Source organism: Falco biarmicus, chromosome 2 (assembly GCF_023638135.1).
Source record: "Falco biarmicus isolate bFalBia1 chromosome 2, bFalBia1.pri, whole genome shotgun sequence".
NCBI classification, from domain to species: domain Eukaryota; kingdom Metazoa; phylum Chordata; class Aves; order Falconiformes; family Falconidae; genus Falco; species Falco biarmicus.
Window position 1 is genome coordinate 88,308,035 of NC_079289.1, and position 288,358 is coordinate 88,596,392.

Genomic DNA, 288,358 nt, shown 5'->3' on the forward strand with positions numbered 1-288,358 from the left:
AAGCAGATGGAGGTACCTCATTATTGGATGCAGCCTACCAGTTAATAAATATTTCACTTGTATTCACAGATTAGAGGAAATACATACTTTTAAAATATAAGAAAGCAAACAAATATTGCCCCTGTAATATCATATGCAGCCTGTAATTCAAATCAAAGGGATACACAGATACTCCAAAAATAAAAAGGAACTTTAAAGAGATGATGTTAACATGACAAAACCACATTTCAGTCAGAAAACAAGTGGTTGTTTAAGATGTGAAAGGAACCAGTTTCTTATGTGTTTACTTTTGGTGATATGATTATTTGTAGTTTTAACCATTTTGTTCAAAATGCTGGCCCTTTTCCAACATTTCAAGAAGGGCTAGAATAACCACCTCTAAAAAACAGCAGGAGACAAAGACACAGCAGGAAATCATCCACACAGAAGAAGGGAATGATCATGGGTGAAAACCAATAGACATGTCTGAGTACATTGTGATGCAGTTTAACAGTTTTCTGAAGAGTAGTGAGTTACAAAAAAAGTATTCCGTTTTAGCCACTGATGACTTGTGATAATTTGAGCGGGCACATACATTCCCCAGTGAACTTATGAAGAAATTAGCTTTACTTCACTCTAAGGTTCTTGTGTGTGGATGGATCCCAAATTAGGAGTGAAACAAAGATTAGCTATGTCAAAGATAAACTCTGAGAAGCAAACTGCAGTTGTGGTGCCTCACAAGAAATGGTAGAGTATTCCATAAATGAAGCCAAGTGCTGTATTATAAGAACCAATACTTGCTGTGTTAAAGAAAGGTGCCAAAAATGTCCCAGTTAATTGCACATCAATAAACATCACATAAAATTGTTCTTTTATTTCTCTCTGCAAATTAATAAGTTTTCTCCTCTCAAATAGGAGATATTATTAGGTTTCTTGGCTTGCATAATTTTTGAAAGAATTGATACTCATTTAGTCCATTTTAAAATCCACCTGCATTTCTCATTCCTTTAAACTTCTGAGGCAATGAATTACTCAGCTTCTCTAGATTTTACCTAAAGTAGTGCTTCTTTCTTCATTTAGTGCTTTCCTTTTTAAGGGTCCATTTTAGTTCCATTCTAATTTAATTTGTATCATCTTTCCTTTAGTATCACTCAATGTGTAAATTAACATTTTTCTTTGCTCAAAGCGCAGGGGACCTGTAAGATGCGGTTCCAAAATACAAGGATTTTGGCCAAGGCCATCTTCATTGGCTGATGGCTCCCAGTTCCTACTGAGTTTCCATGTAACAGGAGCTGTGATCTCCTCAAATAGGTCTGTAAGAAGTAGGGTCCCCCTCTGCAATGTAATTTAATGGGAGGTGGGAGCCAGAAGCATTTGCCCTGTGATAGGGCAGGGTTTTTTGAGCTGGAGAGCAGGATCACATCTAGCCAATCTAGGCCACTCTGAAAGGCAAGTAAAGTGTTGGCAAAAGTCACTTTACTCATCAGAAAGCCTCTGAAAGTGGCCCAGTGTAAATCTTTCTTGTCATAGCTAAAGAATTATTATTTTTATTACCAGAAATTTGGGCTGACTTTCTTTCTCTGCTCTTCAGCATGTTTGTTATTGAGCAGTTTTGTTCTGTGGTACTACACTCTGATTTCAGAGATTTGGATATAGATTTTAGGGGCTATAATTGGTAAAAGCTTATTGATCTCACATCTATTTGTATTCAAAGCTGTGAACCACACAATAATCCTGATGGAAGAATTAATTTCAGTGGCTCCCACTTATCTTATTTCATTAAGATAGAAAACTAAGCAAATGCCTGAAGCACATTTTAATTTTAGTATTTTTCTCAGCTAGATGATACATGTGCTGCTTTCTAGAATAACATAAGATTTGGAGGGTAATCACTGATTCATGGGGAAAGTACTTAGTAAACTTGAGCTTTCATACTAACTGTTTTTAAAAATCAAACATGAAGTGAATATTTTTTTAATGAGACATAAAAATGGAGGATTAAAGCAAGGTGAAACTCTTATGGCTAAAATATGTCTTTTTCCAGAACTGCATGTCAGATATTTTTTTTCTTAGTGCTAGTACCATCTGTAATTCATTTGCTAAATGGGTGAGCACCACCAAGTGGCACTCTGAAGGGTACAAACACTAAGCAGAAATTACAATATTAAGCCTTAACTGATCTCCAAAGATAAAAAACATTATGACAACTCTGTAGAACTGTAGCTAGAAGAATACTGATGTACCTATTTCCAATGGATCTTTAAACAACTAATCTTTTGGAATTAATTTCATGTCCCACCATAATTTTTTCCCCTATTAATTTCACATGGAAATTTCTGGAAGATTTTTTTCTTAATATTTTTAAAACATTTTAGGTAGTTCAACACTATCTCTATGCAATGAAAACTTGCCATCTTCCATTTCCAGTGTTTTAGGGCACTCCTTTTGCTTGCTCACTGCATTTACACTGTCAGATTCAGATTTTTTTGCTAGTGACTTAAATATCTTTTTTTCTTGGGCTGGGGGAGAGGTCATCTGCTACAAACTCTTCAGATGGAAAAGTGATATGTTATCATTCCCTTGATGGGGTAGCATTCCTTATAGTAATGAATAGGTACATTGCCGATGTAGGAAAGATAGTTGCATCCTCAGGTACATAGTGGTTTATTCATAAACACATGTGGGTTTTTTTTCATGTATCAGGTATCATACCTATAGATAGCTTTGTTGCTGCTGTTGATCTTTGAGCCTTTTCCCCTCAGATATGCTTAGCTGCCTTCAGGACGTAACAGTCCCTCTACTACCAGTAGAGATTTTTACCATTGTCATGGTGAAATGGGGAAAGAGTCTCAATAAACTGGGGGTGCTAAGAGTACTAGGGAGATAGGATCAAAGAGTAGGCAGAGTCTGTAAAGAAAGCAAGCAGATCTCTTAAACTCTTTCAGACCAAACTAACCATTCTCATCCTCTCCGTCTCCCTTTCTCTTTCTCTCTCTCTCTCTCTCTCTCTCTTTCAGTGATGACAGACTAGCAGCAGCTGGGAAGAGGTATTGCTTTTCATAAAGCCAATCTGGCAGAGGAAGTTTTGCTGCCCCACGAAGTCAGTTGGCCAGAACATTGGAAGCCCCATCCAAAGCATTGGTTACAGGACTATCTAAGAAAGAACTATCTAGAGAAAATAATTCATGTTGCCAGTAAGTTTTGAACATTGTAGGGACTTCAAGTGCATTTCTCTGCAACAGAAATAGAAAATTATACTCCAGAAAAGCATTTGTAGTATGCCCCTCATAGGAACATACGAGGGAGAGCTGAGACCAGCAGGAAACACGTGCCTAGAAATTCTGAACATGGTAATACCTGCTGTGGTCAAAGTAGTGGAGACTCTGTAATCATAATTCATAAACCTGACAATATCCTTGAAAGAAGGGAACCTGACCAAAGTCCCTATTATCACATTGTTTGAGCAAGAGAAACCAGTAATCTGAATGGCACTCTTGACATTTTTTTCCTCTCTTTGTAAAGGCCCTCTTAAAATTAGCAGGTCAGGATAACCTGAACAAACCCAAAAGCCTTAAAGATGTGGCTGGGGTTTCTTCCAGCTTCCTACTATGTATTTTTAATAAATAATAGACTAGAGGTGTCAATTGACATCACGAAGATAAGAAGAGAGTTAGCATGCCAATGGAGACAGTGGAATAACCCAGCCAAACTATAGATTACATGTTATCACCCTTGAGCAAAAAAAATGAAAGCTGACATGGGATTTAATCAATACATAATTAAATTAAGAGGAATATAAATGCAATCAATATCATGTTATGGAGTACAGGTCTTATCAAACAAGAATTATTTAATTTTTTTATAAGATAACAGGTTTGACTGACAAAGGTAACTGCAGATATAACATACTTAGGTGTTACAAAGGCATGACTTAAAGTAGCACAGGCAAAAAGAATTAGCACATAATTTTCACTATCCCTTGAAAAAGTGATTAAGAGCTCACTAACTTGCAGACAGTAAAAAGTGGTGTAAAGTGAAGTAAATTTTTAAAAACATTAATTCAGATCTAATTCATGGAGGAGGATGGGATACTGATCTGCATGTGGATACGGCACTGCAAGAACACAGACCAGTGAAGGATATAAGGTATTCTGAAGTATAACCAGAACCAAAATAAAGAGGGTGAAGTTATTTTTGCCTTTCTAAAAAATATTAATGGAACATAAATAGAATAATGAAATTCAGTTATGAGAATCATATTTAGAAAACAATGGAGAATAAGAAGAAAAGAACTGTAGAGGAATTATAGAGGAATGAGTGGGTTAATTAACATTGATAATATACAGCTGTGGGCTGGCTTCAGGGGTGGTGGGTTGGCTGATGTGGATAATGTGCAGCTGTGGCTGGTTCCTGCTAAGTAGTTAAATAACCCCGAGGGGTATGGGAGACCTGGAAGGGGTGAGGGAGGCAGTGATAGGAAGAGAGCACCAGGGGAAGGCAGACCTGGAAGAAGCAGAGGGAGGAGAGAGTATGCCCTGGATATAGGAGTGACAGGGAGAGACCCTGGGAGAAGAAAGGGGCCTGGATGAGGAGAGGCTGGCTGGAAGAGCAGCCTGCAGTAAGACTCTGGATGCAGCAGAGGCAAGAAGCAGGGTGGACTGGCCTGAAGATGGCTGAAGAAACAGCATGAACAGTAGATGAGCTGTTGAAACCTTGTGGGGTATTGGTGGCTGTGCTGGGGCAAGGGGTGGGAACTACTAATTGAAGTTAATCTGGTATGTGATGGTAAAAGCCTTGTTGCAGCCAGCTAGTTTGGATAGTGCCATGACAAAGAACCACAAATTGTAAGGCTACAAAAAATACTTTACTGTGAAGACAAATTTTAGAAGCTCTGTTCATTTAGCTCTAAGGCCTTGTAGAGGTGGAACAAATATTCATATGAAAATATTTTTCTGAAGGACTTGTTGATTTAGTTTAGAACAGCACAGCAAAATTAATGACTCAATGACATATTCAAATGAGAAAAAACATTCTAACTATGACTAGCTCTTGGAACAACCTAAAGTGAAGAGATAAATTCTCTGGCTTGCAACTGAAGACTTTGTCTTTAGGGAAGATGGTATTATAGTTCTCATGCATATTCTTGCTAAGATGGGAGTCTATGTAGACCATGTAAGATATATGGTTTACATGTCAGTCTTACACAGAACTCACATAATACTTTATATGAATTTGGAACATGTAGGGTTACAGGCTTTGCACTTGAAAGTTCCTGGGCTACATACAGAAACAAAAAAGTTATACAGTCTTAATTACATATGATATCAGATTAGAATGACTTGAAGTTCAATTTTGGCTCCATACTCTAAGCAAACACTTTGAAATTTAGCAGTATGAGGGGTTTTTTTCACTACTTTTTTTATGGATTTTTTCCACACTGCTCCTTCTATAAGGAAAACTTGCTCATCTCAGCAGATATGTAAAGAAACATTCTGTTCCTTTACTGGCATGTTGAGGAATTTAGTAAGCTTCAATTCTGACATCACAAACTCGGAGATTATACATTTATCAATATTCTAAAAAGAAAAGTTCAAAACTGCCACCATCATGGAAATTGAACTTTCCATCTACTCTGTTGGGTGTTAAACACACTGGCAATGTGCAGTACTGTGGGTAGATTCCTTGAAGGGGGAAATTATAGACCTAATAGAAGTTGTAGTACTATAAATACCTTTTTAGGGAAAAACAGTTGCTACTTTTGGATGGTTGGTATGCATGGAACCTACTCCACCATGGTTCCCTGGGCAACACAACCTGCTACCCTAGAGGAGCAGTGGAGTAGAGACCCCACAGCCAGGCTCTGCTGTACTCCCTGCAGGGCTGGGAACTTGATGGTACCGTGCAGCTGATACCCATTGCTGGGCCAACAACTGTGGCAAAACTGTTCTCCTTAGATGAGCCTTGCTCATTATAATCTTGTTATAATACTAAAACACACTTCCATCCCAAAGTTACCTGCATCCAAGGCACAACCACCCCTCACAGAGCACGTGCTTTCTATTTCTTGTCAACTATGTCTTTAAATGAAAGTGAGAGAAGTTTACACTAATCAATGATGAAAGAATGTGCGACTAGAGTCACTCAAGCTCCACCTGAGAGTAAAGAAAAGTATAAAAAGCAAATGAATGAGGGGAGAGGTTAGGGAAGACTCCATTGTAATTTGTGGGATCGGTAGACAGGCTGCACCTGTCTTGTCCCCCATAGGGATGCCTATTGGGTAAGAGCATTGACTTATGCCTGTGAAATAACTAAATGATTCCAGCTGTCATTAGTAATTAAAGGTTTAGTTGTATATAGTTTGGTTGTTTATCATTTCAAGCTTGTTTTTGCAGACAGTCCCTATTACAGGTGATCACGAAACTTAGCTTGTCACGATTTTATAATAGTGTTATTCCGTAAACTGTTAGTGTGAGTCCTTTGTGGGTGCTAGCAGTTGATGGCAGCGGGTAACACAATCAATGTGGGAAGATCCGCCAAGGGGTCCTCTGTCGCTACTGGTATGTTTCCCTGAACAAGGCAGTTGAAGGGCCCTTCAATCCAGTAGGACTGTTCAGTTAATGGGACACCGACAGACTGGTCAGGCACAAGTTCCTGGGGTGCTGATAGACAGATAAAACACCTGGGGTTGAGAGAATTGTGCACCCTCCCCACCACCACCTTCACAATATGAGTGCGGAAAGCTTGCTCAGCTTCTGCAGAGCATTTAATCCACTCACCATGGCAATCAATTGATAGCCTTCATGAGCAATATGGTTTTTTAGAGACTAAATCTTCTGTTAATTGCATTTTTTTTCCCACAAGGTGTGGGTTAGATCATGAAGGCTAATTTCTTGTCCTCATATCACTTTCATTATTGCTTAGTATTCCAGCTGCATTTCTTAGAGAGTATGTGCATTAGTTTATGATACATGACCATATTTCTTCTAAATAATAACTTTGAAGAAGGAGAAAATTAATCTTTTTAAAATCTTACAAAGCCCATGAAACTTTCATTGGACTATTTTTTAACATCTGCAGTGCAAATTTTATCTTTTAATAACAATAGCCTTACAGCTGTTCTAAGGACTTTATTTAGTTATACATATAGGAAAAAATACAGTTTTATACAGGAATAATTATAGAACTCTGTAAAAGTGACACTTTTATATGCTGACCTCATGACCTGTGCCTTTTTTTTTTTTTTATAGGATGCTCATTTCCTGCCTCAGTGTACTATGAGAAGATCAAATAACCATTAACCCAGATCTAAAATGTTAATAAGTATTATTATTACTAAATGGCATACTTGTTTTTTATTCTCTAATACCAGAAATTGTTTTGATTGGTTAGTCTTTACTTCATTACACATACTTTATCTGGCTACTGTATGCATTGATAGTAGCTGAATGTCATATGCAGCTACATTGTCAAGTAAACAGAAGCCTTTGTTATGTATAATTTAAGATGAAGTCTATTTTTTAAAGTGGTGAAATGTTCATTATGCCAAGGTTAAGTTAAATTAAATTACTTTTTCTATTTCCTGTTAGTGTTCATGTAACTTAATCTCTCCTTGCCCATATTCTCAATGACTAAACATAATGGAAATTTGACCAGGTGATAATAGGTGGAGTGACTTCAATAAGATTTGTTAATGAGATAGCTGATGAGGTTTCATGCAAGGGATGTTTCATCAAAACTGCATTAACAGATGATTAGCAAGTTTAAATTAAGAGGCAAAGAGAATAAACAATATAAAGCCAAGCAGGTGGTAAAGAGGAAATATTAAGGAAGGAGCTAGAAATTTAATAAAGCTTAATGCAGAAATATTTCCTCACTACTTAGAGACGGACAATACAGATCCTTTCTTAAGTACTTCAGAGAGGTAAACATGAAAACCAATTAGTAGCAGAAATGTCAACACTTCAGGTGACAAAAGTACTCCTGCTAAAGCACTAAAGACCTTGGGTCATAGAAATCAGGTTCACAGCAAAGTATATTGAGTGCTAAAATTACGCGTTTGTGTTAAACCATTGCTGTCTCCACATGGAGAAGAAAAGGAAAGTCAAGGAAAAGGACTGAAAACATCAATTCATATAGCACACATTTTCTTCAAAAATCCTTGGCAATCTGTTTTTTCTATGATTATCTCTAAAACAGTTCTTTTTTACATAAACTTGGAAAAGAGAATATCATGATAAACATACAAAAATGGCATGTTTTGCATGACTATTTACATATTGATTGTGCTTTACTCAAGCTTTATTCTTGCTTCTCTGTTACCCAGGTAGGTCATCAGACTATATAGTGTGGCTACAGAAATAAAAACATGCCAGCCCTAAGACATTGATAGTAAGTTATAGATACTCAGAGAAGACACTACAAGTGCCCAAAATAACCACCGGCTTAAAAACTTGTTTGCATAAGTGATGACTCATGATTATGAACAATTAAAATCACTACAAAAATCTGCTTGTGAATAATATAAAGAATGGAACCTAAACTTGAGATCAGCTTTCCTAAATGACATTTACTTTGAAAATCATATGGAATTCCCAGTTTGGGGAATCATTATTTATCTATTAATTTATTCCTAATATTATCCTACTAATAATGTCTTGATTTTAATTTATATTAATAATTAGAAGTTAGTGTTTTAATTTATTATTTTCAGCTTCATCACTCTCCAGAATTAGATGCATACAGGGAAGGTGAGTCATAAGCATGTGTGTGATTTAATGATCCAGTTGTCCTCGCTCCTTGGCCAAGTTAGTCTGCAATTTTGCTAGGTTTTGATGATTTGAATCTTAACCTGCTGATGTTGACTTTCCAGCTTGTCTTCAGTGTGGACTTGCTTGGCAATCACCGGACTCCTGGCTGGCTCTGTTTACTGTCCCTGCACTTCACCTTGCTCCGGCCCTGCAAGATGGCAGTCCTAGTTGGTGTGCCTGCCCTGCTGTCACCCTCAGCTCCTGGCTCCCCTGCCCCTGCACAGCAGCCCAGGGCACTAAGGCTCTGACAGGCTTTGTCAGTGTTCAACCACTTCTAGGATCACTCTTCTGTGAAGAGCACACAGATAGCTTTAGTGGACATAGGAGGTGAAAATATTATTTAGAGATTTTTCAAGACTAACTTTCATCTGCTTGTGACTCATAGGTGTGTGTGAACTTTTCACTGCATAGGAAGATCCACAAAACAATGGAGATGAGAGGAGGCTGCTGACACATTCTAAGCTTTTAATTTCTTACAAAGACATTACAAGAGCAAACTTCAGAAATATCCCTTTGGCTGTAGCAACTCTTGTAAAAGAGGTTTTGGAGCTCATTCCAGCCACAAGATTTAGGTTCTGAAATGCCTAAGTTGTCTATTGTAAAGGAATTTAAAATTGCTGTAGGTATGCAAACTCTTTGTTCCAGAACTTGGTATTTCCAGGGTACACACATGCTCCCTCTGCAGGCATCCTCTCGTTGGACAAACTAGTCATAGTGACATGGTTTCAGCAAGACACATGAAGCCCACCCTGACCCCGCTGCTATGGATGAGGGCCAGGGTATGCCAGAAAGGCAATCAGTCAGCACGCATACTCCTAGAGGAGTGCTGGCACCACTGTCACCAGCAGAAAACAACAGTTCAGTCCTGTGAAATGGCCAACACTGTTAGCGTTGGGAGAACGTTAGGTGTGTTATGTAAATACTAAATCCTCAGAGGCTTAAGCTTAAAAACACCGGTGTTCTGTACCCTCACTGAAATTTTAATGGGTTTTTTACATTTAGACAACCAGCTTAGTTCTAAGTCATAAGGTAGCTGCCAAGTTCTTTTTTTGAATATTCTCTTAGGAAAACTTTCCATACTCTGGGAGCTGGAGCACTGATTTCATAATTCTAGAAATCACTGAGTGAAACTGGATTATTGTTGGCAACTGCAGTATTTCCAGACTATTGTATGCACTGTTTCTCTTCCATCTAAAATTCCATTTAACCATTCCACCGCAGCAGTTCTTTAAGGTTTCTCTTTCCTCACCTCTACCAATCACCTTCCCTGAGATTCAGCTTTCTCAGATATGTGGGTCAGTGGAAATATCTGCTCATAAAATGTTGAAAGCTATTCTTTACAGCTGACAAATAGTATTTAAGGAATGTTCCACAACTCTTATTCTTGTACCTTTCTATCTTTACAATATTTTAAAAATATCAATCATTTCAAGGGTCTAATAACATATTCAATACCCAGACCTTTCAGGAAGGCTTTTCAGAATGAAGATAATTAAGATTATTGCTCCCTTTTGACCTAAGTTATTTAAGTCTAGACACTTGCTGTAGAAATATAGATCAAAACTTCATCATAATATCACATAATTTGCTTTTCCAAACCCCAATATAATAAAAAGTAAGAAAAGAATTAGGCAGTATAAAGGACTAGTTTAATGAGTAGAGTCTCTCTCTTTTCATAAGAGAAGGGTCATCGAGCTGGCTTCTGACACCAAGCTGAAAGGCAGCAATTTTTATAGAAAATTTTGAAGTAGATTTAAGAGACCATTTTGTGCCTTTGTAAAGGCATGTTGGAAGAAAATAAATAAACAGCTTCAAGGCAGAGAGAGTTTGATACTGGTAATCTTCAGAGAAGATCACTTGTCTCTCCACCTTTTTCTAACAGACTTCAAATGTCTAACTTCTACAAAATTCTATGGAATTAATTTATACAGGATCTCTTCTGTAACAGAAGAGACTGTAAACAGAGACTATTATGTTTTAAATTTTGAAAACCAAATAGTATCTGACTTGTCTGTGCTCTGCTATTTTGTAGGTTTTTTTAAAAAAAAAAAACAAATATCCAAAATCAAGGAAAATTTTTCCCTATACAGATTTTGACATTGAATCATAGAGGTGTTTGAGAACAGGTTATACTCTTCAATGTCAGTTTTCAATATAAGTGCTGCTATTTTAAATTTGCAGTATTTGCAAATATTTATTTTGAAGTTGTGAATTTCAGACACTTCTGAGAAGCCATTCTTATGCAATAGTCCTTCAGCTGTTACCCTAGCATAGCTCTCCAGAGCCTTTATTAGTTTCTGCAGTGTCTAGCCAAAAAGTTTTTGAAGCAAAGATGCAGAGAACACACTTGTATAGGAAAGGTCAGTAATGGAGTTTGCCTGGGGATGAGGGTGCTCCAGTCATGATGCTTGCATTCCCTTGATGGTGCATTCTAACCAGTGCACTAAGTGCCTGCTGACTAACCAGAACCTTTGATAGTACAGCAAGAAAAATGTATTTTGTGATTATCAAAAAAATTGCTTTGGGCAAAGCTGCTTGTGTTTTACGAATGCCTGCAGCTCTTCCTCCATCCTCTAGCACTTGTAATTAAAGAACCTAATTTATATAATTTGCACAGATGATCTGTGTAAACTCTGAGACCTGGTTTGATTATGTTCACTTATTCTTAAAGGTATATGATAAGAATTCAGATAGACAAACCCAGAGCATTTTTGCTTTTCAGTTTTTTTTGCATTTTTGCATTTTACTGAATCAATAAACTAAATATATAAATACATGCATAAAGCACTTCACTAATACATGGAATTTATATCAATATATTGATGGTCATAATCACTTGGCCAGAGTCAGCTATTCTGCAAAAAAACCTTACTTCTGTAAATTAACCTATATTGCTGTTTTCTATCAAGACAATAATTAAAGGATTAACAGTAGTTGATTCTTTAATTATCCTTAAATGGAGTCCTATGTCTAGTTTCCAGAATACATATGTTGCACCAGTTCCAGACCACCATAATACAGAAATACCCTATCTGTCTCTGCTGCCAAGACCACCACCACACTTTTATTTTTTAATGATTTTTAGTAATAATAATATCAATTTTTTTTACAATTGAAAAAATAATCCCCAGACCAGATAAAACAGAGCATTATTAGGCAGTGCTATGTAGTATGATAGCATGGCTTACATTTCACTGTGAAATAGCTTTGTTGTTTCTATTAAGCTCAACTTAAAAAGGAAGTTTTCTTTCACATATGTCCTGGTTTCAGCTGGGATAGAGTTGGTTTTCTTCTTAGCAGCTGGTGCAGTGCTGTGATTTGGGTTTGGTGTGAGAAAGATGTTGACAGCACACTGATGGGTTTGGGTGTTGCTGCATAATGTTTATGCTAAGTCAAGAACTTTTCAATTTCTCAGGCCCTGCCAGCAGGAGGGCTGGAGGGCACAGGAAACTGGGAGGGGACACAGCCAGGACAGGAGGACAGGTGACCCAAACCAGCCAAAAAAGTATTCCATACCATGGGACGTCATGCTGAGTATATAAACCGGGGGAAGAAGGAAGGTGGAGACATCGGGCATTATGGCATTTGTGTTCCCAAGTAACTGCTATGCATGATGAAGCCCAGCTCTCCTGGGCATGGCTGAACACCTGCCTGGCCATGGGAAGCAGTGAATGAATTCCTTGGTTTGCTTTGTTTGCATGCGCTTTGCTTTACCTTTTAAATTGTCCTTATCTCAACCCTCCAATTTTACGTTCCTTTCCAATTGTCCTCACCATCCCTCTGGGTGAGGGGGAGTGAGTGAGCACCTGCACGGGGCTTGGTTGCTGGCTGGGGTTAAACCACAATAACACAGAGAAGGACTGCTCTTACATTTCTTTGATGAGATCATACTCCATGAGAGTAGATGAGAAAAAGAAAAATAAAAAGAGAGAGCAGAGCATGCTCAAAAGCTATGGTTCAGCAAATTACATGCTGAACTTTAAGCATACTGATGAATTTACAAATAGAAATGCTGAAGAAATGTTACATTATGAGTTCACACTATGAGGAAACTCATACGTTTTTTAGGATTTTAAATTACTTTTTGTATTTACTATAAATAGAAAGATAACATTGTCAGTGGATAGGGTAAAGCAGAATGTAGCTAGGTAAAGCAAAGAAAAAATAGATCAGTTAAAAGCTTCAAAATCATTCCCTGCTCAAACCAAAAATGAAGACACAACTCCATAAACTTGAACTGTGTTGTAACAAATTGAGAGATAATTTTAAGGAGTAAGCAGTCTCTGTCCTATCTCCAGCTGCAAATGATTCTACAGGGAAGCTGCATGGAGCTCTTGCCGGTTTTCCTAATGAGTAGGAGGAGAGAGAATTCCTTAAATCACCAGAAGCTAAAAAAAAAGTCTACTTCAGTAAGCTGAAATCATCACACTGGTTGGTTGGTTGGTTTGGTTTGTTTTCTTTTTTTTTTTTTATCGGAAGAGAAATACAAACCTGGTATAATGCAACGAAATAAAATTATAACTGCATCACTAAGAGAAAAAATGCAGAAGACTAAAACTAATTCAGATATCTATTGGAGAAGATTAAGTCCTGATTTTACAGGATAAAGTATATAAAGATATGCCTATGTACTACAGTAAAACTGGAGAAATCAGTATGGTCTTTTGCAACAAGGAATATACATCTATATTTGCATGGAAGATACACACTAGTTTAACAAGTGACATTCAGGATATTTTTTGTGTGAGTTGGACTTTTTCTACAGACCCTTTTCTCATTACTGGGAGAGTGAGATTTCTATATGATGACTTTTGTTCTAAAGCTTAGCTAATCCATAGTTATTTATTCACTTTGACTTATCACATGAATTCCAGAGTTTTGAAAACAACAAAGTGAAGACACTGCAGATTTCTAAAAACAAGGATAATCAGGAGCACCTTTGCAATGACCTTGGCCAGCTCCCTCAGCACTTGTGTGAGCATCCCATCATGGCTATGGACTTGTGTCTATCCAGCATGTTTAAATGTTTCTAAACCTGATCATCCTCTATCAAGGACCTCAGTACAGGGAATTTCTTAACAGGTTATCCGTTTCCCTCAGCTAGGATTACAGTTGAAGACTTGCTCTATCTACAAATACTCACTCATTACATCCTCTGCCTTAAGAAATGTTCCAAGTTATAGATTCTTATAAATCTCATTTACAGACCACATAGCACAAATGGAGCTAAGCAGAAAGATACATCACAAGAATCCCAATGAAGAGGGAAAGAGTAAGAATGATGACTGATTCCTTTAGGTTCCATTAACCACTTTTATTCATTTAGTATCTAATAAAGCAGAATAAAATATGTTAAATTATTTTATTATAGTATTTCTTTACAAAAAATGTTTCTCCATAATATTCAGCACTGCTGTAGCCACTGAAGGTTTAGAGTACTTTGTAAGCATTGGGTTTTGAGCCTGAAGGTATTGAATAAAGCTCTCTGCTATTAAATTAAGTATATTAACTATGCAGTGTTTTACATATGCATACTTATATATGGATATTTTCAATATTCATATGTATGCATATGCATATACATATATAGCTATATCTTTAACTACATCTATACATACATGTGCCATACTCATGCTCAACACCCATAAGCATTCATACTGCTATCACAGTCTGATTTTTCCAGTGATAGAAGCATTCACATAGAATTACAGCAGTGTGTTCTTTAGCGATTTTTTCCCTCTTAGCTCTCCAATTTCAAATAAAATTGACAAAAGAGTTGGAGTCCTGTGAGCACCTGTACGGATGGAAAAGTTGCAGCCTATACTTAAAATCTACTGTATGTCAGGAAATCCACTGCAGCCTTCCCTATGTTCATTGTTAATAGAATGATTTCATATCTACTGTAGAGGTATGTACATGTCTGTATCTAGAGTAGCATTTTCCAGATTTCCTAGTAGTGGTCTAATTTCTGTACAGAATAGAATTGCTGATATACTTTATCTCTTTCTGGTTTGTTGTTCTTGGGATGTTTTTAAAGCTGTTTTGGGGGGTTTTTTTGTTTGTTTCTTCTTCCTTTCTACTATTTACCTTTATTTAACATTGTTTTTCATGTCGTTCTTCTCCAGGGATAGGTATGTATTTAGCTACCCAGAGGACAGTACTGCATAGTAGAAGTTTCCTCTGCCCTTGGTACCAGGACAACTCTGCATGACAGTCATTGACAAATGCTTCCTTTTCTGACACTGGCTGTGAGGCTTCTGGCAGCTCCTCAGCCTGTTGCGTGCTGCTTGCTACTGCCTTCTTCCATCAGCTACATCCACTAAGTCTATAAATGTTTTGTGAATGTATTTCAGTATAAGGAAGCCAGATTAGCTTTAGATGTTTTAATGAGTACTCTTTGCTAAGCTGGCTCTTTTCATCTGAAATAAGGCTTAGGAGTGTTCATATCTCTGCAGACAAACCTGAGAGCAAAGCTACTTCCTTGAAGGGCACAAACTTGGCAGTGCTAGCTTAACGGTTGGACTCAATGATCTTAAAGGTCTTTTCCAACTTAAATGATTCTACGATTCTATGTCTGTAGCCTTGTATTAGAGAAGAGGTGACTTGTTTACATCCTCCTTCTGTTCTGACACATCTATTGCAAGTAATTTCTCCCAGGCTACATTTTAGAGTTCTGTTAAATCCTGGCTCCCCCTGTTTTCAGATTTACTTCTTTATATTAAATTCTTTCCATTTTTCCTCCACTCTAGTATTTCTTTCTTCTTGCTATGTCTCCTGTGCCCCTAATCTCTGAGAAACTTCCACCTGCTCACAGCTGTCCCATTTATGATTCATCTTGTTACTGCCTGTTCTTTATCACTAACATGGTGACACTTAAAGGCTCTGACACCTCCAGCATACCCTGCTATATAACAAGGCTGTGCTTTTATGCCAAATTCTGTTTTCATTGTGTCACAGTATTTTTGGCTAGCAGTGAAAACAGTAAGTCATACTGAAACTACACTGCCCCTTACAGTAGATTCACTTCTCAGACAGATATTAAAAAGGTAAGATGTGAATTAAACATTTATTTCTAAGGTTCATCTGTGTATATATGTTTTCCCAGTAAGTTAAGATTAATGTATGTTGCTCTTCAGGATAACTTAAATTTACACGTTAGATAAAAAAACTTTCAGACAAATCCAGCAGTGGTTTATCATGTGCTATGAGCTAGAATCCATTAATGCTAATATGGATTCCATTAGATCTGCTTGTAACAATTCAACCAGTATTCAATGACACCCCAGCAATTATAATTTAATGTGTCAAGAATTTGGAACACAAGGTAATTTCCCGATAGAAACATGGAAGGAACTATCATCTGCAATATACTTGTCACACTGATGCCATGTAAAAAAATGTGAATGTAAAACTTTGTGTCTTGATTGTCCAAAACCATTCAGGTGAAAGTCTGCAAAAATGCAATGTAGAAAAATATATGTATGTGCATGTATGTATAGATAGATACATGTGTGTACACAAAGGCTTACATACATATATACACATAGTATAAAAGCAACAATGAACATCTTTATATCACACACTCTAACCCTTCAGCCCTGTATTATGCAAACCTTTGTTGACCTGCCTGCAGCTTTGTCTCCTGAGGAAGTAGGCATAGCTAATTATTTTTACTTCGGTTTATTTTACCACGGTTTTATATGGATAGAATTAAGCAGTAGTTCAGAGAAATAAAGGCCAGGTACAACTACAGAGGCTTAAGTGGAGGCACAGGATGTGGCATAGAGGGGCACGGGTATAGGCTGATAGGAGAAGTGCCGCAGTTTTGGCATTGGTGGCCCCACAGCTATAAATTTGTTAATGGTCAGTTAAAGAAATGCACACCTGAAACCGGATAAAAACAATTCTCAGAATAAATAAGAGAGTAAAAAACCAAATATCCAACATATGTAAAATGCACCATATAATAAATCTGAATGTAATGTGGAGACACAGGCCAATAAAGAGCAAGATGTAAAAGCATGTTAATAAACACATAAATATGGCCCCACATGGATCTCTAATGTGAGGATGAAGAAACGGTCAAGATGAACATCAAATTCCTACTAGCAAAGGGCTCCAGGTGCCAACAACTCCCTGTAACACCCTATAACCACCACCCAAGTGAAACCACCAGCATAAGGATCCAGAGGAACAGTGGAAGGGTGAGCATCACACCAAGAAAAAGGTAGAAAATTAATTTGTGTATAACACTTCTCATTCTATCATTAAAACTTTTCTTGTATAGAAGGATTCTTTCTTTTTTCTGTAAGACTATTAATGGTTCCCGGATTAGACTGTTAAGGCATCAATTATATCAACAATTAATTCTTGGCTTTGCATATAGTGTGTTTCCTCTTTGCTAAGAAGCAAGATCTTGAGCACAACAGGAGTATATACAGACAGACATACATATATTCAATAAATGTTCTAGACTCTTAACTAATCTCTAGACAATCTCAAAAGTGCAAGTCTGCTTGACTCACCCCTACCACTGCATGATCTGCTGATCTTTTGTGTCTCTTGCTGTGTTCTCGTTCTACATACCTCTGCTGCCCACTCTCTCCCCCAATACTGTAAAGCTGTCCCTGAGAAGAAACATTTAAATTTGCAATACATACACTTTGGAACGTGGAAAATACGGACCTGAAACTGCCACATCTCTCTGCAGTCACATTCACAGGGGTCACAGGTGTCTGTTTTATTGTCATTAAATACACAAATTAATTATGGCAGTAGATATTAAAATCAGTTTGTGATTTCAATTTGAAATTCCTCCCTGAGGCTGAGCTGTGTGCGTAGGTTCTCTGTCCCTGGAGCATGGCCATTTACAATTTTCAGTGTCAGCAGCCTGAACTTATAGTCACAAAAGTAAAAAATATTGGAATGGTAAAGCATGCAAAGAATATGATTCAGGATGAGGTAAGCAGATCTACACTTTCAAATCCGGCACTGTATCACTATACCTACTCTGATCATTTGTACATGGACTGAGTCTAAAAGCACTTGCATTGAACCTAAAAACAGCAGGAAATGAGGAGCGGTATCAGTAACAGCCTGAGGAGCTTAAGCTGGAACAGCCTATTCTGTCATCTACCATTATCTCTGCTAATTAAAGATTGCTCCTGACATGTTGGTTGTTTTTTTTTTTTTTAATTTATTGTTTTACATTTCCCTTTTTAACAGTACTTTCACTGATTTTCTTCTATTTGTCAGTAAGTTGCAGGTACCTCTGTCTGGTGGTGATAAGCATGCTTTTGATGAATGGTCACCTGGTTTCCTTATTCCATTACTCCAGGCTTTCCAAAAGCATTATTGTGGTGCTGCATCATGTATTTCCAGGTCATCCAGAGTAGCCAAATTACCTTTTCAATAGATTTGCTTAAACACATTTGCATCCTCTGTAGATCTTACACATGCCTTCTGCATCAAAGAGACTGTGCAAAACACTTGGAACCTCTAGCTGGTGAGAAATGTGCCTATGCAATGGCCAATGATGGTCCTTATAGAGAAATATGAGGTGAGATTTCTGAAGAGTGCTTCAGCAATGTGGTCACTAGTGGCTACAGTGCAAAACGGCAACATAACAATAATGTCAGATGGGACATGATTCCTTTGCAACTCATTTACTGTAAATGACTGCAGTTTTGTGACTCGTCTAACTGTACACAACCACATGGCATGCCAGGCAGTAGACAATCAGCTCCATACACGTACGGGGAGTTTCATCTCCAGTACAAAAAAGAAGAGAAAGAACTGTGCAACCACAACTATAACATGTGCCCCTGCAACAATGCTAATGACAAACACCATCTTAGTACTCCAGGAAAATCCACAGCAGATTTAAAATATTTGTTAATTATTATGCAGACTGCCATGCAATGATTTCCAGCCTCCATACAAGGTGATTATAATGGAATACACATTTTCAGTCAATGCCTCTTCAAGGGACTTCTGCTGCTCATAGGGCCCGGGTCAGGCAAGAGCATGGGCAGTGCACCTCCTGCCTTGCTGCCCTGGGGCTCTTCCTGGGAGTCAGTCAAGCAAGAAGGATTGGGTATTCATCTAGTTAATAAGTCCTAATCCCCCTGGGGGAACAAAGAATAGGAGGAAAGGGATCAGCTAATTATAGTTAATTGTATTAGCTGGGAGAGAGTGATTAACATAATTAAGATAGCCTTGTGTATAGTATCTCTATGGCAGGAAAATGTTCTTGAATGTAGTGGGTGAAAAACAGAATTAAAAGAAGTATGAGCTAGGCAACCTAGCTAAAGACCTGAAAGGATTATTTTTTGATAAACATATGCCAGAGAAAGTGCTCAAGATTGTTGCAAGCGTGCAAGGACTGTGAGTGAGGCAGGTTTTACAGAAGGATGGAGGACTGCAGGTTAATGCACTGGAAAGTTTGCAGTGTATGAGTAATGCCGGAGAGGTAAACACACATGAGTTGCCTGGAAACAGAGCCTGTGGGCTAGGAAACAGGTACTGGTGTAGGGTGAATACAAACACAGACTTGACAAGTGGGTTTGTTTGGTATTGTTATTGCTGGTGAGTGGGTTTTATCCTCTTTTTTTTTTTTTCTTTCCTTTTTTTTCCTTTCTGCTCCTTCTCCTCCAGGATTGAATGTAAGCATATATTTTGAAAGCCAAATATGTTTTGTGGTATTATTTGTCTCTTCAGCAAGATGTGAGGCTTCTTGTTCTCCTCACATTTCCTGGGGTCTTTCATGACAGTAACACAGTGTAATTTTAAAACTGGGAGGCCCCAAAAGGTGCATGCATAGAAATATAGAACCTAGCTTTTCAGTGTTCTCAGGGCAGTAATAGGGCTATGATACATGAGAACTTAAGAACTATGTAAGGGGATTTGTAAAATTTAGTTAACAAATTATTTTCTGACTTTTATGCATTTTCCCCAAAGCAATGGCAGCCTTCTACATTTAGAAATAATAGTAAGAGGGCAAACTGTTAGAGGAAGGTGTGCTACAGTTTCTCCCATAGCTAGTAAGAGTTTCCTATGTTGAAATTTGAGGGCTATCCCTATGAGGTTTTTGTATCTGTGTTGGTCCAAAATGTTTTTAAATGAACTTTTTTCTTAGCTATAATACAAAGTAGTCCAGATTGTTCCTACAACTTTTTTTTTAAAGGAGATAGCTCATGTTGCACAGTATAACTAAGAATTCATTGTGATGTTATTTTTTGTATGATATCTGTAAATGAAAATCGTTGTCATAGAAAAATTGCTTTAATTTCATCTCACCTAATTCTTATGTTGTATCTCTGTTTTTCTTCCCTGAAAAAAAAAATTGGCTATATATAATTAGGAATTTTTCTAACTCCTTCTCTGTAGCTGAAAGGCAATGCAACACAAATGTCTGTTTAAATTTCTCATAAAGAATTTTACTTTCTGGGCTGTTACTCTTCCCCAGTTCCAACAAAATAGCTCAGCTATCCCCAGAGCTATTGCCCCTCTACAGCATTGCAATAACACTGAAACGAAGCAAAAAGTATAGTTTAAAAAGTGGAAAACATCCTTACTGTCACATAAGTTATGGATAGTGATCGTAATAAATTCTCAACAAGAGGGCTAACCCATGTATTTTAAGCTTATTCCTGAATGAACATTAGAAAGGATACAGTGGATTACAGTGTTACATCTTAAAATTTCCTATGTAGACAGAGATTTATTACATGACTACTGGAAAGAGCAGTGATTAGGGCCAAAATATAAATCATATGTGTACACTCAAAGCTCTGATATGTTGGATTAAATCTATACCTTTATTTTCATTACCAAACCCAGGAGTTTCTTGATGTTTTAAATCCAGCATAGTTATAAGCTATTCAAAACAAGAAATCAAGTGGAAAAGCTTGTCAACTCTTTTCTACCTCCATATCAATATAGTTCCATAGAGAAGATGCCCTGTGCTCTGTGAGGCTATCACATTAGGAGATATCCAAACAAATGCTTTCCAAAGTCTCAGGACACAAATCTACAACATTATTGATGGATAATATCTTCAAGTGGGACGTGTGCCAGTCTGATATGCTCACCCAGCACCATAACAGTGTATAAGGCCACTGTTAACTAAGTTTACATAAGAATTCAAGCTTGATGAAGCTAAAATGCATATTGCTTTCAATTCACTTTTCATTAAGTTTCTATGAAAAAATCACATATACATATATATAAAAAATATGTATGTATTGTTTGGGATTTGGGTATTTCAGTGAAATTCTTGCAGACAAGAACATTAAAGCTTCTGTTAAAAGGGGTTATTGTGATGAAGCCTCAACTGTGGGGCAAGTTCAAAGGGATTGTAAATACATTTTTTAAAAAAAATCACAACACCAAAACCAAAAACCCCAAACCTAAAAAGTGACTTGACATTTGTTGTGATCTCAAAAATTGCTCCAAACTTTACAGCTAGAATTTTTGTGAGAAAGAAACCAGTAGTCGATTGATAATGTAATATGATTTTTAATGTGAACATTCTATTGTTAAAAAGTTTATTTTAATAAAGTGTGTATACTATAAACACACAGTTCTTAGTAAATCAATTCTTAGTACTTACAGAGATGAAAAATATTCTCTAAAAATACAACAAAACACTCAAAACCTTTAAAAAGGTTTGACTGGCTTTTGGGGCTGTTCTTGTTTTTTGAACAAGCCCCTTTAGTAGCTTTTTTCAAAGGCTCAGGAGAATCAGCAAGTTTTGCTGCAAGTGCTTTAACATACACTAGGCTGTTTATGCATCTATATTAAGCATTTTGGATGAGTGTTATAATGCAAGCAACAGTTAATATTTATAATACTCTTACAATTATAATGCATTATAACCATGAATATAAAGGAATACTCATGAACCAAAAGTTGAAGTTGACATACATAACAAGATATATTTAATGATTTAGCTGTCATTTCAATTTTTTAAACATAATAATAAAAATGCATGCACTCATCGTTCCAGACATATGCACATTCAATAAAGCAGTAATAATTGAATTTGACAGCCAACAAGCTGGCTTTTCCTGAAGCCTGAACTCTTCTTGACATAGCTACCAGCTGTACCAAACTTCTCTCAAGAGTTCATCTATTTTCCCTCAGGAAAATCCTAGAAGAAACAGACCTAGCGGTGTGACCTAAAGTCATCAGAACTGGTCTGTGAACTGAAATAATGCTACAACATTTTGCTTTGGTTCCTCATAATCAGAATATTTTTCCTCTTGCCCCATTAGATGTTAAGAGGGAGAGGAGGAGAAAGTAAAAAAGACAGAAGGTATGCATTTTTACAGAATGACTGACACTTTCTAAGACAGGTGATGATTTATCTGTTCAATCAGCTAGTTTGGACTTCAAGTTAACTTCCCAGCCGTTTTGAACCATGTGAATGACTTTGCAAAGGGGTATATGCAGAAAGGCATATATGGATGCTTGGTAAGCAGTAAGGCTTGTTGTTTACCCAATAACTTCTTTTAATTGGAGTTGTTATGTCAAATAATCTTTCCCTCTTGCAAATGAATAATGTGTGGAGTCTTAGTAATAAAGTATACTTTTCAAAGGAACTTAACTGGTAGTTGTAATGAAAGGTAGTACAGCTAATTCCTATGAACAGTCCACTTCCTCATATGGATTGACTAGATTGAAATAAATTAGCATGAAAAGCAGAAAAGACAGTTAGTTTTTTTCTAGTTGTAGTGCCTCCCTTTGTCTAATTCATTGGTTTGGGCTATTAATGGGTAGCTTCATGTCTGAGTTTCATTGGCAGTTTATGGATGTTCAGACCTGAACAGAGGTGACTCAAGGTGACATCTGGTACCTCCTGAGTTGTGTCCTACTGCAAGACTTTTTTATCCTGTTTTGTAAATAAGAGCTGTATAATGAAATAATTTCTACTTGCTAAGAAAGCACCTGAGAGCACCTTTTGAACTAGAAGTGTCCTATGAATTTGTTTTAATATTTTTTTATTTTATTATTACTATTATTATTATTTGGGGAATAAGAAGAAAACTTTCCTTGATTTAGTAAAAATATTCTAAACCAAATTCTGTAAACTGAAACTGTGAGAAGTGTTATGATGTGAGTTCTCCCAAACCATGGATTATGTAGATCAGTACCTTAATGCAACTAAAGGAAAGAGATGACCAGTTGATACTCAATGAGAAAATATAGACACGGAACAGATTTTTGACAGATAAAATTAAAAAAAGCACAGATAATAGTTGACAACAGCATTGGTAATGAACCAAAATCTAATATAGTTTCAGTAAAAAACTCCTGTGTTTATGAAGGAAAGAGAATGTCTCAAGCTTTTAGCAAAAGGAAGCTTGAAAATAGAGTCTTACAGATTTGAAAAAGAAGAATTAATTGACTGCATGAGTTTAAAAAAAAATGTTAGGAGGAAAGAATAAATACAAAGACAAATAAAAAATAAGAAAAAATCCCCAGAAAAATTGTGTTCAAAACCTGGTGAGTCATATGAGCTGATCTGTTTATAATGAGATATAACCAAAGGAAGGACATCCTGCAACAGATTCATATATGAAAATAAGTAGCTGGTATTTGATGTTGTAGAAAATAGTATAAGGCAGGCCAGTTAGAGAGATACTAATTGCAAGTGTATTTTGAAGGCTTTGAAAGAAAGATGAGACTTTTTGAAAGTGGAGAGAGAGGTACTGCAGTGAGAAATGAGAGTCTAGACACTTCTTCCCCTAAAAATAAAACAAATTATAAAACAAAACCAAAACACACCCCCCCCAAAAAAGAACCCAAACAAACAAAAAAAGAAACAAAACCAAAAAACAACCACAAAACCAGCCCTCTTGATGATGGTTTCAAAGTATTAAATCCCTTGAGATACTTTCCTTGTCATAAATACATATCTATATTTTAGTGAAAACCTTTTTTTTTCTGTAATCTTAACTACACCTATTAAAACTGCTAGAAGCACATATCTGGGTCTGCCTCCAACATTAATGAAGTAATATGAAACTGTTTCGTCCTATCACTCTTTACATGACTCTTCCATTAATCTAACTGTGAACCAAGACAGCAAATAATATCTATCTGTTGCAGTTTTGCAGTTTCATTTGTTGATGCATTAATTTTCAGGTTTTAGGACTAATATAAAATTAAATTATTCATCATGCTGCATTTGTCAACCCTGAGACTCTGAAATCTTGAATTTGCTAACTCTGCTTCAATCCATGTCATTGATTTGATGTGTCTTTAAAATTGAATTGGCTCAGACCAAAGCATTTCTGGAAGGAGAGTATTTCTTGGGGGGGGGGGGGGGGGGGTGGTGTTCATACATATGTCCCCACAAATGTTTGTGTTTATACATGGAAAAAATCATGTTTCAAAAATGATAGTCTCTAGTTTAAAGACAAGTTACTTTTAGAAGTGTTTAAATATTTTTCCTGTAAATTTAAAACAACCAAGACTGTTGCATTTTAGAAATTCGTAACTATGAGGAATTGTATTTACATGTTTCTTGTGTCAACAGAGAGAATTGTGCTCAGGATTTATGTGCTGATTTGCTCTCTGACGTGAACTATCAGTTAGATTTGTGTAATTGTGCTTGACTGATGTGTGCAGGAGGAGAAGGAGGGCTGCTGGAAAGTTGGAGTACATGAAACAGCATAACTACAGGGAAAGAAAATATCTGTCCCCTACATTTTAACAAAAAGCTATTTTGGGTTGTTAGAATAGATCTACTTCTGGGACTTTTTAGTAGCCAGAAAAGCTTTTTGTGTGTTGCTTGCTACCATATGGTAGTGGGAAGTTTAGTCAATTATTTAAGCCACTTCTCTTTCCAGTTGTAAGGATACTCTTCCCTATCATTGCACAGGATACATTCAGACTGTTCTCCATCAGTGAGCTCCAGATTTCCACAGAACACTGTATTTGGGTCAGCTGGGCAGCACAGCAGAGCTGGGGTCTTTCGCAGTGAATGCCAGACAGCCAGTGTTGCACCCTTAGCAGATGAGGAAAATAGTCCCCATCCATGAAACCTCATGATTGCTCAGAAACAGATGATAGTCAGATAGACCAGATGAACGTTTGCTTTGACAAATCAAGATGTTTTGGTGCAAACGACCCTACCTTACTGAGACGTAAAAGGAGACATTCTTGTCCATTTTTACAGCAAGGGAAAACACATAAATACAAAGTATGGTTCTCTATTGTTTGCCTGAAACTTGTTTTGGTGGAACTTCATGTGGTGGAACTTCATTTTCTATTTGAAAGGATGGAGGATGAAAATTTCTTAATTGCTATGCCCTAACTTTCCTAAAACACTGCTTTAGACAAGTCTTTTCTTCTTTATTGCTGCTTCTTTCCTCCTCATAACATTAGTTGCACTACAGTTGTTTACAAGAGAAGGGAGGAAATTCTGAGCTTTGGGTTGGCACCTTAGCCCAATACCCTTTCTGTGAAAGCACACAGTTCCTTCCCTTTGCCAGAACAGGAATGTGTCTGCTCTTCCATGGTAGCTGGGAGCTGTAAAAAGTAAGCTACATTGATAACCAGTAATCAGGTGGCAAAATTAGGAGAAACTCCTGTGAGCATAAGTAGTACAATCTGAATTCTCCTAAATGGAGAAACAGCAGCAGTCTCAGGCAACAGATAAAGACACTCTGTCATTACCTATGTCATGCTACACACCTAAAATGAGTGCAGAACTTGTCTCCCTTTTCTTTCTTTTTTCTTTTTACAGCTTTCCTGACACCAGTTAAGAAAGCCTGTCTGGTAGGCAAATGAAGGAGGGCTATTAATCTTCAGACCAAACAACATTAAATAAAAAAAATGAGGAATAAAGGGGGAGAAGCAGATAGAAAGCCTGCTAAACAGTGTTTCATCTGAAGCCCATCCCGGCCTTCATGCTGGCACATCCTGTCAGTGAAGCTCTGCACTGGAGTGCTCCCTGCAGTCCTGGTCCCCTCACCTTTCCCTGCTGAGATATGTTTTGGGGCTGCTGCAGGAAGGGAGTTTAGGACTGCCAGGAAACAGAGCAGCACTACATCCTCCTCCAGCTGTAGCAACCATGTTCAGGGAGCCGGGTGCTTTGCAAGGAAAGCCATGCCCATAGCATAGGTACAGTCTCCAAACACTGTTGGAGCTGTTCAGAGAGTCAGCCAAAAAAATGATGGTAGCTGTGGAAGAAAGGGGTTATTGCTACTGCTACAGCTACAGAGACTAGGGAAACTGCAAGCTAGAGATGAAGGGAAGGCAAACCACGGATGTGTTGAAACCATTGACCACTGGATAGCAATAATCAAATATTGCTGAGGCAAGAGAACACATACATGTCTATACTTTTATTGTATCAAGTTCTGCACGTTTCTTGCTGTCAACATAAACAAACTGCCCTGTCACAAATCTCTACAGAAGTGCCTAGACTGTTGCATATTTCCAGAGATGTAGCAAGGAAGTGCTCAGAGTCTTGGAATACTGGCAGAGGCCTAACACCACTACAACTTCTCTTTACAAAAGAAAAAAAATATAAAAAGAAAAAGAAAGAACAAGAAAAAGAGCAAGAACAAGAAGTCTGAACACAGGAGCACAGCAAAAAAGGCAGAGTGCTACTTTACCTTGGGAGATTAAAAGTACACTGCCCAGCATGTCTACCAGGCTTAACCACAGAGAATGTATCTCAGTAAACTGTTCATTGCCCATTTGAATTATAGAGTTAATTTTCTTTATGTATACTATCCAAGAATTCCTAATACCAGCTTGGCCTGAGCATGTAAAGCCCTTGACTGTGTTCAGTCACCAAACACTTTCGCATCAGCTTCATAAAAGCTCTGGTATTTCCCTGTGGATTGTATGAACATGTTACAGGTTTACTAGTCATGTCACACTGAAGCAATTCATCAGCATCACAATGAATTCTACTGGCATTGGAAATGTATTTAATAATAAAAGAACAGTAAAATCTTCCATATCTCACTGAAGACCCTGGTCAACCTGTCATAAATCTCCTCTGGCATCCAAGGTTCCTGGGCATTTTATTTTTTGATCTGAAATTGCAAGTAACAATCTTATTGCAGAAAGTTAAACCAAAATGAAAGTTGAGCAAGCTTTCAAGTTCCCATATTGCCGTTGAGAAAGCTCATTTTAAAATATAGTTGATAGCTGTATACATATACTCCCTTCTGGTACAATATTCTTGTATAGTTCTTATTGAATGCAGTAAAGACTTAACTGATGCCACTATAATTACTGTAACAGATTCCTCACTGTATGCTTCCTTCAGAATTTTTAGAACTAGATTCCTCAGTTATTAACAGTCCTGAAAAAACTTTTACTTTTTGTATTTGATCATGTGAATAAATTACAGTCCTCCTGCTTGAGATGCGCTTAACTATGCATGTGTCCAAATCAGTATCTTCCGTTATTTCCACTTTAGCATATCTGAACTAATTAAAATACACCTTATCTTACTACATTATTATAGCTGGGAAGTAATTTTATAGCACCAGTAAATGAGTTGCGTCTAATTAAAAATTAAATTTCATATTGGAATTAACTTTTAGAATGAAAATAAAAATGCTGATAGTCTTCAATGCCTCTGAATATGGTATCCTGTTACCCATGATTTAGCCATACACTTGCTCGGAAGAAACTGATAGTTAAACGTAATCTGATAAGGAAAGCCAAAGTTTTGTTATGTTTAAACACATTCTTCCCTTTCCTAGATGTATGCAAAACTCAGTATCTTATTTAAACTAGACCCCCTCCTAAAACCAGTTTTTCCTCCTAGGTAAATGAAAAAAACTTTTAGAAAACTTTTATTCTGGATGCATAGAGTGCTACTGCCAAAAGCACAACAGACACAACTTGTTTAGCTAGGTAGTTTACCATTGCATACAAATTCATTTCATGTCAGCTGTTCTACAGCAGGTAAGGATGTTTTGCTTCAGATTTAATATCCTCCATCAAAAATGAGAAGAAATAAGTTACAAAATATAATCTTTAATACTATGAAAAATTAACATTATTAATTTAAAATAATTCCACTTGCTTGTAAAGCTATAGCAGTATTCTAGGACTCGAGGATGCATAACAAGGAGAGTTCTCCCTGACGATGTGTTGAAGGACAAAATTGATCTTTCTAAAATCTGTTATTTGCAACCACCAAAAATTGTTAGAATATAATCTTGTCTCAAAACTGTATCAAAGTTTCTGCAATGTTATAGCAGAGAAAAGGCAGATGGAAGGAACACACACAAGAATTTTCAGGGTATCAAAAAGACTCAGATACTTCAGAGAACTTTCCTAAATTTTGAGGAATGTTACTTGTAATTAATTTTGCTGATCCACTATTGTAAAGAGGATTTTTCTTCCCATGAATGATAAGACTAAGTAAAAGGGTAAGAATATGGATAAAAATCAGAGCTCCAACAAGAATACAGAATTTAAACCACATAAAATCTATGGTGGAGATGTGTGATATTCATGACATGTCAGTACCTGTGAAGCACTTCAGTAGTTCAGTTTTCTATGGCATAAATCAGGTTGTTAGCTAATATTAGAAAAGTGCATGTGTTCTGTTGTTTTCTACTTCTTTTTCAATATGTAAGTAAAGTCTTCTGTTGTATATGATGACTCCTCTTGGAGCAGGTTTTCTTCTGGTATGGGCCGGAACAGGGTGCTGGGATGTTTGAGTCTAATAAGAGTGTTAACATCAAAACTTTTACCTATATTTAAGCAATTTAGGTCAGCTTTGGATGGTGGAAGGGAAAGAGGAAGCATGAAAATTGTTTTTCCATGGAAAGGGCTGACAAAATAATTTGAATGTGTCCCTTTGAGATTTACAGTAATTTAAAAAATATGGGGCTTTTAGGGGTTTTATGTTAAAATCCATTTTGCTTTCAGGCAACAAATGTTTTGCCAGTAAGACAGTATTTTTACTGAAAACACAAGATAATGTAGGAATGGCAAATTCATAGAGTTTAAATTAGTTTCCTTGGTCAAATACTTATTAGATAACAGCCTTATTCAAATCTAGAGGATTTATTCAAGCAAGGAACACAGATCAGATCTCAGTATTATTGTTGAAGTGTATTTTTTAAATGCTACATATTTTATAACCTTACACATTTAATGATGCAAAAGAAGAATGATAGTTAACAATAAATGGAACTGTTGACCTGTTTTATCCCAGCTACTTAAAAAAATATCAGTTACATTTTCCATCCACATTTTCCATGTCTTCTACCTGGCTGTCCCAGTAAGAGGAGAGTTACTGTTTAGCTGTGACCCAGCAGATAAGCCTTTGCAAACAGCAACTTAGATTATTTTAAATTTGTAGTAATCTCATTCAATTGTCAGTGTCCAAATTATTTTTGTTCATTTTAGTCCAGGAAACTAAAATTCTTCTGAGAAGCAAAGAATTGTTTAAGCAATGGAGATAAAAAGATACTACTACAATTCATATTTAAATAATGTTTAATGCCATAAAACTGTTCTAACAGGCATTGAATGATGTGATTTGGAAAACAACTTAATCTGTAATATGATACTCTTATTTGTTAATGACATTAAATGACAGCATTGTGAAAATGTGATGTTCATATTACCATGCTACCAGGAAAAATATAAAGTTTAAATAAAAATATTAGAAGAAATGAAATAATTTCTTCTCTCCTAATTATTTGTGTATTTATTGAAATCTAAATATTCTCCAGAACACACACACATCCACACCATCTGCTCCCAGATTCATTACAGTTTAGCACCCTCTCCCCAGTTTGATCCACGTGGAAACATTCCAACATTAACTTTCTCCCTGCAGCAAACCTGGAGAGTAATTGCACCATAGCATTTGGAGTAAGGATTAAGGCTTGATGAAAGGAGCTTGTGATGAACTAGTGCTAAAAGGATTCATAGAATGCTATCTCAGATAAATGAATGAATGAGTAGGAAAGTCAGATTTGAAGTTAAGGAATTTGTAAGATTTTCTAATCATTAAACAAGCAGACAAAAATATGAAGAAATGTAAGAATTTTTGAGGGGAACTTAAAGAAACATGAAGGAAGGGTGAAAGGTTTTCCGTACTGTTCAGTGAACAGCCAGTGGGAAGTGGAAATACATTGACAGGGGATGGGGCACTGGCTTGCACCAGGAAGCATGAAATACTTGAGAGGAGTTATCTAAGATTGGTGTAGGGCATGGAAATAGCACAGTAAGTCTTAAAAGAATAAAAGTAAAACATCTAAAAAAGCTATGTTTCTGTACTTCCATTCTCAGTTTATGAATCATCGACAAATAGTGTACAAAAACTGACAACTTCATTGACCTTAATTATGTGAATATGTGTGAGGTGGTGGACTATGACTTGCTTGAAAAAGTGACTTGATAGTCAAGGGAAAATAAAAAGAACACTGAAAGGAATGAGAAACAGAAATGAGATTAAAGGTATTAAAAAATGCAACTAAAATGGCAAATGGGAAAAGAGATGATGTTTAAGGAACTGTGAAGTCTTGGAAGGTGATGAATGGAGCAAAGGAAATTAGGACAGGATCCTGGAGTTGAAAGCAGTGAAAACATTTAGAAGGATTCAGATAGGTGAGAGTGAAGAGAAAAAAGGGTCTTCTCTTTAGTGTTGCTGTACCTGTAGAAATCTTTCTTTCTTTACACCCCTTGCCAGATTCAACTCCAAGTAGGCTTTGGCTTTCCTAATGCTATCCATGCATATTCAGACAGTTTCTTGATGTTCATCCTGGGTCACCCAATGCTGCTTACACATATTATATGCTTCCTTTTTACTGCTTTGATTCTACTGAGGAGCTCCTGGTTCACTCATGAAGATTTCCTTCTGCCTTAGCTTGATTTCCTACATGTTGGTGTGAAACACTGGAGGTGACTCTTGAAAATCAACCAGCTTTCCTGAACTCTTCTTCTTTTTCCCAGACTGTATTGCTTTGGATTTTTTCAAGCAGGCCCCTGAAATGGCTAAAGTGCACTCTCATGAAGACCAGGGATGTGATCCTGCTTTGACTTGTTCCCTCCTGATCCTGAACTCCACTGCCTCATGTTCAGTACAGCCAAGGCTGCTGCTGAGCTTCATACCCCTAATCAGTTGTTGTTGTACTAATCAGACCTATCATAATTCCCTCTCCTTGTTGGCTCCTTGATCACCTGTGTTAGGAAGTTGTCATCACTGCACTACCAAAATCTCCTGTATTGCCAGTGCAATAGAGCAAAAGAGTCCTTCCAGCAGATATTGGAATGGTTTACGTTCCCCATGAGGACCAGAGATGGCAAATGTGAGGACTATCTCAGTTGCCTGAAGAAGGCCTCATCTAGTACTGCATCCTGATCAGGTGGTATGTAGCAGACAGCCACCACAACATCATCCACATTGGCCAGTCTACTCTTGACTCAGCCCATGAATAGCTCATTGTCCATGTCTAGGCAGAGCTTCATGCATTCCTTGTGCTCACATAAAGACAACTCCCCATCTTTACCTTCCCAACCCATCCTTCCTCGGGTCTGTATGTGCCCACCATAGTGCTCCAGCTGTGTGAGCTATCCCACCATGTCTATGTGATCCCAATGAAATAGTAGTCCTGTAACTTCACACAGACCTCTGGTTCATCCTATTGCTCCCCACAGATACGTTACAGAAGTACCTAGTCATGCTAACTTCCCAGAAAATTTATGAGAGCTTTCCCCATGATAATGTCCTGTAGGCTGTCCCTTATTTATGTGCATGCATTTTAGGTGAGCCCCTTCAGCCCTGTATTGCTAATCACGAGGAACCTCTAGTCGACACCACCTCAAACTTTTGCTTCCCATCCCAGTCCACCTTTCCTGCTCTTTCCCAAGAAAGTGGTGGAACAGCAGCAGGGGATACTATTCTGAGGGCCAAAAATATTTCAGCAGCTTCACCACTAGCAGTTTACTATGGCAAGAAGATGGAAGGCAACTGAAGCTGACAGGCTATAGCTTGTGTGAGAGGTAAAATAGCCAGTGCTAACTGTAACAGAAAAGTCATGGGAGCAACCTGCAAGTAGAAGTGCATAGATCAGTCTGAGAAAACAGAGAATATGTTTTTCCATCCCAGGGATCCTCAGAAGGGAGTTGCTGGAAAAACAGGGGGGGCTAGCAGCAGCCTGGGGAAATTCCTGCTCACGCAGCTGCCTTCCAACCACCACAGTGCCACTGGGAATAGAGTTAAGAGATGTGATCCATTTTTTCCTTGTAATTGGAGCTGATAGAAGTTGCATGTTTTTCTGACAGCACTGGCAGAGCACTTGCTCGTTCTGTACTGGGCTCCCTGGGCATCTGCGGGACCCTGCAGTGCAGACCCCAGCGGTGGATTCAGCCTGTGCCCCACCAGGCAGGGGGGCTATGCTCACACCTATCGCAGTCCTTTGCAGATGTGTATAAGCAACCCTACCAACAACATCAAAATAAACTGCTTGTGTTGTAGGGCAATGCTGCTATGTAAATGCTGTAAATTCAATGGCAAAATTATTTCTTATTGTTCAATAAGAAAGGAAGAGAGGCAGCATATTGAATGGTTCCAGAGCCCCTTTAAAGGAGGTCTGCATGTAAGAATATATTTTTATCACATTCATGTTTTAAAAATTATTTTCTAATATTTTTTCAGTAATTTTGTCACTGTTTTGTGTATAAAGTGAAAATGAAGTTTAAAAAGATTTTATATTTTACTGTTTAAGAATGGGTGTTAATTATCTTGCCCTGCTAGTTAGACTAAATAACAGTGCCACCTGCTGAAAGCTAGTAGTGGCTTGCACAAAGAGCTTACAGTCATTATACTTTACTAAGTAGAAGAAGAGATCAAAAAGGGAGGCAGTGATAAAAGGAAAGAGAAAATAGAAGAATCCTGAGGAGGCAAAGATGTAGAGCTATAGGGAAAGATCTTCAGTAAGACTATGAAAACAAAAAAAATATTTAAAAATGAAAAAAAAAAAAAGTAGGCCATAGGAGAGCAAGGTGTTTGTTTTAAACAGTATTGATTTAAGGTTTTGAAAAACACTGTAGCTTATATTCATTGAAGTGACCTCTGTTGTCAAATTCCTACATAGTTAATGACCCCAATAGCAGTGGTCTGCTCCATATTGATAATCTTCAGCATCAGTCTTGCAAAAAAATTGGATTAAAGTCTTTTAATCAAATGAGAATAATAGCAATTAATTGGGATGTAGTTGCAGCCTATATAAAATAAAAATACTCTACTTATACATTCCAAGGAGTTTCTTGGCTTGTGACATAAGACTTTTTTATTATTATTAGCTTTGGAAAGGATAGTTAATAAAACAAATATCCAGACACAGAAGATAGTACTGCATGAAAGAAGCAGCAAAATAGAGTGCAGATGCTGCTAAAGCCTCTGCCTGTTACATTAACCCTCTTCTTCTCAAGTTTTTGTAAGAAGCTGATAATTTATACCCTTTCCATTTTCAGTGAATGATGGGTAAGTGAAAGGAACCTTGTCATACATTCCCTCTGCTTTCTATTAAATTACCCAGGGGTGCACTGGGGGATTTCCCCCAGATTTTCTTTATGACTACATTTACAATGTGGGCTTCTGAGCATGAAAAGTCACATGGTTGTTGTAAGGAATTTAGTTACCCTTTCTGAAAAAAAAGTTACATGTAACTTTTTGTTTCTTTCAAAGAAACAGAACTTTGATTAAGACACTAAAATGGAAAGTGTTGTCACTTTACCATTAGCTGAATATCTTGGTGAAAGCATTTCCTGGAGATCTAAAAATATACATATAATTTTAGCAAGAGTGCATGAATTTATCATGTAGAAGATGAAGTGGGTTTATTCGTATTTAATCTTGTGCTTTACTGTAAACATGCAAACTAACAGATTTTCATTATCCTTAAGAGTGTCTTGTGTCAGTTTACTTTTACCCAAGAGAATGACACTCCTTTCTTTACTGTATTTAAAGAAATAGGACTTTGCCACCTAGTCTTACACCTGATAGCAAATGGTGCTAAAAATACAGTATGCATGATCTTCATAATAGTGCAAATTCTTTGTTTATCTGAGTATTTTAAATACTGGATATTTTTACAAAGCTTTGCCTTTACAAAATCACTCCTGTGATTGTGAATGTCCTAGCATGCTAGTGCTTGATTTTGAGTTTAGTGCCCTATTCATTCAGAGGGAAAAAACTAGAGAAGTTGGGAAGTTTTAAGGACAAAGAAGGTGAAGCCAAGTACAAAGATCTCCAACATCTTTTTGGGTTTAAGTCTTGTTTCTATTTTTTTAGGACAGCATAAAGTCACAGTATTATTTTAACTTGAATCAGTTAACAAATATTCCGTTTGTAAATGTGCAAGACAGAAGATCAAAATACATTTTTGTGGTAGACTGCTTATGGTTATCAATAAAATACACGAGGTAGGTAAAACAGCTCTGAAAAGAACTTGAACTAGCCTACGAATGGCAGAGACAAATCTGTGTGATTTAGGAGATGGAGTTTACAAATTACCGTGAAGTAGCTGTTTAAGTAAAACCTTTTTATCTCATGATGGGACAAAAAAGCAGGGAAAAGCTGATGTTGAGAGAACAGACAGTGGTTGAAGAACCACCATCTAATAAGGTGAGGAACCCTAATGTTTCAGAATTTGAAAGGAATGTGGGGCTTTTTTTTCCTTTCATACTGAAACACTTAAGGGAGTTTTTTGGGTTGGGCTGTTTCTTAAAATTTAAGATTTTATTTTCTGTATCTATGCCTGAAGCACACAATTTAATTAAATGCATGAGGTGGATAACTATAGATATGTTGTTAAGCATACAGATATTTGTTTTCTTGTGGGTTTGGGGGATGGTGGGCTGTTGGGTTTTTTTATTATTATTATTAAATTTCAGTTTATCTCTCCTTACAACAAATCCTGCTTGAAGATTTTTTCCACTTTTTCAGCATTTCAAGCAATTGTCCCCACCATGCCCTTGAAGGAGAGAAATTAACTGAAGAAGAAATAGGATCTCAACTAGCTTAGACATCTTGAAGGGGCATCATTAGTTTTCCTTTTGTATTGTGATACTTTCTGAAAAGAGCTTCATAAGATGACATGCTAGGAGTAGTGCTTACATTACCAATTAACTGAAAATTAATTACATCACAAAATCATTCAGTACTCCCAGGGGAGAGGTTTAATTTTTTGTTGTTGTTGTTGTTTAGTTTATATTTCATGTTTAAAATACTGCAGTGATTTGAGATGGCAAAGTTATGAGGTAACGTGACACCCTCCCAAAGACCATAGCAGGCTGGAGAAAGGCTTTCAAATGCTCATAGAATCAATAAAAGAAGCACAGATTCTCTGGTTCTACATACAGAACATAAAATTTAGGGGGGGGGGGGGGGGGGAAGAAACTACAATGAGATTTGAATATTGTACATCATAACAGATAATTCTGTGCATATTTTCCAGATCTTTCAGAATAATTGAGATTAGGGAATCAGGATTTACTGTGCAGTAGCATAATAAGGGATCAAAGAGTTAAGTGTGTCCAAAACAATGGATTAGAGCTGTGAGAAACTCCAAAATTGAAAAAATACAACCTCTTGAGTGTAATTTTCATAGCAATAATGTTATTTCTATCCACAGGAATCTAAAGCTAAATGCTAAGCAGTGTCTGGTGGGAAGCAACATTATTTTCACATTTCCATTACAGCTGTACTGCAGACTGTGTACCCAGAAGCTTTTCTGATAAAGCTCGAGGAAAGTGAAATCTATTTAACGAAATATATCATCTCTTTCTCACAAATCTGGCCACCTCTGGTTATGGAAACTCAAGCCATCACAGGAGCTAGAAACAGCGTTTTCAAAATTTGACCCAGAGCTGCTGAAAACATGATACTGAAGGAAAAGTTCAGTCTCCCTTTCCTTCCCCTACCACCCCCAAAAATATGTTTCCCTTAAAGTGTGGAGAGTTTGTACTTGCACGTAACCAGTTTAGTATTAATTGCATAGTTAACTGTTAGAATTTGCTTGAAGTTTCAGCTAGCCATGCACTTCCCTGACTCCTGCAGTTCAGAATTCCATCTTTCACTATCAAAGGTGATGTGCAGTCTTGCAGGAGAAATCACATATCTGCACAGAAGTGACAAGCATGTCCACAAAGAAAAAGCTTGCAAAATTTTGAGCATCCATACATTTCAAACTTCAATTACTTCAGCAATTTTGTTCTTGACAGTATTAACCAAGAGTAGAATTTGTAACTGTGAGAACTTCAAAAGTGAGTATTTCTCTTGGGTTGCATATCTATAGGGAAGGTAACATTTTCTGAGCATTGGTTCCAAGTTCGATGCAGGGATGTTGTAGAGGTTAATGGCTAATATTAAACTCCTGTTGTTATCAGCAGTTTGACTCCACAGTTCATTACTACTGCCTTTGTCTGTTACTGATGCTTTTCTTCTTTCCTGTGTGTTTACAAGTTAGTGAAAGAGCACTGCAAAGCACCGTAAGGATTTCAGGTACATTGTGTAAAACAACTTAGACAGTACTGCTTGTGAGCAAGTAGATAGAACTCTCTTTATCCAAACAGCACTTTTTACTGTCTGTTGATTTTCATCCTTGTTCCTGTAAATAAATAAAGTGGTTTATGGTCCTGTAAGAGGAAAAAAAAAAAAAATAAAAATAATAATAATAAAAATAATTAGTCCCCTATAAGAGAATTAGATTGTAACATACAAATCGTGATGCTCCTCCCCCCTTCATTGACTGATGAAACCCAGTTAGAAAAAAACACATTGAATAAACACTAAAATGTTTTGGTTTTTTCTTCCCAAAATGAGAAGTTGGATGAAATTGCTTTTCTCTGAGCCAAAACAGAATATTCCATTTTGGAAGTAGACAAGAAAAATGAAGAAAATGAAGGCTTGGTTTCACAAAATTTCTGCAGGGAGCAGCATTTATGGTTGAGTAGCAGGGTGGTTAGGCATCCTACCAGGATGGGAGGAGAACCATTCCATTTTTTACTCTCCTCAACAAAGTGTGAATCCGACAATTCTTAATTTCTGGGGATTCACCAAGCTATAATCACTAAATGACAAGCTAATTCAGTGTTTTATTTTGATGCTTCTCCACTTTTACAGACAAAATATATTCCGTATCAGATGTTATACTCAGGTGCTGCACTTCCCAGGAAGCCACTAACACTTAAATAATTTTATAGCAAGTAGAACAGCTCATGAACACATGAAAGAACTTAATTGCAGATTACCCAATAACTGCCAAGTAAATATTCCCTGCTTTCCAACCCCCCAAAAAGAACCCAAACCCCCAAAACATCAAAATGCTACTGTGCTAATGGAAATTAGTAACTCAGGATATGACAGGGTTTCAGATCCTGTACTAGTGACTATTCAGAAGATGAAATAGCATTAATAGAGACTAAGAGAAGCCCATGTGGACTGCTGTAATTACAGAGGTTACAGCCCTATTCAGAAACCTCAAACACAGACTGAAAATCCATCAAGGCTCTAAGGGAAAAGTTTCATGTATAAGCTTACAAACTGCATTTCATCACCTTGATCCACCCTGGTATTTCTCCACCTACATATATTAGCCAGGCTTCTCATTTCTGATCCACGCCGGCTCTGCTAACCCATGCTTGGGTTACTTCCCTCCACCTTCACAGGCCAGGAGCAATTCAGCATTTGTCCACCTGGCAATGCACCAAAATATCTGATCCTGGCAGGCAGACAAGTCATGCTGGTTCAGCACTTCCACTTGCTCATTTGGCACTGCTTTTTCATCAAGAGAGCAAGATTGCTCTTCTGTCCTGTCCTGCAAGCCGTGACCTCTGTGTGCCTGTGTTTATCACAGCAGGACGTTTCCCCAAAGAACCGGTTTCCATAGCAATTCCTCAACTGTCTGCCAATGGACAAGCAGATTTATTAGTGATATAGAAAAAGTCCTCCCACCCCTCTACACTACTACATAAATATTCCCTCTCTTAAGACTGTCTCTCATATAACACAGTCCTCCTGTAGACTGAGCCTAAACCTTTCTCATATGATGAGGTTCAGGAACTGTACAGAAAAGATGAAGAGATATTTCCACCCATGAAAAAGATGGATTGAAATAAATGCATGATAATTTCCAAATGATTAAATTATTTTTGTTAAATTTATTAAAGACAAGTATTTTCATTTTGAAAGAATGTACAGTCAGAAAACTGTAATGTATCAGCTTTGTTTCCTTTAAAAACAGAGATTGATCCAGGCATATTTGAAGAGGTCGAGTCCCAGAGCTCTATAAGGCATAATACACTCTTTCTCGGAAGATAAGTTGTCATTGTAAGTTAATCATTATTAATCTATACCTAAGGTACATTCAGTACCTGCACACTCCAGTGTCCGTAACAGTTCTATGTAACAGTATATTTCTTGCACAACTGTTATTATGCAGTGTGATCTCTTTTCTCTTTGTGAAGTATATAATTCTCATCTCTGGGCTCGATTACCTGAAACTGGTGAATAGCTTACACGGTAGTCTGCACATCATGTTCTGTTGTTAGGATTTTGCTTTTTTTTCCTGGGGAGAAGGAGACTGTTGTCTGACATAGTTATTTTGATGAAATGGTTAACAACACACAAAGGAACAGAGTCAAATTTCACCTGTTGCCTTCTGCAACATGAATTACAATCTTGTATTAATATCCACTGCCATTAATTTGTGTATTTAGTCAATTGACCTTTAGTTGACAGGAGTTGCACAGACATATATACACATACGTATGCAAAACCACACACATACAGATGTGATAACAATTTCATTTCTAAATCTTTTTTGTAAGTCTAAAGAAGTACCACTGCTACTGGACAACATAAATTTTCTAAAAATTGTTTTATTAATCTTTAAATTTTTATAACTTTTCTCTAAAACTTTCTGACATAAGAAAAGGAGCCACCGCAAACTATACTTAAACCATGAATAATATTATCCAATAGACTAAGCACTGTACAGGTTCATTCTGGAAAAAAAAGAAAGAAAAAAATACTTTTACTGAAAAAAAAAAAAAACCCAAAATAAATTTCAAGCTAAGTGTATTTATTTTCCAGTTGTACAGAGCAGAAAGGAAGATTCCTTTGCACAATCAAGGAAAGCAAGCTGGGACCATAACTGTGGAATCCAAGGGGAAGTGCAAATTTCATACTTTTGAAAGTCCACCTAAACAAACAATAGGCTCTGCTGTATGAATAAGGCAATAGAAAGGGCTGGTGACTACAAAAAGAGATGTGGATGAGTACATACTGTTACACACCTTTTTAAGCATTAACTTCCACTGTACAGGTTTGCAAACAAAGCTGAAATACACTGCCTACTGGCACAATATTAACTAGGTAATTCTGGACAGTGCCAAACTGGGTGACAGAGATCTAAATAGTTTGTCAAAGGAAAGATTTAGGAAATACTTTAATTTTTTGCTTTTTTAGGTAAAATTCATTTTACCTCATTTTATATGTACTTCCTTAACAAAAGTTCTGGCAACATTAAAACTCAAGAAAAGGTAAGAGGAAATAAAGATGAGGTCTCACAGACTCATTGATTATCTTTGGCAACAATTTCCTGCTTACCCTCACACAAAGGACTCTGAAGATGCTAAATTGCAGCTCATAGATGCATTATAGCTTTATAGTTGACACTGTGACATTAAAAGTCACTGTTTTTAATTAAATAATAACAAAAAACTGATCTTATCCTGCAATCAAAAAATAAAGCTTTTTCATCTGAGAAGACTTTTGTACTATTTGTTTAGTAAAACATGTATTAAATGGCATAAGAAAACCTCATTTAGTAGTACTTAAAGTATACAGGAATCTTTTGTGTTAAAAATACTGAAGACAAATGTGATTTCTTCCCCTCCCCCAGTGATTTGTGTGTCTAAATTATGTCTCTATGGTAATAATATGTGCTTTAAGAGTTTTCTATCTGGGTAGAGGTCTGATGTTTCATGCTGTCCCTGCAACAACAGTCCTTTGTATTTTTTTTTGTGGTTTTATTTTTGGTTGGTTGGTTGGTCTATTAGCTAGCAGCATGCTAGTTGGACCTCAGCTCTAGGTAACTAGCCTGAGAAGGAACATTTCGGCACAAGTACCAGTCACATCTGTTTTTTGAAAGCGTATAGTTGATGTACTTCTGCCACCTACAGAAGAAAGTACCTCTTGGTTCCTTAGTCTGGTCTCAGTTTGATGCACATACTTTTCCTTACCCTACCAGCTCCTCTTTTATTACTTCCTTCTCTTTCTCTGATTCTCTCATTCCCACATAATTTATCTGGCTTTGCCAGCTTGTCAATGAATCCAGAAGTCTCACTCTGTTTTATAACAATTGAGAAAAATTACCCTTTCATACTCACAGCTTCCTCTCCTCTCTACTCCTCTCCTGCCTGCCCTGCCCAGCTCCTGCCCATTTATCAGTAAGGGAAAAGACCGTAATTTAAATATACTTTAAAAGAACAAAGCTAACTTTCTTGAATCAAAAATTCTTCAAGGATTTTTTTTTCCATAGGGAAAGCAAAGATAGATTCAGAGATTTGCAAAGCTGTCATCAAAAGTATCTGGCAAAAAAAGGATGGTGAATAAATGTCAAGTTCAATTATTCTGATTTTTTTCCAGATTTGAGCATTCATTGATCTAGCATGCCTTAGATAATAACTGTTTACATGATATAGCACAGAGGGGAACTCACAACTCAGAATTATTACATTTTCCTTAATAAATATCCTTGATCTTTTTATGAGAAAATAGTACCACTCTTCCACTTCTATCACTGCCTCGATGTTAATTGCAACTGACTTCCTACCACAGATGGAAGATGAAAGAATTTCCAAGGCTTTCCATCCATCCTTGGAACTTCCTAAAGAATTAAGAGTTGTTTTATATCTAGGTACTTCAGACAAACATATCCACATGGTATGTCTGGGGAACAGGGCAATGCTTTGTGAGTTAGCCCCATGGTCTCATACTGCGTACCGTGCCTGGTTAGTTCCACACTAGCAGAGGCACAGTTTGAACAGCACAACACTCACTCAGCTCAGCTGAGGGTGACCTTGGTAGGCAAAATTAGAGTATTACTCAGTTCCAGGCTAACCTGAGGTTTCTATGAAAAACATATACACTTATCTGGCTTTTTGACTTTCTTCTTAAATATTTTATGAAGAACAAGGATAAACATAAGAAAGCAAAACATCTGACTTCTTATTAATCTCCTCAGATTCATTCACCTTGACTTTTTGTTAAAGTCTGTTTTTCTGTGTAGTATGATTTCTTCTTGCAGAGATGGTTATGTACTGGTTTCTTTGTCCTTGAACCACAGCATCCTTACAACACCTGGAGCTGTAATGTTCTGACCATCCTGATGCTTACTGGAACATACTGTCCATGCTCACAGGTTAGATGCAACATTAGGACACAGTGGCAGGTCTGATAACCTGTTTCCACCAGAAAAGTGAGGGCTAGCATATCCTTCCTCCTTCCCTGCTTTGGTTCTTTACTATCAAGGAGTTCTTTAGGGACAGGACACGTAATTCAGCAGCACTGTTTCAGCGCTAGGATGCTTGTTCCTTTCTACACATCCATGTGTGCACAGTGTTGTAGTGTGCTGCAATAAGAGGTATAAGAGCCTGCTCAGGCTGTTACACCTGACCTGTCACGTACTTGAGCTGGTTCCAGGAACTGAGAGGGAACACGGCAATGTGTTGATTTCATTCAAACAGCCTGGGCAAATAAAGAAAAACTCTGAAATGAGTCTGAGTGAGCACCTGCCAAAAAAGCAGTCAATTGGCAATCAGCTGTCATAGCTCATCTTCCCTACATATGTACATTTCTACAAATATACAATGTGCTTGGATTATAAAGTTTGGGTATCAGTTGTCTTTTGCCATGTCCTTTCTTCACAGAAAAATTATAGTAATCATCTCTAGACTTTCTGAGACTAGGAAAACCCAAGAGCAATATGTTTCCTATTTTAAAAACAGTTTCAAACAAGTTTGGCTTTCAAAAGATTTTGTGTTCTGTTCCATTAAGCATCCCCTTTGTAGTGTTGGAATAGGTCAAGGAAAGAGAAGATACTGTAAATAAAATCATTGTTAAAACGATATGTTGAAGGGTACCATCTCCTGCCATTATTTTAATACTTTAGGAAAGGAACTACTATGAATCTGCACACAACTAGGTATAACAATCCTCAAGGAGGGTTTCAGGGACAAACTAAATACAAAAGTTATTTTGATACACATCAGTATAACATTTTTCATAAATAATATATTATAACAGTTCAGACTAGTAGGTGTGTTTTTTTCTGGAAGCAGGCACTGTTTCAGTATTCTGCTTGAATCATAATCAAAGGTACATATACAGTGGACAGAATATATGCTACCATTTCATGGCTAAAAATAAATGGCCATGCTATTTATGCTAATACTTTGAACAATACAATGAGGGAAGAACAGTTTGGTTTAAGTTGTCCTTAACTTTGATCTAATCTGTCAAAACATGACATCTAGGTTAATAAAATGAAAAAAAAAAAAAAGAAAGAAAATCCAAACACAAAACAAAACAGCAGCTTTAGGGAACAGTTAGGAATTAACGAGGTACAATGTCCTTTCTATCTTAATTATTTCAGCTGGGCAAAGAAAACAAAAACAGTAATACAGATTTGGGATGGATTTGATCTGTTTTTTCGCTGTTCATGGGAGGTGTGATGCAAACTCACATTCATAAGCAGACTCGCAGGTACCTACTTTGTAATGCATGAAGAGTATTGTGCAAGCACTCCCTAATGAGATCTGAGCTAACAGACCACGTTTTTCACAAAGGCTCAAACATTGTTTTTACATTTCTTTCAAGTTCCTTCATGGTTAAATAACCTTTTTTCCTTTCTACCAGCTACCTACATGTACGAAATTATTAATACCTGTGAAGAAACGGCTTTGTCTGTGACCTAAGAGCAGCAGTTTTGCTAAGCTAAGGCAGTTGAACTGCTGGTATTTTAAACCCTGGTGCTTCCAGCATTATTCTAGGGACTTGATTCTCACCATGTTAGGGGGTGACTCCGGGTCTTTGGACAGTGAATGCCGGGTTCTGGGTGAGTTCAGAAGTAAGTAAAAGTGGGAAAAAAGGAGTGCTGTGGCTTTTGGCAAAAATTTTGTAGCTCTGTCTAAGTGAGTGAGTGTTTTTTAATGATAAAAATTACAGTAATGCTCCCACATTCAGAAGATACGCTATGAACAGCCTTTATTTTTAAAACACTTTGTGAGCAGTTCCTATTAATGTATGTGGTTGGATAAATAATCCTGTCATTTTTATAAGAGTAATCATTCCTCCTTCCCACTTATATATATCAGCATTTGTGTTGATTCAGATTTCTATGAGCTTTGATTGACATTTGCCCAAATAAAATAAATTTTCTATTCTTAGTATCATTGACATTACCACTACAATAGTGTAATGCACATCAAATACATTTTCTGTCCAGATTGCATCTGAGATAAAGTATCACTCCATGCTAGAGATTTTAATTGTCCAGCTTTCACTGCTCAGAATGCAGAGGGAAGGAAAAATAATATCTTTGACTGAATATTTGCAATCAGCCTGCATAGGCTCATTTTTTTTTATAAGTGGAATTTAGAACTAGGCTACAATTAAGTGCTTTTCATCGTGTCTTGACATGTCACTTGATTACCAAAACAATATAGAAAACAGTAATATCTCTCAAAATATCTTGAAGGGACTAAATTGAAAATGAAGGTTACTGAGACCATATAGCATCTGTAGATTTAAGAGGGATTTTGTCTAAGCACAGAAGGCTTCAGAGCTGCTGGAATTCATTTTAGTGAAGCAGCTGTGCAGAGGAAATCAACTGCTTATCAATAGATTGTCAAAGTATTACTATATTAGCATAAATAAAAGATGGAAAGGACATTTTTGATTCTTGAATATGCAATTTTTATTATGAATGTCATATATTAAGTTAGGAGGATGCCTTAGGCTGCAGAGGTTTGCAAGAGGCTTAGAAGTTAACTAATCATTAGTCATTGAGTTCACATTGATTTTCCCATCTTTGGTGGCAGAATCTTCCCACTATACAAGCTCTCAGTAAGACAGAAGTAGTTTGACTGAGGAATTATAAGAAATTAATTTTGGTAACTGAGGCTTTAGTCGGATTTTGTTCCGTTCTGTTCTTATTTTATCTTTCTACCTACCTACCTACCTACCTACCTACCTACCTACTGATAAACTTATGGTAACTTCGAAGAAATGTATTTCTGAACATGTAATTGTATTCCTGGGATCAGTGTCCCCTTCTCCAGTTTTTAATATACCCATCCCATTGGCTGTTAATTTTCAAATAAAATCTCTGTGATTACACACATTGATCAGAAGTGATTTTGTTGTTAGCAAAATAGTTCTTACTGGTATTTTCAAAGTAAAGTTTCTCTTTCCCCCTCACAGTTAAAGAGACTTGCTTGCTCTCTATTCAGCTGAAGAGTATCCTGTCGCTGCAGAGACAAGGGAATAGTAAGATCTCTGAATTTTGATGGAAAAGGAAAGTTTTGTAATACTAAGTGATCAAGAACATATATTTCAAAATAAAAAGCAGTACAAAATTAAAAAAAAGTACTTTGTCCTTGTCTTAGAGTTTCTCCTTTCTGTGTCCTCTGGGATTTGCTAAATACTTTATTATTACAGTTTTTCATGTTTCTTCTCTACTGCTTCTCCCATTTCATTCAAAGCACCTAGTTGAGGTCTGTAGAAGAATTTAAAAACTAAAGAGCAGATAACGCAATATGCAATGTAAATGCATCTAGCCGCTGTCACATAAAGTACATATATTGGTAATGCATGTGTTTAAATACACATTCAATTTATTTTCATGCTTTTTACTGTATCTTAAATTGAATACCTACTGGGTTAATTTCTGCATGTACCCTGTGCAGACTGACTGCATTTTGCCAAGGACATACCTGAAGATAACTGAGGGAGGAGAAGTTACACACAATCCAGCAAGAAAACTTCACAATAGTTTCAAAAGCATCTGGATCAGTCATTTCCCAGAATGTTCTTAAATAATACCTATTGTGTAGAAGATAAAATACCTTTCTTTAGAAAAGATTGTCAGATTGTCAGTCCACTGTTTCTTCCTAAACTCAGTTTGCTGTGAGAGCACTAACTTTGCGTACTGGTGAGCTAATTAGCTCTCCCCTGGCCCCCAGGCTTCTTATAGGTAATAATGTCCTACAGGACCCCTCATTTTAAAGCACTTACTGTTTTGCAAATAGGGATATTTTCTTTATTTGAAATATATGTTATTTAACATCCAAATTTGGCTATAGCTTTGAAATTACTTCCAAAACAACCATAATACAATGAAATCTGGTGCCATCTGAAATTCTTATCAAGAGACAACAGGAAAAGGAAAATAATCTTCTGGATTTTCCATTATACCTTTCAACCTTGCAATGCCATTTATTCCAAAACACACAGCTAGAATTTAATCTAACACGGTTGTTAAACCAAAGCAATAGATTTTGTTGTCCGTCAGATTATAATGAGGCTGTATAATGCCCAGTTACCATTATCTGCTTCTGTAAGACTTAACTTCAGCCAACATTACTTAAACTGTTGTAGGAGCACAACTATCAAGAAAGATTTATTTTCTATTGCTTAAAAAAACCAAAACACTAAAAAGGAAAACTTGTCTTATCAGTTTGTTATCACTTCGATGTTCATATTTATGTCATCGCCTCTGACTCTGTTCAGCTTGGCAAAACGTGGTGACCAACAGATTATAAAGGTATCACAGGGAGGACAGCTATGAAGAGTCATTCCCTAGGTAGTCCCTTATGATTCAGGCTATTTATTTTTTTCATTTATTTATAACCTGTAATAATTTTGTTCCCTTTTCTACTTTACATTACTAAGAAAGAGAATAGTTTTCAAATATCAAACCAACATTTTTAGTGTAAAAAATCTCAGCCTCAAAAACTATCAAAGTATCCTCCTTATTGTCTCAGCACATCTGAATGTATCAAATTAACGTATCACATACTTTAGTAGTATCTTACAGTTCAAGGAAAAGCACTTTCCTCTTCAGTAAAAAGCAAAATTCCAATATCCTATTTAGATCAATTTATGGCTGTTAACATAAATCCCTTTCAAATACGTTCAGTATCCGTCCTTTGTTTTCTAACTTATATGGCTAAAAATGTTGCAGTTTACTTTGTTCTCCTGCCCTTCAGTAAGTGCTTCCTGCTCAGAGATATTATACATCTGATTGTTCTCTTCTCTGGACTCCTGCTAGTTCCCTTAGACACTTAAATATTTGACCTCAGTGGTGTCCACTCACAGCACTGACTGCTGACATCTCTTGCCCACAATGATTCCACTTCCCAAGAGTGAAACAGACATGTGTTGGCAGGAGGAGCACTGGTTATCGATTTGCCCCCACAGCATGTTTGGTCTATGATCTACTCTACTCGTACAAACTATAAGAACTACTAGGTAAGTGCTGCATCTTGGTTTTCCAGGAGCAATCATCAAAACTAACCAGAAGTGTATTCTCTGTTTTATAAACAAACAAAAACCCCAGTTTGCTGAGGCATCCAATACTGACATCCTCTTCCCCATCTTTGCAGGTTCCCCAAGTAATAAACAAGTGTCTTTTCATTAATGTTTTACAAACAATTCTGCTCCCATATTTGGTAATACTAGATTTTTAACTAAGATTAGTGGAATATTAATTAATGAATAATACCCAAACACTTACTAAGTTTTATAAGGCAGGTGGGAATTGTGTGAGAGAAGAAGGTCACTTGAGGTAGAATTTCTCTGATTTAACTCAGTTTCATAAAGAAGATGGGGAAAACTTCAGTTGCCTACTTCAAGTAAAGTTTTAATTGAGCTTTCCAGGTCTATTAGATACAACAAGACATCACTGGTGCAGTATGAATATTAAATATTTAACTTGCCACCCACTGGGATACCTTTGAATTTGATCATTAATCCTAATTGCACAAGCCACTGGCTATAAGGATAAAATAAACAGGGGAGGAGAAAAGGACACACTTTGGGGTGGGGAAGGGAGGTACATTTGCATTAAAAATAGAATTGGAGCAATAATAAGTATCTCTAAAGAGAGAAAATGAAAAATGTTTTTTGAGTCCTGAGTGACGTCCAAAACACTGAATTAAAGCAAGTAAAGGTCATTCCAAATTATTGATTACATTTTCAGCTTCTAAGGAATTGATTTCAGCTTTATTTGTGTATTAGCATGGTCCAATGAAAGACACTGTAACATTTCCTCTTCGTATTTGAAGGCAATGAGTCTGGTTCTAATCGCTCACCAGTTCTGCAGCAGAACAATTTCTCTGGTCACCTCCAATCTAAATCATATTGCTGCAACTACTGTATGGCACTTCACAGTGTTTATAAGTAAGCAATGTTCAAAAAAATGGGCTTTGTATAAAACCAGCAGTATAGAGTCGTACTGTAAGAACAGTCACATCTGCACCAAATTGATGATATATTTGACAGTGCATAGTAATCCTCCCAGGTTTCTCTTTTTCATTTGTATTACAGTACACTGACAGTAGAGAAGACATAGAAGATTTCTTTAAGCATGAGAGAAAGACAGCTAACTTTTCTGAAAAATGACTTAGTTGAGATCACTGAGAATAAATATAGTTGGTCATGGAGTTGATTTACTCTGCATATTTTCCACTGAAAATCAGAATTAATTTTGTATAATTATTAACACATACTTACGTAAAAATATTTGTACTTCACTGGTTTTGGCTAGGATAATTTTCTTCATAGGAGCTGGAATGGTGTTATGTTTTGGACTTCTGATGAACAGAATGTTAATAACACAGGGGTGTTTTAGCTGTGACTGAGCAGTGCTTACTATCAATAGCTTTTCTACTTCTCACACGGCCCAGCCAGCGGGAGGGCTGGGGGTGCACAAGAAGTTGGGAGGGGGCACAGCTGGGACAGCTGACCCCAACTGACCAAAGGGATATTCCATACCATATGATGTTGTGTTCAGCAATAAAAGCTGGGGAAAGAAGGAAGAGGGAGGATGTTTGCAGTGATGGTGTTTGTCTTCCCAAGTACCTGTTACACATGATGGAGCCTGGCTTTCCTGGGGATGGCTGACCACCTGCCTGCCCATGGGCAGTGGTGAATTAATTCCTTATTTTCCTTTGCTTGCGTGTGCAGCTTCTGCTTTACCTATTAAACTTTCTTTATCCCAACCCACAAGTTTTCTCACTTTTACCCTCCTGACTCCCTCCCTCGTCCCACTGTAGGGGAGCAGGCAGGTGGCTGTGTGGGGCTTAGCTACCTGCCGGGTTTAAACCACAATAAATTGTAATTTGCTACCATAAAAATTGGCACTACAAGAATTTTTCTTTAAAATTATATTTTCTTTATTCTTCCAACTGTGACATTTTTAAACAAACATTATAAAAATATTTGGGTTTAGGAAATAAAATTAAAAATGTCAATGCCAACTTCCAGCACATTGACAAATAAATTGACAGAGGAATCAACCACAGAAGCCCAAAGAGTCAATGTGGCATCTTCAGAGCCTGGTGGGATGGTAGGTAGCTAGTGCTCTAAGAAAAACATGAAATGAATGTTTTCTGACCTTTTCAAGCTGAAGGTATTTTTTTTCAAGTGTGTTTTTGATGTCCAGTCCAAGATTTTCCATTACTTCAGTGTATGAAAATACAATGGTTGAAGACAAGCCCATGCATAGTCATCTGCAGTGTCTCCATCTGACAAAAGCTACATCCCCTTTAGTCACTTTTAAACATTTTCAACCGGAGTAGAAGTACAAGCCCAGCAGAGATTCTGTTTGCAGAGGAACCCGCATAGGAGCTGCACCTTGTTTGCTCCATTACATACCTTAATTCCCAGGTTAGAATCCAGATGTACAAGGCATGTTTGAAAGTCAGTATGCAGGTCAATGGGTTAATGTCACTATTTTATGAAATTATTTGGTTTTAATTGCATATTATTTTGTTTTGTTTTATTTTTTATCTGGGCCATAAGTGTAACATCTGGTTAATTGAAATTAACTTCCCCATCTTTTGTGCGCATTATTGAATACCCATTCTGGGATCAATCTGTAATTAAGAATGACTTTTAATATGAAATAGGAAAAAAAGAAAACTTTACAGTAATGGTGAAAGAAGATTCCCAGATCACCTTGGGACTAAATACTCACAGTGACTAGAGGAATAGGTATTTTGCTCATGATTTCAGTGTAATACACATTCAGCTCATCACCCATTCCTCTTAAAAGCACTAAGGATTAAAAATCCTGGAACAGAATGGAAAATTAATTTTAACATCAGAGACCACGTTTTGCAACTCTGAGGAAGACAAGGAAACTCAGATAGCTCTGACTTTCTGTATAGGAAGCTGTATTCATACAAGTAAAGTATATTCACCATTATCTAGGTGTCAGTCCTTGGTTCTTGCTCTATGACTGCTCAGCATCACCTACTTTAAGGCAAAGATGGGAAAATAATACCTTTCCCATGTGGATCATGATCCTCTTTACTTCAGCTACTTCTTTATGTCAAATATTTTGTAGTTAAATTTGTTTTGAAAATCACATTATGTGGCACCTATTAACTATTCAGCTGATAAAATGATAATATTTTTTTTAAAAAAATGGCACCCACATCCTCAAGTGACTTTTAGTTTAGAAGAGTTTAGGGTTTTTTCACCAGTATGTATGAAAACATGAACTTATACAACTGCTACAAGAGCAAGATAATTTCAGGGTACAAAAAGTAGGCTAATTAAAAAACACTATGCCTGCATTGCTTTTTTTTGATTCACTGAAAACTATTCTACCCAACAGATGGGCAAATGTCTTCAGGTCATAAACCTAATGGTGTTCTAGTAAAATTCAACTTAAGGTTCTTATTTCTTGAAGCATTAAGCAACTTCATGCAAATAAAAGTTCACAGTAAAAATCCCTTAGTTTTTTCACAGCTTCTTAGTCTACATCTAAAAGTACAATTCAAGACAAATACTTTCTTACAGGATCAAATCAGTATTTTGTCAAATACATGGGTCTGGGCTTTTGTCTCCACTCTTCCTTTCTTTCCCTCAGTTGATTTCTTACACACTTGTTTAATAAAATTGAAGAAATTACAGACAGAGTTTGAGGAACAAGCTTGCTTTCCTGTTCAAAAATTGAGTTGACATTTATCAAATGCAAGCTGTATCTGTTACAGATATAAGAAATCTGTATGGCATTAGACAAGCTTTTGTTTTTATTTGCTTGTTTATATACTTATATATACAATGATGAAGCATACTTTTAATTAACATATTGTCATAGAATTAGAAGCTTTTGGAAACAGTACTGAGTAAAAACAAACCACAGCTTATGCTTTGCAGTTTATGCTTTGAAGCTTATGCATGTTTCTAAGCCACATAAATACTTGAATGAGTTTACAGAAAATTTCATGCAGTGAGACACAAATACTGTTTGCAGCATGGAAAAAAGTAAGTGTAACAATTTCTAGGATAAAGGAGATGCTAATATGAAGAAAACAAGAAAATCTGAATCTAAGATGACCGATGGAAAGGTGAGGGACCCTCAAGCTGCATAAGCGAAGTGAAACAAGCAGTTGTTGATGTTATGCCAACCCACCATTGTGGTAGCCACTGTATATTTATTATAACATAGATATATCATATAGCTACTTATACCTATGGCTAACTTTGATTTTTTTTTCCTAGTCCTGTATCAAAATTATGTCATAAGTGGCATCCAGCTTGGTGTAACAGAATTCATGATTACCCCATACGGCATAATGTGTTATCAAGCTAAAGTTCTCAATAAAGTTTCAGAAATGAGGTCTCAGGAACAAACATATGCGGAAATAAAAATTTGCTGGAGACTTGTGCTCCCTTCTTATTTGATTTGTTCATGATTCAAATCTCAGGTATTGAATTTTACAAGTCCACACAGGAAGGAAGGAGCATCTTCCTTCTCCTGTGGGCAATCACATTTTGTCATGGCAAACCTTTATACAATATGCTTCTGCCTGTGTTTTCCAAATGAAAGGAGTTTCATATGAGAGCCTGGGAAAACGTTGAGACATACATTGAGACATACACTGAGACATATGTCAACATTCTTAATCCTGGGCACCCTTTTTTTATTTTTTTATAACCCCTCACCCCCCCATCCATCCACCCCAGTATAGTGGAGAGGATTATTATTATTATTATTATTATTATTATTATTATTATTATTATTATTATTATTATTATTATTATTATTATTCTCTGTATAAGAAAAAGTGTTATTAAAATGATATATTTGGAGGACATATAAAAGAACAGTTTGGGAACATTTTAGGACAAATAAATATTAAAATACTATTTATGGAAAAAAGTGTTGCATTGAAGAAGCAGAAGGAAGTATTTCTTTTAATTACTCAATCTAAATTCTTTTTTAGAGTGTCAGATGTTTTTTGTGCCTTTGCGTTTCCTCACAGCTTGAATGCTTTCTTTCCGCCCTCAGAAGCATGTGAATTTTCTAAGGGAAACTTCCTTGGAGTTGTAGCAAAGATCATCAGATTTGGAAATGAAAGAAATATTCCTTCATTGCCACTCAAAATCAGTCTCTCAGGGACAGTCTTAGGAAACATGGGCAAACAAAAAACAAAACAAAACAAAACAAAAAAAAACAACAAAAAAACCCACACAAAAAACAAGTGCTAGCCTGAACATGGCTGGGGAACAGATTAAAAAAGATCTTACTTATGGGAGAAAACTGGCTGAGGGGCCAAGTTACAGAAGCCAAAGAAATGTTTGCAACGTAAGCCAGAGATGTCATTCTGGTGTGTCTCCCATATGACAGCTTTGGTGAGGTGTTTGCTAGCGTGCAGTCACATACCAGCAGGCTATGCACAGGGCTGCAGGTGCAGGATGCTGGACTGTGTGTTGTAGCTCCATATGTGGATGTTTGAGATCTGCAAGTTTCACAGTCTACCTTTGCATCATTATTGTCTTCTGCTTGACAATAAAATTCTTCTTTAGGGAGCACCAGAAGTTATTACATTGGTTAATGTTATGCAGTTTCTGAGGCACTTTCTTTCTTGGGAATGAGTATTTCTGACTCATGTAAGGATCTCCAGTTTCCTGAAAGAGACATGGATAATTTCCAGTGCCAATACTGGTACGAAAGTGTTCAAAGGGAATGCTGACTGGTGATATTAAGATCTTCCTGGGTGGACTGTGCTGATCAAAGTTATGCTTTGAAGTGTGGTGTAATAAGGCTGATTTTATCAAACTTATGTCAAAGAGATATCATCATCAAGAGCAAAATCTGGCCTCAGAAGCACACTTTTTTATTCATAAATGAACATGGTCTTGCTATAGTATAACTTCCACAAAACCTCTAGCTAAGTTCGTACATGGGATGCATATGGGTCCTGCAGTCACACAATGACAGGATGTATCTCCATCCTCATGACCATCAGAAAGTTGGAAAACAACAGTGGAAAAGGTGATCTCCTCAGCAGTTAGTAGCCAACGTGAGGTTGACATAATTTTTTGCTGTATCACCTCCTCGTTGGACGCTCCTTTGACCTCTGTTACCTGAAAGATCTTTAGAGCAATGTGAAAAGCAGGTCTCTCCCATAGATCTTTCATATCTGCAAAAGTCCCAGTTCCTGGAAACTCCAGAGGCAGCATGATGCCTCACTCCCACTTTCATGAGGAGCACTGGAAACACATGCTAGGTGTGAAGGCTGTTTGTTTGATAACTGACACTAACATATTTCTACACAGTCTTACAATTCCAATAAGCATTTCCAAAAAAGAATAAAAAGATGTGAATCCTGCATGTTCCTGGTAATTTTTTTTCTTCAAAACAACAGCTGGTCTCAGTGCATCAAGCATTTTATTAAAATTAGAGGTTAAAATGACACCTTCAGGAAACTTGTTATTCAAGAAAATGGTGCCAGTGTAATCATGAGAATGTAATTGCAATTTCATTTGTAACAAGTGGTGTTCAATTATTTCTTCTATAAAGAAAGAATTATTAACAGCAGTCAGTGCTGGGATTCTGAATATAGATAATATTTTCATTTGCTGAAAAATAAAAAAAAGAGGTGGCCTCCACACTGAACAGGATCATCTGGTTCAGACAGGAAGATATATTTGCTCCAGATTTTCACACACACAAATTGTAAGATTGCAGGAATAGAGATTAGTAACACAGAAACTGCAAAATAGACAGATCAGTTAACACAGGAAAAAGCATAAATATCGGTAATGATGCTGAAAAACACCCTCTGAGAATGATGATGGCTGCATCAGACCAAAACTGAAGACACACCATACAGAGTAAGCTAATGCTTTCAGAAAGGAAAGCACAACAACATAGCAGGATAAATCAGTTAATGTGACATGAGAGAACTGGGGAACATTAGATATGCATGTCTAAGATCATAGTATTTTCGTGTTCAAACTCCTTTTAGTTCTTTTGAGATAGGTCAGCTGGACTCTGATGACATTTTATTTAAGAAGTCAGAGTCTATTTTTTTGTATGTATGTTGGTTTTTTTCCTCGAGGCCAGCTGAGCAGAGTTAGGGTAGAAAGGCTAGTCAGGAATGAGCAAATATAAACAGCTCATGTGTACTTGAGAAACTTCACTGTATGGATGAAGGCTGCTAAATTCTGAAATTGAAATACTATTGTTGGTTTTTTTCTTTTCTCTTTTTTTTTTTTTTTTTGGGGGGGTAGTTTTTTTTGTTTTTTACAGTGAAATATTTCTGAAGTTGAAAGCACTGAGTCTGCACAACCCAGGCACATAACTAGAAGAGGTCTTGTGAAATATTGAACACAGATGTAAGACTGATGTGTGATGAGAGAATTAGAAATATGATAGAAACTGGCTGCATCAGGATACAATTTCTTTTTCCAAGATAGGTGAGAAAGAGGTTATCAAGGACTTTGCTCTCACATTCATGTATCAGCAAGGTGTCAGGTGTAAGAAAGAAAGGGTTACCTTGCAGAAAACATAAAAGCTTACATACTAATGTGTCATTTTAAAAAGTAAATCTGAAAAGCCCACCAGTTAAACTCAGGTATGAAGGAACAGGAAAAGATTCTCATAGGCAATGCAGAACCTCTGTTTAACAACAGGGTACTGAAAGATGATAGATCTCTCAAAAAACTTCATAAGATTGATAAACTAAACCAAAGAAGAGGAAGAAGGACATCGAATCAAAATAGCTCTAAAACTCTGCTAAGATAAATTTTAACTGGAGAGGAACACATACTACCTCTATGGATGTAAGCTCCAGCATTTAAGAATATAAGTATAGAGCTATCTCTACCTTAAGGAATTTGTGAAATGGAATAAACAGAACAGACGGTAGAGAAGAGCTTTTAAGTGTCATTGTAAACCATGTAGTAGAGACTGCTGCTGACTTGATTTTAAGTACTTTAAAAAAAAAAAACAACAGATAAACAGATAATAATGTAATAAGGCATGAAATAATTAATTTAAAACACGTCTATCTGTCATTGTGAGCATGAATAAGGTGAACATCAGTAGCACAGCCATTAAGAAAGTAAAAATTTTTATTAGACTTAGGGACTACAATGAAAAGCTCTAGTAGTCATAGTAGTGCAGTAGAGGTACCTACTACTGGAACTCATATTACCAGAAAAAAAATTAAAATAACAACATCAAGCCATAAAATTTTGAGTTGTTGGTTTTGGGGTTTTGGTTTTGGGGTTTTTGGTGGTTTTGTTTTTGTTTTGTTTTGGTTTTTTTTGGTGCGGGGGTGTGTTAGGTCTTTCATGGCAGCCATGAGTAAATGAGAGTCGGGGGGTTTGTTGATGTAAAATTTTTTAGATTGTTTAAGTAACTATGAAGTACGGAAGTTTACTTGGATCAGTTAGGGTGACAAAATCCATGCTGTAAATGTAAAGAAATTACTTTCTCCTGTGAATCCTCTTCCTTTAATCATCTTCTAATGTGAAAAGTAGTTGGAGAGGGTTTGTATTTAGTGGTTTTTATTTTAGTTACAATACCTTGCATCCTAGTTGCATCTTGGTAGAAGCGATGTGACTGTAACTCCCATTATAGTTAGGAAATACAACTAGGTTCAAAAGTTAGAAGCTTTAATGCATAGAGTGTCAGTGAGTCAACAGAGCACAAAATATTTTTAGCTGCAATAAAAAAGTTTATACAGCAGAAATCTGCTGGTTGGCAGTGAGGAACTGCTTTTGCAGGGGGAAACCACAGGACCTGACTTATCATATCACTATAGGATTTTCTCCTTGTGTGTATAGAGAGAAGGGGGAAAGTGGATACTCTTCCTAAGACACCTGTAATAGTCTGAAACACTTTCCTATGTCTCAGTATTCAGCTGAAGGAAATCTCTAAAAGCAGAGATGGGATTGAGCTCACAGTTTCTGTCTGGGAACTTAATTGACACTATATAAACTGAGGCAGGGAGAAAGTCAGGGCAGCATGAGAAGGGGCAAGAAGGAGAGACAGAGTATCTGGTGGAATAGTATTAATCAACAGCAGACTCTCAGCTAAGGAAGACCATTGCAGATTCTGGACTGCCTGTACTGTAAAATAGACCTACCACTTCAGCTAGAGCACACTGGTTATTAGTATCGCTAGCGCTATGGAGACAACAAAAATGATTACAAGAGTGTAGAACCAGTCATTAAAGGGTAAAATCAAAGGTAATCAAGTAGAGCATTGGTTCTGGATAACATGAATCAGTTTGCAGCAGCTAAGGTCTAACATAACAGATTTGTTAAAGGGCAGATAAATAGAAAGATACTGCCGGAGATATTACCGGTAATAAGCATCTATCAAATGCCAACCAGAAGAATTACCCTAGAGCTGACAATTTCTTGAGTCAGACCTTGTACCTTATCTCGAATGTACTAGTCCTTGCTGCAATTTTTCATCAAGCAAAATCTACAAAAGAGTTACAAGACCATTTCCACGTAAGGGAGTTTTTCAAAGGTCGAGTCCCAACAAAGGTTTTTGCCATGAAGGAACATCAAAGACTTTTTATTCTTCAGAACTGGTCCTCCACTGAAACTAATGGAGAGGCTGACGTTCCAGTTCCTTTGAAGCTCATGGAAGCTTTACAGTTGATTTCAGAGGCCAAATTTTACCTAGGTAGTATTCCAGTGAAAGGTGTTTTCACTTTATAAATACCTTAAAGCCAGCTAGGTAATTGCTAGCTATACCACTACTTATTTAGCTAGATATTTGACACTAGTCTAATAAAGAAAAGCTTATATTTGATCTTTCTTAAAAGAAAACATGACAAATCCATGCTGAGCTGTTGTTGACAATTTATACTACAAGGCAACATATTGTCAATATATAGTCCTCCATTAAAAAAGTGTTCTGCTTTTGAATGTATTAGCAGACTTGAATTTCTTTCACCCAAAAAGGGCATAATGAAGCAATGACAGAAAATCAAAGGCACTCCTCCCGCCTATAAATTGGCTGCCCTGAGAGGTTTCAATAAAATAAAACCCATCCATTAACATACTTCATTGATTCTTACTCACTTCCACTTTTAGTTACTTTCAACTTCCCTGTTGAGGATAATGGGACCTGACATGCACATGCAAGGGGAAATGTCTCACAGCAACAAATCTACACAAGGTTAGCCTGGCTTGCTCAGACACCCACAGTAATATCTGGTATTATAAAATGTTCAGACTGTCAAGGTAAACGAGGTTCAGTCTGACTTTTGAGCAAAATTTGATCCACTTCTTTTATAGCAGCGCAAGTGCCCTTCTTCCTGCTAATTTTTCCACCAAGCTTGACCCGGCTGCCCTCACTGTCCATTTAAGGCTGAGTGCATTGACTATGGTGAACGTCTGAAGAACAAGGGCTCAAATTGCTCCTCTGCTGAGTAACCTCTTTGCTGCACCTTGTCTGTCTAATTCCTTTGCAACCATCAACCCCTAACTTCAGTCAGCACAGAATTGCGTGTATGTCCTTACCTGCAGGTCTTAGCTTTTCTTCCATAGAGTGGGAGTAGCCATTCATCTGGTCTCAACAAGTCTGTTTCACTCAAAACAGAGAGCCTGCAGGGCTCCAAAAACAGAGGGAAGGATATCACTGCAGTCACTACCCATCAAGTGCTAACTGTCTGAGGGAATCTCCTAAGTGCATACACACAAGGATGTGATCTCCTATTTTGCACCAGGCAGATCTGGTCGTCAGCATCTTTCACTGCTTTCTGAGAACTAACTCCAGAGATAATGCAGATATGCCTTTTATTTTTACCTGCTTCATAGCTCAAATAAAAAAGGACACCTATTAGCCCTTAGCCCTTATTTCCAGTTTCTGCACTCCCATAGATCCTGACAAATTTTGCAGGGGTTTTTTTCCCACTTTCTAGAAATAAAGCTCTCCTAAGATACTTTAAACAGAGATTAAGCAAAATCAAGCAGAAGAAACAACTGAGAGCAAATTTTCAGACAAATTGTTGTCATTAAGCAAATCAATCATTGTCATCTCTATATTGACTACTGCATATTAAACAAATTACACTGTTGAAATCTGTTTGCAGCTAATAATTTGAAGTCCACTTGGAAAGTGCTCAGGCAAATGCAGGGGTAGGCAGGTAGAAAAACATGTCATTGTTCTCAAAACAAAGATTTTTAGTCCTATAAACTGGCGTGCATTCCTGACATGCAACTGGATTGATTTCAAACATTGAATCTTCCTCTTCATTGATCCTCTATTTTATAAGATGTTATCTTTATATTATTGTATATAAGGTTTAATTTATTGTGGATCTCCAAAACAGCAGCTCCAGCAATAGAGCTTTCTGGAGTCACTGAAGCAGAATCATGCACCAGTTTGTTTAAGCTGATTTTACTTAATAAGATTCAGAAATGAGCTAAGAGATCTGTGACAATACGCAGAGTGTGGGTCAGGTTTCTATGAGCTGCTGAGTACCCACTGCCGAAAGCTGCATGCCCTCGAGTTGGAAAAAATCCAGAGTAATTCTGCTGACTTAATCTTGTTACTCCAGTTTCATAGCAGGGCAGACCTCATGTCTGTGGACACAGCACAGAGAGGCAACATCAGACGTTCTGGGATAAAGATCTTTCCATCTTCTCATACACTGCCAGTCAGTTTCTTATTATGCTTGTATGGCATGCAGATGTTTGCTTTTGAATACATGCAAATTTTCTAATAAAGACAGGGATTGTGGCTAAATGTGGTAAAATATGCATTGCTAAAAACATTTGGCCATGTGGCCTAACGGTAATATTTGATTTGGTTGATAGCACTGGTATCATGAACTGATATTATTACCAGTACCTTACTGACATTTTTTAAAATGTTCCAGGCAAATTCAATGCTACTTGAAATGAAAGATTATTTTTTTTTGTGGTGTTTTGCCCCATCATGTCATTAGAGATACCAGGTTTGTTAAGACGAGTAGGAAGTATCTTAAAATACTAATAAAATGTTCACCTATGAGTAGTCGATACGTGCAGTTGCACTGGCACATCTCAATGATCTATACTTACTGATCCCCGATCCTCTCTTAGTTAAAAAAAAATCTCTACAACACTGGAAGTGATGTTGAATAATGGATGGATCAACCTACCAAGAGCTGGATGACCTGTCAAAAAACTTCAGTGTAATGCTTTGTTCATTCTTTATGCCAAGAGACTTTTCCACTGTTCCATCTCCCTTTTAATGCCCCATGACTAGTAAATTTCTCAAAAGAAGTATTATAACCCCATCATCTTTCTTACATTCCCTCAATGATTACTCAAATTTACAGATAAAATCTCTGGGCTTTTACATGACTACATAAAATTGTATTTAAATATGCTTCCAAGTTCTACAAAAAATGTTTCAACGTTGAGGAAGTCATTGATAAAAGTGAGGCAAACATATCTGAAAGTAAATAGCATGATATTATTTTACCTTACCTTTTCTATAATTGTTACTCAAAACACAAAAGATGTTTTACTAATAATCCCATATTAAAAGCAGTAGTAACGAGGATACTAATGTGGACATAAATAAGTTATCTCATCAAGTCCATCTAACTACTGTTTCCTCAGGAACACTATTACAAGGATGCCAGGTCTGCCTTCTATACGCTGCTCTTGCACAGATTTTTGAGTTGATCTCAAGATCTAAAGGCCAGCTTTTCAGACACGTTTAGGTATTATATAGCAAGTACAGGTCCAAAGATGGATTTTCTCAGTGGTGCCAGATTTGATTCAATGTCTATTTCACACTGATTTCAATAAGTTACAGGACTAGTCTGCTCAGTACCCTACAAAATTTTCAAAAGTACCTGTCTGCATTTCTCTCTGCTTGTATAACTTAGAGAGATTCTGGTCCAAGGTTGTTATCTTTGCAGTATTTGGTGATATATAAAAAACTTGCCTAAAGCTCTGCATTGAAGATCATAACCTGAAGGATACACCTGTAGACACAATGAAACTCTCTAGTCTCTAAAATTAAAGCTCTCCTGCAAGGCAGAGCATGAGATTTCTCAAGGTCCATTATAACATTAGGCCATGAATTAGCCTAGAAAACAAGGCTGTTTAATATAGTTAACATTCTTTCTTTAAATTAGTATTTCTGTCTGTATTTGTAAAACCAGGAGAGAATACACAGTGTAAGTCTTATCTCTGGAAAAAAGATGACGAGAAAACCCTTACTTAAATCTAAGAAATGTTCTGACAAGCTGAAAATGTCATTATAGGAAAATAAGGAAAATGAATCATTTAAACTACCAAAGCTATTTGTTTGTGCTGTAGGTAAAGAATAAAGTTAAATTCCAATCAAAGGAAATATCAACCTGTTCCATGACAAGTTAGATTGCAGATTAAATCATTACAGGATTTACAGAGATAAATCTTTCTAGTGTGTGAGGGACAGAAGAACTACACTTGACTTTCAGATACCAGATCATAGTTATCCATGTACAAGAAACATTTTAAGTTGTCTGCCCAAAGTGTTACATGGACTGAACCAAATCCTTTGTGGACACAGGAACACTTAGAAGTGTCTGGTTCTTCTTTTATCTATAACCTGAAGGCTGTCCATACTCAAACACACATACACATACACACAGTCCTGCCATTAATAGAAACCATACCTTAACTGAGAATAGCTGGAGTGCAGTATACTGTAGCCATAGCTACTATTTAATACTGCTGACATAGGTCTAGCCTGCAAAGGTTATGTTCATCTAGGGGCCATGTGGATGGCCCTAATACCAGAGAAGTGCCAGTTGAAGAGAAAGTGAAGGGAGAGGAAGAAGAAACTCAGTAAGGAGGAACAAAAGACAGCAGAAAATAAATCTATGATGTAATGGGTAAGGTCTGCTAAATCCAAAACCCAACTGTCATTTTTAAAGTGAGAGTGAAACTTGGAATTTTGGAGGCAGTTCAGTTTCTTAATTCAGGGAAGGTAAGCAAAGTTCAAGGCATTTATTTCTCTTTTTAAAAAATATTTATCCAATTAGTTAGTAAATGAAACAAACCCCAAAGCCAAATAGAATTATTTTCCATGTTTTTCCCCCACATTTTTATAGCTTACTTCTTCATTTGGTCACAGTCAAAATACTTATCACTGATTATTTTTATTAAGTTCAATTGCACAAATAAAGAAGAAATGTCTTGGGAAGCTATATTATTAACGACTTCTACAGTTAAGAAATTCCGAAATTTTTTAAAAGCTGCAAGTAGAACCAGGTTAGTCTGCATGCATTTTAAAAGCCTCCTTAAATGGAGAAAATTCTGTATGCCAAACCCTCATCTTTTCAGCTTCATTTCTACTGGTTTTGTATATATGTTTCTATTTTATTTCTGTATACACCAGAAGAAAAACTATGATTAACTAACTTAACAAGTCATAAACTGTTTTTTTAAAGCACAAAATCAAAGCCCTGACTCACAGCTTGCCTAGATGTATATGCAGAACTACTGATCATTCTGTGTGACATGCCACTTAATGAACTGGGGTAGAAAGTAGCTATGGTTATAGCCAAGACACTTTCTCAGATTTTACTCCACTCGCCAGCAGTCAGTCTGTCATGCGGGTGTGGTGATCCTGATTTGAGGTCTCTGATCCTGTAGCTAGACTTTTACCTGTATGTGAGTTAGCTAGCTGACAGCTAGCTTGAGTGCATTTATGCTATGCTGCTGTCAGCATCTCCAGATCGATATGCCTCTTATCCTGCAGTTGTAAGAGCAGCTGATTGTTCTGCCACACTTTCAGGTTGCATCATGCTTGATGTTGCAAGCTTCTGAGTTGAGTCGGTTGAAGTTTGTCAGCATTTTCACAGCAAGCTACTAAAGAAAAAGTAAATGACAATTTATTGAAAGAGTGAAAAGACTTTTATGAAAAAGGATTAGTTTCTGAACTGGCTGAAAATGTGTTCAAAATTGGTTAAAAAGCATGGTTTCAACCCTTCTCAAAACAAAAACAAAACAACTCCTGCACAGGGATTCTTCTTGGGAAAAGAAGACCAGGCTAAGAAAGAAAGAAGCAAAACTACCCAGAAATAGTTAATTCCCTCCCTACCTTAAAGACCAGTGGTTTTTGCAATGGAGCTAAGATAAAAGAAGTAAATTAGGACAAATCTAGATCAAGTGACAAGGGAAACCTGCCATTCACTAAAAGGAGTGGGAAAGTGAGAAAATTTGTTCAAAAAGATTATTCATCCTGACCTCAGATCTCTAACTCCAGGTAACATCCCTGGTAAATCACCACTTCCCAGACCCAAGCATTTGTGATCTGTGTGATTTTCTTCTTCAGTCAGTAAATGTTGTGGAAACAGGCTTATTAAACATATGGCTTACTCTTTTCCAAGGCAGGTTTAGTCTTTTCTCAGCTTTCCAGAGGTCAGGCACTTGGCATCAGTCCTGACAACATGATGATGCCAAACTGTGCTTCCTGCTGCTGCTGCAATACACAGATACCCAGAGGTGGGCTAGCTCCCTGAAAACTAGCTTATGTACACTCACAGTGTTGCAGTCACCTCAGATTGGAAATCAGTCACTCAGAGCAGTCAGTACAGTACCGCACTTGTGGTCTGAAGATCCAACTTGAAACTCTGAAGCTCAATTTCCTAAAAGGCAGGCACTCACAGTACAGTGAAGCTTGAACACGCGGTATGGGTATAATGGCTTTTGAAACCACCCTGACCTAAGCCTCCAAAGTGTCCAGATCTACTATCAGCACAGAGCTAACACCCCACGTAGCCCACACTTTTGTCAAGAATGGGATTTGCCCAACATAACAAACGTTCTGCACAGATAAAGGAATTGTTTGTGAAGTACCTGCGCCTTTTCATTGTGTGCAATTCTGAACAAAGAAATTTTAATAGAACTTCATATGTAACTGAAATTCAGGCATGCAAAAGAAAAATTAAGAATTGGATGAACATGTTGCATTATTGCTCAAAAGATGTGTCATCTAGTCTGCCCAGTGAATGACGGAGGTGTCCTAAACAGAAAATATAGGAGAAATATGGTTGTGGAACTGAAAACTGAATGGTCAAGCTATGTGACTTTGAAGTGACTTTGACTTCTGAGTGTTGACACACTCAAAATCTCAAGAGAACCGGATATTTCACTTGAGCAAGCTTTGCAACCTTTGCAAGTTATTTTAAAAATGTGAAAGAGAAATTAAGACAGAGAAGAGATAACAAGTCTTATGGCTCAGAAGAGCAGCAAGGAAAAACAATAAAAGAAAGGCACTATGACCAAGGGTGTACTACAAGGTCTCAAAGGCTAGAAAGAAACTTTTGAAAGATTATAAAATAAATCATGTGAAGTTATTGTAAAGACATTAGACATTATGGAAGACATAGGTTGGCTTTGAGTAGCAGAATGTTGATCAAATTATCAAGGTAAAATACTTCTTTAACTCATACTGGAGGAAAGTATAGTAATTAAGTTATTGTCAATTTTCTACTACACATTTTGTTCAGGAAGGAGTAGTATGGGTAGATTTCATTAGAGAAGCATCTGAGGGAGAAATGAACACTAACACTGAACACCATTCGTGCCCTTCATTAACAAAGGAGCTGCAAGATATCTCAGACACTTTCTGATGACATTGCTCAAATGTGGAAACAGACAATTTACTGAAAAAGTACTTCAGGAAGATTGTATGTTTCATGAAAGCTGCCTTGCAAAACACCATCATTAAGAACTTCAAATGTTTCATGGTTGCAGTATACAATGATTTTTTAAAATCTCTGTGGATTCTCCAGTATAACATCGCATTATAGCTAGATAACCCTTAAAACACTAAAGTACTTATGTATTAAGTATGAAATTTAATTCTGTCTTGCTGAGAATGAAATAAAAGCACTTGATAGCTGCTTCAAAACTTGGGCTTAAGTCAAAAAGATGCAGCGCTGTACATGGCTTGTGGAGTGTTACATAGTCTGCATTTTAATGTTGGTAATGCTTCTATTAATAATGCTGTCAAGACATTTCTGTTCCAACACTTGGCCAAGAAAGACCGTAAGAGCAATGCAGCTTTAAAGCCATTTCCAGCTGGATCTATAATTAAGACAAGATTACCTTATGGTAGATGTGGGATGATTAAGATTGTAACATTAATTCAGTGCTGGATCTTGTAATTATTTTCCTCTAAAGCACTAAATGAAATTCATTGTTTTGTGTAGCTTCAATATACTCCAATGGCGAACCTACACTGCAATTATTTTATAGATTGTTGCCATGGGATAGGATGTCTATATATTCTCAGCAAACAAATCTATTTTTTATTATATGCTATTCTTTAAACCCTCATGAATAAAATACAAAGCAAAAATCCATCTTCAAAAGGGAAGGGAAAAAAACCCCAGAGAATAAGGAAGAAAAATTATCTGAAAGGTAGCTATAGCTTGATCATTTTTTTAAACAGGGAAAGCAAATGTAGAGAAATACATAGAATAAGGTACCTTATATACACAAAGTCCAGCCTCTATTAAAAATAATGAAAGTAGCAAATGACTAACAATTTGTATTGTAAACTACCCAGTGAACCATATTTTTTTCAAAACAATACATTTTGTAATGTAAATTAACTATGGGACAGATCTCATCAGCAACTGTCTTTTTTTTGTATCAGCAACACTTCCGCAATTCAAATATCTAAAATTTACTTGTGTAATAAAGTCACTATAGATACTAAATTTATTAAAATAATTTTAATTTAAATTATTTATTATTTAAGTTAATTATTATTTAACATATACTATTGTCACTAGTTTTTTTCTAAGCTTGTTTTGGATTTCTTTCTTTTCCTAACATGGTGAAACAACACAACCAGTAAGAGTAACTTAACGAGATATGCGGCTTCTGAAATTTGGAAGACATATCAGTTGCATAAGACTTTTGGTGGTTTGTTATTTCAACACCAAACATGTAAGAGCAAGTGAGGATGACCACACAACAGATACAGAGAATTGACAAAATAAGTGTGATTGGCCAGAATATATTTAGTGAATTAGGTATTCCCAGACTCTTTAGGCTTTTGTCAGATCAATCGTCACACGTGTGTAACATGTATATACACACTTCACAAGGGGATCAAATAATATTCAGAATGTATCTTTTCTTTACCTTTTAAAATTTATTAGCTAAAGGACATTATGCACAGGCAAACACATAAAGGCTTTACCGAATTCCTTCGTAAGGTATAAGGCATCTCAGTTCTCTGTGGTACATGAAATTCACCAGATATGCATGCTTTTTGATGCAATCACATTATTTTCCTTTCATATTACTAATATTTTCCCTCCATTATAAGAGTAATGAAGTTTTGAGCTATTAGTCTTAATCAAAGAAAAACCTATGTATGAAATATGAAATAGGTCTGAACATCTGTTTTACCAAGGCTTCAGTTGCATGAAGGTAAGACAACACTAGTACTTTTTTTACCACTTTGAACCCAGTAGTAAAGCATTATTACGTTTCCTTATATTGCTGCCCTAGAACTGAACTCAAGCAATTTACCTTCTCCAGAAAATTCCACAAATCCAGAGGAAGATGATTTATCATTGTTAATCACTGCAACCCACTAGAAATACTATGACACAGATAATGGAGGATAACCTCTATAAAAATTCAGCTTTGCTGGAGAATTCCTGCTGCCAGAATGCCATTGCCTCCTTTCTGTGAGTCCTGCAAGAGCAAATTCCCTGCCTTTTGACACATGTTTTCATGTAGCTTATCCCTTCCGTAGCTCATAGTAGGTTTGTAAGATCTGAGTTCAACTAAATCACTCTGCTTTCAAAGGTGTGAAGGAAAGTAAAACCAATATAGACCAAGGTTACTGGGAGGAATGCAGTCACAAAAGAGAAATCACAACATCTTAGCTAGTCGTTATTCAGGCTAGGAAATTAGCTCTTATTAATCAATAATATAAATATAGCAACAATTATTTATAAAGTGCTTTATGGGATAGTTCTCCACTGTTAGCTCAAATGCACTGTTCATATTCAGTTGCACCATTATCAAAGAAAGATATTGCAGAAGTACAGCAAGCCTTGTGCATGCCCTGGCAGTTATTTACCTGTGGGAATACATCAGCCTAGATCCACTGGCACTGACTGTTCTTTAGAAACTTGCTGCAAATGAAAAATTGTTGGGATTTTCAACACTTAGCTGGAATAACACCTTGCTTCATTCACATTAAGGGAATGGCATGGGAAGCTGGGCTCTATCTCTCAAGTCTGCATTTGAAAATGGATACTTGGTTAGGATGGAGGAAGGAGAAAGGTACACAGATATACAGTTTCTGATGACAAACTCAATGTTTATTGGAATAATCCATTAAAAAGAGTCATAAAATACATACATAAGTTATTGCTTGTCATGGCTCTTTATTTTCCCTTATAACTAGTTGCTAAATATTAATTAGGTAATAGCTGAGGGGGCATTGTAGCACAAATATTTAGAAGTGACTATTTTTTTATATATAAAGTGATTCCGGTAAACAAATTGCAGTATGTACTACTGAGCACCGTAGTCCTATGCCTCGATAATGTACCTGGTTAAATCCAAGGAGTTCTACTTATTTACAAAGATAGATACACATTTTCTTAAGAGACAGACTGCATTTTCAATTAAGTGAATCCTTTGTTTCTTTCCATAGAAAAAGGGGCTAACAAAGTCATGTTGTCCTCAAACTGTCTGGCACCATCTCCAGGGCAGGATTTGTAATAATTATACTTTTATCTTTAATCCAGACAGTAAATATATATCTGGAAGTGGCTGGAATCTGTGTCTGAGGTCTGCTGCACTTCTGGTCGAAGACAAAAGACATTGGGAAGGAGTCAGAGTTTTAGAAACAAACAGCCAGTGCTTTGTGTTTTAGCTATTTGCAAGGAGAAATTTCCCAGCCAGCACTGCCAAAATCCTTGCCTTCCAGTCATTGTTTTAGAACACCTCAGTATAATGCCTAGTTAATCTCAAGTACTGCTAACTTGTGTTTCCACCTGCTTAAAAATCAGTGCACAGTTTAATTGAAGTCCAAGTACTGGCAGGCTCCATCCTGCCTGCTCTCTGCCTGGCAGTGCTCTGGGACTCCTGGTTTTCTTTCCCCTCTTCTATCTCAGGCATGCTAAATTTCAGCTTGCTGATAATATCCACTGATTTGACTCACAAAAAATAGATTTTTCTCCTTTCCCTCAGGGCATGGTCATGAAAAATTACATTTAAGGCAAGATGGCAGCTTAGCTTCTCAGGGGAGCCTTAAACCACCTACGGACTGCAGCTATCTAAAGAGGCATACTTCAGGTCTGTGTGCCCCACAGCACTTCACCCAGCCCTGGCTGCCCTGGTTGCCTCCCCCCACCTCTTCAGGCTCTGCTGCTGCTGGTTTGTCCCCACTTCCACTGGAGGGGGGCAAGGCCCCCACTGCCTAGCATGTAGGGCAATGGTGTCTTACGCTGCTTCTTTTCCCTCTGTTTGTCCTGGCTTCCTACTTGCCTGCCCACAGCGATGCCCACAGGGCCCTCCTTCTTGTGCGGTTCAGAGGGCTTCAAAGGGTCACTGTCTTATTTTTTTACATAATTTCTAAAATGTTCCTCCACTTGACAAGGAAATCTGGAGACTTTCTGCCATGAGGAAGCAGAAAAGGCACAGTCTGTGAAGCATTAGTAGCAGCAGTGATCACATTAAGATCTTTTCATGGGAAAATAATGGAAGATGCCATTACCCAGACCATCACCAGCCATATACACCAGCTAGCAAGTGAGGCAACATGGAGATCCTGTGCAGAGAATGGCTGCCATTTCCAGTCCTTCCCATAGCACATTGGTTGTCCTGAGCCCGCTGACAAGTGTCTAGTTGCACCTCAGTGATTCAATCATTTCTGCTATTATTGGTCCTTAGGGGCAAACAAATCCTTAGACATTTTGGAGAAAGTATTAATTTACATTAAATAGGTTTTCTATTCATTTAAAGGAATGTTTTCATGTCTGAGAGTAATTTGTAAGATTTTGTCTTTAGGGTATTTAAAAAAAAAAAAAAAAAAGAAAGATATTTTCAGGGCAAATATCATGAAAGAATACATCCTGCAAGGGATATTTGTAGTCTTTTGATACAGCACAATAAGTCAGAATGACAGCTTGTGCCAGCCACTGGAACTGAAGGAGGAGTGCTGCTTAGGAAGAAATTCATGCATGACAAGACAGTGCTGCTGGCAAGGGAGTATGAGAAATTAGAATTCATTTCTTCTTCTTTATTGCCCAAAAAACTTTCCAATATAACAGTAATGGATGTTACACAAAAGTGTCCCAGTACTGCTCCCAGTACAGCCCCATTTCTGAACCCACATCTCTCTAAACACTGGAAGGGCAAAGATCTTGGTCCACTCTGCTGATTTTTGAGCACATTGGCACTGTCTTTCTGTCCTAATTTTAGCTGGGATGGAGTTGATTTTCTTTTCAGTAGCTGGTACAATGCAGTGTTTTGGATTTGGTGTGAGTATGATGTTGATAACACAATGTCACTTTAGCTGTTGCTAATTAGTGCTTGCCCTAAGTCAAGGACTTTGCAGTTTTCCATGCTCTGCCCATGAGCCGGTGCACAAGAAGCTGGGAGGGAGCAGAGCCGGGAGAGCTGACCCGAACTAGCCAAAGGGACATTCCATACTGTACGACATCATGCTCAACGTATAGAACTGGGGAAAGAAGAAGGAAGGGAGGGATGTTCATTGTGATGACATTTGTCTTCCCAAGTAACTGTTACGCGTGATGGAGCCCGGCTTCCCTGGGGATGGCTGAACACCTGCCTGCCCATGGGCAGTGGTGAATGGATTCCTTTTTTTGTTTTGCTTGTGCATGTGGCTTTTGCTTTACCTATTAAACTGTCTTCATCCCAGCTCACAAGTTCTCTCTTTTACTCTTCCAGTTCTCTCCCTTATCCAACTGAGGGGTTGGGGGGGGCTGGGGGGGCGGGGGCGGGGGTGGGGGGAGAAGCAAGTGGCTGTGTGGGGCTGAGCTGCCAGCCAAGATTAAACCATAACACTTTTCCAGTCGATGGGTAAACAATGAGTCTACGGGACCAACGACCAACCCTATGGTTCAGGACGCTGTAGAATTAGCTTTCCTGTGATTCCCATCTTCCCTGAAAGTGGAAATGCTCTATCTTGTAGCCTGTTCTTTTTTCTTCAAAGTACTGTAACTACCAATAAATACTTACATAAATAGGTGACTAATGAGGTACCAGGGAAGGACAGGTTTTAGAGGGGAAAAAACCAGAAAGCACAGAAACAAGTTTGGTTTGGGAAAGCATGACTACACAAGCTAAATAAAGAAAGAGAGAACCAAAACAGGAGGGAGAAATTTCACTCAGATGGAAGAACCTGGAGATTTTTAATTATTTTTTTCTGTAAGAGAGAGAGAAAAAAATGAAAGTCCATGAAAACTTAACACTGTAGATCAGTGATTGCACTAGTTCCTCTCCACCTTTCTGAAGCTGCAGTTCTGGAGAATATGCTCAAGGACAACCTGGGAGCTGCAGTCCGATTTACATAGCTGGTGGGGCTCCAAGAGCTCTGCTGTGGAAGACATCTCAGTACTGACCTTTGCAATCTGCTTAAACTTCCAGCATCCCAAAATTTTTTTGCACTCCAAGCTTGCAGGAAAACAAATCTTGTTACAATTGGTCTTGCACTTTCTAAGCTTTCTTCCAGTTTCTACATTTAATACTCATTTCATGCAGCAGGACATCCATGCAAGAGGTGAGCAAGAAAAAAGGCAAGTTTTCAGGCCTGGAATGTGTTTTTATGCATATTTAGTGGTTAACATTTATGTTTGGGTTTGTCATCTGCAGATTGTTGTCTTTTTTATTAAAGCATATTAGGGAGGGGCATGGTTATGCAAGTGACATTTCAAATGCCTATCTGCTTCACCAAAAAGAATTCCTGTTCAAGAACAAAGTAGGAGCAGCAGTACTAAATCACACCATCCCACCCAGCCTTCTAAGAGGTGAACACTGGATGCTAAGGAATTTGGTTCATGGAGAACCTTGTCATTACCTGGAACCAAAGGCATTATGTGGACACTTTATTTAGAGCTGTTGATAAATCGATGAATTTCAGTTTATCTAGGAGATGTACTACCACTTTTCCATTAGGATGCTGAGTGTTCCTGATGTTTTATTTGGTTTGCACACTGCTTGGGGCTGGGGAAAGTTATATTGAAATTATTTCTACCAGAAGCTTCAATAAAGGGAAAAGTACTTAGGCTTTACATGCTACAAGGTTTAGCTTTTACTGAATTGCCAGAATCATTTATAGAGCCTTATGAAGTAAACACAAATGGGTTGTGAAAGATGACATAAATAAGCATGTAATCACTACAGGAAAAATATCTTTAAGTTACATCTTTATAACCATAGTTCTTAACTCCTCTTTAAAGTCATTTTACTTCAGCAGTCCTAAATAATCCTTAAGGTTTAAACGACACTCTTTACTCTTAATGTTGTTTTCTTGCCTTCGGGCTGTAACCATGAATCGCCCTGTAAGTACATCTTTTCATTAGCAGCACAATATATATTGGCTATTCTGCCTAACACTATTAGGCATGATGCAGAATATGGCGCACAGTTTGCTGAAACTGGGTATGCTCATGCATCCAGTGGAGAGGTGAAATTGGGTTCCCAAACAGAATATCTGGGCATGTTTATTGTATTAATGGAAGAAATGTGTATTGCATTATCAGCAAGGTTCTTTACCTTGAGTATCATGTCAGATAACAGCGCTCATTTAATTGTGTAACAAAGAAAGCGTTAGGTAGCTTCTTGATCTTCCATTCTCACCCAGCTTTCAAGTTGCTTTCCCTAGGTGTTTTGCTGGGAAATATCAAAGCCTCAGGTTGCAGCTCCAATTTCACTTTATATATGTGCACTCTAACATGATAGCCAAAGTTAAATAGTTGGGATTATCAGAACATGTGTGTTAATGTTTTCCATTTCTATTGACATATGACGACACTTATAACTTCAGAAACTGACTGTGAACCAGACTTGACTAAAATATGAAGGTTTAGAGTTGTAGAAGTGTTATGTCAAGACAATATGCTTATAGGTAGAGAGGTGCATTCACAAGAAGAAAAGCTGCAGGATGACCTTTCTGTTTGCTTCACAAAGACCATCTACAGGCAAAGAGGAGGACAACATTTCCAAACAAGTAGAAAATGTCAATCAATCTTAAGAAACAAACCAAGCTGAGAAGATTTTGGATTTGCTGTTTCATTTTAAACAGAAGCATAATGTCTCCTTTGTTCTGCACAATACACAATAGTATTCCTGTATGTATATATTAGATGTAATATTTTTATCTAAGGGAGAAAAATAAGAGTTTATATTCTGTAAGAAAATCTGGTGAAGGATGTCAGATTATACTTTTAGGAAAAATTGGAAGCTGAGATCAAATAATGTTATGAAAGGAGCAAACTGAGAATAAAAAAGGAAAGTTAGTGTTCCATTCTAACAGGATTTGTAAATAAGATTTCATTCTCAAATATCTACACCTAAACTTTGAAGCTAAAAGTAAAGGTATCTTGCTTTCTAGATTACTTTCTAAGGGCCCTTCCAACCTAAATTATGCAATAATTTTATGATTATCTTAATCTGAGTAACAGAAGATCCTTAAAATGTTCTTATTTGTGAATGGTGATTTTTTTAAATGTGCATAGGTATTTCTTAATCAACACTTTGTATTGCTAGCATAATCATATCACATGTTGTCTATCCTACTACACTCCAAAAATAAGTTTATAGCAAGTTGCATTTAAAAAAAAACAGTATGAAAATATAATCATTAACACATGTGAAATACATATTATTAATACTATTGCTTTGCACTTGGATACAGAAGATGAATATATGTACAGTAGATCCTGCATTTTAAGTTCTGTAGTATCTTCATTAATAATTTCATCATTTTAAGACACCCACATATTAAAATGTTTTATAGAAAACTGTAGGCTGTGTTATGTTCCTACTGGAATATTTCCATAGCACTAATGTAACATTATTTTTTTTGTGTCTCATTGCAGAAATAGTAATTACAGCCAAAGTACAAAATGAAAATTGAAAAGGAAATGTCTGATGAATAAAGTTGAAGATGCTAAATATCTGCAAAATTCTGATGATCATTTGAAATTGTGAAATCAAATTTCTAATTAAAATCAGAGGTGTTATAACAATAATTAGCCTACTAGAGTAAGATATCCTACTCTTTGGACCATGAAGATCCAATGTATAGAAATTAATCTTTTGAGTAAACATGTAATTGTTTTTTCATTTAAACTGCTGCCCTTCATGATAATACTCTGCTTCAGCTAGTTGAGCAGGCAGAATGTTATATTTAGACTGCCTAGATATCCTTAGGGATGCCAGTCTAAACATTAAATAATGTCTGTGCATCATATCTGGGTGGTTAATTCACAGACAATTTTCCTGGAATATTCATACTGAGTCAATCTCCTTTTGTTTCTGGTGAGATCACCATTATGAGGATGGTTCTCTGGATACTTTTGTTTCTGCCTGAGGAGATGGCTACTTTCTTTTCTGGTTTTGAATGACGTGGTTTTGTCGATGTAGATCTGTTGATTTGTGTTATATGTCTGTATTTCTCTTCATAGGATAATTTGTAGGCTGATGGGTTGGCTGAAAGATCCACACTTCAGAGAAGGACAGGGCCTGTTGAGTTTGTGGTCAATAAAAAAAAGCTCAGGTTTTAATTCCATAGAAAACAGTTGGCAAAGTTGTATGTCCAAAAATAACGGGCTTTGGGAGTTAAGACAATCTTTCTTGTGACAGTTCACAGAAAGCACACGTGGGTGAAAGGAAGAGAACACATGATTGAAGGTAGTGACTGTTGTGTGCGAAGTTGTAAGAATTGTTTCAGGTATCAAACTTTTTCACAAACATCCATCTATATATATGTTAAAATGAAAACTATGATGTTTGAGTCCAATTCAGTGTTACTGATGCTAGTGAGAGGGATTTTCACACAGTTTATGAAAAAAAAATATATGGAGGAAACTCATCCTTGAATTGATGAGGGGATTAAGAATGGCTGGTTAGAAACCTGATACCTATTCATAAAGGATACCAGGCATATATTAGGCTTGCAAGTATTTACTTGTTGGTGAATGTTAGAGCATGTGAAAAACAGTTAGGTCAGATTAGGACAGTTAAGGTATGCAGGTCCTATTAAAATAATTTAAAAAAATAAAGTTTTTCCTTTCTCCCCTGCCAAAGCTTACAAAGCACCCTGACTTAAACTTTGAAATTTAGTAAAAAGTTTGACCAGGCAAATATTCTAGAAAGGTAATGTTTTTGATTTTTTATTTTACTTTGTGTTTTTTTAATTAGTTAATTTAGTGATAAAAGCAAATAATCTCTGCTTTCCCAAAGTGTAATTTCTACTCTTATTAGAGAAAACCTAGCAAATGCCAAGGGGACTGCTAGGAATAAAAAAGCAAACTAGAACTTTTACAGTCAAGGTACTGTGTGGTTTTATTCTGTGGCTTTGGAGGCAAATGTTAGCACATGATGTGGAAACCTAGTTTCTACTCTCTCCTGTCATGATGGGAATTTGAACTCATCATTCCCATTTCTAAGGACACCATTCCTAATAACAGGTAACAGATGATTTGCAGCAGTTCACCCTTCAATCCTTCTGTGAGACCTTTCACTAAGGTTAAAATATTTGGTAAGTTTATTCACAGATGAAAAACACCCTTCCCAGGACCACTTCCATGTAAAGCAGCTGAATGGCTTCAGAATTGCAGCAGCATTTTATCTTTTAATCTCTGCAGACTTCAGCCATCTCTGCTCACAAAAATGGAGCTATGGCTTTGCATGGAGTCAGCAAGTGACTGTTGGAGTTTGTTAATTCTGGCTCTGTACTGGACTGAAGAGCCCGCGAGGTGTTTGAGCCACGCCTCTGAGTGATCAGGGTCCAGAAGGACTATTAGCTTACTTCACTGTGGCAAAGATGCAAAGAATTTGATGGGCTTTCAGAACCAGTGTGTTGAGAAGCATGGTGCAGGGACGTGAGTATTGCTCCAAAAGAGTCAGCTCATGCTTGGCCAGATTTATTAGCCTTGGCTCAGCCCTAGCCATGCTGATGTTATATGGGCTCACGGAGAGACAACTGACAGTCATGGAATCCTGCTCCTAAGCACCCATATTTCTTGTAGGTATTTCCCCATGACTTGGGCTACCTTCATCTGACACTTTTCTGGAGCACTGTAGCTATCAAGATACTTCTCCTTTTCTGTGGAAGTAAGTGTACTTTCATGAGAAATGGGAGATGCCTCATTCTCTGCAAGCAAAGAGGGGATATGTATTTTCTACAGCTAAGGTAAATGTACCCTGGATCTGATGTCAAAGAGGAATGTGGCTGCTCTAAGTTTACATACATCATTCTCAGCCTACTAGAATTTTTGCACCATACTTGACTGCAGTTAACAAATAATTCCAGAGTAACTGGAAATATTGTTTTAGAATATACAACACTTGCTATAATTCTTAAATTGTCTGATCAATTAAATGCTTAAATTTTCTGATCAACAATTATTATTCTATTTTTAATAGAAAAAAATTTTGAGTGCTTTGGAGCAGAACTATTAGTGAACAGAATTCTCATAAGTGATGGTGATCATATGGCTTATAAAATTGAACATAAAAATGCATTAGTTGCCTTTCTCATGAGGCCCTGTTAGTATCTGCCTATCTTGTGGCCTTTTTAGGGAATGTGTACATGAATATGCAGTGTAGCTAATGATAAACATTCAACAAGGTTATGTAACGTGTCTGAGTAGCAGGAAGTATTTTTTTTTCCTCACTATATTGTTATGATCTGCATTTGGTTTACTTAGATGGCTAGGTCCCCTAGCAACACAAAGATTCTGTCTCATCTTCTTGCCTGCCTCCAACTCTCTGGACAACAGTGACTAAGGAGACAAAGAAGTATGTTTATTCTGGAGGCAACAGAATTGAATTCTTTGGGAAAAAAAATTAATGTCTGCTTTATTTGTTTCTAACCCCTGTTTCACAAAGCAGACATAAACCTCATATGGTACCTCACTATAGTGTATGGTGTTTGATATTTTATGAACCAGTTTGCCATTCAGCTGCCCTCTAATCATTACTGCATGTGAATTTCTTCAATCAAATGAGATGTTTTACAGAAACACCGTGCTGGGGCAGCTATCAGTTTTGTAGCTGCAGACAAGAGGTCAGGTGGGAGGTGGGGAAGCAGGGAGATACGTTGTATTCCCCTCTTCTCTGCAGTCCTCAGCACAGATTTATCTTTTTTTTCATGCAAAGAGATTTTTTTTCTTTCTCACTGAAGCATATTGAAAAACTCAGAACACACAATGGCCTTTGGATTCCTGAGCCAGCACTCAAGGCAGATATGTAAACAATAATTACAGAGGTGTGAAACTTAGATGCATATGTATTTCAGTGCAGCTTTCAGGTACTAACTGGGATGGTTGTATTACGTATTTTTCATAACAGCCCACCTACAGAGTCTTAGCACACTTTGCAACAGGTATAATTTCCTAGGTTAGAGGTAAAGATACTCAGTCAATAACCAGTGGTTACACACAGTCTGTATAGGGGTAAAATGTTCTCATGTGCCTCTACAATCCAAGACAGACCTAGCAACAAACCAGGATGTGACAGATTTTACTTTTAAAACTATGTTGTGGTTTAATTCCATCTGGCAACCAAGCACCACACAGCCACTTGCTCAGTCCCCCCACAGTGGGATGGGGGAGAGGATCGGAAGGGTAAGAGTGAGAAAACCCATGGGCTGAGATAAAGACAGTTTAACAGGTAATGCAAAAGCTGCGCACGCAAGCAAAACAAAACAAGGAATCCATTCACCACTTCCCATGGGCAGGCAGGTGTTCAGCCATCCCCAGGACAGCCGGGCTCCATCACACATAAAGGTTACCTGGGAAGACAAACGCCATAATGCCAGTTGTCCCCCTCACTTCCTTCTCCCCCCATCTTATGTACTCAGCATGACATCCCATGGTATGGAGTGTCCCTTTGGCTAGTTCGGGTCAGCTGTCCTGGCTGTGTCCGCTCCCAGTGTCCTGTGCCCCTCCAGCCCTCCCGCTGGCAAGGCCTGAGAAACTGAAAAATCCTTCACTCAGTATAAACATCACCCAGCAGCAGCCAAAGCATCAGTGTGTTATCCACATTGGTCTCACACCAAACCCAAAGCACAGCACTGCACCAGCTGCTAAAAAGAAAATTAACTGTATTCCAGCTGAAACCAGGACAACTAAGAAATCAAACAAGAATGTTAGTTGAATATCACTTTCATCTCTATGTTTAAAAGAGGACAATTGGATGACTTCACACTTGACAGTGGATGAAACTTTGAATGGAAGGCAGAATACTATATGTTTGGAAAGTAAGCTAGTGGGAATACTACTTTAGCAGACAGTGTAGTTTTATATTTAAACATAGTGAAAGCCACCTACCTGTTCCAGCTAGGGAATGGACCACGGTCATGGTGCCACAGCTGTAGAAAGCTGCTTCAGGAACTTGAGCAGCAGAAGATTGTGCTGACCAGGAAAGTGAATGAGTATTGCAAGGCAGGACTTGAAAGATAACAGACAGAGGAGCAACGTCCAAATAGTAAAGGGTATGTGTTATTCAGAGAGAAAATATAAGAAGGAGAAAAATCAATACAAATATAAAACAGAAAAATAAAATGTTTGTGTTAAAGTCATTCAGAGAAAACACAGTAATGGAAAACCTACTGGACAAGTTCTAAGTTTTATTACAACCTCTCTCCTATTCCCATTTGGAATACAATTAGAATATGATTTTATTTAAAAAAATAATATGTTATTTAGAAAAAGAAATATGAACATTTCCTGGATCTCACATTGAGGAACAAGTGAGTTTGCCCATATTAGTAGGAGTTCATTGAATCATGTAATAAGAAACTATAATTAGTTAGGTTTTAAAAAGTAATATTCAGACAATACAGAAGTTGGTGACTGAGAATGTGTGGAATGTATAACTGTGTATACTAACCATATCTAACTGTATAATTGTGTGGACTAACTGTGAACTTTTTATGCATAAAATAATTAATTTTAAATGAAAGGCCAAATGAACATAGATTTTCAATTGAACTCTGACCTCCAGGATAGGGGAGACAGGGGGGAGAGAAAAGACAAGGATGTAGACTAGAACTGGGAAAGGAGATTGGATGTCATTCCTTATCCTCAATGTCCTTTAAAAATCCTTTAACAAAGAGCCTACAAGTGTAGGGGGGGAAGTAGGTTTGCTATTTTTCTGTGTTTAAGGATCAAGAAGCAAAAGTCATCTTGTTAGAAATCAGGAAGGACAGTAAAACAAAAAAATATCAAATATGTCCCTAGCCAAAAAGATAAGAGAACTGGAAAAGAAGCAAGGGTAGAGTTAAGTTTAAAGCAGAGGCAGAGGATGACTAAAGTTGCAATGAGAATTTAAATGCCTTAGATTCAATAGCTTCTCAATTGTTATTGAAGAAAATCACAGGAAAGAAAAAAAGATTACTGCACCTAGGACAAGAGAGAAATAAGAGTATGGAAATGGAAATTATTACAAAAGAGGTAGAAAGGAGCTCAAAGTCTGTAATGTTTTTGAGGGAGAGAGGGGACCGGGTAATCTCCATTTCAGAAATCTGAAACAACTGGTACATGAAATTGCAGACTCGGGAACATCTATACTGTAAAGAGACTGAAATTATCTTGGCCCTTTATAGCTTATTATTTTGACATTTGTAATATACAGTTTTGTGCAGGGGCAAATGCAACGCTGACCTGAATGAAGGGCTGAGCATCTATGCAACCACAGTGCATGTGATGTCCAGAAACATTTTCCATGCCAGCCAGTGCTAATGGAGTGAGGAAATGAAAGAAAGAGAAGGAAGTAGAAAGAGATATTAGCAGCTTAGATCTTTATTTGGATTTTTTTTTTTTTTCTTAAGAGGAAATGTGATGATTCTCATTATTTGGACAACAGTAAAACTTTAGAAAATCTGACATTGGGAAACTTGTTAATTAAAATGGAAAAGATGAGAATCACTGAAGGAATTATGACATCAGAAAGGGCTTGACTAAAAGGCCAGCACTCAAGAGTACTGGAAGAAAAAATATTAGGCTGAAATTAAGTTATTAGTGATGTTTCTCAAGAACTGCTCTTTAATTCAGCAAATCTTGGTTGATATTTTTATTTATTTTCTTGGCACAGGAATCTGACCCACATTATTAGTAAACTGCAGTAAACAATTATCTGTTGTGTGGACATACAAATACATCAGAAAGCTCAGGAAGATGGTGGTACAGAATTTACCTGAAGAACTTCAGTCTAGAGTTCAAGTCATGCTTGCACAGATTAACACCTCAGATTACCTCTCAGTGTCTCTAAAGATCTCTTTTGCTCTTGGACATTGTTAACTGTATAGGACCTGAAACACCTAGTCCGTGTGTTGTATATGTTTTGGTTTACTTTTTAAGTAGGGACAGGGAAAGTAGCTCATTTTCTGGATTGTGTCAATTGGAGTGAATGTTTGAAGGAGGATAGAATATTTTAAAATCTGCAGAAAACAAACAGCATTTCATGTTTTCTATAATACTTTAACAACATAGGGCACAATATTCCATTTTTTCTCTCCTGAACATTTTAACCTTGTCCTTTAAGAAGGTACCTGGGCTACATCACAGACAGCAAACACAGATTTTCAGTGAAAAGCTTATTGCATGGAAGGTTTAATCTAAACTACAGAGATCATTTTGTACTTGGAGGAAATAAACTTCTTTGTGATATTTTGCTTTAGAAGATCTTTATTTTTAACTTGTGATTCCAGTGAAAGATGACAATTATTAAGATTTCAAGTTCCAAAGCATATTTTATAAGGTATTTCCTGATACATGGAAACCATGTAATTTAGTCCCTACAATCTCTAAAGAAAACTTGGGAAATATGGGGTTTACCTTAACATTGTACTGAGATATTTGAGTACTCAGTTTCTTAAAAGATTTTGAGAAGCGTTAACACTATGTATTTTAATTAGTTTTTACAGAGAAACTGAGTTGCCTTAATTTCAAAAGACAAGCTCAAGGTGCTATTTGGGCTGCCAACAGAAAATGGGAGCCAGTACTTTGTAGAGTCCAAGTTCATGGAGCAAATGGCCAGCTGGTTGACACACAGCCCCAGGTGTGCTGGAGGACACACATGTGTCAGAGCCCGGGGAGCTGCATGGCCTTGGCACAGCCAGTACAGTATCAGTGCAATAAAACAGCTCAAAGCATGTGTTAATAATGCAAGATCTGATCCACTTTAGTGAGGGCTGGCCGTAGGAAACAGGGTCTTACTGGGAAAAGGGAGACGGGCACATACAACTCTCTGAGACAGGGACTAGCTGTTTCAGGAAATCAAAGGGAAATGGGAGCCAGGAGCAGCAAGGTCATTCTTGCTGCATCCTGCGTCCCTTGCAAGACCTGACTTTCAGTTTCCAGCTCCCATCTACTTTTGTGAAAAGCAGAAGCTGAGGTGCTGCTAAAGAGAATGACACCTTCATTAAAAATCCTAGTGGCTGCATTCCCTTCTCTCAGTATTCATCATCACCTTTCCATACTTAAACTTGTTATTCTTAGCTTTTCTTTTTCAGAATCTAGTTAGTTAGTTACAGTCATTTCACACTGTCCCGGTTTCAGCTGGAATAGAGTTAATTTTCTCCTTAGCAGCTGGTGCAGTGCTGTGCTTTGGGTTTGGTGTGAGAAAAATGCTGACAGCACACTGATGGTTTTCATTGTTTCTGGATGATGTTTATACTAAGTCAAGGATTTTTCAGTTTCTTGGGCCCTGCCAGCGGGAGGGCTGGAGGGGCACGGGACACTGGGAGAGGACACAGCCAGGACAGCTGACCCGAACTAGCCAAAGGGACACTCCATACCATGGGATGTCATGCTGAGTACATAAGATGGGGGGAGAAGGAAGTGAGGGGGACAACTGGCATTATGGCGTTTGTCTTCCCAGGTAACCTTTATGTGTGATGGAGCCCGGCTGTCCTGGGGATGGCTGAACACCTGCCTGCCCATGGGAAGTGGTGAATGGATTCCTTGTTTTGTTTTGCTTGCGTGCGCAGCTTTTGCATTACCTGTTAAACTGTCTTTATCTCAGCCCATGGGTTTTCTCACTCTTACCCTTCCGATCCTCTCCCCCATCCCACTGTGGGGGGACTGAGCAAGCGGCTGTGTGGTGCTTGGTTGCTGGCCATGATTAAATCACAACACATACAATTCAGAAATTTTTAGATATTTATCCTACTCTCACTTAGATTCTGGCAATATCAGTGGAACACAATTGGATATATCACTAAGAATATTCTCTCTCACTATCTACTCTATCAGTATTTATCTAAGCTATTCATATTCATTATTTTTTACATTAAATGCTCACCCTCCCTTTCTGTCTTGCACTATATCAATTTTGTGATTGCCTTAGATGCCTCATGTTTTTGTTGACATGGTTCTGAAACTGAAGACTTCATGTAATATTATATATACCACCCAAGACAGGAATTTCAAATGCACCTGGGAGAATAAGGCATGTAGTAGTTATGGAATTCCAGGAGCATTTGTATATCAACACCTGTGGAAATCCTAATTTAAGGCTGTTGGGGAATGACTCATAATTCCACTGAGAGAATCTATTTGACATACTGATGTCTCAGCGGGTGCAACTCTGATTGATTGCACTGCATTTCTTTTCCTCTAAATGGCACTAAAAACAAAATTTCCAATTTGACTGGTTGGTTAGTTTGTTTGTTTCCTGATGTTTCCTCCTGAAATAACAATATCACAGTTATCCAAGTTGAAAATCACGTTATTACTTCTGGTACACATCTTTAACCCTTTGCTTTTCCCATATATTCTTTCACAGTTCAAAACAGACTTTCATATAAACTTCCATGAATGTTACTACAATATTTACTGCTTTCTGACTTTTACTTCAAACACTAAACATCGTAGAACCATGTATTAAGATCGACACTGATCTTTACGTTCAAACCAAGATTATTTCCAGCCACAGAGATCATAGTATAGATTTATACCTACAGCTAATGGGCACAGTATATTGGTACTAATCCTGTAAGCAGTTCAGTGCACAGGAGCATATAATTTAAAACTTTTTGGCCGGTGAGCCAAATCCTGAAATACTTTCTGAGATGCTGTTCAGTCTTTTTGCGGGGCAAAATATTCCATATTTTTTTTCTTTATAGCCAGAACTGAGACCTTGTATAAGCAGGAGTTCCATGCAATGCACAGCTATACCAGCCTGGCTCTTCCTGTGCAAAAAGCACTGTTGGCGACTCCCAGTGTAAAAAGTTGCTTCAGCACAGCTTGCAATCTTCCTAAGCCAAAATGTGGTATTTAACATAAGTATTATGTTACTTTGGAGTAATGCTACTTCAAATTGCTGATCTTTTATGTTAGGCATCTTGATCACTTTTGTTCCTTGTAAATAGCTTCACAGAGTGTCTGCAAACATCTTGCAGGACAGTAACATCCCAGGATGAAGTGTCTGGGTGTTTGGGCAGGTGCCAGCAGCCGTGCCTGGAGCCTCCTTTGCAAAGGAGGAGATTAGTGACAGCCACAGTCTTCTATGCATAGCCAGCACAGCCACTCACAGGCTAACTAGCCCATTCAAACCCCTCTGATGAGTAAAGGCACGTCCTCAGCAACTTAGGTCACAGACAGTGTGTACAATATGACTAGGTGTGTGTAAAGGGCTTTTTTTTTTTTTTTTTTTTTTTACATGGTACCTAGGCATGCAGCTTTGTAAACCTCTTTCTAGATGTTATCTAAAATAGCCAAGTTACAAACCCTTGAAAACTGAGGTTTGTAATACAAATGTTGACAGCTTCTTAACTAGAGCAGAATACCAGTTCATTTGGTGTATATATACTGTCATTTTCAATACTGCTGTGCCATCTGCTCACTCTGTGAATTGTAAAAGATTTTTCATCTATTGGTTCTAAAATCTGTTGGACAAATTGGGTTGTAAAAGGTGAAGTCATAAATTGATGGCACCCTCTCTTTCTCTTCCCCTTAATCACACTATCTTTCCTGCCAGTGTCCAAGCGCTGAGAATGGAAAGATTATTGAAAATTGTCATGTTATCTTGCAGCAAATCATTATTACAGCTGTCACTTAGAATGCAATGCTATCATTAGGCTTCCAAAATATATTTAATAATCACACCCTGTTTTCTGACAGTGATAACTTCCTGATAGTTTTCCTTCTGGACTGAAAATTTCCATATTGCTTCCTGGCCAAAGATGATTTCTGCAAAGGAATTTAAACTAAGTGCCTTCAGTAATTGTGGAGTTTTCCAAGTGTGAGGAAATTACATGTCTCATATATATCTGTAAAAGCTATAACTTAAGCAGTAAAAGCAAAACTCAAAACTGGCAGAGCTTTGAATCCTGCAACGTGGAATGTAAGTATTTCTTCTAAGAATGGTTTTATGTTAAGAAAATAAACACTAAATGAAGATGTCACATACATTATGGGAAATCCGTAAAGACTTAGCACTGAAATGTTACCTTTAAACTGCCTGCTTGAATTTAATGAGTTTCATGGTTGTCATTAAGCCAGTCTAGCTGATAACTGAAGGATTCTTGTAATGGGAGAGAAGCACAATCTTGTAGGGCAGCAGTATCTATTGCTTCATTCATCCTTCTTTCACTCTTCTCATATAGACCCTGATGCCTGGGATGTGGCTTGAACAACAGAGCAAACTGGACTTTGAGAAATGAACAAGCATGAATTTAGCATGGTCATTCAGATGGCTGAACTTGTTCCTTGGGGATGGATGAAGAAAACCTTAATAAAGGTAAGATACAGAGGTAGCTGAACATCCGATTTGAAACAGAATGTATAAACCATACTTTAAAAGTTTTCAAGAGATGTAATTGGCGGTGAAACAAATATACTCCAACTACTTTTGTTACTTAATCTTTTTGGAGGACTTTGTGGGTTGGCAGGAGGAAGTACCATAACGTGTGCTGCATGAGTTTGCCTGGAAAGAACTTGAATTGTACCCACCTTTCTAGGTCACTGAAAAGCTGATCTGTACTGACATAGCATTCATGATGATGATACCTAAGGCAAGTTCAGTTCATATCTTTCTCTCTTGTTTGTGACACGTATCACTGATTTTTGTCAATGAATCAGTATGCCTCCAAACCACACAGTACTGATCTACAGATATGAGTTATCTTTTAGTAAGGAAACTTATCAATAGCATTAGTTGAGTCTTTTTTTGTAAAATTACATCACTGTGGATTTAATTTTGTTTGTTTGTTGGGAAAAAAACCCACAAACTATGACAACCACCAAATTGGGCATTTCAGCATCCTAAACTTGGGAGACTAAAAAAAAAAAACCAAAAAAACCAAAAAAAAACAAACCCCCAAAAAACACAAACAAGAATTTGCTGTTCTTTTTGCTAAGAGAGTATTTTTTTCTCTACTTTCTATTGTTTGTGCTGCATGACTAGTTTGTTAAATATCCTGAGGGTAATTCTCTTTGTACATCTGTTATTGCAGCCCAGAGTTTGTTTTCTAACAAAGTCTGAGTTAGCAAAAGGATTATAAGCATTGTTATCCAGGGATAACCAGTTGCATAACGGGAAAAGTTATGAAACAGGACCTCATGCAGTAATTGTTAGATGGTAGCTATGTATGAGAGGGCATAGCTTGACATTGATTTTTTTTTCTTGTGCCTATATTTATTGCCCCAGCTGAGACATAGTCACCCTCAGTGTTTAAAGAGAATCTAAAAACAGCCTCCCTATGCAAAGCTGACAGGATGTTTATCTGATCATTAAGTATCTATTTGTCCATATTGCATCTCAAAACATGCTATCATGGGGTAACTGAAAACAATGACAGTAAATTAGTATAAGGAAAAAGTTAAGTTAAAAGCAGACTGATAATCTTCCTGACAGTGAGATCTCTGGAATGGGAGCTACACTGCTTGATGCTTTTGAAAAGGACCTATAAAGCACTAGATGTGTACTTTAGGGAACAGTCTTTCACTAGCAAGAGATGAATAAGGTGGTGAATAGGTGTCTTTACGTCATTCTATAATTTTACCTGTGGTGTTGTTTCTGTTCACAAAGATAACAGTGTTCTCAATAATGTCTGTTTAAAAGGACATTTTTAACAACATTTTTCATTGTGTTACAAATTTTTCATATACTGAAAACAATTTTTTATTGTAGCAGGATGTTTTTGGAGGGGAAAGTGTTATTTAAAAGCAGGAAGTGTTACTTTCCTCAAGAAGTTAGAAACCGATGTTGCATTACTTCTTCAAACTACCTTATTAATATTCAGCATGAAATGGACTTTTACTCAAGAAGAACCTGAATAGATAACTCTAAATGTCTACCAAATAATTTCTCATTTATGGTTTGCACAGATACTGAAAACTGCCAGAAGTCTTCCAAGCTAGAAGGATGGTTAAAGAAGTTTGAGGGTTTTTTCATACTAACTACTAGTAAATTGAACAGATTAGACAATATGGCAATTACTGCAGCTATCCATGTGTTTCCTTTCTTACTGGAAAGTAAATTTTGGCTTTCTGAACAGCTTTTTTTTTTCTTTTTTCTTTTTCTTTTTCTTATTATAAAAGGAAACTAAACTTGGCATGGAGGTGGGGTTTTTTTTGGTTGGCTGGGGTTTTTTTGTTTTATTTTGTCCTACAGAATTTACATTCCCCTGCATGGTTTGTTGAAAAAAACACTGGTTTCTATTTGGCTACCACAAGTAAAAGTCTGTTCTCAGGAACTCCAGTTTACACTGGCACAGATTTCTATAAAATCCCTCCACTGCTGACTGGAAGTAACATAACTCATACAGGTCTTCATTGCTGTTTTCTGTTGGATGCTACTTTTCAATCAGTAAGAAGGGTCTAATGAGAGTTAGCAGTAAGATGACAAGGCCCTTGATGTTACCTTTTTGGAGGGCAGGATGAAAACTGGCAAATGTACCAATTATCTGTGTTTGCCCATGTTTTTAAGGTCCTGATAGCATGGCAGGACCTGACAGTATGGGAAGAGACTCAGGATTGCTGGAGCCTTTGTTCTATAACTGCCATTTTTTGTGGGCAGATGGGAAAAGCAAACTTAAAATATTTCTCCCAGGATTAAAGGCTCCTTGGCTTGGCAAGAAACCAGGCAAGACTTTTTAAGGTAATTGCCAAAATTAACTTGTCTTTGCAAAGCATTTCCTTTTTGTCCAAGTGGCAAATCTTAACTCCCCCAGAGGCACGGTCAGAATTGTGTCCAGTACTTTCTCAGAGGACACCCGTGACTGCTTTTAACCTAAGATTAAAGTACAGGATGGAGAAAGCACAAGGGAAAACCCAAATGTAAATATGGCACATTTTCAGCTAGATTTGAAGCCCTCAATTTTACCTTCTTGGTTACGTCACAGGAAAACTGTGTGGGTTTGCTCCAGTTAAGAAGCAATACATTCATTTGTTTATAGCTAAAAATAGCCATGCTGGGTCAGATCAGATCTCCAGCTAGCCCAGGATTTGGTGTCTAAAAGAACCCATATGCATGCACTTAGGAAGAACAGGAGAAATTACATATTTTCCTTGTATCTTCCCAGTTTCCAGGTATTTTGACCTTAGGAACTGAGATGGATATGTTTTCTCTTACAACCCAGCAAATACGACTTTTTTCTATTACTAGAAGAAGGCCGCAAGTGTTGTATTGCCCTGATAATGCAGTTGTCAGCACTGGTCTGAACTTACCTACATGTGACCTAGTTTTAATTTGTTTCAATTTATATTGAAAAAAAATATACATAATATATATATGAATATATATAACAATAAGTGTGTTATATATAATTAAGCTCTACAAATACTGTATGTAGTATGAGTTCCCAAAACCCTGGCTAGTCACTGCATGACAAACAATAGAACTTTCTGTAGATAAAGACTATGGAATGCTATTGCATAACATTCAAACTTTACCTCAGAACAAGTGAAAGGGAAGCAGACCATGCTAAACATAAAAACAGGTCTCAGAGTGAGGAGAAAGTGAGTTTTGCCACCAGTACATTACTCCTTGCAGCAAAGAAATGTGAACTTCACTGATAACATTCCTCACTGCTACTCTTCCTCAGGAAGCCTGCTGCTGTCAGCCTGAAGACCCACAGGGATGCTGGAAGGATGATCAAAATGCAAAAGACAATGGGTAAGTACTAGTAAGTTTTCTTGTATCACAGTTTTAGGGGTATTATTAGTAATGCAGCTTTTCTGTATGAATTTAATCTATCTGCATTGTTGTAACTGAATTAATAACAACTCTTTTGTTGCACTTTGGTGATACTGTCAAGTTTTAATTAGGCTACCAGTAAATTCTTGGCTCCACATATATGATGTATTGACTTTCACCATAGCAACAATCTGAGTGTAGGTTAGCACATTAGGTAATCATCATTAAATCATTTCAAAGCATTTGCCCAGTTTTCCCTTGAGCCACAAATTCAGCAGCCACAACACCCTGAGAGAAGAAGCACTACGGGTCTGGTGTCAGCAAAACCAGATCCTTTGACTTAGAAACAGGCATCTACTGGCATCTTCTGGCTTGCTATTAATTCTTGTGCTGGAAGGGAAAGTGAACAATAATTTCTTCACCATGCCACTTATGGTTTTGTAGGCGCTATTTAAAGCGTATCTCTTCCATGCTGACGATCCCTAGTTCAACAGTTTATTCCCCATACACAGGCTGTTCCATGTATTTGATCAACTTCTTTGAATCTTTGAGATAAGACACATCTTTCTTGAGACAAAGGTACCAGAACAGCACTTTATGCTCAAAATGCAAATTAATCATGGCATTGTGCAGTGTCAAGATAATGAAGTTCTCCATTTTTTTCTGTATTCCTTACCTGTCAGTTTCATGAAAACACCAACTTAATTCTGAGCAGCAGTTAGCAAAAGAAAACACATCTTGGGAATCACCCATCATAAAACCCAAGAAATCATACCTGAGTGATAATATCAGCAGAGTGAAAATGTCAGCTGAGGTATTCCCAGAGCATGTTATTTATATGTAAAAGTTTTGTTTCTCACCTGACCACCTGCATATGCATTGCTCTATGCTGGATTTCTGCTGCTATTTTAATTAGTCAGGGAGTGCCATAAGATCCTTCTCCAGTTCTCTAGAATCGCCCTTGTCCTTAGAACAACAGAGTAATGTCATCAGTAAAATTCTTTCACCCTGTTACATATTCTTTTCTAAGCTAGTTTATGAATACAGTGTAAGTCCCAGCACAAGATGCCTGTAGAGCTCTAGTTTTCCCTACTTTGTAAAAACTCATAATTTACTATCTTAACCATGGTTATTTCATTTACTTAATAGCCTTTGGTGTTGCTATGTCAAAAGCCTTTCAGGAGTTCAAGGAAACTGGAGAAACCAAATAACCCTGGTTCAATGTCTCAAGACACATAAATTTCACTAGGCTGATAAACTAGGACTACCATTTGTAAAACTCACGTTGAACCTTTCATACAGACTATATTTAAGCCAGCATCTACTAATTCTTTTCTATTCTTAGAGTTTCTGCTGATTTACACTGAACAACAGGATTACAGGGCTGCAGTTCCAGGAGAAATACAGGAACAATTCTTTAAACAAGCAGATCGTATCTCCAGCATTCAATCAGAAGTACTGAGGCATGTTAAAAGAGAGGTTGCGCACACCATTATTGCTTCAGTTATGTACTTCTTATAGAACAGAACCATTTAGGTTGGAAAAGACCTTTAAGATCATCAAGTCAAATCATTAACCCAGGACTGCCAAGTCCATCACTAAATCATGCCACTAAGCAAACATCTACATATTTTTTAAATACTTCCAGGGATGGTGATTCCACCACCTCTCTGGGCAGGTCTTGCAGACCTCTTGGATTAATACTGTTTGGACTGAGTAATTTTTTACTGTCAGTTTTGTTTCACATCTTCTACAGATGCTTCAGTTTCAGACAGATCTGCTTCTTCCACAAAGGAGGAGTCTGGTACGGGAAGCCTCTGAAGTGAACAGTGATGCAAAGATATAACTTATCTTAATGCTGCTTTTATGCAGTGATAAAAGATTCCCTGGTATTTTTTCTGTTCTGGATGTGTTTGAAAACAGACTTATTATTAGTTTTGATTCATTTTGCTATTTGATCCTCAGACTCTCTTTTGGCCTGTCTTATTTCTTTTGCTTTCCATACCCAGGAGTTTACAATTGTCTCTCCTGCCTGCATTCAGACACAGAATTAATTTTTTTAGAGAACCTCTTTTTGTTTCTAACAACATACTCACTGTTTGTACATGATGGCTGCATTTCACCTCTTCTCTAACCTTTATAATCAGTGGTGTGACCAGTGAATAGTATTGCTTATAGCCTGATTTTTAACTAATGAATATTCTTCAAAGAAGTCTGTTTATTAGACTCTGATTCAGTAATACTGCTGCACAAGTCTGAACACTAAAAAAGTGGCCCCACTTACTTCATTAAAAGTTATATTCACGCTTAACTGGTATTTTTGAACTGTAGCAAGAATGAAGATTATTTCAACATTTTTTTTCAACATGGAGTAGTAATAATTTTTTTTTCACTGTTTTTTCATATTACGGTTTAAAAAAGATCATTATTGTAACCTCTATATGTTGTTTGTTGGTTCATTTTAGAAATATTTCCCCATAAATAAATGTTTGTCCGTTACATTAGATGTTTGTCATTATGAAGTTCAAAGAAAGTTGAAGTTAATAAACTTTCTAAGAGAAAATGTGTCAAAAAAAATTTCCAGCAAAACTTAACTTCTGCTCAACAGCTGGTTTTGTGAAGGTTTCCTGCAATGGAAAAGCATATAAATACTACTAGAATTGTCCTTACAATTTTACATTTAATTATAATAAATGAACTATGAATTTCTGTACAAAACATTAACTGAAATGACTAAGAACAGCTAGGACTATGTGCCTGGCTTCTCATTCTTTGTCTATATAGGAGTACCAGTCATTTTAGTTGAAGTGTTAAATGACAGATGTCCTGAAGCACAACAAATCTAGTAATTTATCCACAGGTCATTTTTAGAAAAGCTTTTTCTGTTTCTGTTGTATAATTATAATAAAGAAAAAAGTGTGTGCTTTCTTTTACTCTCCTGCATGAAGGATAATAGAATGAGGTGAAAATATACACAGAATTGTATATAACCCCAATAATACTTTTCTAAGAACTCTTTTTCTAGTCTCTTAACACTATAGAGATTTACTGGCTTGTGCAGATGTAAGTGAAATTTTGCAGATTAGATTGGCTGCACTCCCAGCATGATATGCCACATTTTCTCACTGTTAGGATATGCAGCTACAAATGAATTCAAGTTAAAGAAAACTTTGCATTACTCTTTACTTATTACAATAATAAAGCTAATTTATGGTGACCGCTGTTGTCACAATCAGATGTAGATTCATTTCTTAGTGCTTCAGACTGTCGTTTTTGTTAAAACAGTCCTTTCAGAGAAGCATGTAGAAATCCCTCAGCGCTCTTTTTTAAACTGGTTAAGTCTTGGTGTCACCTTTAAACAAGTATAGGTGGATACAAGATAACAAAAATAATGAAAATAACTGTTCAGGGGAAAAAAAAGTTCCATTTCAGTAAAATTTGTTCATTGTATAGAATCCAGCTAGGTATAGTAGATTAGATTTTGAAAACTCATCAGTGATGTGGTTCTTTAAAATTATTGTTGCTTCTCAGTTTACAGTGGTGCCTTTGTTTGGTTTCGGACTGTTTTCAAACTCTCAAGCAGTCTTTTTGTCCTGCTCAGCAATAAATATTTCTATCAACCTGAACAGACTAAGTCAGTTTAGACAGAAATGTGTCATTAGGTGACCTAAAATAGGTTTATAAGTATTTGAGTATTTGTTGAGATAACAATAAACTGTCATCATAGATTACAGTAAAATTCTCAGTATCTTGGATTGCACATATTATATCCACAAACGTTCCTTCTGATAATGGGGTTGCTAGCTTACCAGTCCAAAGGCTCTGCTTCTACGCCTTCTGACTTGAAAGATGTTTATCAAAGTTTTGAATAATTGAAAATGTCTGACTGGATCAACTGACCTGTAAAATCCAGGTCTGGAAAACAGCCTAGGCAAATCCTGTTTAAAAGGTGTACTGTGTAAATTTTGTCACTTGAAGTAAAATATTTGAACAGTACCAGTACGGTACACATCTTGACTACTTCTTGTTTCATCTCTTGTTTTTCTACTCTGCAGTTTCCGATAGATGTCTGCATTGTTTCTGCTCTCCAACTATCAGGTTCTATGGTAAATGTGATATCCTTACCAGTTCATTTGGAAAATCTGTTTTGAGGTAGCAATGGCATCTAAGATTGCTATCCGCAGTAATTTGCATGTACTCTTGTATTCACAACAAACTACCATGAGGTATGTTCTCTTAAGGTTGTAAAATTTTTTTGTCCAAGAACAACAGAAGAATAGTTTTCCATTTTCTGTTCATGTGCATGGATGTATATGGAGATGTGTGTGTGTGTGTGTGTGTATATGTGTTTAGAGTCAAGAACTTATATGCCATCTTTCATGGATTTATTTCTTAGACTGATAAAATCACATTTGTCTATTCTGTGTAGTGAAATGTCTGGTTTGAATGAACTTCTCATTTAGGCTAAGGGAAAAGCTATAAAATCTAATCACAGGAAGAGACAAATACTTACTTTTTCTGATGTTCTTATCACACAGAGAACAAAAGAGGGGATAGGAAGAGCTTATTTGCCGTGTCAGTATCCAGCTGCTCTGTTAGAGCCAAAGCTGCTTCTGTTTGTCTCTGAGTTGCTTTGTCTAAGTATATATACACTCAAACTGTGTCCTTATTAGTTACTGATATCCTAGGTTTTAAATGAAAGAAGGGTAAAGAATCTAAAAAGTATTCTAGACAAGTAATGAAGTTGATGGTGCTTTTGAAAACTCAGTCAATTCTATCAGATTCTTTTAACAACATTACGCAAGTACTACAGCTATATGTTATTACTGAATTGTAGATCATTAATATGAATGCTACCTTTATCAAGATAAAAGTTTATTTCCACAGTTTAAAACAGTTATTTACATATAGCTTAGAAGTACCACATATTAATACTTTTCTATGAGTCCATCAATCAAATATTAAAATAATTATTCTTCAAAAGATAGCAGAGCAAAATGGACAAGTAAACAAAAACCATTCAATCTGTCACACCACCACCTTCTTTAAAAAAGGAGTCTGTGGTTTCACTAGAGATGGACTAACCCACTCATATTTTTCATGCAGTTTTATCACTGCTGGATATACTTTTGCACATTATGGTGTGTGGAAGGTGCCTAGCTCTAAACCAACCTGGGAAATATACTACATGCCTTAATTTTGCAGATGAGTAGGCTCAATTCTTCCCAGAAGTTCTGTAAAAGCCCAGTACAGAAGTCTGAAAATGTTGCTTTGAGATGAAACCTATCTCGGCATCCTGTATCCAGTGATGACCCATAGCAAATACTGTCCACAGGAGCACAATGTCTAAGAAATCTGACAGTTGTCTCAGTCTTTTCATTATTCCACAATACTGTGTTGCTACAGAATTAAAATGCACAAGTACACACTTTTTGAAATTTTATTATAATTTCTTCTGTCTTCAGTGCCACCAGTATCTGCTGGTATATTTCTTCTCTGTTCTGCATTCCTTTTTCCTCCCAGTATTGACTGGGAAAAAACAAGCTGCTCTTTGGTATTTTCTAATGCATAACTCAAATGTAACGATTTTTCTGTCAACCATGTTTTCTTCATATAGATTCTTCTTGTTCACATAACGAAGTGTTATTCAGTCAAAAAATATCAAACAAATAATAATAACTCCTAGAAATACTACAAGTTATGAAAAAAAATCCTTTATAACCATGATAAATCATTGCTAAAGTTCTTACTCCCACCCAACATTAGTTTCTGGCATGATTGACTCTTGGTCTTCCTGGGGCATAGTGTGTTCTTGCCAAAATGCTCTAGTTTTGACCATAAGCTTAGGGGATATAAGACATGCCACAGCCATTTAGACACGTCTTTAGGGTATAGGGAGAACTTTCTTTCCTATGATGAACGCGAGGATTTCAGGTTTTATGTTATCCATTGCAGCTGTCCCAGAAAGTAACAATTCCAAATAGACTTTGATTCTGCTTAAGGAGCCAGTCACTTTTTAGTCCATCATCAGTAGTTATTTCCCTCTCTTCAGCTTCTGCTAGTAGAAAAGGAGAAATGAGAGAAGAAAGTAGTTTTAAAGAAATATCTAAATGTGCCTCACTACATCTTTTCTTTTGAAGTGAGCCAATTTGTGTCTGATGTGCTTTAGCTTTTACAATCAGTAGTCAGGAAGGTTCACGGAAAGTGACTTGCTTTCTTGTAGTACCAAGAGTTTCTTCAGTGAAGGAACGTTTAATTGAACTTTTGTTTCATATGTTATACTTATTTTAAGCTTTTCTCTAATTACAGTATTTTCTCCTTTCAAATGTGATATCAGGTAAGTATCTTTGCAAGTTTTTGGGTCTCTGTCAAGCTTTTTGACAGTTAAGTTCCTAATATACCCAAGTCTAAGAAACAGGAAATAGACTTCTCCTGATTTTTAATATGAGAATAACATTCTTTAATAAGGTACTTCAACACAAATTACATTTTAATGCCAACAAGTTATGGTTATGCTATCTTAACAGGAAAGAATATTGAGTCTTTACAGTACCCTTCATGCATGACATAGATCTTTCTTGCCAGTTCTTATTTCCCATTTGAGCAGGTGAATTTTATCTCACATCTGACTTGTCATTCTCAGAAATCAAGTACTTCTCATTTTCAAAAGTATTTGAAAGCAAAATTGTAAAACATTTGCAATCTCCATCTTCGGGCATATTCTAAATTTGAGTGGTCACAGCTCTGAGCAACCTGCTTTAGCTGATCCTGCTCTGAGCAAGGCGTTGAACTGGGTGATCTTTAGAGGTGCCTCCTTGCCTCAGTCATTCTGTGAGCCTGTGGTGTAGTTACACTCGCAAAAGCTACTGCATTTCTAAGATAGGCATGTATAGATAAAATGTGTGTCTGTGTGTGTGTATAGGTACATATATGTGTGTGTGTTTATATGCATTTATATGAATTAAATTACAGCTAATAAAGAAGAGAATTCTATGAATACCTAAAATTCAGCTGTGAATCTGAACTCTATTCAGTAGATTATTATAAATGGCAGGATTTGATGTTTACTTTCGTTGAAAAATTCGGAACTAGAAAAGGAAAATAAGATAGATTTTTTTAATAGATTTTACTACCCAAATCTTTTAATTCAGTTGTGAATATAAGTGACTCACCATACTACAGGGAAAATAAAGAATAGGATAAAATTCAGCACAGCCAAAATGTCCTTTCAGATTACCAGGTTACTAATCTTGGAAATATTTTTTCTTCTAAGACTCTTGCTAATTTACACTGCAGCTCCTTCCAGCAGTTATGCACATTTCAAAATAGGGATGGAGAGTGCCAAAGCTCTTCCAGAACTGACCATGGGAACATCATGGTTGTTCTCCTTACTCTTGGAACAGACCCTGCTCTGCACAACTAGATGTCTGCTTGGGATTTTCATATTTGGAATTTCATCTTAAATCCTCAATGCTGCTCAAGTGTTCAAGTGGACACGGTGTTTTAAGACAGTCACTGGTAGAGGTTGTACACTGTAAGTGATTCAGGTGCCACTAGTAATGCAGGGAGGGTGTTGTTTTTTTTCCAATGATGGGATGGAGCTGAGGAGAGAGAGCAATGAATAGTATTTTTCCAGTACAGTTTAGTGCCCTAAGTTTTCAAAGCACAAACCCATTCCTTGTTTCTTATCTCAGCTGCACCTGTTCAGAACCTAGATGAGCTTTGAATAATGCTCTCACTCTGGGGGAAACTAGAGAGAAAAAAATCCTACAGAGAAGGAAAGGCTTTCCCTGTTCTGAAGAGGCTACATGGGTTGTGTATGAACAGAGCTCAGTTACTGCCAAATCCTCATTAAGAGCTAAAGAATATGCACATATGATCAACAGCTTCTTAGGGTCTGTTATTGTAGTCACTAGTATCCTCACTTCTGTGACTTAAAAAGATCAGTAGTATCTCTGTAAAACTGTGATCATTTCTTCACAACTTAAATCTCTGGTCATTGTTTCTGTGCTTAATATGTTGGAGGTTCTGGTCTCCTGTATCCTTTCCCCGCTGTTTTCCCCTTGTTTATGGATACTGGTGAATGGAAATGTGGACTTTAATTAATAATAACATATATATATACCAATCTATATCACTTTTAGATGGGTTTTAGTTTTATATCCTTTTCTCAAAACCCTTATTTTCTTCAGCTTTAGAATCCAGTATCTCTTATAATCTTTTACGAACTCTTACACTCTCTCTTAACAATGAAAAAAATGTCACAAAGACACTGTGGAAGATTTTCAAAATTATGTAAGTTGAAAGATTTCAATAGTAAAGCATGATTTCTCTACAGAATGTTAAGCTTTAATTGGGTCTGGATGCCTTTTTTGAACAATCTTTTAAAAATCTTTTTAAGCTGCAGATGGCTTCTGAATTTATAGTACCAGTAAATCACATAACAAATCTTCAGAATGCGGCCATGGTTCTGTGGTACAAATATGCAAGGTGTTAATCACCAAAGCAGTTTCTGAGCTTCCTGATGAAATATTGCTGAAGGATGGGACAAACACAACTTGCTGATACTTTTGAGCAACTTCTAATTTATAAATTTAATCTTCCTCCTCAAACCAGATCACTTCTTTTTCTTTTTTCCTGGACTCTCATCCAGGCTTCACAGAGACAGCACAATCCCTGAGTCTTCCTGGCCTTGTCAGTTTAGTGAACATACATAACCAATGACGTGTCATTCACCACAATTTACAAGATACTTTTTCTTTGTATTTGAAGTAATTCTGCAATCCTACAACTTGTCTCATTTATAAGGTAGTGCTACAGCCTAAAAAATATAGGTCTACAAGGTATTCTATCACATATGGGAAGCACCTGCAAGGAGCCTTGCTGCAATGCCACAGAGACTACCTGCATCTCAGAAACTAAGGTGTTTGGGGAAACTGGTCACCAGGGTCTGTTGGTTCTTACTCTAATCAAATAACCAGATTTAAATACTTCTAATATATTCATATTTAAATATTTTAATAAATTTAAGACTATTATAAATTAAATATAGATAAATATTCCATACTCGTAGTGATTTAATGAACTCTTAAAACAGCAGTTCTTTCTTTATACCTCACAAGAAATTAATATCTTAGATAAAATCTCAAATTTTGTGATGTTTTCTGGAAAACAGTGCAAAATAATAATTTTCATTAATAAGGGGGTTTTATTATTAAATAGAGCAGAAACTGCAATATGGATGTTCAGAACATCTTGCCTGAGAAGTCAGTGTTACATAAATAAATGGGGTGTGTCATTTCAACCTTACAGAAACAACATATTGTAAGGCTGTATTTTTCATGTGACATTCCAATTTGTTCAGCAAATTACAATTTTCAGTTCTTTTAAGGAAAAACTACATAATTACCAACTAAAAATACTGAGATGCTGACCAATGCCAAGTTTTGTTGAAATACATTATTTTAATCAATGATAAAAGAGAGAAATAGAACAATTAAACCCCTTCCATAATCAGTTCCATTAAATATATAATATTGTCATACTTTTGTCATATTGTGCTTTTGAATAATTAGTTAACCATCTGGAGAAAGGATAAAATGTGCAGCCTATTGTGCATTTTGTATCAATTCACATTTTGCTAATGACCCATAGCTCACTAATTTATCATGCTAGACATTGGAGCTTTAGTTATATAACTGAAAAACTATCGAGAGTCATAAGGAGTATTGTAGATGGGTTTTCCTTATACAAATAAAAAGTCAAAAAGCCATAGAAATCAAGATCTGTAATAATTGTTATGAAATGCTTGTAAGACTAATAGTTCATGTGCATATTAGTAACATTCAAGAGTATGCTTTACTGAGTATAAAGTAGCTGAAATAGCACATTTATAACAAAACTAGAGACAACTTTTCTAAAGAAAAGTCTAAAGTTTCTAAAGAGAAACTAACTGAAATAAAAAGAAAATATGTGGCCTTGAAACAGGAAACCAAAGCTCTTGGTTTCCATTTGAAATTCAGGATTTTGGAAAAGATCTTTTCATAATTCATTGTAAGAGCTGAGAAATGGGAAGATAACAGCTTTCATTTCTCATATGTAACAAGAATGCAGGTATATTTTTATGTATATTGCTTGTTAACACCAAGCTCCTTTCCTATTTTTTCATGTCCTCATAATGGGAACTATTAATTTAAGTCCAATTTGTAATCAGGCAATGTATTCCAAAGTCTACTTTGCATGAAAAAAATTGTACTAAATCCTGTTCACCCTAGAAGCCATGCAAAGAAAGCAGCCAGGTGGTGCTCGTTCCCCCTTCACTATCAGTGGGAGAGAATATCAGCTCCTATAGATCCTAAAGCATAATAAGCACTAGTTTTAGCATTAAGACTTAATCCCTTTGCTGGTAACCTTGCCAGCACCAGTGACAGACACCCTAGATGCAAGCAGCAGGCAGCCCAGCACTGCCAGCCATCCCTTAAAATCCCATACTGATTACATGGAAGTGGTAGTCTCACAGCCTCCAGACAACCTGTGTCAAGGCACAGTCACTCCCACAGTAAAAAACTGTTTCTTGATGTTCAGATGGAGCCTTCTGTGTTTCAGTCTGTGCCCGTTGCTTCTGATACTGTCACTGGGCACCACTCAGAAGAGTCTGGCTCCATCCACTTTTCAACCTTCCTTCAGGTATTTATATTCTTTAATGACACTCCCCAAGCCTTTCTTTCTTCAGGCTGAACATTACCAGCTCTCTCAACCTTTCCTCACAGGAGATACGCTCCAGTCCCTTCATCATCTTCATGGTCCTTTGCTGGACTCTATCTAGTAGCTTCTTACCTCTTGTACTGGGGAGCCCAGAACTGGACACAGTACTCCAGGTGTGGCCTCACCAGCGCTGAGTAGATGGGAAAGATCACTTCCCTCGACCTACTGGCAATGCTTTGACTAATGCACCCCACGATACCATTAGACTTATTTGCTGCAAGGGCACATTGCTATCTCGTGTTCATCTCGATGGTCACTAGGATCCCCACAGTGCCTCTTCTGCAAAGTATCACCTGGGTGATAATAAGCATGAGCTTATTCCTCCCCAGGTGCAGAACTTTGAACTTCCCTTAGTTGAATTGCAAGAGGTTCCTGTCAGCTGACCCAGCCTGTCAGGGTCCCTCTGGACGGCAGCATGACTCTCTGGCCTATCAGCCACTCCTCCCAGTTTTATGTCTGCAGAAAACTTCCTGAGGGTACACTCTGAACCATCACCCACATTGCTGAGGAAGGTGTTGAATAGTACAGCACTCAGTACTGACTTCTTGGTCACACCACTGTTTACTAGTCTCCAACTAGATTTCATGCCACTGATCACCACCCTCTGGACCTGACTATTCAGCCAGTTTCCAATCCACCTCACTGTCTTCTCATCTGGCACATACTTCATCAGCTCCTCTGTGAAGATTTTATGGGAGAATGTGTCAAAAGTCTTGCAGAAATCAAGATAGGTAATATCAACTGCTCTTCCCTCCTCATCCACCAAGCCAATAATTTCACCATAGAAGGTGATCATGACTTTCCCTTTGTGAATCCATGCTGACTACTTCTAATCACCTTCTTGTGTTTCATGTGTCTGGAAACAGTCTCCAGGATTACTTGCTCCGTCACGTTTCCAGGGTGAGGCTGATCAGCCTGTAGTTTCCTTGGTCCTCCTTGTTGCTCTTCTTGAAGATAGAATTGATGTTTTCCCTCCAGTCCTCATATTTCTTTCCTAGCCACCAGATCATTCAAAGATAATTGAGAGTGGCCTTGCAAAATTATTTACCAGCTTCCCCAGCCCTCATGGACATATGTATTTTGCTTAAGTTTACTTAAGTTTGCTTAAATACTCCCTGATCTGATTCTCTTCCACCAAGGGTAGTTTTTCCTGCTCCAGATTTCCCCCCGTGGTCTCCATGGCCTGGGACTCCTTGTTTGCTTTACTAGTAAAGACGTCAATGAAAAAAAGGCATTCAACAGCTCATCTTTTTCTATGTCCTGTGCCACCGGGGCCTCTGTCTCATTAATCAGTGGGGCCACATTTTCCTCAGCCTTCCTTTTTCTGCTTATAGACTTGTACAAACCCTTCCTGTTGCCCTTGACATGCCTTGCTAGATTCCTCTCCAGGTGGGCTTTAATTTTCCTAACCGCTTCTTTACATGCTCAGACAGTGTCTCTGTATTCACCCCAGGATATCTATCCCCCCTTCCACTTTCTGTATACTTCTTTTTAATATTTCAGTTTCTCCAGGAACATCTTATTCATCCATGCAGGCCTCCTGGAACTTTTGCCTGACTTCCTCCTTGTTGGCATGGACTGTTCTTGAGGCTGAAGTAAGTAATCCTTGAGTATCAACTAGTTTTTTTGAAAACCTTTTCCCTCTAGGGCCCAAATATTTCTGGGCACCAGAACCTTAATTATCTCTGATGTGAAATGGAGAGAATGCTGTTCTTTTGTGTCTCCCAAAAACTCTTACAGATGTTTTGGGAATTGTGTAAGGGAGCATTCCCAATACACACAATGGAACTTACTCTCATAGTTTGGACGTTAACAGATTATGCACATGTGCTTTTTCATGACAGGCAACTTCCATGCCAAAGTTTTGTCCACAACATATTTCCTAGTCTAGGCATAACAAATTAGAATTACAAGTCAGGAGCTAACAGTCACCTTCTAATATAACAAGTAAACAAATGAACCACAAAGGAAAGTGTTGCAGAGATATGGAAAACTACTTCTGTAGTCATGCTGACAAACTGTTAGTCTCCTTCAGTTTGTCCCAGATGTCACATTTCTTAAAAGTCTTTGAGCAGAACTACTTACGTTTGTAGTAAAGATCAAACTTGAGCCTCAGCAAGTGCATTTCTTCTGACATATTTATTAGCACTGTGCTTTTGATTTTCTGTTCCATGCACAGGTGAAGTTGAGTCAATTCATATTGCAAGTGACTGTAAATCCTATAGGTGGCTGAATGCTCCTAACTGCCTGTGTTCTCCAACTGAACAGAAGACGCTGCATATTTCTGTGTTGCTCCCACTCTGATAAAGGCTGTCAGCACCTTTCACGTCTGTGGACAGCAGCTCTCCACTGAGCTCCTAAATGGAAAGAATGACAGCTAAATGATGCACTTAATAGCCCATACAGATTCAATTTCTGTATACCTTCTGTGACACTGTCATTACTTCTTAAAAAAAGTTTCATATTTTTTCTCTTATATTCATCAGAGAATTTAATATTTGCATTTAATATTATGCCATTACCTATCCTTATGTAAAAATTTAAGGGTGCTTGGCCTCAGGCAACATATTTTATATTGATCTGTTTCTGTATTGAAAAACACTGACTTTTGACATCCAGAGAACAGGGAAGGACCTATGGATATTCTTCAGTGGTCATGACTTACCTTCCACCCCTGTAAAAAAAAAAAGGCTAATACAGCGGTGTCTACCTTGCTAACATCATTTATTTGTAAATTTTAGATCTTTGAATATAAATACATTTTCCCTTCACCACTGTCACAAGCAATTGGAGCAACAGATAAACACACTCTCTTGCAACACCTAAAGCTGTGGTACTGAATTAAACAAATTACTTTGTGACCTAAATTCAAGTCAGCTAACACAGAGCACAGCAGTTATTGAAAACTGCACTTGATTTATAAGGTGATCAGTAAGGAAGTTTAGGACTGCTCATATCTGGAACAAGTTTTCTGTATACCGCAACATAATTTTTGAAGTCAAACTTTTATTCTTGGTGATTATCAGACTGCATGGGCTAATTAATACTTTACTACTCTGCAGGGTTAATTTCTTCTCAGTGACACTGGAAGTATCAAGTCACACACTCACAATAAAAAATATACAACATTCTTTAGTGTTCAGCATCAAATTAAACAGATTGTCTCCCATCAGAACACAAAACCAGAACAATAAATATTAATTCTTACTTATATTTCTACAGAGTAATAAACTAGAAATTGTGATAAGCAGTGAATATTATTCCACAAAAACATCTTTACACATACTATTCATATTTTATTTTTCCTTACTTCCAAGTATTTGCTAAAAAATATTCAGTTGATAGAGTCAGGTATCTAATTTTTCATGACTGCACAAATCACTGATTCATATTTGCATCAAATATACAAAATAATCACTATGCATCGCCTTTATGCATTCACATTTAACAGGTATCTTTATGATCCATTCACCAATGAAGACTGTCAGCTCCTTCAGTAAAAGACAACTATATCATAATTCATTTACTTATATCAAACAGTAAAGTTCTTAATCAGGTGCTCTATTTTTCTTGCTTGTATTTTTGCAAAACTGGTGAAGGTTTTCAGTATGCTGGGAACACCACTGCATTCAAAGGAGCCGAATTCCTTTTATCCAGCAATCAATTTAGTGCAAAACTGATTCCATTAAAGTCCTAAGTGATACTAAGGACTTTCAATTCCCATTAAATTAAGTTTATTGAAATCCCTCAAAATTCGGCTTGTCCTCTCCTTTCATCATCTGTCAGCATAGATCTGTTTTTTAAAGCTGTACCTGCTTTGTACAGTGTGAAACCCACCCACATATGTTTTCCATACATATAGAAGTTGCGAAATCAACACTAGCAAAGGCAGAATCTTACAAGTACATAATCTGTGAGCAGAAAAAGATCTGATATGCCTGGGCTACAGGGGCAAAATTTTCATCTTAAATTATTCTACAGCTCCAGGTCTCATTAGCTGTACATCTTATAGCATGTTATTGTACTGGAGCAATTCCAGGGACTTCTGCCTGTTGTTACGGGAGAACATTATGAAAAGTCAACACTATTTGATCATATTACAGGACTGGAATGTGCTGGAAGTCTGGTCTTTCATTTATTCTCACACTAGTTGCCTAATTGGTGGGAAGGCCCACATATGAATTCTGCCCCTGATCAGTTCAGATCAGAACAAACAATCGCCACTGTCATAGAACCATTCCCTTATTAGCATTGCCAAGCATGAGTCTGAACTAAATTAATTAACTCCTTAAAATGTCAGGCATTTATTCATGCTTCTGCAGCTTTAAGGTCAACCTACTAAATTGAAGTTACCTGAGATTATTTTAACAAACTCGGGTAAAACAAACCCCTGCAAGTTTTAGGACCAAACCACTATTGTTCATGCTTTCGAGACTTATATTTAGTGTAATTAAGCTCTGAAAGGATTTCTTTTCTAAATATCTGACCTGATCTCAAACAGTTGTACCAGTATAAACTATAACTGAACACCCTTTGACATGCAATAATTCTTATCTTCCCTTTTCTCACGTATGCTTTGCTTAAAAGAGTTCACTACATTTTTATTGTACTAATGGTACACTGAAACAGAGCTATCAGCTGTCATTTCAAGTACTGATTGCAATCAGCTGGAAAAATTTGTATTGACTTCAAACAAACTAGGCAAATCTCCAAATCTGGAACAGGTTAAACACAAATGATAGGTGTACCTCGTAGTGGTTTTTTTTGTTGTTGTTGTTTTCATATTTAAATTGCTTTGTGTTACCATCAAGTCTTAACACTGATTCTTTTCCCTCTCTCTCTCCCCACCCCCCACCCCCCTTTTTTTTATAGGGAAAACAATGTGTCCTCATTTTTATTCCAGAGTCTGATCCCATGATATAGTGAGTTAGTTGAGGGCTGCATGTTTTAATCTAAGAAACCCTGTGAGTCTCATATTTTCATGCATTCATTTGCAGGATTTCCTGATAGAAAATTTCCATTAGAGACTAAACACATGATTTGAGGAAGCAAGTTGAATCAAACCACCAAGAGAAGCTGCATGTTGGTCAGTGCTGGTCCATTGTCTGACATGACGCTAATGAAATTTCCATCTTCCTGGAAAACTGTAGTTTTTCTGTAAGTCTGATGAAGTCAGAAATTTGAAGTGGTAAAAAGAGAATGGGATAAAATTAAGACAAGAGAGAAGGAGACAAGCAGAAAATTAATTAGCATATCTGCTCTTTACTGAGGCAGGTCAGAATCTTAAGGAGACAGTTTACAACAACAGTTGTTTCTCCCATGCTGCAAATCAATGGAAAAATGGGATACAAGTCACAACACAGATATTGTGTTTTAACCCCAGCTAGCAACTAAGTACCATGTGGTGGCTTGCTCACTCCCCCAATGCTGGTGGGATGGGGAGAAGAATCGGACAAAAGTAAACCCCATGATTTGAGATAAGAATATTTTAATAATTGAAATTAAGTTAATAATAATAATAATAATAACAACAGCAACAATAATAATAACAATAATAGAAATAGCAGAAAGAGAGAGAGGAGTAAAACCCAAGAAAAACAAATGATGCACAACATAATTTCTCACCACCTACTGACCAATGCCCATCCAGTCCCTGAGCACTGACCAGTATCTCCCAGCCACATGATGTTCTACAGCATGGAATATCCCCTTGGCTAGTTCAGGTCAGCTGTACTCCTGGCTTTGCTCCCTTCCACCTTCTTGTGCACCTGCTTAGTGGCAAAGCATGGGAAACTGAAAAGTCCTTGAGTTAGGGTAAACACTACTTAGCAATAACTAAAATATCACTATGTTATAAACACTATTCTCAAACTAAATTGAAAATACAGGGCTGTACTAGCTACTAGGAAGAAAATAAACTCTATTCCAGCTGAAACCAGGACAGCCGAGAATTACTTTGAATGCTCATTTAGTGTCATTTATTTATAGGAATGATAGAATGGTATTAACAGAGCCACTGAAATGGAAGATGAAATGCAAATTATGTTCTAGTCAACCGTGGGTTTTGATATCAAGGAGCAATTACACAGTGTATACTTAAGAACCAATAAACTAAACCAATTAAGATACTATAAACTTGTGCTGTATTATTAGATATAGTAAGCAGATGATAAAATCAACTCCTAAGCAAATCACTCACACAACCCAGATTCAGAGGTATCCATTTTCAGTTTTTTAACTACTGTCATTATGCATGCTAGTAAATTAAATATATCTCCACACATGATTTACTTCCAGCCTATTAAGTGGTCACTGATTTTTTTCACTGCTTTTAAAAGCTTTTTTATTTGTATTAAATGCTAGCCTGTTTTGGCATAACTCCTTCACACTTCCAATAGAAAGAGAAGGTAGGAAAATAATATTTTTTAAAAAAGCTGGATTTACACTGATCTGACTTACAAAGGTCAAATTCTGCTACCATAATCTATGTTTAATGCTTCTCCTTTCCAGTGTCTTTAATTGGTTATTGAAGCACTTTCTCCTCATGTCTTGGGTGCAGAAACTCTTATGTGTTCAATAAAACAGATAAGCACATGGTTAGTGCTATGTATATGTCTAAAACCAACAGGCTGCATGGATTTTAACTAATTAGTTAAGAAATAGCCTGTTTGCTGAATAAAAGTAAGGAAAAATATGTTTAGATATTTTCTTATATTTACCATATATAAAAGTGAGAAAAACATAAAAATATTTTAACATTTAGCTGTGTATGGATCATTATTTCAACTGCACACTGTATTAGTTATTCCTTACATGGGAGTTGGATTGAATTACTAAAATCAATAAACCAAATTGCTTTCTGCTGTAACTCCACTGACTTCAATAGAATTAAAACAGTGTTCAATCTAGCATTTGTATCCACATAGAATATTAAAAGCAGAGAAAAATTATGCCAACAGTAGCTACAGGGATGGAAATAAGAAAATGAAATCCTGAATTTCTGACATCTACTCCACAGTATTTCAAATGTGTGTGTAAGCATGTGTGTTAATGTCTCTGTGTGGCTGTGTGTATAATTACAGAGGTTAGTGAAATATTCTACAACACAGGTGACCAATCAAATTTTTGGATAGACTGTCAAGCACTTTAATGTATCAGCAGTGAGTTGCAAATAAATGCACTTAGATCCTCTGTCTCTCTATGTCCTCCTACAAAGTGTAGCGCTGTCTTCAACCTTTCCTTACAAACTCCTGTAGCAACATCTTCAGGTTTTCTGCATATGCCACCTTAGCGGCCGGCTTTGCAGAATATGACACATGCAGTAGCTAAAGAAAGGGGCTGGCTGATGAGCTGAGATCTACCTGAGTTTTGACTGAAGAACATAATTTAAAAAGCATGTGAGCTGGAGGCCATGCATTGCTCAAGACTGGTCTAGATTTTCAAAAGCATTATTAGGGTGGACCATACCTGAAACTCATGTAAAAATATATGCTTAAATTTCTTGCCCCTCTCTATTGTATTTAATGCTTTTTTGTTAACACATTTTGTTGAAGAACCATAAATAAAAAAGAAGAAAATAAGTGCTTTTAGCCTTTTAGATCTTGGGAAGTCAGGCTATGAGATTGTACTCTGTGAGTACACATGTATGTGTATAGACATGGTTCTTCCCTAATACTGTTTTAACACTCAGGGCAATGTCAGGCAGACTTGAAAGAGATAAAGGCTAAAAGGATATCAGAAATTACACATAGCAAGATAGAAAAGAGTGATTCTATTAATGCCACTCTGGACAAAAGCCTTCATTGTGAAACTACATCTCTTTTAGAAACCAGAGACTTTAAATAGCCCTCCAGAACCCAACTCACTGGACATATTAATTCCATTGTTCACTAGTTACGTGGCCTTTTTTCTCAATATATCTTGCTGTTCCATTACTTTTTGATCGCTTTAACATTTGTGGGTTTGAGGGAAAGCAAAGAAAGTATAAATGCTCCCTAGTCTACAGGTTGTTTTTGCTGGACTGAAATTCACGCTTTACCAAAATCCGTAAAGCAGAAGTATCTCTTTCTCTTTCCCATTATTTTTCATTGGGTTTCTGCAATACCAGGTTAGCAGGGAAGCTATGCACCTTACTTTTAACACTTATAGGCAGGAAACGGTGTTAAATAGAGTTTAGAAATTTGATTCATTCTGATAGTGGCTAGCAAAAATGCAAAAATCACTGCTCCTTTTGTTGAATTATGCTGTGATTCATTTTTAATGACTGTTGAATAAGTCTACCAGTGCAACAGTAACCCGATACAAGATTTTTTTTGAAACTATCACTCTCTAGTTCACATAGAAAATCTGTCTAGATGCAGCTTCTCAAAAGACTTGGGATAAGAAGTCCCAAAACTAACTTAGAAAGAGGGAACCAAGTGTGTTTTTCTATTAAAACACTCAGTTAAAAAGGAGGGGAAAAAGCCATCCCCTTCAGTTTATAGCAAATTATTTAATGAGTTGTTAGTTATGGAAATATAGAAGAAACAGTTGAAAAAACTAATGAAGGCATTTCAGAGAAATACTGATTTCAATTATTTATTGAGATGCTCAAGGATTCTAAATTATAGTTGCTAACAAAAACAATTGGTGTTGGAGAGTTTTTTGCATCTCAGTTTGTTCTCTATTTTTGACTGAATTATTTTTAAAAAAAAGCTTAAAGAAAACTGTGGTGTGTCATAGTTAAACTCCACCCAGTAGTTAAGTGCCATTGCAGCCGCTCACTCACTCCCCCCTCACCCAAGGGGGTGAGAGAAGAATTGGAAAGGGATGTAAAACTCAAGGGTTGAGATAGGAACAGTTTAACAATTGAGATAAAATGAAAAGAATACTACTAATAATAACTCTTATAATGAGGAGGAGGGAAAAGAGGAGAGGAATGAAACCCAAAGGGAAGAGAGAAAAGAAAACTAGTGACGCACAATACAGCTGCTCACCACCCGCTGACCAATGCCCAGCCACTCTCTGAGCAAAGGTCCACCACCCCAGCCAGCCCCTCCCTGCCCCACTAGTTTATATACTAAGCATGAAACCCCATGGAATAGAATGCCCCTTTAGCTAGTTCGGGCCACCTGTCCTGGCTGTGCCCTCTCCCAGTTTCCTGTGCCCCTCCAGCCCTCCTGCTGGCAGGGCCTGAGAGAAACCCCGGCCACACTGTTCTCACACCAAATCCAAAACACAGCACTGCACTAGTGCACCAAGAAGAAAATTAACTCCATCCCAGCTGAAACCAGGACATGGTGTGTTGACCTTGACTGGCTATGAGATGCCCACCAAGCCATTCTCTCACTCCCCCTCCTCAGAAGGACAGAGGGAGAAAATAAGATGAAAAATGCATGGGTTGAGATAAAGGCAGTCTAATGGAGGAGGCTACACATGGAAGTAAAGCAATTAAAAAAGCTTTATTCTCAGCTTCCCATCAGCAGGTGATGTCCAGCCACTTCCTGGGAAGTATGGCCCCAGTACGAGTAGCAGCCACTTTGCAAGAAAACCACCTTAAAAACTAATGCCCCCCCTTTCTCTTAGTTTTTAATTCTGGGAATGTTATATGCTACGGAATACTCCTCTGGTGAGTTTAGGTCAGCTGTTCTGGCTGCGTCCCCTTCCAACCTCTTGCCCACCCCCAGACTACTGGCATTTGGGGGGAACTGGAGAGGCAGCCTTGACACTGTGCGAGAACAGCTCAGCAATAGCCAAAACATAAATTTGTTATCAACACCACTCTAGCTACAAATACAAAGCACAGCACTATATGGACTGTTGCAGGAAAAATTAACTCCATCCTAGCCAGAACCAAACTAAAAATTTTATCAGAAACAAACTGAAATAAATGCTAATGAAATACTTCCAGTATCAGGCACTTTCAGAAAAAAAAAAATCACATTGAAGAAGATTAATAATTAGAACTGTAATTACATAATAGAACATGTAATTTCAAGCCTTCTTCTAAATATTACTGCAAACAATAAAAACTACTAGATAAAAATATGATCTCTTTAAATACATCAATTACCACATATTGTCTGGGTGACTTTTTTGAGGTCCTTTAAATGGTATGGATGTCTTGCTCATAAGCATTAATCTGCATGTTGTTCAAGTAAGGAAATAATCATTATGGAGGAGAAAAAGATACTGCCTCAAGAAAAAACTAACAAACAAATGTAGTAAGATTCTAAACAATATAACAATAAAATACATTGCAGTATTAATTACAAAAATAATTCTACATTTATACCTAGGTGAATACAGATAGACAAGCTAATTTCGGCCCAACCATCTCATCCAACATTTGCACTAACTACAATGTTATATGTAGCATATGTGCAGAGTCCTGACATTTATTTCTGATGTCCCTGTCTTGAGGAGTGCTGAGTAATATGCCACTAGTAAAGTACAATAATCTCAGCTTTTTAAATAATTAGAGAGGGAGGTTTACAAAATTTTATTCTTCTCTGATGGTTTCTTCTCCAGCTACAGTCAGAAAATCATCTTTATGGGATTTCTCATAGCCAAGGTGTTTCAATTTCATGGAATACTTTCATTTAATGGAAACCAGCAACACATAGGTTTTACATCTGATTTTCTTATTATCAGCAAATTGTGTGTCCTTTAAAAGTTACAATAGTTCTGAGAAGGTCATCAGAAGAATTCCAGGATAAAAGTGTCTGCAGCTTAAGCATATTTTGCCATTCTACTTCCCACTGATCATTAATATACACGAGAATTATTCTTACTCTCTCCAGTCTCAGGCTGATTTACCATTTCACCAAGAGATCAGCCACAAGAACTGGAAAAGATGAGTGTCTGAGCCTACATCCCCACCTGCACACTGAATTTTGTGCTTCTTTTCTGTTACCATGTCATCAATGTACCTCTCAATTCTGTATGCAGATGGGGAAAAAAAATGACATGGTGCTAACTGTTCCCCTACATAACCAGAAGTCTTCGTCATCCTTGGAGACCACCCATCCTGTGAGTAGGTATCAGCTCAAATATGTTGTTGCAAATATATTACATCTGCAATAGAATAAGGGATTTTCAGTGATACAACTCAGTAATTTTATTCTTCACCATTGTCTCCCTCAGACCATCAGGCAGGGTGCAGATATCTGAGTGGAGGCAAGTCTGATCCATTTCTGGAATCTCAAAACAACATCAGATAAAATATCTTGGTTTGCTAGTCTGAGCAAGGCATGACATTTTGCCCGACTGTTGGAGCTAGACTGTTGGAGACCGTTGGACTGAAACAGTGGGAGGGATTAGAAACTACATAACTTAAATATTAATGTGGCCTCCCAAATTTCCCAGCTAGTCTCCCTAGGTCTCAATGTGTGCGACAGGGAAATAGTCTTTTCAGGTGAACAGTTTCAGACTGCTTAAGCTTCTGCTCTAAATTGCCTCTTGGGAAAGGGTTTTTCAAGAGAGACAATTCAGACCACAGAGATTAGCTACATAATATTGCTACCGCAGGTGCCAAAATAGAGTGGGAAGATAGCTGTGACAGAGATAAATGGGACATCACTGTAAGTCCCACTTCCTTTCATTAGCAACAATCCCAGCTCAGCTCAGGTCTTACCAATGAGCAGGTGAAGGAACTAAAGCAAAATATATATTTGTCCTCTTAGCTTCTCTTGTCACCCTCAGTTTAGTCTCCTCTTTTATCTAAGTAAAAAAATCTTTCTGTGCTCACAGGGTGAAGAATCAAAATTAAGAGAGTGAAATTAAGCACATTCATGATCTGTGGTGTTTATATTCTGATCTGTATCTGTTCTGTAGGACTGAAGGTGTCTTGTGGACAACTCTAATATGAAGCTGGTGAGGAAATGGATGGTTGGAGACTAATGGAAGGTGTTGACAGAGTGAAGCAAGTAATGGCAGAGTAAGAACTGGTTATTGCAGGCAATAATCCATGATGTATAATTCCGAGATGATAGAAAAACTTCAGAGTTGAAAACCAGCCTACAAAACTTCAGTGGTGAGGTAATATAGCACAGATATCTCTAACCCTATCACAACCTTCACGTTTCTGTTTAGAGAAAAAAATCTAAATGCCAGTTTTGCTTATTAGTCTTTTGCTTGGAGTATTACTGTGGGTTAAAGGATACATGGATGCATTAACCACGTGTAAACCACTGGGGGTTTTTTGCAATAGATCTTTCATCCAAAACATCTGTGTAGGGCGGCCTTTCTTCTCCATAGAAATTCCCTATTCCCTGAAGAGTCATTTTAACCTTCAGAAATGCCACGGATGAAAACTTTAATCTCAGATAGATTATCTTGAACAGGGACTCCAGGTATCAGTAGGAGTTGACAGTTGACCAAAGGCCACATAATATTGTACAGTTTCTTTAATAATCATGTCAATGTTGTAAAGCTTTCAGTCTAACAGCTTATGCATTGGTGTTTCATGCTCTGCATTTGTTGCCATAGCAATATATCAGGTCCCTGATGTAACTTTTCATTTTCAGTACAGGGTGGGTTGTTAGATTTGGGATTTTTCTTTTTTTTTTTTTGGGGGGGGGGCAATTATGACAAAAACATGGGTATATAAAAGTGAAAACTACTTTACTTTCAAAACAGACAAACAAAAATCAAACCTTTGAAAAGTATGAAAAGTATTTAATTAACTCAGTAAACTTGGTAAACATATTTTGTTTTTTCTGAGTCACAGCCTCTCAAAACAACAGGGGATGCTGTAAATTAAAAGGATGATTTCACAGTCAATAGACCTGTATGCAAATATCAGAGGATTAGTGAAGATAACAGTGTCTCTTCCTCAAATTATTCAATCATAATAAAACCTTCTGTTTACCTATTGGACAAAGGTAAAACACCTGAAATATATTGACCACCAAATTAAAAGGGGTTATCGATACAAGTTACAATAAAGGTAACATTTAATTTTTAATGATTTCTTAAGACTTTGAAAGTACAGTACTAGGGCTCATTTTGTTAAATGTCTTGATTAATGTTACTAGGTGAAACTATCACTCACAGAATCATTTATTAAAGTATTTCCTACAAAATTGTGTGAAGAAGCTAAAGATCATATATTTGTGAAAATGTGAGAGTAATAAATTATTACCTAGGAAGTTGCTGACAAAGTCCAAAATACTCCTCTGTTTTGACATGCAGGCATAATGATACTGACCCCAAGTGACTGAGCTGGAAACCACGGCACAATCACGCAGTTTATATTTATCAAAACAATCCCACACAGCAGGTTTCATTATGGTTTATGTTGGGAGTTTAAGTGCTGCAGGGTCGTAATTCTCTAAGTACACCTAAAAGTGGGCACAAGCATACCATGGGATCCCAGGGCTGAGCTCTCCTCCCTGCCCAGAATCATCACGCTCCTTCTCTCCTTTCTGAAGAACATTGTCTCTTCTCCCAGAGCTGTTTCCCCTCCTCCAAACACCACAAGAGTGTCACCAAGATACAATCAACCTCTTCAAGCAGTTGACATCCAAAACTCCCAATCCAGGACCAAAATTCTAGGAAGGAGAGCAGGCATCCCTGCTGCCTATATCACACCAGCTCTGTGGTAGCCAGGTGGAGGGTGGAGAGTGACAGAGGTGAGTGGGGAGATGTGAGGTAGACTGAGGCTTCTTACTGATGTGGAGCCACCCAGGATGGATTGGGTCTACTTGAACTGCAGATGAGAGGATGCTGCAGGGCTGTAAAGGATAATTCAATGGGAAATTGAGCATGTAACGAGGCAGCCTGGAAAGTTAAACAGGACTGGGCAGAAGGCCGAGGTGAGGTGAGGCTGGAGTTAAAGCTGAGGACTGAAGCAGCAAACTGGCTGTGAAGAAATGGAAGAAAGTCTCAGAAAATAGCAGATTTGCAAACTAGAACTCCTCCTACTATAGGTCAAAAAAGCAGGAAAAAGTGTGGGGAGAGATTATGTATGCCCAGGAATCCCATGTCCTTGACCATCTCCCATTTGGATAACTTCACACTCTTCACTCAAGTATCTCTTGTCCCATTCCCCAGAAAGGTCTGTACCAAGTCCTCCTGTAACATCTTGGTGTAATTTCTAGTCCTTCCAGCGAACAAAGGGTGAAGTCAGAAAAAGATTCATTGCTTCTTTTAATTTATATACTGTAGAGACAGCTGAATAAGCTGATACTAAATTTTGTCTTCTATGATTTTCTTCTGAGTTCAGCCAAGTGGACATAAGTAACTATAAATTCTATAAAACTCTAGTTTCACTGTAATCTCTATATTTGGCTCATAAGAAATACAGTTTGATTGTCTTTTTATAGGGACTTATTAATTTGGGTGTTTTTAATAATTTTGAGGAACAAGGGTCAACTGGATGTTCTGGAGATGGATTTTATTATTTTTTCAATAACTATTGTATGAAAAGCAAATATTAATAAAATGTGTAAGCTTCTTTCTGATGGAAATGAGATTCTTAAAAGCATATTTTTGATGTCTGAAAGGTATCTTGCAAGTAGTGCATCTTATGCATACCACACTTCTTTAAGATTTTGAAGTTTCTTTAAGTCAGTCTTATTTGTTAGGAACATTTATTATATTTATATTTTCCAAACCAAGCAACTTTACTAAAATTTCTAATTTTTTGCTCTTTTCTTGTATGAGTAGCTTTATATGTATTTCCATGATGTCACAAACTCAACTGAGTTTACTGAGAGTGTGTGGATATTGTATAAGAGTTGTCCCAGCATTGTGAAGTTCTAGATCAATATTAAAATTTCAGTTCTGTCACAGCAATATCCCTTTCAGACTTTCCATGGCATGCGTTAACAAATTTTCTTCAGCTAATAGGTATTCCAAACTTTTAGTTATTCTGAAGAATATGCAAAAAAAAGTTTCTAACAAAATAGTTTCCTGGTCCCTTCTATAAATTAAAGACAGAGTGGGTTTTGTTATATCACACCTGGAAGTAACTGTGGCAAGCTAACAGGTAAATAACGGTCTTTCCAGTTAATTTATTTTGGTTAGAGCACAGAGTAGTCTACTACAACAAAGTACAATTTGGTTCAGAAAGAATGTAAATTTGATTTCTGTTTTGAAAAGTAACAATCTCCCTACTCTGTAAATATTCCAGTGAGACAGAAGATTTTATTTCTTGTTTGTTTGTTTTAAACAAGTCTCTTTGATTCTTCAGAATCAGTGTTTCTAGCTCATATAAAAACCAAATTACGCCTGATTTCCACAGTCCTTCATAAGATGTAAAGGTCTAGCAGCTGCACTTGAGATTTCAACAAAGTAAAAATCCCTAAGAGCAACTGTGTCTCGAGGGATGTTGCCAATAGCTTAACTGATGGAGAAAACTTGCATATTTTTTTTTTTCCTTTAATGTTTTGATATGACACTTCTCTAAGAATTTCTGTTCCCAAAGGCAGGCTGTAATATGCTGGAGTTCAAATTATTTTCAAAAATTTCTGTGCATTTTTAAATACCAGTAGGCAATGTTTACACTGTTCTATCATACTGGGTTTGGTTGGGATAGACTTAAATTTCTTCACGGTAGCTGGTATGTTGTTGTTTTGGATTTGTGACCAAAACATTGTTGCTAACACAGAAACGTTTTAGCTGTTGCTGAGCAGTGTACATCATGTCAAGGTTTTTTCTGCTTCTCACACCACCTCACAAGATAGGGGTGCACAAGAAGCTGGGAGGGGACGCAGCTGGGACAGCTGACCCAACTGGCCAAAAGGATATTCCATACCATATGACGTTGTCCTGAACAATAAAAGCTGCAGGGTAGAGGCTCACCAGGGCTGAAGTTTTTTCAGGGACTGTCTGGGTATTGGTTGGTTGGTGATGAGCAACTGGGATTTTTTTCTTCATCACTTGTTTTTCTTGTTTTGGTTTGTTGTTTTGTTTGGGGTTCTCTGTTTTCATTTTTGTTGTTAGTGGTGTTGTTTTGTTTATTACTAAACTGTATCTCAGCCCATGAATTTTGATCCTTTCACCCTTCCAATTTTCTCCCCTCACCCATTGCAAAGGGGTGAATGAGTGGTTATGTGGGGCTTGCCTGCCTACCAGGGATAAACCAAAACACCTATCAATGTCCATTACCAAAAATGTTGACCACACAGGCTTATTGTGAGGCTGAATTCAGTGGCAATCAGAGGGTAGTGTTCAGGGCCCCGACTGGAAAAAGCAATTACCTTTTTATGATTGGAAATACTACATCATAACCTATGCAACACATTCACATCTGAGGAAGATGGATACAGTTTCACACAAGAATTTAGAGAGACGGATCCTAAAAAGTCTGACAGAATTGTAATTGCACAGTGGGGTAAAATGCAGACCTTACTAAATAGGACAAAAGGTCTGGAAAACTACATTTCATTACCCTTTTCTTCCATGTGACCCATGAGCTTCTCTAAGTTATCCTGGCCAGTAAGGCCACCAGTCTCTGACAAGAAGTTTGGCACTGATGCTTCTTCAGCCAGCCCCCTTTTTTCTTTTCTCTTCTAGAATCAGAATATATCATAACATTAGCTCTCCAGGCACTGCAGGTTCGTTTTTCCTTGGGTGATTCTTTTTCCTACTGAAAAAACAGCCTCGGAGAGGTCATGTTGACGGTACAGCAAAAATGGGCAAGAGATACAAAGTATCTGGACCCCTGTGTTTAACATGAACATGACTTTAGCTGATGTGCGGAGAAAGAAAGAACATTCAACATTTGGAAACAAGATGTTGTTCAGAATTATTTCACTTTTTAAACTAGTCTGAGCAGATGTAACTGTGTTGTTATTCATTATTTTCTTAGAGTATAGCTTTCTTCCCTGTCCCTGCCTTGGAGCTAAAAGAAGAGTGTCTGCTGTTTGTTTCAGAAGCTCTGTCTCTACCTGTAGCAGCAGCAGTGTCCCATAGATGCAAGATTGTTACAGGAGAGATGGTGTTTGGTTTAAACAACCTTTCCAAAGATCAGTATTAAAACCATGTCTCTCAAGGCTCTCACTTCCCTCCTCTGCTTCCCTTTCTCCCAGCCTGCCTACAGGTTGCAGTTATCTCTTCCATCTTCTGGCCTTTTACATGGTAGCTGCTTTTTCCAGACCATAGGCAAGCTGCAGCTAAAGCTGCTATGTCAAGGGACGGTTTTAGCATACACTTTTCTGTTCTGTGGTTACATGGTATGTTTATTTAGCTATCTTGTGCCTGGAAATACATATGTGTCCCTGCACACATGATTCCTATGGAAAAAATTTGAAATCAGAACAGAAGACAACACCTAGCAGTCCATAATGGTGAATCCTTCCCTTACAGAACAGCATCTGTGCAGCAGCTGACGAAGGATGCTTCAGGCTGATTTTGAAAATAAAATTTAGTAGTTGCGTTTGGACTTGCTGCTTACTTAATGTAAATGAATGTATATTACTATACATCTATATACTACTGTCCACCATGACTAGTACCAGGGGAAAATTCTCTTGTTTGGCAGTTTCCTCCCTGGAGTTTCAATATTCTGGCTCAGCACTGAGCAGGAACAGATTGAGGGGGATTCTCACTGAAAACAAATACTTTACATAGCAGCAATTATATTCCAAAGAAGACGTCTCACTTATGAAATAAATACCCAGGACTGCTCCACACTTTTGTTGGTGTTTTATTTTAGCAAGAATGCCAGACATGGTCAGCTTTTATGTGTGGTTAATTGCAAATGGGAGACACTAAGGAAGATAAAGCCAAAAAACTCATATGTTTTTTAGGCTTCCAGAAATGTTCAGTTCAGAAGGCAATATTTACATATACATTGTGAGGAGATTAAAGTATCACAGGAAAAGTAATATTTCCATGTATTGAGAAAATGAGTACTTGACCTGTTGCTTGTGTTTGGAAACATGGTTGCAGACTCTTTGCATAAAGAAACCTGTTAAAATATCTGGAAGATCCTGAGCCTGACTGTGTTGCTCCAGTCATGTCATCATTCTAGAACAGGATGAGACTCAGGACTTCAGTAAAACACCCACCCACAACAAGGCCCACACAAAAGGGGAACTTGGTGTCCCTAAAACACACTCTGCAACCAAACTAAGGGAGGTAATAGCCACTAGTTTGACCAATGCAACCAAGAGGAACTGATTAGGATACAGAGTATATGTGCTTATGTACACTTCATCTCTCAGCAGAATTATCCAGTTGCATGATAACAAGAATAAAGGTTGCTGCACACCTTTCAGCTCTCTACACTTTTTTAAATTTAAAAAGATGTAAAAAATCTGTGTTTTTCTTTGCATAGTGATATTTTAAATCTGAAAAATATATAGCTGGCTTGACAGTTCCCTTATTATGTACACTCAAGTGTAGCTACTTTGATTCAACAATTTATGTTTTGTTTTGTATTAAGTAATGTGGAGAAGCCATGAAAGTCCATTCACATCTGCTACCAGATCTTGTCATCCAGGTTTTTAATTCCTTCCATTCAAAGAAAGATCTCTAATTTATAGTAACCATTTATTTGTCAGAGAGCCAAGAAGTTCTCATCTATTTTAGATGCAATATCTGTACAATACACCTTATTCAGAACAAGTGGAATTCAAACACACACACACACAAAAAGGAGAAATTCTAAATCTAAGTGCAGTGTGAAATGAAACACAGGAGGTTATTTCCTTCTATCTTTATAATTAATGCTCAATTCTGTGACTTTTTTCAATTAAAAAACTCTCAATTGTTAAGAGATTTAATGTTGCGTCATAATTTATAGCATGCTATACTGTTAATGTTCACTGATTATTTTACCGGAAAAAACACCATCATTTTTAAAAATAAGAATCCACAAGTTATCTTTCTTCTGTTTCACATAAAACTATTATGGGATACTAAAACTACTGAACAATATGGACATTTTAAAGAGTGCCATGTTTATAAAGTATGTGTCTTTCTACTTGAATGACCAGAAAGTTTTATGAATCATGTCTAAGATTAGAGTTTTCAAAGGCTCCATTATGGTGAGAGATAGCTAGGGATAGTAGTACCCACATTCACAGAATCTTTTTTGTGATGTGTTAAAAAAAAGCCCACAAGAAACAGTGTGCAACATAGTGAACTTCACCCTGTGTCCTGAAGGCTGAAAACAGGAGAGTTTGAAAAAGATCAGCCAAAACCTTTTGTCCCTCTCCTCACTAAGCTGGATTCAAACCATATTAAATTCTGCATTGAAAATCCAAATCCTATTGAAATCAGGACAAAGAACTTCATGTCAAGCTCATGACCTGTTTTTAACCATTCACTTTCTTAGATCCATGAGGAAATGCCTGTGGTAGATATCTAAAAGATTTTAAAGTGTGAGTCTACCATGGTCAAAGGAGCAATGAAGCAAGATGCCATTTGCTTCTTTGGGCTGGGGACCTCATTCTACATTATGTGTGCACAGATGCACACCAGGAGAATTGCAAAGACCAGAGCTTGGCCTCCTCAGTGCAGAAAAACAACGCGACTACTGCAAAAGGTCTGGCTGGTAGGGTCTCCCTGGAAAGGATTTCTGTGTCAATTTGCCTGTCCCACACTCATCTAGTTATGAGTCTGAAACCTTTTCCTCCTCTACCACTTCCAAATTAATCATACTGTTTAAATGCTATCTGTACTACATCAAGATTTTATCAACATTGAATTTCAAAGCTGTAGCCATGAATTCCCATGGTTTTCTGCAGATTTTAAAAGTTTTTCTACAACTACAGGGGGGTTGCTAATTCATAGCTGCAGGAGTAAGTTCTGGCACTTCTCAAGAGCTATTCAGTAATGAATGGCAGATAAGTATTTATACCACTTTCTGAAACCTAAGGCATGATGAGAGGAGTTCCTTCCTGTAAGACCTGCTCATGAAAAGAGCAGTGCTTATTCTCCAGAGGAGGTCCAGGAGGAGCACAGGTGGGGAGATTGAATGCACTGCTGGATGGCAGACAGGGAGGGTAGAACTCTCCAAGATGAAGGGCAGCCTTCACAGCACTGGGCCAAGAACAATCAATGATGCTACAGTGGCAAAGGACCAGATCCCATGAGCCTGTACCTGTTAAAATATGGCAAGCACAGTGGTCTGTGGAGTCGGACAGTGCCTGGTTCACCCAGGACAATAAGAAACTGAACTGACATGAGAAAGACTACAGTGGAGAGTAATATGTACTCTTATTAGACAAAGAAAGATCTTTCTGGTATTTCAAGCAGAAAATACCCAACTAGTTAACTTACATATATGATAGGACAGAGAAGAGGCAGAGATTGCTCTGATTGACTGAGACAAAGGGGAAGAAAAAGCCATTCACAAAATCTGCTGTATAAGCCCATCAGCATTATCTAATCTAGAAGCTTCATTTTCTAGAAGAGATCATTAAACATAACCACTTGTCCTTACCAGGCTTGCAAAATGAAAGGAATTATGGCGGAGAGATCTGAGTTTAGAGGAAAGATGATTAGAAGCACATAGAAAAGCATGTAGAAGCATGGTATCAAAGATCAGAGGTCTGCATGGCAGCAAAGAGGAGGACTGGGCTCTGAGTTAGACATGGCACAGCGGACAGTCAGCAGCTAACATAAGGCAAGAGATGGTCCTGAGAGAGGAGCATGTTGTTGTTTGAATGCACACAGGGAACTTTTCAATAGCTATAGTTCAAAAATTAATTTTGTCAAAATGGGACTGAAAAGGGAGAGGGACTAGCAAAACAAAGAGCATGGGAACAACTTCAGCAGTCACTGTACAAAGGCCTAGTGTAGTAAGCCTGTGGGTGAAGGTTGTGATGGGGATCTACAGTATTCAGTGTTGTCATCCAACCATGGGTACTAGACTTAAAAAATATAGGCGTGAAAAAACATGGCAGAAGCACAAGTCATGAGACGTTTTACAACCTACTGGTTCCATGAAGGGTGGAATGATGTGTCCATGTATACAGAAAAGAAGCAAGCAAAAGAAGGCAAATGGGAAGTTAATAGCTAGAGAGAACATGGCAGAGGAAGAAGATACTGTCCGCTCTCTTGGCAAAGTGGAAAGCAGTAGCCAGTGCAAGACAGACCTTTGGAAGTCTGCTGCAGGAAGGAATAGGGGAGTGGAGGAAAGGGAGACAAAGACCTGCTGTGCAAGGACAAAAGCAGCATCAGAAAAATCCTGTCAAAAGAAATAATAAAAACAAACCTAGTGGGGAAAAGCAACTTAAAACATGAAAAACAGGATGATACATGTCTGGCAAGAGAAGAGGAAAGGTGCTTGTGAGAAGCTCAGCAATGTCATACTTAGAACAGTGCAAAACCCCAGGGCAGAGGTATGTCAACAGGAACAAAGGGAGTCCCATGCCGTCCTTTGGAAAGTGGCAACCGAAAGGCATATGTTTTCCTGTCACTCCACAGCCCATGAACATTGGTCGTTCCAAAGGGACTACTGCTGAAAATCTAGCAGTAGAAGACACAGACAGCTGGAGAGAACAGAAGAAAGAGAAAGAAGCTGCTGCAGCCACTTTGGAAGAGCAATAGTGTCACTTAAAAGAGCAGTAGTGTCACTTAGGAAATGAGCACTGTCAGTGTTGGGGGTGGGAGGGGCAGAGCAGTAGAGTTTATCCTCTGAAAACTAACTGGACTGATATAACCTGTAACTTTCCCAGTGCTCCACATTTAAGAATTCAGATGCAGCTGCTGGGGGGAGACTATGCTGCTGCTGAGATAAAACAGTCTGCACTTGCTGCTGTTCTTTGAAGAACAGAGCTCAGCTGAACAAAGAGGTATAGTGGTTACTAAGGATCATCTGTAATAAAAAGATAACTGCCCTTAGTGTCCCAAAATTTCAGCATATGTATTTTATCACAGCCCCTTTCTTTGCCAAATCAGGGGTGATGTTCTCAAGGGCCAACATAGGATAATTCCCTTTATCTAGTACTTTGTCAGTCTTAGCCCATCCCACAGCGCCCCATACCTGAAGGATGTATTTCATGTGTCTCTTGAACCCACTGTCCCCTTCCAGAGGCAAATTATGGAGGAGGGACGGCAGCTACAACAGCTGTCCGACCATGTACTTTCTCTGTCTTATTCCACAAGGAACTCTGAAGAGGATAAATAATTATAATTTAACATTCTTTGATTATCAGAGAAACGTAATGTATGGTTCTGTAGGTGGTTGCTGTTCCCCAGGCATTTAAAAGAATTTCAAGGATGAAGATCCAGTGGGGCACTGGGAAGGCCTAGACTGGCTTGTTCAAAAAGACATGAGAAATTTGTCTCTGAGCAGAGCAAAGCTTCAGATTCTGGTAAATACAACATGGAAAACTGGATGATCTTTTGCTGGTAGTGAGTTCCACTATTACCTGCAGGGTAAGTGTGACAGCTATGGGACTGTTCAAGGAGAGAAACTCCTACAATGTTTGGCTGAAATTGGTGTGAGATGCCATGCTGAAACAACTCTGTGTAATATCATTCTTCCTTCAACTGGGCATATGCATTCTTTCAAAACAAAGCAGTCTAACATAACACTATAGAGTTCCACCAAAAAAAAAAATGATGAGAGTCTTTTGAGAAGTTTCCCATTCTGAGAACCTGAAACAATGCCACCAACATATCTAAGACACTATCACCAATACTTCTGTTTCAACTCAAGAGCCTGGAGATGGTGCTGGAGTACCTGCAATCCCTCCTGACCTTTGAAACTCTCTTGACATGAGGACAAAGCCATAGACTGTTTACAGAACTGCATTCCGGTATGTAGCTTCCCTAGAACAGGGCTGGAGTTGTGCTCAGCCTACTGTAAAACCTGCTCCACCTCGTAATGCAGGGATGCCTGTGCCATGCAGAGCATCCATGAACAAGTTCTCCTTGGCTTCACCAAGAGAGAAGCTGTTTCACACACACCAGTGGAGCTTGTCAGGATGCTCCAGATCTCTGAGTGGGGATACAAGATCTCATATAAATATCACCTATGCTGAGCCACAAACCACTGGTGTGTTTTCAGTGTGTCCAGACCATAAAGCCAGGGTCAGATTTAAAAAAAGACTGACCCTATTTCAGTCCTAAGAGAAGGTACGTGAACTGCTCATCACCTGAAAGCTGCTTCTGTGGTGCTTAAAGAAGAAATTGGAAAGAGAACAGTATTAAAGCTGATTAAAACTTTATGATTAAAGGTTTCCCTTTGAGAAAATTTTCCCTTCACTTTTCTGCTGGTGAAGTTTTTTACAAGGGCATTTGAAAGAACTTAGTTTTCATCTCTCCATGCTTTTTGCTGATTTATCAGTTTCCCTTCTTACTGGCCTACTACCCTACATACATAGCAAAAGCACAGAGAAGTCACCTATGGAACTATATTGAATATCAAAGGTTTTTAAAAATAAATAAACAATATTTCTCAAATAATTCAGGGTTTGACATTTAGGTCTTTTTGTTTTCCTGAACCTGAATTATTGAAAAATTCAGTGTGAATTGTTCTAATATAATTCAAGTTCAGGATGTTGGTTCTTGAGATGAAGGAAATCTTTCATCTCTCTTATCGTCATAACAAATGAATAAATAAAAACTGAAATGTGCCCATTTCATACATACTCAGATTAAAAGTAAATTCGAGAACATTTTTTTAATAATACTAGTTTGCCCAAAAAATCTGTTTACTTTCACTTTAACAAATAATGCTCACAATATAATGCAAAAAAGGCCTCAATTTAAATTTGTGTATTACTATGAAAACTGCACTCCTTCCAAGATTTGTCTAGAAACTATAAAATATGTTATTAGTAACATCTGAAATCTCTCCGATAAAAGCTTAAATGCAACAGTGGATGGTTTTTTAAGTTCACATGTATACAGGGAACAATGTATAAGAGATAAATCAGTATGACAAAAATTCATATATTTATTCAGCCTTTATCAACAGCATTACATATATTTTACAGTAAAGGAGTAGATTACACAAGAGTAGCCTTTCTGGTCTGCCATCCCCAAGAAGGCAGTTGTTTCATACACTTCTTTGTGGAAACAAATTGACCTTCATTGCAATGCTATTCAGGGGGATTGCATTATTATTTTGTTTTGGTTTTCCTTTTTTAATTCAATATGGAATTACTACATTTAATTTTGAGACAGAATTTTGAGAGCACTGTTATGAATGGCTCCAGAAGGTTAAGGAAGTGATTTTCCTGGAACTCTTAAATTTAGTCTTCACATTCAAATTTGACATATGGTTTGCAGAAATCTGGCTCATGGGAACAGACAGGGGATCCACCCCAGAAATTAAATTAATTACTAAACAGAGCAAGGAGCCCTAGAACCAGGAGGTACTGCCCTGCAGTCATAACTATGGGCAGAGGATGACATTCTGGTAGAAGTTAGAAAATTATTTGTCACATGATTTGAAAAGTGAAATATTAGAGGGAAAACTCTGCATGTATATGAAGACTGGTCTGCTCTAAACAGCTGTGTGAATCTGAGGTTCAAAAGGAAGTATCAAGTTTTGAAACAGAATGAAGAAGCTCCAAAATGTATTTACACTATTAATTTTGATTTACCATACTTATACTATTACTACTATCAGTTCAGCGGTAGACAAGTTAATTTGCCAAAAAAAGTGGAGTCATATCCTTCATTTTATTCTAGTGTAATATTCCTGTGTATTCCTGTGTCATTCAAATACTCATCCTTTGTACCTCCTGTAAACAGTAAGTTCTGCCAGTGTATTTTAGAATTCAAAAAGAAGCCAAACAGAAGCTTTTGGTAGCCTTAGTAGTGTCAGAATTGCAGGTATAGTACCATGAAGGTGCAAATGCAAGTTTTGTAGCACATAATGACTGAAAAGCAAGACTGTTGAAATAAGAAAACTGAGTAAGTCAAAATGGCAAATTTCTGTTCTAATATTGCTATAGAAGTTATTTAATTTTCACTATAGAAAAACATATTTATAGTATATTAAATACATTTGTTACTATTTTATGTATTACAAAAATATTTCTCTTTTAATTATTCAGTCTTGGCAAAAAGAAAGATGTGTAATTTTTTCAATATGGTGGAGGAGTACACTCAAGTGACATGTTTCCATAACCCAAATCTGAAGAATTTTTGAGTATTTCAGACATAATATGAAATACTATTTGTTAGGCTTCCAAAGCTAAATCAAAGGCCTCACACAGAAAGCCCAAACCTGTCACCATAGCTTCCTAAAACAGCTTCAATTGCTTACTCCTGTGCTGCATTCTCCTTTGGGAGCCAAGATAAATTACTCTGCTTATCCTGGAATCAAAATGATTCCTAAATATCTTCTGGCAACTTATCTTAGCCTTATTTATTCTCACCTGTGAGGCTGTTACACATTGAACTGGACTGATGCAATCTTTAAGTATTTTGTGAAACTACACTTTTGTCTGGCATTTCAGCAAAAGCTTAATTGCTCTCCCAATAACTTACTGGAACCAGAACTATCAGATGGTTGCAAGATAAATACAGTAAGCTAAATACATGCTTGTGAGATGAATGACACATAGAATAACACAGCTTTTAGAAATTCCAGGCATTATGTTTAATTTTCATCAAATTTAGAGTGAGTTTCTTTTACCAAAATTGAGGTCCACATGGAAAAATTATTTCCTCTATCATTTAGTTTTAAATAGAAAATGTCATAAATTATTTTGTTATTGTTGTTGTTACTGTTAGCATGGAAAAAAACTTACACGGTCACAATCTGTGCAGGTCTCTGTCAGGCCCCATATGAACCTGAAAGACAAGTTAATTAAACTTGACAAAAAATAAGTTCTCTTTTTTTATTCAGACATATTTTATCAGTCTCATTGCTTATGGAACTATTTGTCATTACAAAAAAACCTAATGAATATTTAAGCTTAAGAAATTATGTCAATTGCATTATCTGTTTAACTTTGCATAAACTGATACATCCCTTTAATGAAATGACTGTTTCTTCCAAAAATGGTCTTGCTTAATGGATGATTTAATGGTATTAGTAGACAAACTAGTCTGTGTGACAGAAACTTCTGATTCTGGTGTCACTCTCATAGAACACATGACCTGTGAAATAAAGATAAAAGAGAACAAAAAGCTTTTGCAAATGTTTATAATTTGGTGGGGTTTTTAAAAGCTATCACATATGACAGTAACATGATAGAAATAGTAGCTCTGCACATTACAAAAATCCTACACATATATTTTTCTCTACACATTGACTAATTCAAATGATTTCTTATTAAAAGAATAAGAATATGGCCATATCATATCAGTATATAATCTGTCTACTATGTCTTTCAAAGTATTTTTAAAATGTGTTGGTTTAAATGGATTTGGCCAGTTTCTTGGCCTGGTACAGAATTTCTATGTAAGGTGATTTTTTCTTGTCAAATAAAGCATTCAATTTCCACATGATGACTTTGAAATTAACATTTAAAACCATACGTGTGTCCATGTTCCGTTTGTTGCAAAATGGCTGACTCTTCTCCATTTAGATAGTTAGACAGCCCAGTTGTTTATATTTCCTTCTGTTTTCCTCCGTGACAGACAGAAGTCATCAACTGCATTATTGTAAAAGCAAGCTGGAGTGATTAATGTTGTAATGCACAATGCAAAAAGTTATCAATTAGTTTATCTATGTTCTGTAACACTTAATCCTTGAGTATACAGGAATACAGCATTTTGTGGTAATGATAAGAAAATTTGTCACTTTGTCACTGACTGAAATCATCTAAAGAATTGCACTATCTTAAATACCAGTTTGATAAATGTAGTATTCAACTGACATTTATTCTATTATTGTTTCATGGCCTTTGCTTTACAGACTGGTTTTAAAATGTGCATTTATAGAATCAGATTTTCCTTTTTAAAGCAACCAAGTGTGATAGGAATACCAGCTTCCTACACCTCTGCAGTTTCTTGGTGATTCTTACCCAATAAAAGAAAACATTAAGTAAATCCTCTGTCTTACGCCTGTATATGATAGATCTTAGAAGGAAACCAGCTACTTTCTTTAATGTCTGGTTACAGGAAGATGAAAAGTAGGCAGAGTTGGGCTTTATCTCTCATACTATCCCTCACCTAAGGGGTCACATCTCTTCTCCATTGCCATCTTCTTTCCCACAAAGGAGCATCATGGAAACAATTTTTTTAAATATCCATATTAATCTCTAGAAACATTGCTCTAAAGCATTGCTCTTTGCATTTGTGATCAGTGTAGCTAGAACTAAGAAAATCTAAACCTTAACCTTGGCTATCTCATATGTTTGGGTGCCTTTCAAAATCTTCCGTTCCTGCTCATAGCTCTCGTGTCTTCAGAAAGAAGCCAGTAACTCATCTGACTTATTTGATCTGGATCTAAGAGCAAATCGATAACTGCCTCCCTCTGCAGTTTCATATGTTATTACTGTAAGAGGCAAAGGAAAGAGATAGCTACCCAAGGTCCTTTTGGATGTGCTAGCTCCAGTGCTGGACACAACATACCTGTATCAGCCTTGTGCTGCCAGGTGCATCCAGGCTAATTTGTCTTTGTTGAGAAGCAAAGACAGATGGGGCTGCTGGGTCCCAAGCTAGCTCTGTTTGGCAGCAAAAATGTATATATACACACATGTAGACATGATAGGCCGGTTACAGCTCTTCTGGAAATCCCTACTACATCGCTATTGTTTGGTATCTTACAACGCTCTCATGCTTTCAGACACTAACAGTGAGTCATAATGGGAAAAGAAACAGGTTGATAAACACCACATCCTTAAAACCAATACACTCAGCAATCATGTTTTAACAGAGAAGTTGTTTCAGAACCCTTAGTGTTCATGGCAGAGCACAGTCTGCTTTTGACTACCTTCTTCACTCATCCCAAAGATTATACAATACGTACAAAATTCAGTAACTTCCAATCAAATATTTAATAGACAACAAGTGTTTGTGTCATGAATGTACAGCTGAACTATTTCTTTTGAAACTAAAAAGGTATTGTATAGGTACTAATGTATAATGAATATGGTGAATAAAATGAACACTATTTCCTATTCCTCTAAATGTCTCCGATTCAGTGAGCACTGTAGTGAATGAAGGTCAGTACTTTACCATGGTAACCGTACATGCTGCTTTTTTGATGCCACCCACTCTATAGCCTTAAAAAAAAAAAAATATCAAGGCAATTCAACTGAGAAATTTCATACATGAAATAACAAAATTTCCTACACACCTCTCCGTCAGAAGAAGTAGTGCACCAGCTGAGACTGGGAGACAGGAATTACAGCTTTCTGTGTCCTCACAGTGTTAGTAAAAAAACCAATCATATCACAGAGCACTGTGTTCACCTCTTTATTAAAGCCAAGGACCTGAACTCTGCTTTCAGGAACAATGTTTTCAATGATCAGAGCCTTAAGTGACATGCCAGCAGCCCAAACCTCAAACATGCAATTTGCATTCTAGGAGAGTTTAAATGTTTTTAACCATGATACAAACCAGGAAAAAACCCCAGAATATTCCTCATAGGGGAAAATGTTTTTGAAATCTTTTCTGTGCTTTAGATAACCAAACAACAATTTTTCAAAATTGACTTAAGTTTGTCAGTTCTCCACCCCACCAGTGACAACTAAGATAAAGCTGACTAAAAGTTAAAAAAAGCTACATGAATACAAACATTTTGTATTTGGCATAATGGGCATATTCTGACATCTTCTAATCTTTTCTGCATCACCTACTACCATCAGCTACTTTTCTGTACACACAGAAAATCAAATACAATTTGAAGAATCTACCGAAAGATATCAATGTCCTAGTGACACTTGCACTGTAATTATGTAAAAGAAAGAAGATAATTCAGGACACAGTGACTTTGTAGAGTAAGTCCTTCTACTTGGAATATTTTCAATGATGTATAGCAGACAGGAATCTGACTTTTGGCTGCACTATAGAAAGACATTTTTTAAAAGGCAGTCAAAGGTAAGAGTGTATTGACTGTCCTAACAGTGTTGGAGTAACTAGATTTACATGTTACAAGAATGAAGTCCTAAATTCCAACATCAGTACTGTCAGCAGAAAGTATTTGATACTGTTCTGTTTCAGCAACCCTATCTTTTCCCATCTTTCAGTGTATTTGTACCATTTAACTTCCGGACATTTCTCTACAATAATACTCTATAGCAAACCCAGAATTATCCTTACATGTAAATATTCTCTTCATGTGTGCTCAGCACTCCCCTGTGGTCCTTCCTCCCTTCCCTCCATGCAACACATGCTGCCCACTACAACCAGGTGTGACAGGATTTTACCTCTAAAACCATATATCACTGAAAATGAAATGAAAGGAGAGGAGAGGAGAGGAGACGAGGCTAGACGAGATGAGACGAGACGAGACGAGATGAGACGAGACGAGAGGGGAAGATGTAGTCACTGTACCATATTGTTGGACTAGAAGGTGTTTAAGAGGTACTTATAGATGCTACAGTGAAATCACACAACTTTTCAAATTTTCAGTCTATTTCAAAAAATGCTTCCAGTTTCCATTTTATATCAGGTGCAACAATAAATATTGAACAAAATGTTCATCTCTGTCATGAGCTTTTTATTAATCTGTATTCAGAGCAAAGCATTTATTAAATGAAGGAGTTAAAAGAATGAAAAGCAATGTAAAGCCATTGGCTTTTGGCAGTTCTTGTTCATTTAATTATTTTTTCTGTGTATAGTTCAAGATGCTGCTGGACATTAAGAAAGCAAGTTTTTATCTTTGTCTTCCCAGTTTTCCCATTTTAGTAGACATTCCACATCTCCTAAATGTGTGTAAGTTCCTCTTTTATAACTAAAGTCTTTTTCTCCCATCATACAGTATAGCTCTGCAATTGTTTTCATAAAGGGGTCAAGTAGAATAAAACCAAGGAAGGTGGAGAAGGGCTGGTGAAAACCAGAATGGAGGAATCACTGTGGATCTGATTCTGCTGGGACAGAGGACTAGAAGTCCCCATATGCCATAGCACTTTGTTTTGCTTTTTCTCCAGTAGTCTGGGTTTCATTCTGTGGGCTTTTTTGTAGCAGAAATCATGCCCAGTTTGTCAGCAAACTTGATGGCACCTGGTAGCCAGGATGTGGCTTATAAGCCAACCTGACTTGCAGGACTGGACTGTCTGCTGGTGTGAATCAGCACCACTTCAACAGAGCTATTCTTTCTACTTTAGCACTTTCTTAAATTTTCTTACCAGAAAAATTTGAGTTCTGTGCATAATTTCAACCATATATAACAAGCTCAATGTTTCTAGTTTTGCAAAAGAATGTGAAACAGCATCACTGATGTGCCCATAAAGACAACATTCAAACAGGAGCCCTGAGTACCTGCCTTATCTATTCCTTGTCTAGTTAAAGGATGAATTCTGGGCACACATTGGCCTCTCTCCTTATCCACAGCCCTATTACAATGAGATGGAAGTCCAGGCATGCAAAATTAAGGCAGATGTGGCATACAGACTAGCCAGCTCCCTAGCTGGGGTAACTGGGGGAAAGCAGGAAGCACTGTAGAGCAAATCTTGCCAATGGTTTAGATTGATCCTTAGCAAACCTGCCCTTTCATATAAAGAAACATGCACACTTGCTGCAAGTTGGATGCATTAGATGGGCCAAAAGATTACAATGAGAAATTGGTGTATCATCTGCCAAATTTTTCTTACTATGACCATCTCAAAGTATTTGTGGGTTTGCTCTTGTTTGCTGTTCACTTGTCAGCTACAGTTACAAAACCAAAGAAATGCTCAGTCTGATCAGGCATCTTCAGCCAGTTATTCATAACATGTACAAGTCTGCATAAAGTCAGGAGAAAACTGCAAAACAAATAATGGAATAAAGGCGTATCTGGAAAATAGAAACTGTATCCAAATGCTACAATGCAAGACACTGTGCAATAAAACATAATAATATAAAATAAAATAAAATTAAAAAAACATCAGATTATGAAGCAAGTAAGCAGCTATTTTTTAATTATTTTTTTCTTTTCTCATCTACTAAGAAAAATGAACCTAACCATTTTCTCCAATTGCTAGTACATATGTAATAGCACAATGAAACAAGACAGATGACATGCACAAACACCTGAGCTAATTAGACAGCAGGGGAATTTCTGAAAATAGCATATATGTCATTTTAAGCACTCGGTGCAGGTCGAACTTAACATGCAAACACATATGCACACATGTGGATATATAAATGCAGAAAAAAAGAAATTAGTACATTTTTTTTTAAATGGGATTTTTTATCTGTGAATATGTGTTGCCTGCATTTGCCTATTAACAGGTTTGATTCAGATAATAGGATACAGTTCTTTACATTTATATCAGTAAAGCATTTCTAATTTAAGGAGAGAAAACGAGGGCCAAAACTGAAGCAATGGAGAAGAAATTCTCCATGTAATAACTGGCTTGAAATGTTTTCTTCATATAAACCACTCTATATTTTAAAATCTACGGTACAGATCTCAGGAAACATTTTGTCATAAATTCCCATTTTCTATTCTTCATTTTCTTGCTAACATTGCAAAAGAATTTACTTAAAAACTAGCTATTTGTAAAAGCTGTCCATAAAGCTCTCCTTTTTATTTTTTCTGAACTCATTTTACAGCAGTATTGTGTCCCAAACACAATAAGGACCCATTGTTCATGATTCTTCAAAGTCACTATAAATAATAAGGATCATAAATATAATCATATGTATAACTCAAGTCTGTAAGCATAGTAACTGTGCTGCGTTGCTGAAGCATCTGTCAATAAGCATATTTCTCAAGTTTAAAGTCTGTTCAAAGGGTAAATGCTGAAAAATATCCCATATTTGGCAGTTTAGATAATAATTCAATTTTCTGAATCTCCCTCTGGCACTTGTGGAGCCATTTTGAGTCTTTCCAGCTAAAGCTTACTCATTTTATATCACTACCCAAATGATCAAAGCTAGAGGAAAAGCTTTTAGTCCTACAGAGGATAAGGAAGCTCATGTTTTATCTCACTCTTCATGATGGGACTCCATGCTTAAACTGATCTAATTTGCTTGGATATATCAAGAAGGAAAATACCTTAGAAACAGAGCTAAGAAGCTGCTGGCATCACTGAAAAAGAGGAAAGTTAAGTATGAACAGGAAAAAAAAAAAAGGTTTTTGTTTATTTGTTTATTCATATTGTCTCTTTGACATTTCATAATAATATACTACTAATGGGAAATATTTAAGCAAAGAAAATACTCTGCCTTTTTTTAAAGGACTGGGACAAAGTGAAGTGGGTTTTAATAGTACTTAGCTCTGGGATTTTCTCTTTTAATCTTCACATTGTTAAAGGAAATTTCTGGAAGTGGAAATAGAGTGTTCAGATATCAATTCCATGACAATTAAAAAAAAATATTGAAAAACATGTATGGTATCATATGACATTAATTTGAATGGGAACACATTGTTGCTTAAGAGCAGTATTAAGTATATCATATCAAACTCTCCCATCACACCCATGCAGCCAGGTTTTGTCATCATAGGTCACCAGGTCAGACAAAAAGGAATTTCCATTGCTAAATTTGACTGTTACTAAATCTCCCTGTCCTTCACATGTTTGGAAATTAATTCTGTGAAAATGTGCTTTATGATCTTTCCAGAAACTTAGATGAGGTTGGCTGTCCTTGATTTTGCCCAAAGTGTCAGACCAATGCTTACACACCATTTTTGCTGGTCTGTCCTTGTTTCCACCTCCTATATCCTTCTATTTTCCTCTTCAATTCAGAAGCCCCTGTCAAAATTCCCAGTGTTCTACTGCAATGGGATGATTTGTTCCTAACCTTCAAATAAGTTTTTCTCAAAAAACAAAAAACTTTCCTGGGTACATTGGTCAGTTTCCCTTCAGAGATTCTGTTTATCAGCTTCCAGAATAGCCCAGGGTCTAACATCCCACAGCTCAGAGCCCTGACTCTGCTATCCACCTGCCCAGTTTTCCTCTGGGTCCTGAACTCTGCCATTTTCTGGTTGTTGCAGCCCACTCTGCCATCATGATGACATTTGTCATTCTTCCTTGTTTGTAAGTGTTAGGTGAAGTGTTACTCCTGCTCACCCCCTTTAGCATTTTCAATAGGAAATTGTCACCAACACAATTTAGAAACTTCTTGGGTAGCTGCACTAAGCCATGCTGCATTCTCAGAAGATGTCTGTGTGGGTGTCATCTCCCACAAAGACTAGGGCCCATGGTCCAGACTTTTCCACTATTTTTTGTTGGATATATTTTTCTGATATAATTTTGATATATATTTTGAACCCAAATACACTTCAGGCAGTGATGACACTGCTGAGGTTACTTCCCTCTGACCTTGGTCATGTCTTGACAGATGTGTCCCGTTTGGCACTGCAGTTCAATGCAGTCAAGTCATGCCTTTCCACAGAGCTCAACTCCCCTTCTTCTTTTTACTGCTCAGACCTTTCAAAGACCCTGTCCCACCACTGACTGCTCCACTCGTGTGCCAGGTCCCTATGGTTCCCATCACATCATAGTTCTGAGACTGTACATGGGCTTCCAATTGCTCTTGTTTCCAGATGCAGATACTTGAGACAAGCTTCTGACCAAAAAACTGTCCATAGGGTGATAACTGATGAGGAAAATGAACTTCACATATCATTCAATGAGAACAGTCTTAAAAATTAACAAGGGCAACAGCTAAGAAATATGGAATATTAATTTCTTTTTTTAACTCCCTCTATCTTTCAATTCCATATTTTTTTTGTAGTAGCAGTCTTATATCCAGAGTAGGTGAAACAGGATTAGATGTTGAAGAGATCCTGAAAACAAAAATCTAATCTTCTATATTGTTATTTCTTTGAAAATTATTTTTCTTAGCTTATGAAATAATTTTTTCAACTTCACAGTAGGATCTGAAAAACACATCTCATCAACAATACAGGACACAAGTAAAGGCAGAAAAGGGGAAAAGAAAGAATCTTATAAGCTTTTAAAATGTGTTGTTGGAAAATGTCATGTCATTGCTAAAGGAAAGCTTTTAAACTAGCAGCAACTACAATGTTCCAGCTACAAATCAAGGAAGCCAGTTCTTAAGTACCAGCCCCAGTGCAAGCAAGAAGTGACACCATTAGTATCGGTGGGATAATCTTGACATTAATTTTTTTATACAAAGGGTGAGAAACAAATCTCAAGACTTCAACAGATAGAACTCATAAACCAAAGTACATTTTTAGAGATTCTGTTTCCTTTTTTGTAGATATTCACCAGTAGAAGCTTGAGTAAATGTACCTGCATGGGTTATTAAGTGGGAATATTCAGAATGTCATGTGCTATTATTGCTCTTAGCTGCTGTACCTTGTTTACTTGCTTTCCTCCAATATCTTGTACTGGATAAAAATATAGGAAAGCTGAAGAGACACTTCTAATCTTTTTTTAACTAGCCTGATGCTTGTAAATAAAATAATCAGTGCTTGCCTTTCATATGTTTTACAATGCAAAAAATACTATTAATATTTAGAAAATAGTTTATTTTTTTATTATTTTCTGTACAAATACTATTGGTATTAATGCTTGAAATTACATTAATTTCCATAGTAAACAGATATTACAGTAATGTATGCAAGCAACATAATCTCACAAAGATGGAAATGGCAGAAGTCCAAGGAGCTCCTCCACAGAATCCAGAAATTAGTTATGAAAAATAGTAGTTCAGATTCTCAACTTCTGTTATGGAGTGTTGTATGTAGTAAATTTTATCAAGGGATATTAAAAAAAATTAGTATCTGTGCACAATCACTCCTACAGTACGTTTCTATATACAAATGTGCAGGTAATACTGGTAACAAGTGTTTTCACTGCATTTGACTGTGGCAGTGCCAGAAACAGGACTCTAAAATATAAATTAGTTTGAAGACCTAGTTTGCTTAAATGGGAGCAGAGCACAGAGGTAGTTTCAAAACCCACTATTAATCTGTTTTCAGGTGCCCAAATGTAGCAAGTAACCAGGCATAAACTGTTACATCTCCTTTGCCATGAGTAATTTTCACCAACTCTCTCTGCATGAGACATGATCTTCTGTTGTCAGTGTACTTAGCCGTTCATGTAGGCCTTTGCCATCCAGACTACATTTGCACAGTAAGTCTCTATGTGAAGTTACAAACCTTTGCAAAACTCTGGGGAACATAGATTTCTTCAAAATAGTGCATCTAGGAGGATCACCAGCTGCCCTTATTGGATACATAAATGTTTAGGATCATCAGCCTTCACTTTCAAAGAATGAAATGTCTTTACAGCTGGATATCCAGAAAATACATCTAGTTTTAGGAACCTGGTCTTGACTTCTAACTCCCAAGCATTACACAGCTTACAACGCATAAAACTTGCTTGAGTGGAGAGGCTTCTTTAGCGGAAGCCTGAATGTATAAATGCCACCACTTTGGACCGAGAGCAAAGGACAAATCTTTTACCTCTTTTTTATTAACAAAAATTCAAACAAAAAAAATGTAAATTTTCAAACCATATTCTGGCCCATAGTTCTCTACTGTATATTTCTCTTCACAGAGGAAGCAAAAAGAAGCTACATACAATGTTAACAGAACTTCATGAGAAATTGCAAGATGCATGAAAATTCAAAGTATAAAGACTAGAGTATTGAGAATCGGAAAGAGTACACTCTCCTAAGGTATCTCTTACCATTTCTAATTTAAAGTGAAAATCAAACAATATAAAAATATCTGAAGCAAAACTTTTAAGCTATAATACCATAAATTTTATAACGGGCCCACAGGCAGACCTTGAAAGAGAAGACATAGCTTGATTTCATATTTCGAACGGGAAGAACAATGGCCATTAGTAGTATTTTCATCCTGTTCTTTTTGCAAAATCTGTATTTCTAGAGAGGAAAGAGTAGTTCACTCTAATTAGTGCTACCTCTTCTCCCCTATTTCTCCACCTTGCAAAAATGGTTCTCTTGCTGTCAGGCAGAGAGTGAAAGAAAAGAAAAAAAGAAAATTAGCTCGTACGGAGTGGGAATGTACAGGCTCATATGGATTGGAAACTGCCAGACACATACTTCCTTAATGGATTGGAAATTGTGTGAAAGTATCTTTTCACAGCAAGAGGCCAAACCATTTGGAACAGGAACTAAAAGCAAGTTGCCAGCCAAGAGCACAGATCTGCAGAGCCACAGAGCAGCAGCACAGCCCTATAAAGAGCCACCATTCTCTACTGCATCTGAAACTTGGCGAACAGATCTATTCATCTCCACAACCTCAGTGAATGAGGTTTTTTCGGTTGTGCAAATAAGCAGGTTCTTCTCTTGTGTGGGTGATAAGAGCAAAGCTTAATTCTGTTCACACCAGGAGAATTTTCAATTAGTCCTAGCCTGAGATCCTGTAGAAGTCACAAAGGGTACCATCTGCTTCACAGGCTGTTTGTTATCCAAATCAGATTACAGCAATGAAGACCATAGAATTACTGACAACAGAACAGCAGGGAAGAAAAGAAATGTTTTGCTAAAGGAATTACTATAACTCTTCAAGGATCTTGTGTTGGTGGTCACTTCACCAACATTAGTCAACAAACAGATAAAAGAATGTATAAAGCAGTAACAGATTCCAGTGTCAGATGTACCATCCTATCCTTGAAAGGGAAGTGACATGTTACTTGAATTTTACACATTTTTCGAGAATAGGTCCACACATTGTTCCCTGGTATGAAGGCCTACCTGCACACCACCCAGATGGTCTAACTCTGCCAGAGAAGGTAAGACAAAGAATAGTGTTGCACTGAGGCAGAAGAATATAAACGTTATCAGAAAGTACTCAGGCACTAAACTCCCAATGTGGCTGCTACAACTACATTTAATATTCTGTGCTTTCCTGCCATCTCATCTTCTGCACCAGGAAGCCACCTCCATTCCCTACTCCCTTCTTACATGGAGCCATCCACCAGAGACCACCCATTCCCCTACCACCTATCTGCATCTACCATCACTAACACTGGCTCAGGATCTCTCACTATGCACACATCTCACCACCTTGCAACATTCATTAGTACCTTGGACCCAATTGCAGGGGATACCTATGCTCTCCACTTCTTCCATGTGCATGCATTCATGTTTTATTGCTGCAACCCACAGTTTCTCACTCTGAATCTTCCTTCAGCATCCAGCCAGGCCAATGTATTTTGACTAACTGCTGGCCAGAGAGTCTGTCCCCTTCCAATAGCCTGGATTCTCCCCCAGGTCAAGCAATCTCCTCTATAGCTGAACAGGATTTACTCAGCAGCTCACTGCAGATACTATCACCCTGGGGCTGGGGGAATGGGGACACGACCTGTAATGTACTTAATTAAATGTATCATCTGTGTTTCAAGTTAGCTTTTAACACTTCCTGCACAGGTCCTTCTGGCCTTTCTTGTGGCCTGTCTAAAGCAAGTACTAAGGAAACTGCAGGAGGCAGAAAGAGAAATTAAGAGATGTTCACATCAAAACATTGCAATAGCTTTGTCTCAGAAGCACCCTTTTGGCAGTCACTACAGAGAAACCAGCTAGGCTGAAACAGTTGCAGGGGTCCAACTACCCCATAATCTTTTCAGACCACATCAACTCCAATGGTATGAGAGGGTACACATTCTTCTTAGCTTTGCTACCTAGCTTTGAGACCATGCACTCCATTCAGGTCAGTGGCTTTCTTGATATATATGTTGCGTGCAAATGTGTGTATGTACGTATGTGTGTGCAAGCAGGTACACACAGACCGGAGGGAAAGATTGAGAGACAAAGAGAATGGTGTTGGTAATTTGAGTGGTTATCTGAGGCAAATTGTGCAACAGAAATGTAGAAACCTTACCTTACTTAAGCGTGTCATAGTAACAAGCTTCAATTTTTTTACAAATACCAGCAAAACCCCATACCTTAGACAGAAAACTAAAAAACTAGATTCAATAAACGTGATTTAAACTGGAAAGATGCTTAAACAAGTTAATCATCTTTGTTCAATTTTAACTCTGTTTCAGAATTTCATTTCTATATGGAGCTGATACTTAGTTTCAAAATTCTCTTGGTTAAGTTATTTATTTAAAGTATGGTGAGTCCCACGGTGATCTTAAAGTAAAGAATGAATAATGAATGGAGATCAGTCTGATGACTGCTATCAGTGTCATTGATGGAAGAAGCAAAACATTTTAGCTTTGAGAAGCAGCCTTTTAGGTAATTTTTGCAGATTCTCTTTTTTTAAAAGTACTTAAAAATCAGAGTTTGATGATTTGAAGTACAACTGCCTTCCTCACATCCAGTGTTTTCAAAAGTCCTCCTATCTCTTCCTGGAGGGGAAGGGCTTATATTTTCATAGTGTAAAGCTGAACAATCTGTTAGTAATGGTGGAGATAATCAGCTGCTTCTCAGATAGCCAGCAACATGCACTGAATTTTATTAATATGCCAATGAAAAGGTACCTCCATTTTCTAGGGAAATGAGGCCAGTCTACTAATATGCTAAATATGACTCCTGGAGCCTAACCTCTTCCATACAGATGTCAGCACAGTAGCCTAATATTCTGGTCAAAATAAAATCTCCCTTTCATAATGGATTTTTTTTTTTTTTTGCATTGAGGAATCATGACATTGCATACTAGATTGTACAGCAGCAAGTCCAGCATGCCAATGGCCTGTTGGAGGAAAAACAAATAGCCATTGAATTTAATAATCACACCATCTGGAGTTCAGACATTGACTATAAAATGAAATAAGGATATATAGAACAGAAGAGTGAATGGCATTGAAGACTAAAAAAAGATATCATATAGGTAATAGACTGTACAATGAAAATAATAAAAAAACATATTTCCATTTGGATAGCAAGTTACATCAAATAAGATATCTGTTTCCTTCATGTTAGTTTATAATCCCTGGACAGCTGCTGCTGCTTCTTCTTTTTTTTTTTTTTTTTTTCAGTTCAAATGACCAATTATTGTCAAGGGACCAGTTTCAGAAAAATTTATTTTTCAGTGTTCATTGAGTTTCTTTTCACATTCTATTACCAAAATCCTTCCTCCAGATGAGGAAACACCAACTCTATGCTCCTTCCATGTATTCAGGATAGGATTTTGTTTAAAGCAATAGCTGGGTGCAAACTGACATAGAAATCTGGAAATCTGCATACATCTTTTTTATTTATTTTTTTTTAGATTATTAAGGTTAATTGACCGAGCTTCTGTCCAATGTCAGTTTTCTTCCAATTAGAAGTTCTTTCTCTAATACAGAAATTCAGACTTCACTGAACGATCTAAGTGCTTTTCTTAAAGGAAATGTGGTGAGAAGCACTATGTGCTTGTGATTTATAGGCTGTACACAAAGCTCATTGTAGTTCTTATTAAACATTGTTACTTGTAGAGCAGTACAAAGCCCGACACTCACTTCACTGGACTATACCAGTATCTTATTTAGTTGTGATCCAGTAGGATTACATCTCCAGAATTTTATTGCACTTCTTTGATTTGATACAATGAAAGACCTTATTGATTTAGAAACCTCATCCTCAGAACCTTCAGTGCTTCCAGGGAAAGCCACAAGCATGTAAGATCTGCAGGAGGATACCTAAAAAGGTCATAGTATAAGCACAGAAGGAAGAGTTATTTTCTGCAAAACCTTTAGATGGTAAAATTCCGAGTATATAAGCATTTTAAAATGTCAGACCAATTACTATAATTAAAGCCACAGAAATACAGATAAGAAAATATTTTTAAAGTAGCCAGAAGACAGGCCTTGAAGTACTAGCGTTCTTCATTACAGCAGTCCATGTCTGCTGTAGTATATAACAAAATCCTGTAAACAACAATGGACAAGATAGACAATGCTACCTTAAAGCAAGATAAGGCACATTAGATTTATTCTTAGCTTCTCAGAGAGCATCTGTGGCTCATTTGTGGTTTGGATGGCTACCAACATGGGGAAAAAGTGCATGTGTTGAGGGGCAGTCTTGCCTTTCTTATTATTTTTTTTTCCTGATCAGAATAGGAATATTTCCATTTGCATGAGAAAGCCTGCCAATTATAATTGGTATAATACAGAGGCAAAGGAATTCTGTAGGAAAACCCAAGTCAGGATGGAGCTCAGCGCAAAATTATTATATCCTTAAATTCATAGATCTGTTATAGTTTGAATTAGAGATAAACACTAAGTACCTTAACCTGATTTCTTTAAGTCAATATAATTTTCATGTAAGAAAAGACATAATACCATTCTCTGAGGAAGAAGTCAAATTGTCATTAGACTTACTGTACAAAATCAGTTACTTTTGCTCAAAATTAGTACCTATAGCTTTTTGATCTTAAATAACTATACTTAGTCTAATAACAATTCACTTTTTTAATATTTAACAAACTTTAAAAAAAAAATTAGATTTCATTTCTTCCCAATGGAGAAGTGCAAAAACTACTAAACCTCTGGGACCACAATCATATCCAGGTCTAAATCTTTGAGTCAAACCATTGTTTCTTAAAGTTGTCAACAATTCTGGTATTAAAGCTAGTTGGACTGAAATTAACTTCAACAAAAATCAGAAGGAACTTAAGTAAATCTATTATTTCCCTTGCTTCTGAGTATGTCAGCTTACACCTAGATAGCACAAGACACTCCAGCATCTGGACACCTGAGCTAGATTAAGTAGTAAGGACCAAATAGCCACATTAGTCAACTAGTCCTACGGCACTAACAAGCCCTACCAGCCTGCAGTAGCCCTTCAGTATTCCACAGAGCCTGAAAATTTACTCTCAACTACATGACTGGAGATCAGAACTCATAGTAGTAAATAATTTATTTTCTCCCACCTTTTCAGCCCATTTCCCATAGTGGGAAGTTCCCACTGCCTCCAGGTATAACACAGCCTCACAGGACAGCCTGCCTGTTCACCTGGCTTGGAAGAGTTGATCTCAAATGTCAGTTTTAAGCCTTTACCCCTAAAACTCACTCAAGGTGATATCATTGGGTGTTCTGTACTGAAAGGGATAATATGGTGGTTGTTTAAATTAAAAAAAAAAAAAAAAAAAAAGTGTAAAAATAGGAAGTGATAAGTGAAATAATATCTATGATTATTTTAATTTTCCAAAGACTGAAGTTGAAGCTTTTATTAGAAAACAAACAATTTCACATACATTTTTAATATTTTTACTTGAAGTTCTGTTAATGTATTTTTTATTTGTTTTATGTTAATGTCCATGTACCAGGTAACGTTAATGATGTTTCAGCCATTTTAAACTAAGAATGCTAGTAGGATATGACAACATCAATATAATATAATGGAACATACCTAATAGTATAAATAAGGTTTGTAAGCAAAAAATAACAATTCTTTTGGGGTGGGGTGGGGGAGTGAAATTTATGATCTAGAAAAAGGTTAAAACAAGAAAACAAGCTTTTATTTTATTTGGTAAAGAGATTCTAAGAACCTTACATCTTATGTCACTAGACCATATCAAAAGGACAACTAATATATATTTCAAGATGAAGGACTAAAAGACTTTCAGATACGTAAAGCTGAAGAACATGTGAAAGGGCCTTATTTTTTCCCCCAACTTCGTTAACTGATGAAATAGAAGTGATTGACTGTTCTTCCAAATCTCACTTCAAATGCATTTGAAGATATTTTTTGTGTCATAAAAAAACAAATTTACAGACAGAAAATATTAGAGATCCAAACAAATTACATGAGAGATTTTAAACATGATAAAACTTTTTTATCTTAAATTAAACCTTCTCTCTGAATTTTATAAGAAAATCCATGCAGTTTGTAGACCAACTCAGTCAAATGTCTAGTACAAGGCATTTAGAATTCTTTTGTCATTTTATCTTGATTTTCATTTTATAATTATTATAAAAATTGAAAAAAATATATGATCAAATTGAAAGCAAAATAAAAATTCTACAGCAGCCCAAATAAATAAATAATAGCAGAAGTATGGTGATGTGATTCCTTCTTCTTGTAACATGAGGAATACATTATAAAGGATCTTTTAAAATGTGTTTGGGTTATGTGTTTCTCCAAGTTTTCCAGTTATTTCTTGCTTTCAGAAATTACCATTTCTTAACGGAGCAAGCGTATGTGTTTTTTTTAAGTCAAGGCAGAGAAAAGGAAGCCCTGAGAAGCCTAAACCTTGACAACTAGTCTTAACACAATTCACAGCACCCCAAAAGTGTAATATTTGTTACCTGAAGAAAATGAAGGTGATGCATATTGAGCAGAAATTGTTGACAATTTATACCACAACTGTACTTAATAACTGCAGTATATGAATATGATGAATGTGCATGTATACTTTGGGTTGACTAGAAGAATTAAGGTAACAGTGTATTCATGAGGTATAGGTTAGAAAATGGCTGATGAAATGCAAACTAGATAAAAAGAAATGGACATAAATGGTATGTTTAGACTGATTTTTGAGGGATGTCTCTGCAGAATATGAAGGGGGGGCAGTTAAAATATTTTCAAGTCCCAGTTTAGTGTATTAAAAAGATAAAAAAGGTTTATATCTGTGGACATTAAGCAATAGAACAAAAGCTTCAGTCTGTTATCTGTGTTTTGTAGTTCCATGGTGAAAAGAAATAAATTAACTTGTAATGGTAAGGGAACGTTAGCACCTGCTTCTCAGTTTCTGCTGAAATCAGGCTGTGACCTTCCTGTTACAATTTTAAAGCAATTTAAGATGGGTGAACCTAGCAAATTAAGAAGTGTTAAAACTTAGTCTTATCTGACATTCAGCACCATTCTGCTCTTTATCGTTTCAGTGGATCAACCTTAATGTCACCACTTAGCCCCAAGACAAATTCTAAAATGAAGCACAGTTGTCAACCCCTAAAATTTCTAATATCTCAATATTACTCCTATCAATTTTAATTCACAGTGATATGAAAATGAATTGGAATTACCCATGAGGATTCAAAAGCCTAAACATAAACCCTCTGTCAAATTTTAAATGCTGTTAAGTGGCCAAGGAGAAAGTACACAGAAATGTATTCATTTTCCAAAAAACTTGATGAGACAAAACTGGAGGAAATAAGCCATTATGAAAGGAAGAGAGCTGAAGTGTAGAAGAGGAAAGAAAAGTAATTTAGATGTCAAAAAGGTGAAATACTAGAAGTTACCTGAAAATTTAACTTCTTAATAGCAATAATTTAATGAGCAAGGTACGGTTGTCTACTTAATTTTCTTTTAATTTGTACAATCATGCAGTGTAACTTCTAATATTGTATACAGTTTTGTCAACTAATAGTAATGACACAGAGTTATTCTGTGTCTAATGAATTATCTATGACCGTGGAATAAAATGCCTCATAGAGCAATAAAGGTATGTGATGATAGCAGAGGTCTTCAAAGTCCACATGCAGAACAACACAGGAGATCCTGGGCTATAAGCAGCGCACAAGTGGTCAGCTACTGATTGCCAAAGTAGTGTGGCATCAAGAGCTGGGTAGAACTATTGCTGGTGTTTACAAAGAGAACAAAGAACAAGTATCTAGTCTACATAAAACATGTATATTTATTTTTTTGTAAAGTGGACTAGCAGACAAGTGAACAAATTGCAAGTTGCAGAGTATGTTCTCGAACATGCAAAAAAGACCCCAACAAGACCCACATCAGCACTAGCAGCATAGTCCTCACAGGGAAGGACTTGGGTTGCTGATGACTCACTATAGGTCCCTTACGGGATGAAACCATCAACCTTAGGATGCAGAGGGGCAGTGGAAGGATGAACATAACATCAGAGAAAGGGGTAGATACTGGAAAGTTTGTAAATATATCATTTTAACTGCCTATAATTTGAACTAGAATTATTAACATCATTGTAACTGGAAAAATAATCATTCTTCCATTAGATTGTTAAGAATTAATCAGACTAACAATAAATTATTAGCTTTGCAAAAACAGTGTGTTGCTTTTGTTAAGAACTAGAAAATTCAAGTAACCTCTTTTGTAAATGAACCGCAACAAATTGGTAACACGTCTCTGGGGAGAGAAGGGAGATCATGTCAAATTATTGACCAGAAAGATCTTTCTCTCACTCACACCGATTTACCATGTCTATGGCTGAGTTTCTGCAGTCACCTGGTTCTTCTGCAGGGGTTGATGGCTGGTACTTCTCAAAAGAAAATAATACAGGAGGAGATGTGAAGTTTATACACATCATGTTATGCAGTATGGATGTCACCATGCCAGAACCAACTCTCATTGGTTAGCTATACCATAAATAAGGGAAGACTAAAGAGCAAGCTGAAGCCCACGAACCATAAATTTCAGCATAACTATTAACTCAGCTCAGCAGAAGAGGATCGGTAAGCCCAAGCAGTTTGTTTTGATCTCTCTCTGTCCAAACTACAGAAAGTATGGAATCTTACTTCAGGCTATTTCAAAGCTACCCAAAAAACCCTAAGTTTTCTACAGACTAGAGCATGGGAGGAGTACCAGCCACACAGGCTTTTGGATACTGCCACCTGAAACAATGTAAAATAATGTAAAATAAAAACAATGTAAAAAAAATATTTTTAATTCATGCCACTGAACAAAGAGCAAACTTTCATTTTCTAACGTTGGTTCTTAGTGCCTTACTGTCTCATAGCAAACCAACAGACACTTTCACTAATTCAAAGAGAAGACAAGCACGCAAATGTTCTCCAATTCTTAGAAGTCCATTAGTGCCATAACATATTTTGCTTGTAATTTCTAAACTGTAGGAGTATTGATATTCAGGCTCCCAAACACAATTCTGTTAAGTGTGAGTTAAAATGAGTTGATTATTTTTACTGGCTGTTCAAATACATTTTTTTTAGTCTAAACCCAGACACTTAGAAACACATTAAGACACTTCTCCCATATCACAAACTACTCAGAAAAAAACACAACTTTTTCTTAATTTGCTCATTAGTCTGCTAAAAGTAGACTCAAAATTTTTGAATTCATATTTTCAGTAGCGTTCCTAATAACTGAAGCAATAATGAAGAAAAAACCCCTGTTTTCATCTGTGAAATACTAAGTTCATTGATCTAACCAAATGATGTTTAAAGGCAAAACCAAGGCCTAATCAACAGTAAGTAAAAACATTCAGAAATATGGAATTATCACCTGATAAACCATTTAAAAAAACCCAAAGTACATGTAAGCCAGTAAAAAAAGCAATACAAAAAGGAACTATGATCTTCTCTTCACCAGCAGAGAGTACTACAAAACAGTGTTTATGTTTCAGACGTGGTGAAAGGATGCATGGGCTTACTCAGGGACGCATTTCTAAATCTGCTGGCTTGGTAACCTTAGGTGATCTCCACATCTCTCTCTTCTTTTGCATATTTTTGTCACATACCCTGCATAACTGAAATGTTCCCTATAGTGGCATGACATTTAGCAATACTCATAGCAAAATACATGCATGTAAACCAGTTATTAGTTTGTGTCTCCTTTCCACGGAACAGTGCAAAAATGAGTGCATCTGGATAAAGATCCTATGCAACTAGTTAAGCATTTAAGAACCTGTTGAAAAAAAAAAACAACCAAAAAACAAAAAACCACAAACAGTGTGTTCCCAGATTTAAACTGTTTAAGCAACAGCCCTTAGTGCATTAAGATTAAAACTCTTTGGTTTTTTCCCTTTTTTCCATTTCCTTGTTCTGCTGTTGCTCACATCTGTCACAAAGCAAAAGCTAATAACTATGTGCCAGCCTGAAATGAGGCAAGACTCCTGTTCAGGCTAGGGGATTATCTTTATCTCAAGAGCACTTGGAGGGTCATGTAATTACTAGGACGTTATCAAAAAACTATCATTGTTTCCTGTTACTTGGGTGTGAAAACAGTTACTAGCCTACCACAGGACAGAGGCAATCAGTGACATGTACATTAGTGCAAATGCCTATACATCACAACTCTGCACATCAGCCTGAAGTTGGAGAGGCAACATCAGACAGTATTTGCTCCTTAGAGGCTGGCAAGTCTAAGAATGATTCTAAATCAAAGACAAACCTTTTTCAAATACTTCAAAGATGTTTACAATTCATTTCAAATGCCACTTATGGGAATCTGAATTATACATCTAGCATGCATAATTATTATGCAGACCAAGCCATAATTCTATTTATCTTTTAGCTTTAATTAATTTTAAATCAGGTCACCTTATTTATGGATAAGCCAAAACAATTATGTCTTGAAAAATATTATTCACCGAAATCATCTTCTCCCATTATTTCTGTGTTCATAGTCTTGGCCTTATACTAGACTCCACACTAGTGCCTAATTCTCTTCTTCTGAAAGGATGGAGATTGCAGCATTTCTTATATTTAGAAGCCTATCAAGGATTTTACATTATGAAATCTCTAAATAGTGGGGAGTTTATTCTGAAGTCTTTGGGAATCTTAATGTTTCACACATAGAATTGTATTAATGTTTTAAGTAAATCAAAACTTTGCAAATGTCTGTTAACTCTTTTTTATACTTCTGCCCCTTATGTTTGCTTAATTTTAACTAATTTTTCAGCAGATAATGATCATCATGCTAAAATCATGAAAATAAGAAATTTATAAGAAATGTTTATTCTGAATAAAATAAGTTGATTGCTGGCAATGTAAACTTTCTGAATGGTTGCAGAAGAAACCACATTTTATGCTGCATGGCTTTTGGATTGCTTCAGTGCCTTCCCACCTGTGTAAGGCAGAAACCCTTCCTTCTTCCAGGCCAGATAAATTGTGAAAGTACATCACCTGAATCTGGACTGAAGTTGTAATCCTGTGAACCATATCCCCCCTCCCTCCCAAACTCTCTCACATCTGTTTGACAGACACAGAAGTCAGGATGGTGCCTAAATTTTCTCAGTCCCAATACCCAAGATAGATGGTATTTGACAGCTGGAATTTCTCCCTCTGCCCAAGATCATAGCTTGACAAAATTTGTGACTGATGTCAAGTCATATGTACCATGATGTCACACCTTCTTACTGAGAGATGAAGTAATTTTAAACAGCAAGATAGCAAAAACTATCATAAACAACATAATTTCTTTTACAGTTAGTGGCTGATAAGTAAGGAGTTGATTTGACATGTGCAGTTATGGAACCTAGGAACAGGATTGGATGACTCAGGGGATCCATTACTGGCCTGTGTCGCTCTCCACTGATACTAGACAAACTAACCCTACCTTGCAAACTGTGAGATCAGTACCTAATTATAATTCTGCAGACCTTCTATTTCTTTAATTACACATGTGCTGAAAACATAAATCCTATTATCCATACTGTCAACATGCAGTTCAGAATCTACAGCTCAACAGAAGCTGAGATAGTTCAGTTCCAAGTTTTGAGTCTGTCAGACACTCCTCATTTCAAAGAAGAAATTGAATTAATTTGCCTGGGAATTCTGCATCTTTGCCACAAGTTAAGAATACTTCAAAATTAATGCAAATAGAATTATAATCTTATCAATCCCAAGTATATAAAGTTATTCATGCTATTGATACTGCAGATACACAGACTGAATGTGGGCAAGCCACAGAAAACAAAACTCTCTCCGGCCACCACCCACTCCAATTAAGAAAAAAAAGAGGGGTGGGGGGAAGAAAAAGATGATAGTTTACAGCTCCTGAAACTTAATAAACAGCTCTAGCAGCCTATTGGTATTCATCAGCTTGTTGTGGTAGTAGGATTGCTAACATCACCAGACTGGGAAGCTGACAAATTTACAGACTTCTGCATGCTTATTCCTTGAAATGCACAGCCACAGAGGTAAACCATGGATGCTGCAATTAGAGTTGCAATGGGCTACTCATTGAACTGCGCTGACAGATATATACAAAACTGAATTGAAAAGAGAAATATTTTTTTATTTTTTTAATTGCAAGTTAGTCAATCTTAGCAGGTGCTATAACTAAAAGCTTTCAGAATTGGCTAGTATTTTTTTAAAAAAATACAAAAATCATTCCAGAAGACAAATAACTTTTTATCTTATTCCATTACTACCTATTTGCATTTATAACATGTACATACACAGTTTTCCTTAGAACAAGCAGGAATCCAACAGAACTATAACACAATAATACCAAAAAATGCATCAAAAACCATTTAGAAGAGGTAAATACGTTGCTGCAATCTAAAAGGGTAGTGACTATATACTGTGAAGTTGGTGGGTTTTTGCATGCCTAAGCACCTGCTACCTAGAGCATGGAATGTTATCATGTACCACACAGTACAATCTGTAAGATGTTTTTAGGTTGAGTTTTATTAATGAAAGAGTTGCATTTTGTATTGCACATTTAAAAATGCCCAGAATATGCAGAATTTTTTATCTAGGTTGGGAATTAACTTTTCTACTTATTCCTACTGACAGGAAGCCACAGTGGCAGGCTGTTCCACAGGGGAAGGGTAGCCAGGGAGCAGGAGTAAGAGCAGGACCACTGGCCCCACCTCCCACAGTTCCCAGCAATGCCAGCGGAGATGACGGCTGCTGGGGTCAGCCCAGAGCCCAGAACAAGTCCACGGTGATGACACAGGTCCCAGGTGAAGCCAGGATGGCACATCTGCAGGTCATCTCTGTGGCCCATATCAACAGAGCAGTGATCAATCAACATTACTGATTAATCAACAGCTGCAATTCAGCTCTGGTGGGATTTGAGGGAAAAGCAGGTGTTTAAAAGCTGTTCCCAAGAAAAGCTGGATGAGCTCCAGCCAAGGCCTTTTGGCAGAGCTTTCTTGAATAGCTCTCTTCACAAAGTGGGACTCCTACACCATCATCTAGATCAGGCCTGAAACTCCTGGAGGGAGCATGTGCTCAGCAGCCTGACATCTGCCTCTGCTCTGCACGACTGCAACAGGAAAATTTTCAGCAAGCACTTCTCATTTCTTTCAGCTTTCAAGCTCTTCAAGCTTTTACATAATGGAGCATGAGCTTCAGAAGATGTTGGTTTTCAGTCTACTGAAATAAAGAGAACATGGAGAACCAATGTAACAAATTCTTCATATATTTATATACATTAGCAGCTTTCATCACATATACTTTTTCATATGGAAAATATCTGTACCTTCCTAAGTATTTGATGAATTTGGGCAGGATCTTCAACAGTATTACTTTATTTCTTTTTCCCTTTGCCACAACTGCATTAATAAATTTCATGTGATACTTGAGATTAAAAAAAAATAATAACAAAAAGAAAAAAAAACAACAAGATTTGGCATCTTCCCATATGCAACACATGCAATTTCTCTGATAAAGGATATGAAATAGTTGGAAAGGAGACAGGAGACAAGTAGATTCTCAGGAGAGATTATTCAGAAAAACTTTTCTGGGAATGATTATCGGTAGATTAGATTATTTTGGTAAAGGCAGGGAATGGAATAATGATTTGAGGGGTAACTGAAATAGTCTATGGAAAATATTTGAAGTTAAATAGGCAAAAGTGTAAGGCAGGAAACAAAGGCAGTAGAAGCACATGGGTTGTTATGCTTCTACTTTCTTGGGTCATATGGAGAAAACTGGCTAAGGAGGAGGAATGACAGCAAGCAGTGTCACTCTTCAGCTTCAGTGGTGAAGTGTCAGATCATGCAGTTACACACAGACAGGCCAGCAGCTAATGTTTGTTTGCATCACCAGTAAAAATCTCAAATACCTTCAAATGAAGGAATACACCCATGGATGGTGTGAAGCCTTGAAAAATAGTGGTAAAGAAAAATAACCCAATATTTAAGCTGACAACTTGAAAATTAAAATACTACTAATAATAATAAAGGGTCTATAAGCTGTTTCTGAGGCTGTTAGATCACTCATGTCAGCATGAGCTATGGGATAATTTTCTTATAGGTTACATCTTCAGGAAGCTTTATTGTGGACTACAGGTAATCCAGTCCAGTACGGCTTAGTTGGAGGGTTCACTGTCCAGCCTTTGTGTAGGTCAATTGCTTTTGGAAAGCTTTTCAGGAAGTACAAACACAGAGCCAAGAAATCTTTTTTCCCTCAAGTCCAGGACATTATTTTTTGATTCATATAATCTGGATACCACACCATAGTTTCTGATCTTATTTCTTATAAGACTTAAAGTAACTCCAGACTCTTTGACCAGGCTATTTCAGACTGAAATTGCTGGCAGTAAGACTGAGAGGAAATCATTATCTGTATTCCTTCCTTCATAACAAGAAAATAAAATATGAAATTCTGCTTATACCAAAGTTTGCTAGTTCTGTTACGAATCCTGAAGACAAGATGGTGTGTCTATTATTTCAGTTAAAAGTATTATCCCTCCTACTGCTGGGGTTTATTTTAGTTCAGGAGGAAGCTAACCATGCTTAGCTATGTGATCATAAAACATACACCTTCATAATTTTCTTCTATTATATGCAAAAAGTGTAGAGTTTAACTTTATCACAGTACATTGCTATAGATGAAAGGAAGATGTTTTCTCTCCAGATTTTGTCTGAACATCTTCATTAGGGTATTGTTCTGAGAACTCAGCAGACCATGGATTTTAATGAGAAGGGGACTAAAACAATGTTAACAGAATTTGCTATAGCTGCAAGACAAGTTATTAAAGTGCCTAGAACACAGCAGATATATGCAAATGTTTAAAATAATTTTAAATATTAGAATATTAAAATGCATTTTAAAAGGAAAAAAAATACTCTTTTCTGTCTATAGACAGTTATGTTGAAGTCTATTAAAAAGTTCCTAATCCAAGTCTTCAGAAATGGTGTTGGTAGCAACTTTTCAGGGAAAAGTTAGGTAAGCGTACGATACACAGGACTATTAACAAAAAAAACCTATTTAAAATCTATTATATCCTATGTGGCTGAGAGTTACATTAACTCTTTTACAGTATCAGCTAAAGTTCCTCTATGTATCTTTTTGAGGCAGCGTACACACTTCAGTGTTCAGGTCTTGTGACTCCATTCATTGTGACATGAAGCCCTATGAGAGTGTGCATTAGTCAGAGTTAGGTGGGCTAGGGACTCACTGCCATGCATGCCCACCATTTTTATCCACCGGGTCTGGCTAAGAAGCGACCTGTGGTTTTTCCCATTAGATTAATTATGCTTGATTGCATACATCCATCATATAGCCAAAATACTTGGTGTCTTGGTTTCAGCTGGGATAGAGTTAATTTTCTTCTTAGCAGCTGGTGCAGTGCTGTGCTCTGGCTTTGGTGTGAGACCAATGCTGACAGCACACTGACGGTTTTGGTTGATGCTGGGTGATGTTTATACTGAGTGAAGGACTTTTCAGTTTCTTGGGCCCTGCCAGCGGGAGGGCTGGAGGGACACGGGAAATTGGGAGGGGACACAGCCAGGACAGCTGACCTGAACCAGCCAAAGGGACATTCCATACCATGGGACGTCATGCTGGGTATATAAACTGGGGGAAGAAGAAGGGAGGAGACATCCAACGTTATGGCCTATGTCTTCCCAAGTAACCGTTACACATGATGGAGCCTGGCTTTCCTGGGGATGGCTGAACACCTGCCTGCCCATGGGAAGTGGTGAATTAATTCCTTGTTTTGCTTTGCTCGTGTGCATGGGTTTTGCTTTACCTATTAAACTGTCTTTATCTCAGTCCATGAGTTTTCTCACTTTTACCCTTCCAGTCCTCTCCCCCATCCCACTGTGGAGGGCAGTGAGCAATCAGCTGTGTGGTGCCTAGCTGCCGGTTGGGGTTAAACCACGACACTTGGATGGACAGCATTTTGGTTATATTCAAATTTAGTTTGAACAGCAATTTACCTACTGTAGCACCTTGCTTTGGGAGTTATCAGCTATGCTGCGCCTCGTCTGCCAAGCCACGAAGGATTTTAACTATCCACTTCTCACTGTAATCCAAGCTGACAAGAAGCTATGTCCTGTGTAGCAAATATTCACTTTGCAGCATACTGACCAAAATCAATAGCAGCAGAACACTGAGCACAAAATATATATAAAAAATCCAGATTTTGTTCCTATCCTGTTTTGGTGGATCACCTTAGATAAACAAGGAGGCATTCCTGGACCACTGCACGAATCATCATAACCAGGTATTCACATGTCACATCAGCTCTCTTCTTGCAGAATAACTAATCTTCAGTAACTGTTAATGCATGGAAAGAAGAAAATTCACATCTTTATAGGGCTTTTTAAGGGATAGAGATCAATTGCACACTGACAGAATTCATGACTGAGCACCCCAAACTGTTTTCTATCAATAATATCATTTGCATTAACTAGATATTTTACAATTATCAAAAGAGCATCACCTGTTGCCACAGCAGCCAGCCTTTGTGGTCTCCAAGGGCAGGCCAAATGTTCCTGTTACATCCCTGTGCAGGTCTCTCTGGTGTTTAGCTCCCAGCAAGCACAGAAAGAAAAAAAAGCAGCAATTGCTCACTGTGTCAGCAGCCTCTCTGCTTGCCCCTTAATGTTAAGGTAAAATGAACAATAATTACCATATTGGAAACCTTTGGCTTATAGATTCAGATATATTTAATATATATTCAGGTTAATGGGAATGTCTTTCAACAGGAAGAGGGTAGATTTGGATAGATATTAGGAAGAAATTCTTTACTGTGAGGGTGGAATGGCACTGGAACAGGTGCCCAGAGAAGTCATGGATGCTCCATTGTTGAAAGTGTTCAAGGCCAGGTTGGATGGGGCTTTGAGCAGCCTGGTGGTCTAGCAGAAGGTGTCCCTGCCCATGACAGAGGGGCTGGAACTAGATGATATTTAACATCCCTTCCAACCCCAACCATTCTACAATTCTATGATTCTTCTTTCTTTACAAAATCACTGCATGACACAGATAGAAAAACCAGTGGGATCCACAACACCCATTTCTTCTTTCAAAGTAAGGACAAATTACTTAGGGTAATCATAGCACAGCAGCCATCAACTAACTCAAAAAATGATGCAAATGTTAAGAAAATTTCCTATCATGCAAAGAAATTAAATGCATAGTAAGTTGTACATCATGGACATAAATGTAACAATCTCTCCTGAAAAGTGAACTTAATGGTGTGTCCCTGCAAACACAGTCAAGATCAGCTCATATGTGTATACATATGTCAGTGTGTGATATGTGGGTATAGAAATGATTTACACAAGAGCAGTGTAATTGCTCTGTAATTGAGGAATCCCAAGTCATGCTAATTGTTGCAAAATGTGGTATCTTATATCTTGAAAAGCTGTTCCTTAGCTTCAATTGAAAACCCATTTTCTAGAAAAACCTGAAACCAAGTTATATCTTTGAAATGATTTCTTTCTTCTTCCCCAGCTTTTCCTTCATAAATAAGGTGTCAGAAGAAATAGTTAAATTCCTAGCGACCAAGTAGGAATTACAAATCCATCACAATACCTCTGTAGTAGTTAGTACACAGCAGTTTTTCAGGTGAACTCTAACTAGGAGAATCAGAATAGATGTAATATCCAAATTAATTTTGCTAATTCAGAAGCTCATAATTAGTGTGTCCAATTTGATTATGGTACCATATCAGCAAGATAAAATAAACAAATATGTAAATCTACATTCACATATTGCTACTCTAAATTTTAATATATTTATATTTTTAGATTTCACTCACTGTAAATCAGTGGGATACTGAAGAAATGTTTTTGATCTGATGCCCAGTATTAAATTAGATCGAATACTCACTATCTAAATTTATTGCAGCAGATGACATAGTCAGCTATCCAATTATTTTAGTACTATTCGGCACAATGTAATTTAAAAAGACCTTGTAAGCAGGCAAAGCACTTAATAATTCCCCAGAAAATTAATCCCTTTGGTGCAATACTCAAAGGCATGAGGATAAAGGGGAAAAAAAATTTTAAAAAAAAAAGCAGCCTCAAGCAGCCTCTTTCAGAGCAGCATGATGTTGCAGCAAGTACCAAGTACTTTTTGCCCTGTTAACAGAAGTGACTTGTTTGAACTTGACATTTAACTTACTGCATAGGAAACATATTACATTCCTTCTGTATGATTCTGTTTGATAATGCTGAACATTAGTTGTTTGGAAAACCAGGCTACACTTGTCTGTTAGAAAATATGTATGTAAGCTACAGAGCTGCCTGCACAGTAAGGTGGAAATCCAGGAGACACTTGAAAAGCTTGTACTAACATGGTCAAAATCTGTATGATTTCCCATACTCCTCGTGCGGCAGGAAGTGAGGTGGCTGAGGTAGCATTTGTGTGGTAAATCTTAAAGAGCCGTGCAGCTTAAGTAAGAGGCTTTATGAAACAGAGCATCTAAGAGGGAAAAACCAGGATAATAGCGGCCCTCCTGGAAGGGTCCTTGTTTGAATAAGGTTGAGTCAGAGCTGACAAAACCTTCTTAAGATACCATATAAGTAATCAAATGCCTAGCAATGAAACTAAATGGAAGAAGAACTGAATGTCTTGGGATTTCTATTAAAACAGATCAATATAACATTATGGACATAAAATAAGCCTTTGCCATTTCAACATGAAAGCAGAGATTTCTCTGACTACTGAATAAGAAAGCAAGCCTGTTAGGCAGCAGAGATAATTTAGCTTGAAGAAGTCTATATGTTTAGAGACATAAACCAAAAAAAATTAAGAACGTAACTGTGCAAATGACCAAATTTGAGCATCTGAAAAATAGACGCACTAATATCTAGATAACCTGAAGTTGTGGCCTCTGCAGGATTTGATTATCCTACAGCATGTCCAGAATTATATGTCTCCGCTGTAAGGAAACATGAAGATTCTATGCAAAAGCTAGTCACCAAAAGATCTGCTACAGTGGCGTCTTCAAACTATATCTCTAAAAATTGTGAGTAACTATTTCTATCATTTCTATCAGCCTGTAAGAGTTCCATCAGGAATTGGGGGGGGGGGGGGGGGGGGGGGGGGGGGGGGGGGGGGCAAAGCAGAGAATATAACTTTATCAGTAATTTCCTTTAGTTGAGTTGTATTTGCTATACCAACTGTAACTGGGAACTACAGATGAAGCTAAGAGCTTGTGATGAAAATGAATATCTGGTGATAAGTATCACAGGCTTTTCCTCCTGGGTGATGACCCAGTTAGTTTCTTAATCACTTCCTAACAGTAATTTTGCTGGGAGGTGTGAATATGCATGCTTGTTTACAGATAGTCACTGGATCACATGGCCAATACCAGACGGGCTCTAGTTGGCATATCAAGAAAGATGCAGTTTGGAATAGGCTGAAAATTAGTATATTTTGTACCATCAATGTAGGAATATTTTGTATTCTCATGGTGCTGCTATTCAGTGTGTTCAGCAGAAAGTTAGGACTTAATCTTTGGTTTCCGCATTTAAGTAGAGATGGCAATTCCCATCACCAAGTTTGTTGCATGCCACACTGGTTATATGGAAGGAAGCACACACTGAGAAGGATCAGGGAAAATCTGAGTTATTTCCATGATCTCTGTCCCATTTTCTTTACACCACCTCTATTACTGAAGCGTGTGTGTACTGTGTTTACTGGGTCCAGACCCAGTATCGATCTGTTTCACATAAACACAAACACAGCTGGATTGCCTATTTCTGTGCAATGGCTGTGTAGACACTCAAGCCTGCTCTGTGAGAACCAGCTTACATCCCCAAATGATGCTGTGCCATGCCATCCAAGTGGCATGGGTTTGTACTAGCTCACTGTCATTTTGGTCTTTCAACCCTATATCGTTATACATCACAGATATTAATTTTGAGGAATCACATTGCTCCTTAGTGTCATATTAATAACAATCCCAAATCCCTTTATTTTCTGTGAATGTTTTGCAACCTCAACTGATACAAGGGGTAAATCAAATAACATTTCACCAAAGTCTCTTTCTTTAGTCAAATGGCAAAATTCCTCAGCAGAAGTCTTATTTAAAAAGGTAGTTACCTATTAAGTTTTACTATCTTCTCCCAGGGGAGAACTGGAAAGTAAAAGTAAAGCACTAGAAATATTTAACTTCACATTAGTGAAATTTCAAATGCCACTAAATTAACAGGAGTTGCAAAAGGCAATGAAAACTGACAGAGAAGTAGATGTTACTGAAACTGAGTACATTATTCTTTTTTGAATTATACTCTCTTTGTCTAAATCTGATCTACCTCAGTGGGATGTGAATATTTTCCACTGATGTTACTCTATTGCTATATTTTATTACAGATATGAAAGGAACAGCAATGTATTGTACCACCAGCACAGCAACTGCTGATCCATGCGTACTACATAAAATAATACTAAATACTTTGGACTTAGAAATCTTGAAAGCTGATGGATTCAAGGGCACCTAGGAATGACATCGGACAAAAAAAGAGGCATTAGTTTACAATGCACCGTGGCTGCCAGAGAGGCCACTTTGGGGCCACTTATGTAAATGCTTCATGCCAGAAACCATGAAGCTGATATTCACTTTCTAAATGACTCTGCTATATGGATTCTCAGAGTGATGGTTATGAACAGACATGAGAGTCACAGCCTCTTTGACCTTCCCTTTGCTACAAATAGGAGCAAGATGGCAGCTAGATATACATACATGTGATTGGGGTTCTGTATAGAAAAGGCAACAGAGATCGAGAAAAAAATGAGCATTGTTTCTCTCAGAAGTTTGTATGGAATATTAGCAAAATCACATTGTCCAAACCAAGAAAGAAAATGCAAAGAGCAAAAGTAACAGCAGCTACTCTAAAATTCGCTACTCTAAAATTTAGTATTTCATGGCATAATAACTCAAAAAAACGTTAAAACTAAACCAAACTACTGAGGGGAACAAGATTATTTTAGGACTTCTGGAGAGAAGACCAATTGCAAAGCATTTTTCACAGAAAGCATATTCCTGGATTGAAGATCTTTGTTGAAGAAAAAGTGAATTTTCACTTTCTTGACCTTTTCCTGTTTCACCATTGTGACTAGCTGTTTAATTTTATAATGTTTGCAATATGCATTTTGAACTATTTCCAATTGTAGATGATATTTAAAAGCCCTTCCAACCCAAACCATTCTATGATTTTATGATTAACAGATGTGGCTGCAACCAGGTCACTGGACCATTCTCGCTGCCTCACTCCCCCACAGGAGGATCCTGTGTCTGACTTCTAGACAGCAGCATCCCAGGGTCTGGCCGCTACTTGGTTGGATCTGCCGCCCTCAGCAGCAGCCACAGCCTCCTGGCTCCTTCCCAAGGAGCCAACAGTGGGCTGAACAAGAGCATGCCCTGGGCTTGGGCTAGCCTATGGGCCTCCTGCCAAAACAGGCTGTTTAAGGAATAATAATACCCAAAATTCAGTAAAAAAGTTTACTTAAAACATCTGTAAATATTGTGACCTGTTCTCAGTAGAAACTCTCCAAACCCAGAATAAGGAAAAGATACCTGATAGGTGGTTCAGGAACGCACATTAAATCTACAGGATTCTTGGTTCATAAGGAGCTTTTAATTACAGAAATGTCTATTAGAGGAAGAGGCCTTTGTTTGCCTGAAGTGCCTGAATGGGTTTGGGGACCTGTCTAGTCAGACAATATTTTTCTGCATGGTTTAAGTAAGCAAGGATGATTACCATTCTGCTGTTATTTACCCAGATTTTATTAAGGTTATAGATTTATGCCAAAGGTTATCTCAACTTATTTCTTCTGTTGACTGCTTTTATTGAGGACTGTCTCATGACATTAAGTGAAAAGCCATGCAGTAGAAGGAATGTTAGCAATTGCACAGAGTATTAACTTTTAATATGGCATAAATCAGCTTTGATGAAATATGGGCAGTTGATTCCAGACTGCTAATTATTCTTGTTGCAGACAAAATTAAAACTACTTCAAGCATCTATGTCATTTTCTAGCTGTAACAAGCAGCATGAAAAGATCATTCCTTCATAAAAGATAACAAATAAAGTGAACACCAGCTTAGTACAGCAGGCAAACAGCACTGTCAAAGGAAATCCGTTTAATCAATTTTCTTATAAAGTCATCTTTCATCTACTCCTACTTTATAGTGTTTAGATTATTTTTTAGTCTGGCATGTATATGCTGTTTCAAGTTTCCATATATTTTTCATTCCTGTTGCCTCAAGTTCATTGTTAGTAAAATAGCCTATGTATAGAAAATCTTCCTTCTGTAGGTGTACAGAGTTATTACATATGTATGTACAAATGGAATGGTCACATATCAGCAGAATTATTTTTTTTATTTTACCTTTTCTCCCAGTTAATGGGGAAAAACAGGTCAACACAGTTGTGTAGGTTCTTAAAATATGTCAGAATTCAGCTCCAGTCACATGAGATGTAATAGTTCTCTTGGTTCCCTGTCCTCACAGTAATCACTGAAATATTCTGTGAATGTGGAAGAGATCTGAATAATTATGCTACATGCAGCAGGAGGAAAGGAAGAAGACATAAAGAAAAGAAAGCATAACAGCACCTGCTAAATTTTACAGAAAAATAATTTGTCCAATATCACAAGTCCAGAAAATATCAACTTCAATTCAAGTTTATAGCAAAAAATAAGAGTACTCTATTTAAAATCTCTAATATTTATTAATTACTTTTATTTTCATTGTATGGTATGAATTTAATTGGAAATTAATGTGAATATAACACACATTATTTAAAAGATTCTGCTGTATGTCAGCATTTGCTCAATGTGTCTTGTTGAGTGTTAACCTTCTATTAATTTGAGATTCCAGTGAAAAGATACTGCATCCCAAATGTATTCATACCATGAAATATTTTGTCGAGTATTTTCCCCTGTTGGAAGCTGTCATTATTCAAACTAAAACAAAAGATTGTTTCAAATTGCAAAAGTTTTGGAGAAAGTTAGTGTCCTCAATTTTGGTTTAATTGGAATATAGTTCCTTGTTCTAAGTAACCACAGACTATAAAGTTATTATTTGCAGCTTCAGTGACAAAGCTGCACATTATGACATGTATAAATATAAGGAATCATACACACCAATTAATTTTCAAAAACTAATGAGTACTGCAGAAACAACTATGTACTACATCAACTGTAATATACAACACTTTTTTTCCAATTTTAATGTGCTGTCACAAACCCTGCTACTTATGCTTGGTACTGTCAGTATTTCAGGTGTTTCCTAAACTAAGTGGTTGTGGTTTACTGATTGCCATTTTAAAAGTTCAGATCTGAAAACCTGGGTCTGCAGCTTTAAAATCTTCAGACATGTCACAAGAAAAAAAAAAGTCCATGTCATTTGATTCAGTGAATTTGGGCAGTATCTGTAAGGATAATATATCATATACAAACTAAAAAAATCATTATCTGATGGGAAGCATTTGATAGACTTCAAGAACTAGCTATACAATAGTCAGTGGAATTACAAATCTAACTATGAAAGTAAAAATTTGGTACCATAAGATAAAATCCTCAGGAAAAAAAAAAAAAAAGAAAGAAAAAAACACCTTTAGGAGACCTTTTATAATATATAGTATGCCACATAGTGAGTACACATTAACATCACTACTATGGATTAATATTTTTAGTGAATGCTAAAATGCTGCATAGGGCTTTAAATAGTCAATAAGAAACAAAATGGTTTGTGGAGAGCATTTTCTTATCACTTTAAGACCCAATCCAAATTCTTTTTTTTTCAATAATATATTTTCCCGGAGCACGTGTTCCAGTCTCTTGCTATTAATTTTCATCTTTACCTTCTTTTAGTCAGTGTATTTTTTGTTGAAGAGCTTGATTTGATGATACAGACTTGTAATATTTTATTTATGAACAACCATAACATGGAATGCATAAAAATTTGATATCACAGTTTCATTTTAAAATACTATGACTACATATAAGCTAAATAGAGTATATCTTTTGGTGTTGCATTTGCTCATCTAATACAAAGCAGAATCTCCCTTAAAAATTAGGGCAGGGAATCCAGCATCCACAATAATTTGAAGCTTTAATTGACTTTTTATTATATGAGGCAGCAGATTTTTAGGTACTTCAAGACTTCCCCTGATCTCAGTGGAGGTATCATAGGACTGAAGTTAAGCTTATGCCTAGGTTTTCTCCACCATGAATCTTGAATTAGTTAGAAATGCATTAGAAGCGCCTAGCAAAGCAAAGTCCAAGAGGACCATAGGTGCAGCAAAGATGTTATCAGCCTCTTTGATATATTACTCTAATATTTTTGGAGGGAAAGAGAGGAAACCAATTCAGATATTGGAAGTTATGGGAAATTACTTCATGTAATTTCACAGAGTATTAAGGACAAATCTCACCCAATTTGTTTGGCTTTGGTTTTACTCAGTACTAGTTTCTAAAAGTTACAAGATGGTAAGCTATACTAGAAGGCTCAGATAGCATTTCTATAAATAACACATACTTTAAGTAATTTCTCTCTGTTTATCTTTATTTCCCATGTGCTTTAATGTAGCAACAATGATAGTAATATTCTTTATTATTAATAATGATAATGAATAATAATGTTAATAATGTTAATGTTAATAATTTTAATTAATAATAATAATAATAAAATATAATAAAGGGCGGTATTAAACTTTTATTTTAAAATATTTTTCCTGTGCTTCAAAACCTTGAGGTATATTCTTTTGGTGTGAATACTGTTCATCTCCTGTTAGAAGAGTTTTTCTGGTTTGTTGGGGTTTTGTTGTTTTATTTTTACATTTTAATTGAGTATCGATTCAACCTTTCTTATCCTGTTTATGTCCTTGAAAAGGAACATAACCCTTCCTTTTTATGTTTGTCAGTAATTATATAATACAATTAGATTCAAAATGATACATTCCTATCAAAATTATACATAATCCCTGTATGCTTTTAGAGTATCTTAAGATTCTTTCTGCATCCTTCCATATTTCAAAGAGAATGCAGGAAGTCACTTACACATCTCCAGGAGTAAGAGTGCAAGTACAACTACTCTACTGATTCAGTGAAATGCTCAGCGTAGCCCCACATGAGTGTATATTTGACTCACAAGCATAGCCTCAAGTCTGCTTCAGAGACAGTAAGCTTCCCACACAGAAACCTTGGGGCTTTGGGACTAGAATTGTCGAGCATAAAATGTAGGACATGAGACCACAAACCAGACAGACGAATCATGTGGGTACATCCAAGAAAGCTATGATGATGTGAAAGAGATATCACAGAGTATTCAGGCAGAGAATAGCAAACACAGAACAAACACACAACTGGGTTGGTTCAAGCCTGGCTTGCATGGATGAAATGGATCTGTATTTAAGACCACATACAGATTTCCCTCTTCCTCTCTTCAGGAAACAGCAAGTCAGTTTTAGCCCCAGGTTTTCCTTTAAGACCACAGTGCTCCTGGGCAGGGGGCAAAAACATTTCTTCAAACATACATCACTTACCTTCTACCTAAACCACATGCGCTTTATGGACTAAATACTTACTCTTGTCAAGATGTAGGTACAAAACATTTAAAAGGAGCTACATCTATAAATGATACTATTCTAGACACCTCTAGCAAAAAAAGACCCAAAAGAGGGGAAAATCCCTGCCACAGAAGGAACTGCCCCAAAGGAAGGAGCAAGAAATGCCTGCCTTTCCAAGCACTCCAACAGAGACTTTCAGTTAAGTCCACACCAGAGAATCACACTTGTCTTTCTCTTTGCAAACAGCCTGGGAACAAGAGGCATTTTATCTCAGAACAGTAGTCAAGAAGGTTACAAACAGAGGTAATATATTTAGAAGTGATTTTGCTGTGTAGTGTTCTCAGAAAACTCCACCCCAATCCATTTAATTTGGATATGCTGAACTGCAAGCGAGTCTTCACATTTATTTGAGAATTGGCATTACTGAACACTATTAATGGACAAACCTTATATTTAAAATTACATAAGTCAACATCTTAATGTCAGAAAAGCTTGATTAAAATAATCTGTTCACAGTTTCTTCTATTTTAAACCCAAGGAAAACTGGAATAGTGTCCCACCAAGGAAAGTGGAATTATACCAACAAATTTGATATGTCTTAAGGAAGTACTATGTTGCTCCATAGTCTGCTATATGGCTAATAAAAAATTCAGCAGTCTGAAAGTTTTCTCCGTGAGAGTAAACTGGCCAGCCAGATTACAGAAGAGAGCAGGAGCAGCAGGCCAAGAGCAGCAGCTGCCGGAGACACCGTGCTGCAAAAGCCTGAACATCATGTTTGGAAGGAACAAGGCTGTACTGGAGTAGACAGTTGCTGCTAGTTGTTGAGGAGACAACTGCAGGAAGATGTAGAGCCTGTGCGCCACAAGAAGAAAACAATAGAATCAAATTACCTTTATACCAATGAGTCTGGTCTGTGTGGGATAGGAATCATCGGTTTTAGTTTAGTTCAGTTGTTCAAAACAGTTACATCCACGACATTTTTACCTTGTCAATCAATGCTCCTGCAGACCAAGGAGTTAAAAAAAAAATAAAATTGGTCCAGTAACAGATCACAGGACAGTCCAATCAATCTTAGCCACTTCTTTTCCCAGTATAGCTACTGTGAGCTCTTTGATTCTCTGTAACACCTTTTAGGACAATTCAGTCTTGACTTCTGTCATTTTCATACCTCGGTTAAGCAGCTTATGCAAAAAAAAAAAAAAAAAGAAAAAAAAAAAGTCATTGCTACTAATTTTGGTCAAACTCTCTATCATCTTTCTGTCTTATGGCTGCGCACAGTTTAGAACAACTTTTTTCCCGGAAGGGGAATGTCACTGACATTACGAATCTGCCATGAATCTCAGTGGCACTATATTTCCTTCTACAGCCCTTTAAAAAAAGCTTTAAATTTTACTACCAGGAATCAGTAGGATATGCAATGTCAGAAGTTCATGCCTAATGAGCTCACTGAACACATTGTCCCTTGTTTAGCGCTAGTGCATGCACTAGGGAATCATTATACTTCCCAAACCCTTGGCTCAGAATTGCGTATGGAGGAAGTCTCCCAACCTCTGGTGATCAGCAACTGAAACCTCCAGAGGCACATTAAAACCAGTTTGCCATAGAAAAGAACAGTGTGGGTCAGTACGACAAAATTATGACTGCCATCAAACCTGTATACAAGCAGTGTACTACCTGGATTACTATTGTTTTCAGGCGCTAGTGTATCTATTTTTTACACTGTCATTGCTATCTAGTTATTCAAACTTCCACTCCTAAAATTGACATCCCTTCCTTCATGAAACAGTCTGTTGATAACTAGAGGAAAAGATGTCACAACTCTTCTCTGTAACTAATCAGAATTTTTTTTAATAATTAAAATTTTAATTAGAGACATTCTCAGGTGATGCAATGTCCTTGCTTATTTAAGGGAGGAAGAGAGAGAAGGTGATAGAGATATGTTTCTAATAGCTAAAATCTAGGAAAGTGGGTTTGGGGAAAGAAACTTCAAAGAGTGTAATCTAGCACAGAGACATAATTCTGATCTATCAAATTAAAAGTTAGCAGAGAACATGTTACATTTCCATGTAATTCTCTGCAGGGGCCACATTTCCAAATTTGCTGCTGCAATGAGCAAGCGCCAGTGACATTCCTATCAGGGCTGAACACTCTGCTTTTTATCCATCCATCTTTCTAAAAATGTTTTCACATGAAAGAAAGCTTTAAAATATATTTGCACTAATACAACCTACACATGATTTTTATGTCTGCAGTTGCCTTTTTTTTATAGATTACCAGTCCTCCAGGGTAATCTTTCTACATGATATTGCAGTCAAATCCAATGTTGTATCTCTAATATCACTGCCTCTTTCACAGCTATTCTAGGTTCTCCCATGCCCCTTCCATTATTGCTCAGTCTTAAAGCTGTTTCGACACTAGAATGAATTTATCATTGAATTACTAGACATAACTGCTGATATTCTTTCCGTTATTTGAACAGCTATTGAGCTGCACAAATGTCATCAACTATGGTTCATCCAATAAATCATGAACTTGAAAATATTAAGCACTGCTAAATATAGTCTGGTGTATTTGAAAGTACTGCTTCAGTAGTTCTGCCTTAGTAAGCCAGCTAACGCCTTTTATTGTTGTCTTACCCTTCCTAACAAGACCTGTCTTGCCTCAAATTTCTAGCAAATGTGTAATCTCAGCCCATCCAAGACCCTTCATTTGGGATTTATCTCTAGAACTCTAGAAAATCTTCAAAGTTGAATTCATCTAAGTGAGAACCAGTGCTTATTTAATTTTGCTATCCATTGACTGTTTTAAAACCTACACTTCCCAGTTTCTTATGCATATACGAATATACTAAGTCATTTAGAAAGGTAAATCCACAGCCTTCTGCTGAAAGGTGACCTTTTCAACATCAGTCCAAACTGTCCACTCTTCCCCATCAGATCCCTGCCTCATATGACTAAAAAAATTTAAGAGAAGCATCAGAATAGGACAGAATCTCTTGGAAAGATTGTTCCTGACATTAACTTCAATATGCGAATATTTATTGATTTTTGGTGCCCCTCTTCACCCTTTGCTACCTTCCCTGTATTTTTCATTCAGTAAATTCAGGATATTTATGAGGAGTAACAGTTTCTCTGCCATCATCTAGATAAGGATTTCAGAGAAGGTGTTTAGTTTAGCTGTTTCAGAACCATCAGTGAACATGATATGCCACTTGTCGAAGAGCAAATTTAGACCTTCACTAAGGAAAATTCTTACTAAAGGATGCATGGGTGGTAAAAGTCCTGTGCTTTGGAGCAATAGGAAAATAAGTTGAGTTCTTAGAGTGGGAAGTTTACAGAATTTAAGACCACACTCCCCCTGTCCCTGGCCTGCTCCCCACTCTGCCACAGATCCCTTCCCACTACCACTGCAAAAGTGAACTCTGCTCTTACCAGTCAACAAAACAAAAAACATTTCATTCCTCTTACTTAGTTTCTTTAACAGCAAAATCTGGGACAGAACATTTCAGTTTTGTCCAGCCTTTTAAGAGGTGTTATGTACCTTGTGTTCTTCACATTGTCTTCCTCCATAGAATACTTTGATATAAAAGGTCAGCAGTAACGTTATCAATCCAGTTTAATTAATGTCTTCTGAGTCTGGAACTGCATATACTTGAACAAATTCTGTATGCTCCTACAAGTAGACACTATGATCACTGACTTGAAGGCTCTGCTGACAACTGCTTCTTTATGTATAACTTTATTTAAAACCCCAAAAGTTCATTCCTATTCCAAAGCTATTATTTATATCTAGTTTATAAAAAGTTTGTATGTATTGCTAGATCATTGCTCAAGCTTCACAGCACAGAATTTTTTCCCAAAAAAATAAGCATGCAAGAAGACTTTAATTTTTCATATTGATATTTAAGTTGATGTTTAAGTATTCTCAGTTTATGCTGCTTAAAAGGCAAGGACAAAATTGTATTCAACATCAAATATAAGTTTTGATCTTCCAGATACCATAAATCATATCAGTTATAAAAAGTTCATTTGTCATTAACAAATGATCATATTAAAATACCTGTTTCCTTTGTGTAAAGCATTTTAAAAGGACTGCACTGAGCAATCAATGTATTTAATATTAAAAATTAAATTTGCCATACACAGACACTCACACCTAAGGAGCTAACACAGCTGCCTTCAGTCATCTGTCATGTCTTGTAGGTCTGGGTGTCATAATGATGTAGCACTATAAGAACTGCAGTATAACAATACTTTACTGTTCTGTCCTTCATCCAAAGGAATTTCATGTCTCCCTCTCATGAATAATCTGATCTAAGCTATATCACATTTCTACTCTCAGTCATAAGGATAAGTTGAGAATGCTGAACTGCCAATAAATCTTTGATGTAAATCAATAGTCACAAGAGACTTGACTAGGAAGCAGAGGAAGTGTATAACAGAATATCAAAAATATAACAGCTTATCAAAAAAAACCACTTTTCCTTTACAAAATTATCTAACTTTTAGCAAAGCATCTCTAATTCAGCTATGTCATTAGGCAGCATTTATCAAAGAATAAAGAAGAACCTTTGAAATTTCCATTTGTGATAATTAATACATAACTATTATTTCAAGATCACTAAAATTCATTTAGGAAGCAAATTTTGTACAGTACATTGCCAAATGGACTTACTATCTTAAAAAGAAGAATATGTCTTGCTTTCATTTAGGATTGTACCAAGAAAAGAATTCAGGTTTTCTGATCTTCATGTTACATGATTTTACAGGGACCATGGGTAAATCCTGAGGTATGTTTCCATGTACAAGTTTATCTGAAGGAGAAGAAATGAGGGGAAATGTTTTGATAATCTTATTAATTTTTGAGTTATCATTTCCTTAGCTCATATGACCTCAGATACTTTGGATGCAACAGAATATAAAATGATTACAAGTTCAGAGTTATGTCATATGATTACACTTTATAACACTAAATTTCACAAAGTATTGGAATTTATAATGATTGGCAAACACGTTTTTGGTCATGCCAAAGTTAGCTTTAAGGATCTCAAAGCTTTATGAATACCTCATCTACATGGAGTCTTCATTACGAGCAAAAAATGAAAAGGAAATCTTCATTCCAAATTCTTTATTATTTATGTATCTGAATATACTGAAGATTAAGTATCTTTTCTGGAATCTGGATTTAATGTATTTATATATCTGACACTTTAACATTACATTAGTAGAGGTCAATGAAGTATCTAAATAAAGGAAAGGACAATGCATTTCCTATATCGATTAGAAGCAACTATTAATTACAAATTAAGCCACACTTGTGCATGCCTCAAATATCATGAGCTGAGCATGTAGTAATCTGTGTTTTCAGAAGAGTTCTCTGCCACCTTTTTATTAGTCAATCAATAGTTGCAGAATCTTTTTAATCACATCATCTACCTGGACTTCTGATCCAGGCAAAAGATGTCCCTGCCTATGTCGGGAGGGTAGGACTTGAGAAGCCTTAAAGGTCCTTTCCAGCCCAAACCATTCTATGATTTTATGAGTCTATAAGGCTTTTAACACATGAACACACCACCTTTTCCCCCTTAGCATTCTTGCTTCTAAATTGGACAGATATGGGTTTGATGGATGGACTGTTAGATGGGTAAGGAATTGACTGGGTGCTCATGTACAAAGAGTTACAGCCAACAGCTCGAAATTAAAATGGAAACCAGTAATAAATTCTGTCCCTCAAAGGTCTGTACTGGGACAAGTACTATTTGATATCTTCATTAATGGCATAGATAGCAGGACTGAGTGTACCCTCAGCAAGTTTCTGGATGACACCAAGCTAAGTGATGCCACTGACATGCTTAAGGGAAGGAATACCATCCAGAGGGATCTTGCAAGGCTTGAGGAGTGGGTCTGTGTGAACCTCAGGAAGTTCAACAAGGCCATGTGCAAGGTTCTGCACCTGGGTTGCAGCAATCCCCAATATCAGTACTAACTGGAGGATTAATTGATTGAGAACAACCCTGCAGAGAAGGACTTTGGGATACTGGTGGGTAAAAAAATGGATATGAGCCAGCACTGTGTGCTTACAGCCCAGAAAACCATGTGTAGTCTGGCCTACATTAAAAGAAGCATGACCAGCAGATTGGGGGAGCTGATTCTCCCCCTCTACTCTGCTCTCATGAGACCTCACCCAGAGTAATGTGTCCAGCTCTGGGGCCTCCAGTATAAAACACGGACCTGTTAGACTGTATCCAGAGGAGGGCCACAAAAATAGTCAGAGGGATGGAACACCTCTTCTGCAAAGAAATGCTGAGAGCTGAGGATGCTCAACCTGGAGAAGAGAAGGCTCCCAGGAGAGTCTATTGCGGCCTTTTAATATATGAGGGGTTCATTAGAAAGATGGAGAAAGACCTTTTACCAGGACCTGTAGTGGCAGGACAAAGGGCAATGGTTTTGAACTGGAAAAGGGTGGCTTTAGATTGGTGGACATTTTTTACTATAAGAGTGGTGAGATACTGGAACAGGTTGCCTATAGAAGTTGTGGATGCCCCGTTATTGGAAGTGTTTAATGTCAGGTTGAATGGAGCTTAGAGTAATCTGTTCTAGTGAAAGATGTCCCTGCCCACAGCAGAGGGGTTGGACTAGATGATCTCTGAAGGTTGCCTCCAACCCAAAACTTTCTATGATTCTATGATCTCTATGTCCTATTTCTTCTTATTCTTGTCTTCCATTAAATATGCCCTAGATAATGCAGGTGCTACAACCAAGTTTTTAACCTCAGATTCATCTTTGGCAAGAATGCACCTTTGCTCTCTGAACAGTGCCTTTGTACTCAAGAATGCACATACTCATGTTTGAAGGTATCATCAGATCAGTAACATTTACAGAAATGTTTATAATAAACTTATTATCAGTGAAAGTGTAAGTAATTTTGAGAGGATTTTACCTTCTTGTGTTTAGATTCTTCTTTCTGAAAGCAAAAAGAAATTGAAAGTCTTTTTTTCTATATACAGTGTCATCATTCATATTTAATGGATTTACATTGCTCAAAACTGTGCCTGACCAAGGCATTTCATGAGCTGACTAATGACATGGAGGTCTGACTTCTCTGTTCTGAAGTCCCTAACATGATTTCAAACACCATTTCCATCCTGTCAACAATAATTTCGTATTTACTATGTGCGTTTGTGCCAAAGGTTTGTAGGCTTCCATGTGTATTTCAGCATAGTTCAAAAAAGAGAAGCTGTTCTTGTGCAATTTCAGGGGCTTGTATAGTGCAGTCTGAGCCCTTAACATCAGACTAAAGTGCATCTACAGCATCAAAGTATTTTCTTCTACTTTCTGAAAAAAGCTTTGGATACATAACAGGAAACTCATTAAAAACACTATTACTTTCCCCTCAGCCTGCACCCCCCCAAAAAAAACCCCACCCAACGAACAACAAAAAAAAAACCAACAACAAAACAATATCTGTAGCTATCTTAATACTTAGGGAAAGAGGTTAGGTTATCTATTAAAATTGGGAAGTTTCTTTGTAGACTATGTCAGTGCCCTGACTAAAGCCAGGCTGGGGTCCAGTTGGATTAGTCCCCATGAGAGTCTATTATTTACAAAGATTCCTTAAGAAAAGGAAATTAGAAAGTTGTGCAACCAGTTAACTTGATTGATGTTGTATTTAAAACTTAAATTTCTAATAGTGGTTTAACCCTGGCCAGCAACTAAGCATCACACAGCTGCTTGCTCACTCCCCCCACAGTGGGATGGGGGAGAGGATCAGAACAGTAAAAGTAAGAAAACTTGTGGGCAGAGGTAACGACAGTTTAACAGGTAAATAAATAGCTGTGCATGCAAGCAAAGCCAAACAAGGAATACATTCACTGCTTTGCATTGGCAGGCAGGTGTTCAGCCATCCCCAGGAAAGCCAGGCTCCATCACACGTAACGGTTACTCGGGAAGACAAACACCAAAACTCTGAATTTCCTCCCCTTCCTCCTTCTTCCCCCAATTTATATACTCAGCATGATATCATATGGTGTGGAATATCCCTTTGGCTGGTTCAGGTCAGCTGTCCTGGCTGTGTCCCTTCCCAGTGTCCTGTGTCCCTCCAGCCCTCCTGCTGCCAGGGCCTGAGAAACTGAAAAGTCCTTCACTCAGTATAAACATCACCCAGCAGCAGCCAAACCATCATGTTATCCACGTTGTTCTCACACCAAACCCAAAGCACAGCACTGCACCAGCTGCTAAGAAGAAAATTAACTCTATCCCAGCTGAAACCAGAACAGTCATGAACCCCAGCCTCCTTCCAACCAAGGGAACAGACCAGGAAAAACAAGGGGGAAAAGGACTTGGTTTTTAGTTTTTTCCTTTGTAGCTATTTTTCATTGATTCACTCAAGTGTTACATATTTATTGCACCTTGATATACGAACTAAGCCTCACAAGTAAAACAGAGTAACTTTATTTCGTGATCATGATCATGAATTGTCGAGATGAGACAATCAAAACTGACAAAGTTTCAGAATGAGTATCAATCCCATTCCCAGCTGTCACATATACACTGACTCTGAGAAAGCATGTTCCACACTAGACTAGAAATGTGATTACAGTACAGAATATTCTGCTTTTCTCACATATTTGTCTTCTGCCATTTTTAGAAAGTTCAGTGAAGCAAGCCAAATACTTTGAAAAACAAACAGTCTTTACTTTTTTAAACTTGCATCCGTTATATTTTTTGTCTGTTCCCTGTATAATCATGCTGGAACAAGTTTTGAATACTACTCCAGCCCCTGTGGTGGGCACAGCAGCTCCCTCAGTCCCCACAATGAGTGATGCAGAAGACCAACCTGTGTCAGTGGCTCCTATACATAAGAAGAAAAGGAAACCGAAAAGCAGCTCGTTTGGTAAAGGAGGAGGATGAAGAAGGCCCGTCACAGGAACAAAATGAAGGTAGCAAACAAGAGTTAACCTCTCAATCCCTATCTCTGAGTGAACTGCGGGATATGCAGAGAGATTATGCCCATCAACCAGGTGAACACATTATCACCTGATTGCTTTGATGCTGGGATAATGGAGCTAATAGCATAGAATTGGAGGGTAGGGAAGCCAAGCAGCTGGGATCACTTTTTAAAGGGGGCGTTGACAAGGTAATTGGAAAAGTAATGTGAACCCTTAGCCTCTGGAAGCAATTCTTGTCAAGCATTTAGGAAAGTTATCTCTACAAGGAAGATATTACACGTTGCCCAAGCGAGTGGACTGCAATACCAAAAGGTATCTGGTACTTGAGGGAATTAGCCATGAAAGACACGATTTATTATGACCAGGATGATCCACAGTCACCCATGGACCCTGATGAAGTCCTATGCACACAATCCATGTGGTGGAAATTTGTACAAGATTGCACCATCATCATATGCCAACTCATTGGCAATAATTGGCTGGAGAGACAACACACCACCAATGGTGGTTGAAGTGGTTCGCCACCTCCAGGACTATGCAGATAGCATCCCTGTCTCCATCATCTCAGCTGTAGTGAGGCTGGTCCAGCAACTTGACAAAGATATATTCTAGTCTGTATATATATGGACCCATATCTCATCTATCAACCATAGATGCCCTTCTGTTTGGGAGGGAGAATATAGAAGATACACACCATGGGTTACCCTGTGTTTTTACCTGCAGGACCATGGAGAGGACAGGGGGATCCCAACAGCTAGATGCATTGGAGGCTGAAATAAGCTTGGCTGGGAATGAGTGGCAAAACCATCCCATTGTGATTGGGCCAAAGGCTCCATGCATCCTTGGCATGGACTATCTCAGGAGAGGGTATTTCAAGAATCCAAAAGGGTGTTGGTGGGCTTTTGGTATAGCTGCCTTGGAAACAGGAAGTTAAGCAGCTGTCTACTTTGCCTGGCCTTTCAGAAGAGTCCTCTGTGGTGAGGTTACTGAAAGTCAAAGAACAGATGCCAATTGCTACTACAAAAGTGCACCAGTGGCAATATCACACCAGCTGAGACTCCCTAATTCCCATCCATAAGCTGATTTGCCAACTAGAGAGCCAAAGAGTTATCAGCAAGACCCATTCACTCTTTAATAGCCCCATATGGCCAAAGCAAAAGCCTAATGGAGAATGAACAGTGGACTATCATGGCCTCAGTGAGGTCACACCACCATTGAGTGCTGCTGTACCAGACATGCTAGAACTTCAATATGAACTAGAATCAAAGGCACCTAAGTTATATGCCACCACTCATAACGCAAATGCGTTTTTCTCAATTCCTTTGGGTGTGGAGTGCAGGCCACAGTTTGCCTTCACTTAGAGAGGCGTAAAATACATCTGGAATCAACTGCCCCAGGGGTGGAAACATAGACCTACCATCTGCCATGGACTGATCCAGGCTGCACTGGAACAGGGTGAAGCTCCAGAGCATTGCAATATATTAATGACATTATCGTATGGGGCAATATAGCAGAAGAAGTTTTTGAGAAAGGGGAGAAAATTATCCAAATCCTTCTGAAAGCCAGTTTTGCCATAAAACAAAGTAAAGTCAAGGAACCCACATGGGAGATTCAGTTTTTGGGAATAAAATGGCTCTATGGATGTCATGAGATCCCAATGGATGTGATCAACAAGATAACTGCTTGTCACCACCAACTAATAAGAAACTCAGGCTTTCTTAGGTGTTGTGGGTTTGTGGAGAACGCACATTCCAAATTACAGTATGATTGTAAGCCCTCTTTCTCACGTGACCTGAAAGAAGAATGATTTCAAATGGGTCCTGAGCAGCAACAAGCCTTTGGACAAATTAAACAGGAGATAGTTCAAGCAGTGTCCCTTGGGCCAGTTCAGACAGGACAAGATGTAATGATTGTGCTGTACACCGCAGCTGGGGAGAATGGTCCTACCTGGAGCCTCTGGCAGAAAGCACCAGGGGAGACTCGAGGCCAACCCTTGGGCTTTTGGAGTCATGGATATAGAGGATCTGAGGCTCACTGTACTCCAACTGAAAAAGAGATACTGGCGGCTTATGAAGGAGTTCAAGCTGCTTCAGAAGTGATTGGAACTGAAGTACAGCTCCTCCTGGTGCCTGGGATACCAGTGCTGCACTGGATGTTCATGGAGTAAGATGGGTCGCACTGATCACACAACAGGCTTGACTAGGAAACCCCAGTCACCCCGGAATCTTGAAAGTCATCATGGACTTGCCAGAAGGTAAAGATTTTGGGATGTGACCAGAGGAGAGGTGGCACGCTGAAGAAGCCCCTTTGTATAATGAACTGCCAGACCATGAGAACGTGCAGCAGCCTCTGGGAAAACTGAACAATGTAATGGAGTATTAAAGACTACACTGAAAGTAATGGGTGGTAGAACTGTCAAACATTGGGATAAACACTTTGCAAATGCTACCTGGTTAGTCAATATTAGAGGATCTGCCAGCTGAGCTGGCCCTGCCCAATCAAAGCTTTTATATATTGTAGAAGGGGATAGAGTTCCTATAGCGCAACTCAAAAAAATGCTTGGAAAAACAGCCTGGGTCATTCCTGCTTCAGGTAAAGGCAAACCCATTTGTGGGATTGTTTTTGCTCAGGGACCTGGGAGCACTTGTTGGGTAAGGCAGGAGGATGGGGGAGTTCCATGTGTGTCTCACGGGGATTTGATTTGGGGTGAAAATATACAATGAATTATGTGATGTTAACTGTTACATAAGATTGTATATTGTCACTTCTATATGCCTGTTGGTACTGGGAATCTTGTGATGCCAATCTCTACCACTTTGGATTTGAAGGTCTGAACCTGACTCCTCTTCAACTGCCACACCAACGAAAAATGACTTTGGTGAAACCAGATCAGTGCAGCCGTAATAGAATCAGAACTGGCTTCAACATGCAGCAATCCAACACCTCATTCCACCTTCTTGCCCAGAAAAACTATTATATCAGACGGACCCCAATGTCATGGACAAAATGAACTCAATAAACTTCAGAGGGATGGTCCATAGACTAAGGGAATGATACTTGTGTATTTATGTTAAAGGACAGGAGAGGTGATTATGTATTGGAAAATGTATCATGATTTAAATGGTATGGAATAAGGGGTGGATACTGTCCTGGTTTCCACTGGGATAGAGTTAGTTTTCCTTTTAGCAGCTGGTGCAGTGCTCTGTTTTGCATTTGGTATGGGAACAATGTTGACAGCACACTGATGGTTTTAATTGTTGCTGGGTAATGTTTATACTAAGTCAAGGACTTTTCAGTTTCTCAGGCTCTGCCAGCGAGAAGGTTGGAGGTACATGGGAAATTGTGAGGGGGCACAGCCAGGACAGCTGACCCATGATAGCCAAAGAGCTGGGGGTGTTGGCCAGGGCTGCCGATTGTTGCTCGGGGACTGGCTGGGCATTGGTCAGTGAGTGGTGAGCAGTTGTATTGTGCATCACTTGTTTTCTTTCCTCCCTTCCCTTTGGATTTCGTTCCTTTCCCCTTCTCCCTCCTTTTTATTATAACTGTTACTATTATTATTGTTCTTTCCTTTTTCTTTTATTTCAACTATTTATATTTTCTTATCTCAACCCTCAAGTTTTACATTCCCTTCTGATTCTCCTCCGCATCCCTCTGGGTGAGGGTGGAGTGAGCAAGCAGCTGCATGGCGCTTAATTACTAACCGAGGTTAAACTGCAACAGAAACCAAATTTCATTTGGTAGGAAGGAAACAATTTATAATTTGCAGAGTATATTTTAATGAACTATAAAAGACAGTATTATTGTATGATAATAGATACATCTCAGCTCACGCTGTCAGCTACCCTAACTATGCAAATATGTGTTTTAAAATTATTCTTGCTCTAATAGAAGTAAAATTTCTATATAACATTAACAGCAAATATTAAATCACGTGCAGATTTACAATATGTCTGTTATGTCGGGTTATAAAAACATCATACAATTTACAGTGAAAACAAGCTTCATTGCACCAGTCTATTTGCAACATGGATCAATGTCATAACTGAATTTAGAGAAAAAAATATTAATGGACTAGGTAATATCAGATTAAAAATATATGGAATGCTTATAGTGGAGGAAGCCTTTGGAGATAGCTAAAGAGTGTGCAGACTTTGAGAAGCACCATTCTCACAGTTTGCAATAGCAGCATTGGTTCTGACTTAGAGCCATCTCATGAGATTGCCTATTCCTGCTCTTTACGTGAGAGTACATTTCTACTTCCATCAAAAAATATAAAATAGCAAAACACACAATGTTTCACCAATTTAGGTACTACATGTGAGATGTGACATCACGCTAACTCCTCTTTCTTCCCTGGGGTCTTAACAGCTTGTTGAAATTTACATCTGAAACAAGGTCCACACCAAACTTGTCTACCATTATCCATTGAGCTTTCACAGGCACGTACCTGGTAAATGATTCTGGTAAAGTACATCAGAAGTGGCACAAGCGCAAGCAGAGGCAGACCAAGCACCACATCATGACCACAGGAGCTTCCTTTGGTTTAGCTAAGTAAACTTAAAACGAAGTTCTATTACCATATACCAATAACTATTCTACAGCATTTCTTTTTCTTTTTCTTTTTATTCACATTGCACCCCTAACATATCCCTGAAGCTGTCAGTCCCATAGTATCTACCTCCAGCGTGAGCCATTTCCTTTCATCTTCCATTCACATCAATAAATGACAGAGAAATACAACAGCTTTTTGCTGGGACACTGAGAGAAAACTCCAGTTTCTGTGAATAAGTAAAAAAAAATCTGACAAGATGCAGTTTGCTAATCCTGCTGTAGCATCTACTTTAATATGAAGGCTTTTAAGAGCCTCTAAGACTTGTGTAAATCATGCTGTAATGACAGTTTTATGCACAAATTGCATAATCTAAAAGATTTTACCTATTTTTTGCCTCTATGAGAAATATAGATAATCCCTCCCCTTCTATCACAATGAGTTACTACTATTTTTCATGGCATTAACAATGCTAAGATAAAAAGTAGCCAGATGTATTTTTCCTGAAGTCTTACTCACTCTGTCTTTAGCAACATTCAGAGAATAATGGCTTGAGAGTGCCAATTTCAAAAGGCTAATAATGAACTGCACAATAATATCAAGGACACGAATTTACATCTGCAGCAATATGTCTTAAATACTCCTTCTCCTTCTATTTTCATTTTCCACAGTGTTTTCCATTTCCAGGTGGGTGAGGGGGTGGGGAGAGGTGTGTTAGTTTTTTTTTTAAATCCAAGGTGAAAGAATCAGCAGCATCTTTGATAAAGGAATGTGCTATTGGGAGCTACTCAACAAGCAAAGCCCAAGTAAGAGCTCCAGCCTTCCTCTGCTTTCTACTACCTGCAGGCGGTATCATTCCTGATCCCCACCTCCCAAACCCTTTTGAATTCTTCATTTCTTATATAGGCATATCTATATGTTCCTCACGACATTAGTCTTCCATAAACAAGCTCATAAAAACGTAGCCAATTTCTTGTTCTTTCAGTTTTTTATGCTTTCTGTAACCAAGCATGTCTTTAGAAACAGCCCCCAATCTTTCTACTTTTTTTTATTTTTAATTAATTTCATGTGCCACCACACCCATCTTAATCACAGGTGTTTGGGAGTATATTACCATATCACAGGGAAGGTAAGTTTATTCTATGTGAGTGGTTGCATTGTGCAACCTTTTTTTTTCTTTTTCTTTTTCATTACTGTCATCATCACTATTATTATCAATATCATTGTTAATAGCAGTAGTGTATTTTACTTCACTTATTAAACTCCCTATCTCAGCCCACAGGTTTTACCTTTTCCTGATTCTCCTCCCCATCCCACGGGAGAGGGGAATGAGCAAGCGGCTGCATGGTTCTTAGTTGCTGGCTGGTGTTAAAACACGACACTTAGCAATGTCATGCTATCACAAAATTTGAAAATGCCCTTCCAAAATACTCAGGTCTTCCTTTCCTTCTTCAAACAATTTATTATATTTGTTCTTACTGTGTGGAAAGTACTGCTGTGAGGGAGGTATACATGAACCTTAGGCACTAGTCAAGATTTACTCAAATTAAACCACAGTGGTTATAGATGTGTTTGCACAAGTGTTACATGGTAAATTCAGTAGTCAAGGTTTTGTTTGAGAACTTTTTAGAATGTGATTTTTCTGTTCAGCTGAATGAAAACCAAGGATGTGTAGCAATGAGAAACCACGTTTTTTTCCCAACAGTGTCAGCTCACAACTCTGGGTGAAACTGCCTGCTCAACAGAGAACTGATTTTCTTTTTATCCTCACTTGGGAAAAGACATCTGTTTCATCCTTAAAAAATTCAAACACTGAAACATTTTACACGATAACACCCAAAATTTGAAGGGTAGTTAAGATAGGAATATAGAACTTACTACGAAAATGTCTACTATTATTATTCCATTTACAGTCAGTATGGCTTCCAGAAGGTGCTTTGTAAGACAAGGGATGTCATCTTACCTAAATATTAAACACCAAAGAAAATCAGACTAACTGGTTTCTGGAAACTTTCTTCTAAAGCACAGATCTGGGGAATGCTTTGCCTTGCAAGAGGGTTTGGTGAGATGCTGCAGCTCCGCTACTCATTGCCTCAAACGGGGGTTGATCTGTAACAGCAATTTCCCTTGTGTGCATGGTCATCTCAGGACAATTGTAGCCACCATTTTGAAAACATTTTAATGCTACAACCTGAAAAAAATATGATTCCTCCATTTTTTGTTTCACTTTGTTTACACAGTAGCTAATTTCACCATCTTAATTATGTGTAACACTACTAATTTCAGTATCACTCTTCCTTTTCTTATGTTTATATCCAAATAAGCTGTCAGATTGACACAGTTTCTCTGAGCTTTCAATAATTCTGCTGATAGACCCAAATAATTGAAAAATGCATCACTTTCTGAATAATATTGCATGTGATTAATCAATGTGATGAACTATTACAGTGTTTTCATTGATTTATGCTATAATGACTTGTTATGAATACACAGAATATGGTTGTTCTTAATGCATCAAGAGATAAATTTATTAATGGTATCTTACATAACATAACTACCCCTACATACAGAACAGGAAACTGTCAGCATACATAGAATATCTTCTGGAAAATACTGACTAGATATTGCAGATTCTTAATGGAAGGCCTTAATTTTCCTATTAGGAGGACTTCATCTTTCATTTCAAAGGAAGGTTTCATTTTTTTTCTTTTCTTTTCTGTTCCTAATTCCTGCCCATATTTCATCAGGTGTATGGATCCTTTGCTCTCTTCTTTTTTGTTTCTCTTCTCTCCCCACATAATTAACTGAATCTTTGGTGTATGATTACACTTGACTGATGGTAATACATGGCTGATAAGCTTAAGTACATTTAATATATAAATATAATAAAGCTATGAAAGAAACAACAAGGTGTTACAAATGTTTGTCATCAATGTCCTAGGAAATTGAAAATCATTATTCCAGCTGCCATCAGTGAGAAATGGAACTGAGGAATTCAACAAGGAAATTTCATGCAATAACTACAAATCCTTCTGTAATCAGTTCCCAGTCATGAATGAGGAGTATTGCTACCAGTATTATCTGTGTGGATTTTACTCTTAATGGACAACAGTCTAGGAGGGATCCCTTTGTTCTCTGTAATGATTTAGTTGTTTTTATGCTTACCTATACACTTGATACTGCAGCACCAAGCTCACTGCAGATTTGTCTCGTTGAAATAAAAGCAGTGAAAGTCATCCGCACTGCATTTTGGTCCTCATAAAAGTGAGATTGAAAGCAAGTTCAAATATGCACTACCAGACGAGCTGGAATATGTTGGTTTTCCCTTTCACATTTTGCTTCCCTTAGGTATCTTACAAATCTGCTATTTTCCCACTGTCAAGTGGGATTAAAGGGGGGGTGGGGTGTTTAACTATTTTATTTTTGCATTTTAATAATTTTAAGTCCCCTGTCACCACCTGTTCTCATTTTATCCGCATGGATAAGAAAGTTCTTGGGAGAAAAAAGATAGATTCTGATCCATGGCAGAAAGACCTGCATTCCCCTGCAGCATTGCTTTACAAAGCCACGTAATTGACTGCCACTCCACAAGACCAGGCATGGCCCAGGAACATTCATCATGAACATGATATATGGTGTTGATGCATAGCATAGATTCGTTAGTTCCCACCACAGCACAATGATGCACTGCCTGCGTGCCATTACAATGTCAACGGGTACTAAGAATAGCACATAGTCTGTGCTGCAGGGCACTTATGGTCATACATTAAGGTCTGCTGAAATAAAGGATATTTGTTAGATCAGTTTTGTAATGGGAAATGGACATAATTTAAATGTTATAAATGGTAAAATGTAACCTTTTGGAAATGCATGAGGTAGAGAAAAGGAAGTGGCAGAAAGGAAAGGAGAAGTTAAATGCTACTCACTAGACCAAATTCATAGCCTGGATATCCTTCCAATTATTTAGTCCTCTGTACATCTACTCTGCCAAGTCTACGTGAAGAAATTAGATGTATAAAGAGGCACTAGAAAAAAGAAGGTAGTAAGAATTACCTGTGACTGTTCCTTCCGAATATGGCTGTATAAGGTCTGTTATTTAAAATTTCTTCATCTATGTCATGTCTGTAAAAAGATATAATAGAGTTTGAATTCCCTATTTTCACATGTCATTTCTGATGCCATGCCTCAGGAAGACACACCATTCCTTTACATTGCTCTTCTAAGACTAAAACTTCTGTCTGCAATGTGTGCCTTTGTAGCATTAACGATGTAATTTTGTCTAATATAACTAGATCACGTTCTGAAGTGTTCTGAAAAAAAATGCAACTTTTATTTAAGATATTATTTTAACAAAAGACCCATGAGTATTAAAAAAGGGAACCTACAGAGAATAAGTTCTTTGTGTCTCCTAACTTCATGTGCATGAAAACCCCAGAACACATGGACACCCTTTGATAGAGTCCAGAAGAAACAAAATATGTATGCAGTCAAGCTGTGTTCATTCAGATGAAAATAACAGGTAGAAGATAGTAATAATGTTAATACACCTTTCTTTGCTGTATGAAACAGTTGAACAAAGTGAAAAAATCTGAAACTGAGGAACTCAATTTGCATAAACCTATGGTCATTGATATTGGAAAAGAACAAAAATGTTGGAAGTGACAAAGGAAAAAAGGGAAAGAAAGCATTCCTTTTTCATCTTTACTGCCACTGTAAAGCATTGTAATAGGAAAATTTATGTTACCCAACCTTTTCAGAGAGCATTGAAGACAGCATTAGCTACCCCTTTTGACAGAACACAGGCCAGGATCTATTGGACTTAAGATAAAGATCAGATTTAAGACCTTGCTTTATACTATGATCACTGAATATAAAATAACTGAAAACCATCTAAAAGTAGAAGGTAGGAAAGCAAAGACTAAAAGTGAATTTTCTACTACCCTACAAGCACAGTCTCCCAGTTCATTGTGGCTGTTGGTGAGAGCACACGAGGAAGCACTACAGTAGGAGTATCTGTCCCCAGATAGAACCATGTAAGCCTTGGACCTGCTTCCCATGACCAGTGGAAACACCCACGTTCAAAGTAAATATCTAGTCAATGAAGCTGAAGAATCACTAAGATGTGACCATTCTTTATAGTCTTCTGTACAATTTCTGAAACACTTATGCCTTTACAGGGTCAGTACAATGGGCCACTTAAGGCTCCAAATGGTACCTTCACCTTCTGCATCAGTGTGAGGATGAATGATTTAATCAGGTTTTATGTTACTTGAATTTTTGTAATTGTAAGCAATATGCAATACATATACTGAAGTTTTGTATCAATGTTCTCAGAAAGAAAGATACTCTTACAGGACTTTTCCGTTACTACACCTCTTGAGTGTTACTTTTGTTAAAAAATCACTCCCTAATGTTTGCAATAAGATATGCAGAATACATTTATTTCTTTTCCAGTTCAGGAATATCATTAGTATTTTGCATCCAACACCTGCATAAAAGTACAACAATACCAGGAATTTTGCTCTTAACTTTGAGTCATGGTATGGTAGTTATTTACTTTGCTTTTGCTTCAGCTAAGAGTTGAGATTTCAGCTTCTGGCAGGAAGTTCTGTTTACTGTTTTGGGGTTTTTTTGCTGAGTCTAGGTTTTTACATCAACTCAGATTTAATAGTTCTACATTGATGGGACCTGTGATAATTCTCCCTTTTGCTGTCCTCAGCTGCACAATAAGGGTAAAATAGGTGGAATAGCAGGAAGAACATAAACGGAGGAACAAGTCTCCTTCAGAAGCTGAACTACACTGGGGATTAGGCATTAAAGGAGGATGTATGTGTGTGTGTGCATGGGGAGGGGTGGGAGGGAAAAAAACCCAGAAAGATAAATACTACATTTCAGTGTTCCACATCAAAAAGTTCTCAGTGTTGCCTTGATATAGGTTTTTAGTCATTTGACCCATTCCTCAAAGCTGTAAAGAAATAACCAAATTCCTTTCACAAGATCAACAATATTTTTTCTGTTTAAACATCATTTGGAGAGACAGGCAGGGTGACTGCTCTTATCTTCCTCATTTTTGTGCTTAATCTGACAGTTATAGTCTCCTCAACCATGTCTGCAAGCAAACACATCACTTCACATTTCTGGAGGGTCTCATGTCATTGCAATGATGCATGGCATCCTGTTAAGTCTTTCACATTAAATACGGAACTGAAGGCAATCAGAGTTGTATTCCTGGGGTGACTATGAAGATTGAAATACTGAAGTTTACTGAAAGCAATGAATCAAAATGACTACAAGCTGGCTTCGCAGAAGACGAGACATGAATAAAAGCAGATCTTCTACTTTTATGCTCTGTAGCCATTTACATTATTTCAAAATGGTGCATAGTCATTTCTATTCAGATATAGCATTTGGAAAATCTAGCCTACTGAACTCAGTCAGTTAAAAAGCAGAGACTAAAATTTATTCATCATTTGCCCAATTAGACACATTATTATCCAGTTGCATACCAGCAACATCAGCTAAATGTAGATCTATTTGGTGTACATGTCTTAGAGTTCCTATAGAATAAAGAAAATAAAATATTTTAGAGAATGACCCATTTGACCACATTTGACTCATTATATGCCTGCTTTAGGATAGAATGAATTGGGTTTTAGATATACTTGGTTCTGTCCCTTGATCATTAAAAGATTTAAGATTTTCTTGCACCAGCAAAGTCATCAATATTTGACCAGATTCATTGTCACACTGACAGAATTAGCCAATATTCTTGTTAAAAAAAAAAAAAAAGTGGTCAATCAAATGTCACCACTAGGCTTAACAGCTTCTTTGTAAAAGTTCTACAGCCTGAAATACCTAATGTAAATTAGATAGTGAGTACTTTTAAAGAAAAAGTGCTTTTACATGAGCTGGACTGACTCATATTTTAAAGGAGAGATAGGGGAGAATTCTAACATTTCCCAGAAAAAAAAAAGTATGGTAATTCAGCTATATTTAGAAATGAGGAAGTTCTGAGGGAAAAACTCCTTTCTTGAAGAAAATAGAGCTCATTAATATTGTCTTTTTTTAATTAAGTTTTCAGGTTAAATACGTGCAAGGGTTTATATTTGACTCTCCAACCAATAAGAAGTGTTATAGAACATAAAAGAGCCTCAGACATCAGGCATTTAGCAACCAAGAATTATGCATGGTTTAGCATAATTCTCAATTTTCTTTGAGAAAGTAAAGCCTGTGGCTCTGTATATGTCTGTAATTATATGAGTTTGCTTCATGTTTCTTAGGTGTACTAGATCTGAAAATGGGGAAAATTCTTTTCCTTGTTTGTTTGCTTGGAAATGGCAAGAGTAAAGCCAGCTTCTTTATGCTGGCTTGCACTTGAATAGTATCATAGAATCATTTAGATCAGAAAAGACCTTTAAGATCATCGAGTCCAGCCATAAACCTAACACTGCAGTCGACCACTAATCCATTTCCCTAAGTGTCATGTCTACACATTACATATATAGTAGCATTTCATTAACCTAAGGAGGCACAGTTTTACAGGTCCTCTGATGAATATCATTAAGGACCTAAACCTTGAAATTTTGTAGGGGTTTTACAAAATCTCATTACTTGTCCCTTTCCCTAAAGCTCAGTCACCTTGGGCAGTACTTGTTGGTATGTAAAGCAGTAAGCACTTCCTCTGAAGGCAAAATTAAGTGCATTACTGGTTGTACCATCTTCCCAGCAATTGTGACGCCATAGCAGGTCATCAGCTTACTGCTTCCTCTTCATCTATGAACAGTGTTCTACTGCTTGCATTTCAAATTCAGCCAGTCACAGCAGCTTAACAAGTCATTATTTCTCTCTGGTAGCTGTCTTTTCAGCTTTAATTAGATTCTGAATAAAGAATTGATTTGTTCTCCTTTTTCAAAATTGCTCAAAAGCCATAATATCTAAGTTCAGGATAATCATTTGGTATAATAGGTGGGTACTGGACCAACACTAGAAAAGCTTCTCCTATGTCATGAATCCTTCCTGAAATCAACATGAAGGATATACTTGGGAATACTCTAAACTCCTATGATCCCATAGGGCAAGAGGAATAGAGTGTCGCTTACAGTACTCATTACCTTGTGCCACAGAGTTGTGCTCAGAGATTGGTTTACAGAAGACAAATCTGTCTTGAAGCTGCTCCGATGCGCCTCAGGTCACTGATACAGTGACTGCTTTCTCCAAATTCACATCTGTCTTCCCAGGTGGCTGTCACCATTCCTGAAGAGCATCTTTAACAGGAGAAACAGATGAAAACTGAGGTCTGATTGTGTAGGCAGCTTGACATACGTGGGTTATGAAATACTGGTTTTACTCCAGGAAGTACAAGCTCCTAAGTCTAGCCAGGAAACTGCAAGCATTAATATGTGAGTGTTACACAGGTGTTCATAGTATTCATGGAAGATGTAACAATCAATAGTATCTGTGCTTCTCACTTTTATTACCAAATATTCTAAGAGTTTGGGGCAACACCTCAATTTATTTATTTATTCCTCTACTACTACTGCTATTATCTTGTGATAAGAAGCAGCAGTTAATAAAACAAAACTGAGCTTTCCCCTTTTTTTCCCCTTCCACTGTATTTACCTCTTGTAAAAGTACCCTGGTTACATTTTACTCCTTAAAAATAGCAGCATAGAATAATATAGGGAACTGAGTCACTTTGTTAAGCAAAGTGTGTTTAACTAAGCCACACACTAAGGACAAAGCCATAGCAGTCTTTCACCAGGTAATAGAGTTTCCCAGGAAATAAATAAATGTTCTTTTCTAGTCTTCATTTGTTCTAGGAGGCAGCACATAGATAATGGTCAATAACTGCTGGCAAGTTAGCAGTTACCCTGCCTCCACCTGGTTTTGGTCTATGTATTCATGGCCACCCAAGTACAGCTTTATGTCCTTATATGAGTAAGCACTCAGAGTTGAGAAATCACACAATGGTTATATGTAAATAGAATACAAATGCAGTCTCAATGAATAGAGCACATTGACTGTTGTGCTCCTGAAACCCAAGGTACACATTGTACTGCTTCAGAGTAAAACGAAATACAATTTGATTTTCTAAGAGAGATGAAGTGAACATCACAGCAAGTTAAACAGTACATGCTGTGACTCTGTACAGAGGAAAAATAGTGTCAAAAACCTTAGCCAGAGGTTAATTATTAATCGGTTGAATTATTCATTTGTTATTAATGATTACTAATGTGAAACATTAGAATAATCAATGTTCCAGCCCAGTGCTTTGCCAGATGTCATGTTAATTGCAACTGAAGACAGCAGTAGCTTAGCAAAATATGGAAACAATTAGCATGATTGACTCAAAGCCACCTCATGTCTCTCTGGAGCATTGTTCTAGCAGTACTACAGAACAGTATAAAATTCTCTGAGTTTGCAGAGTAGGAAAAGAGAATTCCTAATAGCCTTTAATATAACCCTGTTTTGTTGCATAAAAGGTTAAAATTACAGTAAATCTGACATAAGCAGATATATTTGCTTTGAGAGATTACAATAACAGGCTAATAAGCAAGGAACTACAAAATAACCTACAGTGAATAAAATGCTAACCCAGCAATGTTAATGACTAATTGAAATTAAAATGTACTCTTTCCCCAGTGAAAAATCTGTGGAGTTTTAATATTCCCAATTAAATATCACTTTTAAATTATGCTTTATGGCCTGAAACAACAATAAACCACTAAAGTGCCAAGCTGTTTTTCAAAATATGCAAAGTAGGTTCTTAAACTACAGGTATTGTAAAATACCAGAGTTAAATTTTTCCTATACAGAGATGAGATTTCAATGGTTGGAACAGGAGCTTTCATCTGGTTTAGACTGACAAAGCTACAGGACTAGATGAACCAGAGAAACGATGGAAGAGAATATGGAGAAGGATACATATGTCCAGTACAATATCTCCCCATCACATAATATAAATCATCTCCCTACTCTCCCCACCCAGTTTGATCTTCGGCTGCAAGCAGAGAGCTAGGATGTCTGTCCCCACACAAGGGACTCCAAGTTGCTCCACTCTAACCTTACACTTGCTCTTAGCATTCAGTGGCTCAGAAAAGTGGGCTTTAGAAGCAGAGTCCAGAGCAGTATTGCCATCACCCATCAAAGAACTGGGACAGGCATGTGTAAAAACAGTGCGTCCACATCTGAACAGGGTTCCTGACAATTAAGTGCAAACTGAGTCTACCTAAGGAATGTGGCTGAGCTGCCTATCATTTTTTTAATCAGCTATGAACAGTGGAGTACCATACGAACTCGTGTAATCAGATAATAATCTTGGATGATGGCGAAGTATGTAACACAAAGCTATTCTTTAATTGACTCCAGCACTGCAAGTAGGATGAATTATTTGATTCTCATTGGAAAAGTTGATTAAAGGCACATCCACTTTGATGATCAGTGTGTCCAGTTCTGTGAGTGAACCATGCTTTCTAAATGCAGAAACCTGTTCAGCAATTAAAAATCATCTGTGATCCTGTCTGCTTTATTTGATTTGCATATGGTGGTGGTAAGAAGAAGTTTCCTCACTGAAGGCTGGCTTGTGCCTGAAGTGTCCACACTAGACCCCTGGCATGGTCTCACAGGAGTGAGGTCTCCCTAACATGCTCTGCACTGAAGCTGGAAGGAATGAAGGACACCTATCAAAGGGAAGATTCCACTACAAACATGTATTTCTGTGACATCGTGGATACCTGCTGATCTAAAGCGAAGTTTGTTGCTTAAGATTCAAGTTATAATACTTTATTTAGCTAGGCATATTTAAGGTTTCTTTGTGCCTTATCCATATATCAAACACTGCTGTGTTGCTTTCAGCAGAGGAACACAGGAAATACCACAGTGATCAAGAAAAAAGATTCTGACAGGTCTTTCCCTATTAGGTTTCTGAGTTTTGGAATTGTGACATATAACCAAAAGTCTCAGGCTTTGACACAAACTGCCCTACAAGTTCAACAGGAGTTTGCAAGAGTTTCATTGTGAGCACAGAAACTTTTGTGGTTATTTCTTTTTCTTATCTGTATATATATATGTGCAGTTTGTTGTGTTGGATTGCTTTTCATAATCAGTCAGGATATCTGTAGTGCGGGATACACATATTCTGTGATTTTAAAATTACAAAATTGAATTGGTGAGTGGAGTCTGGAAATAATGGAGAAGTTCTTCGAGCATTAACAGTTTCCTCCAGGCATTTCATTTTACCCCAGAAAGCAAAGAAGGATTCAGTCTAAGAAACAAAATAAAGCAAGTTTACTTTCTGAGTCTTACTTTGGCTTTTCTTCCATGATACATTTTCTTTTGGAATCTTCTGTACTAGTTGTAAAGAGTTGATCTTTTGCCCCTCAAGGATGTTAGGCTCACTTAATTCTTGGGGCTTTTTTTAAAATCTGGAAAGTTGGTGGTGCAAGTCTGTCTGTTCCCTCCTTTGCAACATACTGGCTTTTACATGAGAATCAGCATGCCCTGCAAGAACACTGACTATCACTTTGATGGATTTGTTTTTGTCATATAATTATAAAACTTTCACTTGTTTATGGGAACAATTTGAAATAATTTAACAGTGCCACAATTGTTTCATGCAGATTACAGCATTAAAAATTTACCAAAGAAACTTAGCTTGTGTCTACTTGTGAAGTGAGAACACTGAAGTTCCCACATACTTGCTACTTGACCATACACACCTATTTCAAAACTTATAACTGACCTGAAAACCTGAGAAATCAATGATGTGTGCAGACATGGTTTGAGCTCTGCATGTATAGCTGCATGTGCAGGACAGATCTGAGGACTGTTTAGAAATTAACACAGTTTTCTCGTTCATTGAGTGACATTAAGCAGTGTCCACAAATTGAAAGGTAATGAACAGATCTCTTTTAGTCCAAAAGTACCTTGCAATTTTCTTTAATTATTTCATAAGAGCTACCCAGATCTTCCCCCTTGCCATTACTTTTGAGGGAAGAAAAAGAAAAAAGTTACCCTAGTTAAAAAGGAAAGAACATAACTCCATAGACTGATAAACATGATATCTTACAGCAAGAGGAAAGAGATTTATTACATCTGTATATATGCAGAAGAATGAGATGTCTTTGGACTGGACTCCAGTTCAGTTCCTCTTGCATTTAAACAGCATTTCATTTCCTACCGATAGACAGCATTAAAAATCCCAGAACTCAGCAAGTAGCTGCTACTAGTTCAGAAGGGGAAAAGACGGTAAGGAAACTCTCATGTGGACATAGCTTTGCAGATCAGAGCTCAGCCATACCGCTAAGCTAATTTCCTAATAGGACTAGAAGGGTCCTTGAAAGACCAACTAATATGTCTTGGATATATGGTCTATATGCTTGCCTAATCTGTTTTCAAAAGACCTCCAAAAGAAAGCAATTCACAATATCACAGCTTCACTTCTAATGTTTCTCTTTTCTAAGAATTAGACCTTTGGTTTTTTCCTACTAACTGACTTAAATTTCCTTTGATGCTCACTGAGCAGATTTTTATCATCCGTTTTTATTGTATGTGGAGAAACAATTGATAATGGTTCTCTTCAGAAAAAATAATAGTAAAGAACTTCAAAACTTGCCTTTCATGAAGACCTCATATCTCCAGAATCCAGTCTTTTTTCCCAGAAGTTGATCCAGCAGAAGATATTTTTCATTTCTAAAGATATGACTATTCTCCCATCGCTAAACTACCACAAATATAGCCTGAGCTCAGACTCTTACAGACCCACTGCTCCATCTGGCACTGTGTCAGGGCCCTCCTGCAAAGATCCTGTCAGCCTATGTGCATCCATGCATATTTTAAATACACCAAGAAAAAGGTTGTTGAACTTGGTTCTCTGTTTTCTTCTACATCAGAGAGCATTTGGTACTGATTCTACATTTACTACCTTTCCACATGGATTTTTCCCCAGCCCAAAGCAGTGAACAAGTTGCACAGTTGGGAGATTCTCACAGAATCCAACCATCCATCTCTTGCCATTGACTTTAGTGAGACGTTTTGTGCTCTACATCTTTGAGGCCTACACCTCAATGTCTATTAATATGTTGATGTTTACCTTGCAAACACAGTAAAGATGAGAAAATCAGGTCAAGTAAAACACATTACAAAAATTTTTCCTGTCTTAACACAATGAAGCATAGTAATACTATTTGTTACGCCTCTGGGTTATTGGGAATCACTAATATAATTTTTTTTGCCTTTTAATATGTACTGGTAATGTGAAAACACGCTAGGTTAATTAAGAGCAGGTTTTTCTTCATTTTGAGAGGATTTTTACTACCAGTGTAGTGTAAAAAGATGTTATAGTAAATTCATTTATGACTGATGTAAATTTGTGTCCTACACAGTCTCAAACACACAGAACTGCAGTAAATTACCATAGTTATCTTTTATTACATTAGTATTTTGAGGGATTGTTAAACTTCAGGGCATAAATCAGAAATTATATGTGTTCACATGCTGATTTGGGAAGTCACCAGAACCTCTCAAATGTAGATTTGTCAATTCTTTTTAATGTAGGGGTACCTATTTTAAACAATGATTAATATAGTCCCAGAAATAGCCTAGTTTAGAGAGGAATTTTGACAAATTTATGCATTATGAAAATGTTGGATTTCACCATCAGTGCACCTCTCGTTCTGTTAACGAGTCATTATGGTTTTAGCAGAAAATGTATGTCACTTTAAAGCAGAGAAAGAGGATGTGATTTGGCCAACACAGCATCACCTTAATTTTCCACATGATTTTGCCCTAAGCAAAAAGACCAAGTAAGCAAAATAAGGTAGAAGTTATTGGCAATTTAAGAAATCAATACAGATGATGAGAGAGAATTCATTTGTGATATTGTACCAAACTGTTGTCCATAATATCACTTGTTCTATTTAATCTGGTATGCATTTATATTGCAGCAGGTCTTGGAGATATCAGTGCAGATGTGACTTCCTTTACATTAAGCACAGTACATATGGACGAGTAGCACAGCATTTACTATCCAGAAGGCAGTGGTGGGTACTACGCCCCTGTTTTATGCAGGGTTACTAAAAGAAGTTGATTACTTTAATAGACACCCCTGACTGTACGCAGCCAAGGAGGTTAGTTCAGTTGGGCATGTACTGCCTGCAGAGGCAGAAGTCAAGGACGTGCCAGGTCCCCACTCTCCCTCCCACACCTCCTCCGTTGCCCTTCCCAGGGCTCACTGCAGGCTAGAATCAGAGTGAGAGCCAACATGCAGACACAGAGGATAGCCAGGGATTTTGGGCTGAAGTACAAGCCCAAGCCTACAGCTAACATGAAAACACAGCTCCAGCAAATAAAGCCTGAGGTTCAGGCTTTCTTACAGTGCATCCCTCAGGTGTAAATACAAAATTATTTATCTCTTCTTGTATCTCTCCACATAAGAAACACTGTGGCATAAGACTAATTTATGGTACACAATCTAAGGATTAAAGATAAAAAGAACTAACTCCATTATTCTGGGATCCTTCCATACACTTCAAATGGATTTAGTTTCAAGCAGTATGAGAGACAACCTCCACATACGTTTGAAATGATAAGTATGGAGTAATACAGTATGTGCTGAAATGTCAAGGCACAGCAGGGAAGAGGGTCAGTCTGTGTTGAACTTTATTGACTCTGCCAGCTTCTGCTACAGAACAATATTCCACAACTTTAAGATTTTTTTCGGTTTCAATACAAATAAAATGACACAATGATAGAGATGGAAAACAGCTGTCTTTTCTCCTGGGCCTAATTATATATGTATCAGGTGAAACAATATTAGGGGCTCAGCTTTAATTTGGTAAGTGAGATCTACCTACCTACACAGCTGTTTTATTTATGAGGGGTGGCAGGGTTGGAAGGAAATCCTGATATAAAAAATAGCAAAGAAATTTGTGAGCAACAGAAAAAAATAATTGTGCATGCAGTGTTTTATTATGTGTGAATAGGAAACTGATACTTGGTTTGATATTGATTTTTCTCTATGCAACATGCTGTTATTTACAAAAGTGGATGTATTTTTCCCAGAAATTCCATGCTGCATGATTTATGCTGTGTCTCAATCGCAGCACTATGTTACATAAGGCATCAGCTGAGTCCTGAGATGAATCGGCTGCCAAACATTGTACTAAAAAGCTGTTGTCTCATAATCAATCAACGGGCTTTGAATTTAGTCCTTCATTGCTTAGTTTACTACAAGCTATCTTGGAAGGTAATAAAACATATTTTGGAAGTGAGACTTATCAGGTCACATTATAACTGCATTTAGCTTCTTTCAGTCACCAGTACGGCAGTAAGTCTAATGAGATTTATAATAATGCATGTTTGGTTTCTTAATAAGTAAGAGCTAGTAAGGACTATTCTGCATGCCAGTCGTTTGTACTTGTAACCTAAATTTCAAATTTGCTTTTGTTCCACAGACTAAATGTTTCTTATTGTCATTCACTACTTGCCTGTGCTCCCATGCTGCCACAACTATGCAGGCTCTCAGACAGTTAAGAATGTCTCAAGACTGGGGCTGTGGCATGAACTTGTACAAAAGAAAAGTCCATGCCAAAAGAGTTCTTGCACTATATATAGACATTTATAAGCAGTCTGTTTATGAGTGAGATAACACTTCAATGTCAAACCATGACAGAGACAAGGCCTGGCTGGCAGACATACTTGGGAATGAAAGCGACTGCATCTTCTTCCTTCTGGCAAAGGTGCTTACACCAGATTGTGTAACTCATATGACACTTGTTTATTCTCTTGGGACAACATCACATACAGAATGACAGTTTGGATGATTAAGATGTGTTGTGCTGGGGAGAAACTATTAATTTTTCATCTACAGTTTTCAATGTGTTTACGGTAGAGAGGACAAGGTCAAAGAGTAGTACCTTATTCTGGGACCTGGAAGTGCTGAATTTTATAATAATCCTTAGCTATGAGAACAAAAAATCATTCCACAGTTTTGCACCAAGGTGCTAGAAGGTGTAAAACTCTTAGCCAGAGTGTTTGTACTGGAGCTTCAAGGACTCCTTTAGGTGTCTTCAGATTTTCCATGAGTGCCACACAAGCACAGATGGACTTTGATCTGAATTAAATATCCTCTGTGCAGCCAGGTTTGATGTGCTCTTGGCTACCTCCACTAAGATCTGCTGTCACAGCCTGTAATTGCTAGTATCTCCTACACGTCTAAGCACTCATGCTTTGGTAGAACACATCACTGCAGTCTGCTAAGTGAGTCATCAGCCAGCCAGAATAAGTATGTATGCATGCTGCTTGCATGCTTACCAGCTCTCAAACCCAGGCCACCTGGCCAATTTTCCTACAGCCACCAAACATGACAGATAAGATGAAAATGAGAATGGGTATTTGCAGGCTCCCACACCTAGGAGAAAGGTAGAGTTAGCCATTGGTGCCCCCTCCCTGGCAAAATGGGTGTTACGTGGTCGAGACTGACAAATACCAGTTCAGTATGTAGGATGCTACGAATGTTATCAGCACATAGGATGTTAGGCTGTATGTACAAAGATACCAGCCCCTGGGAGCACTGGGTTGCGATAGGCATTTACAAAATAGACCGATATTGGGTCTGATCTTTTCTAACCTCTTGATGTCAACGTATGGGATCTGTTAGAAAGTCTGAAGACAGTGAGCCAGGAGGCTTTGGTGTTCCTGATACATGTGCTGTAACAAGACCAATACAGGATGTTTCACACTGAGTCTAGGAAGGCATCAGTGAGGTCCTGTGTTAATCTTTCTTCAGTGGTGAGAGCTGAAATAGGCAGAAAGAGCCGTGTTAACTCCAATTTCCATTGTTCTATGAAAAACTAATGCTTTAGCTTGCCGTAACCCTGGCATGGCTTGTCGTTTGCAAATAGATGAATGAAGCCTTGGCTGCCTTCTCTCATGAGTCTGAAGTCTACAATATGCCACACAGATCTGAAAGGGATGAATCACACCAGCCTACAGCCACAGAGTCATCCATCTGTCCAGGTCTTGATGTTACAAGCTAAAGAGTGTTTTAACCAAATGGTGTCATATAATGCCTAATGATAGATTTTACATCAAATATGTGACAGATTTTACACTGATCATTGTCAACTCTACTGCAAGTCACTTTGTACTACTTCCAGCCCCTAAGTGGGTAACAGTTTGGTGCCATATGCAATCCGATATCTGGTTTCTTGTGTCTGCCTACCTGCTTCCTTAAACAAACCCACCTTCTCCAAACTGTGATGGATTAAATATTTGATTGTATCGCAGGGCACAGTAAGCAAGAGAAGAGGTGTGGGGTACACAGAAGAAACAGGTTGAATATATTCTTTGTCATAAATTTTGACTCAGGAATCTGAGACTATGAGACTACATAGCTAATTTTCATTCTACTATACAAGATAAATAATTTACAAAATCTCATTTTGCAGTCACCACCTTTTGACCTCTACTTCATAACTAGAATTAATAAAGACCTCATCCTTTACTCCACCAAGCACATGAGCAGTCCCCTGATTCCTCTGGTTATTTTTTTTTAGTTATTTATTTGAAGAAATCTACAGCAGTACCAAAATCACACTCATTTGCTGCCACTATCTTGCTCTAGATAGCACAAAGCTCTAGTATAGATCAAAACTCTAGCATGGACATAAGAAAATATCACCATTTATTTAAACTAATAAAGTAATAATTAAAAGCACAAATATCTAAGTGGTCTCGTAAGATCCCTGGTCTTTTAAAGAATAACAAAGAGCCTGTGGCATGTGAAGAAGGCACTAGGGAGTTCTGTAACCAAAGATGTTTAGGTTGTTTTTTTTTGTGTGTAATAATTTTATTTTTCTATACCTTTTTTTTTTACTTTACAGTTTTGCATATACAATGCTGAGACATTTATAATGAATGAGACATTTCCTGTCAATAAGTTTTTATCAAAAGGAAACAAGAATACGAAAAAAATCAGACATTAAACGACTAATCAGTGGCATTACATTTTTAATTAGAAATATTACAATGATGCAAAACCAAACATTAGGCTATACTACCTGAATTGTCTTTAAAAAGAATTAGAGGACTATATGTGACAAAATGAAAAATGTAATATTCAAGCCACTAATGTTTCCTGAATTACACTTTTTTGGTAGAAGATATAATTTGTGATTTTTAAAGCTTTTAAACTTTAAAAATTGTTTAGTACTGTCCACTTACTGGTATTAGTGGTATTATTAGATAGATTTTAGGTTACTTTCTTGCCATAAAAATTAATAGGAATTAACTTTGCAGAACAGTTTTCTTTAATAAAAATGAAGTATCTCTATACCTACGTATTTTATATTATCATTTAAAAAACACCAAACAGAGCAGCGTAATATAGTCTACAGCATGAGCTGCTTTAATCAGGCAAGCCCACCCTGTCATTGAATTATAGGTATACATCAATTAAAAATTCAGCTATTATAGCTGTAGGTTGGAACCACCCTCAATAATTTGGTGCAGTTTCACTTGTTTCTGTTTTCAAGGCAGTACATTATTAATCAGTTTAGCTTCCAGAGCAGAGCATACTGAACACATCTTTGTTTTACAGCTTGCAATTCTCCAGGCTCCCTGGAATGCTAAGTGAAATGAGTATATAGTTCTAATAAGCAAAGTGATTAGTTATAAAATTGCTTATATATTGAAAGTGAACCAGCTATCATTCTGTACTTCTAAGACCAAACTGACTAAAGGTTTCAAAGAATCAACCAACCAACCAGTCAAACAAAAAACACCCTCAAAATAAAACCTACAGTGTTTTGTGACTCATCATTCAGACCACAGGTAAAATCTCTGGGGAAACAGGAAACTATGGGAAGTTTACAGCGCATGTACACAAGTTTGAAAAACTGGTATCAGGATAAACAAAACTTGACCCAGACTTTCTAAAACCTTGCAAAGACTTTTTCTTTCTTCAAATCAATTTATTTCCCAGGCATTAGAAATGTGTTCTTTTCCAAAGCTGATTTAATTTGAACCTTTGACTTTCCGTTATTCCTTTTGATATATGCCCATCTCTGTCCTCACACTACCTTTGATTCTTTTCAAAACATTTACCTCACTAGAACTCTGGAACTGAAGTCATACTTGTTCTACAAGTTACCAGCCCTTCAGGGGCAGTCAGTCCTTCCTTTCTGCACTTTTTGCTAACCTTTTCCATAAAAGAATGCAGAAAGCAATACAAGAGAAAATTACTGTTATTTAGGACCACTGTTTGTTTCTGATGCCATGAGCAACGTACAGTTCCTCTAGCTCCTGACACAAAGCAATAAAATTTTATACATTTGAAATTTTAATGCAGTTCTGCTAATAATTAAATTGTGCTTGAACATTTGTCCAAATGTACAGTATTTCCTTGAATACATAATTCAATAAATGTATTAAGAGATAGTAATGATTCAGGTCAAAACAGGTTCAATCATTCATACATTTTGATCATGGCAAATTCAATGGCACATCACCTAAAGAGTGATATCGTCACTTAAATTTTAATTTTGCACTTTTTTCTAAAAATTCTTTACCTCACATATGCAAATTCACATATATTTACACACTCAACATCAGAGAGCCACCTGCTCTAAGATATATTTCTAGCCCATGAGGAATTTTCCTGCCTTTAGTTTACTCTGCTTCCCAAATCTGAGCCAACACTGAGATTCAACAGACTTTCTATTGTACGTTAGCCACTTGTGTTGTTAGGACATGTTTTATTCAAAGAAACACACACACAAGTTGTTTTCACTTAAACCTATTGCTGTGGAATTAAAACAAGGTAGGTTTTTTTTATCTTTAGTACCATGAAAGTATAACTGCTATTGATTGTTCCAATTCACATATCGTTCCCATTCTACTTTCATAAAATGGCTTTGGTTGGAAGGCACTTTAAAAATCATCTAGTTCCAACCTCTTGCCGTGGGCAGGGACACCTTCCACTAGATCAGGTTGCTCCAAGCCCCATCCAGCCTGGCCTGGAGCACTGCCAGGGATGGGGCATCCACAGCTGCTCTGGGCAACCAGTGCCAGTGCCTCACTGCTCCCATAGTGAAGAATTTCTTCCTAATAGCTAATCTAAATCTACCCTCTCTCTGTTGAAAGCCATTACCCCTTGTCCTATCACCACATGCCCTTGTAAAAGTCCCTCTCCAGCTTTCATGTAGGCCCCCTTTAGGCACTGGAAGGCTGCTAGAAGGTCTCCCTGGAGCCTCCTCTTCTCCAGGCTAAACAACCTCAGCTCTCTCAGCTGGTCTCCATAGGAGAGGTGCTCCACTTTATGCTTTCATTTTGGAATGCAGTACTTCAGGCAACAGTGCAGTCTGCAGCACCTAACATTTCTGTGAAGCTAAAAGTACATTTCAGACTTGTTCTTGTTATTATATTCATTTGACCCTACACTGATCAGAAAAGTAAAATATTTTGTGGAATGAAGGGGACAATGAAAACCAGAATGAAAGCACTTTAAAAAATAGGATTTTATTTGTATTGTCCTATTTTATTACATTTCCACAGAAAGAAAAGCAAAAATCCAATTTCAACAGACTAATTTTAGTATCTGCATCATTGCAGTCTTTTAGAAAGCTCTGGGAAGACTAAACAAGCAATAGCAAAACTACTAATAAAATCCATATGCTTATCCTCAACCACACAGTATTTTAATCCTAAACCTACTCCCTCCCCATCAGCATTTCCAAATGTTTGCTGGTGCAGATCTCAGAAGAAACACAATTTAAAAGTTACAGGGAAAAAAAAAACCACACAAACGTTTAAAGTAGAGCTTATGTTTAATCTTATGACATTATTATATTTTAGATGTGCTTTTCCCTCCAGCCTTTATCATGCCAGACTATCTATACATTCAGATTTTGACAGGTGGAAGGATGTATATGTCAAATAAAAGAAAAAAAAATAGACTTGGAATATTCAGAAGTAATAGTAAAGAAGGAAAATAAGACAAGATGCCAAGTCTTGTAAACTCACAAAACCTAACAGGGAGCAGAGATCAAAATTCCAAAATTCCACCAAAGTTTCTTTGACAAGTGCTGAGTGATTTGTGACATAAGGATCATTTTGGGGGTTGGTTGGTGTTCTTTTTGATTTGTTTGTTGGTTTTGGTTGTTTTTTGTTTTGTTTTTTTAAGGGGATTGATTTCCTGGTTTGGAAAAGGGGTTCATTCTCTTTTCAATAAGCTGAGCTTTTCACAAACACCTTTTGCTTTTTAGAGATATTTTCAATTTTCTCTTTAAGCTGAACACCTTTAAGACAAAAGACTTTTCACCAAGAGAATCAAGGAAAGAAAAATTTCAAAATGCCACTGAAGAAAATCTGAGAAGCACTAGAGTATGTGTGTTTACTCTTTTTTTTTTCATTCTTTGCTGTACAGAACTAACTGAACAAACACAAAGCGTAGTAGACATTTTGCGTTACAAAGTGTCTCCCAGTCAGGTGGGTAAAAGTAACTCCCACATTGTCCTTTAAGACTGAGAAATTTAAGTTAAGAAATGGAGAAGAACAAAATACCCAAAGGTAATTCGGATGTGAAGCCTGAAGTTCTGCTGCCTCTCTCTAACGTCTATTATACTATCATTATTTTTCTTTCACGCATCTTTTTCTTTTTCCTAATTATTGAAACTTTGTCCCTACCCTTCCTTTTGCTCTTATCAGCTTGTTATTTTATCTTTCTGACAAAAACACAAACAAGAAAGCCTCCCCAAAGATAGGTTCATTCCTCCTCCACCCCAGTGGAGGATATGCAGATAAACATAATCAGAAATTAAAGCCTTCATTTCTCTAATTCTTCATGTTGACACTGTATTTGTTACCTTGACATGAAACTGCATATTTTTTTCAAAAGGTAAGCTATATGGTGTACCAAAGCTTTAAGAATGCAGTCCTTTCATCGTCCATACAGTTGCACTGTTGTGGCAGACATATAAGTGCACCGACAACCCAGCAAATGCCTTCAGCGCATGAACTATTGGAGCAGACTTCCCACGTATTATCATGTCTGTGTCAGCACAAACAGATTTAGACCAAGATGAATTGAAAAGCTTCATTTTGCTTTGAGAAAATAATAAGTTTCATCTAAGGTTTGTTCAATACCCTAATTAGCTACACAACTTTACAAGCAGGTATGCACAAGCCACAAGACTGCCAGAGCACATAGGAACTGAATTAGACATGCCTTCTTGTCCAAATCTCACTTTTAAAGCTAGATGTGCACAGTTCCAGGAAGGCCAAAATCATACTCTTTCCTTCAAATTCCAGTGGTGAAAGATGTTATTAATACTTCATGCCCTTCTAGGTCTGCTAAAGAAACCATCTCATAAGAATATGAGGAAAATGGAGATAAGAGTGACAGCTGAGCCTTAGTTCCCTCACGACTTTGAAAGTTTGCTATCTCAGCTGGATTCACGGTATTTGTGCTTTTGATGCCAGACTACATACAGCATGTCCTGAAAACAATCCATAAAACATGGGATGACAGTGCTCACTTTATGCAATTCATAATATTTCCTTTTTCCCTCAAGATAGCAGTTAAAAGTACTATAAAAGTTGCCAAATCATTGCCTTTTGTATTTCATTACAGAATTTTCTGTACAGCAGGAATGTATCAGAGGGGAAAGAGATACGATAGAAGGTTACAGCTGCACCCTGCAGCAAATATTGCTAATTTTTATAGTGATTTGTGTGTGTGTGTGTTTCAGAAGGCATGGAGCAGAGGTTAGAGGAAATCAATAGTTCTTTCGAGAATCAGAATTTATGAAGAAAAAGATCTTACTTGGTAAAACTATTTTGTTCATTATTTCTACTTTTCGTACAGTAAAAGCAAGGTGTATTGATACATTCACTGTTCTTCATATCAGATCCCCTGCTACAGCAGAGCACAGACCCCTCTGTAGCTACAGCACACCCTTTAAAAAAGGGAAATCTTGCAACAGGAAATTTAGAAGATCTATGGTCTCTAAAACAACTATCATTTAAGAATTTTTTTTCACTCTTGTCCTTACAAATTATGTAAAAAGCCATGTGTTTTCTACTTAATTTCCACACATTTCAGGTCAGCAAAGGCTGAGCCAAAACCTGAAGAAATTTCTCCCCCAGGAAACTTCTGCTGTAGTCCTGCATAATCTTGAGTACCCAGGTGCAACACATTCACCAATAAAGCTCCCATAGAGATGGCTGAGAAAACTCAGGAAAAGATTCATCAAAGAAAAATACCTCGTAGAACCAAGAATATTTGGCTGCCTCAGCTCATGCTGGTGTTTCTTTACTTTATTCTCCTTGAACTACAGACCTGTTGCTCTTCCTGGCTCAACTTGCTTGCAAAGATAAAATGGAGCACCACCTGGCTGCCAGAGTGCCCGCACCTAAACAAAGGAAAGGAGCTCCCCCACCTGCTGCCCAGCCACCACCTTTAACACTATGACATTTTTCAGAAAAACATGAACAAGTGTGTTGGCCATGGAAGACAGTGCCTTTCTTTCTTTCATGAAGATTTCTTCTAGTAAATAACATTTTCACTGTTAATAAATTCAGATTTTCAGTACACAGATGCATTAAATCTGTAATTCATTTGGTAATTTACAACTTCTGCTAAAATTCCTGATTTAGTAATTCATATCTATTATTAAAAATAATAATTAAGAAGCTTTATTGACTGAACACTTACTTTATAATTTCCATCAATTTACAGTCATCCTGTGTTTTGGCTGTTCTGTATCCAACTGAGCAAAACACAGAAAATGCAAGAATACCTCAACTCTCTACCTACTCATTCCTTGCTGGCAGTGGAACACACAAAGAAAAGAGGGACTTTGTAACAATAAATGCTTACTGCTTTGTAACAATAAATGCTTGTAAGTCAGTGAACTGAATGAAAGGAGTCCCTAAAGTCTGGGAAACCTCACAGACAAAATACGTCAGCACTCCCCTCTCTACCAAGAAATCTCTAGCTGGCAGTGCCTGCTGGTCATTGTTGCAGTATCACATGAGCAAGGGGATCAACTCTGAAGAAAAAAAAAAAAAAACTATGTTTAAAAAAGCTGAAAAAAATTAAAAATATTTAAATAACTTCTCTTTAAAATTGCAAATTATGCAACATAATTTACATTCCTTCAAGTAACCAGTTCATGACACATTATCCTTAAGGGATTACCACAAACTGGCACATAAAACCAGACCCATTAAAGGATTTGCTTACCCAAAACTGGAGGCTAAACATGATTCAGTGTATTCTTGACAGCTGCTTCAAGCTAGCTTTGATCCAGAGCTCACTGGGAAGTTACAACATTTCACTATACCCACAATATTGTTTCACCTCTCCAGTGTTCATATTAGCACAGGCATAATTCTGTATCATCATGCAAATTTATGGCTCCTAGACATAACCTGTCTTATGCCATTGTCATTCAGAATATAAGTGAGGGCTCTCAACAGCTGCCTGCCGTCTGCCTTCAACCCTTTGCAGCTTTCTCTGAAGCTTCTCCACACCTGAAGTGATTTACCAAAGGCTTCACAACTAACTAGTGAGTTAGTTTGCATTAGAACAGAACTCTCATTTTCTTTCCCTTTTTTTAATCATTAGATACCTTTCCTGAAGTTTCTGACTCAGCAAGAGGTAAATTTTAATTTACAAAATACAGCTGTCAAGCAGATCACAGGACTTGTCCATTTGACCATCAGCTTTCATAATTATTTCATGATTATCTGTTTGTTACATACTGTTCTTGGATTGCTATGAGGTGAAATAAAGTATAAAGCAGTTATTAACATATGACCCTTAATTGCTTTGGATTTTCTCCTAAAAGCAACACAAAGTGTGGATGCAGGATTATGGCCACAGTGATGCAAAACTCTCTTCTGCCTTAAATGGTTTCTCACAGGTGTTTAATAATATTAAGCTTCTTATCAATTTCCTGTTAGTGCCTCTTCAGCAGTGAAAGTGGCGAGATTAATTATCTCTCCTGAGCACTTGTAGTAATACATGACCGTGACTTTAAGACAACAGGTACCATGAAAGGGGTATGGTTTGAGCTCAGCAGAGCCACGCACTGATATGTGTTAATAGAGCTCTAGGCGTTTAGCAGTCACTGAAAGCACAGCGGGACAGAGGCTGAGAGCAGTGCTGATTGCTAGTGATGCTGTTGCTTGAACTTCACCTTTTGTAAGTCTCTTCCTTTTTCAAAACTAACTGTCTAAGCAACCTCTCTCTTCAGGAATGTCTCTGTCCTTTTTCTTAAGTCCTGATTGATTTTGTCCTTCTCTCATTCTCATCTCCCCTAATCCAAAACCACTCCAGATAAAGTTAACACTACAAGGGAAATAGATCATGGGTGGAATAATATGGACATTAATCTAGCCAAAAACAGCAGAGCACAGGAAAATACCCTTGACAATTCCCTGGGGGGGTTGTGTCTTTTCCTCATCCCCTAATCTATTTCTAAAATATAGGATTTTAAAATTCTCTGCTGCTTGCGTGTTGCTCTGCGTACTGCAGAAATATCCTAACTCTCCCCAGGGATGTAACCTGAGCCCTCTAGCTTCCATTTCCACTAGTGGGAAAACAAGGAATGTAGCTGAGAAGGTGAAGGTTCAAGTAGCTACACAGCCTTAACAACTGGGGGACCAGGATCCCTGAGAACATCGTGGCATCCATCTTCCACATTTTCATTAAAATCCCAAAGAATACAATAGTAGATGTGAGACTTGTGGTTAAAACAAATCAAAGGAGTGTGTATATTAAGTGCATCGTATTTACAGCAACTGCATGAAATTTTCAATCATAAATTATTGCAACTGTAAAAATGGAATTACTAAGATAACCTTAACATGGTTCTCATAAATAACTGATCTCAAGAACAAAGTGGCAGTTCACTAGTCAGACACTAGTGTCTTGGAGGAAGAATTGGCCATCTATCGAGTGAATATTAACTGCCCAAGTGACTGCTGGACGAAAGCAGTATTGTTTGCAAAGAAATAAGGAATCTGTCTCCAAAACAAGGTGAGAAACCTGATGAGAAACAATTCTCTTGAATCTGAAATGAGGTAGACCTTATCCAGAGAATGGTGTCTAGTTTTAGACACTGAGTTTTAAAAAAGATGGGGAAAGTAAGGAGCATGTAGTGATATTAGGGGACAACTGAATTTAAAAAAAGGTCCAAAATGAGGAAATCTGCATGTGACATACACATGCAAATCTTCCGAAAAATTGACTTATTGAGCTGTTTTTTTTATTTTTAAAACAATGATTTTTCCTTTGGAGACTATGAAAAATTAATCTAACCAATATAAAAGATTGTTTGGATTAAGTGTATGCACTAGACTTGCTCATCCCTAACAGTAGGAGTGTTATTACTAAATATTGTAGGCATTGAGGCTTTAAAAGGTGAAGGAGAGCAATGGAAGGAGAAGAGTGAGAAAATTATGAAAGAAAAAATCACAAGTAGGACAGTGAACAAAAATGAAAACATACTTTAAAGAGCATCTATTACTATGCTTTTTTTTTTTTTTCTTCCTTCATCCTTAAAAATAACAGGGAATGAGGAAAATCAGAAATTAGGTAGATTTGGGAGCCATTTTCATGCAGGAATCATATGTGTTATAGCATGGATGACAACCAAATCAATTGTTTTGCAACAAAGCACTGGATTGCAACTAGTAGGATGATCTCTCAGATAATTCAAAACACATTTCTGTAGGGTATGGAATGTTTTAAGGCCAGAAGGGAAGACAGAGAAAAAAGAAAAAACACTACAGAAACAGTACTCAAAGGTAAGTGAAAAGGCAAAAGGGTAATGGAGGGGAAGACACAGGCAAGTGCAATGTAAGAAATGAAAGAAGAATCAAAGGAGCAGAGTAAGGACATTCACACAAAATCAGGAACTGCTGATAAAATCTAAAAGAAGGTGAGAGAAAATGTGAACTCGGTGGAGAGGAGTTAACACAGCTGACCTACTGAACAGCATGTGACCACCAGTAAAATTTTAGCTGCTATATTCATCTTGTCATACGTTAAATGGCACTGCAGGCAAAACCTCTTTATTTCCATTTGTTTTCCTAAAGGAGTTTAGAATATTTTTTCCCCCAGAACTTTTAATACCAAATCTGCATATGTCCTCAAACAAGAGCATAAACCTGAGGCATGAATGAACCTCACATTTTTAAGACATGCCTTTTGCAGAAAAATGAGTATACCAGTATTTGTATGCATAACACATCAAGTATCTTTTGGTGTTACTTTAGAAACAAGTGTGTATCACCAACTACATTACAGATTTTAATAAACAAAATATTTCAGGTGAGAGAGAAACCTACTGGGACATGATTTATAATTCTCTCAGATGAATTTTAGTCCCGCACCTGCCTTTGACCCCGGGCACTGCTGAGTGCCCCAGGGACAGGCAAGTTTCTTCATGGGCAATGAGTGAGAGCACCGGGGTCAGGGAAGGTGGTCCTACTGGGCGGGTTTTAGTTTGAATATATTATAGTTACGTGATAGGTTTGATGTCACCCCTTCAATTCTCAAATTACTTACGTGGCACTAATGAAGTTTAATAGGCTGATTTGGAGGTAACATCATGTTTGTAAAGTTTACAGAGTAAAGTGATGACAGAGTTGGACATGAACAGTACTGTAGGCAGCTGTGTGCTCTATGTTGCCATATACTACCCAGCCTCCCACTGCACAGCCCTGCTACCAATGGCACAGAGAGCAGCCAGCTCTCCAGCGTTTGGCAGTGCTACTTGGCATAGTTTCCTACTAGGAATGTGGAAGGGATGGAACCAGGGAACACTAGATTTCCTCTTTCCTCCTTAAAAGCAGTAGCACCCCACACTAAGCCAAATCCCATGTGAGGCAGAGATAATGTTTATATGGTGTCAGCAGGTGTCTGTGAATCTCAGGACAAGAGTGACTGAGGAAAGGGGTTCCATGTGCCCAACACACGTGGCACAAAAGCCCTGTTGATGTGAAATTCAGAAAGTTTCACACAAGCCATAGAGGCAACCTTTACCCACGCTGTTTAGCAGAGATGTGAACTCACCTTACCTCAGGCATCCCAGCTGTGTCTGCCTGACCCATAATCACACCTACTACTTGCAGACTCTCTCTTTGTCTTCCCTTTCCTTGGCACCAGCTCCACACCTGCCAAGCATGACTCCTTTCTCAGTTCTGCAAAGGAGGAGGGGGTTAGTGTTAAGTTTAGAGTCAGGGTTAGATCTGAAAGTTTCCTTCCCAGGCAGGCTTTCCTGTTATGAGCATGCCCTCTAGCATCTCTCACACCGAGGCCACCTCAGTTGGCTGACTAACAGTCTGCTGTTTAGGGGTTCTAAGGAGATATATTTCCCCTTAAACAGAAATTTTGGGGCAAGAGACTTTGTACACAATCTAAAACACTACTCATTTGTTTGCAGTTCTTAGACTTGGAGTGCATCCTGTATCTCTCATGTTGAGAAGCATCTTACAGTGTAACGGGAAAGGGAGGCAACACTGAGATCTAAGCAAGTGTCTAACAGTGTTGTCACAGAAGCAGTCCCACACAAACTGTCATCTTCTCTTATCCACTGGGAGTGTGTGAAAACAGTGCTCATTAAATTCTGAAATAGCTCTGGATATTCAAAATGACCTATTTGTCTTTTTAAAAAAAGGTCATTCTATCTTATTTCTGCGAGTACCAGTTAATTGGGATGTGAATGCTGTGCCTGGGCTGAACCCGCCATAGTCATTTCAAAAGGGGCACTAAGCAGTCATCACCTTATAATGACACTTGGCCATTCTTGCTGTGAACCTGTACAGAGGATTTCAAATCATGTTTGAGAGGAAAGGCATTGCATGCCATTATTTTTTCCCAAAATAATGAAATTCTGCACTGTTAATGTCTATTAACACTACATTTTTTGATACCAAACCAGAGATTTACTGGTTATGTTCCTTCTAGACAACATACAACTGTGGAAAACTATGATATTATATATGGCCATAATAATACACTCGGCCAGAGAATATATATTAAATTTCAATATATTTTTCCAACTGAAATGTGATTGACATTTTTACATTATTTCCAGTGTAAATCATGCTTATTGCACTTAAACGCTGATTAATTGGCAGCACCCCAGCAGAAACAAAATTTCAGCTTCTTGAAACTCACAGTCCCTACTAATAACTGTGTTGAGATAAAACTGCTGTTATTTCTTGAAACCCTGTATAATCCAAACGTAAACCAACCAAAAGACAGCATTTAGCAGCCACAACAAAGCAGAGAATTAGCTTGAAGTGGAAAAGGGACAGGTAACTGGAAAAGCACTGGGGTGAACACCAATTCAGAGCCACTAGCAACAGTGAACAGGCTTGCTAGCATCAGGTGCGCTAGTTTCATGGCTAAGTGATCTTATTATTAAACCATCATTTAGTAACATTGTCATTTAAAAGAAAACACGTCATTCAAACTGATTTTTAAAGGGAATGGGATATTTTTCTGCTATGCCAAAAGATACTTTTTCAAACTGACACCTAAAGCAGAAAAGATTGAACGTTTTAGACTTTTAGACAATTAGACTTTTTAGAATTCTAGACTTTTAGACCTTTAGACAATCATTATTATTTCTACCTGTTTAGAAATAGTATTTTCTTCTGAGTTACTGGGCAATAACGTTGAAATTAAAATTTTGCAAGGCATTGTTAGTCACTCAAGGTATAAGTTTTTTTCCAGGAAACTACTTGCAACTGTCTTGATGCCAAATCACAACCAAGTTATTTCCTGTAACAAAAGGGTAATACAATTTAAAGAAAAATTATTAGACAGTGGTTTTAGAGGATATGAATCAAAGACAGAACAGCTTAGAAGTATGGAAGTTATTCTGTACGTTTTGTACTTCTCTGTATACCTTCCTTAGAAGCATTGGAACTTAATGTTTCAACTAGTATGGGACAAAATTGGGCTTTTTCTTCCCCCTTGTGACTGTTCATATAAGGAGAGGTGAAGGGGATGAACGAGGTTAATTCTTCCCACCTTCCACATTATTTCAGTTTCTGAGCAGCTCTGTCCTGGCAAAATCTAGTTTAACTCCATGCCCCAAATTTATTCTGTATCCTTTTTTGCATATAAATTGTGGAGGAGTCTAGGAGTGTAACTCGGATTCTTCATTACTGCTGTAGATTAATCCCTGCAGCTGGCGGGCATATGGAGCTGGTTGTACTACAGATGCCAGAGCAACTTACAGCAATATACCAAGTTAGATAGCTTAGCTCTGTGTCAAAGGCTGGGTAAGACTCCTGCCTCAAAATATAAGGTCTGTCACTCTCAGTCACTCCTCTTTTTGCAGAAAATGTGCATATTTAGCCAATATTGTTTAAATATACATCCTAGGATGAACTGAGCCTCATGCCTCTCCACTGACTATGGGGACATCCTAAATTATTAGCTTAGATAAGGTATCTAATATTTAGACAGGTTAAGGGAAGTGGTATAAGTCCTACTCCTTCTTTGTCAGATTTTATCAGCCCCTTCCAAGCACATGGCTGCCAACCCCTGAGCTCCCCTCTTCCTGAGCACTATCGTATCTCCAGAAAAAGGAGAGGAGGAGCAGGGTCCTCTATCCTGGAACCATCATTGTCTCCCTCCCTCACACATTCAGGCACACAAGCAGTTTTCCCAGTTTCCTTTTCTACCACAAACTTAGTGACAAGCCCCTCCCCTGCTCCCCACCTTCCCTTGCAGAGGCACTCGGGGTCCCCAACCAAAGGTACAAGAGAGCCACAAGCAGCTTTTCCTGTAGTGCTGGGATGATTCCCTAGGCAGCTGAGAGGCTGTGGCTGTTGTCCCTGGTCCCTCTGCTCTGCACAGTGCTGTGCCCAGACCAAGGGACTGCAGTCAAGCAACCTCTCACTTCTGTTGTGATGTGGGCCAAAAGCATTGCTCTTTGGGTTATGCCCAGCCTGTGAATTACCCCTTCATTTTACAGACTTGGTCAAAGCATAGGAAACAACCTGTGGAAAGGATTACACTCCGGTATGTCAAATGGTGCAGCAATGCAAAAGTTATTTTTCCCTACAATTTTTTCTGAAACTGGGTATTGATAATCCTGTTCCTACTACAGCCAACAGGAATAAGGTCTAAAAAGTGGTCTCTGTGGTTGCAGTTTTTACTACATTGTGAATGTAGTAAAAAAGCTACCACCTTTACCTCAAACTGATGCTGAATGAGCATAAAGATGAAAGTGGTGATTGATTACTTATTCTAGATAAAGCAAAACCAAAATAACATACACAATTATGTCCTGCTGTGAAAAATAAAGGGAAGCATAAACTGTTGATTTTGTGCCTGCATACTGTAAATAGATGAGAATAGTCATGTTCAGAACCAGTTAACACTGAACTAACTTATAGGTGCATGTTATTAATTGCTTTTATGAAGTGTAATTAAAGAAGAATACTCTCACATTTGTGCCTAGAATTTTAGTGTGTATATATATATATGTGTGTGTGCATGTGTGTGTATTTGTTATCCAGAAATGCCAGATGGTTGGTTTTTTTGAAAAAACTAAAGTAGCTACAACTTTCTTCTTTATTGTTAATCAAGTTTGTAGCATCTACTTTGAAGATACCAGAAAAAATATTTCTAGTTTCATCCAAAGCTTGCTGAAGTTGACAGAAAGTCTCCCACTGAGTTCAATAGACTTTGGATCAAGCGCTTAGTATCCTCAGAAATTATTTATCTGGTCCACCCTGGTCTATTCACAATTTGAGGGAGAAGTTTGACTTGTTTTTTCTGAGAATATTTTAAATATCTAGCTAAAATACCATAAAATATGTTTTGCTTTTTTCTACCTGTAAAACGAAAATATGATCTAATTGTTAAATACTTTGTGATCCACTGATTAAAAGTGTGTGTCTGTGTGTGTGCATATCAGCACCACTTTGCCTTATCTCTGTAGCTTCTTATCCTCAGCAAAGACACTGGTTAGGAGACTTTTAAACACATTTAGTAAACAAATAAATGTTTATGTAATGCAACTCATCATGCCAATTGTGTCACAGAAAAACACATTTATTCACATAGCTAATAGCCCTAGTTTGAGCATCGCTGAATTAAAAAATCAAAAGTAGAAGAGTAATTTGATGACTGTGAGTTTGGAGATCCATCCAAAGTGTAGGTTTTGTCATTTCAGGACAAGGTTCACCCAGGATTTCCTGCTTTCCTTTGATGATTTTTGATTCAAACACAGAATCCACTGTTGGTCAAAAGCCTGCAGAGCCACTTCTGCACTAGCTACACTGCCGAGCTGGGTGACTTGGTAAACAGCTCACACCACTACTCAATTATTGATTTAACTGAGTAATTAAAGTGAGTATTTAATATTCATTGCATTATTCACCAAGATACTTAACAGTATCCTAACAATATTTTAAATTATTTTATTTCCATCATTCATGCTGACAACTCTAAAGCAAAATTTCCAACGTGCTTTTAGGTCCACACTGTAAAAAGCAGATTCATTAACTGAACATTTTTTAAAGAAGTACCTTTCCCTGTATGTGATGAAAATTTGTACAGTAGAGAGCAGAATCCTATAATATATTATAGACTATATTAATATATAATATAAATTATATTAATATAATATATTCTTTTTTACAATAACATTACTTCATGAGTATATATTCATATTTATGTGTATGTGTAACTATAAATGTGCATATATGTATCAAAATGTATTTTATACCTATAGGCACACCATGGCTCCTTCACAATTTTTGCTCTGTCTCTCCTACAAAGCTGTTTTGCCTCATTAATTTCTAATGAATCTAAAAATACTTTTGTGTAATGACTACTCAGGTTTGTACCTAAATGGCTAGGGATTTAGATTCAGAATTCAATGCATTTGCTTACAGTCTAAACACAGTATATCCAGTCCCTTGAAAAAATGGTTTGTAACAAAGCATAACATTAAACAAATCAAATATAAAAAGCAACACTAAACACATTTGGTGTGATGATCACATCTGTTGAACAGCTATTTCACTACATCAGTTCATGCCACACTGTTCTTTCTAATTTTCTGTTGTTTTCCTATTCCAAGGATTTATTTGCTATATTACAGTGAACAGTATAAAAAGTCACATATGCAATGTCATATTCAGGATAATCATATTTAGAACATGTAGTTTTGTATGAAGTCTATTCTTTCCTTAAAAGAAAAAATGGAGACAAAGCATAGTAGTAGAAAACGAGTACTTCATGATTCTTCTTCTGACTCCTTTCCTGTCCATCCTTTAACTGTGGGCACATAGATAGTAGTTCACATTGATCAGTACTGTGTTTCACATTGTGAAAGTGTCATGGTCTGTGATTATGTTCAAAGTCAAAGAAGGTGTTGTTAACACAACTAACAATGATATGTCCTAAAATCACGAAAGTCTCCTATATGTATATTATCTATAAAGTTATATATAATATTGGCATATTGAAAAATGCCCAGTCAAGTTATTCTTACTGAAGACAAAGGGCTTTGAGCACCTCACTCTTTAAGGTTCTCTCTCAAAATCCTTTAGTTAACCTCCAAGATCTTATTATTATTCAATATGAAAAATTGAGGTAATGTACTTTACAGCTCTAAAAGTCAACAGCCAGCATGGGAATAACGTGTACTTCTTAATATTTACCAAATGATTAAATGATTATGGTTTGGGGATATATTCCATGGTTGTGTCATAAACCCACACAGTTAAGGAAGACTCAGAAGTGCCCCTTGTGCTATTAAGATCTCAGTTTTAAGACATGCTTTGTAGTTTACAAAGTCTGTCACAAAATCGTTGTCCATAAAAATCATTTTAATCTGCGGAGCAGCCTTCACTGTGTTTTCAAGACTTGCATTTAGAAAATCACCCTTATAAAGCTATATGAGCAGCCATAAAGTTGGCCTGGTTAGAAGGGGAAAATTACTGAACAGCATAAGTGTTCTCTGAAAAATACTGACAGAGAAATTGCCTGACAGCCTGGGAGCCGTGAGCCTGGCAACCAGAAACATCCTTGAAAAGTACAGTTGGCCTCTCTGGAGTACAGCTGGGGTACCTAGAAACAGGAGGTATCCTCAGATACCATCAGTATGTGCAAAACCAAGGAACTGTAATGGCAACTTATCATCTGAAAAATGTAAACAGTCTGGGAAAATAAAATGGTCTGAAAGAACAGGAAATGACAACATCTGTTGGCTGAAAAATAGGAATTACCAGCAGCTATTGGCTGCTCGAAGTTGTGATGCCTTATGCCCTCTTGTGTCTCTATGATACGGAAAGGACTAAATTTTTATCCAAAGTGGAACCTCTCTCTCCATGAGCTTCCCATGCTGCACACATTTTTCCTTTCCTACACAGGCTGAACTTTCCATGTCAACTTTCTACAAGATCTTAGACTCACCAGGGATGCCTGGCTGGCTCCAGGCTCTGTGTCACAAATCATCTGTGAAGTGGGCCTCTGCCTGCTGTCTTACTGGTCCCTCTTTAAGCCCACTTTTAAGGTCTTTTTGGTTTGTCGTCCCACCTCTGGGATGGTTGGGTACCCCTCTGGGATGAGTTTGTCTTCCACTCTGGGATGGTTTGGCCCCTTCTGAAGTCTGTCTGATTCACTTGATACCGGTACTATATATCCATATAAGAAATCTACCACACTAATAACTGCTGTTATATTGTTGATAAGTTGCTTCATGTATAAAACAAGTATAAGTTTGTAGTAATCTGTAATAATATGTACCTAATTGATTGCTGTTATATTAGTTGTTGCTATAAAAGGGTTGCTCTACAAATGGTTGCTTCTATTGACTGCTCCCATACTATTAATTGATACTATATTATTGATTGCTGATAGTAATTTCTAATAAATATACATCTGTATACTCACTTTATTAATCATAGATGTACTTGGTAGTGATAATTTCATGGTATTATACTTGCTGGTGGTAATTTGTGTGGTATTTGTGGTGATCTGTTATATAAAAGAGAAATTTTGAGGATAAAGACTCCATGTCCTTGTGTATTATGGAATCCTACAAACCCACAGTCATGACCCCTGCACAGCTGCAGGCTGAGTAACCCTTTAGGTCTTGACACAAAGCTAGTTGCTTTGTGACATTTAGTGAGTTTACTCTAATTCAGAAATCCATTTATTTACACCTAGCACATGTGACCTTGTCCAGGCTTACTCGTGAAACAGGCAGAAATAGATAAAGGAGTTGCAAGTTGTTATACATTGAGTAATAAGCAACAAACTGAAATTTTATGCTGTTGAAACAAAGTGACAGGAGTTTTGTTTTTAATTTTTACTTTAAGTAAAGTTTTGAGTGAACTTTAGGGCTGGACACCAGAAATTCTGGAGACACAATAAACTGCCATATATTCATAGCCGTAAGCACATGACTATTTACTTGCATGAAAAACTAGTTCTTGAGATGTTTAATTAAGCCTACATGTCCTCTGAGTGACCATTACTTTGGAACTTTCATCCCAGTTCCTGGTTTTATATCACTTAATATTTGATCCCATCATCCTAATTATTCTCAGATTAAGTCTGAGTGTTGTAAGACTAGCTCGCAAATCCATATCAAAAGGCTCTGGCAACAATGACCTGAATAAATTCTAATATCCTTACTTTCTTGGTGCAAAATCTTCGTCTGCAAGATAATTCTGTTTTCACTTGGTCTTTGTGTGGAATTGCAACATTACCAATCTTGTTTAAAGGTCCCAGAGGAATGTTGTCTGATAGCAATAAGGTAGTGGGGGTTTTATTACTGTTAAGAGAATGTTTTACTTTTTCCCATTCATGATAAAAAATCATCTTTAAAAAAAAAATAGAAATGTAACAATCATGAGCAACAGAGCATGTGTGGAAATAACACCTTCTGGCTTTTCACAATCTATTTCTATCAAGCTGCAGAACAAAGTTCAAATTACCCTGACATCAGTGGGAGATCATTTCAGTGACCTCAGAGGACTTTCCATATCACTGCATTTCAGACCAAATCTTGCTGTGGTATTACTTCAAAGCAAACAAAGGCGGTCCTATTCCTTACACACCAAGAACTTCAGGATACACTTAAAGGGGAAAACAAAAAAAAAAAGGATGGTTCTATACGAGAAAAGTTGGACAGTCAATTTCTTTTGCCAGGGACTCAAGGCATTAAGCTGGGCTGAGCACTGTGTGTTCCCAGTGTGCTCTGCACAACTTTTACCCCCAGTCCTGTTTTAACAAGCAGTGAAGCAATTCTGCTCCAAGTGGCAGAGTCATGTAAAAAACAGAACCCTGTGTTTTACACCAGCTGAGAATATTACCTGTACATGAAATCCCACGGATGTCAATGACAAGGCAAAGGATCCTTCACGCTGCTCCCAGGTGGAGGTTTATGCTGTCAAACTTCAGTGTTCAGTGTGTTTTCCAGACATCAGCATGAGATACTTCTGTTAACACTAACAAAAATGTCAAAGAGGCAAAAAATAAATGGTGATAAACTTCATTAATTTCAAAATGCTAAAACCAAGAATGACTCTTTATTATTAGGTTTACTCTCATTGTTCTGGAAAGGTTGTTTGTAGAGGTTTTGTCATTGAATAAGATTACTTTTTAGTATTACAAAGTCAAAACCTAGGCTTCCTTTAAAATTTCTGACTGTGAGGCAATCTTGATGCATAGAGCTTGTTGTCACAAATGAAAATGGGATGGAAATAAATCTCAGGCTGGTAATACTCTCCCCGACCTATGTCTTGAATGTGTGTTTCCTCTATGAGATCCAAGATTGTTTACGCTCTTTCAAAGAAAACATTGTGTGGATTGCATTGGTTGTAGATTGATAGATGGCAATAAGACAACTCAGGCCAATTTTTTCCTGTATCTGTTTAGTTTTCGTGTCAGTATCTGTGCCTGTCTGCTCAGCCAAGTGTCACTGACTGTCAAGAACTGAATGCATTAATAAAATCCATGTATTTCATAAGACAAGCAGACAGAAGTTTCTCTGTCTGCTCTGTTCTTAGGTCTAAAAAGATTCTGATAATAAATATTTGTGCAGGAAGTAATCAATAGCATATCAAATCATTTTATACTGTCTCTAAGAACTTTGTTGTTACAATGCATTAACTTAATGCAATATAAAAATATTCCATTAAGAGATTAATTTAAATGGAAACACATGTATAGAACCTGTATAGTTTTAGCTGAGTAGAATTGTAGAAGAATGTTACTGGAGACATGAAATGCTATAAATACATAAAGAACACCTTTGCACCGGAAAACGTTACAAGAATTCTTCAGTGTCCTTTAAACAGCATTATTGTTCCACTATAAACAACAGGCAAGGTGGCTGCAGGTTATAAATTAGAGTTGATTTCTTACAAAATTTAATTGATTGCTAGATATGTAAAGAAATTTAAAACCTCTACAATCTGTAACGACATAGAAATTAAATTACAGCCACAGAACAGCAGAAGCTTTAGCCAAGAGCAAAGAAATCATAAAAGGAGAAAGGTATGGGGATAAAACAACAACATGTGAACCAGAGATAGAAAGCAAACATATAATGTCATATGCACTGCTTTAGCTGGAAGAAGCCGCAAGACTAAAACATGGAAGATATCCAAGTTCTACTCCAAGCCTCATACAGCTAGTAGAGTTTGCATTCACTGCTCTGCACTGCACTGCACTGCATCACTGAAACAAATGGGGTTGTTTCTCTCCCAGATTACTCACTAGTGGTTTTCTAGGAGTCAAAACCTATCAGCCATTCACTGTACAGGGCACAGTCTGTGAGACCCATGGATGGTCGCAGGGGAGCCCTTTTTCTGGACATGGCTTCTGTTAAGTTAGTCAGCGTTTAACAACATGGAGACTTTTTTGCTGCTAAGAAAAGCTGTGTGTCTGCTTAACTCGCCTCCTTGGATGAATGCCTTCTGTGTCCAGCCTCAGTGTATGTCACCCATGGCCTATGGCTGACTGCTGTCTGCTAGTCAAGCTTCAGTTGTCCAACCATCCCATATGATGTTTATGTCTCCTACACAGTGGTGGGTTAAGCGCTCCTGTTCTGCTGGCTTCTGCCCTGCTCTCTGCAAAGGCTGGTTTACTTAACGGCCTATTATCTTTGATCATCTGACTGCTTGTAAGCTGCATTTTATGAGAAAGTGGAGAAGAGATATTTTAGTAACTTATTCAAAGGCAGGAGCTGTCATTGAGGTCTTCTGTGAGCTATGCATGAAGGTACTCTAGCATCAGAAGGAATATATATCCATGAAAACACTTGTGGATTTAAGAGTTCATAAAAACCTCTGAAATAATTATTTTCTGTATGTTCTGTGTCTTCTGTATTGCTTATATTGAGATACACAGTTACTTTGGCCCAATTATACTTCATGTTATGATGATTTGAGTAATTCAGATTATTAGAATTGGAAAGGAAATGTCACAATGATGGTGTCACTAGCAATAAACAAAAATAGTTTACTCTAAAAAATATTAATTGTAGCAAGTATTTCTTTAGATACCAAAAACCTATCCAAAAGTATCAATCATCAAAAACATTTTGCCTTTCTGCTCTGTTCTTGGGGAAGTTGAGTACGTTGACTATTAGGTTATCACAAGGTTGAAGGACTGCACTTGAAATCAGGTTTCACTCAGGATTTTGCTTGCCTAAGTTTTAACCATAGTTCAGAAATTCCTATCTGCCCCAAACTCAAAGTTCATCAGTTTGACCTGGCCAGAAACATCCCATGTGCTCACATTTTGGACCTACTGGGACGGGTCATAAAAAAAAAAAAAAAAAAAAAAAACCACCAAAAAACCCCAACAACCCAAACAAAAAGCCAAACTAAAACTATATCTTCACCCTTTCTTTTTCACAGTCATACACCTTAACCTTTTTTTTTCCATCCTCAAGAACCCCTGGCCTACCTCGAGAGCCAAACAATGACATTTCTACCAAGAGCTCATTTCTTGGCTGGCATCTGCAAACTCTCACAGGGTAAACAATAAGGCTGATGGAGATAAAGTCTACATTTGGGTTTGATCCATGGGAGATGGATGGGGACTTGGTTCAGGGCTAGTATTACCCTTCAGTGATGCATGTGGAATGCCCTGAGGTAGCAGAGTGTGCAGTCTGGGTTTCTTATTATACTCTGTAAACACATGGGCAGTTCACACAGGCAATGAGTACATTATGCAAGAATGCTATGGCTGGGCCAGGAACAGTCTGGGACAGGCTCTGCTCACAGCTGCAAGGAACGTAAAATATAGGCTGGCAGTGCATGGCCAGATTGCATTATGGTCAGTAGAAAAATTCATCCAGTAAGGAAGAGCTTTGAACTGGGGTGTGCAACAGCACAGGCTTTGGACTGCACTGTTTTTCTGTACCCTCCCAGCACTATGGAGCTGGAATGAGGTTTAGTGTTTGCAGAACTTTTTTATGCCTTCCACAGCTCTTAAGTGCTTTCAAAACAAAAAGTACAAAATGATGAAATTATATAGTATTGAAATGACTACCTTTTATGTTTTTGTGCAAGACCTTTAGTCATAGCAACTGCTGTTTATTCAGAATAATGAGACTTCTTTCAAAAATAATTTACAGCTACTCTGTGAAGATGAGAGTCCACTGGAAAAAAAGCACTGTGAAGGTTTTCTGTCTGGTCTAGTATCTTTATAACAATGTTGCAGAAAAAAAAGTCAAAACTAAAAATAATTAGGAAGGAAGTATTTTGTATAATCAGATACTTTGGATTTTTATTAACGTTTCTCAAAATTATAGAGAAGTAAAAAAAGTTACTTGTTTCTCCTCTGCTGAACCTTAAAAGTACAGAGGAAATACTTATTTTTAATTATCTAGAATTATCATTCCTGTGAGTATATCTTGGCAAAAATATCTTCCTCCCTTGCTTCTCTTACCATCCATTTCAAAAGAAAAGCATATCATTTCATTCATAGCCAAACAATATCTATCTTTTCAGAAATTTTAGACAAAGTAAGGAAGTAAAACAGAAAGGTGTTTTTTTTTTCACAAATACCATGCAGAAATGTTAAAGCTGCTTTTTCAGACAAAGTTTTCTTCTCCTTGAGACTAAATCCATGCATTTCAGTCTTCTAATTAATATGCAGTCCATGAGATTGAAGTTAATCTGACCTGTCCTAACTTTCAGCAAAATCATATAGTCACAAAGTCACAGGGACACCAGTTAGAAGGCACATCTGGTGATCATCCAGACCTACATCCTGCCCATAGCAGGTGTGCTGCCAGCACTAAATCAGACCTGCCATGGCTTTGTCTAGCTTAGTCTTGAACACCCTGAAGGGCAGAGTCACTGCTCTGGGAAACCTGTCCCAGTGCCACACCATCCTCCCAGTGCCACAGCTTCTCCTAACACCCACCTGGAAATTGGACAAACTTGTGGCTGCTACTTGTTTTACCATCTATCATCTTTGGCTCCATCCCCTTTTAACAGATGTACAGAGCTCCTAAACTGTTCTACTCAGCCTCTGTCACTAGACTGAGGAAGTCCCAGATCCCTCAGCCTCACACAGGCCATGTGCTCAAGGCTCAAGTCCACCTCCATCCACAGTCCCTCTGGGACTGGGTGCCAAAACCTGAGTGCAGTAAACAAGGTACAGCTTCACTAGTACTGAAAATGAGATAATTTCTTTTAGGTCTACTGACTGTGGTTCTTATAAGGTCAGTCAGTATGCAGCTCTTGTTACCTATTCTTTTGGCTCATGTTCAAGCTAGTTCAAGTTGCTAAGTATTGCCACAGTGATAGACTTGAGCAAGAGCAAGTGTCTGAACAGGTGGATTAGGCAGAGGTTACAGTGTACACTCCTGTAAATGTCTGTCAGCTGTATCCACCTTTATTTTTGTTTGTTTTTTAATGTTCTTGGACCTGATGATCATTATGGGTCCCTTCCAACTTGAATTAATAAATGATTCTATGAATTGAATTAATGACTCCCACCTAAATCCTAGTAAACATGTTGCCATATTTATTAGAAGTAAAATTGTTGCAGACAGTTTCTCTGGAGAGATTAAAAGCTGCCAAAGATATCAATTTTGTATTTTGGATTTCAAGTGAATTTAATAAGATCTGGTATTCATAGAACTAAAGAATGAACACTTGTTAGACTGTTATACATACTGTAAATCTATAAGGAACTTCTATTCTAACAATCAAGAGGACTCCCATAAGGATACCAAAGCAAATTAGCTTAAAGATCTAATCTGCCTTGTAGGATAGTAAAAGACCTTGTTACAAGAAAGAAAAAAAAGAAAGAAAAAAAAAAAAAAAGAAAGAAAGAAAGTTTAAAAGCCAGGAAGAATCCAAATCAATCGGGGGAAAAAATTGCTAAGCATAGTTACAACTGCAGAGGTGAAGCTCTCTATTATATTTTATTAAACACATTCTGGTTTGTCCTGAAGTCACTCAATTTTACATTGTGTGAACTACACCTCAAATTTGAAGTAACAGACCCATTAATCATAGATGAAAAGTTAGCAGCAGATTTAAGATACCTTCCAGATGGGATGATGGACTCAGGATTTCCTGTAACAGTCTTATATTATTCTAAGACAATTCTAAAATGCCATGAAGACCAAATACAATAGGTTCAGGATGGGTTCATGATAGAAAACAATACTTAAAGCCTCATATTTTCTTGTTATGGTGATAACCTGCTCTTTTATAGACCCTGATCTTTAATAGATGTTGCAAGTTTTAGAACTATGCCTAGTTCTTGCTAAGTAACTCATCTAAATAAGACAGTGTCTAAAACTAGAAACAAAAAGGAGATGTTTTTCAGTGGAGTGATGAACTGTTAGGGCAAGCTACATGGTGGATTTTCTTTTAACTTGACCAGACTCTCTTCAGCATCTACTTCAACCAAAATATTATTTATTTAGACTTAGAAAATACTTCATAAAGTGTGATCAAAGTCATAAAGAAAACCTGACAGTCATAATGGTCATTCCTAGACTTGCATTTTGTGAATGTCTTTACCCAGAGTAGTGACATGCCATTATTTTAACCATATTATGGATGTATTAATTCAATACCTAGCTCCACTGTGCTGACAAGGATTAAGCTCTTATTTATATATATATATACCTAAAATTATATATATATACCTAAAATTATATAAAAATATATATATTATATAACTAAAATTAGACTTCTACATATATATACATGTAGAGTATTTGAGATGTCAGCAGACCTCAGTCTACCTCTACTGACAGTTGGCTATTAAATAGGATTTTGAGGACTCAGTAGCCAAAGATAATCATGCATCTCAGTCTTCTGAGCAACTAGCTGAAATTAAATGTAATAACAGAGAATAAAAGCAAATGCCATGAAAACATGATGGTATACATTTAAAAAAAATATATGGATTAGTGCAATATATTTATTTTTCTTCGCTCTCTTCATCAAATTCAATGATTTTGCAATTCTTGTCTTCCGAACACATCCCTTCTATGTCACCATTTTCAGACTGTTTTCCTGCCTCTGTACTGCTATCCAGGGGAAGATCTGGAAACTAACATTTTTTTCTTATAGATATCCTCCATGATTTTAGTAAGAAAAAGTCAGAAGGAAGATGAGGAAAAGGTGAGAGAATGTCATCATGTGGAAAGCCAGTATTTTTAAGAGAGACAGTATTTGCAGGGAGCTTATTTCTTCATGTTGCTTGCCATGGTGACAAGTAGCATGTTCCTGCAGTAATCATGATGAACAGATCCCTCCAGAATTTGTCTTGCGAAAAGCTACTTGTCTAATATGCAAATGGTCCTTGCAGTACACTTACATTTCTTAAGAGCAGTGGCAAGTCTCGCCTTTATAAAAACATCCTTGTCTAACTCTTCTATACATCAAATCATTGCATAGGTTGGCAGTACATAGTGCTGGAGATTGGAGGCAGAAGCATATGTTACATAAAGGGACTCCTCTTGGACACTTATGTAAAATGTATATGTAATACTTCCCTCACCCATTCCTATTTCACTTTCTAGAACTGACTTAACATAACCCAAATCTTCAGAAGTCTCTGCAGAAAAAATATTCTACTAATAACCAAGAAAGACAAAAGAGGAAAAAAATATATCCTAGGGACTTAGCTGTGCAAGTGCAAGCACTGCGGTCCTGGAGTAACTGAAAGAGTCGTTTGCAGCTCAGTAATAAAAATGGTACGAACAGGATGAAAAAGAGAATCACTGCACCATATGAAATAATTTTAAAATCAACACAACTACTCTTTAATCCATTTGTCTCTCTTTTCCAATGTTGTTTAGCAGAACAACTACAAATCAGGAATACATGCATTCTTTTCCAGAAGCGTAGCACATGACAGCACATCACTGAGAGGCCTTAGCCTAGTAAAGGCTAATAAAATAGAGAAACTGAACCTTCATAATAAATAAAAAACCTCTGATTTTTCTCTGATAAAACTTCTCTACTGGTTTGGAGTAACTGTAATGTAAATTATCTGCACAGAGTAGCAGCCACCTCTTTAATTCTGAAGGAAAACTGACTTTACATTATATTTCTGTTTTGCTTTGATAGAGTGTCATCATTTTCTTTCAGTCCACTGTAACTCCTCCACGTTTGCTTCTGTTTCGTTTAATACTTCTTTCCTTCTTTCTTTTTCAAACCTGCTCTAGTTCTTTTGGTTTGGAGGAGGTTTTTGTTTGTTTATTTGTTTGTTTGTTTTCCATCTCTGCGATGCTCCCAGAGATGTAGTACAAGACATTTCTGACTTTCCTTTATACTGAGTTTTGCTTACTTTTCCCTTTGAAACATGGTTAAGCCTTGATCTGAATTCTTGGTTTCTCTTTGTATCAACAATATATTAACTTGTGCTGATGTTTTAGTTCTCCGTTTTCTCCTTTGAGTATCACACTTACAAAGAAGTGTTTATTTGCCTTGCTGCCCTTTTTCAAAAATTGCTGTCTATTTTGTATACATATTACAGTAGTGGTACAAGAATGGTGATGTGTATAGTACACATTGCTATCTACTATTACATTGATGCTTCTATTTCATTAGAAAATGTTCAGAATATAGATGTTGAAAATAATAAGTCTGAAAGAAATGGGCAATGTGAAAAACATCTATAATGCCTTGGAGAAAAAGAAAAAAGATCTATTTAATTCACTGGGCTCATTTTAATAACAGAGAAAATGACTGCTTACGTAGAATATGAGTGGAATCTACTTGTTTATCCCACTGGATATTCAAATAACACATCATTATGGGAAGTTCCTTCCAAACCAATTTCCAGATGGTCCCATCAGACCGACTAAATTTAAACACAGTGCAACAAACCCAATACTGTGTCAATAAAAGCAGACATGCCTGCATCTCTGAAGTGGTTGGAGGGAAAACAGGTAAAGCTTACCTACCACAAATTATGAAAATCTTTTCTGTTGATTGTTTCTATCTGTACAATTAAAGCTTATAAATATCGTACAACAGCAAGTTGACAAATCTTCCACACTGCTCAGTGTCAACTAATTTTCTCCTTCTACAAACATTTGGATTTTGAGGCTGAACTATACTACTTCCCTGTTTATTGCGATCTGCAGTCAGCAAAGACATTCGTTTCCTTCCAAACCCTAAAATTCAGGGATGTATTTCCAGTGTAATGAGGACAATATTGAGGATGGAGCACCATGTTCAATTTTAGTCACCCACACCAAAAAATGACTTCATACTGTAACAGCTACACAGAGCAGCTATGAGGAGAATTCTAGAAATGGACAACCTTTTCTATAAAAGGAGATTGAAAGAATCTGTACTGTGCAGTCTACTAAAAGTAAGGCAACTGGGAATATTATTACTCTCTACAAATATAACTGATAGGGCAGCTAAACACCAGGAAAAAAAGAAGGGCTGAGTATGCTGAAAAACAGTGCTGACCTGAGAATCCACAAGTGTAAACATGTATGAATAAATTCAAGCTGTAAGTATGAGTCACAGCCTTGAGCACCTTCTAGCTTCTAGTTTAACTGGCTGAGCCCAAGGACGGCTCCTGTGCTGACAAGAGCTCCTCTTAAAGAAAGCTGTGAACAGGACCTGCCACTTCTTCCCTTCGGAGCTGCTTGCAAGTTGGGGCTCTCATGCTGGCCCCTGTCACAGCTACACAGCAGTGGTGCTGTGGCTGTGGTTGTGAACTATCCAGTACCTCACCACTCGGCAAATGTCCCTGGAGATCCTCCCAGCTGGAGTCACCAGGGGAGGGAAGGAAACATTTTCATGGTGAAGATTATGTTGAACAGTGTTGGCAGCAGGAGGGGTCCCAGGGGGCTGGCAGGTTCTGTCCAGTCACTTGTCCCTGTGACAGCTAACAATGTGGTGGAAAATACCATAATCAATGGCTGCTGACACATATTGCCAAGAAACTTGCAGGGACCCACAGACAACAGCTGGTCTCAGAAGCGAGCCCTGCCGACAGGTAAGCAGTGGCTTGGTGCACCAGTTTAACTTTCTGCAAGCAACAGAATAATTCACAAATTTGTTATAGTCATTTTTTATGACTACCTATACCTTCAACAAAAGGTGAACAATTAACTCTGCAAGAATACAGTCTCCATTTATCATCTATTCCCTGACGCCAGTTAATCAAGAATAAGCAGTCCCAGCTGTTCTAGAGAATGAACCTCAGGCATTAGGATAGCAGAGGCTGAGCATGAGCATGACTCCTGCTCCCAAAGTTATCTACAGTTTTCCTTCTCTGTATATATCCTTGTAAGAAGCTTCCAACAGGTTGGAGAAATAGGTATTTAGCTGTCTCTACCTAGTCCTCAGCAGTGGCAATAGTGTACGCATTTTTTGTATACCTGAACTATAGACAAATACTGGCATTTTATACTGAGAAGAGCATACTGTTCCCACTAGAGTTGAATACAGTCAATTCTGAGATCACATACACCAGCCCAAAGCCGCCTTCTTTCACTCTGGGTTTTGCACTTTCAGAAGATAGTTTCATCTTGATTATAAGTTCACATGTTCTTTTTATCACATCCTAATGACTTTTCCCGATCTCATTCTGTGGTTGCCGTTGATATTGTCTTGAGTCAAGTCATAACGTGACATGTGAAGCTGGCAAACAGCAGGACTGCCTGCAGGTCTCCAGCTATGTCAGGTGGCAACAAGTACCAGGTAAACTAATGGGAAACTCAGGGTGAAGCCCCCTGTTTTGCAATCTATAAACCATTAAGACAGGGATGTACTACTTTAATTTCATCAATGTATTTGGGGCAAAACATTATCTCGACAGCTAAGCCTGATTCTTTCATGTCCTTGCACTGTCTGTACAATTCACACCTCCCCTTAGCAACCCTTTGAACTTTTTCCTTAAGCCCGTAGTAGGGTATCTTTGCTGCCCCACAGCTCTCCACAGACTGGATGGGGGCGGGGAGCACAGGTCTGTCAGGAAGAATGCTACATTAATTTTACATACAAACAAAACCAGAAGAAAGAATCCTGAGACATATGGAGTGGGGAATTCAGATCTGACAGAATTTTCAACCCACTTTGTAGAAAGTGCAAATAATTATATTACTATAATGGAAAAACACAAGAAATTTGGTTCAGGGAAGTGACACTCAAAAATTTATTTTCTTGCTTCCTAGATCTAAATGAAATATAGGCTATATTTACAGTTAATATTAGAATAGGGGGTTAAAATCTTGCCCTGACAATTAATAACCAAGATTATATGAAGTGCTCATTGATGGCATTTTGTATCAAAACACACTGATGTGCTAAGTGGTTTCTGATGGTCCAATTCAAATTTCAGAAGAGTTCATTAATCAGAAGTGTGAAGCATGTAGCAGAGCTTTGTTCTAGCAGTCATCGACTTATGGCTGTGTGATTTTTACTGTAGCTGTTGCCTATCCCATAGACATCTCATTCTTTAGGATATCTTCCTCCAATACAAATTCAATTTCTACAAACAGCATGAGAACTCCTTTCTTTTTTTTCCTGTTTCAGCTGCTCAAAGCAGAGAAGAGGAAGAAAATTTGTGTCAGAATTAAGCATTTATAATATCTGCTTTTGAAAAATAAAACTGCAGTGAAAAGCCACTGGTAAACAGAATTGCGGGGGGGGGGGGGGGAAGAGAAAACATTACAAAGGTTTGTCATCCACATTGACCTTTGTTCAGAGTGAGAAAAATGGATTTTTAGATTGCTTAAAATATGTTGTGCCTTCTTTTTCTTAATTCACAGATAACAATGTGAGGAAAGTAAAGTACAGCAAAGTGAACTCTAAAGCATAAGGAGGAAGATGAGCATAAGGACATAACAACACTTTCAGCTGCAGTAGTAAAGCAACATTAAAACTGAGAAAATAAGTGGTTACCTTAGCAATCTGGATTAATTCCAGATTTTCCAGAACTCTCACATGTTGCTATAAAATAACTTCTTCATTAATCAAACTTAGTTTCAGTCCATGCTTATATGTCAGAAAACTAGGGTTAGCCCTGCGTCACCTTGGCAAGTCCCCATGCCAGCAGTTGTCCTAATAACATATGTGGCATTCCAGCTGAGTAAGAGTCTCCAGCTGCAGCCCATTGGAAGCAGAATAACACCATAGTCATGGATGTGAGTGTCATGGTCAACCCAAGAGGAAGGAATAACTCAGAACAGGTGTGAAAAATTTCCTTGTCAGACTGACTGACTGGTAATGACAGAATTACACTGGTGAATGCTTTTTTCTGAGTATTAGAGCTATTTTTAACTGATATTTTCTTCTTCTTGAGCCTGATATACATCCCAGAGTTCGTCTCAGAGTTTGCCAAAATTTAAAAGAAAATAACAGTGCCTACTTCTGAGATTGAAAGAATAAAACCACTATGAATTCCTCTTTCATTCATGTCAAATATTGGCAATGTCATTGACTTACTAAGTTTTCAACAGATCTGAATGCACCTGGAGGAGAACCCCAGGCATCAGTATATGCTGGTGGACATCCATCTGCAAAGCAGATTGGCAGGAAAGAACCTGGGGATCCTGGTGGGCACCAAGTTGAATGTGAACCAGCAATGTGCCCCTGCAGAAAAGAAGGTTAATGGTATCTGGGGCTGCATTAGGCAAAGTTTTGCAAACAGGTGGAGGGAGTTCCTTGCCCTCACTCTCCTTGGTGAGGGCACAGCTGGAGTTCTGTGTCAAGGTCTGGGCTTCCTAGTACAAGAGAGGCATGTACCCACTGGAGGGAGTCCAATAAAGGGCCAGGAAGATGATCAAAGGACTAGAGAATCTCTCCTAGGAGGAAAGGCTGAGAGAGCTGGGATTGTTCAGCTTGAAGAAGGGGAGGCTCAAGGGAGATTTTATCAATGCATATAAATACCTAAAGGGAGGGTGGAAAGAGTGGAGCCAGGGTCTTTTTGGTGGTTCCCAGTGACAGGACCACAGGCAATGGGCTTAAACTGAAACAAAGGTCGATCCCTCTGAATATCAGGAAACGCTTTTTGGCTGTGAGAGTGACAAAGCCCTGGCACAGGTTTCCCAGGGAGGTTGTAGAGTCTCTGTCCTTCGAGATACTGACAGCAAAGCCATTTAGACATGGTCCTGGGCAACTGGCTTTAGATAGCCCTGCTTGAGCAGGGGGGTGGACTAGATGAACTCCAAAGGTCCCTTCCTACCTCAGCCCTTCTGTGGTTCTGTGATTCTGTAATTCTGTGAATGTTGTTTTACCTTATTCAGCTCTTTCCATGACACAAATGTGACAATGTCATCTAGCTCTTCAAAGCACGTTCCATGAACTAGAGATCCGTCTGTTCATAGATCCAGGAAGCGGAAAAGCACACCACAAAGCCTGGATGTGTACGTTATTTTATACACCAGGTTGAACTTCTGGGTGGCAAACAATTTGCTAGGTGCACTGAAACAGTGTATCATCCTTTTATCATCACATGTAATCTGACATGATTTTCATAGTAATTTAATTCTTCCTGTAGAGCTGAACAGAAACCTGATTTTCCACATTGTTATAATTTTCCAGATTTTTTTTATTCATCCATCTTCTGTTTTGTATTTCTCACATCTTTAGCACAATATAAAAAGAATAATCTCACATTTTCATGAAGTGAAAATATGTAAAGGAAATAATATTCAAAACCACAATTCAAAACACTTTGTTTCAGTCATTGAGTGTTTCGCTTTGATTTTTCATTTTTAAAGATTTTCAAGTTCTAAAACTCCTTCCACAGTAGAACTGGAGAAATTTAGGTTTTTAAATTGTCAAAGCAGAATGTTTGCATAAGTTCTTTTACAATAGATGTTCAGGGTTTTTTCAAGATAAGAAATTTGACAGAACAGACACAGTCTCCCTGACAGAAATTTATTCCAACCAAAATGGGAAAAAAACAACATAATTTACTTTATACACTGTGGAATTCAATAGTTCTAGCTGAGCTTGTGGTGGGTGCTTCTGCCTGATATTCATCTAGAGTTTGATTTTAGTAAATCCAGACAACCTGAAAAACAATGGTGATCTCAGGAATGTGCCTACACTCTCCATTCTTAAATGAACAGGTAAGCCTGCTTGATCTAATGCTCATTCTGGCTTGACCAAAATGTAAAGTTTACCAGAAGGTAAAGCGACTAAGTGACTTTTCAGCTGGCATCAGTGAGAATAGTTTGTCTTGTGACAGCTGCCTGTAAGGAAGGTAAAGAACATTTCTAGTTTTTATTTATAACATGAACAAAAAATAGGTGTTTTGTTGTAGGAATTGTATTTTGCAGCTCTCCCTTCCTTAAAGGGCAGCATTTCAGCTGTACCTCTCCTTCCTTGTCATTCAGTCTTTCACTACAGTGTCTTGTAGATGTCATAAGCACTTCTGAAACTGAAGTAGCAGGGTTCAGTTCAAAGGAGGAACTTCATGTTTTGATGCCTGTTTGAATCTTATCTAAGCTATCCAGATTTCTTAGCTTTCAAATTTGCTACGGAGAGCTCAGAGGAATGCTCTTTTCTTCTCTCTATCAAACTGCTCTTTCTCATTTGAGAAATATTCATGGTTATGTGAGTAAGTTTCCAGTATTTTCAAAATGAGAAATATTGCATTAGATTTGAATGTTTCTGCTTGTGAGCAGAGCTCATTAAATTTCAAAAAGGAAAGAAAAATATTTTTTCCGCTATTTTTCAATTACAGAAGCTCAACCAAAAAGTGCATAAATGTACCTCTTTTTAATTAAATGTTTTCATGTGCTGCTTTTCTTTTTCTGCACATTCATGTAAGTTAATAGTTTTTCTTCTGGACCTCTCTTGGCATATGCTTGCCTTCACACAGCACTACTAAAGGAGAACCTCCTCTCCATGTGTGGGCAGCGTCCCTTTGTCTGAACTCAACACTCCATACCCTTGTGCCAAAGGCATAAGCAGGTAACATCCAGAGCACACCCCTGATTTCCCAGCTTTTACAGAAAGGCAGGTACTGGGAGCTATTCTAGAAAACAAGTTTCATTCTACCTTTGTTTCAGAAACTCCTATGCTCCAGAGAAGAATTTTTATTTATATTCTTAAGTGAGTTTTTAAACAACCTGTAATCTAAAAATGTGCTGGTTCTCAAGCTCTCCTACAAGTAGTCCCAAATTTCATTTTTTTCCCTGCTGTTGTGTATGTACTATGCACTATAGATGCTGAAGAACTGGATTAATGACAGTCTGTTATGAGGGCAGGGGGTGTCAGTCAAGCAAAGGAAAAAGAGGTATTGGATGTCAGTATGCCAAACCTGATTATTAAGGTAAAGCTCTTAATGCTTCTCAAAGCCCAAGAATTAAGCTCAATTAAGGGTAAAGCCAACCAACTTAGACCACTTTTCCTAAGTCTTGTGTGTTTATTTGCCTTTCCAGTGCAAATAGCAAGTTCCAAAAGCCACCCTTCCCAGAGGACATTTCCTTGCAGCCTCTGTGGGTGCTGTAGGGAATGAGTTCTGTTGTTAGTGAGGGTCCTGCAAGCTGCTGAAAACTTTGGGACTGAAAGATGCAATGTGACAGCACAGCTGGGCATATTTTTGAAATAAGCATTAAAGAAAAAAACACAAGCCCAGAAAACAGATGCAATCTTGCATTCAGAGGAGATGTCAAAGGTAACAGAGCTCGCCTGCAAACTCATTGAAGTTTGAAAAAATGTGTAAGTATGTCTGCTTCGAAAGCTGAACCTACAACCTACATTTTTTCTACTTTTCTTTTGTAATTCCTGTAAAGTCACTGTTGTGGATCTAGTCAAGTATTGTGTTTCAATATTATAAAATAAAATATATCTGAAAATGGTATTGCATTTTTTTCCAATATATTTCTTCATATGAAGACAGATTATTCCTATTAAATGACATGATGCTTCAGTTTTAAATTATTAAATTTTCATTCAAATTTTTATTTAAAATCTCATTAAAAGGGGAGAAAATTATATCCTATTACCCATTGTTTGTCTTTTTTTTTTTGCTTTTAATGAAAATTATCATAACTGTATATGACCAATTTCAGCAGTACAACTATTTCCCCCATATTTTCAACACAAAACACCACCGTTTAAAAAAAAAAAAAAAAGGCTACGTTTCACGACCATAATGTGACTATGTTGAAGGGCTGACAACAATAGCAAAAAGTGCTTTCATAACAGTTATAGAGCAATCTTTGTCAGTGATATAAACAGCAGGAAATCTTCCATGAGCTGAAGTTAATAGCTGAAAACAGGTTTACAAAGTATACCTTGTTGACTCATTCAGACATTTTTACTGATATGTTTAGTTCTGTATGCTGGGTTTACAGTTTCAGCATATCATAAAATCTATCTACACTGAGTATGTTTATATATTACATGCCTTCCTTGGTAGTACCTGTAAACTGAGAGGTGGCTTTGCCTCACTGTAAAATCTAGGGGAAAATATCACCGTATCCAGGGCCTGATTAAGTTTTACTGAGATCCATATATTATTACCATCTTTATCTAACACGTATTACAAACAAGAGCAATAGGTACACGGTGTTGTTAATAGTTATTGGGCTAACAAATTAACTTGCAGTATCTTTTCTTGTTTGCCCTAATGCTTTGAAAATACTAGATGTGCAACTTGTTGAGGGGTCAATCTGCTCATCACCAAATAAGGTCTCAGCCATGAGGCTTTTCCAGATACTGACTTAGCAAAATATTGTTAGTCTCAAAATAACTAAGTGAATTATCAGAAGTTCCTTCAAGTGCACAGGGCAGAAAGGAATGGCTCCTAACAGAGGTTCAAAAGATCTCTGAGAACAAAAAGAAATAGTAACAATGAGGAGGAAGGAGGTTGCTGGATATGTGGAATGCTTTCTTCATCCCCTGATGTCCATTTTGTTTTTTCCTCCCAGGAACACTCTAGGATGCTCTTAAATTCCAGTCTCCAAACGTGGAAGGCAGCATCTTCAGGGCCATGAGGTCTGGGTTCAAAGCTGGGTGAAAAGTGTGCATTTCCCCAGAAAAAAAAGACATGAAGGATTACATGCAATTCCTTAGTAGAGGAGGAAAGAAAGCAGCACACACAGTGGAAAATAGATATAGGATATTTCTTAAAAGGAACACAAGCTCTCTCCCTACTCCCAGAGAAGTGCCCGATGCGCTAGTACTGAGAACTTTCCTTTTCTTATTATTTTTAAATGGTGTTTGTGGCAATCATTGTCTGGACTGGCAGAGAGCAAGAGCAGCCTAAACTGTGTAAAGAGGTAGCTGTATTCATCCATATTTTTCAATGCTGTTAATTACAAACCAGAGAGATTAGAGATGAGTCATATCTTTCACTCACGCTAACCTTTCCTGTTTCAGCTTTCTTAGCATCTTAGCAATAAAAGATAAACTTCAGCCTAGGCTGTCTTCTTAGCAAGGCAGCCTGTAAAGCTGCTAAGGCAAGAAAGTTCTCACCATCCCTCATCTGTGGTGACTGTGACCAGACATCTGTCCCTAATTCAGCCTTGAGCTTACTGTGAAATCAGCCAGAATCATCTGCTACTTTATGTCAGCTGAAATGTCTTACTACTGGACTCTGAAAATGTCAGCAGGACAGATATTGAGGAAAGATACAAGTCCCTCTTCCAGAGATGGTAGCCAATTCATGAAAACATGGAATAGGCTTAGGTTTGTTTTGTTTGGGTTTTTTTTAAAAAAATTTCTCTTTATTATATGCTGACTAAAAGCAGGTATTGTTCCACAGTCATCTTGTTTGCAGACTGTAGCTATTCATATGAATTTTCTATTATTTTTTGCAAATATATTGTGTGAACAAACAGATTCAAAAAATCTATCCCAGAAGAGGGGGGAAAGGGTTTCAGAGATCTGCTCATCCAGAAAAAAAAAATGTTTGGATTTTTTAAACAAATGGATTAAACGGAGGAGAAGGGTGACATCAACTTTCCTGTCACCCAGAGATATTCCACTCATGTAAGGAATTGTTGTTAATGCTTTTCCCATTCTGGTGAAGTTAGCTTGATTTGCACCAGTAGAAAACTGAGCCCACAGTTTGTCTGTATTTTTTATTTACATATCAGCATAAATATTTCCTGAAGCTTCTAAGAGAAAATACAAAGGAAAGAACCTTCATAAAGGAAATGAGAAGAAATGCATTTGAAGAATAGTGAATGTTTTTTAAATCCTGTCATCCTGAGCAAGCTTGAAATAGATCAGTGTGTAGTGGGGTATGTAAATTGAACAGCCATCCATTTAGAACCACCTATATTCAGCTAGTCTCATGTAACAGATACCATATAGTGATTCTTTTTCCCGAATGCATATACTTTGTTTCTAAAAAGTTAACAATTTTTTTAAAAAAATACCTAAAATGTAACATCTATAAATAGAGATACCATTAAGGAGTTTACACAGGGTCCAGCCATGCTTGCAGAACAGGGCACAGCCACCAGTTTTCCATCAATGTATAGAATCTAAATTTGATCTGCTGGAGGGGCTTTTTCTGTGGGTCCTGCTTTATTCACTTCAAGCCAAATCCAGCAACTTAATCCAAATGTTTGAACTGTTTAATCTAACCCAAACTGATTTAGCTTGACATAACCCAGGAGGAGTCTCCCAAACTACTCTGCTGGGCATGAACACATAAAATAGTGAGCCTCTTTCCAGTATGGAGCACATTTTCCACTGGAACAGCCATAGATAGATGACTTCCATCTACGTCCTAGTGAGACAGCTTAGATAACTGTGACGCTAGTGACATGTGACATTTTACTGAAGCGGCTTATGACTTTTGTATGTTTTTCTAATGATGTAAAATTTCAATTACAGGTTTAAGTTGTGCTCGCTGCCCCTGACATGAGACTTTCCACTGTCTCTGGAGTGGTTGTGTTTGTCAGCAAGCCTAAGAGGCTACAAGGCCATCTAAATTTTGACAGATGTTTGAGGATTATCTTTAACTCTTTAACACTTCATATCGTCAAAAGTAGTAGCTGTTACTGACAGCAGCCAGTAGAAACAACCATTTACCTACACTTTTAAACTTTTTTTTAATCATGCATTGAACCCCACTTTGTGTAGTTAGTTTTCATCAAGAGAAAAGCAGCATCATAAAAACACTTAAATGGAGGACAAGTTGCCACTGTTGACAGTCTTTTTCTTGAAACAGCAAGTCTATTCATCAGTCTTAAGAGAATCGAGTATTGTGGCTTTGTCCACTGCTTAACAGTGGTTCATGCTCTTTGTGTATAACGTCAAGAATGGTTCTGAAACTTTCCAAGTTGGAAACAGTAAGAAGTGAGACATTCGTATAAAACCTTATGCAGAGAAAAATATCACAGAACCTATCCACTTGCAAGCTAAGAAAAGCTTTTAGGCCTTTGTAAAGAACACCATGTCCTCAATCCATCCATGAAGCTAATTTCTATCTCTTGCCTCTGGTGAAGGTCTTTATTCTTCTCAAAATGAGAGACTGAAATCCAATTTTTTTTCATAAGCCCTGAGACAATGGATACATTTTCAAAGCTCTCAGAAGAAAAATATTCTCACATTCTGACTGCATTAGATGAGTTCCCCGTCTGTGAGAGACGGTTTTCCTCTCCTGTGCCTGCATTTCGAAACTTGACATCCCCATCTTTCTCCTCCCCAATGAGACGTTTGCATCAATGCTCTGTTGTTCATTACAGGATGCATACATTGATATTTATTTTTCTGCACACTGTTCAAAGCCTTTGACGTGTGATCACTAACAAGGATATTGATCCTTCCATTGGCAGATTTGAGCAAAATAAAAAAATAATAAATATTCTTCACTTATTTGTTGCTTTGTTTCTTCAATGGTGTTTCTAATGCATCTGAAAACCCATGGAAGTTCTAGTTTTAATATAACCTCAGACACGGTTAAAAAGAAATTGTGCTGTGAACAGTAGGACTTTAATTGCATCTGTAGCTCCCTGCACAGTTACTGCAGTTAGCTTTGCTCCCCGCATTCATACAGTATCCACCGACATCTTGCCAAGTTCCTTCAAGGTGCATGCTTCTGCTGCTTCTGAAGTGACTAGCCAACGATCTCCATGGGCTCAGAAGTCCAGTTTAGAGGACTGCAGGCAAAATATAACAAGCTCCTGCAGTATTTTTTTTACCCATAAGATATTATTCTGAGTTCTTCCTCCTTTCCAGTCATCCTCTGTCCCAAATCTAAATTCTAATACAAATTCTTGTCTGTTTGCTTGTTCCCAGAACAATACTCATTTTCATTAATTCTTGTTTTCTGAAGCCAGTATGTGTTTGAAAGCCTGATTTGTTAAGTTTCACTCAGTAGAGCTAGGAAAACAAAGAAAGAGGATAAAAGAGTAGCAAATCAAATGCTTTTAAAAGTCTGAAATTTTTCCAGGAAGCACAAAAGACAAAAACAAACTAATAGAAAGGCTACTAAGAAAAAAAATTGTATACACTCTATATATGCTCCATTCACAGAAGGCCACAACTGAGAGGTTGTCAGGGAAGACATAAAAAAAAAATATAGACAGTAGCACTCTATGGACTGGTAGTGCAGCTGCAGTGGGCAGAGACATCTTTATCTTTCACTAGACCAGGCTGCTCCAAACCCCATCCAATCTGGCCTTGAACACTTCCAGGGATGGGACATCCACAATTTCTCTAGACAACAGTAGTGATACCGATGAGGTCACTTGTGTCACTGCTATTTCTCGGCAGAAGTAAATGTAACTAAGGTGGAAGAATTCAACAAAAGTTTAGCTTATTGATCAGTTAGCCTGTCAGTATGGGGCAAAATGTTTGTCTAACAAAATTAAAAACATTGAAAAGTAATGTCTCAATAAAACCTAAATCTTTCACAAATATTTTCCAATTCTTTGAGAAGATTCATAAACTCAAAATATTACTTGCCTGAATATTTTCCTATTTGTCTGGGAAACAGTTATTAATCATATTCTTCCTTTTTTTAACTCCTTCCATTCTTCTTTGTTTCAATTTCCTTCAGGAAAACAGAATGAAAGAAGAAAGCTAATAAATTCTTGGAACGTGTTTCTAAAATATTTTGCTTTTGAAAAAATAGTATTTGGGTTTCCTACATCTTTTTCAATTTGAAAACAGAACGTGAAAGTAAAATATAATTTTCCTATTATTTTTTTGACCAAATTATCATTTGTCCTCCCATGGCTGGGTCTTCTGAGATGAAATGTCTTCTGCCTATCTTTTTCTCACAGCAGACAGCTTCTTCTATGGTTGCTTTGTCCAGCAGATGGATTTGTGCAAATGATGTACCACTGAACAGTTTTGCAGGGGAAGGGGAGTACAGTGCAAGAAGGCAGATGGTGGGAGAGAAAAGTGAACGGGGGAGAAGAGAAGAATTGGGAGTTTCCTTATTTTTTTTCCTAGATTTTGTGAGATAATTTTTTATACATAATTGGAATCTTAAAAGTAAAGATTTATTAATCAGCTATATAACTGATTTAAAAACTAAGGTACAAATTCCCCCATAATTATAAATTAAACTGATTTTCAAGAGTGATTTTGTCAGTTCCTCTAAAAATTAACTTATAGACTAAATTAGTTCTATGTAATGAAAAGGTTGTAACAAAAATGTTCAACTGGAAAAGGGAAAGGAAAGCTGGCTGCAACACAAAATATCCTAATACATATTCTTCCTCATCAGGGACTACTGTGAAAAAGTCAACTGTCTTTTTTCATGGGTTTCACCTCCAGAATAATCAAGCTCAATGCACATCTTTCAAGATTTGTTGGGCTATGAGAGAGCTTTAAACTGTGACATATATTCTTGTTGTAATCCATGACCAATAAGAAAAGGGAAGAATCTGAACTATCAGGATTTTAAACTAAGGGATAATCTTTATAAAATCTAATATAAACAAAAAATCCACCTGCATGACAAGTCTCCCACTTTTACATTCTTCCCTGTACAGTATTCAGTGAGGGGAGATTAAAAGTAGGAGGAGCTATTGATGCTTTCTCTGCTGGATGGAATTGCCTTTCGTGAATGTTTTTTTTTCCATTAATGTAATTTCCACAATGCATAGATTCCATGAATCGTGCATCTTAATATTTACATTAGTAATGTTTAAAATGCACCAATATAAGAAGTATCTGAGCTTTCCTTAGTCTGGTAACTCTGTCTAATAAAATTACCAAAAATCCAAAATTAAGAATAAAGGAATTCAAACAAATAAAATGGAATATTATTAATGGACTCAATTATTATTTTTTTTTTACTTAGAGGCATCTAATTGGTTGGACCCAGAAATATTTGCAGTGCAGGATACTTTCTTCTTTGTCCTTATTTTTTTTTTTCTCCAATTTACAGTCTGTCACACTGACCCTGTGGGTTTCACAGCCCTGGAGAGTTGCTAGAGCACTGCATGGGCCACTCAAGAGTCAAGTCACACCCAGAGCCTGTAAGGAACACCAAAAGCACTTCCAAAAATTGCTTCTACATTAAAAAAAATGCTTTCTTTCATTCTGGGGGCTTCGCTGTACACAGAAAAAAACCACTTAACTATCGTTTCAGTGTAATAAACTCTAAGATATCTGCTATGATTTGGAAAGAGAATCTAGAAACTCATTGTCAAGATCTTGCTGAAAATGCCAAGCTTAAGGCTACACAGCAATCAACATGGCAAATCAAAACACCATAAAAATTCTTTCATACTACTAAACAATTTTTTTTAATTGCAGGTGATTCTTGTTTTCTTTCCTAAAAGAATATAGCAACATTAGAAAAAATACAAAGAAGAATAGAATGGTAAATTAGAGGTACTAAACAGTTTCTGCTTGAGGAGAAGCTGCGTAGGCTCACATTCTCGATCTTGGAAACAAAAGGTGGAAAAGAGAGCACATCAAAGATTTATAAAATGGTAAAAATATACAGAAGTTAAAGAAAAAAGTACTCACTGTTCTTCCTAAGAAAAGCAAGGGTACCTAATAAATTTTATAGTAAACGAGTTTAAACCTAACAGAGCAAACAGGTTTCCACTCACTGTACAAGAGAGCTGAAGCCACTCATAGGATAGGTGCAATATACATATTCTGAGTTTCAATAATGGTTATTAAATGTGGTCATTTAAACACAGCTTTTAGGTCAAAATATTTCTATACTGATTAATGTGTGTTTAGGAGAGTATTAAAAGCATATCTTTGTATATTTCTTTGGGGTTTACAATCTTAATTTGGCATCTGCTATTAGCAGATGGATACTGGAATAGAGGGACAGTATTAGAAAAGTCTTTTTCCTACATTTGCTGTTTTCTTTTTACATTTTTCCATGGTGTGCTGCATGATTTAAAGAAAAAAACATGCTGTTCTGAGCTTGCTTTCTTCTTTGCATGATTCTCATAAACTTTTATTTTTTTGGTGAAAACATGAAAACATTTTAAAGAAATTCTCTACCTACATCCAAAACAAGATCTGTCCTAGCAAGTTCTCCTAAAAACACTGTGGCTTCTCTACAAAACAAATGCAAATATTATTTTCCAAAGAATAATCACCTTCATTTTGTGACAAAAAGCTTCTTGAGCCTACTATCATTCGGTTAGTGCAGAAATTAAATCCTTACTACATTATCGTGTTCCTTCATAGGTTTCAGTAGCTTCTTGACGTCCACACAGGATGATATTTGCATTTGTGTCTGATATACTGGGATCTACTGCAAGATAAATGTGTACATCTAAGTCAAGAGCAATAAGAACACATACATTAGTGGGTTTGTACTTTACAACCACATTCTGTTCCAGAGTACACTGGTTTGATGCTTATGACACTTGTAGAGTATTTGAGGCCCCATTTCTTTCTGCACTGCCAAGGGGATGGCTTCTCAGCCCAGAGAAGGAAAATATCAAGATGCTACACAGCTCCTGAAGTAAATAACACTGCTTTACTGAAGTGCTGCTCCAAGGCTACTTAGCCCTTCATCTCAGGGTAGATGACTGGGGGAGGACACCACTGTGCTGACCCAGGCATATTGATGCCATCAACAGCTCCGTCAGCACCCACTTGGGATGTCTGAATTGGTCATTGTTGAGACACCTAGGCATATGGAACTGAAAGAAAGAGTGTTCTGTTTGTCTGGCTGAGAACATAGCAAATAAAAAACCATCTTATGTATAGGATGGAAGAAGAATAGGAAGGGCAAGCAAGTGTTATTTGAAATGACTGATAGCTCCAAGGCAGTCACCAGAGCCTAAAAATACCTACTTAAAGCTTTTGGGAGAGTAAGTAAGTGTAAAATCCGTAAGGCCCAGAACAAACAAACTGGAGAGGTAATGGCAGGGCAGCCATGCAAAAAGTCAATGTATTCTCAAGTCTGGCAATCGTCTTAGCAAATTGTTAAGACGTGCTTAAGGGTTTGAGGAGTTTTTTAGAATTCCACTTCTGAAATTTTTGTTCCTCAGCATCCGAGTGTCAAAGAGGAAGATTTGTTTATTTTACATGACTTTAATTAAACTGCAGATATTTCTGTTCCAACAGAGAACTTCCTTCCACATATAAATCAACAGGCTGAAGAATGGGGAGTTACCACAGCTTCTCAGCCAACCTCAAAAGCATAATAAAATACTTTGATGCTTGGGATGCAATCACTCCCTTCCAGCTCTGCAGCTGTTTTCATTTTGACAGACATTTTTTACACACAAGTAAAAACATGGATGTGAATAAAGTTCAGTGTTTGGTGTTCTATTTAAAGTGTTTCCCTGAATGTTGTCGTAAGATTAAATCTCTAGGTGACAAGCCAAACTCTAATCAATAGAGATACAGAAAAAATTTCACCATGAGATGGTCATTCCGGAATTGTATGCATTTAAATATTTTTTCTCTATTCTCTGAAGTATTGATAGCTGCTCCCTGTCAAAGACAGGACAACAGAACAAATGAAGTACTGATTTAATTTGCTGTGGCAGTTCCTATGTTCCTAACCCAGCTTGCCCCACTTACTCTCATCAGAGAAAACTTCTAACGTCAGTAGCATTCTGTTTTCTCTTGTGATTTCTCCATATCAACATACTGGTAAATTGCAGATTTTGCAAGCCGTCTGTTTTTGTCTGGGATACATTCACGCTTAAAAGTCTGGAATTCACATCCCTGTATATATACTTCTTTTATAATTGACAGAACTTTGTTGTTGGTTCCATTGTTCCTCTGTTCCTTCACTTTTTTTCTGTAGGATTGCAGGAATTTATATATGGATTTTATATATGAAAATTGCAAGATTGTATTATTTTCTGTGTTTGTGCTACTTTATGAAATCTAAAGGATTATATAATAAGGATTCTGATCCATTACTAGTCTGCAGAGACAGTAGGATTTTTTATTTTTGTCTTTGCAGTTTCTTGTCATTCATCAATGGAACAAGTAGTTTCTCCACATCCTTTTTTTGCATTCCATGTTTTATATGCTCTGAGACATGTGATAGAGATTCAACTGACTGATCAATCTTTTATATTAATTTGCACTGAACTGTACTTTTTATCCATTATTCTTGAAACGTTCTTTGTCTTTATATATCTATGTTCTATGTTACTATTTAATGTTACCTTTCTATCTCAACCTCCAGTTCTTTTTTATGTGCTGATATTTTAGGACTAACCATCAATTATTACCATAATCTTTTGAAAGTAGGAACTTACAGGCTGAGTTACCTAGGTATAATCTTCATGAATGTTATCATAGCCCTTCAGTTCTTTCAAAGTGCATTTCTGAGGTTTTAAAAATGCTTTCCTGGAAGGTTTCCTGGCAGTACTCTGCAAGTATTACAGAGTATACTATTGTTTTTGACATATCTTATCCTCCTCTCCCATAATTCATTTAGAATAAAACATGTTTTTGTTGTACTCATTTCTGTTCTGTTCTGTTTACTAATTTACACTGAAAAGGGAGGAGAAGTGCAGGACTTTTTTCTCTGAGATTCTTTTCTCTGTGATTGCTTTATTTTAAAGACACCAATATGCCAGCATTTTGGGCTTTATCTTTGTAGGTATTCTACCAAAGAAACAGCTGTAGTGATTTTCTTTAGACCTCACAGACTTATTTACATCATACACGTAAGATGTGATCTTTCAATGGGACTTTTTGGGTTTTAATTAATATTAAACAGAACTCCTACCATTAAATCTCATTATTTCTAAATATTAGCAAAAAGCCAGGGCACTTCAGCTGAGAATTTTCTGTGGGCTTCGGACAGCCAAAAGAGTCACTTGGGTCTACCAGAAAGAATCTTTCTGCTCTCTGTCAGTGATATTCTCATGTCTTTCTTCAGTGATGGCCATTTCTATGCATTCAAATTAACAGCTCCTCACATACAGACCTCTGTCCTTACTTTGTTTATCCATCTATCCTGTGAACAATAGCTCTTCAGCTGTATGTTTAAAATTATCAGATAGATCCCCTATGATTCCAAGCTTCACTTTTTATTGTAAAGTCGTGTAAGTCCAGGTCAGTACAACTGCTCTCAATCCATAGACTCTTTTTATTTTCTTCCCTGGTTTTATATTACTTTTCAAAAAATTGTCTCATGCAAGAGAATTCTGGCAGGTGCTAACCCACAGAGTCCGTTGATGTGAAAGCACAGTGAGGGGGTGAGAGAGTGAGATTTCTATGTGTTTATAGGAATCCCAGTATATACTTCAGCATCATTAAGAAATCAATCCATAAAATTGTTTAGTAAATAGCTCAAATTTATCTTTCAGAGCTACGAACTGTTTAATGCATAGAACTGGACCAGAAGACCCCATTTGGATGTCATTCTGGAACTTCTTTTCTCTGTGCTTTTCTGTATAAAAATCAAATAGACCCTCAATGTTTCTGAGCTCTGTAATGCCACACTGTCAGTTAAGGTCACTCTGGGCAATCATTCTCTGGTTCCCAGGACAGAAAATAATGCTTATTCTGACTCCTTTCTCTGCTACTCACCAAGAAGAGGTCACCTACACACAGGAGGCCCTGGGGAAACCGCCATGGTCTCACTTTTCTGTCTGGATGTCTCAAAGGTCTTCAGCTGTGAAGAGGAATGATGCACTGAGGCATTCATATAGTGCTTTCACTGGTCATTTTCTGTGACAATACAAAAAGATGACAAACAGCAGTAGCTGGAATTCATAAGTTAATGTAGCTATGAGCACTTACCGTTAGTGGCCAAAACCTAAGTCATCGTTCCTATTCATGTATAAGAATAAATGGTATGAGTCAGACACCTCTGTCTAACTTAGAAACTCCACTGTGCTAACACATATATGCAGAATAATAAACTTTTCTACTGTATAGCCAGGTGCTGAAAACCAACAGGACAGAATGCCTTTAATAGTAGACTTTGGTAGCTCTACGTACACATATTGACTGGTGTGACAGTGCCATTCAACCATCCTACCCCTCAAAGACGTGGCTGTCATTGGCAAAATTCCAGAGGTCTGCAGTGGTTGTTTGGGGGTATATCATTTTAGTACTTAGTATTGTCAATAAATCAATGCATTTATTCATTCAATGAAATAGCTAAGCTTGAGATAAATATATTATTTTTTTCTATAAATTAGAAAATTGCACTTTCTAAGCTATATTTTAGTATCAAATGTGAAAGTTAGAATTTGAGCAGTACAGTAAGATTCACAGAATCTCTTCTTCCAGATATTTTTTTTTTTTTTGAGAAAACACATTGTATTAATTTCAATGGAAATATTGGGCTCAGAAGTTCCAAAATATTAACACAAACTTGCCATGTACACCAGAGTTAACTGTGTTTTGTGGCTTTGGTTGCAAGATAAGAAAATCCATGCCAAAAATTGGAAATATATACATAAAGAAAAAAGCAGATGATTAAATCAAAATGGAGTAGGTTTTCAGGACAAACATAAAAATTTTTTTTCAGACTCATTACATTCAGCATGAGTTTCTTCCTCTGTCAAGAGCATGTTTCATCATAAAGGTTAGACCTGCTGAATTTCAAAGTGATCTCTACGAAAATGGCAGGGATACTCCAGACTTTGACACAAATTTCAAGACATCAGAAAATAAAAGTTGGAAAAATTTGCAGCCCTTCCACCTTCTCAGGTGGAAGACAGGAAGACATTCAATCAAGAAGATACTTTGAGCTGACAAGTATGCAGGGACAGCTGTTGCTCTGGAACCTGACTCTCTTCTCAAGTCTGAAAATTGAATGTCATTGGGCAGTCAGAGTCCCTTCTTTCCATTACAACCAGAATTTTTGTTTTAAGGAATCAAGGTGACCATAGAAGGCAAACACAAGGACTTTGGAAGTCTTCCCTAGTCAGAATACCATGTACACAACTACAGCAGAACATAACAAGCTATAAGCACTTTCATACATCAGTGATTAAAATAGTCACTCCTCAACTTGCCCATATCAAACCAGTCATAAGCCAGGCATGGTGCTCTTTAAGGTGAAAGACAGGATCTTGATGGATAGTTTTCCTTTCTCTCTTCTCAAAGGGACTACCATCTTTCCAGTGTAGGCACCATCCTACCTAGACATTAACCTTCCTTATATTCTTCATGCGTATGGTCACCACATGAGAAGCACGATCAGAATATGTGTATTTGGCAAGGCACTGAAGTTCTTCTACTTTCAGGTCCTGGTTTCATATCAAAGCTATTCATATAAACTACGTTTTCATTTCAACAAGCTAATAAAATAGTCTAAAATCCTATGTATCAGCAAAAAAGATTCCCCACAGCTGCAGCTATCAGCAAAACAGGCAGTTTAAGAGTTTATGGTGCACACAGCTGAGTGATGAGAAAGTCTGTGCACTGGTCCATGCTGATGCATAGGCCTGTGTTAGTCTAAGTAAGCTTCTGGCAAGGATTTGGCATTTTTATAGCTCTTTTTGGCAGAGCTTGTAGCTGAGGTATAATTTCAGACTGAACAGAGTCGGATGGACAATTTCATCTCATCAGACTGATGTTGTACAAAACTATTGGTTTCAATACCAGTCAAAAAGCTTATACAGAATGGGACAGAAAAGCAAAAAGAATCACATTTCAGATGAAACATAATCCTTTTCTACATTACTCCTGAGCTCACTTTTTCAAAAAAGAAAAGTGAAAAGGAACTACTTATCTTCACATTATTCCATTCAACAATTAGGCCTTTATAAAATAAAAGTTTTGGGCCATTCTTTTCCCATTATAGTTAGGGGCTTTTTTTAACCTGTTTCCATTTTGCTGTAGTTCTTAGACGACATCAGTAGACCTCTGTCTGAAGTACTGCCATTGTCCCCATCTCTTTTTTGAACCTCTTGCCAACATTCATCTTCAGCTACTGTTTATATCCTTTCAGTATTTTCCTCGGTTGAGCTCACAGTTCAGAAAATCAGTAGGCACTATTATCACTGTGTCCACATCTCCAAAACGTAAGAAAGTGCTGATGGAGTACACTAATTGCTAGAAAAGCAGACTATATCATGTTTCTTTGACTACAGATCTGTATCTAACGTGTACATGGCCTGGGGAAAAAAAAAATGAGTGTATGTGCCTCAACAATAAAGTCAATTTGCATGTCACTGAGTGGAAGCACTACCTGCATCACTACTACCTGGTGATTATAACCACAACACAGTGTCTGTAAAGTGTATATAAGCCTTGACTGAGTTCCTGCTTTCTGACTCTGCCAAGGTCTTCAGTTCTTGTGAAATTATATTGCCATTTTAAATAGAATTGTTTGGATGTACTTCTACTGTACCCACTCAAGCGAAAAAGAGGAATCTTATCTAGACCACTCAGTGTATTTGCAAGGCCAGAAAATACCCATCTCCAAAGACAAAATCTAAAAAATTACAGTATGCAGTCCAAAAAAAGAAACCCTGTTCTTTTTTTCTTGGAACACTGTATCCTTCTGAAAGAGGTTTCCTTCTCATCGCAGATAATGTATCTATTAATATATATTATTTAGTAGTTTGATAGATTTGCTTTTAGAGTCCAATATAAAACATTGAAGTGGATGAATGTAAAAAGAGATTTCAGCTTTACAAAGGATGAATAGCAAACAGATACAGGGCAGAATAAAGCCATCCTGTCTTAACTGCAGCAATTCATATATTCAGTTCAGCCTGCTAAAGGTAGGTAGGCCATGTCCCACATTTTGCCAAAAGGGAGAGGTGTTTGAGTGACGGAAGTGTGGTTACTTGCTCTAAGAAAGACCAGCCCAAACCCAGCACTCCAGGCTGAAGAATAATGTAAAATGAATAAACTACATGATCTCTTCTCTAGCTTCTCTTCTTTGGGCAACACATCAAACTGTAGAGCTGTGTTGATTCCTGGATAAAAGTGGATTACCACAACAGCCATTGTGGGTTATTTTCCCTGTGGAAAATTTCATTCCTGAAGTAATAAATAATTCAAAATTGAGCTGAGGTTCACAAACCAGGTCCTTTCAGGGATGCTATGCTCATTTTTGTAGAGGCACCACTCTAAAAGGAATGGAGACAGTGGGCTAACAAGCTTCAGAGTTTCCAATCAATTTATTTGCACCGTAGACTTAACAGTCATCATGCGCATTACTGTAGGGAGACAGTAAACATAAAATATTCACCAAGAAGCAATAAAATACAAAGAAAGTCATCCTTTAACAGAATCCTTCTGCAGCTTTCTGAAAGTTACTTTCATGTTATTTTATGGGCAATAAAATCCTTAACATTCCATTCTTTCACAGATTGCTCTTTAGGTTAAAGTATGAGCTCATAACAATGAAATATTTAGCAACAAACTGTTACTGGACCAACTCTGTGGTAGGTCTGAAGCTTGGAGCATATCTAATGAGAGAACCCACTTGTGTGAAACTGTAGGACTGGTAAAGGGAGAGAAGGGTCTTCTTAGGGCTTTATACTAATTTGCTACCAAGACAGTCTATATATGCAAAAGCATTTCTTAATGTGAATTCTAAGTATTTGCATAATGGGTTTCTTTTAATTGGGAAATTCATTATCATTCTTCCTTTAATGTTTTTTAAGTGCTGGGGTTTGTAGGGTAGTAGAAACCAATAAAAACCTAGAGTAGATTGGTATCTTACTAATAAAGTTCTAGTGATGGCTGCATAATGTAGGTACTTTTCTGAACAATTAAAATTGCTAATAATTGCATTATATCATGCTAATATTTACATGACTGTTTTGTTTTAGGAAACCTTTGTTCTGTCAGAGATTGAATTTTTTCTCTGCTAGAATCTTTGAGGGAAAAGCAAATACTTTCAATCATCTGCTTTCTGTAATTTTGTGTTTAGACATTTTTTTATCACCATGTTTGTGAAGAAAAAACTCTCAAATTTGTAACTTCTTTAGGGGAACACAATACTAAATTCTTTTTGCAATGCTTTTTGACATGGACAGAAAATGATGACAAGTATGTCAAAAGATATGCCAAAAACCCTTAAACTGTGTGCTTCGTCTATACAATTTTCAGCTGCTATCCAATAGCTTAAGATACTCAGAATTAAGGTAACCATTTTAGATTTAATTACAGAAAATGTGTTTCATATGTTTGTGTGTATAACAATCCTCCAACATATTTTTCCTCTAATGTAGAGTTTTCCATTTACATGATTCAACTTGAGGCATACCCTAAGTTTGGTAGTTCACTTGGTACAGAGGTATTTTAAAAGTTAGAGTACCCTGAAGAAAAAAAAATAGAAGGAATTTTCACTTTTTATTTCTTCACTAAAAGACAGTGATCCTATTCATGTCCTCAGACATTGCAGATACCTGAACTGCAATACTAAATATGTCCTGAATATGTTGTAGGTAATGCTAATACTGCTTTCACTATAAACATGAACCTAGCAGTAGTAAATATCAGACTGAAGTACAGTTAGGATTAAGGTGGTGTTTTCTCACTGCCTGAGCACCAGACAGTGCAGCAGATCCTTCCAAGCTGCAGCTGTTCCTAGACAGAAGTTCTGTCTCATCTTGCTAGATTCGTTATTAACTTGTTCTTTTCCTGTATAAAACATGGTCCTTTGGACTATATGGTTTATGGATAATGATAACAGATAACGGGCTTCTCTATTATCGGTAGACATCCAGAAAAGCAGAACTAGTAAATGACGTTCTATGCGCACTGTGAAGGAATATTATTGTGGAGGAAATGCACTGAAATTTTTTTCCATACCCATTATTTGTTCTCTCCAGGACCCACATAATGCAAGTATGAAATAGCTAAAATAATTTCCTCTATCTGTTAGAATGTGAGAAGAAACACTTTTTAGTTTTTGAAACACAGTTTTCTAAAACTGCACAGTGTTACCATATATGGAAATTAACCAGAGTTAAACCTATCAATGCACATATAATTAAATGGCTAAAATACATTCCTCCTGAGTTTCTGTCTTCTGTGAGTCTAGAGCCATCTGAATGGAATGGAGTTACCCAAGTTTTACACAGCACCCAATATCAAATTTATTCTGTGTTTTAAATATTTACCTGAAACTAATTTTTTCTTTCTTTCTCAGAGGAGATAGCTGTGTGTTTGGTGCATCGGCATTAGCATTTTATTTCATTTCTAACTCAGCTTTTGAAGCAAATCTTCTGACCAGCCCTCCAAATGTGCTTTGATTCATATTTCAGAGCAGTCTCTGGGATGCAAACTGGGGTCTTTTGGATGAATCTAAAATGGAAAATACACTCCAGGGATACCTCTAAGGCTCTCTTACCACTGGCAAGCATTGAATCCATGGGATCAGTCTAGAGACCACCTGAAGCAATAATCCTTCTAAATGCTTATTGTGTGAATGTCAGCTCCTTAGTGCCATCTGTTTCTCTGCAGATACAGTCCTGTTGATCTATGCTATTTGGTTAATGTAGACATCATTATACTTCCATCCTGTTTCAGCTTATTTGCCTCCGTGGCCTGAGCAGCTTACTTTAAACGTGCACCAGGTGTCTCTTTTCTGTGATGTTTTAGAACTGTTACTTGACAGAAGCCACAAAAAAACCCACATGAATGCTTCTCTTGGTCACTTTGATCCCATATACAGTAATAAGTAATAATTATGTGGCAAGTCAGAAGAATATCTTTCTAACTTACATGAAGTTTTTATAAATATTCTAGATAATAAAAATACAGGTAGAACTCCATGTCTTAGTCTGTGTTTTTATTCATATTCCAACATTATATAGCTGTCACCTAAGCCACTTCCACAATTTTCCTTCTCTTAGTGCTTGCATGTATCACACTGGCCTCTGTCATGCCAGTTCATACAATTCACCTCCTTATTCTTGGATTACCTTTGTTCTGTGGTTTTTCAAATTTTGGAGAGTGCAGAGGTTCCATACATACTTTCTGTGGGTTGCAGTCATCTCAGGGGTTTTTTGGTTGTTTTTTTTTAAACTAGTGTCCTTTTCTACTAGTCATGATGTGTTCTACTCACATTATTTATACAATAACAAATAATAATATTTCTGATGAGGGCCTTGTGAAGTGGCATATTTTTTCTGTTCCTAATTAGAAAAAAAAAATGGGGTGGTTTTTTTTTTGTTTAAAGTTGGATTTTAATAGGTAATATCAGTGACGATGTCATCATAGAAATTACGTAGAATAAACATACACTTCAGACTCACTTTCAGTGTTCTGTTACGTATCTGTTCCAAAAACTTGACAAAGGTTCACATTGCTCTGCTTGGTCACCATATTTCCCACAAATCAAATTATCCAATTGGCTGTTGCATAACCAAAGTCAGAAAATGAACTTCTATTTTTTCCCAAGATCACAAGTGGAATAGTATAACTATGAAGTGATTTTTATTTTTTTATAATAGGTGAGAAACAAATTATTTAAAATGAAAAGGCAATTTTGATCAGAGATAATTGCAGCTCTGATTTGAAGTGGAATTACAGGGAGCTTTGCATAAGTTAATGGGAAAAGGGAAATCTAATCTGACTTGATCCAAGCTTCCTCCACTTGCACTCAGGAGAACTTAAAGGTGATACTGTTTGTTATGCCACTAGAGAACACAACTCAATCCTAATGTTTAAGCCAAGTTCTTATGAGTACTTCCCTTCCTACAAGACTCATATATGTATTTCACATAGACAGTGGGCCAAAGCCTTCTCAAGGACTGTGAAGACAACAAACTTGGATAAGCAAGTTCCAAATGCTCATAAAAAGTTCAGATGACAGGCATTCAAATATCCTGAGCCTGCCTGAAATTGATTTCTGTTCCTTTAGAAATGTGCTTTTCACTCCTTTATGCACATTTTCAGGATTATCTAGTTTTGCTCTTCACAGGCTGTGAACCAGGCTGATGGAATCAGTATATTTAGCTCTTAGTAGTTAGCAGTGGGGCATGAATATCTACTGAAGCATAGGGAGCGCAACCAGATTTTTCTTTCTTATATCCATTTATTGTGGGTAGATGGGAAGTCCATTACAATTCTAGCAGGTTATACCTACCAGGTATAAAGAAAACAGGGTATGTTAAGTCATGAACAAAAAAAAAATAAATAAACTGACCTGAAATTGGATTTGAAATTTAGCTGTGATTAACTACAGAGAAATCACAACACCCTTATAAAAAATCTCATTAAATAAGGTTTCACTGACACTGATGTGGAAAAAAATGCCACACAGTTGTTGTGGTTTAACTCCAGCTGTCAACTAAGTACCATGCAGGTGCTCAGTCAGTCCCCCCTGCCACCACCCCCAGAGGAATAGGGAGGAGAATCACCAAAAGGTGAAAGCTGTGGGTTGAGATAAGAACAGTTTAATAAGTGAAATGAAGTAAAATGTTATTATTATAAAGATAATGGCAATAATAATAACAATAATAACAATAATATTAATGATAGCAGCAATAGTGATAATAACAGTAATGATCATAACTGTAATTAAAAGGGAAAAGAGAGAGAGAGGAATAAAGCCCAAGAGAAAACAAGTGATGCACAACACAATTGCTCACCACCTGCTGACTGACGCCCGTCCAGTCTCTGAGCAGTGATTGGTCCCGCCCAGACAACTCGCCCAGTGTATATACTGAGCATGATGTTCTGTAGTGTGGAATATCCCTTTGGCTAGTTTGGGTCAGCTATGCTCCTGGCTCTGCTCCCTCCCAATTTCTTGTGCACCTGCTCACTGGCAGAGCATGGGTAACTGCAAAGTCCTTGACTTAGGGTAGGCATTACCGAGCAACAACTAAAACATCAGTGTGTTATCAACATTATTCTCATCCTAAATCGAAAACACAGCACTGCACCAGCTACTAAGAAGAAAATTAACTCTATCCTGGCTGAACCCAGGACAACAGTGAAGACAATTGTGTGTATACCCTCCAATAAGCTCTTCTCAGTGGAGAAGGTGTAGTACAGAAGCTGACTAGAAAAGCTCATTTTCTTTTGGAGTAACTATTTCGGCTCGGGCTGTGAGCTATAATAGCTCTGTCTGGACTCATACATTTTGTACATCAAGGTGAGTACTGCAAAGATTTCCAAAGTTCACCATAGAAACAGATCATATTAGTTGTGTCTATTCCTTTTCCCCCTTTAGGGACTTTATCAGTCTTTGTGTATGAGAAAATGAAAGCCTACAAAACTACTGACAGAGCACTGCAAGAATTCCTAGGACAGCGCAGGACAAATGAAATTTCAACCCAGTACAGGAATAATTTTTCATTTCCTTTCTTACCCACGCATCACAGTGAAAAATATTCTTATTCTGTCACTAAGACATTAAATATAAATAAATAAGTATATATTTCTGGAACATCCCATCTTGTACCATGATAAGCATGGATTAGTTTTCATTGTTCAGTCCCTGTGAATCTTTTCCCATTCTCTTTGTTTTATCCATTTACAATAAGCAGGAGAAAAAAGGAAGAAAGCTTTTCTATTGAAATCTTCAGCTGTTATATATTCTCTGAGGATTGTTTTAGAGAGAACCAAAGCTGTTAACTGAACTTTGTTTGTTTCCTAAGCAAATGATGGCCCCAATTCTGTAAACTCCATATGCATGATTTCCTTGTTAGTTTGCAGGAATAGACCCTTTAGACAATTGCAAGCAAAAGCTTTTTCTATTTAATTAGGAAGCCACAAAAACATGAGGCAGTCCTCCAGGAAAAACTAATTGCACAAGTCAAGGGAACTGTTTATTTAGAGTGATTATAGGGCTGCTGAATATGAAGAAAGTCACAAATTCAGTGAGGTAGATATTCCTTTGGTGCCATAAATACATTTTTAAAAATGTTTACCCTGTAGCAATGCAGTTTGTTATCTCCTTTTAAAAAAAAAATCTTTTATTTCTCTGTGGAAAACTTTGAAAAGCTTTGTCTTTCAAAACAATTTTGCTTTCACATCATATTTGATGCAAAAATTTTAATAGGGCATTGTAGGTAGGCACATGTATGACAGATACACAAGTCTTCTATTTATCTAATTCTATTATTTTTATCTAATATATAGGCTTATATATCTTAATAGAGTATTTTGATTTGAACTTTCAGGAAATACCCTCTTTGAGAGTCAGCATATAAATTACATACTCTTGAAAATCATACATGGTGTTTACAGAAAAAAAATGCATTATGATTTCATTAGCTTATCTTCGTATCAAATTATTCTGTTTCTAAAATGATACAAGGTGTCTTAACTCTCCAATCAACCATAATGATTAACATGTCTTTGCTTCTATGAACTATGTGTGGGGTACACCCGGAGAATCCTGCTGAGATTACACCAATATCTCAAAGGAAAAAAATTACTTATGTATTAGAGCAAAGCTCTTCTGACCTTCCTCATGCCATTAGTTGGACTAGTAGAAAGGGAATGGAGGGAAGCACTTTATATTTCAACAAGTGGTTGCAAGGACTTCTCTCTCCACTCAAGCAGCAGTGTGGAAACAAGCCATCTACTCTGCTCCCTCAAAAACAAAGCATGGCACCCTTCTCCTCCTCCCACTTAGTCCCATGCTGTGCTGGGCTCTGACAGTACGTGCAGCATCACCTCTACAGGACCCCACCACCAGGCAGCTTAAAAATGAGAGCTCATATTCCAGCTGAAGTATAACATGGCTGCAGGAGCTGAACTGAAAATCCAACACAGGCCAGTTGGAACCATGCCCAAATCCTGCTTCCATTCTGGGATCTGATCAATTTACTGCAAAACTAAAATATTAGGCCAGTATGTGCCATCAGTCATCAGTAGGTACATTGTCCACAGCTTTAAAAAGAATTTTTTGCCTTGAAAGATGATTTTTCAAACACGCTTAACACAACCAAATCAAGGCTAATTTCCATTGTGATTAAGCCATCCTCTTATCCCTCTGTGAGGCCCACAGTATTTTCATTCTAAACCACACATCTCAAACTTGATTTCTTACAGCTCTAGGACTGTTCAGGGAAAAGTCAGTCACAGCAGTCCTGTTGCAAAAGGGGAAAAGCATTCTTAACGGGTTCATCTCTGACCAGCAGAGATGCTGCAACTTTCCAGCAAGTTCACTAGTATACCAGTGTAGGAGTGGAAGGTTTTATCCCCCTAAATAATTCTTTCTTAGGGGTATGACAATCTGAAAAATACAGTGTTACAGAAAAATGTCTAGCCACAGAGACAGCTGGCAGCCCTCCTAAATTTTGTCCAACCTATTGCACGCACAATATTGTGGACACCTGCATGAAATAGTTGTTATGTTTGCCCTAGTTAGTGCCCAGCACTATTTCAAATTTATTATAAGTGCTCATTATGTGTATTATTATAATTTTACCACAGAAATCAACCAGGACACCAAAAAAAAAGAGAAAGAAATCAGCTGTTGCAGTCAGTGTACAGGTGGAATAATTTCTGATTCTTTAACAGTATCTAATAATATGGGGGGAGGAGGGGGGACAGAAATTCAATACCAAAAATAACAGGAAAAAGGAAAATATGTACTATGTGAGGAAGACAACCATTAGCAATACTATTTTGTCAGAAAAACATTGCTAGAACATTTGTGCCCTTTCAGAAACAGATGCAGGATAAGAACTTTTAGATGCATTGGGAACATCACTGTTACCACAAAGTTTAATTAGCAGTACTGACAAGTATGTGTTTATGTTAGTGTGATAGTGCCTTCTAGATCCACAAGGCTGTTTTTTATTAAGTCTTAGGCCTCAGGAGATAGAAGACAGTCTCTGCTTCCCTGTAAGATGCAAGACAGACTCACCTTCACCTGAAGGCAAGTTGTGAAGAGGGAAGAAAAATGTATATCAATTATACCAGATGTGTATAAAACAGAAGATTTCACACTGATAGGGCATAAACTGCCTTTCTGCTCCATCTTTATACAGCACCTTGTACCATGGGTTCAGCTCCAGAAGGGCCTTAGCTTCTACTACTGTCTGAATAGGTAGCAACAGCACCCAAATTGGTTTACAGCCAGCTTGTTCTTTTTTAACGACAGAGGTTATAGAGTAATTTGTAGAGTTTGAAGTGGCATCAGGCAGGGCTTAGAACTACTTTGAACATCAGAAATTTTGGCTTGTAAATTCAGAAACACTGTGCTAGAGTTCAGCTTTAGAAATTCGAGTCAACATTTATAACTGGTGTCAGCAGTTCTATAATATCCATATATATGTGTGTTTGTGCACTCATATATATAGATAGATAGATATAGTATGTATATGTATCTCCTATAAAGATATACTCAGGAACAGCTGTTAAGTAAGGTTAGTAAGCTCAGCAGGAGAGGAAGGAGCACTCATCCCTTTCTGTCAAAATGACGTACCATCCACTACACTGTCCTTTTAAAGCATTTTACAAAGCAGTTCTTTAAGACTTTGAAACATCTGCCAAAACTCTTTGACATTTTGATTTCTATGTCACTTACCTCACCCTAGGCTGAGGATAAACCATAATATAATTTCTTAAATTAGGCTGACATGTGGTACTCCATTGTTTCTGGTTACCATGGCCCCAAAAAGACATCAACTACTTTGCGGTTTTAACACACAGATATCAAACCTGAATGCCTGACTGGGCTGTACTATGCACAGGGTTGGTGATCTCATCTGATTCTAAAGCCTGTAAGCTCCAAGACTCTGATGGGCACATCTACCTGTCTTGTACCGGCCACCTTTGCTACACCTCAATGAGGAGCATTGGCCCAAAGAATAAATCTGTGCTTGCCATTAGAGTGTGTTTGCTCTGTATACAGGAAAGCTCAGAAGGGCTTTGCTTCCACTGGCAGTCTACCTGTTCAATTTCCCAGTAAAGTCTTGGTTTTTGGAGAACAAATCTTGAGCCATAAATGCATTCAGAGAAGTAATAACGATACATCAGAAAATAGCCCAGTTAATAAATCAAAGATTAGCAAGTGAACTTGCTCTGCATTTAGATGAACTTTCACCATTCTGGTTATCCAGTTTTTCTAGAGTTAGGAGAAGCAGTTTTGTGAACACCAAAATAAAACTTTATTTCTTACAGCTGCCTCACTTTTTGTTGCATGCCTAAGTCATCTTTTCCTGGAGCTTTTCCCAACCATTCATTATAGCAGCTTCTTATGCTAATTCACTGTGTCTAATAAGATTAGACCTTCCCTTCTTTCAGGACAGGTATGTACTGAATTTCTATTTCATCACCTATTTTCATGAAAATAACAGTCTTTTACTGTCTTTCAAAACCTCTTTTCTTCTGATTAATTTTCTTGAAATTGTCAACTGCATTTCAGACTTGTTCAGTGGAGTAAACAGACAGACATAGTCACATTGGAATCATATAGGAAATTTGGCTAAAAACTGAATAGAAAAAATGCCTATATATGCAGTGATATAAATTACCTTGACCATGAGTTCTAACCAGAATAAATGGCAGTGAAGATCAGATAGGAGGCATCTATACAGGCAGGAGTAGAAAATAACACTGAGGCCATTAAAAAGTCAGACATGTGTCTCTTATTAATGATGAACAAAACAGAGTCCTGCTCCCCTCCCACAGTGTTACCATTGACATCTGCTGCTCAGCAGCTTAGCATATTAAAGTCTGAGTGCCATTTTGGGAGGAACTGATTTCCAGAAGGAGGGGTGAACCTTGGGTGGAACAAAGCAAGATGTTTTCCATTGCCAAACCCCAGAATAGAATTTAATGTAATTAACAAGCAGTATAATCTGGTGTGTACAACTCAGGAGGAGTTCTTCCTCCTACTCTTTGGCTGGACTGTCTATTTGTATTACAAGGGCTTCAGGAGGGGACTGTCTTTCGGTATCCACTGGTAAAATGCAAAGCACCAAGGTGTTTGATTTTAGCTGGGGTTAAATAATGTCAAAAGGCAAATATGTTCTTTTCTGTAATATTACAGCTCTCTTTTTCTAGCATCTGTTTGACCCATGGAAATTGGTGGGCCAGGGTACAGCTGTATCAGGGCTTGACTACCAAGAGAATCTTGCCATCCCTGGACAACAGCACTAACTCCAGCAGTACTGCATCTTCCCATCTCCTCCCCTGTCATATCCTGACATTTCATATAGCATTGCTTTGCCATAACTGGATATTTAAAAGCATTCACGCTCATCATATTTACCCACGTGTTGTATTTAGGATACCTGTGTCCCCTTCGCACCCCTGCTATGGCCATTAGCGTGCACTAAGGGGGGCTGCTAAGGGCTCACAGAGGGGAAAGGCACAGCCTGCCGCTGTTCTTAGGGCCAGTACTGGCACCATATGTCCTCAAGATCTTCACATCCTTCTACAGAGTGAGATCCTTCTGGTCAGAAGTCACTAGGAAGGTCTCTGTGCCATGAACCTTATAGAAGTTTGGATAGCACAATTTGAAACGTGATCCTTTGTTAGTAGTTAGATGGCAGATGCTAATTTCATAGTTGACATCCTCAGTGTGGATGTGCAAACAGGGAAGTAAATATAACCATTATAAATTTCAATCACTATAGCACAATAGGAGGAAGAAACTCAAATATACCTGGGGGAAAAAGGCAAAAATCTGATACAGACGCAGTATTTTCTCTTTCTAAGCCACCGAGGAATAAGAGAGAATTAGGTATCGGTAATTGAGGGGCCTTTTAAATGAAATGTGAACTTATTTGTTATTTTTATTCCTTGTTTATGTTTCATGAATTGGATTTCTCTGATACTAAAGCATAGAGATCTAAATAAGAAATAGTGAACTGATTTGGAGAAGTCATCTTTGAAGCTTACTAAAGGCAGAATAAGTGTTGTTTTCTAGATTTACAGGGCTTTAGTTTTCTTAGTACTACTTTTTATTTTATTTTTACCCTAGTTCACAGATAGAAAACTTTCACAGAACAGGGTCAGCAGCTCTTTGTGAAATGTAGGCTCAGCATTTGCCTTTAGTTCCTCAGTCCTCAGTAGGCAGCATATGAATAAGCTATGAGGAGAGAATGTTCAGACCTTGAAAATTATACAAGTAGTTTGACAATGCAAATATTAGCAGAAAAGAAGAAAACCCAGGTGTAAAGACGAGTTAAAATACAAATACCTCGATAAAATAATTTACCAAGTATCATTGTAACCTTCATCCCTAATCTGAAAGAAAGACAACGGAAAAGTACCCAAAGAAAAATTCCATATGTCATGCCTATTCCTCTTTCTGTTGACTTCCACTACTTAGTCATCATATATATCATAGAATGTCTGTAAAGATTTGGAAAGCACAGAAATCTCACTATGCATGAGATCTGGCATATATAAATGATGCATTTGCCACTAGGGCTACAGCTAATCTCCATAATCCACATAAATTTTGGGAAGAAAGGGCAAGATAGGCTCCTATCTGATGTAAATTGGCAAAGATCTACTAATGTCAGTGGTGCTGGGCTGATTTACACCACCTGAGGAAGCAACCTTGCTTAGCCATTGACTAAACACCACTAATGAACAAAATGAGCCAAATAAACTGTAGCTAGGACTCACCACAATTCACTGAATTCCTTACAAAGTCATGATTCTAGGTACATGGTCCCATTACAGATAAATTTAGAGGTAGATTTATCTAGGAAATGCCAGCAAGCTTCAGATGTATAGGTATAGATTGCTATAGATACCACAAAATGTCTTAACTCTAATCTTAGTTGCAGTGCTGGAAATCCAGCTGGATTCTGCTGCTGTTTATGGAGTTGATTTTAGCCACAGAACCAGAACTGGAAAGAAACTTTACAAGTAACTGGTGAAAAGGTTTTCCACCCATGTTCTCCTGTCTTGTTCTGGGAAAATTTGCTATCTCAGTATGTTTCCCATGCTCAAGCCTTAAGCTTTGAAAATATATCCTCGCTGCTGAGCCAGCACTGCCATCAAGCCTGCTTTTCCTGTGAGGATAATATGTTGCAGTGACACACCAGATTTACAGCACAGTCTGCTGCTATCATCTCTCTCAATGTGCAGGGAAGCTCAGAGTACTCCATTGCCTTCAACCCACTTCTTCAGATAAGTAGCCCGCGGCATTCAAAAGAAAATCTTCCTGGCTTTCTTTGCCTCAGTTCCACAGACATCTCCAAGTACCCACAGGTATCTCACCCATTTCCTCCCTAATCTCTCTGCAGTCTACAGTCACCTCCTAAGATACAAGAAATTTCACAGAGAATTCCTCACAACAGTGACTGTTACCAGAACAGTGCAGGTTTTGGGTCACACCAAATTTCTTCATTTCTTATTATACTGTTACAGCAAATGGTTACAAAATAAACTGCATATATTTATGCAACCACAGTAATTGCATTTAAAGATGTCAGGTAATTTATCTTTTTGTTTTTTTCCTGGTAAACTTGGGTGGGTTTTTTTCTGGCTGACTACTGATCCTTTCAAGATATTCAGCCAGCTTCTGGCTCCACATAATGTTTAGTTTCTAAATTAGTATAGACCATTAAATCTTCACCACTTAACTCTTCCAAAGTCTTGATTTTATCAGCCATATTTGATTGATCACAACTGTTTATAGGTTATATTTCTGAGTTTAGGGACACAATAGACCTCAGCAACAACCCAGGCAAAGTTCTGACCTAGTTACACGTCAAAACTAGTATATTATGTCTGAGATATAAGTTACCCTTCCTGTCCACCTGTCTCATTTCCACTTGGTTAAGCAAACCTTTGAGCGTGTAGTAGAGTGTGCTGAAGTGTCAGCAGCATTGAGGGTTATGCAGGTAAAGCACACCGCCTGATGCAGCACTATCCTACAAGGAAAACATTGCAGTCTATGTATGGACTTAGCTTTCCTGCATGACCCCAGTTCTGGTTCATGTTTCATCTGCATCCAAGAGAGGAGGCTCACACTTTAGGAGCAGAGTGAATGGACCAGCAGGTACACCTCCCTTTAACTTACTGAACTCTTCTGTTTCCTTTCCATAAAAGCAGCTTTTCACAGGAACCCATACACCATAAATCCACCTGTGATGGGCTTTACACTTTGCATGACACCAACAGCCCACCAAGACTTGAAAACTAATAGTTATATGGTAAGATGAAGGACTGACTAACTTTCCAGTAAACAAACAAGAGCTGATCGGTTTTCACCAGTTTCCATCCTTCCTCTGTCAGCTATGGCTCTTTGGAGTTTGAAGCTAAACTGAACATTGCTTATTTGATATCTGTCATCATCGCCATGAAGACTTTCCCTGTTGTCCCACACACATGCACTGTTTTCAGGATTTGCAGCCAAAATTTAACCTTCTCTCTAAGTACCTTCAACCAGAAATTTGTCTCAGGTGTCAATAATACTGGAGATAGTTTTTCAGGGCTTTATCTACAAATTGTGCTTACAGGAGAGATCTTCCTTCAGTAATTACCAAATATATAGTGTATACACACACTATACACTACATAAAACCATATCTATAAAACTTTACATATATATATATCTAAATATGTAAGAGTGTAGCTCTTAAAATACACAAACAATCACAAAGTGCCACACTACAACACCTGAATCCCTTTAATAATTGCTTTTAACTGTTAAACAGATGAATACGCTATGATCCATTAGGAAACTCCTGACCTATTCAGATATTATTACATTCAATTTAATATATCTCAGATTAAATTTAGATGGGTGTGGCAACAAATAAATCTCAATTATCACAGTTGAGCAGAACAAGTAATAATAAAAGAGGGGGAAAGACAATGACCTGATGTGAAATAGTTTTTTTTCAAGCAAGTTATTGTGCCATGAATGGTTCCAAAGTATTTAATTAGTGAGGTCCATAAAAGATATCCAAATAAATTTGTTCTACTTGATTTGTTACATGCCTAGTTTGTCAAAAACAATCTAATGGAATGTTTTTGCTAAATTAATAATATTTCAGATTGAAAAAAAATTGTTAGATGATTGGAAATTTTATACATTCTATAAAGGGGCATATTTTCCATTTTTAGGAGAAAAATGGTTCCAGCATTCACCAGTTTACTCAGTATGAGCAAGGTTTAAAGATGTTCAACCATGTGCATCTAATAAAGTCGTAAGAGCGAGCTGGACAGCTCACAAAGAAACAGAATCTCTTGTCTGCAAATGCAAGCTTTAAAGGGAAAGTTAGGTGTATACTTTGCATCTCAACTAAATGGCATGGATACAGAATGCAATATAGTAGAAAATACATTGTTATGTGAAGCTGCAAAAATCTATCCTGCACAGTCAGTCATTAAACAGAGATTCTGTGGAGTATGTATAAACTCCACATTCTTGCCAGCAGATCAAAGGCAACTTGGTGAACGCAGAATTGTCTGCCTACTTTATCTTCATACAAATGAGCTGAAGTGCCCTTGGCAAAGAATGCAAAGTCATGCCAACAGAATACAGATTTAATACTGCTGTAACCAGGTATTTTATTAAAGCTGCAGTGGAGTGTCTGCGTGGACAGAAAATTCAGATGAGCAACATTTCAAACAAGTAGTACCTATGGTTTGTCCAGTAAATTACTTTGTTATTGTGATAAGACCCAGATGACCACTAGGAAAAGTAATTTCTTTTAAGAAAGCCACCGAACAGATTTATTTGTAGGGAGCTAGGAGACATAATTCATTAAAATTTTGTTACTGTGAAATTCTTAGTCAGAAGAAATACCAAGCAGCCAGGAGAGTCTTTTTTGCCTCTTTCTCATCGTTATATAATGTGATATGACCCAAAGAGCTGCCAGACCTTAAAAAAAAAAAAAAAAAAAAAAAAAGTGTATACAGCTTTGACCCTAATTCAAGACAAAAATTTTAAGTCCTCTCTAGTCAAGGCATGCAATGAGTTAATAACAGATTGGAGGAAAGCAGAAATACCTCTTTTTTGCTTTTTTCTTCATGTTATATACAGGTGATCACTTTTACTACTATTAGACATACAGCCAGCTAAATGTTCCTAAAATGCTGAAAACAGAAATTACATGAGCAATAGATGGTAAGAAGTGGATTCAGCAAATGTAAAGCAAGAACTACCATAACATTTCTCATGATGGAGATTGCTTTGATTTGGATTGAATTTATCCAGCAACAGAATATTTAATTTGGATTTCCTAATGATAACTTTCAAACAGCCTTAGAAAAGTAGAAATTTAATATTTTACTTTTAGAAAACAAAATCTGAATTTACCTTTAAAGAAGAATCAATATTGATGGAAAAAATCCTGTTCAGCTTTATTAATAAGTAATGTATTCCTAAGTCACAGTCTAAATTTAGACTAATTTAGGGGAAAAGGTACAGGAATCAAAATGCCAAATTTGTTGGTGTGCTCTTTTCAGCTTCTTTCAGAAGCTGTGAGAATTTTGCTCCCTTGATCTGGTGGGTTGTGCAATTTTAATCTACTGTTTAAAAAAACATTACATACTGTAGATCTTTAACCACACAACTCTGAATGTCTTATGAGTGTTATCTTTACATGTTTTACCAAGAATTCCTGTGCATAAGTTTTGGCTTATCCATCATAAGAGGAAAAAAAAAAAAAACACACAAAAAACCCACACAGCAAAACAAAAAATAAAACCAGAAAAAAACAACAAAACAAAAAAAATACGGAATGGAATCAAGAAAACCTAACCTGTGACCTAATAACTGTACAGACTATATAAGTGCATATATCTGAAGAGGAAAATTACCTTAGAGTGTTCTTGTTTTCAACAGCTTCCCTTCTCTGCCCCTCACAGCCTACTCCTTTTTTTTTTTTTTTCAAACCCCTCATGCCTCACTGCTGAAATGACCTCAGGTCCTCCGAGTTTTCTGAGGACCTATCATGGGGACAAGACTTTTAGAGGGATTAAAGTTATCTGAGGTGCAGGCTGTACATGAGAAAATATAGCAATTTAAATAAGATCAAAATCATTAATCCCTGCAGGTATTCAGAACTGCCTATCACATGATTGTTGGTCTTAGTATTCTCACATGAACTCTTCAATATACAGTAAATGCTTACTGTGCTACCATATAAATAACACTAGACAGGTAGTTTAAGACAAATACCTCTCTTTTTGCTTTAGTGACAACTATACAAATCATTAACAGTGCCTAGACCATTCTATTGCTGTGAACCCTGTGAACAGGAAAAATAATGGTATGGGATAAAAATAGTCTTTAATTATCTCTACAATGAATTTGCTGCCCCATAAACCGTGATGGCCTTTTACACTGACCAATTACCCCAGAGTACTACCATGAGTGTCTGTACATATTTTCAAAAGTCAGGGTATGAAAGCTATTATAGAAAGATGCAAGGAGGAGGTGCAAGGTAACCTTGTAGTAGTTGGAATAGAAATGGGGTAAAAAACTCTGACAAAACCCACAGGTGATTTATTTTAGCAGTATTTTTCGGTAAGAAAAACTGGACTGTCACTGCTCTCTATGTGCATGTGAGAAGCTCAGCATCACTCATGTTTCTGCACAAGCATTGCCACACATTTTCTCCGTGCTTTCAGAAAGGTCAGAAAGCAAAAGAAAATTTTTAAAATAAGAAGTTTCAATTAAAAACATTTTGAACTTTTGAAATTAATTTTTTTTCTGAATTTTCTGAAGCTTTCATTTCTTAGCCATGATTTCATATGTGGTATATATACATAATATGTATTTGTAGTAAAGCAAGTATGCCTACTGTGCTATTAGTGGGAGAACCCCACAGAAATTAATAAAAGCTTTGTCACTGGCCAGAGTAAAATTGGGATTTCATCCTGAATATTTCATTCTGGCATTGAACTCTTGACCTTCTCTGCTTTAAAATTTCAAATGCAAGATATAAATGAACTCGATTAATCCTACAAATTAAAAGACTCCAAATCTTTTAGCCTATTATACCTCCCAGAAGCTTCTTTTAATATTATCAAAAAGTGTGTTGGCTGTAGGATGTTATTTCAAGAACATCTAATTTTAAATTTCTGACATAACAACTCTGATCTTAAAATTAACAATGTAGAATAGTAATGACTGGAATGTTTCTGAAATTAATACAAACAGTCTGAAAAAGAGGGGGTTTTCCTGATACACTTTAAAAATATAAAAATGTTGTGCTCACCCGTTTAACCCATAGAAGCAACTTTAGGACCTACAAATAAGTAAGCAACTGCACAAAGTCCTCCTCATGTGTATACTATTTAGTGAGACAAATGCTTCATATCACTCAATTCAAAATGTAAAGTAAACCAAGGAAAACACTCATTTTTCAAACAAAAATGTTTGATGTATTTAGTTATCTTAAAAAGTTTATTTAACAGGATGTTGAATATTCTCAAAGAAAGTTTTAAGAGCAATCTTCAGTATTCATACAGCTTCATTATAAGCCTACACAAACTCTAAATGTTAAAAGCAACACATCCAACAGTTCACTGAAATCATTAATGGCATGAAAACCCAAATTTGCCCTGCTTGCCAGTCTATAAGAACGTAATAAATGCCCTACTATGTCTGACCAAGCATCCATCTAAGCCTAAGATTCTACCTAGGACAGTGGCAGAGGAGGTTCTGGAAAAAGGAAGCCCTCAAGCCTCTCCAGTTCCTGGGGTCCCATCTCCTCAGCAACTATTGTATTAGGAATGCTAAAGGTACATCCCTGCTTAGCCCTTTTTGTACCCATTTATGGATAATAGTCCAAGAATTTGTCTGCTTCTCTATCAAGATACTTACCTGCTGCCACAGCCTTCTGTGGGCAACAATTTCCAGATGCCATAACCTCAGAAACCATTTTTGCTATGCTGATTTTATCTGCTAGGATTCTTCTAGAAAATAGACAGATTTAGAAAATCTAACTACACATGGAAAAGCCTGAGCATTCTTCCTCAATGATTTTATGTTTGTTTTTATGTTTGACTGTTGATAATTTCACAGTTCTTATGCTAGAAGTACCTTAGAAAAGTGAAAATCATGAGAAACCAGAAATGTTACCAGAGTAATGCCAACATAAAATCAGTACAGTTAGTCACAATGTATCCCTGAGATACCTTCAGGCAATAAACCATGTGACTAAAGAGAACTTAGACCAGTGTAAATTAATCTTTGAACACTTTCCAAAGAGAATTTAAAAAGGATTTCTAAAAACTAAATTATGGGAGTTATTCCCAGTAAAAAGTAAAAACATGTTTCTTTGCAAAATAACCACGGTTCTCAAAGCTTGAATCAGAACAGAATTCCTCACTGTGGAAAGACAAAAACCACCACTGCTGACCTTTCAGGGCAAACCAAAACACTCATCATTCACAAGGAGTTAATAAAAATGGCAATGACTGAGTTCACTACTATGAAAAAAATTCCATTCAGAATGTAAAAATCGTATTCTCAAAAAAACCAGAAAATAAGTTGGTTAACAATGACACGGCACTGACATACAGAAAACATCAGTATTTTCAGAGCTCTGTAATATGATTTCTTATGGAAACTAAAACCACTTAGAAATCACATGATCTGAGTTTTCATTATAATGAGACTGAGCTGACTTTTAGTGAAAAGTACAGCTGGATTTGAAAAGTTATCTTCCCAAGTAAACATGGAATTTCATTGGTGTTTGTAGCTATAATGCAAAATTGTAAGAGCAGTTTGGACTGGCTTGGGTTCCAAGTGCCAGTCCAATTGCACTGAAATGATCAAGCCAACTTCTCAAAACTGAAGTCATGGTCTTAACTAAAATCTACTTCTATTTTGATTTTATTTTTGACAATTGCATTTTTTAACAGATAATTACTTGCAAATTGTTCTGGCAGTCTAGCATGTTGCTCCAAAATTGTCTCAATATACTTGGCAGTACAAGCATTTGGGGAAAACAAATCTTGTTGAACTGCAAGATGGCTCATATGTATCCAATAGATTTCACAGTGATATGTAGCTCATAACACTCACACAAAAAAAACTGGTTTCTCAAAGTTCCCTAGACCAGTGGGTAAGCCCACTGCAGCAGTCATATTAGAGGTGAAAATCCATGTCTTTAACCAAATGGCACCATTTCTCGTTGTTTTCATAACCTTAGCTAGGAGAGCAGAGTGATGAATAGTGAACACTGGTTTAATTGATGACACATGACCAGCAAAATTTGGAGGTTTGCACAGCTGATGTCATCTTAAATAAAAGAACTGAGTTCTTTAATTTCAAAACATTTTTAAATACTTGTTATTAACATTCCTGGAATTTGATTCTTTTCCCTTTCACTATATTAAATAGCTTTTTAAGATAAAGATTTTCCTGTGAAATCTGCTGGAACAGGCCAGCAACATCCTATACAAATACAGAATGAAGACATATCTCTGAGAAGAAAGTCCATTTTATCTACAGTGGTTTACCTGTTTACAAGTCTATCCTCTTTCTTATTTGAATTAAAAGCTTTGTGGGAGAATCCATTTTAACAGCTTGTGGACACTGTAATGTCTACATTAGAGAGCCAATGTCTTTGCAAATATCAGTACTTCAGATACTTCACAACTGAGGACTAAGTGCCAGAAATTCCTTTCAAAGTTATACTACTAATTTGTTTCCCAAAATACCTGACAATGTTTTTATTTTTCTTCACCTACCTTTTCTCCATTACTCCACTTTACACCACGTTCCATTAAAAACGGACCATTTTTCCGATCTGTTAAGCTTCAAGAAAAATCCTGATGATCAAAACCCCATTGTAAACCTTTTTCCTGCTTATCCATCCTGTAAGACATCTGATATAATTTCTGTAAGATTGTGCAATGTTGTAATTCAAGATTTGCAGGCTGTATTGCCTCATAATTGCAGTCCAACAGTGCCATCCTCTGCTTCTTCCAAATAACATTTCCCTATAACTCCAAAGATAATCTTAAGGAATTCTTATAATCAGTAAGCTATAGTTTCACCCTGTAAGCTTACTGGTAATAAAAAATATCTAATCTTCTAGGTGTAAGACCAAGGCATTGTTTTTCTGGTTGCAAAATATATTTAAAAAAAAAAAAAGTTTATTCATTGACATTGTGATGGATTAGATTTATGAAATTTATTATTTGTGTTTTAAAAGTTCATTTGTACACTACTATATCCAATTCACTCTCCAGAATGTTGCTGTATAATTTATTTGATCTTTAAGTAACCCATACATAGACCAGATGCTTATTTTCCATAATTTCTAAATATTTAAAAAGAAGACCACCAGCACCCCAAAAAAAGCTTCTAATTCAAAATTAAGATAAAAGAGAATATATAGATACAAAGATGAATAGAATACCCAGAAAGAGATTCATGTGAGAATCAGAAATTATAGCACACAGACTGATTAATCCAGTATTTGTCTTCAGTGGTCTAAAAATACCCTGGCACAGGTGGATTTTAGGAAACTATACAGACGTGGATTTTTATACATTCGTCTATTTTAAATGTGAGTACAAAGAAACCTTGAAGGCACTTGCTATATTTTATATAAAGAATCAATAAAAGCCTTGTTAGTAAAAACACGCCATGTGAAAATTAGTGTTAGGAGAGGATTAAAGCTCAAAGGTTCCAGATGTGACAGGAAATGGGGAATCAATGCAAACAGATATGAACACACAAAATTATTGTCCTAGCTTTTTTCTTTTCTACTTCAACCTACTTCAGTTTTCTCATTACTATAGCAAATATTTCTGGGACAGGCGCTTGATACCTTAGTTTATGGGTAAGAAACAGGGGGAAGGCCAACAAGGTGGATATCTTGTTGGGAGTCTTATACACCACCCAACCAGGATGAAGAGACAAATGAAACATTCTACAAGCAACTGGGAGGAGTCTCAAGTTTTCTAGACCTTGTACTCATGGGGGACTTCATTCTACTAGATGTCTGCTGGAAATAGAACACAGTGGAGAGGAAAAAGTCCAGGAGGTTCCTGGAGTGTGTAGAAGGTTAACTTCCTGACACAGCTGGTCAGTGAGCCAACCAGGGAAAATGCCCCACTGGACCTACTGTTTACAAAGAGGGAAGGACCGTTGGGCGATGTGGTGGTTGGAGGCCATCTTGGGCATAGTGATCATGAGATGTTAGAGTTTATGATTTTCAGAGGAGTAAGGAGTGAGATCAGCAGAACTGCTGCCTTGGACTTCCAGAGGGCCAACTTTGGCCTGTTATAAGAGCCTCGTTGACAGAGTCCCTTGGGAGGCAGTTCTGAAGGTCCAGGAAAGCTGGACATTCTTCAAGAAGGAAGTCTTAAGGCCATAGGAGCAGACTGTCCCCATGTGTCAAAAGATGAGCCGGCAAGGGATAAGATTGGCCTGGCTGAACAGAGAGCTTTGGCTGGAACTCAAGGGAAAAAGAAGAGTTTACCACCTTTGGCAGAAGGGGAAGGCAAGTCTGGAGGACTATAAGGATTTCATTTGGTTATGCAGGTTGAAGATTAGAGAAGCAAAAGCCCTGCAGAACTCAGGCTGGCCACTTGTGTAAAATATAACAAAAAAATGCTTTTACATCCAGTTGGTGGGTGGTCACAAGTGGTGTTCCCCAGGGCTCAGTATCAGGGCCAATTCTGTTTAATACCTTTGTTGACCATCTGGACAAGGGGATTGAGTACACCCTCAGTCAGTTTGCAGATGACATCAAGTTGGGTGGGAATGTTGATCTGCTTGAGGGTAGGAAGGCTCTGCAGAGGGGTCTGATCAGGCTGGACTGATAAAGCAAGGCCAATTGTATGAGGTTCAACAAGGCTCAGTGCCAGGTCCTGCACTTGGGTCACAACAACCCCACACAACACTACAGGCTGGGTCAGAGTGGCTCAAAGCTGCCTGATGAAAAAGAACCTGAGGGGTGCTGGCTGACAGCCAGCTGAACATGAGCCAGCAGTGTGCCCAGGTGGCCAAGAAGGCCAACAGCATCCTGACTTGTATCCGAAATAGTGTGGCCAGACTGACAGGGGAAGTGACTGTCCCCCTGTACTTGGCACTCGTGAGGCTGCACCTCAAATACTGTGTTCAGTTTTGGGCCCCTCACTGCAAGAGGGACATTGAGGTGCTGGAGCATGTTCAGAGAAGGGCAGCAAAGCTGGTGAAGGGTCTAGAGAACAAGTCTTATGAAGAGCAGCTGAGGGGGAGAAAAGGAGACTTACGGGGACCTTCTTTCTCTCTACAACTACCTGAAAAGAGGTTGTAGGCAGGTGGGGGTCAGTTTCTTCTCCCAGACCACAAGTGACAGGACAAGAGGAAACAGCCCCAAGCTACACCAGGAGAGGTTTAGATTGGATCTTAGGAAAAAATTCTTCACTGAAAGGGTGACATAAAGGGATTTTTTTTTCCTAGAAGAGTAATTTAGCACCAGAAATTATGCCCACACGTGTGGTTGGATCTCTGTCCCTGGAGGTTTCCAAGACCTGATTGTAGAAAACCCTGAGCTGAGCAGCCAGTTGGACTAGGGACCTCCTGAGATCTCTTCCCAACCCAGCACCTCTGTGATTCAAGGTTTCTAAAATATCACATCAGCCTTATAAAAGTTATGTTATCTGAAGTGAGAATTTATAGACCACTTTGTAAGTCACTGCAATCACCTTGTGTGAAAAACCTTTAACATGTAAGCATTTATGTGAAAAGAAAGACAAAAGGCTGTGAGAGAGAAAATTAGCAGTGCTAAAACATCAACTACAGAGCTAAAAGCAAGTGATATTAGAAATTCTTCTTTTTAAATTAGATTAAAGCTTCTAAAGCCAAAGTGCAATTGAAATCAAGGGAAGAAAAGGAAGCTTTAAGAACTGTATAAAATCTTCTATAAGCACTCCCCAGTATCCCTCCTCCAGGAACTTTGAAATTATTGAGTTCCTTCCCACTGATTTCAACGAGCCTTTCAACCTATACACAGTTACAGGCTGTTTCACACCAACTGCTTAATCTACACCATACTTACAACAACGTAGCATTGTATTGTTCAGGAATCAGTCTTTGCCTGTCTTCCTCCATCATACTGCTGATATCAGGTTGGCAAATACAATAACAGTTTACATGATACTGACAGATTGCAGCTGCACTTGGATCATGTGTCAGAAAAGCCATACAAGTTGCAGGCAAAGATTCACATTCATGCTTCACCTGTCAGACCATAATTTTTTGTTACTTGGTGTAAGAGTCAGTACAAAGAGAACGATATTATCTCAACATTGGTGTATTGCTTGACATAAAAGATGGCTCCTTAATCAACCAAGCTTGGAGATCTTCCCCACCAAGGATCACGACAATTGGAAGGACCAGCAGGACATTGCCTGGACCTGGGACCACAGGGACACCTTGGACGCATGGTGGTAGCTATAATCCTCTTTCCTTTTCTTTTTACTTCACCTTTTCTTCCCTTCCTGTCACTCTATCTATCGCACGCCGCTTTACAGGCAAACAATAAAGTTGTGCTGTTTGATCAAAGCATAGCCCCTTGGCATGGTCGCCTTGATATTTTGTGCTTCGAGATCATAGTGAATGAATTATCACGAGTCCACTGAATGGACCGTGACACTTGGGAACTTTGTTGTTGACATTAAACAGCAATAACTGATCCTCATTATGCTTCTCACCTGGCTAAATGATACTTAGGGGTACAGGTGAGGTAACCTCCTTCTTTCAAATACAGCTCATGTTTCTAAGCTCTCACACATAATGCATTTAACAGCGCTGGATACACTGTGTATTTATTCCATGCTGGTAACATAAAAGCACCCCACAGTGAGGGAATTCTGTACAAGAGCCAGAAGGTCACACACAGGATCTTCATTCTCAGAAGCAAGCAGCTCAAGGACTCTGAACTCAAGGGAAAGACAACCACAAATAAGAGCAGGCAAACCAGGATCTTAATGTCTGTTTCCAGGACATAAGAAAATTCACCCTGCACAAAAATACTACAGGTTCCTGTAATAGAAATTTGTGACCTTCAGCACCAGTAGTCTCTGGAAGAGAAAGAGAGAAGAAGGAAGTCGAGAGAGGGAAATAGGCATATGTGAAAACCACTTGACCTTTCTGCCATTTAAACTAGCTAGCACCACTGCTACAAGGCTACTGCACTACCTGTTTTCCACTCCTTGAATATCCATTTTTCTTCTCAGCCTGCAGAGCAGGTGCAAGTCACTCTACTATGTTTTTTCCAGGGTGGAGTTCCCTTCTATCTGGAGCAGGTCTGCCCCATCCCACTTCTCAAGGCCATATTACACGACTGGACTGCAGACAGATGTTCATTTCTGGACTTAGTAGTGATGATGGAAAAGAAGTAAACTCCTCCTCAGGGACTCCCTGACTGACTCCTGGTCCGTTCCTGTTGCATGGCTCTTCAGAGCCACAGATCTGATGTTACCATTGTCTTCTTCAGAGTGAGCTAGGTAGGAAAGATCTGCTGCTTAAACTGTTTTGAGCTTATCTGGTGCATTTTTACTTACAAAGATGCAGAAGCCATTGTGGAAAATGCTATGATGACAGGATGTCAAGGCAGGGAGTCCCCTAGCACTGCCTGTGCCTCTTCCACAGTCACAGTGCCATGCAAAAGAGGGCATCTGTCAAAAGCCTTATTCAGAGGACATTTTGCTCACATAACAGAGGTACTTAGGAATATTTTCTCTACTGATTTGAAATATTTCCAAGGTCTTGGGGGAGGGGTGGGGTGGGGAAGGTATTTTTATTAAAAAAATATTTATCTTTAGTCATTATCTCAATAAAATTACTCAGCACACACTAATAATTATATGTATTGGGTTTTGTTTCATTCTTATTCACTGAGTTTCACTTATTCACTTATTTCACAGATTGAAGGGGTTTTCAACAAAATAACTGATTATATAAATCCTTTTCCTCTGACATTCCTCTTAGAAAATTCTGACATTATATGATTAACTTTAAAATTAATCTCTCTAAGAAAAAATTTAAAATCCTCTGCTGAAAGCTACCAAGTTACCAAGCTGAACACCAACACCCAAATCATCTATACATAAAAAAATATCTCCCTCACATGGTAACTTCATATACATTTTGATTATGCAAGGATTTTATGTGTTCTTTTTTTCCTTGCCATCATGGACAATTTCAAATATGAATTGATAGCGCAGTAGTGATTACAGTTGGTAACATTATTTAGAGACATAATTTCAAGGACCTAGCAGTGAAACACCCTTAAAAAGTGACACTGTTGAATGTGAATATCTGATTATTAACTGTTTTTAAGTGTGTCTATATTGAATATCACTAGAATGTCTTGTTAACATATTTATAAGACATTATTTATTCTCTTTATTGGCAATTATATTTCAAAATTATATTATATTTTAGATTATTCACTATGTAAATGAAATGTCACCTATCAATTCAGCTTCAGAAAATGGCTCTCAGAGCCATTCAATGCAACTGTTCTAACAGACTGTTATAGCTCATTTATGATGAAAATGTTCAGTCTTTTTTACTGAAATTGTGTTTCTATATTCAGCAACCAAAGGTATATTCATTAAGGTTGGCACAGTTAGATGTACAATACAGACATTTCTAAGCTACACAAAGAAATGTCAAGGTCCAGAACCTGGGCTTTATGCCAGATAATGTCCTAAACTGGGTCGAGACAGTTTATGTACTTTACTACTTCATGGAATGAGTAGTGAGATGCTTGTGAATGAAGGTGATTTGTTGCCTTATTTTTTTTTCTCTATTTATCTACTCCCAGAATATATTCTGAGCATTTATTATTTGACTAAGCCAGGATTCAGGTATTTATTTATTTTCTGACATCTTGACAAAAAATGTAGGTAACATATCCTGATCAGCGGCATGATAGCATGTGGGCAGGGATTTCCAAAAGAATTGTATGCTGGTATAATTTCAAGTTTGTCCATTGGTTCTGATAGTGCATATATTCTGGGATTGCTAAACCCTTTTGAAAATCCCACTGGTAATACTCTCTGAATAGCAGCCACTGTGACAAAGTTTCCAGTAGGTTATTTAGGTGTACACATAAAGAAGCCTTGGTGTTAAGTTCACAGTGGACTATGTGATGGCCAAGAGTTCTTTGTTACACTTCCTATAGTCCCTTTCCAAAGAATTAGTTAATGCCACATGCTATATTAGAAGATAAAAAAATAGTTCTAAAGAAGCGTGCCTAAAAACTTAGTCTGACCAATACAAATGTGTATATTCCATTGCTTTCTCATGCATTCTTTTCAAAAACTCCTAATGGCATAGCGAGGAAGAATGGATTACTGCCCCAGTGATCTTCTGGCAAGTCTCTGTGGTGAGTGCCATCCCCATTGCCATACAGAAGCAGAGGTGATTCTGCCTAATGTACAGATAGAATAGAGCAAAGTGCTCTGCCATCTCATACATCACCTTTGTTACAGCTCTGTGGCAGATTTCAGCCTAAGCTGTTATTGCTGCATGTCAGTGAAGTCAAGGGAGATCTTCTTAACTGACATAGCCTGGTCTAAGAGTAATAGTCACAAAAGATATAAATATTAATTTAGAAGATGAGCTAAGTGGTTTAGAAATGACATCTTTGAGGCTAGCCATGCCCTCATAATTCTTGAACCACATTATAATTTGTTAGAGCAACCCAAATCTGCATACTCTTCATTGATTGTATTAAAATAGATGAGCAAGCAAATATTAATTTAAGGCAGCTAATTATGAAGCTAAAGTATTACAGTTTTATTTAGTTAATTAGGGATGGAACACTGCACTAGTAAAATAAAGGTCACAATTAAAGTAAGCTCAAGAAGTCTAAGGTCTGAGCCACCAAGTAGAACAAAATGTACGTACATTGAAATGTGTCACTTTCCAAGAAGGTTCCATCCCAGTGAGCAGGAAGTCAAGCAAGTGTGGCAGGAACTCTGCATGGATGAACAAGGAATTCCTAGTAAACCTTAAACGTGAAGGCGAAGTGTCTGGCAAAAGCTGGGACACGTGGCCCAGGAGGAGCATAGAGGCATTGTCTGAGGGTTCCAGAACACAGTTAGAAAGGCCAGACCTCTGTGGAGTTGAAGGTGGTGAGGGATGCGAAGGGCAACCAGGACTTCAGCAGATACATCAGCAGCAAAAGGCATACTGGGGAAGACATGGGCCTGCTGCTGAATGGGTCAGGAGACCTGGTGACAAATGACACAGAAAAGACCAAGGTGCTGAATATCTTTTTTGCCTTTGGCTTTCAGCAGTCCCAGGCCTCTGAGACCGAAGGTAACGTTTTGCCCTCAGTAGAGCAGAATCAGATTAGGGAACGTTTAAACAGAATAGACAGGCACAAGCATATAGGACCTCATGGGATGCATCCACAAGTGCAGAGGGAGATGGCCAATGTCACTAACAAGGTCACTCTCAATTATCTTTGAAATCTCATGGTGATTGAGGGAGGTTTGTGAGGACCGAAAGGATGTAAATGTCACTCCTATTTTCAAGAAGACAGGAGGAATACCTGGGGGCCTACAGACTAGTCAACCACACCTCAGTCCCTAAGAAGGTGATGGAAAAAATCCTCCTGTAAAGCCTTTCTAAATATATGAAACACAATAATGTGATTGAGAGCCATCAGCGTGGATTCTGAAGAGGAAATCACGCTTGATCAACTTGATAGCTTTCTACAATTGGATGACTGGTGGATGAAGAGAAAGCAGTGGATACTCTTTGTCTTTACTTCAGTGATGTTTTGACACTGACTTCCATATCATCTCCACAGACAACCTGATGAAGTGGACAAGTCTAGTCTAGATAAGTGGAAAGTGAGGTGGATTGACAATAGAAAACAGGGGGGAGTAGCTGAAACACCAGATGGGTACACAGCCAATTAGAAGTACCTGAACAGGCTGGAGAAATGGGATGACAGGAACTTTATGAAGCTCAGCAAAGGGACATGTCAAGTCCTGCCCCTGGGAAGAAATAAACCCAGGCACCAGTATAGCCTGGGGGCTAACTAGCAGAAAAGAAGTTTGACAGAAACGGCCTTGGAGATCCTGGTGGACATGAAGTTTGACAAGAGCCACCAATGTGCCCTGGTGGCAAAGAAGACCAATGGTACTCTGGGCTGCATTAGGCAAAGTGTTGCCAGCAGGTCAAGGTAGATGGTCCTTCTCCTCTGCTCAGCACTGGTGAGGCACATCTGGAATGTTGGGTCCAGCTCTAGACTCCTGAGTATGAAAGAGACATGGGCATACTGGAGGACATCCAGTGCAGGGCCATGAAGATGATTAGAAACTAGATCTGTCATATGAGGAGAGGCTGAGAGACCTGGGACTGCTCAGCCTGGAGAAGACAAGGCTCAGGAGTATCTTATCCGTGTGTATACCCTGTTGAGAGGGAAGCAAAGAAGGCAGAGCCAGACACTTCTTAGTGGTGTCCAGTGACAGAATAAGAGGTTGAAGGTACAAACTGAAACAGAAAATTCAAATGTAAGAATGAACTTTCTTTGTGTGAGGATGATCAAGCACTGGAACAGGCTGCCCAGAGAGGTTGTAGAGTCTCCATCCTTGGAAACATTTAAAACCCAAGTGAACATGGCCCTAGGCAACCTCTCACTGAATCTGTTGGACCAGATGATCTCCAGAGGTGGCTTCCTCCCTCAGCCATTCTGGGAACCAGCAATTCTTTTTAATTTAAATTAAATTCTTTTTTTGAGTTCTATCTCACAAAACCTTAAGAAAGGCTTATTCATTTTGCTCTACGATCCCAGATGTGATTCCAGCTAATAAATTACATTTACTTCCATGGATGAAGAAGATAGCAGTGGGCAATGTAAGGGTAAAGCTTTGGATAACTGGCAGAAAAGAATTCATTTAACATATTAAGAAATATATATTTATAGGTTGGTGTTTGTCTGACCTTTTCTTGCTGTCTACATCAACTTGGCATGAAGTATATCCTAGAATGCCTAATACTCTCCTGCTGGCTATACAGCACAAGTTGATGGTTTGTTTTTTTTATTTATTTTATCAGAATAAGTGGAAGATAGTTTTCATAATGATGTATTTGCAATTTTTCCAAGTTTATCAGTTTAGTATTTATGGTTCACATATGACATTCCTTCCACCCTCAGCCCTAAAAGAACTCCTAAAAGAAATTATTTCCTTGCTGACCTGTACTAGTCCTCTAGAAAAGTGCCATCTGTTATTTATCATCCTCACTCTGTCACTCATCCTCACTCCCCTGCTTGGCTGTAGAGTTTTATTTTATTTCTTCCATTTGGTGTCATGATGTTATTAAGGTTTTAGGCATAGCAGCCATAAGTAATTGCCCCAGAGCAAATGCAAGTATTGAATCTGGTGCACACAAGGCTGTGAGCATGTTTTCAAAACCTAAAATGCTGTGAGCTGTCAGACTCAGTCATTTGTTGTGTACGGTCCTTATAGTATATAACAGAACTGGTGATATTTGTATAGCTCTACAAGAAGTGTTCAGAAACTGGGTAGCTGCCAGTAGTAATTCAAGATTTAAAATATTCTATTAAAAAGAAAAAAATTACCTGTTTTGATAGATGCTAACACTAAAATGTGTTGTCTATCTTGTCTTCTTTTATTTTATCCAGAAACACAGACATGTTCCTGACTGCCAATTTAAAATGTTTACTTTCATTGGTCAAAGACAATTATAAATTATGCATTGGTGCACTGTTAATATATAATTTGCCTATGCAGGGCTGAATTTTCATGCACTGAATTATTATTTCAAAAAATCATTTTGTGTATTGTTAGTTAACCCTATATACATATTGACATAACAGAAGACAGACTGTAAAAGAGATGCTAAAAGCATTAACAGCTTTGCAAGATCATTGATAGGTTTGAATCTGATAGCCACCCTTTTCAAAAAAAGCTACTCAAATTCACATTAAGCTGATCTAGAATAGGAAGCAAAACCACTTCAATTTCTTTGTATTAGAGACAGGCTGCAACCCAAAACTAATTATCAAGTAAAGTTACTTGAGTTAATCTTCTGATCTTTAAACCCTGAAACCCTGTTCTATCAAGTAATTACATTAAACCAACTCAGAAATGGTTTTCTCTTGTTAATCTCCAGCCAAAGAAGCCATTAAAAACAGAATAATTAACCATAAACGATTTTACTTGCCTGATTATATTTAAGCTTCAGATGGACTGTTTTAAATGCTAGCAACATATGGATGCATCTTACCTCTTACCCCAACCCTGAAAGGCAGAATTCAGTGTTTTGATCCCAGCAGACACAATGTTTCCCTCTTCTTCAGATTCTTTTTCTAATACTTCTGTTTTCTCATTCACTGCATTTGTTATAATGTATCTATTCAATTTTAGCACCATGTTATTCCAGTACTCTCCAGGAAGGAAACAAAGTTCTGTTCCCCTCTGAAAGGGTCTAGATTTCTAAGGAGATTTTTTTTTTTAAAGGTCTGCCCATAATGCAGTGGGAGGCACAACAGGCTGACAATGACAAAATAGAGAAGACAGAAAAAAAGATCAGATACATACATTATCTGTACAGGTCCTCCTTGTGTTTTAAACTATCCATGTGAAAGAGATTGAATGAAGAATGACTACTTTATCGCTTCAAGTGATCATTTTTGACATAAACTGTGATTTAGAGATTTCTGCCCCCAGTTAAGTATGTTTATGTATGAAATGACTTTCACACAGTTTAAAGGGTGGAGGTAAAAGAATCCGTACTACCTAAGCATATACTCCCACCTCAATGTTATCTTTCCTGTGTTCATTTTCCAGTTTACTCTGATTCTGTTTCTTTTCCTTATGCACATTCCTCATCTTTTTCTTCTCTTTTTTGTACACTTTTTCACCCTCTGCATCTCCCACTCTACCAATGGACATATAAAGGTGTCAAACATGTTGTCAGAATAAATGTATTTTTGTGGGTAGGAATATCCAGCAAGAAAAAAATGAGGTACATAACTGATTTTAAGATCAACTCTGCTCCCTTACCTCCAACTAAATCAAAAACTTCAGAGATTTTCCAAGTCAGTCTTAATATATGATACCTGACTTCAGATCTCACCTTCTTTCCTCACAATGAAGCTGAGCTGCATCAGAACATGCCTGGACTGAGCCCTTTATATCTTTAACAGGGCCTGTAAAAGTGTTTTATCAGCTTCCTTGGCTAGTTTTGCTTTTAAAAAAACATTGCTTCAGCCAAGTTTTGCTTTTAATTTTCCCATCAATTCAGTCAAGCGAGTCAGAATGAAACTCAAAGAGCTGGAACCAAAGTTAAAAATAATCCATCATAATTCCACTGTTCTAGTCAAAATTACCACATAGCCCCCACTGGAGTAGAAGCCTGGTTTGTTATGACAAGAGGAGGTGGTATTAAGTGTCATTTAAAGTTATGGGAGGCACATTTTTAAGTTTTGAAGTATTATTTTACACTTTTGAGAGGGAGGGGAGGGAAGAATGCAAATCACTGTGATTCAGTTCAGGAGCCAAAGGTGAAATGCAGATTTTTTAAGTTTAGCTCTGTGATATTAATTGTTCCACTTCACCTTTTTTCTCCAAAGTCTAGGTAGTTTTAGACATTTTTAAAAAGAAAACATACTGTGGATCGTGGATCACGCTTAAAACAATATAAAAGGGTTTTCTGTAAGCACTGCTGTTACTAGGACCACTCACACCCAGGTATTTCCTGCCCTGTGTAGTTCCTGACAATTCAGCAAGGGTTACAAGAAAGAATTATTCAAACACGTGTTTTAAGAGAACTGGGGGTTGATTTTTGGTTGACTGTTCTCTTTTCTTTCTCCCCATCTTTATGCACCTACATGATACTACATGTAAACTGAAAAGTAACTCTTTTCCAGCTTTGTTGCTAGGAAGAAGTTAACATCATTTTTGGTCTCCATTTTCCATTTCCAAGTCAGGAAGGCGAAGATTATTATGATAAGGATAAGAATGGGATTGTGTTTGTTTTTGAACAGAGTGAAAAATAACCATTTTTCTTCTTTACAGCAGTGATAGGAAAGACATCTGTCAGATTCAACAGGAATAGCCCCAGGCTGTCTATTTAAACAGTGTCCCTTTTGCTACCCCATTCCTTTGTCCCCTGAGATCCACACAGTCTTCTCTGGGAAGGATTCACTTCATCTATCTGTGAAAGGCAAGGGGATCTTCTGGTATCCTGGAAAGAAGGAAAGTCAGGATTAAGATATGTATTTTCTCCACTCCCTTGAACAATGAAAACAACACTGAAGATTGTGATACGAAGGAAATCCACCAGTAATTTTAACAATCTGACTCTACCAACAGGTACGGAAGAATTTCCTGCCTCTTGGTGAGTTTTACAAATGTAAAAATTAATCAAAGAATGCTCTGGACCAATAATAATACCAAAAAGTAGAGCTAATAAATCCCATTAATTTAGCAATATATACATACCATAAAGTATCCTAGGAACTTCTGGGCTGACCATCAGGTGACACCAGCTAAGAATTTGACTGTTTATTTTTGCAGCCTGTTTCATATTTGAGACAGTAAATTCTCTTATCTTTAATTATTTTTTTTTTAATTAATTTTTTTAAATGTATGCAACAGTAAGATTTTGTTCCTGTGAACTAGCATATATATATATGCCTAAGGCAGGGCATCTTCAGCTTTCTCTAGCATCATAAAGATGGAAGCAAATGTTTGGCAAATCCAGGAAGAGGTGTGGGATTTTTACAGGTAAAGTGACTGTAGTAGTTTCCCGACACCAGAAACAAACTGCTATTTAGTATTCACAGCCATACCTGACTTTCCTTAACCAAGCATTTGGATGAGAGAAGGCTTATCTTCAAATTAAGGTCACTCTCTGGCCTAACCAGCTTTCCCAGTGTACATGTAATCTTCAACAAAATGCTGGTATATTTATAGCTTAATCTCAGCAGTCCATTTGAGAGTTCAAAGTAGTTTATTGAAATGGAAAAGAGCTTAAGTTTTGTTCCCTCTGAATATCTGTTGTGTAATGACCATTCCTACATTTCCAAGTCAACTCATAACAGAATTATACTTCATGTTCCCTTTTTTCCTCTCCCTCTTACTGACGATTTGGTCAATTAACATGTCCAAGTATTACATCTCTTAGAGAGTCAGGAAAGTGTGAAATTGCCTTATAGTAGTGACAAGGATGAAGAAATCTTCCAGAGTCATTACTACAGCTCTAAATCTGGAGTCAAAATTAAATATAGCATATACTATGAGCTAAAAGCCAAAGAAATGAGGAAATATTTGAGTCATTTGCTCCAAATTATTCAATAGCCACTGATACAAAAAGATTTAGGTCAGAATCGCAATATGAAATTTGAGTTGCGCTTCACCTTGTCTCATTGTTCTAAGAGACAGTTAATTAAACTAATTTTTTCCCACTAACATTATATTCAGTCCTACCTTTTCTGTATCATTGTGGTTGGGAAGGTGTAAAAGAGAAGCAGATATGCAGACCTGAAATAATTGGAATAATCTGAATACTGCTTACGCCGTCTTTGTTAAAACTGCTTCTGCATAGCAAAACTGAGTTATTAAAATGCCTGCTATAGGTATATGTTGATGTATTCCAATAGCAAAGGTGCTTCGGGAAACATTTAGAAAGGCAACACAATGCCTTTTGATGAGTAACTTTCCAATATGGAGAAAAATAATGTTCTTATTTAGCTGCAAAGCAGGTTCTTCCAAGCCACATTTCTGTTTTTTTTTCCATTATGGAAAAAGAACATATGAAAAGAACACCACTTTTAATTGAGATCATAGAATCATAGAATCACAGAGGTTTAAGTTGGAAGGGACAATTAAAGGTCATCTAGTCCAACCCCCCTACAATGAGCAGAGACATCTTCAACTAGATCATGTTGCTCAGAGCCCTGTCTAGACTTACCTTGAGTGTCTCAGGGATGGGACATCTCTGGGCAACCTCTTGCAGTGTTTCATTGCCCAGGTAAAAAATTTCTTCCTTATAACTAGTCTGAATCTACCCTGTTTTTTTAGTTTAAAACCACTACCCCTTGTCTTATTGCTACAGGCCCTATCAAAAAGTCGGTCCCCATCTTTCTGATAGGCCTCCTATAAGTATTGAAAGGCTGCAGCAAGTTGTCCTCAGAGCCTTCTCTTCTCCAGCTAAACAGCCCCAGCTCTCTCAGCCTTCCCTCATAGGAGAGGTGTTCCAGCCCTCTGATTATTTTTGTGGCCCTCCTCTGGTCCATGTGCTTCCTGTGCTGAGGACTCCAGAGCTGGATGCAGTACTGAGGGTGGGGTCTCACCAGAGCAGAAGGGCAGAATCACCTCCCTCATCCTACTGGCCACACTTCTTTTGATGCAGCCCAGGATGCGGTTGGCTTTCTTCCAGCTCACGTCCAGTTTTTTATCCACCACTACCCCGAAGTCCTTCTCCACAGGACTCTTCTCAATCCCTTTATCCCCCAGCCTGTACTGATACTGGGGGTTGCCTCAACCCAGGTACAGGACCTTTCACTTGGCCTTGTTGCACCTCACTGAGGTTCACATGGGCCAACTTCTCAAGCTTGTCCAGGTCCCTGTGAATGTTATACAATCCCTCAGGTGTGCCAAACACACCACTCAGCTTGATGTGATCTGCAAATTTCCTGAGGGTGTACTTGATTCCAATATGTCATTGATGAAGATATTAAACAGTACTGGTCCCAATATGGACCCCTGGGGGACACCGCTCATCACTGATCTCCATCCAGACCACTACTCTCCTGATCTAGCCACTTCCTTATCCACCAAATAGTCCATCCATCAAATCCATATCTCTCCAATTTAGAGAAAAAGATGTTGGGGGGGGACCATGTCAAAGGTCTTATAGAAGTCCAGATAGATGACAGTAGCTCAGTTGCCCGCAAGAAAATGGAGCATCTGTCAAGGAACACGGTGATTGAAACACTGGACTTAAGAAATCATCTGAAACCTTAAAATCTTCCTAAGCTTTCAGATATGGCATACTTCAGTAAGACAAAGATATGTACAGTTTATTTGTGCATGTATATAGGGGGGGGGGGGGGGGGGGGTGGGGTGTCTAATGCCTTACTGCATTCCTAATGCCAGGGTCTGAAGAAGATTTCAGGTCTCTGATTTTAACATTGACCATAATCCCAAAGAAAATGTTTACTAAAATGACGCAGAGAGATGTGTTGGGTTACTGGGAGGGTACATAGATTATCATGCAAGACATAAATAGGGAAAAATCATGGGATTCCACTTGCACAAAGATAAAGACAACTAGAAAGCAATCAGAGGTATGCCAAATCCTTTAACAACAACAGAGAACTGGGTATAGCAGTGACATTAGACTGTGCAGAGGCAGTAGATATACCTGTGTCTTGAGCACAAGTTGTGGAGCCAAATGAGCTTAGCATAGGGTTAGAAGATACATGGATGATAGCAAACACCACATCTTTGTTTTCCTCAATTGTCTTACAAACAGAAGGAATCTCTGTAAAATAAGCGGTCAGAGGAAAAGTTCTCACCACTTTCTGTGCATGAGGGAATTGGTATACCTTTTGGCAGTGCAATGGTTCACTAGTTACACTGTAGCAGCTCTTTCTCCCGTATATGACTTCTTGCTTAAAACCTTTTTACAGAAATTCATTAATTGTTCCCTCCTCCCTGAGTTATGACACATCATCATATGCAGGACTACGCTAACACATTAGAAGGAAATTTGATGTGTTGCATAAAGTTACTACCTGCGAATTTTAGTGGAAATCTCCATAGAACCAATATCATAGTGAGTTTCCAAAATTTTCACTGTCTTTCAACTTGGTTAGCAAGTACAGAGCCTCATTTTCCATACTGAACATCGTGTCAGCTTTGGAATTTCAGTTAACAGCCTTTAGACAGAACATCTGAAGAGGAAGACATATTTTACTCTGAAGGACCTTAATACAGTCAGATCAGGAGTGTCAGGATCTCAAATGTTTTACGTCTTGCTTGGTTGCATAAGGCAAATGATGCATGTGAAAAAGACACAGATTCTAGATACAGATACTGTGTGAAACTTTTGGCAATTTGTGAGTAGGCTGGATGCAACATTAATGTAATTTATTTTTTTATCTACTGAGCATGCAGTTGGAGCAATATATTATTGTGAAAATCAGAGAAGAATTTAGAAGATGTCACTTCATTAAAATTGCAGTCACTCATGGCAATTTGATAGAGAAAAACCAAGAAAAATCTGAAGTAGATGATATCCAACAGAAAACTTGAATTTCACTTCAGGTTCCTGGTGTTACCTCCTTAATCACCTGGACAAGAAAATATTTGAGGCTAAAGGAAAAAAAAACAGGAGAAAAGGTGAATAAATAACCCAATACGTAACATGCATTTCCCAGCTATGATAGGGAACTGTTCTATCCATATTTGCAAAGTGTTTTCTCAAGAATCTGGATGTGAGTAAATTTGTCTGAAATAATCCAAGTAATTTTAGATTAACTGGTCCTTATACATCATTGCTCTCCAGTAGAAAGCCTCATATCTAATGCTGTCTCAGTGTTTCACCACCCACTGCTCTCCTAAGTTTCTGTTTTAAAACTGGTATAAGTTACTGCAGATAAGAAGAGCAGATTCTATTGGTGAAGGCAACATCATCTTCTCTTCCATAACTGGTAACAAAACTGAAAGGCTAAGATGTTTGGCCTGGCAGCTATATAGAAAGACATTGCATTGGTGCCATGTTTTTACATGTCTTGAGTTCTGGTTTTATACTGTTCCAGTTAGTAATTTCTTGTTCACACATTGCAATCTGATTTGAAGCAATTGTAAAAAGCTTTTCCCATAATTCTTCTTGACTAAGTGGTTAATTAATGTTCATACTTTTCTCTATTTTATATATGCTATAGTCTCATTCTCAGGAAGGAGTATCTTAAATCATAACACTTTTATCACTGGTAAATTTAGCTAGTAGAGCTTGCTGCGGAGAAAAAGAGCATGAGTTATTTATATTCTTTTAAATGTTTGAATTTGGCAAGAAAATAGAATGAGATAAAGAACAAGCTTTGACTGATGACAAAACTGTGTAAAATGCAACGACAAAGAGACTAAACTCCATTCAACAGGCTTGTAACAAAAAATAGTTCCGCTTGTTCTAATAAGATATAAATTACAAGTTTCATCACACTGCTAAACCCTCATAGATGCATAGTCAGAATAACCTGGTTAAACTAATAATTTAAAATCTCTTAACTGAGAGCTATAGCAGTAGCTTAGAATAAATATAGGTAAGACAAACATTAAGACTAAGGCTGCTTCTGCTTTGAGAACAATCAGGCTGAAGCAGAAAACCATAGCAGAATCCCCCATAAATTTGAATTGTCATGTTTTCTGGCTTCATTATCAGACAGAAGAGAACATTTTCTATAAAATGGGTAACTAAAATCCACATTATCTGTTCCATCAGAGCAGAAAGTAAATATTCAAGGTTAAGGGAATATTAAAAATACCAATATGTTTCATCTCAGAAAACCATTTTTGACCAAAATACTTTATGTTTAATTTTCTCTGTGTATGTGTATGTAATGTATATGTAATAGATAAACAAAACACAAAATTATTTTGGCAATTGGATTACTGTGGTTTAATGCAACATAATCAATACCATGGTTTTGTTTTTTCCTTTAATAATTTACTAAACATGTTTATTAGGAGGATTACTCATAGAATTTGTGAATTTAAAATGGTATTGTGTGTGAATTCCTAATTAGTAAAAATGTGAATGCACATTGCAGAAGTATGACTGAAGTGTCATCTGACCAAGAAAGATCATAGATATTGTAGCATATGCCTGCACCAACTTGAGACTAACCAATATAGTACAAAACGAACAGAAAATTCTATGAACTGAAGTTATATGGGGCAATGGGAAAACATCCAGCAGCAAGCATAGTTTATTTTTCTGAGCAGCACAAGGACTCGGGACACACTGAGATCTGAAAGTATTTCTATGAGTTTTCCACTGCTGTAAATGTAGGAGCAGCTGAGGGCATACATAAACCAGGGTGCTAGTAGGCTTGTGGATGCAATTGGGCTGGTCCATCCGCCCTAGCCAAGGTACGCCAACAGTGGCCACCCTTGCCATAGCATGCCCTGGCACATCCCTTCCCAGCTGGAGATCAACAGCACAGAAAAAGCTACTTCTGCTCCATGGTGCATAATTTTTCAGGTTTATGTCCCTAGAAAACATCTTCTCATCCTTTTTTCTGCAGCCCTCAATACAAACCGGGAACAGTGATCAGAGTATCTTTAGGTATCTCTCTGCTAGCAACACAGACAAGGGCAGTGCACATGCAGGCCTAAGCAGTGGCACATGGTCATCCATATAGATTTACGTTTTTTCAGCTGGGCCACCTATTAGTCCCCAAACCACATCCAGGTGTTGCCAGAGTGCTAGTGTAGACCAAGGACCATTCCCTGTGGGCAGCTGTATGCAGTCCTCTATTCAGGGGGTAGGGGAGGACTGGGGTGCATACAATCTGTGACATGCTACTCATGCCTTATGCCCTGGCCTACTTGTTTAGTAGAATCACTTTATCAAGGACCTTGCTCAGTATGTGATACCTATAGCTTTTAAGTAGTAAGATCAGAGAGACCTCAGGCACTGTATCTTAGGGAGGACAGAGGACTGGAAATGCCCTCCTCTGATTTTCTTTGGGCCATTATAGAACTGCTCCCTTGACGAAAAAGTTGGGGTATTTTACCAGTACTTTAGAAAAGACATTTATTTGCTGGTGTGAACTATACCTTAGGATTTAATATTAGCTTTGCAGAATAGACAAAAATAAATTCTTATTCACTAAATTTCAATATACATCATACAGTGAGTGAATTGTTCTGTGTCTACAGACTTTTAATTCTGCACCTTTGAAAATATTCTTATAAGGAGCTATCCATGCTCAAACAGGAATAAAAACAGGGAACCAATTTCCCCATGCTTGTAATAGAGGATGGCACAACTGTAAGCAATTAACACTCACCACATTCTAGATTCTTAGTTTAAGAGATGTCTGATGTAAAGTAAACCTATGCTTGCCACCAAACAGTTCTCAAAAAGAAAAAAATATTAATATTGTTATAGCAGCAATTTGTGAAATTTATGGGTCTATTAGATCAACATATATCTCAAGGGAATTCCTGTAGATTCTCAAAATATTTTAGAAAGACTCTCTTGCTTCATCTCTTTAGATTATAAACCCCAGCAGAGTATATAAAGTATTGTTTATCCCTGTTAGCTCTCTAAAACACACCCTTTGTCAGTGAGCTATTCTAACTGTAATTAAATGTTTCCTAGTGAATTTATGAACAGTTAAGCAGACTGTTACTGGTTCAGCGAAACAGCTTTTCATTTAAGAAATGTGAGACATCATCATAAAGCACCTATTTAAATATGGTAAAACACATATTTGAAACACCTATATTTGTAAGACCTTGGGCATATGTTCAATTGAGTATTGTGTGTTTACACAGCAGATATTAAATGTGGGTTTTATCTCACTGGGCTTGAGACAGCCAAAGTGAGGAAGACTACCTCAGCAATAGTCAACTTTGGCTTTCTTAAGAGAGCAGTAAGCATGTTTTTTAAAGACCAGTTTGTGGGATCTTTGCTAAAAGTCTTTACTTGCTCATATGAATCCCACCAGAAAAGACAGTGTGTTTTCAGTAACGTTCTGACCTGTTTTCAGGCTTTGCAACATTAATTGAAACCAAATCAAATCCTTATTAACCTTTTGCAGTGCACAGTACTTTTCCATATAAACTCAGAAGTTTTGCCTACTTATTTTATTCCTTTTGTGATTTGTTTTATTGTGAATATTGGACAATTTGGAGTAAATTGTCTAGCTAAAATAGTCAGAGGGGAAATGGATGCCAGAGATCAACTCATCCAGTTGAGTTAAATGAGGGATAAGATTTTCTTTACTAGTTTAGTTAAACCAAATAACACCTGAAAGAAATACCTACCTACCTACCCTTTAAAATGAAGTGGCACGTATGCAATAATAGGATTAATTCCAGGACTAGCATCAAACCTTACGGAATTCCAATCAAAATGATAAAAGTTACAGTGCTGTAAAATAGGTTTGCATGCATATATTCTGTGATTTCTATGCTTATAGATATGGGAAACAGCACTTTTTCTTTCAAAATGGATGTCTAAAATTGATTTTCAAAGCTAAAACCACAAAAAAACACAGTCATGTTATATACTGAGGCTTTTCTGTTTACAGGGATAGAGATTAAGAGAATTTGTATTAATAAAAACTTCTAAAAATACAGAAATATCTATTTCTTTTTCTCAAGCTCTTCTCAAGGTGAGGGGACCTCATTTTCCTGCTCTGTATGTACTACTCTTAGAGTACGCAAAAACTAAGCAAATGAACAAATATATATACTGCAAAAACATTTGGTATGCAAAATTTCTATAAGTATACTTCCCTGGAGTCAAAAATATGTTTTTTAATGGCAATTTTATGATGTTATTGATGCAGATATAAAAAAATAAGAAAACTAACCTATTAGCTAGAGTTTGGGGAGGAATTTTGTGGTCACTTTGTATTACAATTCTGAATTCTGAGTAGCTCTTAGAAGCACATTTTGCATGTTAGCAGTATACAATACGCTCAGTTATAAATATACTAGATAAGACCATTCTATTTGCTTACAAGCTATTATAATAAGTAAGCTCTTTCACTGTTGCTCCCTATAGCAGCTGATTTTCAATAGCTGACCAATCATTAAAACATATATCTATAGTAAATTATATATATATATATACATATATATATAATTTTTTTACTAATTTTAAAGTAGTAGTTTTCCAGGTAGTTCCTAGTGGTACCTAGCCTAGGTACAACACATTGCCACTCTGCCTAGTACATATTGCTCTTAATATGAAGTAAATTTCTTGTTTGACTTACTGGCTGGAAAACCACTATGTTTCTAATAACCATAAGGAAATAGTTTTGAAATTTTCAAAAAAAAATATATTTATACTGAGAGATCTGACCTCAGACACCAGACAAAATATTCTCTATCAGGTATGCCTTCATTTTTCTTTGCATATGTTCATTCAATGTGATTGGGTAGATCTTGCAAAGCAACATAAATGTGAAAGAACTATAGAGTATATATTAATATGGGTGTGGGTTGTTATAAAGAAAGGAACATTTTACCATAAAAAAATATTCAATGCTTTTGAAATGTTTGGCACATGCCAAAAATGCAGCCTAGTATGTCTGATGAAGCAGATTTCATGTTCCTATAAGCCTATCCAATGAATGAGCTCTCACTTTAAAAGGAAAGGTACTGTGTTAAGAATAGTTTATTGTTTTTTCCTAAAATACCAAGTCCATCAATGACCTAATGGACCAATGTTTGCTTTTTAAAAGGTAACAGTGGATGTCATGAGTCTTCCTTCTAGAAAACAAAAATCCCAGCTTCCACCCTCTACTGTCAATGACCTCTCTTCTGCACTGCATACAGCACACAACCTCAAATCTAATTTGAAATGGGTTGCAAATGAACTCAAGGAGAAAGATAGTATCAAGTTAAAACTGACAAAAGAAGCCATTCTTTAAACTTTGTTGATAAGAGAATCAATAACTAGTTGGAATCATTCTAATTTTCATTGTGAGCTGAATCATGAAAGGAAAATTCTCTGAAATCCAGCTGCTTGCAAAGTAAGTTACATAAAATGAATAGTCATACAATTCTGATAGTATATGTTAATTTACTTTTCTAGTAAGAACCAATACTGCTGCAAAGCAACCTTACAGTCTTAGATGTAAAGATCCGTGGAATAGTTTGCCAGATATTTTGAAATAGCCAGGAAATAGCTTTTAGGAAGGATTTTCCAGGAGATTATTGCAAAGACACTATATATCATTCTCCTTCTAGCCCAGGATGGATAAAACTAAAGAATACCTATAGAACATGTATGGTATAGGTGGATAGTCACACTGCTCAGGGAAGTTTGGCATACTTCCACGTTTTCTCTTCTTGTGTGGTATGTAGCACACAGAAATCACACCAGTGGTGTAATATATTGTTACTCACCTGGAATAATAGCAATTGCTTCATTACTCAGGAGTTTTAAAGTCAAACAGCTGAAATACTTAATTTTCCATTTTAAATTCACCTGCAGTTGGTAGTTTACAAAAGACAAATTCTCCCAAAGTACTGATGACATCTATAATAACGATTTTGTGACCAGACACAGCAGAACATGTAAACTCTACTTTAACTTTCTTGGACCTGTAAAACATTATTGATAAAGGAGCCATTTTACCACCTAAATCCTAAGAAAATCTGATTAGAGTTCATATTGTATGCCACTTCTCTCAGCATGTGTGCACATACTTTCGCATTAATGTGTTTTTAAACATAATACTGACGGAGGTACCCAGAGTAGCATAACTATGGCTTAGATGGTGTGTGTCACAGAGGCCTGAAGTTCTTTCAAACTGATGAGACTCCCACCAGAAAGACTTAAGATTTTCCCTAACTGTTTGATAAAAAGATTAAAGAAATTACCATGGAAGACAAAAATTTGAAGTACCCTTAAAATCAGCAGCACCCTAACTCCAATAAAGCTAAAAAGAACTGAGAAGCAGAGTGATACTTTCTTGTGCAACAGTTGTATTTGGTAACTAATAACATTAGTAAGAAGCTTCTGAGAGTACTCTTTCTGATGGAAGACACTTTCTCTAGCAGTATTGCAACAGAACATCCGACATGCTACGTTTTGCAGTATGCTAGATTTCACTACTGTAAAAGGTTTTAGGAGACACTCAAAACATTTAGGTGTTTCATACAATGACTGAGTGGAACCGTCCAACTGGGTAACAAAGTGCTTGTTATTCCAGTCATTTCACTAAGTACCTACAAATTTGAGTCCTTCCACAAAGTGACTGTCTGAGAAAGTAATTTTACAGTCACAGAAAATTTTAATCGTTAGTGAAGTGACTCATTTCACAATGTAACTGCAACATAAACCAAACATGAGACTATGACCACATTCAAGTAAAAGCATATTAATAATAAACTCAAAGAGGTAAGAATATCATCCCCTGTATATGAATCTTTATTTGTCTTAATGCATATAAACTTAAGTGTATATACAAATAAAATTCATGCTTGTAAAAAAATGGAGGCAGATACACAGAACATGTTAATGTCATACAGTACAAAATGTCTCTGGGCATACAAAAGATTTCTGGACATACAAAACTCTTAGCCCATAACTTGGGATAGCTGGATTTAAAGGGAAGTAAAGTGACAATTTTTGTCATCTCCATTCCATATTTAATAGTGTGGTTTCTATATGACTGGAACAAGATGGGGACATCAAGAGACATGCTGCATCCAGCACAAGGGGATAGCACCCTCTATGTTCCATTGTATTGCATCAGGTTTTGTTCCACCATTCTGAATGCCAAACTGTAAGGATGAAAATCCTAAGTAACTCCATAAAATAACTCTTAGGTACCTTTCTCAAATATGTTTTTCTGCTCTTTTCAAAATAACCGCAGGAAAATCCAAACTCGGCCAGCAACAAAACAAGCTTTAATATAAAACAAAACACTTAATACATATGGAATCACAATGTTGAAACTGCACATCAAATATTAAGTTTTCCAACTTGGAAGAAAGGGAGAATATACATTATAAGAAGGTTTTAAGTATTTGAACAAGTGTTATTTATCCTTCTGGAACTATGACATATTGTGATCCTGTGCCAGCAAAGCACTTAGGTATGTTCTTCTCTTTAAGCCCAAAAGCAGACCACTGAACTATATATCTGCCTGCCTACAAATTTTTAAATTAACAGAATGGTCTCAGTGTAAATTTGGAAGTTTAGTTTAATGCTATCCATATAATAATGAACTGGATCATTTCAGCACATAAATGTAAAAAAGTGCCAAATGTAATGACATATGGCAACCATAGCAGTACTACCACAGAGCCAATGACTTGAAGGGAATAGCTCTTATAGTAAAAATTAAATGTATTCTCAAGCTGGTTTACGAACCCATTCCATCATTACACTGTCCAGACAACATGCAGTGAAAGTAAGTCAACAGGCCTCAAATCCCTGATTCAGTGTTGATCAAATCATACGAACATTGCTACCAGGGCTGATTTAGAAGCAGTTCACAGTCTCTACCTGGAACTATACTTTGAATTGAATATTATCATTATGAAATCTGGTAAATGAATGTAGGTACACAAGGTTTTGAAATGTTCATAAACTCATAGAAGATGTGCTGTATACAGGTTGAAATTTTTTTTCATTATTATATTAAACCTATTTGTTGTTCATATATAGTCTACTCTGCAATGAAAGAGGCAAGATTTCTGAACCAATGTTATTCTGAGGTTCTGCAATTACCATTACATTGTAATAGATGTGCTTTAAAAAGAAAAGGTAGGGTTATGAGAAAAGTGATTTTTCTAAGCAAGGGAGATGTGTTAGATATGCACTGAGGACTTTCAGTGATGCATTTGATGATGTGTCTTGTAGAAAGCTCTTGAAAAATCTGCAAATGATGGAAGTTCTAAAGGAAATGTATGCTGGGTAAGAGACCAACAAAAATGAGGAATCCAACAGAAGTGAGACAAAATATCCTACTCAAAAAGGATACATACATTTTTTCAGGAGCATTAATGGAGTCATTCTTGCTTAGTGTTTTATCCATAGCCTTGAAGTAAAACATAGGAGTATGCCTAGGACATTTACTGGTGACATGAAACTGAAGGTGGATGTCAGTACAAGGCAAGATCAGGATACCATACTGACAGACTTTGTGATTTTAGGACTTAAAAAAGAAGAAAAAGGATGAAAGTCAATGGGAAAATGCAGAATTGTGCATTTAAATATCTCAAAACTTTTGCAGTACTCTGGGGAGGCTTGAATAGCACAGAGAGCTCAGTGGATCACTGAGCTTCCACAGGAAAGCAAATTATTAAATACTGAATGTGATCCTAGGTCATAAGCAGAAATTTTTTCAATTAGGAAACATAAAAATGAAGGAAGAAATAATGAAAATAGGCAACTGATAGAGGTATAGAACAAGGTAACTATGAAAACATTGCAAAAATTTGGTATACAACTCTGGCCACCGATGCTAAGGAAAAATTTACAGAAGCTAACTGACAAAGATAAATGAGTCTTAGGATGGTCAAGTGAATGGCAGTCCCAGGCTAGGAAAGCTCAGCTTTTTCAGTCCAAATTAGTTGTTTCAAGGGGACATGACTTTTTCATAAAATATATCAAGAGGGGAAACATAAGTCCAAGAAAACTTTTAAACAAAAAATGCTATTTTTCGCTTATGAAGAACTTACTGTATAAAGACAAGCAATATACTTAGCCTAGAAATTACAAATTTTTCTAACTCTGGAGCAGTAATGTTCTGTAACACAGAGCTACTAACTGGAGTGAAAATGTGCACCTTTGTGTGAAAGCTTCTTAGTGAGATCGCGTATCTCTCTTTCCAGTTGTGTGATAACTTTGCATGAGCAAAACTTGAAGAGGCAGCAAGTCTAAACAGTTTTAAGTCCAAATTGGTAAGCTCCTGGAAGTGACTGGGGCAAGATATCTCTAATGAATACAATGGGTTTTGAAACAGAAGATCAAACCCAACATTGCATTTTTAGTTATACTTCCACACAATTTGATACTTTTTAAAATCACAATTTTAGCATTCTTGTGATGCGTCTATACACACACACACAAATAAATAAAAAAATATAATATACTTAGCTATATTTTATATTTTAGCCAGCTTTACACTACTTCAGATACTTCATTATCATGATTATGCCATCAGGTAAGATCAAATAAAACTTTTTCAGCATTTCCAACTTAGAGAATTGATTACAGGATCAAATATGACTAAATCAGAGACAGAAAGGAGTAAAATTAATAGCTCAGGTTGGGTTTATTTCACAAAGCTCAGTTCAGCAGTTTATTTTGCTTTCTGTTGAATAGGTTTAACCAGTACAGTGAAATTAATAATAAATTAATTGATTTTTAAGTCTTGTAAGCAGTCTGGATCTCACACACAGGCATTGTTCTTAATTATAAAAGGTTATAGTTGAATTCCTTCAATATATGTGACTAACACAGAGCAGGCTTAAAAAGTAGGTCAACTGTTCTTCCCAAGTACAAAGCAATGTTCATATTTCAGTACAGTGTGAAAAACAGATTAATTTATGATGCAAAAAATCTGCAATCACACACCTGACAACTGAGTGAAACTGCACCTTATTACTAAAAATTAATTTTAGGACTGTAAAAACAGCTTTTTTCACCCATGTTTGATCACCATATCTCCAAACCTAATATTTTACATACAAACATAGGATGCATTCTTAATAGTTATATATGCATAAGACAGTTCTTTTATCTAAAATTCTTTCATCAGCAAATAAAGTAAAAGTACCTGTGCCTGTACTGCTTTCCTCATAGATTCATCTTGAAGAAACTGTATTTTTAAAAGTCTAAATGTTTAAATACATTCTTACATAAGGATCTGGCTTGCATTTAGCAAAGCTGATTTTCTCAAAAACATTATAGGTAAGATTATGCAGTCCATTATAGACTTAGTAAGTGGTTTGATATGTTTTGTGCTCCCTGTGGTTGTTCATTTTTTTGACCACTGTGTGGTTGATCTTGGTGGCTAGAATATTAATTTAAATTTGTGTTTAAAACAGTAAAGTTTCTAAAAAGATGTCTTCAAAACATAAATCAAATTAGAGAAATGTTTTTTATTTTAGATTTCCTAAAAAAAAAAATCATTCATTTCATCTTTTTTCCATATTATTTTCATATTTAAAACTACTTCATTGTGAGTTTACAAACACTTCTGGAAAACCCATGTGCACTGAATTCAGCCTTCTGTCAACTAGGATCTCATGCTCTCCACTTTCTGCAGGAGATGGAGCTTAGAGTTAAAGCTGCTTTTAGTCTTTATCCACAGTTATTTATGCATTTTTCAACTGATTTAACTCTAAATGAGTGGAAATCTCTACTCCATTCTCTAGGCAGTTATAAGATTTAAAATATTTTCAAATTTTTTTATATGTTGCTTTTTGTACTGTAAATGCTGGCTCACTTAGAAACATTAAGTAAAATTTAACTGTCTGTCTAAGAATAATGTGTGACTATATGAAGAAGAATGCTTGGGCCTGATTATGCATCCTATTAGAGTGAGTTTAGGATGATGAAACTTCAACAAATCCAGTTAGACTACAAATAAATTCTAAGAATTTTGATTAAATTCAAAGGCAGAGGGTGGGGTTGGGTGGCTATCCTGCATTATACAGAACTCTCTGCTATTTATTTTATGGTATCCCTGGAAGAAAAGATGACACCTGTCAGTTATACCAGTCTTGTATTTACCTGAAAACTGTTGATAACCTCATGTCCAGCATCAAGCAGCTGTCAGGCTTTCAGTCTTTTCCAGTGTTTGCATCAATTATGGCAATCTGCAAAGTGATAATGAATGCACAGCTCAGTGGATGAAGACCTTTCATGCTGAAAGGTGTATATTGAGCCTCCAAAATCGGTGGAAGAAGGTGGGGTTGGGAGTTGGCAAGGTGGTTTTACCCCTCATTAAAAATTAGTAAAGCAAGTACAGGAAATAGTACCTAAACTGACAAAGGAAGTGATATGGTATTTCAGTCCTCAAGACTATGTCCTCAGTAAATTACAAGTAACTGTGTTTTGGGAGAGGAGGCAGGCAGAAAAAAAAAAAAGGGGGGGCGAGGGGAGGGGGTCGGGGGGTAGAACGAGAGAGAGAGGAGGAAGGAAGGAAGGCATAGGAAGAAAAAAAAATGGAGGGAAACGGTCAAATTTGTATGGTGTCCCTGGAAAAGTTACAAAGGGAAGTTACCTATAGACACAAACAGCTTCTGGCAGCAAGGAGAGTCCTGTTACGAGATGCAACCTATACCATACATACTGAGGAAGGATAGCATCCTGCTAAAGGCAGTGTTATGAGACTTCTACATCAACAGTGAGACATGGTTGTTCTGATTTAATTTAGGGCCACATACATTAACTGTGGAGGGTTTGCTTTCTCTTTTTTATTTTATTGTAGGTGTTTTAACAAACTCTCAGAGTATCATTGTTCACTTTATATGTTGTAGACAAATACCTTATTTGCATGAATTCATAATGACTCCAGAGAAAATGGCTATCAGTGAGCAATGCCTCCTCACTTTCATATGGAGAATTTCTAAATCAGGGCAGTAGGACACCCTAAGATTATTAGTGCCCCAGGATATTACTCCAGGTATTAGAGTAAAGCTGTCTGACACCAAAGACAGCTCAGGGATGTTTTTACACCTTGTACCATGAGAGTCTGTCAAGCAAGCAGTGTCTTGCAGCAGTCTGTCCTAAGTTGGGATGCTCCCTTGGGTGGGGTAAAATGTTGAGGAGCTTGCTGTATTCTAGGTGAATGTTCACACAGAAATTAACCTGCTGTTATCTTCCTTTCCTGATTTTTTTTCTTTGTTTTGACTCTTAACTCATTAGCTATATATTACTACCTAGTAACTCCATAGTTTATCAATTCTGTAATCGTAATTTCCTGCAATCCTCACTGTATTTCTCCTTTTATGCAGTATATACAGGGAGATATGCCAAAGATCATACAGACAGAACAACATGAATTAATTGATCTCAAGAGTTTTGACTCTCTTGACCAAAATCTCATCCTTTTCTGCCCAGTACAGATGGCTCTTACCAAAAATCGCACTGAAATCAGTAAATGCCAGAAAGCAACAGCATGGTGCACATTTTTAGTTCCAGATCCAATGAAAAAGCAATCAAAAGACATAAAGCTCAAAAAGTAAATGAAGCTGTAAACAATGAAAGGAAACATTGGGCCCCAAAGCAGTTAAGCAGTGAAGTCAACATTGTAATGGCACTTAAGCCACAATAACAGTGCCAAGCATGACATTTCCTCAGTTTTAACTTTCAGTTTGCCTTTGAAAACTAACCATTCAGCTGTACTTCAAAAAAAAAAAAAAAAAAAAAAAGGACAAAATAATCTGGGTTTTCTCATGTGGGTAGCTGAGGTATCTGGTAGTGTAATAGAGTTTCTGAATTGAGGCTGTACAGGAAGAAACAGAAAGGGTGCAAAACAGAAAAGCCAAAGAAGCAGAATGAGAAAATAATAGCAAACAGAAAGGTGAGGGTATCTGTGATGTCCAATGTGGTCAACTTACCAATACCAGCTTCAGCCTTGCTAATGACGACCAGTAGAGTTATACAACGTACAAAAGCCAAAACTGGGCACCCTGAGGATGTAGGCAGGTTGTTTGCTGTGGACTGAAGACTGTGCTGCTGAGCCAGCATGAACCAGGAGCAGGCTTCTTCCTGGACAAGTTTGTGGGCTTCATGGAGCTTATCTGCTACAGCTTGACCTATCAGCAGCCTGAGCAGCCAGCGGAAACTGGCTGAAGAGAAGTCAGAGAAAAAAGATGGCTGAGAGGCCCTGACTGCACGCCTGTATGCAGCTTGTAAGTGGAGTGCGTGAGAAGTTTCTGTCTTTCATTTGAACCAGATGGTCTTAGGTTTTATCTTTAAGCAGTGCCTTACCCTTTTTCAGATCTTCCTAGAGGAGTGTTCTGTTTTGTCATTTCTGATGACTAATTCATGTTGATGAGTAATAATTTCAGGAGAGTCACATGGGTTACAAAGGTTTTCAGTATTGCCTCTGTGAATATCATAAATTTGTAAGTCATTTCACAACACAGAATCTGAGACTGGGTAATCAATAATTCAAAGAGGAAAAAAGCTGAAGTACATGAATTAAAAAAAAATCCTTTTATTTAGATACTGTTTTCCCACATTTATTAACCTTGATTGTAATGCACAAGAGAAACTAGGTCTGCTCTCTCAAATTCTTAACAAAGAATCCTATTAAAACAGAGCCCTAGGAAGTGTGCACAGAGCACAGAGCATATTGAGGCAGGAAGAGATCAGATCTGATCAGAATCATTGTTTTCCCGCCTGCTTCAGTGCATCCCAGGGCTTTTCAGAGACAGGAAAAAAATAATTTAAACATAGTACTACAAATACCTCTGAAATGTGGTAGATCTTCTTTTCTTCACTGCAAATGTTTTCTGTAATTTTTCACCAATAAGAAATACACAAGGCACATATAAGCTCAATAGACAAATGAAACCTGAATTGCAGAAAAAGCAGATTTTAGAACTTTAATGCATCATTTTCTCCCACAGGTACTCCTTCATCAGATTTTCCTCAAGACCTGTAAATCAGAGGTTTGTCATCACAGTGGTCTCTATAGATAGATACAGTCTAATTTTTTCACTAGAGAAGGAAATGTTAAACTCAAAGACAATAAAACAATGCTTTTTTAGATGTATTATTTGTTTTTTCTCCATATCTATGTACTTGGAAAGAAAACAAATCAAGCTATCAGCCTTAGGGAAAATAACAACCTTAGAAGAAAATGTATTATTTTAGGGAAGTAGAAATTTGATCCACTTTCCAAAACTGGACTAACCTAAACTGCAGAATTACATATATCTCATTCATACAGTCATCTACAGGAAGTCAGGTCATCAGACCACTGAATTTAGGCATTCATGCACATTCGTGCAACGGCACTGAGCTTGTTTGTTTGAAGACCTATGTGTGTGCTCAACCTCCACCATTCTAGAACTGTTCTATGGAAACACTGAGCTAACCTGTGCCAGTAAAATACAGTACAATGCAACACAATACAATAAAATCCCCCATGCATCATCCTTTTATCAGTTTGGTGGGTTTCTCAAAGGAAATTAGTCTTACTTTCATGAAAACATTACCAGATATGATATGTCAGATATTTCTGACATGTCATATATGTTTATGTGAGAGGAGAACCTGGGCAATATGTAGCCTCCAAACTGCCTTCTCAAGCCATGGATACCTATCTTCTATCATACCTGTGAGAGTCCTTTCCAGCCCATTTATACACTTTGTCTCAGCAGCAGCACATTTGTTTTGTTTAGGGGCTGCCAACATTGTAAAAAGTCCATTTTTTTAAACTGTCTTATTAGTGGGAGCAATGCCCATTCTCATTCTCCCATTGTCATTGTATAGGTAGATTTACATTTCCCTCCCCTACCCAGTGTTTGCAATTGTAAGAAAAGAAAGCTCAGGGAACAGAGATGAGGAATTTCAGTACACGGGGAGACTGATCGGGCAATATCTGTGAGGTGTTCGTTCTATATTTTGTCACTTTAATTCCAATCTATAATTGGGGAATTAACCTTGGCGATCTATTATAGAAAGGAGCACACAAAATCTGCACAGCAACGGAAAAAAGGAAAAGAAACAATCGTGTGGCTTCTCACATTTAAAATAAGGTTGTATAAAAGAGACAGAGACAAAGAGAGA

The 288,358-nt window shown here is 37.3% G+C and overlaps 1 long non-coding RNA gene across 2 annotated transcripts; it reads right to left on the reverse strand.

Annotated features, from left to right (window-relative positions):
- Positions 1-266,498: 266,498 nt before the first annotated feature.
- On the reverse strand, positions 266,499-286,448 carry LOC130144712 (uncharacterized). Of its 2 annotated transcripts, XR_008820222.1 has the most exons (4): positions 286,177-286,448; positions 284,345-284,430; positions 272,640-272,798; positions 266,499-269,083 (listed from the first exon to the last, which is right to left on the reverse strand). It is a non-coding gene; the product is annotated as an uncharacterized LOC130144712 (long non-coding RNA). The 2 variants fall into 2 exon arrangements; XR_008820223.1 differs by lacking the exon at positions 272,640-272,798.
- Between the last annotated feature and the right edge of the window lie 1,910 nt (positions 286,449-288,358).